Source organism: Chiroxiphia lanceolata, chromosome Z (genome assembly GCF_009829145.1).
Source record: "Chiroxiphia lanceolata isolate bChiLan1 chromosome Z, bChiLan1.pri, whole genome shotgun sequence".
Lineage (NCBI taxonomy): Eukaryota > Metazoa > Chordata > Aves > Passeriformes > Pipridae > Chiroxiphia > Chiroxiphia lanceolata.
In genome coordinates, this window is record NC_045671.1 from 45,238,935 (window position 1) to 45,500,093 (window position 261,159).

Sequence of the window (261,159 nt, forward strand, 5' to 3'; positions counted from 1 at the left end):
ATTAAATATGGTGACTGTTGGAGTTACTTTTTTTTTTTCCATTTTTAATTTTTTTAAAATTGCTTTCAGATTGTTCTCCTTGTGCTACTTGAGAGAAACTGCAATCCCAAGACTTAACAGAATCTAAAAATGGTAAGAATCAGTTGCTTTAGCACAGAATCAATTTTTTTTGTATAAATACAAACACTATGTCCCTGTTCCCAATACACATTTATAAATATGACTTTTATAAGACATACTTTTTGAGGCTATGGGGATTTTCCCTACAATTACTGATGTACTCTGAAAACCTCCTTATGTTGGATCTTTTTTTTCCTTGCAACCTTTGAATAAAAATCTGAAATCCTTCTTTGTGCAGTAAAGCTTATTTAATTGAAACAAGAAATGTTTAGGTTACTGTGAAAAATACACATCATAACACATATAGCAATATATGCAGACAAAACAACGTCCAATAATCTCAACTCTGACACCTTCCTTCCAAAAAAGAAATAAATAGGTCATTGCACTGAGTAAATGAACCATATTTTATGTTAGTCTTTCAGGGAAGTACTTAAGAGGCAAATTAAATTTTCTTATTTGGCAATGTTTTCAGAAGGTTAGCATTTCTTTGTGACACAGATCTCTTTCAGAAAAAAATGGCTAGGCCTCAAACCTGACTGAATTTACAGGCACTTGGTTGGAATGTATTTATTGAACAATAACCCGTTTCCTTCAGTGTTAATTGTGTTTGTCTTTAGTGATAAAAGCCCATATGTTGAACTCTGAGATACTGCTGCTGACAAACAACCAATTTTAAGGATGAAACATTATACATCTAAATATGGTATTCTCTGCAAAGGACTGTCCAGCATCAGCAGGACAAAGATAATATTTTTTTTGCAGAAAAAGGGCTCAAAATAGGCAGATTTAGTTTAGATGGTTTGTTATCATGTAGCATTCTTGATTGAAGATGCAACTATTGCTTGGAGCATATCTCAAAACATGTCCTGACATAAATGTGATGTGTTTGGGGCACTACGTGATAGTATGGTGGCCAAACACCTGTTAATTTGTATGGAGAAATGCTTGAAGTATCATTGCATAGGTTGTACATTAACACAGAATATTTTCCAAAATGTGAGGCTCTCAGGGACATACTCTTATTAGGATTGGGTTGAATTAATTTCATTAATATTATCCTTGTCTGGTTCTTGCATTAAAATTATCGTGTCTGGTTCTGGGGTTGTTTCGATTTGGGGGAGGGGGGATTATTAAAATAAGCAAATACATACTCTGTTATAAAGGCTTTGCTTTTGTTTTTGGCTCCTTGTTTTATATAATTTCTCTCTGCAAAAATAAACTTGCAAATTCTGGAGTTTTACTCTATTCTGGAACCTACTTTCATCAAAGTGCTTTGCTCATCTGTGTATAAATGAATAGATGGGGTGGGGAATTAAAAGGGAAATTATTCACTTAAACTGTGAATAGAAATCATGTTAAAATACATGTTGTTCACACACAACTGTAGAATATTGGATAAGGCAACTGTTTTCCTACCAACACCAAGGTGACAATCAGCCACATTTTTAGATGCTATGCAGGCTGCTATGCGCAATATATGCCTATCTATGGAACAAAAGATTATTTTAAATCCAGTTAGACATAAAATAGCTGCTGATTTTTGCCAGCAGATAGTTCTATAAATCTAGCAAGGTTCCTGTAATAGTCAATGAAATAAGTTTTGTTAAACCAGTCTCTGGACTAGAACATAAAATACAAATTAGAGCTATCCAAATGCAAAAAATAAAATGTTGTTACCCACCTGTCTAGTCCCATTGTTTGTTTTGCAGTGTAACACAAATAAAAATCTCATTTAGCTGTTTCTAAAAGTTTTTTATTTGTCAAGAAAAGGCCTAGTTCAACTTCTTTTTTGTGATCAGAATTAAAATGTAAGAAAGATTAGGTTTTGCCCCAAATTGCAAGGTTGCTTAAGATGTGATACTAGGCAGAATCTCTTCTCCTACCACCACCTCTTTTTCCCTTTCCTTCACTTCCGGCACACTAACACTGAATGCAATTCTAAACCAGAGCACTGACATACTTTTCTTGCAGTAATGGACACGCTTGTCTTTGGCATATTTCTTGTATTAATTGCAAATATCTCCCTAGCCACACTAAGTTGCAGAAAATATTCTTCTTCACATATCAACGCTGTCTGTGCTGAAAGATGTAATGGTAAAAGTGTTTACTTTGTTTTTAATATCACAGCATATGCAAAGGCTCTGTTCTGCTCTCACTGGTCAGTGAAAATTCAGCTGTTGGATTCACCAGACTGTGATAAACCTTTAAAAATGGGGGAAAATGGCTTGCTTATTTCTTTGATAAACTGAAAATTCATTAGTTATTTAGTTAAGCTTACAGTTAAAATTGGGAGTATAGGACTCTAATGAACTTGGTAAGTGAGAACAAATGAATTCTTGCTTTAACTTCAGTCTTACTGTTTCTTAATGTTCTTTTTCCAAAACGTGTTTCTTAAACAGTTTACAAGTAAAAGCAAACAATTTAACAGACTAGTTTCCAATGCTGCTTCTTTTTCTAGACTTGGAATTAGAATTTCCTCATACCTGGTTAATTAATCAATCTTTCTTGGAGCTGTATAATAACAACATCATGAATTTAAAGAGAAATAGGTGGAAGACTGTACTTTCTCACCTTCTTATAATATTAATTCATGGACATTTTGAGCCATCTTACACAAGAACACCTGCCATTTGAGGATCTGTTCTAACCTGTGTATATATTTCCATAAGTGTCTACCTTAAGGGAGAAAGAGTCTTTTATATTTATGTGCAATGCATGAAATCCTGAGGTGTTTAAGTGCTATTTCCATCTAAAATGCTAGAGTTTCTGTACACCACCTTCATGGGAAGTGCTGAATGACATAAAATATAAACTAAAAATTGAGTGCTAATTAAAGTGGAAAAACAGACTCTAACTAAAAAAGAAGAAAAAAGAATAGTTTAAAAAATTTTTTCTTCCCCAAGTGATCCAACCATTGAAATAAAGGAACTTTTCAGAGAGTAAGGAAGTCTTAATTCCAGTTTTCTCTGACCTCAAAGAAGGCTCTTAGCAAAACCAGGGACAGGTTACTGTTTGTGGTGGGGTTTTTTGGTTATTTATTAATGGTAAATGATTGTTTTTAAAGAAAGAAATCATACCATCAGTTTAGACACTTGACGAAGGGGTCTGTTTGTTTGCTTCTAAAGCACTTAGGTGTGTTTTTTTCGTCTCACGTTGTGGTTCATTTCTGGATTTCAGGTTCGGTTTTGAGAGTTTGCCTTGCAGGTGCTAAGGAATTTAAACCGACAATACTAAAAAAAATGTGTATCAGTCAACAGATCCTTAATAATTTAATTTTGACCTACCTGAAAATAAACAAATGATAACCTAGAGCAGATCATTAATTTAATTCTGACTTAACACCATTAGATGATTACCATTAGATGACTTTTTTCTTAGTCACCAATGATCTGGAATCTCCAGGCTAGGTGTTGTGCAGTATAGCTGTGTCATCCCAAAGCAAAAAGGCCCCAGAAGTAGGTCATTTGGGCTGAATGCTTCCCGTAGTATATCCTTGCCTGAACTGTATCTGTTCTGAGGTTATTCTGTCGTTTACATTCTCTGCATTTTACAGTTTTACTTGTGGAAAAAAGAGAAATATGGGATGATGACCTTTCAGAGTGAAAACAGTTGGGAGAAAAGCTCTTCTTCATTAAGTCAGAGAGAAAGAAGTGACAACCTGCATTTGGTTGAAAAGAATCATAATTCCTTTAATTTATTTTTTTCAGAAGGGGGTAGAGGGTTTACAGGGAAATTCATAATAAAATTTAAGTTAGATGAAGATATTTATGTAAGAAAATCTGTGTTTAAGATTTCATCCCAGTTTAGTCATTACAAACCTCTTTTCCAGGGAGTTACATGCAGATGTCTTTTACATTTCGTAAATTTCTGGGCCTATGAAATGATTCCACCTTGGTTAGAATAGCTCTTCATAACTCTAGGGTTATCTGTGGAGAATGGAGCTTAGAATCAGTCTGGCAGAGGCATTATTTGGAACCTTTCATATGCTCTGAGGAAAAAAAAAAGAGCAGGATACTAGAATGAGGCATTATGTCTCTAGACACACACGGCACACACTGGACAAATGCAGCTCTTGGTCTGGTGTGAAAAAACTCATACTTTGTTGATTATTACCAAGCCTGGCACAGGAACTGGAATCTCTTTTATGGTAATTCAGAGCTGCATAGGACCTGTAGAACTGTATCAGACCCTCTTCTGTTCATGTGTAACATGGGTAGAATTTGGTTGAGAAAATTTGATTGGAGGTGAAAGCTAGCAGTTTTGGCCATCTGAATGTGTATATTGTGCTTTTTTATTATGCTTATGTATTGTGCATGAAGAATACATTGTGTACAGTGTGCTCAGTGTTACTTGATTCCTTAAAAGTTTAAGGGAATTAAAGCTTTCCAACTTACAAAATTTATAAGCAGAAATACAAAATGATTTTTACAAAACTTCTGTCAAGTCACCTGTTGAACTGAGCAGGAAACACAATTTTAGTTGATTATGAGTGGAAAAGAAGAGCTTAAAAAGAAGTAATATTTGCCCAAAGCTATAGATAGTAGGGTTAGTTCTGTGGTACAGCTCATATGTACATTAAAAGACAAAAAACTTGTATATACATGTTTCTACTCAGTCACAAACATTTACACACTGGGTGCTAAAATTTTATAACTATGCCCCAGCATACTTTATTTGAACAGAACTGTGTTGACACATAGAATAGGAATACTAGATTCAGGAAAAAGCTTTACTAACTCTTTTCTCAAAGGCTGAAATCTTGGAAAATCAGAAATAAGAATTAATATATATATCTTGTAACACTACAGTTATGACATTGATTTTTAAGACTTGGGATCTAAGGCCATCACAGGATATTTTAATAAAAAATATTTTAGCTATTTGTATTTTGGTTTTATTTCAAATATTTTTTCACCTCATTAAACCACATTGGTTGAGGGTGTGATCTAGAAAGGTGCAAAAAATGTTATTTTCAAATGTTGAATGTAGAAGGATAGTATGAGTCACTGTTTTAGTGTTACATGCAATTCACTTCTGATCTGGCAAATTCACAGCAGCATTACTGAATGAATTCCTATGTACATCTTGCTGGGAGGATTCCTGATGTTTCCTTCTGTAAATACTGCATTAAAAAACCTCTCAAACAGAAAAACAACAAAACCAAAACCAAACGAAACCAACCTAACAAACAAAACAGAAAAAAAAAAAAAAACACACAAAACCCCCCACACCCTCAGAATAAGTAGGATTTTCTCATCCTACAGGAAGAAGTGTCTGTGGATCAATTTTGTTAACACTAATCTGATTGTCTGTCTACTAGCTTAGCATATTTATGTGGGAGCAAGTTGAAAAAAAGTAATAAGAAATCTGTGCGTTTTAAGACTTGGCTTAATATGTACATTATCAGAAAGAACTGAACTCTTCCAGCACTGATGTTTAGAAGGCACACATTGGCACCACAGAGTTAGTCAGAAAGGCCAGGTTAGAGAGGAACAAATTTTCCTTCTTCATTTTAACATGACTGTACCTAAATTTCCATCATAAAAGAATATGAGTTTACATAACTCTATTTATACTGGCAAAAGAAAATCCTGTGGAAATGTTGGTATGTGTCCTTACCCTTAATTTCTCAGCTAAGTAATTATATAATGCAACTTGGAAAACCCCAGAAAGAATACTTGGCAGCAAAAGTTCTTTCCCTGTGTGTTTCTGTTATACGAGTCCTAGAATCCACAGGCATTTTGTTACTTTCAGCCTACAGTGCACACGATACACTTTGTAGTTTTGTATCTGGAGTAGCACTTAGTTCCATTAGATGGTACTAGAGGCTGATAATATGGAGACTTCAGGTAAATGTGCCATAATGCTTTCAAGCACCGGTTACAGTCATCTGTGGTCATTACAACCCTTTTAATGAGGTAAGTACTGGCTGTCTCCCATTTCCAAGAGTACTGCTGGGGCTTCTAACACTGGCCTGAAACATGCTGCTTGGTCAAGGGGCTGGCATCTCAGAGGCAGAGGCAGCGAGCTTGCCACTCCCCCAGTGAGCTTGGGGAACAGCATCACTTTTTGGATTGCTGGTTATCTTTCTGGTATGTGTGAGAAAAGCAGTTTCAGCCCAAAACAGTCTATTGAGTCTTCTGGAAGCTACAGTATTCAGGCCATTAATTTAGAAAATTTATAGGAAAGTAAAAAAGGAAGCACTTCTGAGTCTGCTTGGTGTATACATTTTGTGTACCCCAAAACTGCAGGGTTAGATCTGAGAGGGCACACAGGAGAAGCATTATTCTGGCCTGACTGTTCTTATTCTTTCTTCAGGATTACCTAATGGCCTTTTTTGTGGTCTTTCTATTAAGATTAAAACTCAATGGAGTGAGGAGACTGGACTAAATGAACCTTTTGCTCGGCCTGTGACCATGTTCTTTTTCTTCTTCCTTTGTTGCTCAAGTAATTTGTCAATGTTGAATAGGAAACTACTGAAAAATTTAACTATGCAGCCTTTGGTCCAGCATTTTGCTGCCATGCTGTGTGTTCACCTGGTTTTAAAGCAAGAGACTTGCTCATGCATCTTGTTCTGCAGTCACCATTAGGTGTAGATGCAAATAGTTACTAATTAAACTCTACCTTATTGCCCTTGAAGAGCAAATTACAAACTCCTATGCAATTGACTGAGAACTTGAACACTGTTTTAATTCTCAGCCTTGTTATTATTGTTTTTCTGTGTGTTGAATGTTAAGTGAAACGACAAAAAGGACTACTGTAGTACAGAGGCAAACAAATGAAATATGATGAGTTGTATTGGGCTCTGAGTTCAGTTTTCCGGAGGTCTCTCATTTGCTTATTATAATTTCTGTGATGTTTTATGATCTCAGAGTACATGCACAGAAATTTAACAGAGGAATAAAGTGATTTGCAGCCATTTTATTGTTTCATGGAACTTTCCATGTAATATAGATTTATTTATTATTTTTGTTCTGAAATAAATGCATTTCTTTCTCTTCCAAGGAGTGGAATACTCTGGTAATCAGTATCTTTAAAATTCATTAATTCAGTTAGAATTTAGAGGAGCATTTATGACAGTGTTCACAATATAACGTTTGATTTTTTTTTCTCTTATTCTTTGCATGCATGATAAACATTAGCAGTGCTTTGCAATGATTTTTACATATTAATGAAATAAAAGAAGCAGAATGACAGTACTTGTAGCACAGAAGCCAGATTCATCCTGACTATTGCAAATTGATCTCTCTGCCTAAAAATTGCATTATGTTCAGGTAGTGTGGGATGGATTCCTCTCCGGGGAAAATTAGAAAGTGTTTTCTATAATTAATCTCATTCAATCATGTATGCCGGAAGACAGCTAAAATTTCAGCTTAGGGTTCTTACCAGATAAGGAACTGGGCAGAAGTCTGCTGACTCTACACACAAGCTTGATCAGCTTGTGTTGTCCCCCTCCTCAACACCATACTCACCCAGTTTTGTAGACCAGTGGTCGTGTAAGAGATGTGGAAAATGTGCTTGCTCTGAACACTGAAGTTCAGAGTTCTACACTATCTACCCAACGTCCTTTCCTGCAGCAGTAGAGCCCATTAGTCTTAGAAGCATGATTTAGAAAATTTTGCACAGTCCCTCAGTCAATTTTCTTTTTTATGACATGGGATACTCAAAGTACATATATAAAAGATGCAACTTGTATAAGATGGATGAGGACAGGAGTGAATTCTTTGAAGAAGCTGATACGGATGACCCAAGGTAGGACACTACATACAAGCAGACACTTCAGTGTAAATGGAAAAATATAGAACTTAAGAACAATGAAATAAATGATAGATGAAGACCAGTTTAAATGAGAAGTTTTTTCACTAAAATCTAGAAAAACTACCTCCAAGGTCACTTCCTTACGCTGTGTAGGGAAGAAGCAAATGACACTCTATTCTGTGAAATTGACAAAAATTGCAGAAGTGATGAACAAGGATTGCAAAAAACCCCCTAATGAATAAACTTTTTAATTCATGTGCAGTGTGGAGAGGGGGATGCAAGGAAAAGCGTACTTGTCTCATTTAGGTCTTTTCATCTCTATGTGGTTGTGAGTTTGAGTCATCAAATGGGGAGGAATAAAAAGCAGCACTAATATTTTCCCCATGAAAAGGCAAAGACATCAGAGGATGCTGATGCAGAGAAGTCAAAGGCAAATTCAGGTGTACAGTTGTCCTGTCACATTCTGCTGATGCCAAGTATTAATTATCACTGTAATGACAGGTAAAGTCTCACCAAAAAGGTGGGACACTTGGAACAATCCCATCCAGATGGAAGATCATCATATAATTCTTCATTAGTTCTCTCAAGCCATTTATATAACTTTCTTTACTCTGGAATTAACCAACTGAAATACTTGTAAATTAATTTTTTTTTTCACCCATTGATTTTTTAATGTTCATGACGCTGATTTGGAAAACAGGGATGGCAGAAAAACTTACTGCTCTACCAGTGTATTAAAAACATGAAATCAGATTATTTGGGGTAACTGCCACTGCACCTCAACCACAGGTTCACATTTGTGGTGCAGAGCCAGTCAAAAAAGCAAACAAGTTCGCAAAATTGACAGTCCTCGCACCTGTTAGACCACAGCATTTTTAACTAATTAAACTAAGATATTTAACTTGCATTTTAACTTGGGCAAGTTGTGGTTTTTGATGTTTCAACAGGGAAAGCTTCCTCACTGAGCCTTTTTCAGTCAGCTTATCACAATAGCGTTATCCCATTTGATCATGTGTGCAGCTTCTTCAGTACAACAAAGGTTCATCAAAACTTCAAGGACTCTTTGAAACAAGGAGTAATGATGAGCACTCTTGATGTGGTCTTATCATTACCCTCTGCAGAAAGTTCAGATAATAAAAAGTGTCTGAGAGCACACTGCCACCCAACTAAATTCTCAAGAAGCAGGGACCATTCAGCTGTAGGTATTAAATCTTGGGTGCTAGGTTTGGAACATGTGGACATTTATATTATATGCTTTCATAATGTTCTCCTAGCAGTGTTAAAAATAAACTACTGAAGATGGGAGCACTAGAAGCAAGGCATTGATTCCAGCAAAAGAATTCCTTTCAGTTTTGTTTAAAATTAATTAGTGAGGTTTTCATTAACAAAACTATCGATTTAGTGCTCAAGCCATGATGCAGTAAAATTGTCTGTTTATGCATTTAGATTGTAATTGTGGGACCTTGGTTACAAAGAGAACTTTTTACTGCATTGGGAGGCATTTGTGGGAATTGAGAATTTCATGGTAGAATGTGCTGGGGAAAGTAGATATACAGCTCTAACCAGCTGGTAACTAAGAAACTTTTTTCTTAAAAAAGGAACAGTTATAACTGTTTAAACTTCACAGGCAACTATGTTACAATTTTTCAAAAAAGAAATTACATAGTGTCTTAATTTGGAAAGAAAATCTTCTGGACACTTTCAGTGGTGCTGAGACCAGCCACAAAGGAAATAATTTACAAACGTTCCTCGAGTAGCTCAATTTCATTGATTTGTGTCATTGCAACACAGAGCAATGGTGGTACAAAAATCCATTAACTACTTGAAAGAAATACAGGTACAGAAAGGAGGAGTAGCATTCCTTTCCGGCTATGCAACTCATCTTTAGGAGAACTGTGTAAGAGGATGGCCTCTCTCTGCTCTGGATTAGGCACTACAGACACACAGGGCAACAGTTCTCACAGCTGCACAAGTGTCATTTTAGTGCTGCAGATAGAAAGAGCACACCTCTTTCTTTCCTTCTTTTCCACACACACCTCTTGTTTTAGTCCCCTGTTCCTTCTGTGTCTGCGGTTAGACTGCTAATCCATACAGGAAATCCTTTCCTTATAGTTTTCTTTTTTTTTTTTATTTTATTTTATTTTTTATTTTCCTACAAGCTACTGCAGAACTACTAGAGATTACCTTTTATTTGGAATTATGAATTTCTAGTGTACTTGTCATCATTTCATTTTTGTTTTCATTTCCCCCCTCCCCCTGCCCCCCAAAATTGGTTTATATGACAAAGAAGTTATCTGAAACTTCACAAAAGCTGGTTACTACTTTGCTCAGAGCAGTTGGTATTCAATAAACTTTTAGTTAAGAAACTCTGACTGCAGTTCAATACCACTGCAAGCCTTGAATGAGACTTGATAACAGGAATTCTGCTGTGGTCCACCGGGGGGATGAGTGGGAAATATAGAAAAAGTAATTCCAGTGGCTTTCTTAATTGTTTCATAACTATAAAAACTTTGGGAATGTTATTAGGAGAATGTTCATTTTACTAAGTTTAGCATACTGTAAATCTGGCTTTTTTCCCCTCTTGATGAATCTATGTGAATGTTTGAAAGACGCTCTTACTGACTAGGAATGAAGAGTGGGTACTAAGAAATTAATTTCAGCATTTTTATGTGACTGATGCAGTATATTTAGTCCAACTATGTAAAATTATTTTGTGTGTCTGTTTTAAAGCTGGGCAAAAGATTGTGCTCCCCTACAGTTTCTCTTTAAGAGGACATGGCTTAAAATGAAAGAATAGGAATTGAATTTTTGAAATGTTGGTAAAACAGAGTCTTTGCAATAGCAGGAGTTTCTCAGTCTGTTGGGTAGAAGAGAAAAGACGACTCTGGAGATCCTTCAGAAAAAGTATCAGTAAGTAGTTCTGGAGCCTGGATGCTGTAAGAGCTCATACATAGACTGGGCATTTATTTTGCTCCCCTTTTGCTTTTTCTTTAACACTAAATTTTGTAGTTTATATCATTTCAAGAGACTGGAGGCCACAGAATTGAAAATATAATCTTAATAGATCATTCCCAATTTCAAGTTGGCCTCAATGTTCCAGACAGAATTGCATGCTGCTGTAGAACAGTCTCAGACAGCTCTTCCCAGATCAGTGGGTTTTTTCCCCCCTACTTCTCCAGCTGTGAGTGAATGGTTTTGCATATCACATGTTCTACCAGGAAGGCAGGATCCCAGCAGGGTAACACTGTTAGTCAGACATTTAGGGATGATCCACTCTGATAATTTATGGATGAAGTTTACTAGCTTAACTTTTTAATTAATGATTATCAGAGTCAGACTGTGACTCTTATACATTGTGTAGACTTGCAGTAACTTCAGTTTTCAGTCCCTCCTAAAGCTCAGTAATTCTGTTCTGAATCATGACAGTTTTGGTTTTTTAAGTCAAGCCTGAACTTGCATAATAATCACACAGGAAGTACTAAGAAATGACAATTTGGTGTGTATCAATGGAAACATTTATTTAGAAGTGTTTGCTTTATGCTAACAGCTGGAATATTGTAACCCTTACATCCTACCCTGTAATGAAACATTGCTTTGCACTTTCTCCTCTCCCTATAGCTCATCTTGCAACATTATTATCAGTTGTTTTGAGCTGCTGTAATTAACTAAATGTTCTTGCTGTGTTTTTCTAACACCCCAGTTATCAGTATATTTGAACATCTAAGTAGTTTCTGCATTTATAAAGCATGTAGCACAGCAAGACCTCATGGTTTGGTTTTTATTTCATTTTTTTTTTTCCTGGTGGATTGTAGTAAGTTTTAAGTAGACTTTTCTATACCAGCATTTTTTTTTTTTTCCATTTCAGAATCTTCCTCCACTAAGTCAGGATCCAAACCATGATTCTCTTTCAGCATTACTCCCAAGTCAGATACTTAAAGTTCTTTGGCTGCCCATTCACAACTTTGGTACACTCGTTGCAGAACAATTACTGCATGTGGAATATGTTCATGTGATTGTTATCTACCAGTATGGACCACAGTAATTGTTTTGAAGAAATATTAAGAAAATGGGACATTATGGTTTTTTTCTTTACAGAAAATTTCTGTGAGAGGTAACCAGGCGATTGTGTAGGGTATTTTGATTGTGGTGTTTGGTTTTGGTGCTTGATTTTTTTAACCTTGGAGCATAATTGTGAGTTTATTTTACAATTTACAGCTTTTTCCTCCTGTCCCATTCCCATCCTTAAACTGCAGTTCCTCTAAGTTTTTATTAATTTAAGTTGAGGATTTTTATTTTGTCATTTGACTTCAAGTGCTCATTCTATTCCTACTAAATTATTAATAGGGATAACATGGCCTATGGACTAATCTAAATATATCTCAGGTTCCATGGAAAATATAGAATGTCATATCCATCATAATGACTAATACTGCATTCTGATGCTTATTCTGTCCTCCTATATACATTTTTGTATATTTTGCTGGTTTGAACATGCATGCCCTGTGGTAGAGCTGAATTCCTATTGGTACTTCCCACCATGAGTTTTCGCACAAAAAATACCACTACACAATAAAACCAAGACATATTTGCAGAATGGGTAATCAGCCGTTATAAATAGCAACTAGAGAACTCAGAGGTTACTTGGTGTCTTTTATTCAAGTGTTTAAAATATTCAGTGTGAACATTAACTGATGAATTCACAGAGTGCTCTGTCCTATGTATTAATTATTTTATGTCAGACATACCCAGAGAGCTTAACTGGCTTGAAAACTAGGGTATGAAATCAAATCTCTTGCTTTAACTGGGAGAAAGCACTGTGGTTTGTACTGTAGAAAATCATGGGAGAATGTCTGAAAGCAGGTATGGCCTTGGGCTCTGTGCCCATCTCTGTTTTCTGCCTTACAGTAGAATTCAGCACTTTCTGTTGGAAAGATGATTTAAATAATCTTCTGACTATTTTTCTAAGCTACAACTAGTCCAGTTGTGCCAACTTATAGTGAACTTGCATCTCCACAGATATAAAATCATTCCTCCTGTTTCATTATATGTACAGCAGTAAGCAGGTGAGTAAAACTGGTCCACCAGTTATTTAAGTGACAATACAAGTTTTGATTCCTAAAGTGCAAACAAATTTGAATGGTATAATTTTTAATAGCCAGCTCAAAATATTGACAGTTAGACATCCAGCTATTGCGCAGAAAGAGTTCAATTCACCAAATGCCAAAGGCCCATGAGACAGAACCAGGAGGAAAATGAATTCAAGATCTTTGGTATTGTATGTAACTTGTAGTTCATCACTTCCATGTTTCATGAGACCAAGATGAAGGATGTTTTGATCTTCATCCTGAAGTTGAGGTGCATTAGCTTAGCATTTATTCACTCTAATCTCCCACTGCAGTCAGTAGACAGCTTTGGATCTTACCCATTTTCCATAGGAAAATTTTTCTATAGACATCGAATCCTGCTCCCAGCTATTTTATTGTATGTATCTTATAATTTGTTGGATTTTTTTTAAAATGCAAAATACAGGGTGCTAACATAGAATTATAGCTTCTTCAATGATCTTAGAAAGTTCTAGTTCACGGTTCATTGTGAAAGGATTATCAAAGGTGTGTTGCTCTTGTCTGCTGCAGTCATCAGTAAAAGTAATGAACTTCATTAAATAGCCTTTTACCAGTGACTTCTGGAAGAAGAGAATGGGCATGTTGTCTAGCAATATCCTCAGTAAGTTTAAAAGTATGGACATCCTCTTATACAGAATTTTTTAAAGATATTTAAAACATTGCATCCTGTGCACTTTTCTTTTTTTTTTTTTTTTTTTCAAACAACCTTTTGAATGCAGATTGTCATAAAGAGTAAAGTTGTAATGCTCTAGGGACAGATGTTGTCATGGCTACAAAAAATATGTACTAAGCGTTAAACACAGCTAGGTCTCTGGGCCAAGCTCAACTAACATTAAACTTGGTTTTAGTAATGTGATCTGTCATATGAACACAACTTTACTGCATTTAATGAATGTCTCTTTGTTAGTAAGATCTTGTATATATTTATGTCACTACAGGTTTATCAACCAAGGTCAATGACTTGGGTAAGCCAGAAAATCTTTCCAACCAGCGGAGGGGATGGGGGATTTCCAAAGGTAAAGTTATTTATGTAATTTCTTTCATATAACAAACAGTTTACTAAGATGAAAGTTTTCTGAAAAAAAAATAAATTGCAACTTCAATGGATTTCATTTTATGACTGCTTTGAGAAAGTAGCCAGCTCTCATGATTTCATCATGAGTCTTATGTTACTCTGTTTTTCTTAAAGCCTTGGCTCCTTGTTCCAGGCAGTTAACTGAAGATTTCAGCTTTCATTTTAAAATTATGTTTTTAGCCTTCAGGCTTGCAGAAAACATGGACTTGTGCTGGCTACACACCAGAAGGAAAACATAATTTTCAAGAGCTCATATTTCTGGAGCCTGTCTCATGATTTTACAGGCTTGACATCTGAGTTTTGAATGCTTAATTTTTGCAATTCTCTCTTAGCAATGCAGATGAAAATGTCAGTGACAATGCAGGAGGAGGAACCATGTGGTGTTGTTTATCTTTTGTTAAGTTTTTTGCTTGTGCTTTACCTGTTAAGTAACAAGCATACAAAGCATGGCAGGTTTCATCTGAGTTTGACAAGGAGTACCCCCACATACAGGCAGAAGATGTGGCTTGTCACATTTTAGATCTGACAGGATTCATAAGCTTTTATTCTGTTACCATTGCTGGCTTCATAAATGTGAAACTGGATATGATATGAAATCTGCATAGCAAAAGTATAGCAGTTACTCAGAACCACAGAATGTACATGTTTTATTTTCATATTCCCTTTCATTACTGACTCAAGATCTGCGGGGTGGGAAAAAAAAAGAAGCAAGTAAGTAAAGAAGACATCACGTGGTAAACTGAGGAGAGCACATGGAAAACTGTTTTGATTAAGTTTAAGTTATTAGCTAGACTTCAGCTCCCTGTTAACAAAACTCTGCTGTTATTGCATCTGGATAACACTGTACTTTCCGCACTTTCTCTCTGTGAAGGAAATTCTAAAATTTATAGCTAGACTATTTACAGTCTGCTATTTTCAGACTCATATGCCAGCATACCAGTCTTCAAACTAACATATATGGCAGTACTGCCACTCTTAACAGCCGCAGTATTCCAAAAGTTCAGCTGAATAGGCTGATAGCAATGCCAGAGTATGTGCTGTATACGGTCATACCTGCATCAAGTGAATTTGCTAACTTTGTGAATCAGCTGTGTGCTAACTAGATGGGTTTTATTCAAAATTTCAAATTAGCAGCTTTACTAAGTTCTCATTCATCATTAAAGTTACTCCTGAAACACAGTAATGAAGCTGTGAATTATGTGCAGCATAGTTAGTAGCAATGCTGCATTATATAGGATTTCTGAATAGCTGCGGCTTTGTGCTGTACATAGATTAAAATAAAAATTTATGTAAACAGATAACAGTTTCTCAACTACTCAAAAGGTGTTATACACTTTTTCCCCTCTACAATCATTGGATTCTTGCTTTTTAAATACAGTGTGGTTTTTTTCTACCCCTTATATAATTCTTCAAAAGATATTGGATATGTGCTTGTACAGGGACCAGCTTTTAGAACCAGCTCCAAATTTTAATTCACAACTGACCTTCAAAAGTAACTTGAATATTAGTTGCACACAATCCAGCTTCCAGTAGAGTATCAACTTTGACAGAATCTGTATGTCTTTGGAAATTTTTTTTCATCTTTTTTCTATTCATTAATTTCTATAAAATTAATTAGGATAAATTGTTGAAGAAAACTGCACAAAGTTTTCAGTCCTTCAGCCGAGCAGTTTTACCTACTCAATGTCAAAAGACCTCAACTGCTAAAAGAATAAAGTAAAATTAATAGATTTTTTAAAACTATTATTTGAAATAAAAGTGTTGGTATATTTTTTTAAAATTATTATTTTCAAGCAACCAAGAAATGTGAAAGGATACAGTTCTTAAAGACAATTTATTTCTAGACCTAAGAGAGTCATATGGGACTTCTTATCTCATGGTTGTATGGCAGAATTTCAGGACTGAGATTGTTTTTACAGCTGAAAAGGAACTGCCCAACACAATGCTTTTGGAAATTTGCCCAGACCTTTGGTCTGTGTGCCTGTTTGCATCTGTAAGTTTCTAGTTTTCTTCTCACATCCTGTAAGTGATGTACAAGTAGCAAATTTATTAAAAAAAAAACAAAACAAAACTGAAAGTATTATCATGAGGATGGAAGAGTCCTGTGAGAAAACAGGTTTGCGCAGTCACTAAAATTTAAATGGTATTTTCTCATTTTGAAATTCTTATAAAGTCCCCAGTTTGGCTCCAGTAAAAGTATATTTCTACTCCTACTGCTTTCCCTGGCTTTCAGAGCCCTTCTGCATATGTACTGACCAAAGTCTGCTCTTTTTCTCCATTTCTGGATGCCCCAAAGGAAGAGGTCACCAAGAGCAAGGGATTTTGCTCTGTGTTCAACCTGAAAACTGCTCCTGACCGTGTGCAGTGCAGAACCCCATGAGGATTTCTTCTACCTAAATGCAGGATTTATCCTGTAAACTGTGATAAAGGCAGTGGGAGAGCCATGGGGTGACTTAATTCCCAGCACAATAAATGTAGCAAGTGTGGATGTCCCAGCAAAAATTCTGACTTTGAAGAGCCAGGAAAGGAAAATTGCTGAAAATTGCACTTTACTGGTATTGTGGAACTGCCATGTGTTCAATTTCTAATTCATAAATTTACAACTCTCAGATCAGAAAAAATGGAACCTGAAGGAAACAATTTCTTTAACAAAGAGAAGCATTCTGCTTGTGTCACAGACATGTCCAAAGCCATATGAGCAATAAAACACCTTTACAATTCTAATCTCTTAAACACAAAACCCACCAATTTATTTTTCCATACTTACAATATATTACTAGTTAAACAAATTCTTTTTGTTTCAGATCCCATAGTGGCATAACATCAGCAAAGTACTTTAGGCACACGCTTAGCCTTTAGGCTTCATTCTAAGGCTTAAATTGAAATACATATTTAAATGCTTGACTGAATATTCACAATTAATATGTATTGTTAAACAAGGTCTGTCTGAGGCAGCTGGCTTATATGGCCCATTATCTTACTTGTTCAGAACAAGAAACACACTGCAGGGTCTTTAGTGTGCTCTTTTCAATGGATTAATATAGGGAGGTGACTTATTAGTATATGTTAGCTGCTTAAGCAGTAAGGTTTTTAAAGATAAGAGGTCTAAGCTGTAAAAAGTTCACTTAGGATGGTCTTTCATAAATAAGATGCTTTTTTAGGTTGGAGGTCAAGTTGGAGGTCAAGTGGATCCATAAAGGGAACTTGGAGCTCAAAAAAGACAAGCAAACAAATGAATATATTGGTAGATAATAGCATTAACATTAAGGTTTTGGTTACACTGGTTGGTATTGAGCCATATTTCCAAAGGGGCTTGGTGCCTGCCATCTGTCGATTCATGGCTCTGAGTTTTACATTACGGCATTGAGACCCTGTGTCTGCCTTCTGTGCTTCACATGTGCAGAACAGATAATTGCTCATTTTCAGCCACTGCTGTGTGCCAGAACTCCTGCACACACAGCACCTACGGGTGCAGGTTTAGACCTAAGCTACCTCAGCTGTTATTAAGGGCATAGAAATGGCTTGGTTGGGCCAAGTGAGTAAAACGAGTAAAGTAGTTCCGAGGAGTAGTGTAAGGATGACCGGCAAGAAGGGGTTGTTGCTCCACAGCTTCTTTCCCAGTGACTTTTCTTGGATTGCTGAGGCCTCCCAAGCTGCAGTAGATGTCCAGATTCCCCAGTTCAGCAGTGTATTTTGGCTGCTAGGACACACTCATTCATCCTCAAGTGACATGTTTTTCTCAGATGGTGCAAGAATTGCCTGGTTTTCAAGCAATCCTTTGCTCTCCATAACATCAGTATTTATAGGTGATTCAGTCATGCTTGGTAGATGTTTAATTCTCAACTAAAGCTGGGGAATTATGTAAACCTTAGGGTAGGAGAAGGGGGGACTCCACCCAACAGACTTCTGTGAAGCACAGCTAATGCCAGTTTTTCATCTCCACAGGGGGATCTCCCCATCTCGAAGGAAGTGAATCGCAAGAAAAGTGAGGTGGAAGGGGAGTGCCTGGTTCCAGTAAATGGCTATGGACGCCACTTCACCAAAATCAATTACCTCTACTCTTATTAAACATTATTTCTCCATTCGTATTACATATGGTGTATGGGTTTGATGAGGTCATGGTGTCATATCTTGGGGATTGTTTTTGTGTAAATCATTAAGTGTAAGAAGAAACTATGGGACTCTGAGCCTTGCTTTAGAGAATAACAGTGGACAAATGTGTACCATAAAAACTAGTTTTTAACATTCTAACTCAAGCGAAAGCTCTCAGAATTTCACACTGTGAATCCATGTTTACAAACATTACAGGTGGGCCCTCAGGCCTGGTTCTACCACAACAATGTCTTCCACTACTCAAACTCCACAGCTCACATGAAACTGGTTAACAGCTCTCTCCATTTCCACCAACCTGAACTGCTTCTTGCAGAGGCTGAGAGTCCCCCTTTTTTCATTTAGATGTAACAAGCCTAGTAGTTTATTTTCATTGATTGTCTGTATATCTCTATATTTTATCCATGTACTCTTTTGATGTATAGAAGTAGTATGAAACTCATGGTTTCCTTGTGGTAAGTGATCGTGATGCTGCCACGGGATTTGAGACACTGATGAATGGTGCTATTTTGGACTTTAAATATGCTCCTTGGCAAGGTAGCTCTGATGGAGTTATTTTTTATTTCCATGTTCTGAGAAGGTGTTGGTACTTTGTTTTTCTGAATGTTGTTCTTTAGACTGGACTGACTTGTTTACTTGTGTCTTCAGTGTGGCTTTCTTATTCAGTGCTGTAGGTGAGTAACTACTTATAGCATACAAGTGAGGAACTGATTCCCTATCAGTGTCCACTCACAAACATGCAGTTACAGTGGGAGCAATCACAAAACTGTAATTTACATAAAATCTCCTTTCTGACTCCTGTCCACCTTATGGAGAAAGACGAGCAATAATTTTCCACCAACTTCTCAAAATCTCTTGATTTTTGTCTTTTTTTCTTACAAGCCTTTTAAAAAGAAGGGACAAGTTTTAATGTCCTCTTCAAATCCAAAAAATAGGGGATATAGTAAGAAAAATACAGCAAATTTCTGGGAGGAGAAGTCCTAAAGGGGAAGAGTACATTTCCACAGTCCTGTCAACATGTGGACTTTACATTTTTGTTCTTGCTCCCAGACTACTATCAATACAAAATAACACAAACCACAAAACTAAGCAGTACCATCTACTCATGGAGTGTTGTTGTGTTAGACACAGTCTGAAAGCCCACCTTAATTTTTTATATAATTCTGTCTTTTAGCTCTTCCTTTTACAGGGCAGGCCTTGTTCTGAACTGTCTTAGCTTCTGACTGTTAAATACCAATGCATGCACTGCACTTCCTAGATTTCTTTCCCTTCCCCACCTTCTGTATCCCTTTCCTTGTACCTTTTATTTTCCAATAGATTAGATACGTCTGTTGTGCTGTATATAGAGCAAGAAGTAATATTCAGCAGTCGTGGCATTTATGTATAGTTGTTGTGTACTGCTGAAAATGCAGGCTTTTGTAACAATGTGATCTTTAATAATGCACTATAAGTACCCAATGTATTTTAGCTATTTTAGTAGGATTTGTTCAATAAATACGCAAGCTGTAAGGGTAGCTGTGATGTCTTTGTTTCCTTATTGCAATAAAGGGAGGGCTCCTTTTCTGATGGTTTGCATCTGTTCGTCATCTGCCTTCTGAGGTTTGTTTCAGGAATACATGGTGAAGTAAAAGGTGATTCCTTTTGTAGCTATGCTAACCAGTAGCTATTAAGATAACCTGAATGCCAAACCTGAATCTGGGAAATGATATCTTGCTGGACAATGGTAGTTGTATACTTTGTCTTCCAGACTGTGGAGAGGTTGGGTCAGATGTGACACTTGATGCCATTTTAGTAATCCTAGGAAGACACTGTGGGGCTGTGTGTGGCAAACACAATATGTTTCATTTTCCACCTCTGATAAACTGGATTAAAAGGTCATTTTCCTAGTGTATGTAATACAGTTTAAAACACTGTTGATACAACCCTCTCTTAAAAATACTTTTATTGGTGGAAAAGTAACACACACATTTCTAAGGTTTAGAACATATACTGGTTTCATTATAGCACAGAAAACAGATACAGTGGCATTTAAAAAAAACCCCACAAGCAATGACCTACCAATTAATACCAGATGTAGATCTGCCCCTGAAATTTTCCAGTCATGAGACCAAACAAGTGCAATTCCATGTGCTCTGTCTATTCCATCAAGTGAATTTACACAGGGATTGAGTTTGGTTCAATTAGTTTGATTGTATCACAGAAAACTGACCATGCACATACAGCATCTGATCCAAATGGCCACTGATATCACTGTATGAAACACAACAGACAGCAGTGTATTTGAACTAGAGCTAACTTTGGTTACAAAGCAGTTTCATCTATCTGTAGTATATCTGTATTCATACTAACAGTATATCTATATGCATACATTGATAAGGATATGTAAATGATGAGAAACAGTTAAGTGTTGCTGTTAAAGTCGGGACGGGTAGAGAGACATAGAATCTTCTTTCAAAGCAGGGGCAGGATTACAAGAAGGCTGTAATCACTTTATTGTAACAGGTTGCAAACATTTACACTTTTCACACATCACACATGTCAACTTTCTATTGGTGCCTTTCATGTAAACATATATCAGGCTATACACATGCCATGCTGCTGTTGGTACACATAGATCAGGCCATCAGGCCATCCACATGTCAACCTGCTATTGGTACTTTTATGTATACACACACCATGATTGGTTGCAAAACAGTAAACACAGTTTTTGTCGAGTCGTCCTGATTTGCAGAAAGTACAGGAAGTCCATTTCTGTCTTCCATCTTCTTCCTGTCTGAAAGTTGCCCACGTTCCTCTGCATGCTGTGTGTTCTCCTCCTTTCAGGGGTATACTGTAATCTGGTCAATGTCGATTGCTTCGTCGATAAGTGCCAGGCTGCTGACAGACCTGCTGTCAGCCCCGACAGTTAACAGAGCAATGTCTAATTGATTAATTGATCTTATTTTTTAACCTGTGGGCTACTAGCTTTGGGAGGTAAGTGAACCATTTCAAAAAGACATATGAGAGATTATTAAAAGGCTTTTAGATCACAATTCTATTGTTATTGTATTTAAAGTTGCTACCCAAAAAAACCCTTTTAAATCTAAAATATTTAAGAGGGTCACAGTCCTTTGGAACTTGCAGCTGTTCAAATAATGATTGTTTGACCTTTGGCAGTGATTTTTAATCTTCACAGCAACATGACGTATTTTAATAAGATATAATGATCTGTGGATTAGGGTGTTTGATGAAATTAAAAGAACTGATAAGGCATTTTTGAATACCACAAGTAGCAGGTCTTTTTGTTAATTATAAACACAAAGGACATCTTAAGGAAACAGCTTTTAATATGCTAACACTCTAGAGACTAAAATTTGACAAAGATGATTTAATGTAGATTATGATTAACAGTGGCTCCCTGAATAAACTAAAATGGCATACACTTTTGCATCAGCAATAGTGGATGTGGCACATACGCAGCATCAGCATCAGCTACAAGAGAAAGAGTTACAATGATTATGCCTAAAAAATAAAAAAAAGGTATGGGTGTTTTAAGGAGTGCCTCTAGGATTTAATACATCTATTTCCTTGCCTTGCAAGGGTGGGGAATGGAGCAGGTTGGTGCTTCCCAGGTTGACTGGAAGGCTTTCTGGATTTGGAAAGTTGATTAAAAGCATTGGGAAACAAAAGCAGTGAATGTGTCTCCAAGACAATTTTTGTGGAACACCATGAAAAGCTACCTTTTTACCCATCTCATTAAATAATCATTTGTGCAATAGAAAGGCTAGTGGGAGTATTTCTAAAGCATGATGGTCAAGTAGATTGATTCATGAAACACTAGGTCTAACTGCAAACCATGAAATAACATATCATGGAGTATCTGGCAAAACAGTATTTGTCCCTCAGCAAATCAAGCAAGAAAAAAAACCTCCGAAGACGAATTCTACAAAATAGAAATAATAATCGATACTTGTTTTCATAAAGAATTTTCAGCTACACAGATAAACTCACCGATTAGGAACTAACTTCTTACCGGTGAGCACGGGTTCATATTAATAATTTTATTCAGTGGAAGTTAGCTACGTTCTGTATAGTTGCATATAAAACATATTGAAAAGAATCACAAAATTTTTAAATCAATAATACGTTAATGCCAAATTCCATTTAAATTTCCATTTAAATATAATTAAATAGAAAGTTAAATGGCATTAAATTAATCCAGATCTGTCTCAACAGCATCATGTTCCTGTGAATAAAAAAGTAAGCGTGATACTGGAATAATCTGGTGTATAACCAGCAAGACAAGTGAGATAATAGTTTAGTACTATTCAGCATTGGCAAAGCTACAGCTGGAATAAGACTAGGGCACCCAAGCTCAGGAAAGATGGGTGCACAGTGGCAAGAGCACGGTGGAAAGCAGTAAGTGTGATGTGAGCAGTGCCAGAGAATATGGCTGATGGGCAGTGACTGAAAAAAACAAGTTGGTTTAGTTCAAAGTGAAGCTAAAAAACTGCCTTTCATACAAGTACAGCAAGATGGACTTCAGAGTCATAAAAGGGTTTGTGGCATTACCTAGATATTTGGAAAATACTTTCAGAAGTGGAAGGCTAGGAATGCGCTCAGGGAGTGGCCAAGGGAGAGGCTGTCAGTGTTCGTCTTCTGAGATCTTTCAGAGCATGCTGGTGCTGTTATAATGTGCATTACTTGTAACTCAAAGCCAGACGATCCTCTCCTGTATTAATGATAGTCTAGAATCAAGCATTTCTGTCTTTCTATAGCTTCTTAAAATCTTCCCTGACAAATGCGGGGAAATGTGGCCCCACACATTTGCAAAACCATGCACACAAGACTTTCATTTCCCACTCACTTGCTCAAGGCTGAGTCCAAGGGGGCTATAATCTGTGTGCTAAGGCATGAGACTCCTTTTTGTGGCTCCTCATATCTCTGTTTTCTAAGATTCATTTTGAGTTCTGGTGAAGTAGGAGGCAGAAATACAGGAACTTACATGGACTTTGCTACTGCATCCACGAAAAAACAGGTAAGTTACATTCCAGTTTAGAGAAACGAAAGACCAGGAGGAAAAAGAAAAAAGAAAAAGAAAGAAAGATGGAGAGCAGTATAGTAAGAAATTAAGGAAAAATAAGAAAGTCAGAAATCTTGCCTGTTTGAGCTACAGCTCCAGAGATGCAGGGTTTGCAGAGAGAATACATGAACATCACATTCCAATTTGCAATAGCTATTTTCCTTTACAGATGCAGAATTCTGAAATACCCTACTGAAAACATACAGGAAGCAAACTTGACTTTATGAGACACTGTTGATGGGCTTTTTTCACCACATTCTATGAATGAGAAGCTGCAGGAGAGGCAGTAGGCTGGCAGCCCCACTGGAAAAAGACATAGTGGGATATGAGACTTTTGGCCAGCTGTGGGGTCATCAGGATGCCTGCTTAGCCCAGCTTGGGCCTCAAGACCCTGGCACTGCCTCTGCCTGTGAACGAAGGACATGCCTGGAAAAGTTCAGACAAGGGCCACCACAGTCAGACCTTGTGTCTCTAATCCCAGACTAAGTAGGGGAACAGGAGAAAACAAAGCAGACATACTGTAGTTTGCATCATTTTGAAGAAAGAGTCCAGTATTTGGATACTCAAAAACTGCCTACTTATGCTGCATTGGAAAAAAAAAAAAAAAGAAAAAAAGAAAATACATCTTGCATTTATAGTTTAACTGCATGTAAACATAACTTAAAATCTTCAGGTATCCTACTAGTATACTGACAATCCTGCCTGCCTACACCTATCCCTCTGAACTATTTTGTAAGTGCATCCAGAGCTACCACCTGTCTGTCAGGGTATGGCCAGAGCTCAAAGTGCTATGTAAGCTGGTGTAAATCATCTCAGGAAGCAGAGTAACTGCAAAATCAGCACTGCTTGGGGAAAAAAAAGTCAGAAAAGGATGCTCATGCTTTTTGTGCAATCATTTCTACCTTGTCATACCTGATACTGCCTGAGTATCTCAGCCTGATCACACCAGCCAATTTCTAACATTTCAGAGCAGCTTAACTCTAGTCCTGCTCTGAAGGCTCTGACTTAGTGTTTCAAGCTGTGGGTTTAAAACCTTCACCCTTTATGTCACTTAGTGTGTCCTGCTTTTCAGACCTCTCTGATTCTTGTGACTCATCTAATGTTTTCCAGCTGCTGATTCCAGAGGAAGAGATGTGACCCAGCAGCTATTTTTCATACAAAGAAAGAGTATCCTGTTTGCGCAGCACTGTTTTCAAATTCATGTTGCACGTGTCCAAAATTAAACCCATGAATCTGTCCAGACAGATAATTGTATTATTGGGAAATTTACTCTATGTAGGTTAGAACAGATCATGAAGGTTTCTAGAAGTCACAGCACCCGGGACTTCTATTTTCCAGACACATTCTCAAGATGAGAGTGCTGAGCAGGTTTCTTGAGTATTTTTTTCACATGTTCTTATGTAGTTTTTGCAGTCTCAAGTCTTTAGTTCATCTCAACAGATTCCCATTAACAAACACAAGGAGGCAGAAAGATCTTTGTGGTATGATTTCTCCATTCAACCTTGCATCTTCCCAAAGAAGATGCTTTTCTTAGCTGGAAATTTTACCGTGTATTGAGTTCCTAATAAAACTCTCTGTGACCATCCACTCAAGATTTATCACTGACCATCCAGCTTTCTACAACAAAACCACTGGATAGCAAGTCCCAGAGGCTGCCAAGTTTTTGGCTGGGCTGCCACAAGTTTACAGCTACACCTAGATTTACTTTCCCACCAGTTATGCAACCAGTCGCATTGCTGACTGTAGTGACAGCTGCTAGAGTTAAGTGTGTTAGCAGACTGTCAGAGCAGCCCTGCTCTGGAGGCTTCATTTCCCTGCGAGTCATTTTTGGCTTGGTCACTTTTTCCTCACTGCCATTCCCTCAGAGGTGAGTTTCTGCCCATGAGTCATCAGTGTTGCTGTAGAGCCCTGTCTGGTGAAGTCCCCCGGGGGCCTCAGGAGCCGTAATGTTTCCGGCACAGACTCTACTCAGCCGATCAAAACCACCTGTATCCTCTAACAAATTCACAGTCTGTTTGCTTTCTTTTCAAGTCCAACAAATTCTCGGTGTTTCCTTGGTAGCCCACCCAAGCTGGCAGCGCTGCTCACAGGAAGGTTGTATGAGGACAGGGACTGCATGTGGCAAAAACACCCTCCAGAAAAAGAAATGGGTGGGGGTGGAGGGTACAAAAAAGGATGCCTGCACATTGTGTTTGTAAATAAACAGCAGTAAGTTATCAGCAAGTTAACTGTAGCAGCAGGGAACACTTCAGTCAGATTCTGGAAAGCTAACTGTGGCAGGAAACGGTTACGTAAAGTGCAGAACTGCTACTATTTAAAAGTGCACTTTGATCAACAAAGGGAGAAAAGATGTATTTCATGCTTTTCACTCTAAAATACAGCAATTTGAGGTAGCTCTTTTCAGTTGGGGGCCTTAAGTTGCGATTTGCTGTAACTGTTAAATCTCACAGCATTGCCAGATCACATGTGAGAGCAAAGGAAAAATACAGGGCACTTTTCCCCAAGTGTTATCTGCTGCTTGTTCTGTTACTGAAGGATATGAACATCTGAAGTCAGAAGAGAGGAGCTGGACACTGGCAGGGGGGTGTATAGCTGGGCACCTCCCCTCCCGTCTTGTCAGAGCCCATTTCTAAATCTCTCTACTCCACTTTCCTCTGCCCGAAGGGTCACAAAGAAGCAAGGTTCAGCCACAGAAGCCCATATCTAGTTGTTGTGTGAGTCTAATAACACTCCCACATCCCTCATATGTATTTGATAATTCATGATAATACAGCACATGTGTCCTGAAGCTGGGGAGAAGCTGCTAAAGGGAAATGAGGAGCGAGGTTACTCCAGACCCAGAAATCAAGTTGGCTAAACACCTGAAAAGTAGAGAATGGTTCCCTGTGATAGAAAAGAGGCATCTTAATTAAATCCTTTTCTATGATTCATGGTATCTATCCTAATTTCCAATAAATCCAGTAGAAGGAGAATCCAAGAGCACTGAGCGCTTAAATCACGTGCCAAAACAAGTGGGATGTTGAAAACTGTCAGCCATCTACCTGCTCTCACACAATGGTAAATCCTGAGCTATTCCACTGGAGTCACTAGGTTGGATCAACAAGAAGAAAACCAGGTTCATGTGGATGACCCAAAACCTTTGATGCACTCGTGAAGCAGACATTTCAGCTGAGTGACTGAGATGGCATAGTTCAGCTCTTGTAGTCCAGGCAGTGTCACTGTCTCTTACAGACAGGCAGGGTTTGAGCAAATTTCCCTCTGGTGGGCTCTGCCCATGCACACTGCCCCTGCCCTTCTATCCCTCTGGGATGCTGAAAGGCAAACCTTAAGTTTTCTGTTCTTTCAGGGGTGCTTGGCTGCTACTGACCAGAAACTAAAGCTTTTCATACATTTTAAGGGAGGTCACCACTGTAACTGTTAATGGGTTTCCTTTATTATCAAGGTGATTGTGCTGTGACGTTCCCTGGTCAGAAACTGCACTGTTCTCGTGTGGAGGAATGACATGAGCTGCAACTCAACTTCTGCTGGGATACTTTGGCTCCTGTAAGTCCAAACAACACTTAATCAGCTATTGGGGAATTTTTGGATAGGGAGTAATTTTGTACTAATTATGGTTCATGGAAAGGAATTGGAATAGATGTTCCCTAAAAGCTCAGTTTTTCCAGATGCTCTAATGGACTTTGCTCTGCTCTAATGTGCTTGAAAGGCAAAGATGACCTGGGACAGGCATCAAGAACAGGTCTATGCCATAAGGAAGGCACAAGGTGGACACAACACTTCTCTTGCAGTAATTACTGCCTGGTCCTTGCTGCAAAGTCAATCCCTTTGCTTTTACACTCCCACCTATTGCATTTGTAAACTCTGATCTCGGAAATGTGAACAGCAACTGACGTTACATATCAGTTGATGAAACAGACAACATCTTGTTTGTAGATAGTGCAGTAAAGTTATATCCAGTGGTGGGTAAGGTTTGTTCCTACTCCTGAAAACCACGCAACTTTTTTTATTTCAAATTCATACATGTGAACTCATTTCAGAAAGCTGGACTTTCTTGTACCTTTGGAATGACACATGAAGCATTGAATCTGTTTCCACACAGACCATCAGCAAACCATCCCCATAAGCACAGTCTCTCACTCAAGGTGACAGAGTGCTGTTAAGGAACCAGATTTTTGCTGGTTGATAGAATATTTACCTGTGTCCTTTATTTTTTTGCTTTGGAGGACAACATACTCTTTTCTAGTTAACCTTAAAGCCTCGAACCCCAGAGAACACTAAGTAATGTGTTTTATTGGGAACTTCATGCAAAACCAAGAAAAATATTTCCCCAGAGTTCTCACAGCTATAACAGACTACTGGAGATAGGCAGATATGATCTTTTCAAAGCATCTAATTTTAATACTCTAATCCAGATAAGAGTTTCCAATAATTTTTGACTCTACAATGAACAATGCTACCTGTACTCAGGGTGGTAGGTATATCTGAGACAAAATATATATTTAAATAAAATCGTTTGGCTAAATTTTATGTTGGTAATTTTTAGCACTGATATTCTTAAAGTAGACCACCAGGAGTAGGCTCCTGAACATCACACTCTCCTGCACTTCAGGAAACAATGCAGACAGCAGGCCAGAGTTTTGCTGGATTATAAACAACCAGATTTGGCCTGGCTCTCTTGTGGATTATGCAAGTTCAGTGTGGAAGAGAAAAGCAGATCAGGGGCCTCATGTTGCCTATTTCTGAGTCAGGAGTTTGCTTATACTATACAGACAGGTGGCAAAGGAGCAGGACAGGAATGACTGCTGTCCCTTCAGGCGCGGGCAGATAAGTGAATGGCATTAGGTATCTCCCCATTTCCTATGCACCACAAAGCAATTCCTGCAGTATGGAACAGACCCTTGTTAATTTAAGATCTTAGAAGACATAAACCAGCATGCTGTACCCTCAGTATGTCAGCGTGTCAAAGGAACGCTGGCCAGAGTAGACATCTTTTATTTGTGCCTGACAGATTAGTGGCTTCTGGACTGGGTCTCAGTAGCAATTAGACTCTTACGGTATTTTGGAGGTGTATATTTGTGGCTAGTTGGGACTGGACCACCCAGCTTTGATCTGGCAGGTCTCAATTAATATTTCCCCAATATACACCATTTCCAAGCCAAGCATATGTCACTAGCTGTTTTTCTGATTTCATTCCTGCTTCCAGAATGATATGTGAATGCTACTGAAAAGAAAGCAAATAAAAAGGAAGCAATAAGTCAGGGAAACTACTTTACCAGTGCACTCAGAACTCACTTGTCTTCAACTCGTTGCTAAAAGTATCTATTTTTTTCCTCCCCAGGAAACAAAAATACATATATCACTGTCTTGAATCACGGTATTTGAGGGAGTATTCACCTCACATTGCCAATCTGAACAGCCATGTATGCCCAGTGTTGTGCTATTTTCTTGATTTATTGCTTATTCCCTAGCACTCAAAAGAAAAAGTAGAGAAGAAATCTAATAGTGAACGAGCTATGCATTCCAGCTTGACACTGACCCACACAGAGCTCCCTGAGCATTCACAAAACTTATTGACTCTAATAAAAGCAAGCACTTGTAAAACTAGGGCTAAAACCCTTGAGGGAGAAAGGTAATGGCTGCACCAGAAGAGGATACTCCCCAGCACCAGGAGATCTGTGCTGCTGGATGCAGAAGAGTCAGGAGAATGCACAGGAGCTGCTGATGCTCCAGGAACACTGTGGAAGCAGGAGGCCCCTGTAAAAACAGCTGTAGTTGCTGTAAGAGGCAGCTATTTTTAAAGTCTGTCAAAGCCGTAGCTGTACCTTCTGATACACCAGCAGAAAAAGCTACTTTTGAAAAAGTGGCTTTAACTTATCCATACCTCCTTTTTACAGATATAAGAGGAAATAATACTGATTATTAGGTTTTCTTATGTGAGAGGGTGCAGAGGTCACTGAGATCAAGTTAAAACTGTGCAATAAAAATACCTCAAAGAATGACAAAAAATACGGGAGACTGCTCAAGTTCACCAATTTCCTGTGCCAACTATAGCAAGTCACTCTGTGTCAGATCTGAAAGAAAAAAAATAAAGAAACTAACTACAGATTCCACATTGGAGGGTACTTTTGGCACTCCAAATGTGTAACCTACCCTCAATTCAATGCCCATTTTTGCTACAACTCCTCTGTAAAGCACTACTTTCGTCTTTCCCAGTGGCGTTGCAGGGACAGCTCAGTGACTGTGAAACACTAAATGCATGGTGATGTGATTCATGGAAGTATGAAAGATGCATGCAACAGTACCATTACTCCTTTCTACACACTATTACTACAGCAAAGCAAAAGACTATTAGTGACATTTCAGGACCCTACAGGTATGAAATACCTGCTATAGCTAACACTGCCTGCCTCAAACCACAAGTTTTTCCTCAGTTATATTCCTTTATTCTAGTAGCAACATTTTCTAGGTTCAACAACAGTTCTTCCTTCTCCCTGCACGTTCACCCCTCACTTAGTTTGAGGAACATCTATATGTTTGATGTATCCATTTGGGGGTTTGAGGGGTTTTTTTGAGTCTACTTTTAATGGAAGCTATTCTCTGACATCCTGAAGAGTTCAAGTTACTAATGGCTTTCCAAGACATCATTCCAAAAATACTTCCATAACTTTTAATAACAACAGCTACTATGGGTGGTCAAAACTCAAATTACAATGACTAACTAAATCTTCCTATGCCTTTGTAATCCTCCTTGGGTGAGTTGCTTGCTAAGATCATAAGAGGCTACTCACTGCTATCTTGAGGTATGGGATTTAGTCATTCTTTTATCCTGTGTTTAGTAATCAATTCCTTAAAATGATTTGGATAGTCTGATCTTCCTCTAGAGTTAGCAATGCCTTGTGACAGAAATTTTCAAATCCTTCTCTTCACTGCAGAGTGTTGTGCACATGCCTGTACTTTAAGCTGTGCAAGCTAAGAGAAGTTGGCCTTAGACAATTAAATTGACTGATCACAAAAGTTTAAAGACAAAACACTGAAAGTTTGAAAGTTTAAAAAAAACCTAGTGATATTGTACTAATCATCTTTTAGCAGTCAGAAAGGATTTGATGAGAACAAAATTGCATCCAACCAACTCCATTTCCCCTACAATGAGGTAAAAAGCTTGTGGATAAACAGCAGAAGCCATAAATCATGTCTTTCATTATGTTTTTGACATTGGCTGATGAGATCTTTTTATAAGGAAACTAGGCAAACCAGGTCTGGATGAAATACATTTGAGTAGGAGTAAAACTGGAGAACCTTATCAGAAAAGTGCTCAGCCATTTACTAAAGAAACACACTCATGAATTTGTCTTTGTCCAAATCAATATTTTTAGCAATTAGGATATTGAACTAGGAAACAATCCTACTGAAATTTAGGCACTGAGCTAAAAGTACAGTCAGTGGCACTGGCGAGCACCATGGAAACTTAAAGTTATCAATGTAAATTGATCTTTTTTCTTCTTGAGGAGGTGTTGTTCAACAGGAAGGTACCACATACAGGCAATGTCACTCTGTTTAGACAGATAGCCTAATTTATTTGTAGTACTTCTGTAGAAGATGATCATATTGGACCTGAAGCTAGCAGGAGTTAATCTGCTGCTGTTGCTAGAAAAGCAAACAGTGTACAAGAATATATAAACAGAGGCATTAACCTACAGGGCTCATACACAACTCATTCCACTCCTGTCAGCATTTGCAAAACCTCAGCTGAATCACTGTGACTGGTTTTGGGCAAGGCATTTCCTGCAGGATGGGGAGAAGCTGGAGGGTGTCCAGAAGAGAGCAGTGAGAGTAGCCAGTGGTCTGGAAAATGCACTGAGCGAGGAAAGACTGCAAAAGGTTGGACTGTTTAATCTAACATGAGGGGAGCATGACGATGCTCCTCAAGTATAAAAAAGGCAACTGCAAAAGGGATAGGGGGAAATTTTTTTTTCCTAATGCATTAGAGTCTAAATCCTGGTGTAGGGGGGTTAGGTTTAATGTTAGAAAGTGGTTTCTAACAGCTTGGCCACTGCTGCAGGGTATCTTGGAAAATCTCAGATACACTAAAGAAAAATTGCACAAATTTATCCTAGCCTTAACTTAAATGGGAAATTTAGGTATTTTTAATAATATCTGAAAGAAGAAGATTTTACAGATTTTGTTTTCTTTATAGCAATCTCTCACTACCTAAACCAGGAATGCAACAGTGTGTTAATAAACCAAATACTTCAAAGTTTTATACTACCAATAGTTTTGTTCTATTCTTTCTCTTTCTGCACACTATTTAAAGCATTTAATGTATGTTTAAATGCGCTGGTTTCCATGGGTATAAGCAGACCACTATATAAAACTCTGAAACTTGACTGCTTGCTTGTCACACACTTATAAGGCTCTGCTAAAAGTCTTAGTTTCATGGCTGCATGTAATCTAATAACAGCAGAAGCAACAGTCACAGCCTGTAGCCCCTGGCCTTCTGATCCTACAATTTAATTGAAGATATGATGCACCAACCCTAGCAAATGTGTGGAAGAAGACAAATGGAGAGTGAAACACAAGTGACATGATCAAACCTGTTACATCCAGTTTCTATTATTTCCACCACCTATAGTATTTGTGTTCTTTCAACAATGATTTTAATTTTTTTCACTTCAGATCACTGCCTTAAGAAAATGATTAATTAAAAATAAGGAGTTTGGTTTCTTTTAAGACACCTACTCACATAAGAAGCCAGTTTTACCCCCTCAAATAATTTTACTGATGAGCTGCCAAGAAGCACAGGCAGTTTCCCCATCTCCACCCTTTATCCAGAAAAAAATGTTGCTTCCTGCACACACAAGAGAGATGAGCGTGGATCAAACTGCAGCTCGTGATGCTAGACTGAACATGGCAGGATTACCTGCTCCAGGTCCCCTCTGATCCACCCTGCTAGCCACCCCTACTCTCAGCATCTTACAGAGGTGCCCAGAGAAAGCCATATTTCAATTTATTTCCAATTATTTCTCCCTTGTGCATTAGCTCATAGCAAGGACACGGGTATGGTTTGTGTGTTTATGACTGCAGTGGATGGATCCCTGGATAGAGCTTTCTACTGTGAGGCTGCTGAGGGGTCCCACAGACAACTTAGGTGTCCCTACCAACTGCCAAAATCCTATGCGGGATCAAGTTACAAACACTGAAAATCAAGACACATGCAATTTATGCAAAAAACCCTATTACCTCAGTTGGAGCTAGATTAATTTGATTAATACAAATAACCTTCAGTTTTTTGAGTTCTACCAGGTAGCACAGGTTACTGTACAGACATAAACCACTCAACAAGATGTCTGTAGCTGCATTAGCTTTGAAGAAGAGATGCAGGAGCAGATGTGTATCTGCCAGCCTGCTCCTAATGCACACAACATGACATTTACCAGGGTAAGGTAATAGTTTCTCTGGGCTCAGCTGGTAGCACTCAAGCTGCCTCATGCTTTGTCAAGGCACACAAAACCACTCGGATAATTATCTGTCCAAAAGTGAGTTTTAATTTCATGTTAGCATTAGATCACTCCTTAGAAGCACATCTGTGACACCTGTATTCTACCCATTAACTCTGGCCCATTAGCTACTTAACACCATATCATCAGGAGGATTTTAGTAATTCGTGTACGTTTAAAAGGCAATAAATCTCAGTGCATTGTACTGAATATGGAAGTGTAAATCTGTTTCTGGGAATCTCTCTTGCTTAATCCTAAAGACTGATCCCCTAGTATGTTTATGGGGTTACTCAAAACCAAGCAGTGGATAGATATGAGATTGTATATTCAGTCCTGAAAGGAAAAAAAATGTGTTCCTTATAGTAGAGAAATAGAAATAAGTTGTTGGTTTTTTTTAACAAACTACCTCTATGGAAAATTTGGCACGAAAAATTACTTGTGTTTTCCCTATTACATGACAACAGTTTATGTCAATTACTTAGCTTTTCCCTGTTTTGTGACTTTTAAAGCTCTTAGAGTATTTTGCATTGTTTTCCTCATTTTCGAGTGAACACAGCTGTTACTAAAATTCATTAAAGAAAGCTTTGCAAGCGCTCTTTTTCAGAGGTGAAGCCAAGAATTTAGGAAGGTTTACAGAGCTGACTTTCATGCAGATAAGAGGGCCACCATCAAACAGTGTCTCTTTTAAATTTTAACTTCACTTTATGAGTTCAGTTATTTTCACTATTGGAGATAAAAGGAAAGACCTAATGTGGTAGAAAAAAAATACTTTCTACCAGCCTGATTTTGTATAGCTATCAAATGGATCTGCACCTAGTTACTCAAAGAGAGAGCACACTCCACTAATTAGGCCTCAGATCTGATTTAGTACCTATGCATTAACATCAAACTTAACTTAACTTCTGCCACAATGTGAATGAATTGCTAAAATCCAATGTATGATTATGAAGGGAATTATCTAAATTTTCATATGGTTCATCTCTATGAATGCTCCAAGGTATTTTGTCCCAGCAGTCTGGAACAAAATGGGGTTATAAGGGAAACATTCCATCCAGTATGTTCTTTGCAACATATAGTAATCACTATATTGGTTTTTAGTACAATTCTTTAAGTTAAATCTGAACTGACTAGACTGAAACAATGTCTGACTGGTTTCCTTCACCAGTGGCTTAGATCCTTTCATAAAATGATGTAGCCAATAGCTGTTTAGAATCTCTCAAATTCATGTTTTCCCAGAAGTTATATCCAGATTATAGCAAAGGACAAAATTAGTAATATTTTCACTTCTGCAGTCAACAGATTAAATGCCTCACTTTGTTCAATGCTGTTTTATTTATAGAGAATAGTGTAAAGATTGAAAGAATCTTCAATAGAGAAATTTGAGGGAGAAAGTGAGCAACATACAAAGGAAGCAGATCCATCCTGAATTTCTAAAAAGCTTTTCTTCAGCTTTGGCATGCTGCTCATTATAGGAATATAATTAGCCTGGTGTTTGAAGCTATTGCAGATTAAAAATGCAGCTAGATGGCAAAGGCAAAGGTCAATTATAACTAATGTTGTTCGTTGCAGATTGGTTCTTGCTCCCTAGTTACATTTGTGGGAGTGCTTTCAATCTAAGGCAACTGCCCAATCTGACCTACTTCTGCAAATCATTTTGGGTCTGTTGAAAACTCATGAAGAACTGAAAAGAGAGGGAAATCATTTAGTCCTGCAATTATCTCTCAAAATTGGCCTCTGGCGAGATTCTGAACCAAGGCTGTAGTATATGCCACATGTGACAATTTGTCAGGTTGTGTTGTTCACAGGGCCTGGCCTACACACTTCAAAAAGCAATAATTTTCCCAGAAGCAATTATTTTTGGCTTTTAACTGAGTATCTGTGCCACACATTGCCTTCATATTTATGCTTATTCATGTCTTCTCCACAGTACTATTAGCAGTGACAATTTTAAGCGGATGAGGAGGCCGCCCCCCGGTGAGCAGCACACATCTGATGATACTTTCCCAATAAATTGAAGATACAGGTTTATAGTCTGCCAGGGACATAATTTCGATTTAATGTAACAACCCAGGCTTTTTTCCACAAAATTTAGGTACTTCATTGGCTGCCTTTCCAGTCTGAGTTCAGAGAAAGGTAAAGGCTACTTTAAACTTCTACCATGAGTAAATATAATGTGAATTTATTAGGACAGCCTCAGAACTGCAGCACTGTAATTCTGCTGCCCTGGGATGATGCAGGAGAGAGGTTACTGTGCAAGTACACAGTACCTTTTAAAAGTCATAAAATGACCAATATCAAGAAGTTGTTTATTGTTTTGTTTTGTTTATTTTTTTTTCCACAGAATACTCAAAATTTCAAGTTGGTACTTTCCTAATAATTATCTCTCAGTTTTCAATTCAAATCACAGGACTCCTAAAGTTAAATTTTCAATTGATTTGGAGACACTCTGCCCAAACCCAAGAATACCACAGTATCCACACATCATTGTATGGACTGCTTCTCCTCCACCCAGAAATCTTCTAAGTTTATGCTGAAACAGAGCATTAGACAAAATCTAACCTTAAAAGAGAAAATATAAGAGAAATACCAATACATACTCTAGTACTTTTTCTTCATTTTTTTATTTGGTTCTTTTTCTCTATAGCGGGACCATTACTCTTTGAATCAGATACTTCCCTAGCAATTCAATTAATTTCAATTAACTGGGCTGAAACTTTTCTTTTCAATGTACAAATACACTAGGCAGAAAGTAGCAAGCTAAGAACAAATCCAATGCTCAGATAAGGTACAATAAAAGTGTAGAAGAAAGGAGATACTGGTCTTCCATCCAATGTGGCTGAGTGGGAGTGTAGGCAGCGCTCTGTTCGCTTAACTTTGCCGGAACTATTCATGTGCAGAAATGCATATATGCATTCATGTTTTGACAGCCTGAGACTTTTAAAAAGGAGATCAAAGAAACTGGGGGAGGGAGTGGGGAGGAGGCTTGAAGTCCTTATATTCATTCAAGTGAGTTGTTGCATCTGAGCTTATTCTGACTCTGAGTTATTCAACTGCAGCATCAATCCCTTTGTTGTGTGGGCAGGTTGGAGTGGAAAACACACACGCGCATGCTCGCACACTCACAGGGCTCTGCAGAGGCCAAATTTACATTATCCAGTGACGTAGTAGAGACACTTTACACAGGCAAAATGTTGCTGAATAGCAAGCCAAAAAGCAGCCCTTCTTAACTATCCAAGCTGAGAGGAACCTGCTATGACTAAAGAGCAGTGATGTCCTTAGTGGAAGAAGACAAGAGTGGAGCAATTCCCCACTGTCTTTTCTTCCTTTGTTCCCATTCTTCTAGGGGTTGTGACCACCTTTGATGCCTCCCTGTTTTCTCCTCTATGTTTATATCAGATAGGGGATATTTACAGGTGATATACATATTCCTTGTTCTTTGTCATGCCTATTGACCAGTCATGATTTGTGCTTCAACCTTCAACCTCCTATTACTCCCTTGTGCCTCTATCTTCAAAGCCTCTACCATCAGCTTCTGTCACCTGCTTGGTCTCTTGAGGACCCCTGTCACAGATGACTTCAAAGCTGCATTATCAGAGACCCCATTTTGAGCCTCAAAATTCATGCAGCATGTATATATTTGAGGGATTTTAAAGACAATTCTAGAGTACCTATTTCCTAAATGTAAAAACAAATGTGTAGCAGGTACAGGGACCTGTTTGTAGTTCTGCCTTTTATTGTCTCCAGTAGGGTTTCTTTTGTGTCAGGAAGAATGCCTCCGTCATATCACTAGTTCTTAGCCAGATGTCCATGAGAAGTAGGACACAACCTTCTTATGCAATAATAAATACTGTAAAACACCAAAAAAACTCTGTCTGACCTTCAAACACTTTCCAAGAAATAGTTTAAGCATTTTCCAAATAAGGCATCAGTTATGTAGGAAGTTGTCCAGCTTGGCAAGCATATGAGAAAGAGATGCCAAAAGTCCAATCTCCTTTGCCAGACTCAAGAGTACAGTACCTACCTGTGAGTTTTCTACTTGGTAAATCAGAGACAAGCATTATCTGCTCGTCTTAACATAACCCGAAATGAAAGCTAAACAAAAGTCAGAGGTTTTGAATGATAGTGTTGGAAAAATTGCTTCAGCTTTTTGTCACACTTCCAACAAGTTTGCCTAGCCACAGAGTTTATTTTTTCCTACATTTTTTTTTCAGAACTTCTTGAGTTATGATGGGAAAATAAAAGTAGATGACTGCAAAAATATGTGGTTTCAGGACTAACAGCACCCCTTGCTCTCTTGATGCTCCAAAGCAGATATGCATGGCAAAATTTTATTTGTTTTCAGGTCTTCTTACCTACAGTCATGCAATGTGATTTAGAGGTGGCTGCAGTCCAAGTGCTCTGCTAGCAAAGGACCCCAATGCTTCAGGGGATTCTGGTTGATAATATTTTTCCAACGCAAAAATACCACAGACAGTTATGTAAGCATATATACTCCATCTTAAAATAGGAGAGCAAGTTTTTCTGTCAGGAAGAAAGATATTTTTTCCCATCTTCTAAAAACAAACTAATCATCATATGTTTAAGATGACTACAAGTGGTCTAAAGCACATGACATTTATTTGTTTAAAATGCTGATTTGAAAATTAGGCACGTTTCCACATCAAGTTATTGATCAGTCCTTGAAAAGTTCCCTTGAAAATATGAAACAATTACTGTTTGCTTCTTATGGAGCAATTTGATTGTACTACAAACTTGATGAACAACTGGCACATTTTGAATTTGACAAAATATCAAACCAAAGAGAACGGGGGCTGAGTTCTGTAGTGCTCCAAGTGTCCTTGCAAGAGTCCAGTGACTCACCTCCTCCATTTAAAATAACAAGTTCCACCACAGACTGTTCAATTGTAGAAAGTAAGGTAGTACAGCTGTGCTACTGCAATGTCTGCCAGGTAATGGTTCCATCCATGGAAAAAGTGGCTTCAGGTTGCTTTCCCTTCAAACATAACTCAGGTCAAAGAGAAAATGCTTTAAAAGAGAAAAAAAGCAATGCTGCTACTTGAAGCCTTGTTAGCTACCCAAATAACTAGTAAACCAAAAAATGCATCTAAGTCTATCAAGTTTTTAATGTCTCTGTAAACATGATTTTTCATGCTTGGGAGATACGTCTAGGGGCAATGGATTTTGGTCTTCTGGATAGGAGATCAGACTGTCTGGTTGGAGCATGAGTTGCAGATGCCCAGAAAACCTGGGTGAATATCTTGCATGCACAAAGCAGATCAAAAGAGCACATCAGAAAGTACTGCAGTTGAAGTAAACAGGCACTGCCCAAAATGCTACACGGAGAACATGACATGTTCGGATACACTTTCTGAACAGCAAAGGCTCACAGGCTTCACCTGAGAAATCAGGACCTAAAGCAGCCATGTATGTGTAGAAGGAATGTGCTGCTGCCTGGCTTTTAATTATGCAATTTCTATTCACAGATGCATAGCTGAGCATTATACAGCTCCTGGCAAACAAACTGTAATGATTAGGTTGTAAATGAGCCAAGACACTAAAACTACAAAGTAACCATTTTCTGTAGAGTGCTTATTACTGCAACTTGTTTTATCTGCTTCTGCTCCAACAACTCAAGGTTAATAAAACCAAATTCCCCGAAATTTTAATGAGCACACAATAAGGAAGGAACCATCAGAAATATCACTACTAGAAACAGCCACTGTATTTAATGTCTATAGGACAAACAATATCAAAGCGACATCTCACTCTGCCATGCAGTCCACAGGAAGAAAAGCAGAAAATAAAGTTAATATACAATGAATTTTCCAGTTAATATAGGGAGCCTAGCAGACAACACACAAAATAAGAACAGACTTGAGTCTCGTCCGTCCTGCTGACTCCACTTTTATTGAATGTTTTACTGGTTTAAAGGGCTGCTCTATAAACTTTTTGCTGTGTCCTGCATGTTCTGGTTTAAGCCAGACAGAAACCAGAAATGCTAAACTAGAGTAACTATGACCTTTACTGGCCATACGTATAGTTGACTTGTTGCTTAACCTGAAATTTTAACCAGTCAGATAGCATTATCAACTATTATTAAAATATATTTTATATCATTGTAGAAAGTCAGGTGTTTATATAACAATGTAGATAAGAAGGTGGTGAATTCTATATACAGCATTAGTCACTCATTCTTGTTTTTAAACTATTTATTTAAACAGACAATTTCTGTTGGTATTGTAACAATTGTGTGATGTTTATATAGGCAAATAGACAACATTATTTTTGAAAAAAACTTCTGCAGGTTAACAATATTAAATATATATCAGGTTGTTTTCATAGATTAAGACCACATTCTTATGTGTGATACACAGGGTGAATAAGGCTGAGAGAACTGCCATCTGCAGGAGAATAGGGCTTCTGAGAGACACTATTTGAGACTAAAAATCTCAAAATCTGCCTGAACAAGTACTCTGCCAATGAAAAATACAGAAAATCAATTAAAATAAACGAATAAAATACTTCAAGGTCAGCTCTGTATCACTTAAGTTATGCTGAAATTGAATTTATTTTCATTATTCTTAATTTTTGGAAAAAACAGAATGCAGCACCTGTTTGCAGGTATAAAAAAATAAGTTTTTCTTGTCAATATGATATTGCAAAATGTTAAGTGTTATCTGAGTAATATCTGGCTTAGAATGCAATAGAGGGTGATGAGAATATTTCTGTTTACTAACAAGGTAATGTTTGAACTGATTACCCAGTAACTACTGCTGATAAACCTGGGTCAAATGTAGATTGATTTATTTCTTATCTGATACTAGCACTAAGAAATATCCCCACTTTTAACCCTAAACATTGCTTAAGTTAGAGCAAAATATTTGGCATATTTTTTGTGTTTTCTATAAATTAGTATTGTGCAATCTGGTTTTGTTTTGTTCGTTTAGTATTTGTAGTTACAAATGTAACAATGCACTTCCCTCTGAGAACAATGAGGCCTCTGGGTATTCGGTTTCTGTAAGGCACCCTCGAAATAGGCATTGTAAAGCCTTTGTCCAAAAAAGGCAATTTAAGGGGCTGGGGTCACACACCCTTCAAGTCAGTGGTGAGATGGTGAAGGGCAATAAACAAATCTAATTTTTCTGGCAGGGGCAGATCAAGAGCTGTCCAAGCAGAAACACTGCAGTGAGTTTAGACTGCCTAAGCTGGTACTGTAGATGCTTAAGCCTCAGAAAACAACTGTTACTTCTGAAGGCACTTGAAAATTCACTTGTTTCAGTTCCTTGATGGTTAAACTCAGATTCTTTCACTTTGCTTTGGCATCCTCTAACGTGCAGATAATCTTGGTTACTGGGTCAATTAAAGGATAAGACATTGCTCCACATAGCAAGATAAAACCTGTAGGCCCTATGGTCCCAATTCCCAGCAAGAATCCTCTCACATTTACACGAAGATACACATTGGCTAAGTCTGTCTCCTTTATCTTGTCAAAAGATGAGATAGTTCTGCTCTCTGTGAACATTTCCTGGACGCGTTATGGATGGGGTTGGCCCCACCTGGACGCAGCTTTGAGACCTTTACTGTGCATTTGAATAGCATGGCCTCCCTTGACTGGCACCCAGGAATAGACAGCTGCGTAGACGTAACCTGCTGAGCCCAGCAAAAAATATTAGCTAAGTTAAACACGAAGGAAAAGAAACAAATGAACTTCAGCAGCAAGGACTGAAAAGAAGAAGATAAGGAATAGTGTACTAATTACTCCTACATGTGAAAGAGTGTGATTCTCCCTTGTATGCTGGGGAAGTCAAAAGCTTGTACATCCATGTAAGGTGTCCCAGAACTGTAAATAAAATATGAAGTTGAATCTGGAAGCCCATGTCAGTAGACTGCACTACCTAATCTCATTACCCCTTGGAGCAAGGCTCCTTAGCTCAGGATCAGACCAAGGCTGACAGGGTTATGTCCTTTCTGGGACATAATTGCTTGGCAGCAGCTAAGGGCTTTATTGCAATGCTTTCTGCTCTGGCCATTAGACACATCCTAGCTTAAAAATGGCAGAGCAGATGGAAAAATCCTGTAACAGTTGGTGTCAGAAGGTCAGCCAAGTGTCACTCATCTAAGCTTTCCTCAGACAAGAAAAAGAGGAGCTTCCACTGAAGATACAGAAGTAAGCATTTTAGAATCAGGAGAAGGAATTGAACTACATTCTGAACAAAACCATAAGCAGAGCACCTTCTTTCTCATTCTCTCAGAGAAACAAAGAAAAGAGCTTAGATGGATAAAAAATAATAAAAAAATTCTAACATATGTTTCATAGATGAGACCTTATTTACTGTTATAGTAACTAGAATTAGAGTTAATACAGAATAGATTTATGGTTCATGTCAGAATTCATGACTGTGAGGGTTATGCTGGGAACAAATTTTTCATATTGGCATGTTAAACTGTATAATTGGATTTGTGAAGGTCCTACACGTGTTCTTGAAGCTTCTAATCTGATTAAAGCCACGGCTTAGCATTGCAAGGTTTTTGCTTTTCTATACCTATCCAAGTTTTCTACTAATTAGAACATTAAATTTGAAGGTGGAGACAAGGGGAGAATGCTGCAAGGTTGCACAAAGCAAGTGTACTTGTATAACTTCTGCCTTTATCACAAAAAGGGAGAATACATCACATGCTACATTACTATGAATCAAGGGCAGAATATTTGACTTGATAACAAGAAATAATTTTTCCACCATGTGTGAGTGGTTACACACTAAAACACATAACTAGTCAATCTCTGTACTAGTTGTTTCTGTGATTCAGAAAAGGCATTGGATAATTTTTTCCCACAGCGAGAAGGTTAGAGAGAAGACTAATGTGCCATCATGTGTTCAGGACTTATGACCTGATGACTTTTTGACTAAGATTTACATTGTTATTATACATTGCCTTCTTATTTGCCACCTTGTCTGCCCTCTTAAATAAATCCTGATTCAGGATGCTTTCAGTCAAATGCAAGTCTTTGCAGGTGACCCAAAGAAAAAATGAAAGGAAAACTTTGACTCTAGTGTCTCCCACCTCTGTTATATATGTGGAACTATTTGAACACATTGCCATTGTGTCACACGCAGGAGCAGTAAAGGTGGTTATGGTGTCTTTATGGTAATGATGCTACCTACAACCTTGACTTTTGGTGGTGTACTCGCATTCTTGCTGGCACTGGCAGAAGCACTTCATTATGTATGGTACATCCACTGTCTCTACTGAGGGAAATTAAGACAAATATCTAATGTAGGAACAGCCAAGAAAGAAAGTCAAGTTAAAGTGAGACAGCTCCAAGTGTTGTTCACATACAACATCCCAGAAAAGCTCTTTCATTCATTGGCTATGGAATAGCCTCATCAAGAAGACCTAGAATGGCAGAGGAGAAAGCTTGTGGTTGGTATTGAAGTTCTCTACTGCTTCATTGCCATTTGTGGTTGTGACTCCTGAGGGTAAGATGTGTGAACTGGTGGTAATTTATGCAATGTCTGCATTTTGTTGTGCCTCAAAGGTTCATCTTACACTCCATTAAAAAGGACACCTCTGTAGTAACTAGGCTGTACAGGCTAAAGATAATTCAGTGGCAACACCCTAAGCTGGCACTCAGGGGCAAGTTTTTCTGTACGCTACCTGTTCTTTTTAAATGGCACAATAAAATTTTTCAAAACAACTAACTGACCTATCTACTAATCTGTTGCACTACAAGTCTAGGCTCTGCAAGTGACAATATTGTCTACCTCCTGGTTTGGAGGACTGTCCACATCCAAGCTGTAGTTGTCCTGAAAGCACAGTCTGGATGAGAACGTGTCAATAGCTCTGAGGCCTGTGGGAAGCCAAGGCAGAGGACAGCAGCAACATCTAGAGCCCATTCAAGAAGCAAAATCCTTCTCTAACAAGGACTAAAGGAACCATAGTCTCAGTTTTTGCGTAGCATGCTCTAGCCAGCAAACTATGATGTTTCATTTTGAAGAGCAGTCTCCATTCCTCCTCAGCTGGTACAGGCTGAACTGGGCTTACAAACTCATCTGTGTTCGAAGTGACCACAGACTCCTTCTGCCTAGCAAGAGACAGCCATCTTTGGAGCAGAGAGAGAAAAAAGGAGATTCTTTCCCATCTGAATACTCAGTGAAATGTCATAATCACAAGGACAAACCAAATTTTCATTCAGTTTAATATTTTTCCTGGCTTTTGTAATTTTAAAGGAGTTAAACAACAAGAAATGCTCTCACTGAAGAATCCCATGGCCGGGAAGTTTGGTCAGTTTTTGGCGATAGAATGACAAACCCATTCATGCAGAGAATAAAACAAAATTAGGTTGGATATCAGGAAGAGCTTTTTCACCCAGAGGGTGGCTGAGCACTGGAACAAGCTCCTCAGGGAAGTGGTCATAGCACCAAGCCTGTCTGAGTTCAAGAAGCACTTGGTAATGTCCTCAGGTACATATCAGTGATTCTGATGGGTCCCTTCCAACACCGCAGATTCCATGATTCTGTGAAAAGGAGGTGCTGTCATGCCCACCTCAGTTAGCCTGTATCCCGAGCAGGTGTGGTGGGACTCCTTTCTGGATTCCTGCATCTTCAGTGAAATAATTTTGTGTTACAGCTCCGGCTCCCTGAAAAAAAATCAGTGTAGAGAGAAGGTTCTACATTAGATGGATCCAAAAGTCATTGTCACTGGGCTGCAGGGCTCCAGTCCACCTGGCGTTGCTTGTCCCCTAGTTCCCCAGGGCACAATTTCCTTGGAGATCAGTGTTCCAGTAGGAGAAGCTTTGCTGTCTGCACACCTGCTTTCCTCCCCCAGGGCTCTAGTTCTATTGCTGCAATTATGACCTCATTTTGTTTGTATCTGGAATACTAATCCCTATCTCCTTACCTCATCTATTCCCTGGCTTTTTTCTTCTATTGGAACAGCAAACTTCATCTCTAACCAATTAATAGTTTTAGTCTTTTGATTTCCCCTTTATCCATCAGTTTAATCCAGAACATTCTGTCTACTTCCAGTATTTTCCCTTTTACACCAGTTAATAAGTAAATGATCCTTTTAAAATTTGTTTAAGAGATCCACTTAGGAACCTTCAAATTTATTTAAGAGATCCACCATTAGTTTGTATAATGATCTGCAAGAAATTCTGAAAGTAGCAAGATTAGACAAATAACCATCTAAAGACATAGTATAAAAAAACCAGGAATAAAAATGACCAGAAATCCTGCCAGCATTTGCAATTCTGTAGTTATCATAACATTACCACATTAGCAGCTCTGAAAGTCACCTGGGCAGTGGGGATCTTGAAAGTGACAGTGGGGTCATGCATATGTTTGTACACACAGACACTGCACTGAATATGCCCACAATTTAAACAGAGAGTAGAAGTTTCGCCAACTTTAATCTTCTTAAAGTCTGTGTAGTCAGCAGTGTCAGTGCTGAGGGCTTCAGCATGGGCTAGCTATTTGCGTCCTGTGCAAGCCTCACACCCCCAAACCTGACTGCTAATCCTTTTCTCTTTGTTGGTATCAACAAATCCAGATTGCTGTTACTTTTGGTACAGCTGTATGTGCTGCAGTCCCACCTGACTGCCCTGCAGACATATTGAAGACACCAAAGAGCCTTTGAACACCAGGGTTATGTACTGTTGCCACAATACGTGAGCTCCATCTGCTGCATTCCAGTAGTTTGTTATATCCTCATGATGACAGGCAAATGAATCCTTCCATGAAGACGAGAAAACACTGTAAGGAATTAGAAAAACAACAAGATGAAATGTTGTGAGGATAATACTATTTGAAAGCAGTAGTTAATTTGGCTGTTGAAGAATGAGGATTCAATAAGAGTGTATTAGAAGTACCACATCCCTGCCTTTCTTCCAAAACTTCGCTGAAGATCTTCCCATCAAGAATGAAAGTTGTGCAATTAGAAATCAAACTTATTTATGTTTTTCTATGCAGCAAGTTTTGCTGATGCTTTTGTTTTTGTTTTGTTTGTTTGTTTTGTTTTTCAGGTGAGGAATAATATATTTGTGGGTTCTGCAACACTGGTGTAGCTATGGGAAGCCAGGTAAGTTCAAAGATCTTTACTATGGGCTGTAAGACTCACTAAGCAAAGTTCAAGCCTGTATATGTTCAGGTCAAACTACTTTACAAAGAAATACACACACAAAAAAAGTCTCATTTATTCTATCTTTAAATGTGAGGATGGGAGTGAAAATTAAGCGTTTGGTAAATAGGGAACCATACTTGAACTGTTTGAAAGAGGTAAAAGTAGTATTCTTTTCTGAGGCTGTGAACACACACACACATAGAACCCCTACCAAACCTCTACAAAGCACCAAAACAAGCTATTCTTAGAAAAGTGCATGAAAAAATTAAAATAAAATAAAATAAAATTTAAAAAAAGAGTGACTTCTCCTTTCTTGGGCAGTGTTTTAATGGTCCAAAATACCAATCCTCACTAATAGTGTCTCATACAGAAGAACCAAAATAGTCATGTGTTATTTCTTGCTAAACCAGTTACGCAAACGCAGTAAATAAAGGGACTAAAAACATCAACAGTCAAAATCAAAGAGATGAGAAAGCTACTCAATGAATGTTAATGCTTTTTAAACCCATCAGGTAGATGAACTAAGTGTTTTTTAAACTACAACAAGGGCCTCTTCACACTGGAGGAGTTCAACCTACAAAACAGCAAACACTTAGCCTAGGGAAAAACATTATAAAGTATGTAGCAACTTAGCTATTGCTTTTTGTCAGAGTCACAATAAAATGTGAAAAAACCCCAAGCCCAGACCTCTCAAAACAACTGAAACACAAATACGCACAAGGTAGAGACAGAAGAGTAAGGTATCTAATGGTCCTTACCATGTTTCTGGGAAAATAGATTATATAAAATCTTAACATGTGAAAAAAATATAAATGCACAGGAGGGTAAATTGATTATTATCTGGAAAGGGCTCTGGCAAAAAATAAAAGAAAGAAAGGTGAAAAAAGCTGAAACGAGGAGAAGAAGGGAGAGGGAGGTGTAGAAAACTACTTGAAGAGCGTGTTGTACCACCCCTTAATGGTTCAGAATAAGCATTTCACATACCATCTGTTTAATTTGTGATCCAGCCTATCAAAGCTATTGCAGTAAATTAGACTCCGAAGAATCTACCAGAATTGGTGCAGGTCTGATGCTAGTGTACTAGATGTTTACAAACAGGTATACTTACAGAAGCAGGCTAGCTCCTTCACCAAAGGATTTGCATTTTAAGATGAGACATCTCAGGAGCTGGGAACATCAACCTTAACTACATTGTAACTAACTCCCCTGACATGCTGCAAAGTCATCAGGGGGTTCTCACAGCACCTCTTAGACCAGAGAATTTTTGAAAGCATATATGACATGCAATATTTCTAGGGAAAGCAAAATAACTAAAGAACAAGGGGAGGTTCAGAAATCTAAAAGCACTGAACTACTGACCGGCTTTTTATGAAAGGTAGTGAGCTGGACGTAACGTACTTTGAAAATGCATTACATTTTCCTGAAAGGTAAGTAGATTACCTACTTTATCTCTAATTTTTACTCTCCTATATATTTTAACTATATTATTGAAACACTTGAAATTTAGGTTTAATGTTAATCTTTGACAAAATAATCCCACAATTTCTTATTTATAGTTCTCAGAAGACTACGCTGGCAAATTAAGTGATTACTGTTGGAAGAAACTGAGGAAAAATCCTGTGTATAAACTCAGTAATTCTTAACCACTGTGAGGCATTGACTGCTTCATCACATTCAGTTGAAAGCTGTAGTTCCTTTATCTCTAAATAAGGATTGGCAACATGAAGGAATATAAGGAACCTTGTGGCAAGTCTGTCTTTCAACCTTTTATAATCTCAGGAGTGAAGAATCCAAGCTGTAGTATCACCAAAGGCCATTGGAACAGACAAAGTGTAATGCCATAAAGAAGCTGTGGGGATCATTAACATCTTCGGTTATGAAGGATACGCTGGTTTAGCATTACTCAGACTGGTGTCAATATTGTCCAAGATGATGGATTAGACTGAAATCAGTCACTCAAATATTCTGAATCTTGTCCCACAGTAACTCCTACCTCCTGAAAAACATGCCAAAACACAGAAATGTGGAAATATTGTGGGAGACCAGTAAATAAGTAATGATAATTTCCCTTCCACAAAGCAGCAGCAGGAGAAAAAAAATCACCCAACAAACCCAGAACCAACCTAAAGCCAAAGAAAAAACCCAGCACAAATGGCAGAAACAAAACAAATAAAAGAAATAATTGAAGAAAAGAGCAATGACAATACAGAAAAAAAAATAAAATTCAAAATTAACTTATCAAGCCCCCCTATTTCCCCTTATTATAAATGGATAAAAATTCATCTACTGACTCATTGAAATGTGACTTTCAGTAGTAAATGGCTACATAAAGTGGGATAATGATCTCAATTAGCTGGGTGCCTTTAATTTCTAAACCCTTTTTCCATTTCTCTAACTAACTTAAACTGCCATCTGTCATGTTACCAGACACTTTATGCAGGAATCAAGTGTTTCAAAATTTCCCTACTTTGGCATGGCTTGAGCTGTCTTTAAATGACACTAAAATCCAGAGATTATTAAAAACTCAGATAGATGCAGAGCACACAAATGCACCACATGTGCACATGTAATCATAGCCTGTCAGAGGCTGGTGCCACTACCATGAGCCCACCGAGCCCCTGGTCTTACTCCAGCTGCTGGCACTGAAACCTCAGTATGCCCATACACACACATAGGCCTGAACTCAGGAAAGTAAAACTAGAAATTAATATAATAAGAAGACAGGACAGACTCTGCTAATTGGGCACACAGCACAGGCAGACAAGTGTATTTATTAGCAAACTGTTTAAAAACAACCAGCTCTTTCTGTCACCTTATCTCTCTGTTTTCGCCAACTTGTTCCTCCCCAAATCATCCAAATCTTTTTTTTTCCTCATCTTTAGTTTCTTCCATAAACCACCTATTATAAGACCTCTGCAATTCTAAAATATTCTTCCCCTAGCACACCCCCTGCCTCTAGGCAGGAACTCCCTCAGCTCATCAAGTGCTCCAACTTTGATTTTTTGTATAATAAGTGTCACACCAGCGCCATGGGGCTGTGGGTCCCCTGGAAGAGCCATGGAAAGAGCCCACTTCCACTGGCTCTCTGTGTTCCCTTGTTGGAGTGAGTAATGGAGCATTTAACATCACAGGCATAGCCATGGGATCCACAGGTCCCTTTCAGTCTGAACCTGGTTTTCCAAATACTGGATGAGGTTATGTAACCAAAGTTGTCCTGTATATCTGGAGGAGCTGGCAGCATGATGCTATGTCAGAGCTACCTGTCCTATTCCCCTCCCTGACATGCTTGTTTTGTTCAGCAGCCAAACAACATAGCTGGAACAAAAAACCTCTTCCATGCAGCGAAGCTATGGGAAGAAGGGAAGAGCAGAAAGGGAGAGAAGGAATTAGAGGCTATCCCAATCTAGAAGATGAAGAAAGAAGACATGCAGAAGCCAAAAAAGTAAAAGAAGACAGTACAATGTTATTAATACTATGCTTCGACAAATTCAAGAAAAAAAAAGTAAAATCTGTGTCCATTAGCAAGAGTTTCCAGAATTTGAAAGGTATCCCCAGAACAGAGAAAATTAATTCAGTCACATTTCAGCACAGGTTTTCAGCATGCTTTTGATTAATTTTAATTTAAATGACCAATGTGCAGTTAACATATACATGGCAAAGGTTTCCCAACACATACTTTCAAGTTATACTTTTTAGCAAGAAAAATTTTTGGTGTTTATTCCTACGAAAGATGTTTTGTTTGATTGTCTGTTTTAGAGCACTGACCTTTGTTGCTATTCACTTGAAGTAAAACCATAAGTGTTACGATCATCCTATCTACTTAGTCATCACTTCACAGCTATAACCATGGACAACTTAAAGCACAGTTATTTCCTTAAACTGTTTAACATCATCCAAAAACTGTGTCAGCTACTAATGAACACAAAAAATGCCCAATATAATCCCAAATATAAATGACAATATCTGAGGAAGGAAAACATACATGAGTTTGGAGCACATCAACATTTCCAAGTTGTATGTACAGAAAATTGTATAGACAAGTTTTAAAATTCTATGATATAGAAAGATGCAGCTACTAAGGTATGTGTTATTGGGTCACTGGGCCAAAGGCAAGAATTACCATTACAATAGAGTCTATGCATCCACATGTCCCACTTACAGTATTATGTAGAGTCAATGGCTCCACCTACTTCTTCCTGCTTTAAGCAGAAAGAAGAAAAAAGAAGAAAACTAATGTAAACTGCTTTTCCCTAGACTATCTGTCTGACAACCTTCTGCCACAGAAATACAGCAGAGAAATTATCTGTTCAAAATTTGCATTAACACACAGTTTATTTTCCCCAACCTCTTAGGGAAAGAAGAGACCACTTCTAATGCATCTCACAATTTAAAATATTGTGCTGTGAAGAATATTGCTCTCTTGACCCAGTTTCAGTCTCTTATTTCCAGAGTACTGCATAAAAGCATGTATCAGAGCATCCTTCAAACACATTAAAGCTCCTTGAACTCTGAGAAGAGCTTTATTCAAGTTCCTCCTTGCTGTACACAGGCAGTCGACGTGAGTGAAGATCCTCACAGTTTGACCGCTATTGGACACTACACAGGCCCTCTCTGACGCCTGTCAAGCAACCTTTGTTACTACCTGACAGAATTCTATCCTTTTATCAGCTGAACTGTACTCCCTAAATCATGAACTTCCTACTTCCAGTTGACTACATACATGATCTCCTTGGATGCTAACCTTATTTTGTCTCTACGGGAACCTGGTGATTTGCATACACTTGCCTCATCAATTCTCTCCTATTTCCACTGGAGGAGTTTTTGGGTTTCACTTCTTCCCCCTTGAAGTGATCTTTCAGGATCACATGCTAGGACAAAGGTGCTATTCTTCCTAGAAATGAATTCTTTCCTAAAAATCACAAAATCACAGAATATGCTGAGTTGGAAGGGACTCATCAGAATCATTGAGCCCAACTTTTAGGCACACAGACCATCACTCCAAGAATCACACCCATGTGCCTGAGACCCTTGTCCAAATATTTCTGGAACTCTGGCAGACCTGGTGCTGCGATCACTACCCTGGGGAGCCTTTTCTACTGCTCAGCCACACTCTGGATGAAGAGCCTTATCTAATATCCAACCTAAAACTCCCCTGACACAACTTCAGGCAATTCTCAGGTTCTGTCACTGGTCACCATAAAGAAGAGATCAGTAACTGCCCCTCCTCTACCCCTCCCAAGGAAGTTGTAGCTGCAATGAGGTCTCTCCTCAGTCTCCTCTTCTCCAGCTGAACAGATCAAGTGCCCTCAGCCACTCCTCATATGACTTTCCCTCAAGGCCCTTCATCATCTTCATTGCCGTCCTTTGGACACTCTCTAATGGCTTAATATCTTTCTTACATTGTGGTGCCCAAACTGCCACAATATTTAAGGTGAGGCTGCCCCTGTGCAGAGTAGAGTGGGACAATCCCATCCCTTGACCAGCTGACAGTGCTTTGTCTGGTGCCTCCCAGGACACGGTTGGCCCTCCTGGTCGCCAGGGCACTGATGTCTCATGGCCAACTTGCCATCAGCCAGGACCCCCAGGTCCCTTTCTTGGCACTGCTTTCCAGTATCTCGTTCCCCAGTCTGTATGAACATCTGGGGTTGCCTTGCCCCAGGTGCAGAATCCAGCACTTATCCTTGTTGAACTTCCTATGGTTGGTGATTGCCCAGCCCCCTGATTTGTTGTGGTCTCTCTGCAGGGCCTTCCTGCCTTCAAGGGAGTCAAAAGCTCCTCTCAGCTTTGTGTCATCTGCAAACTTGCTCAGTGTCCCTTCCAGTCCTGTGTCCAAGTCACTTATGAAGATACTGAAGAGCACAGGGCCCAAGATGGAGCCCTGTGAAACCCCACTAGTGACAGGTGACCAGTCTGATGTCACCGCATTCACTGTCACCCTCTGTGCTTGACCCGTGAGCAAACTGCTCCCCACTGCATGACATGTTTATCCATCTGTGGGCTGGACATTTTATCCAGAAGGATACAGTGAGAGACTGTATTGAAAGCTTTACTGAAATCCGAAAAGATTACATCAGCTGGCTTCCCTTGATCAACTAGGTGGGTTACCTTGTCATAAAAGGAAATCTAGTCATCTTTGTCTCACCTGAGGCTGCCCATATTAAAAAAAACCAAAAACAAACAAAACAAAACAAAACAACAAACAAAAAAACCCCAACAATAATTGCATGTAATAAGTTTCAGGCTGTGGTCTGAGTTTTGTTGTCCAGGCTGTTATTCTCCTCACATATCAAACCCCAGGGCATGTTGCAATAAGAATTATCTCAAATGACAAGACATGCCTCCATGGTATAGGGGAAGAACTGTTTTATTTGTACCACAAATTTGCACCAAAGCTAAGAAAACAAGAGTTCTTAGGGCTGAAGAAGGCTTTTAAGACAATTAGGTTCAGTCTTCTGCCATTGCCACATCTGAAAAATATTTTAAGTTTCTTGCCTCTGCCTGGAAACCTCAACCAGAACTATGATGCCTTCTTAATCTACTTAGCTAATACTTCCAATATTACGTTTATAACCAGGATGAAGTTATCCATGATGTTGAGTCTACTGGCTCAGAAAACGGAGACATTTTTTATATCCATATAATTATCTGATTAAGACAGAAAGTGTGTGAAAAAAATTGCATCATATTCAGTTCATTAGTCCAAAAAGGCTTGCTTATTTGCAACTGCTAATGCCATTTTCTGAGAGGAAATAGCTCAGACATGCAAGATAAATATATCTTACTCCACTGAAACGTTGTCAAACATGCTTTAAGATCTTAGACCTCTAAGCTGTTAGCCTCGCAGTGGTCTAAGTAGTTTCCATTGTATATGGATGATAAAGTGGTTACTTTTCTAAGAAAAAATAACAGGTAGGGAGTGTGCCTGCTTAAAGAAATTAAAAAAAAAAAAAAAAAAAAGAAAAAAAGACAGACAGATCTGGAGGCATCTGGAGGACCATGTGCCATACTGTTGGCACTCAGACAAAACATGATTAAAAAAACTCCAGGGAAAAAGCATCCAGCTACAAAATAATTTCTGTGAAACAAACGCAGGAGAATTAAGTACTTCAGAGCATATAGTGTAAAAAAAGAAATTACTGAGCCCAAGCATTTCATCTAGACTGGAAATCATAAACTTCTAAAGAACCTCTTGTTTTTCTTGACAATGACTGTGACTGTGGCACAACAAAGTAATTTTGACAATGATGGTAGTCCTATACATAAGCAGAGGTAAAATGGCGAAAGTGTCAGCAAATTTTGCATGTTCAAATTGACTTGTAAAAGAATATAAACAGTGTAGAAGCAAATATAGCAAGAACATGTGTTATGGGTTATAAATCTGAGAGAGGAATTTTCCCTTCCCCTGCTTTCCCTGTAAGAGAAACAGAGTTCGAAGGGGGGAAGGGAGTCGATTAGCCTTAGAAAGGAACTGGCCGATCAGTTAATGGGCCTTTAACTGCCGGGGGATGGGGGAATGTGGGAGACAGAGACGGGAGGACAGGAGAGACGGCGGGGTGTTCGGACCAGGACAGGGACGGGGACTGTTTCTTCGGGCATCTCCGGAGGAGGCTCTGGGAGCCAGCTCTCTTCCCTGGGTTTTTTTTTTTTTCGTCCTGGTGGGACCTGCCTGCCGATCCTACGCTGCCAGTGTCGTATCATTCCCACCGGGGCCGACGAGTTTTTGTTGCTTCTTTTCATCGGAGAGGTCTGTGCTAGCTGAAGGGCGGAGAACCTTGGAAGTACTGTCATCTGGGAACAGTGAGTCCTCTTGAGGGGGTGAACTTTTGTTTTCTCCTCTCACCCCTTCCCTCCATTGAGGAGAGGGGGTCCCCCCTCCCTGTTTCCCTCTCGGTTTCTCCTGCGGGCCGGGGCTGCTCCCTCCAGACCCCTCTGCCCACACGGTGGCTGCCGGAGCCCACAGCGCCCCCTGCCGACCACGACAGGGTACTGCAGACCCTGCACCTTCCAGCGATCCCACAGCGCCCCCTGCAGGCCACCACAGGGCGCTGCAGACCCTGCACCTTCCAGCGACCCAACAACATCCCCGGCAGGCCACAATTAGGAGGACTGTGCTAACGGACAGAGGAGTATCCATTTAGACTTGTTGTTGTTATTGTTGTTTCTTGTTACTGTTTTTGCTAACATACATATATCTTTTAATAAAGGGTTGTTATTTCTTCTGTTTTTCCACATTTTCCTCGAGTAAAGCCCCTTAATTTGACATTACAATTACAGAGAGAGAGGAGTTTTGGTCTACCTCATAGCTCATCCTCTTTAGCAAACAGTCCAGTCTCACCGTGACTGCGACAACATGGCATCCAGATCTGCTAATGTCAGGACCCCACCAAAGCAGTGCACTGTGTGGCCACTGCCAGTGTTTTCAGGACATACTTATGGGAAAATAGCACGAAAGCCTACAGTGCTGACAAAAATTAAATAATTAAAAGAAAAACCCACTGAGAAAGCGGATTTGACATTTGCTTGTTATTATTTCTCTTTTGCTGCCTGACCCATGATTTCCTCAAAACTGCAGCAGCTGAAGTAGCTAGCAGCTTGAGTGAGCAGAGTGGGAATGGCACAGGTCTACTGCTGGTGTAAGGCCACTGAGAGGATCGCTGGCCGTAAATGCATCTTCAACATGGATCTTTTCAAAGAACACCTGCAAACCTGACAGATTTTATGACTGACAAAAAGAGGTAACTTCTGTGGCCCATTATTATGTGTCTATCTACTCCAAGTTAGAAATTCCTGAACATGACTGAGATAATGAGTTAGAACATGCAGATATCCAGGAGCTACACCTTACTGGTATTACTCCCTCGTGTCACTACAAGCATGGACAATTCAAAGAAAAGACAACGAAACAACAGCTTTCAATGAAAAGACTGCTTTAGAATTGCTGCCTGAGTCTCTAAGGAATCCAAATTGCTTTAGGTACAGCTATGAATTTACCATAAACCACTATTTCAATAGCAGAAAATAGGAGATCAGTAGTTCTCACATACTAGCGTGTTGTACGTAAAATACGACCTAAGTTACCGATACGGTGGAGACTTTTTTCTTCAGTTACATTTTTTTTCTTTCATTACCAGGGCAACTACATATGCACAGATGAACTATGATTGTTTAACTTCACAGCAAAGTCATGTACTATTCATATCCTGTGAGCGATAAAGTTCTTCTGCACGTTGCCTTGTGGCCCATAATCTGGGCTTCTGATCCTTGGCCGAGACATAGCTATTGCACTCACAGAATGGTGCACTCCTTGACCAGCTCAGCAAAGAACCATCTCTGTCACTGGCACATCACCAGGACTGTCTGTTGTAGAAGTAAAAGGTGTCCCTGTTAGAAGCAAACAGCTGGGAAGGCAGCAGCAAATGAGGAGGCACTAGGGATGGAAAGAAGAGGCAGTAAGTCCCCAAACAGATGAAACTACAGAAAGCCCTTGAGTGTGTCATTGAAACCTGTCCAAAATAAGTTCAACAAGTTTTTGGAGATAATAAGTGCTACTTATAAAGACATTTTGGTGAACAGCTACCTGGTTCACTGTGACAAGAAGACTGAGTTTTCTGTAGGGAGGACACAGATAATTAACCACGGATAACTAAGATTATCCATGAATCCAGATAAGGCAAGAGATTAAAACTCCATCTGTCATTGGACATGCATCTTTTACTCAGTTTGTTACACTTAGGAGAACATTTAAGACCCCCTTAAACATTATTAACTGTGGTAGACAATGTCTTCTCTGGGTTACAGTCTACGCTATATTTGAGAAGGTTTGTGGGACAAGACTACTCAAGCATCTGAGAATTGATAGTAATGCTCCATGTACACCTCTATTACAGATACTACTGTCATGTATTGCTGCCATACACTATTGCTACCTACACCATACTAATGATGCAATTGTGACCACCGCTTTTGAAAAAGGAGCTGGGATGTTTTAAAAAACAGTCTCTTAAGATTCCACTGAGGGGACTAGGCAGGAGAGGAACAGAATTCATTCATTTGAAATTCTTTAATAGAAAAAAGTTATAGTAGTTTATTAATATCAGATGACACAGACAGATAAAGCATGGAGATGATTTTAAGGCAGCTCTACCTTGTACTCTTCAAATCAAGAAGAGCCAATTCATCATTTGAATCTCCTATCTGGCTTTGCAGTAAAAGCTTTGAGAATAAGGTGGAGGGAGGTTTTTTGCAAGGGCAGAGTGAGAGGGTACACTAATAAAATACAGAAACCAAGGATTAATCATGATTCAGGAAAATCATGGTTCTCCTTCCAGATGCAAAGAGACTTTATTCTGAATTTAATTTTGTTACACACCATACTCCACTGGGATACAAAACTGAAATAATCAGGACTAGCTTTTTTATTTGCTGTCTGTAGGAAAAAAATAGACAATATTTGCCCAGACCCACAAACAGCAAATAAGAGAAAGATATGATACTACAGTTTGGCAAAAATCACAGTTGGATAACATCATTTAAAGGAATAGTTAACATATATTTTAAAACTTTATAAGGCTTTAGCAATGCTTTAAATTATAAGGAAAATCCATCCCTTTCTTGATTGTGTTTGATTTTAGATGTAACTTTGAAGTGCAGCTGCTTCAGGAAAAAATATTTATTTTGTTTTCCTGCCATCTTGTGGCTTAACCGCAAAATGCAAATAAAAAAACCCCACATCAACAAAAAAACAACTGCTGGTTTGTGAAGAGATTGCTTTTTTGGTACTATTTGGCCTAAGCTATGCTCCAGACCATCACCCCTCTTACATAAACAGCATTGAAGCTTGAAACTGAATGGATCTGCAGTCCAACAAATTCCTGCAACAACTTAATACCATGGAAAGAAATTGTACCAATTGCCCAGGTCTCATCACAGGGGCGACGGGCCACTCTGTCTTGCAGGCACTCTTCCGTTGATCCAGATCCACCTAAGGCAGTGACTTCTTACTACATTCCTGTTTCTTACTTAAATACATTAGTTTGAAAGTGATTATGTGAGAAGGGAGCTGAATCCTCGTCTAGCTTACCCGTTAGCAGAGAAAAATGCTACCAGTGTTATACCAGTGAAACATGCAAGATTATTAGCTACACTTCTCACAATCTAGAAAGTTACATTTTGTAATACGTATGAGTTCCTAGAATCCAGTTGTAGCCTTTTGGGTTTGTTTGGCATTTACAAGGAATGGTCAAGGCAGCTGACTTAATGCAGCTGATTTCACATAGCTCACCTTAAGCAAACAAACACAAAATCCTAATGCCGTTTGTGCAGTTTTATGTGGGCCAACCAGTAGAAAATAAATAAAGACTAGCTTTCCACCATCCTCTGATGAAAAGGTATCATATTGTACACTTCCCAAATCCAACCAAAGAATTTAAATTAACTAGTTAAAGATCAGACATGAAGAATATTGGAGGTTTTCTACAAACCTTGTTTTAGGGGCTTTTTTCTTTTTTTATTGTGGCTCATTTTTTAACAAAATTGCAATAACCTCTAGCTAGAAGTGCTCCACTGACTGAACTGCCCAAGAGCAAAACAAAGTTATTTATTTTTTCGTGCGTGGGACATATCTCTATCTAAAAAATCACATTTTGCCCATGCTGGATTTGAAAGAATCTCCTACATAGATGTATAGTCAGTTAGATTTAGCATCTCATGTGACAGTTTGTGGGTGAACAATATTTGTGCATGTTTTCAGCAAGAAATAGGCTCTCAGGATTTCATTGGCTGATCTTCCAAGAAACTCAGACTTCTCCAGTAGTTTTTCCTGCTAGTTGAAAGCTATGCTAGTCTGACTGAAAACATCAAGAGTGGTTAAGGGCAAAACACTCCTGCTGATCTATTATTTAGTAAGAAATATTCTGGAGCATATAATTTCAGATGAGTCAGTAGAAAGTTTCAAAACAAAATTGTTTTAGTTAAATATCAGGCCTTCTATGCCACTTGCAGAATGCTGTGTCCAGGTTATTTCAAGACTGGTTTTCCAGAGTAGCTTTTTCTGAAAGTTTAAATTTCAACTCTTCTACTTGCAGCTGAGTTGCAAACCTGGATTCTCATATTTTATTTTTTTTCTGACACAGAACACAAATTGGGTAGTTAAAGAGATGGGGAAAAAAATCTTAGAATTCAACTGCAGAAGAAAAGTAATTGCAGGATTTCTCAGAAGATCCTCATAAAGAAGTTGGTGAAGTACCAGCTGGATGATGGGAGAGTGAGGGTGGTGGTGGTCAGTGGTACAAAGTCTCATTGGAGAAGTGTCACCCAGGAGTTAATCAATACTGAGTCTGAACCTGTCTCACATCTTCATTAAGGATCTGGATGACAGGCTGGTTGCACTGGCCAAACTGGGGGCAGGGCCTAGTACACCAGAGGACTGTGCTGACATCCAGAGGGACCCGGACATGCTGGATAAGGGGCTGACAGGAACCTTGTGCAGTTCGATAAGGGGAAGAACAAAGTCCTGCACCTGGAGAGGAACATCCCCAGGCACCAGCACAGGCTAGGGACTGCCCAGTTGGGAAGCAGCTTGTCAGGAAAAGCCCTGGTGGACTCCAAATTGAACATGAGCCAGTGAAGTGCTCCTGTGACAAAGAAGAAAATGGTTTCCTAGGCTTCACTACCAGAAGTGTTGCCAACAGGTCAGGGGGGTGATCCTGCCCCCCAGCACTGGTAAGGCCACACCTGGAGTGCTAGTCCGGCTCTGAGCTTCTCAGGACAAGACAGAAACAAACACAATGGAGAGAGTCCAGGATATGGCCACCAAGACGATGAAGGGACTGGAGCAGCTCATCCTGGAGAAAAGAAGGCTCAGGGTGCTTTCACCAATGTGTATAAACACCTGGAGGGAAGGTACAAGGAGGACAGAGCCAGGGTCCTTCCAGTGGGGCCCAGAGACAGGACCAGAGGTGATGGGCACACACTGAAATGCAGGAGGTTCCCTTTGAACATCAGTTAAGATGTTTCATTGCGAGAGTGACCAAGCATTGGCGTAGGTTACCCAGTGAGGTGGTCAAGTCTCCATTCTTGGAGATATATAAAAGCCAACTCAGAACAGACCTGGACAGCTGGCTCAAGGTGACTCTGCTCAAGCAGGTGGTTGGACTAGATGACCTCCAGCCTCAGCCATTCAGTCATTCTGTGATTCTATGTGTCTGCAATGAAGAATAATTTCAAAGGGGTATAAAGCTATGAAGACCGTAAGTTTTGTGCAACACAGAAGGCCTTGCAGGACAAAATATGGTGTGAAGTGCCAGTTAGGCAGAACAGGTTTCCTCAATAACTTTTTTAGAGTTCTCTCTGAGACATGAGTTCAAATCACAGAATCAGCCGGGTTGGAAGGGACCTCAGAGATCATCAAGTCCAACCCTTGATCCACTACCACTGTTTGAGAATAGCAAATACATGGTTAAGGGTAGCCTGCTGAGTTTTAGAATCCTATAATACCAGGTTGGAAGGGATATCAAACACCATATTTTTATCTGGAAAGGGTATTAAATGCATTTAAATTTAAGAAAAATAAATTGGTCAGAATAACTTTAATGAGGCAACCATGTGCCATTTGTTCTTCTTTCAACAGCTGGAGTTAAGATTTCATCCAGTAAAATACTTGGGAATGGTTTTGGATCGGAAGCAGGCTGCTGAGTGTCATACAGGAGTGAGCTCAGATTAGTGGTTCAAAAAGTAAAATTGGTCCAATATGTTTGGCAAACTGCACACATACTGTTACCTTGCAAGATATTAGGATTAAATGTCTACAGTTCCTTGTGTTTGAAACCCACCCAAACTGTCCTCCTTACTGTTTGTTATGCATTCTACAGAGGAGCACATTCAGTGATCAAACCCATTACTAGGCATGGGTTAACTAAAATTAAGTACCAGTAGTTAGTTTCACAGCTCTTCAAACAACAGTATTTCTGGCATGAAATGGCAGGCATTCTAAGGTAATCATTCCTCCTCAGAGGTGAATGCAGAAAAAAATATTTTATCTATTTACTTTCAAGTTGGGGGATAGAGGAATTTTGGTCTTTCAACAGTGTTTGTGGGTCTCACAAATCATGATAATCAAAATGCCTGTGTACAAGGTATGGTGTAAGAAGAGGAACAGATGTTACTCTACAGCAATACACCATACCTAAGACATGACACAGTGTAATTTTGAGAGTGGTTCAGGAGTTATTGCTGCAGAGAAGTGCCACAGAGATAAGCAGGAAGGAGCAGCAAAAGCTCAGCTATGGCACTGTCGGAAACATTTCACATTCACCTCTTCACATCACTTTTTTCCAATAGGTACAAATTAGGATTATGATTAGGATAGCACTGCAGGTAATGCTGTACCTAATGAAGGAGCATAGCACAGGAAACATATACAGCATTACTTGAACATCAGTTATCTCACTTGCTTCACTGACACTTCGCTCTGCATAGGTGAGATGCCCTGAATATATGGAAGTACCTGTTTCACTGTAAGCAAGAACCAGTTTAAAAGCCCTGAAGGCATCCAGCTGACTCAAGTCATAAAATTAATATTAATATGAGAATAAAGAGTATCCACAGGCTTTACAGAAGGCTTAAAGACCTCCTAAGGTTAAGAAACTTGCTGTATGAGCTGCCAGAGCAACTTTCAAGAGACCAGGCAATCTGTTAAAATCCATCCAGCCCATGGAAACATGAAACATTTCTACAAACAAAGTTTTATTTAAAAAGTCAGCATTTTTCAATCATCATCATCATCATGGCTGGGCTTCGCGAACGAAGATTTGGGAAGGCTTTATCCACATTTGTTACAGGCACGTTGGTGACTTATGAGGCCAATACGTGACAGACATATCCGGTTGCAAAAAGCACAACAGAAAGACTCCTTAGATGAAGTATTCAGCAAGACACGGTTCTTCCTGCGTTGCCTTTTCTCCTCGAGAGAGATCCTGCGTGTGTTCTCAAAGGCTTCCGCAGCGTTATAGATGCTGTGTCTCCAAGCCTCCCGATTTGAGGCCAGAGTGGACCAATTATGGTGATCAATATGGCCAAGGCTGAGATGTTGTTTCAGGGAGTCCTTGTATCTTTTCTTCGGGGCTCCTCTCTTGCGGCAGCCAGTGGCAAGTTCACCATAGAGCAAGATCTTAGGGAGGCGGTGGTCCTTCATCCTTGAGACGTGCCCTGCCCAACGCAGCTGGGTTCTCATCAGCATGGCCTCTACACTTGTGACTGCTGCTTGCTCAAGAACAGATGTATTGGTCACATAATCTGACCAGTGGATGTTTAAGATTGTACGGCGAATCAGAGCTCAAATCAGTCCAGCAGTTTAATTACCTAGGTAGCCTCATCTCCTCGGATGGCAAGATTGACAGGGAGATAGACAACAGGTTGGCAAAGGCATACAGTGCTTTCGGAAAACTCCACAAAAGAGTATGGCGTAATAAACACTTGAAGAAAAGCACCAAGATCAGTGTTTACAAAGCCATAGTGTTGTCTACTCTCTTGTATGGTTCCGAATCATGGGTCATCTACCGCCACCACCTGCGTCTCCTAGAACGCTTCCATCAGCGCTGCCTCCGTACAATCTTAAACATCCACTGGTCAGATTATGTGACCAATACATCTGCATTTTTCAATAAAAACTTGTCATTTCCTCCTTAAAAAACAAAACAAAACAAAACAAAAAACAACATCAAGAAAACCAAACACAAAATTTCCTTTTAAAAACTGAACCAATTTACATCAGTGGTTTAAACTGTCTCTCAGTCCACGGGAAGGAAAGTCATACTCAAAGGCAAGAAAACCTTGGTCTTTAAGGACAGCAACAGGGCAGGAAGGAATGGAGAAAGCAGCCAGGGACTGGTCAAATGTACACTTTTTACCTCAGAGAAAGACAGGAGTCTGAAGGAAGATGGTGAAATACATTCCTGTAATGTTACTATGCTTTCAACTCAAAACTACTGTTTTGATTCTGTATTGTAAAATTTCAAGGACTGCATGTAAAGCATCTTCATTCTTTGCTCAATTAAGGAAAAATGATCAAGAGTTATAAATTGTAAAGCTAGGGACAGCTCAAAAGGCCTGGTGTAAAGTCCTGAATTGAGAACATAACTATGCTCAAAACATTCAATTTGGGAGCTAGGATTGCTCAAAATGAACAATGTATTACCACACAAAGAAGATCTGTTGTTCCCCCACTCTAATCATCTGCTTCTTGACTCATTTATCTTTCTGCCCTTACAAGAGTTTTGTCTTTTTACAGTCGTTTGGAAGTGCTGACCCAGGGAAGCTTTCACTCCTCCTACCCACCACACTGGCACTTGCAGAACACGCTTCACATGAACAGCAAATCCACAGGACTCTGGAAAGCTGCAGCCCTGTTTAAACTTTATATGGCCACTGCAAAGAAGCCTTTTCTGCTGTCCCAAAATAGATTCATCTGCCCAGTGTACAAGAGGTCAACCCATACACAGAGTCAAGGAATTTGATTTCTTCACTGTTCTGCACAGAAAGGGGCGCTGGGTGGCAAATCCACAAAGACAGCACCACAACTGCTACTGATACTTTTACCTATGGATACACTTTAGCAAACAAAGGCATTAATTTCCTTGGCTACAAGTTACCTAGTTGTCTTATTAAGAAGTATTCTCTCTTCTATTGCTTAATGATTCTCTCGCTTCTCATGCTAATTAATCTGCTTGCTCAGTCTTTCTCTTCCTTGGAGCCTGTGGGTTTCTTGGGTTGGTAGCCGTGAGTCAGTTGTGATCTGCTCCTGCCGGAATTACCTTGTTGGGGCTGGTTTCAGCACAATTGCTGAGTTGGCTTTACTAGTTCCTTTCTTATCTTGGGGGTTCTGCCAAATGTCCTTGTGGCCTGTAAATTCTGCATTTCTTGTATCCACTATCAGTGGTACAACATTCTTCCTAAGCTTTGTTAACTTCTCCCTAGGCCTGAGGTCATTGAAGCATGCCAAGCCCTAAACCTTAATAAGACAATTCTACCAATAAGTCATTTGTTTATCTAACACTTGGAAATGACTTAGAGCTTGCTCGTTAGCTGATGTTTCAGGGATTAAATCTCCTTTCTTATTATTAGGCTTGAAAGTACACAAAGATAAAACACTAAAGAATATTCTTAAGAAAATTTTATGTAGTCCACATTTTTCAGCAGTTCATCCTTCTTCCTGGGCTTTGCTAACCGCCCTGCTAGGTCTTTACATTGAAGCATGTCGGACCCTAAACCTTAACTCTTAATGAGAATGGTGTTGATAACACACTGAGGTTTTTTGCTAAGCCAATGGATTTTTTCCTTATCTCATGCTCTGCTAGGGAGGAGGTTTGCAAAAGAAATTGGGAGGGAACATAGCTGGGACAGGTGATCTGAACTGACCAAAGGGATATTCCACACTAGGGAATCATAGAATCATAGAATCAACTGGGTTGGAAAAGATGGCCGAGATCATCAAGTTCAACCCTTGATCCAACACTGCTGTGGTTACTAGACCATGGCACTTAGTGCCACATCCACTCTCATCTTAAAAACCACCAGGGACAGTGAATCCACCACCTCCCTGGGCAGCCCATTCCAGTGTCTGATTACTCTCTCCATAAAAAATTTCTTCCTAATATTCAACCTAAACCTCCTCTGGCACAGCTTAAGATTATGCCTTCTTGTCCCACTGCTGGTTGCCTGGGAGAAGAGATCAACCCCCACATGGCTGCAATCTCTTTTCAGGGAGTTGTAGAAAGTGAGGAGGTCTCCCCTGAGCCTCCTCTTCTCCAGGCTAAACAGCCCCAGCTCCCTCAGCCTCTCCTCAGAGGACTTGTGCTCAAGTCCCTTCACCAGCCTTGTTGCTCTTCTCTGGACCTGCTCCAGCACCTCAATATCCTTCTTGAAATGAGGGGCCCAGAACTGGACACAGCACTCAAGGTGTGGCCTCACCAGTGCTGAGTACAGGGGAGAATCACTTCCCTGGTCCTGCTGGCCACACTATTCCTGATACAAGCCAGGATGCCATTGGCCTTCTTGGCCACCTAGGCACACTGCTGGCTCATGTTCAGCTTCCTGTCAATCCAAACTCCCAAGTCCCTTTCTGCCTGGCTGCTCTCCAGCCTCTCTGTGCCCAGCCTGTAGCATGGGGTTGTTGTGGCCAAAGTGCAGGACCCGGCACTTGGCCTTGTTGAACCTCATCCCATTGGAATCAGACCATCTCTCCAACTTGTCCAGGTCCCTCTGCAGAGCCCTCCTGCCTTCCAGCAGATCAACACTCCCCCCCAACTTGGTGTCATCTGCAAATTTGCTGATGGTGGACTCAATCCCCTTATCCAGATAATTAATAAAGATATGAAATAGAACTGGGCCCAACAGTGATCCCGGGGGGACACCACTAGTGACCAGCCCCCAACTGGATGCAGCACCATTTAACACCACTCTTTGGGCCATCAGCCAGTTCTCAATCCAGCACAGAGTGCCCCTGTCCAAGCCATGGGCTGCAGCTTTTTCAGGAATATGCTGTGGGAGCTGGTGTCAAAGGCTTAGCTGAAGTCCAGATAGACCACATAGACAGCCTTCCCCTCATCCACCAGGTGGGTCACCTGGAGACCAGGTTGGTCAGACAGGACCTGCCCTTCCTAAACCTGCGCTGGCTGGGTCTGATCCCTTGTCCATCCTGTAGGTGTTGTGTGATTGCACTTAGGATGATGTGCTCCATAACTTTGCCAGGGACTGAGGTCAGGTTGACAGGCCTGTAGTTGCCTGGGTCCCTTTTGCAGCCCTTTTTGTGGATCGGTGTGACATTCACCAACTTTCAATCATTTGGGACCTCCCTAGTGAGCCAGAACTGTTGGTAAATGATGGAGAGTGGCTTGGCGAGCTCTTTATCACCCTAGGATGGATCCCATCTGGTCCCACAGACTTGTGAGGACCCAAGTGGCTCAGCATGTTGCTAACTGTTTCCTCCTGGAATACAGGGGGGCATCATGTCCAGTGTATAAACTGGCGGAAGTTGACTGGAAGGGGCCAATCTGCATTGGGAAGAGGGGTCTGGCATCGGGACCGGGGGAGTGGGTGGGGTTGGGAGATGGAAGTTTGAGCGGGCGACTGAGTGGTGCTTAATTTCCACGACACAAGGCGATTCTACCGACAAGTAATTTATCTTTCGAACACCCGGGGACATCAGTACGGATCGACAGCGACAGGCACGCGTGAGCAGCGCAGCCCTGGCTGGGGCCGTACCGCGTTGTCACCGCAGATGACGGAGCGCGCCCGGCGCTACCAGGACGGCAGCGGGTGTCCCCACGCCCATCCCGGGGCCAGGCGTGTCCCCTCCGCTCCATCACTCCACTCACTCCACCTCCAATCCCGACCTGTGACGATGCGGCCGCGACACGTCAGGAGGTCGCGTGACGCACACAGCGGGGGGACGGGGATGGCTGAGGCCCTGCACGCGCGCACGACGGGCGGACCGCGCCGCCATTGGTCGCGCGGGGCTCCGACCGAGCTCTGATTGGCTGCCCATCATCGCGCGGCAGGGCGGGGCGCGGCTGCGGGAGCGCGCGGGGCCGGGAGAGCCCGGCGGGAGCGCGCCCGACTCGCCTTCCCCAGGGCCCTCCGGAAAGGGTCCAGAGCTCCCGTGCCTCACGGTGGCACTCCGCCGGTGCCCCTGACAAGGGGGGAGATGCGCGGCGGTGGTTTCTGCGTCCTTTGCTCGGAGCGCGCGGGCTCAGATGCCCCGTGCTGGTGTCGGCATCCCTGATCCCGCTGCCTTGTTCCTGGCGCGTGTGTAATTGGGCATCTTTGGAGGGAAGCAGATGGATCCGCTGCCGAATCCGTCCCCCCTGGCCACGAGGCTGCGGAACACGCTTGTGCGCTACCACGGCATTGCGGACGGAGAGTGGAGGGTGGCCAAGAAAACCGTGAGTGCTCACCCTGGGCAGCTTTCCTGGTCCGTGATCCCGGGGAAGCTGTTGTGGATCACTCTTACGGCGGAAAGAGCCTATTGTGTGTGAAAATCTTGTCCAGTTCCTGCGGGACTTTTGGTGAGACAGGGGCTGTGAAACCTCCCTTCTAGGATAGAGCATCTCTAGATGGCTTGTTACCGATGTTGCCGTAAATCGGTAAGAAACCTCCAGGACTCAGTTTGTGACCATTAGTGGTCAGGCATGCTTTCATTTTCAGCACTGGACACACAGGAGGATCATATGTTTGTCCCCTTCTCGGCTCAGCGTGCTAATATTTACTTAAAATATTACATATTCAGCAAATGTCTTACATGTTCACTCCCTTTCTTATGAAGTTTATACGTATGTTAATCCTAAGAAGTTCTTCGGTCCTTATTTGGTTACTAGGGGGTCTTCCAGTGGTCTCCTGGTGGTCTCTGGTGGTCGTCTGGAGCTTGAACTTTACTTGAACTTGTCTGTTGAGCAGCGTATTTACAGCTGATTATAGAGCGTCTTTGTTCGGCATCTCTTATCCAAAAACTGGCTACTTATGTTGCCACTACTTTAACTAAAGCATTCAGAAACTTGCTTGTTCCGCAACTATCTGACCAGAAACTTACATTGTAAAGGCCGATAGAAAATGACTGAACAATGGAGAATTGCTGCTCTCAGGCTGAGTGTGTTTTTATGGTTGCAGACATACTCTTGTCATTCCTTCTACCCATTTTCAGGGAAGTGTCTCACAGAAGGACCCTGCTTGGGTAGGATTATAGGCTTGATTTAAAGCAAAATGTGAAATAGCATTGGTAGTGCTGCAAGAAGCTCAGGTGTACTTCCAACAAACCAGCCACAGCCTGCAGGTAGGATCTGCCAGCCTCTTGAACGTTTTTCTCAATAGTGCTTGAACCCATCCATCAGACTTCAGTTTCCAAATGCCTTCCTCTTAAGAAGTGAGGTAATTCTCAATTCTTTTTCTCATACTGCTTCACATTTTTGTTGCCTTCAGAGCCCCTACATTATGCTAAGTTTCCTAAAATGAAAGGGAATGTCGTTCCTGCTTTCTCCAAGCAATTTGCCATACTCTTCTTTTGAGCTGCCTGGATTTTTATGAGTTCTGCTTCAACAAGCTAAGTAGACTCTGCTGGTGCATCAGTTCTAGGCTACGTGAAGTTGTTAGTCCTGTCCTGCATAGAAGGTAGAAATGTATTTGGGTATCTCAGTGTATCAATGTGGTAGACTAATGTGGTAAATTTCTATCTTTGCCCTTTGGTTACCTTGTTTCAAGTGGGACTTACATTTTTATTTTTTTTCCTTCATGAACAGACATTAATAGGATAGAGTCAAGTGATCCAAATATAGCTTGATTATTTGCAAAATTAACAAATTCACTGTCTTGAAAGGGAAGAACAGAGCATCCAAGCCTTTCAGTCTTCCATACACCTATACCTCCTTTGCTCTACTAAGTATTAAGGCTGTTGTATTCCAGTGTTAAGTGTTATGTCATTTACTATTGTATTCCTGTAGGAAGTAACCTGCATCTCAGTGTTTCAAATCATATCACTCCCCAGATTTTACCCCTGTAAAATTTCTAGTTTGACTTTCTTTTTGCCTCCTTCTCTCTCTCTCTTCCTCCCTCTCTTTCTCTTCTCTTTCTTCCCTCCCTTCTTTTCAGTTTGGTACTGTGCCTGTAAAAGACATTCAGAGCTTTACCAATAACCAAGGAAATGTGTTTTGCTCCAGAATATCTTAAATAGTTCTGGATGAAGTACTTAACAGTACTGTTCTTTAGGACATTTAGTTCTTTGTGCTTATATAATCATGACTCCAAATAAAGCAGTGCCATATGGTACTGTCTTTAACACCAAAATTCAGAGATGTTGTACAGAGGCTCCATTTAATATTTAGGCAAAAATCAGAAGATGCTAGTTTCGTTATTTTCCTTGTGTATCTTTAAAATAAATAGACTACTGCTTGCAAGAGACTTTTAGTGAGGCATTTAGCATAGAAGGGTAACTTAAGCTTCCCCTTCTGCCACTGTCAGCACCTCCTGCACACATCTGTTTGGTCATATGTTGCAGGAGTGCAACCAGAAGTTGTGTGGTCTTCCTGTCCAAGTAGCATCCAGATAATGGCTTTCCAGTTGCCTTTTAACTGTAAGGCTTTGCCTGGTAATGTGGTCCCGTCATTCTGTGTGTTTTCATAGCAAACTGGCTTGGCCGACCAAGCCCTATTTCTATGCAGATTTTTAGCATTTTACACTGAGGAAGGCAATTGTCTGACTTTTTTTTTTTTTTAAAGAATAGAATATTATAAGAGATATCTGAAACATCTCCCAGGTGCCCCAGTCAATGAGACTTTAGGGTGAACATAGTTAGTGGTAAAATTGGTTGCTTTTCATCAGGAAAATTGAAGCATTTTCTGAACATCTTATAATTATATATAAGTGACAATTAACATCATATCTTATATTTTCTTTCAGAAAGATGCAACTGTGTGGCGTAAACCATCAGAAGAATTCAGTGGATACCTGTAAGTTTGCCTGCAGAGCACATGATTTTTTAAGGTTCCACAGATGCACTTTATAGAATTTAAAAACTAAGATTGGGAATTCTACAGCCCTCAGCTACAGAGATTCTCTAGAGTAGAAGCTAAATGGATTATCTGTTGTACCTAAATTATTTCTTTGCAGTGTTACACTTTGATACTTTAGTGCTGCACGGTATTTAGAACAACAGACAGTGAAATCTGTGGAACACATCACAAAACTCCCATTGGCTGAAGTGGGCAACAGCATCTGCTCAGAAATGATGGCCTGCCTGCAATAGACTAAAATATCAAGTGTTTAGTTGTGGAAAGAGGTGTGACACTAATGCCCTTCCTGTGTGAGTTTCTGTCTCTGGGTTCTCTTGGTGTCTGTAGGTTTAGGCTACAGACTGTTTAGAGAAACAGTTACTGGAAAATGCTACTCTGAAGACACAAAAAGTCATGTGAAAAGGTAGTGTTTGACTAGTTATCTGCAGTAAATAAGAACATCTTAGTTAACACAAAGTATTTTGAAAATAGTGGTCCTGATGGATTTATCACCTTCAGGAACTGGAGGCCCAGTAACTCGAGTAAACAAAAATTCTAGAAAGACCTGATAACAAATGGATGTTCTGTAATGTCTGTACCAAATTATTTTATTTGATACTTTTATATGCCACTAAAGCATAATATAGTTTCTCATTAGCTTGCTTTTACTGCTATTACTTCTTCTTTATGACAAATATTGTTCTCATTGTATTACTGATCTTATTTTTTCCTTTTTAGTTTTACTTGTCCCTGGTGAATTCCCTTGCCAGCCCAACAAGAGGAGCAGAATAACAAGTTATTAGAGAAATAAACAGGTTAATTTTTATCTAAGGAAGGATTTTGCCATTTAAAAATATTTGCAGAAAAAAAGACAAGGTTTCTCAGAATAACATGTATTGCAGAGAAGAATAGATGCACCCATAGGTCTTCTTCTGCGCTGTTTTTCTGATTCAGTTGTCCACTGTCTGTACCTCCAGGTACACTAACATGTAATTTTACTGCTGCAAATTAATAGGATATAAAAAATTTCTCACTTTTAAATGTAAACATATATTTCTCTAGCTACAAAGCTCAAGGAGTGGTGGAAGATGTTGCTAACAGAATAGTGGATCATATTCGCCCTGGACCTTACAGGCTAGACTGGGACAGCTTAATGACTTCAATGGACATCTTGGAAACATTTGAAGAGGTGAAGACTTGTCTAGATTCTTAAAGGAGATGTGTATAGATGAATATGTGAATTTGACAGTACAGCAGAGGAGTAATTCCTACAAATAGTAACATTTTTCATTCTGCATGAGGCATTGTGCATACATGCTGTGTGTGACCTCAGATGAGGCTTTCTGGCAGCACAGTCCCAATCTGAAGCTTGATGTGCATCTTTCCATCAATGCTAAAAATAGTCAATCACAATTTTCTTGGACCTGGGAACTCTGATAAAATTCACATATGAAGAGCTACAGTGTGATATTGTATATGCCAAAGCCTTTTCTTGCAGCGTTCTTCCATTCCACAAACAATAATAATCACATCCTGCTGCATCCTCTTCCTCTTTCTGAAAGGCTGACTTGTGTAGTGTGGCTTTATGCTGAGACACAAAACAGTTCAAACTGAGGGTCAGGACTAAATAAAGGAAGGTAGGTTTGAAGTTGATTACGGAAGAGCTAGAAGCATTTCTTTCATTACTGCAGACATTCAGTATCACTTCAAACCCCCTCTGGATATCTGGCTTGAATGTGGATTGTCTTTTGCTCTGTTTCTTTAGGAAGATTTATATGACAAGGTATTTTTGCTAATTATTCCCTAAAATCTGTGCAAATTCTAGTATCTTGTAAGAAAGCCTGTTTTGAAGAATTGTTCACATTCCATTTTATTTTTCACTTGGTAAATTAAAAGTATTTGACTGAAGCATCTTAGTAGCAAGAGAGTCCTCTTTCAATGTGTTCATGGTCCTTTCAGACTTCCTAAGTAATAGTGACATAAGAGCCACATGACTTTCGGTTCCCAGGCATGGCACAGTTCTCTAGTTTTAGATCTTTAAACCCTTATGGTGCCAGACATTTTCTGCTCTTGGCTGTAGACTAAAAGTCCTCACAACTTCCAGCATCTTGATTGAAAATGGCACAGCCATTCAGACTTCACTGAATTTGTTTGCACAGAATAGTTGACAGAGGCTGTGACCTTTGTGAGAAATGCTAGTTGCCTACAAGCATAAATTTCCCTGTATTCATTATATTTTTGTTTTATTCTGTCACTCAACCAGAACTGCTGTGTGATGCGCTATACAACTGCTGGCCAGCTCTGGAACATCATAGCACCAAGGGAGTTTGTTGATTTCTCTTACACCACAAGCTATGCAGATGGGCTTCTAACATGTGGTAAACCACCTCCTACCTCTGCTTAATTCTTATTTTTCAACAGCTGCTTGGCTTAAGATTTGGTTCAAATGCAATTTCGTTCTGCAGTAAACATTCCAAAAATGGTGTAAGATTGTCTCCAACAAATAAATTCAAGGTATTTTAACAATTTCAAAGATATTTTAATGTTTTACATACTTAAAGGAGCGTACAAGTTACTGGCTTGCCCGTGTGCCAGGTTTCACTTATGTCAACTGTGGGATAGGAGTGGGAGAGACAAGTTGAGTCCTCTGACTCAGAGCAAACTGGGAGGAGCAGCAACTGGCTTCTAGTAAATGGGAGGAAGGTCTTTTTAATATCTGAATTTTTGCTCATCATGGTCTCCATGCTCTGTTGTGGAGTTTGGATGAAGAACAACTTTCATTCATGAAAATACCCAGAAACTTGAAATGTGTTTGTCCCTTCTACTAAATTCCTAAAGAAGAAGCAGTTTGTATATTTCAAATTTACTGCACCTGTATTTTTTTATTTGTGTTAAATTAATTTATCTGTTTGTTTGTTTGTTTATTTTCTTTGATAGGTATAAGCCTCAACTATGAGGAGGTGAGGCCTAACTTTGTGCGTGGATTCAATCACCCTTGCGGCTGGTTCTGCGTCCCCCTCAAGGATTGTCCCAGCCACAGCCTTTTGACAGGCTACATTCAGACTGAACTGCGGGGGATGCTGCCACAATCTGCAGTAGACACTGCCATGTCCAGTACCTTGGCCAATTTCTACTCTGACCTCAAAAAGGCACTCAAATCGTAGACAAACAGTGACTTAGAAGCCCGTGCATTCCTTGCAATCAGATTATGTTATTTAGTTTAGCACAGGTTACCCTGCTGAGTTGAGGCAACACTGTTCTTGAATGATACCTGAGCCTTTATGTTGAGGATTGAAACAACTTTACCAAGTACTTTTTGAGGTGATCCTTAGCATACATTCCCAATGCAAGATTCATTCTGTTGCTCAGCACTCTGCAGCTGTGTGAGAAATATCCTGAATCCATAAACCCCCAACTTCCTCGGTAGAAAACACAAGATGCGTGTGTGCTCTTGAAAAATGCAGCATGAACTCAGCTCTATCCAACAGTATAGGTGGCCAAGTGCTCAGGATTTTGCTGGTGCAGGTTGCTGTACCGGCAGCATCTTATTGAAGATGTAATTTTGTTATATATATAGATAGATATATATATTAACATTTTCAATTTGTTTAGTTTGTACAGCTGCATCTGTATTTTTTTAATTTGATTTGATTTATCATAAGAATATTATATAGCTAAGTTGTTAAATGATACTATTCATAAGAAAGCTCTTTGCACTTGTTAGCAAAAATAAGTGTTCATTGTTGGCATTGATGTTGTAACTGTAACTTACTGTTGTGTGTAATAGTCTGAGTGCATAGATAAAGAAATGCCCTTACAGCTGATCCAAAGCTCATTTAAGTCATCAGTTGTCTTTCCATAGTTTTTTTGTGGGCTTTTAATCACACAGTTGTCAAAATAGCAAACTTCCAATGGATCTTCAGTGATACCCTGCACTTCTAAAGAATTTTTTACTTAAATTTGCATGCAGTTGTTTGTGTGTGTGTGTGTGTGTGTGTGTGTGTGTGTGTGTTTGGTTTTGGGGCTGTGTGTGTGTGTGTTTCTTCCTTAACTGAAAAACCTGTTTTTTTCAGAATTTTTTAAGCAACAGAAAGAGCCAGTCATTTTTTTGAGGTAAGGGCCTTGCTGTAGCCAGCACAGACTGACAGCAGGCTGGTGCTATGGAGTGTTCTGTGGTATTACCCCTAGATTACTCATTGCAATAAATGAGATTAACATCTTAAAATGTGAGCAACTGAAGGCCAAAGCTCAAGCTGCAGAATTGCTCAGATGTGCTAAAGGGTGGAGGGCCCTTTCTTAAGGTCCAGATTTTTCAGGATATTCAGCAACCTAGTCATTCTGACAGGTATGTAGGAGGGGCATTCAAAAGATTACTCTGTGCTGCTAGGAACCTGAAATCTCTTTAAAACCCGAGATTAGGCGTTTAATGTTGATATGTGTCATGTGCTCAGGTGAGATTTTAATTATCCCTGTGCTTCACCAGTGCTCACAGGAGTGAGTTTAACTGTGTAGTAGTTAGGGAAGGTACCTTGAAGCCCTGATATTTTGGAGCCAGTTGTATGCACATAATCCAAGGACTGGTAATGAACTCTCAGAAAAAAAAAATTCAGATGAAAATTTTTCCCCTGCAACATTGACTTTTTTGACACTGGCCACTGTAGCTGAACTCTGAACAGTGAGGACTTTTCTTTCTCATTGCTCAGGCAAAAAGAGGTAGAAAAAACATGATACCAAATACAGTGAGGGCTTTTCCAACATGCTTCATGTTTTAAAGACCGTTAAAAACAATGCATCAGGCAGCCTTTGGTGTCTTCATAGGCAGAAAATGTTAATTCCCTGTTGGGTTTTGTTTATTCTATAGTTCCCTTTACACTCCTTGGTGTAAATGAGCTCTCGGCACTGCAGAAAATTTTGAGAGGCCCCTGTTCCAAACACCCATTTTAGGGGCTCTAACACTTCTAGAATATCTATCCTTATTTAGTATCCAGTGAAATGTCTTTTTATGCTTTCAGTAAAGACAGGCTGGTGAAGCACAGAGCAGCTAAAGAAAGAAGAACTTGAGCTTAAATAAAATTGTCAGTGTATTTTAAGTGTGTTGATGTTTTTAATAAAAATTTCAGTTCAGCTACAGAATAATACAGAACTAGAAGAAAGATGTCTAATTTCGTAGTCTGTTGTATTTCTTTGAAACCAAAATTTAAATTTGTTTTGTATAGCTACAGGTGGAGAGGAGTGCCAGATCTTGAAGCAAAGGTTTTCTTTAACAAGAGTACATCAGAACTGAAAGCCACAAAATCAGAGCCTTTTCCCACCCTGGCATTCTTTTCTTCCTAAGTTAGTGACAATCTAGGTGGAGCCAAGGCAGTTAAAACAGGAAAGTAGTTTGAAAGGACAAAGTGCAGGAACCCATGTTTTGCTTATGCAGAAGAAATGGGAGACAAAGTAAATTGTTTAGTATAGATTTCTGTCTCTTGAGTTTCAGAGCGTTTCAGTTAACCTACAATATAGTTATCCAGAAGCAACTTCTGGATAAGGTGGCCAAGAATAGCAGAGACCTGGTTTTTTTAGGGAAATGGCATGTATATAGACACATCAAAATTATTTTTATATGGCTAATACTTTTTAAAGAAATCTTAACTTTTTTAGGGATTTGAGCAATATGATGCTTTACTCTTTGGCACTTTAACTAGGTGCTTTGTGTGTGTATGGGAGAAGTGACTAAAGATAAGACAATTTTCTTGTTTGACTTCTGTTCCTCCTCTAAAACCTCCAGCATTAAACCTTGCCTGTAGTTGTGCTCCTTATTTTACATATGCAGAAGGTAGAGACTGGGCTAAGTACAATTTGGGGGTAGTCCAAGGAGCTCTACCACAGCTTGCTGGGAGGTGGACCATGACTTCAGATAGATACTATCTGCACAGGCCCTGATCACAAATTTGATGAATTCATGTATGTGAAATACAGTGTATTTTGAAACAGGAGGCCAGGCCCAAAAGAGTTAACTAAGAAATTTGGGCCTCCTAACAAGCTACTAACATCCAAAACAATCTGTGCTTGTTCTGTTCTACTTACTAGACCAAAACTTAAGAGAATGGTAAAAGAACATGTAATAGGCTTAAGAGGTAATAAATTAAGATGCAGTAGGATAAGGTAGAGATTTGAATAGAAGAAACAGGCTGGAAGCCAAGGCTTTTTCCAAGCTTCAGTGAGTGGGTCGAGAACATTGGAAAAGAAGAGAGGTCAAGCTGAGGAAGATGAAATTAGCCCCCAGACCCATGGGAGGAAGATCGGAACTACCCCCAAAATTGAGGGCCAAAAGAAGCACCGTCCTAAGCCCCGCCTGAGCTCCACCTATACTCCACCTGTTATTAATATGTATAGATAGATGCTGTAATCACTTGAATATGCATTTAATCATATTCGAAAATTGTATAAAAACTGCTGATTTTGTGTGAAGCCTTTGAGCAAGTTTTTTCCAGCAATAGCTGGCTTGCTCCCAGCGCTGTCAATAAATACCTTTGCTGCTCAAAAATCAAAAGTCTCTGGGCAGTTCATTATTCCGGATTTTTCGGATTCAGTTTATAAAACACAAAGGGATCATATAATTCCTCCACTAATCATGAGTAACCAGAATGGTTTTGATGGTATAAGCTGTTGATTCAGCTTAGGAGATTCACTGCTGTAAAAGTAGCCCTAATTCCAGTGAAACCAGGTGAGCTGTGCCTATCTGCAGAACGTCAATGTCAGTCTATTTTAACAGACTGACAAGTCTGTTTAACTTACTGTGTTCAGCACATAAGTGATTGTATTTCTATTTTAAATGCAACTGCAGAATAAATTCAAGTACTGGATTCCAACAGACTTGTCATGTAGCTTTTTCAATTCTTGTGAAACTAGATGTACCATTCAGTGACTTTTTAGGGAGTTATATCTGATAATGTAGTTCTGGTGATCTCTAAGGATATCAACTTGTCTCCTTAAATTTGAAAGCCATAAAGCCTATTTTTACTTAGAAACTTGATTTAGGCCAAGGAAGATGCCCAACTCAGACTTCTTCTAGATTGAAATCTCTTGAAAACTGTACAAATAGAATTTTCTCAATGCTTCAATTCTAAAAATATATATACAGAGGGGTTTTTTTATGATGACCACATGATTGCTGTGGAAGAACTTTATTATTTTGGCTTAGTATTACTTACCTTTTAGTATGTTTAAGAAATGGTTTATTAACCATCAAAATGAAGTTAATCTTAAAAACGTGAGCATGTAGCACCTTGAAGAAGGCATATAGATTAGGTTTTATAAAACATGGAACATGTGTATTGACATGTGTTTAATTAGCACCTAAAGAAACAAAGGAAGAAAATCCCTGTCTTTTATGTAGAACCTTTTTTTGTTTGTCTTACTAAGTTGGCATAAAAGCAGTAGAGTTCTGTAGCATTTGACTTCAATAGAAAGAGATGAGAAAAGGAACTGTGACCTCTGAGATATGGCAGGCTCTTGTAGGGTTTGTATTATGTCACCTTCTGCAAAGTGGAGTAGGAATAGGTATAGAGACCACTTCAGATCTTTGGAAAATTATTAAAGTCACTAGTTAGAATTACTAAAAGAAAATAGTGATGTTTAGACCCATTTTTCTGATGAAAGATAATATGACAATGGAAGAGATTAAATCTATGCTAAATATTAACCAAAGTCCTAGAGCACAGTTTAAACTTTGGAATACATTCTGCCTTTTCCAGTCCTCACTGAGCTGTGCTGGTGATTTAGTTTTACAGTACAGGGACTGATTATCATGGGGTTGACCTTCCTCAGGATTGTGTCATTAGACATCAGACATAGATCATAACAGCACCTGACAGGAGATACCTGTACATGTTTCACAGCTGACCCACACAATAAGAAATGTCATATCTGGGTTAAGGAGCCTCACATCCCAACAGATCATCCAGAAAAATCTTCTCCAAAGTAATGTTCTTTAAAATGTTTCTTTCAGTATGTAAAGTCACTATGATGACCTAATAATCCCTGAAAATGTTTCTGTGATACAGGCGTCATACTGTTAGAAAATCATTTACTGCCCAAAGTGTTATCAGAAAGTGACCTTGCTCAAGCCTTCTGTGGACCAGTTTGCCTGTGCCCTAGAATGTGTGACAAAAAGCACTTCCTGAGCTCTGTACCTGGGCCTTGCTGACCTGCCTGCCAGCACAGACCCCTCTCTGAGGCAGGTTATGACCCTAGAGAGCAAACTACTATGCTAAGACTCCTTGACTCTCTCAGTGTGTCAGTCTGAGTGCTGCTTTTCATTTGGACTCAAATCAGGATTACAACCAGCATGTTGTTACTAATTCTAGCTCCAAGGTACACTGGGGATGCAGGGCACTGCTCAAGGGAATTTGAGCAGCAGCAAACATGAGTATCTATGTTATTTGGGTGCCATATGTCTCACAATTTGGAGGAAGAAGGAAAGAAATCACAGCATGCCTGTTCTGGAGCAGAAGTATAACAAATAAAAGTATAGAGAATTCACAGTGTGTGTACAAATACTGAATCATTTCCTAAAATGATCTGCACCCTTGGGTATTTCAGACATAAAGCTTCCACAGTATGTACAACGTGTTGAAGGAAATAGGTGTTTGAACTGCTCAGAAGGACATAACTGCAAAACCCTGGAGCTTTCTAAAGAAGACTGCACTGGCATCAACAGAAATGCAGAAATTTGTTAATTATGGAGCAGCATGGTTTAACTGCCCAGCTGTCCTAACTTATGAGAAGTTCCTCTTGACTTGTTAGTTTTTTCTTACTTCCCATGTTCTTGTTTGTCTTAAGCTCTCTGTAAAACTAGAATAATATTATGCTGTATCATGAGCTTCTGCAGAGCTGTTTGATGTGCTACTTTTAAGAGGTCAGTCCAAAACAAAAACACCTTGAGCTCCAGGGGGGGCTGAAAATCACCTTGATACATGCCCTCTTCCCTCCCTTGGACTTTTCCACTCCCCTTTCCCATTCTTCTATGGAGGCATGAAAAAGATGATTTCATGAAACTGTAGTAAGAATCTATGCCTTCCCTTAGTTTGGGAAAAGATTCAGCTACATCTGTGGACGTGCCAAATCAGACTTTTTTTTGGAAGACTGTTACCATGCAAAATGTTCTGTGGAGTTTAGCATGATTTATTTCTTTGAAATTTTGAAAAATCCTCTCCCACAATCAGATATGTGGAGACTCTGCATTATAGCAGTTTGCAAGACTAAGGAGTTGTAGGTGGCAGGAAAAACAAGCTGCACCAGTACAGGACAGTAACTAACTGGCCAAGCTTCCATTCTTGCAAACTGAGGAGGAGGGAACACCACTGAGGGTGCTGAATGACAGGTGTGGGAACAGCACAGAGAAACAAAAAATAATCCTTTTAACACCTTGGTCATGCAAAGGCCTCCACTCAGGTACCACATGCAGCTTTGGGCTACATAGCTTTTGGTAACATAGTTCAAGAAAGAGAGTAGTCAGCTACAGGTAGAAAATCCATATGCAAGCAAGAAGAGCAGTGAAAGAGCACATGCCCTCTGGGGAAGGACTTGGTTTGTTCTGCTGAGAGATGGGGATGCTGAATGAGGGACCATTTTAACAACTTTGATTTCATAATCACCATGATAGACAAACTGTTAACTGCAACAAAAAGACTCGGAACTTTATAAAATACTTCTCAGTTAAAAGAGTAGCAGAACAATTTGCTAGAGTGCACAAGGAAGTGGTGGCATCTTCATCAAGTCTTTAGCAAAATGTGACACAAGCTTCTGTCTCACATAACCCTCTCCAGAGCACAGGGGCAACGTGGGCAGCCCTCTCGTTCTGTAGTCCACCACTAATAACATATTTAATTTGTTACTCAACTGCTAAGTTTTTGAGGGAAGAGGAACAGGGGAAATGCTTTGCCAAGTTGGAAACCGTTCTAGGCTTTGCAATATAAACTGGTAACACCCATGAATCACATCTCTCTGGAATGATGACTGTTGTTCCTTACTTACGCTGAGAATTAGCTTCCAGCAAATAATAGACGTAAACATTTCTAGATTTACTAGTTTATTTAGCATCAGATCGGTCATGCAAACCACTTACTGAAAACTGACGTCCCAGCATCAAAGCATATTCTCATGTCTTTATCAGCATTCCCATGCAAGCACACAGGTAGGTACATTGGTCCCACACACAATACACTGAAATAACAAAACAGCCAATTTTTCTTTTCTGGTTCAAAGTTCTCTCTGGTTCATTTGTACAGTATCAGAAAAGTTACTACACAAACAGGCTTTTAGTCCGAAGTAAAAGTGTACAGTTGAAAAAGCAGTCCATAAACTTCTATCTAGTTACTAACATTGTTAATAGAAGCAATAAGCATTGACAGTACAGGATTTCTTACACAACTAAGCAGTAAAAGAAGGACACAGGCACACAGGACATGGAGCTAATTTGAGAAAGTCTAATATATATACACATATATATATAACATATTTTTCATTGTTATTAATAAGAATCCAGCCACCATTGCTCTGAGATCAATGAGCTTCTGTAACAGGCTTATAAAACACTTTGTGTTACTAGTCAATAGCACCATTTGTCTGTTTGTCTTGGAAGAATCAGCACATATCCTAACCATGCAGCATATACTATTCTTGAATTAACAGAATCACAAAATTCCCCACTTACGGTCTGGTCCTCATCCAGCCAGGAGCCACCTGAAAGGCCAAGCCAGACACAAGCCCTTAGTGTATCACATTTCTTCAGGTTAAAACCACCTTAAGCTGATGAGCTCCTTACTGTGGGTGTGGAGCAGCCAGCCAATCTCTGTTTGGTACTTCATGGGCTTGCAAGGGCATGGTGGTTTAGCTCCTTGAGACTAACAAACTCCTCGCCACAATGATTCTTCCCCTCCTCCCACTGCCTCATAAGCTGGACCAGATACCATTGCTGTTTTGCAAGATCATCCTATCAGTGGTAGACTTGGCAGTGCTGGGTTAACAGTTGGACTCAATGATTTTAAAGGTCTTTTCCAACTTGAATGATTCTATGGTTCTATGACTAGGGTTCATCCTCCACCTCTCCATCTTTCCTTCTCCCTGAGCACCTAATCATTTCAGAGGTAATATTCTCATGAGCATAGGCCTTTCAAGACTGCGTATTCTGAAAAAAAAGAAATAACAAAAAAACTTCCAACCAAAGCCCAAAATAAGGTTTCCTTATGGAACACTAAATAAAATTTCTGCTTTAATCAGAAGCATTAGCATGACAACTCAGGAGGATGTGGCATGAACAGGGAAGTGGTTTCTGTTGTGCATAACAGCACAAAACCACAGCTTGGGTTAGGTCTCAGTAGCCAGTTGTTTCAAATGTTCTTGTTTCAAATTACTTTCATTTAAAATCTCTTAGTTTGTAATTACTGTTTCCCTGCAGCCAAGATGGTAAAGACTTGAGCAGAGTAAATAAGGCACTACCACTACACTGAGGGCAGTAAGTTGGTGGTGGCACCAGCTGGGATGCTTTGCAGGGTCCCATGGATCACTGTCATTCCCAAGGAAAGTATTTCTCAGGGAGTACACTGCTAGAGCAGGGAGCTGGGAAATCCTTCAAAGATATTTTTTTCCTAAATATACATACAGTCCATTTGCGTAGTTTCGTGAAATGTTTCTTGACAAACTTCTCCATAAAAGATTATTTCAGGCCCCATGATAAGCTGAGGAAGAGGCTGGGTGCCATATTAGTAGTACAAACAATAAAACTTTGATATCTGACAAATGAAAAGTCGAGTCAGTGGTGAGGTTTATCCACCTAGAGGAGGCTGCCACTGAATACGTTTGCAATACTTTCATATACATGTCTGGTGGGGAAGTCTGAAAAATAACAGAAATTACAGAACCTGAGACCTCAGAAGAAACACTTACAGACATTTTTCACTTTGTTCCTTGTCAACACAAAGCTAAGAAGGAGCTCTCTTTGGTGTGTTCTGTAGCAAAGTTTTCTGCCATTTCTGTTGTAGGCATTCACTGTTCAGTGTTACTTAGGGATTTGTGACATTGTGTTCCTTCATGTAAAGTTAACATTTGTAAGTAACACCATCATGCTTGAGGATGTGAGGACTGATATGAGAATGCAAGCACCTATGCAGTCCTGCGGATGAATAGATATGACTCAGTGCCTACCAGAACATGTTGTCTCTTAAGACAGATCACATGCCATTTGCAGCTGTAAATCACACCCAATGGCTTGCCTTCAGCTTTTGGGTTTACCAGAATAACTGCTTCAAGTCATCTGACATAGTAATTTCAATTAGAAGAGCCATCCCAATCCACATAACACAGGGATAAGAATTACAGTCTTTTTTCTCTTTGATAGACTTCCCCTGTGTGTGCAATGATTAGCTCCACACAGTTTTATGTTACAAAGCAGATCATTATTTACAGTTCAGGTAAGAAAAGGGACCAAGTGTTCTGAACTGACTTTGCAGTTTCTTCTGCCAACACTGTAAATGGCAATGCTGCATAAAATATGACACTAAATATATCAGTTGGTATTAAATAAATGATATTAAGATCACTGGTCATAGCACACATGATATTTTTCAGAGTTCCTAAAACTGATGTGTTTCTTTTGATTGACCTAAAAGTCTTTTCTACAGAAGGAAAAAGGTGCTGTTGACAAAGGAGCTTCCTGGTGCTGAGGAGCAGAACATGGCATAGTGTTATTCTTGTGTCACTTTGCTCTGAATCCCTCACTCTAAATACTAGCAGCTTCTACAGCAGCCCAGGTGCCTTCCTTTTCTACTGGGAAACTAACCCAAGAAGCCAAATTATTTTCTGTTTCTGTCTGACATTTGTTGCACATCACTGAGCTATTTCTGTCAGCCAGGTCCAGAAAAAAAAGAGGAGGCAAAAAAGGGAAGAATAACAAGAAGCCATTTGGCCATGAATGCATGTTAACACTTGTTCTTGAAGCCAGAGTTTCAAATGGAAAAAATAAGATCCCTTTCTTTTAAGCTTTGCTCTTTGTGTATTGTCATACAGTACTCTGGAATGCTGCAAAGTCTCAGGTGGACAGAAAGAAGTATCTATGGGAGAAGCTCTGTGCTACTTAACAGAGGCAAACACATGTTGTTTAATATACCTTGGCCAGTAAATGTCTTCCTGATAACAAACTAAGGGCCAGATAGTCAGTTCTGCCACACATGCTGTGGATGGATCATTACTGGTCAGGAGCCTCTGGTGCAGTGTAAGGGCAACTCATCACAAAATGTTGTGCTTGTGTTGTTGCCCCACTTCAACCCATGTCCTGATCGTGCAAAAAGACAAGGGCACTGAAGTAATCTTTTTCCCAGTTGTGCCTTGGAAGAAGCCAGAGCTCAGCAAAACTCTGTGCCATTATCTTTCATACTCTGATATCCTTTACTCTGAATTTCATCCAGCAGTGATCCATGTATACAAGATTTTAATCATTATAGTTTCAGTTCCAGCTGAGTAATGCTGGCAAAGGACAAAAGATGGCTTAAAAGGTACTGCAACTGTTAATACAGACATGGTTCTTACAGATTGTTCAGCAATCTCTGCCTCTCTTTTAATGAATTTATATATTTGTGTGTGCAGGTACATATTCATATTTTAATGTGCTAAGTTCAGAATTAGGCCACTTTGACTATTCCATTGTATTTCAGCTTCTGTACTATGCCTATTCCCACAATATTTGAAAGTCTTCCAATAATGATTAAGTTCATGACTGCATTCATGTTCTCTGTTCCGCTCTGGAGTGTAGAAGAGGATGTAATGCAGGTTTTACTTGTATATGTTTGCTGGACTTTTAGTAATATGTATGCACATTGTTCTATCCTTATATTGTTTAGAGGATTCACGCTCCAAAGGATGCTCTTCACTGACCCACCAGCAATCTTCGGTGAAGTACTCTGGCCAGAAGTTTTACCTCTCAGATATAAAGCAAAATTTTGCTTATGTGGAGAATCTCGAGTATTGCCAGTAAACGCTTATACATGTTCTGAAAGTAAGATCACAGGATCAAAGAATCACAGAATGGGTGAGATTGGAAGTGACCATCTGGTCGTCATCTGGTCCAACCTCCCTGCTCAGGCCAGGTTTCCTAAAGCACATTGCACAGGATTGCACTCATATGGTTGGGAGACTCTACACCCTCTGGGCAATCTCTTCCAGTGCTTAGTCATCCCCACAGTAAAGTTCTCATATTCAGGATTTTCTCGTGCATCAGTTTTTGCCTATTGTCTCTTGTCCTGTTGCTTGGCACCAAGCAACCAACCAAGAGAAGAGCCTGGATCCATCTTCTTGACACCTTCCCTTCAGATACTTGTATACATTGATGAAGTCCCCTCTTAGCTGTCTGTTCTTAAGGCTGAGCAGGCCCAGCTCCCTCAGCTTTTTTTTATAAGTGAGATGCTTCTGTCCTCTCATCATCTTCATAGCCCTCTGCTGACCCTGCGCCAGGAGCTCTGTGCAGAGGTAAATATTTTATTCCTATAGGTAAATATATTATTCCTATTTTCTTCCTTTTCATTCCTTATTGTTTTCTTCTTATTTTGCAACACAGCTGTTTTTGGTTCAATGAAACATGGTATTGTGCAGGGGATTATCGGAGAAGTTAGATTCTTTATACAAAAGCAGAATAAGCTCTCACTATTGTGGTTTTATGTTCTACCTGGAATTATTCAAAAAGGGAAGAAAGGATATTCTTTGAGTTATTATTGTTTTATAAAGCAACTTTAAAGATGTTCTTCCCTATCTCCTTGCTTACCTTTTGTATCTCCAGGACTTGCACTGCTGCTGTGCTCTAGGTCTAACTCTGCATCTTGCTTGGTCAGCCTGATATTTTTTGTTACATGAATGTCATGCCTACTTGAGCTATGCACTCATAACCTCAGCAGCAACAAGGCATATTCAGCCACACAAAACTGAGTTCTTCATCAGGAGGAACAGCCAGCCCCTGCACAAGGCTGGGGTCAAGGCACTGTGCTTTGTGCCTGTCATTCTGTAAGCAGGTAATGTGCAAGACACCTTGCAAAGGTCTGGTGGGAGTCCTCCACCCTACAACTTCATATGCCACTCCTGAAACCCCAGAGAGCTGCACTGCAGTGCTCTGCATATCAACGTGCCTCAGTAGGTGTGCAGGAGTTGAGGGACTTTGTTACATGGAAATGAGTCTTTATCTTCCAGGGTCCCGCTGCATTTGCTGCTTAGCAGATAGTGCCATTCTTCTGCTAAGCTGGACACTAACAACTCCAAGCACCATCTTCCCTTTCCCTGCTGCTGAGCTGAAGAAAATGTGATGTTTTCCTCATCCCCCTGTGGCTGCCAGTTGTGTCTGTGCTTACAGTATGAGTTGTAGGAGAAGATGCTTTATTTGGCAAGTATTGAGCCTGACTGCCAGTGAGCCAGAGCCTTTCTTCCAGCCTGGGGCTCCCTGCTGGCCTGGGCCTCTTCAAAAAGTTTTTGGTTGCCGCTTTTGTCCTCTGCTAGTACTACACAGCTTTTCAGAACTCTTTGCATTATTCACTAAGGCAAAGGGAATGCTGGGCAGTTTTTATCACTCTATGTGACCGATAGCCTACTCACTTCTGGGGACAGAGTCCTTAGTACCCTTCTACTGAACTACATGCTCTATCAAGAACTTTTGCCTTAATGTTCTTTTGTACTCAGAAGTTTGACTGTAGCGTGCCTGTCTCTTTACAGTATACTTGTACAATGTAAACTATGAACTTAAGCTAACATACCAGCACCAGGCTCATGCAGTGTGATCTACTGTGTCATCCACAAAGTTGCAAGCAAGAGTGTTCAAAATCATGGGAGCTCTGTTCTATTTTGGGATGAATCTTTCTGAGCTTGTGAAAAATCTTGTTGTGCCACAGAGGCAGGACTTTGTTGGCTATTTAACAGCCATCAGCTCCTCAGCCAAGCTCTCACATATTAGACTTTAATTGGCCAGTGCTACAATCTGTGATTAAAAGAAGTTTTGCTCAATTCAAATACTTCAAAAAGATGGCAAGATTTCTCTTTTTGTATTTAAAGAAGTTGGTTAATATGTTAAATATTTTTAAAAATTAAAGCTTAGGATTTCAACAGAAAAGAACATCAGTGACTTTCTACCTAATTTATGACCACAGACGTGAAACTGGTCCATCTCCACTAGTTTTCAAGTGTGTTCATATTTTTCAGCCACAATTAGACACTGGTGTTGCACTCCCCAGTCTGAATTACGGCAGATGCTGCTGGGAGGTGGTTTTTCAGACAAAATCAATGCAGGCAAAACTCCTCTCTTGTACTGCATGCATACACCCTGGTCCTCCTCCTCCACATGTGTGGTGCTGTCAAACATCATCCAGGCACACTCCTTTACCGAGTCACAAACTGGTAATCCATTCAGCACAGGCATCCTCCCTGTTTCATGTTGAGCACAACAAAAGAAAATGAAGTAAAACCAACCAAATCCCCAGAGCCTTTACGCACTGCCTCAGAGCTGCCTCTGAGATCATGCTATCACAGAGAGGTCTCCTGTTCCATGGCATCAGTTCACAGTTACTACATGATATGGTAGATTTAGCAAAACGGTAACTTTAGGAATCAGTTGCGGCTACTTTTCAACTTAACAAACCATCAGATGAAGATATTTCTGCTCTCATAGATGCACAATGACTGCTCAGCAAGCTCCACTCCTGCAGATTAGATACAACTATACCAAATGAAGCAGGAAATGTTACAGAAATCCAGCGTCTCCCATCAAACCTCCTAGTGACCAAACTTTGATGGCTTCACCACAGCACCAGAGGGATGAGGAAAATGGGTGGAAACGCATTTGTCCTGCAGTCACCTCACAGGGAGTAAGACAGTGAAAAGTGAGACAGGTGGAGGTACCTATCATCTTCTCCAGAGTGATTAGTCTTACTGCACCGGGAAAAATCTGCAAAAGTGTCTTGTTGGCCTTACATAGCTGCCACGAGCCCATCAGCTGCTTCAGCTGACCTCAAAGTGTGCACTTGAAAAAAGGATGGATACATGTATTTTAAATTACAACCTTACTTAGTTAGCAAACCTTTTTGTACAACTTCAAAGAGTTCTAAGAAGTGAATAAAAAATTTCAAGTACAATAGATTCATTAGCATGCATTCTCACCTAGTAAAGACAGTATCTTTAATCTTCCTTTATTTATTAATCTAGAGCACATTTTATTTATAAAACCTACCATCTGAATCACATTATATTACCTTTTAATCTAATCAGGAAATACAGCTTCTGAATGTTTTATTGAAGTATTCGTTTTTCAGTAGCTGATATATTTTTTTCAAAACAAGCTGTTCAAGGCCTAACATCAACATAAAAACAACAAAAGCAAAGGAGGAATGTTGAGTGTATTAGGATGTTAGGTAATATCAGTATTAAAAAGTTTAACGAGCACAAATTATATTGTTGTACATCAGGTTCTTTTTGCTGTTTCTGTAACATAACCTTATGACAGTCACATGCTGTCAAATTGATAACAAGTATAAATGGTTAGACATCCTGATGCATGTTAATTTTTCAGTTCCTTTCAATGACATTCAACAAAAACATCAAGACAGCTCAAGAGCCTGACCCTACTCTTGAAAGCTGATCAATGCACATAGCTGATAAGACACAGGAGCTCTGGGTGGATGCAAGATCTGTGCTGGTGGATCACTTTACATGGAGGAGGGTCCTTTATAAGGAAAATATGAACTGTTTATGTTGACAAATAGAAACTGGTTACTCCTGAGGTTAAACTACCCAGGAAACAACTAGATTATACTACTTGCTCCCAGACCTTGTATAAGAGTATTTTCCCAAAGTAAAATCAGTAAGCTGTAGAATAGCTTCCTTTAAGCATTTACAACCTATTACATTGCAGATTACTCCCTCAGGCCCTATAAAAAGTCTTCTAGCTGCACAGTTTAGAAATTAATTAATAAATATGGTGTCAAAAATTTGCATTTACTCTAATCCTTGTTTAGTCTATCATTTTGTTCCACTAACACTTTACTACAGAATTAAATGGCAGAAATCTGAGTAATTTTGGTTATTATTAAAATATTGTATATAAACAGGAAAAATCTGAATAAGGCATTCTCAATGCAAGCTTGAGCAATGTACATTTTCACGCCCAGTGGAACTAACATTTCAATTTCTTCCCAGAAGTAGTGGAATGGTTTTTTTGCACATAAATCCCCAAATACTTTTTCAATTTTACAGATAAAAAGCATTATTTCATACATCAGTTTTAAAAGCATTGGTTTGGTATTTCCTTCCATTTTGTCTGCTCAAGGACTATGGATCTGGAAAGAAACAGTCCAAAGAAACTCACAACACATATAAGACAACTACTTCCATAAAATTAAATGAAACAACATTTTGTTTCAAATGCCATCTAGATAGATGTATATGAAGCATACACATTATGGTAGGTAGTTATTCATCCCCATATTTTCACCTGCCGGTATTACTGCAAATTACACTGTTTCCATGACATGCCTTATGGAACAGTTTACTATTTTCATAAGCAGTCACATGCATTGAAGGTAGGATCACCAGCCAGAGTATTTGGCACCCCAAAGCAGAACCAGAGAGGTCAAGCTTACAAATCTCCTTGCTGAATGACAAATTAGCTGGTGTGTGAAATGACAGGTCTCCATTGACATGAGGAAGTACATTGACCTAAGACATTTCCTCTGGAGCTGCTTCTGCTTCCTGAGTGGGTTTCTTTTCAGGTTTGCCACTGAGGACGGGAGATGGGTTGTGGCTGGGCTTGTTGCTGTCGTGTGCACTGTGACTGCTGGCACTGCCAAGGCGTGTTGATGCCACAACAGCTTTTACTGCAGCCTGGGAGAGAGAGGACCAAGCAAATGTTCCTTAAAAGGCATGAAATGTCAGCAGTGCAGCCTCAGCACAGTCCTCTTAGGGAATGTAACTACCTTTAGTCTTCCTGGTAACATCACATACCTGCCTGGGCTTGGACAGATTTAGAAGACCATCTGAAATTCTAGACTGAGGTTTAAAATTGCTGCTGTCACAAGGTTACAAGTTGGACAACATGAACATGACTTCTTTTTTCAGCTGCAAGTGCTGCATATTTCGTTTTTTAGAAACTATTTCAGGTTTTCATGTTGAAGTTAGATGGCAAAGAGAAAACCATTTTCTGCCATAATAATAACAGTATCACTACTGATTATTCCATGAAAATTTCACAAAGGAAAACAATATTTATTATCATTGAACTATTGCATATGCCAAGCACAATGGTGCAGAGCATACAGGCAAATTCCTAAGGATATACATATAAAACCACTAATTCGGGTAGGCTTTCATATCACACCAAATATCACAAAATGAAGACACTCATGAAGACAGTTATATTAGCCCTTGCCTCAAAGAGTTTTATTGCCTGAAAAAACAAACATACAGAGGTGAGGAAAAGAAATACTAATCTCTGTGTATGACAGCTCAAGTTACTTTTGACTTGGCTAGCTTTTTGCTTAGGCGTCACAGAAGTGGGTCGGTGGGAGGAGATGAGGAGTATAGCAAGTTTTGTGGATACCTTGGAGAGGTAATCATGCTGAAACAAACAAACAAAAGCAAGGAAATAAAAAGAAAAAAAGAAGAAGATGCTAATGACAAACAGACTACGTAGTCATTGTCAATAAAAACGAATCGGCTAACACAGAATATGAAGAAAAAGTACCAATAAAAAGTGGCAAGAGTTTTCAAAGTGAGAGTCCTCTTTAAGCAAAATTCACAGAGATCCACTTAGTGGTGAGAGGACTTTGGACAACTGATTACAAGAACAGGCCACTCAATGATATTATAATGTCCAAAGACACTTTTAGTGTATCTCTCACAAGCGATATGGATGTTTATGAAATAAATTCAACACAGCTTGTGAAAAACAAAATCATGACTGAGACCTTTAGAGTTATTCAATAAAAATATGTCTTTACATAAAGAAAGCCTGTCTCTGAATTTGTATGTTGGGAAAGAGAGGATAATTTCATATTATTCTTACTAACAAAACAACAACTAAAGCATGTTCTGCTTGAGTTTCTGCTTTGGTCTTATTTTTTTTGGCTAGCAATCAATTGTCTAAACTTTTATGGTTTATTTTACATGTATATATGTGTAAAACTTTAAACTCTACAATAAGTGCTAACTTCAATCAATTCTCTTAATAATTGAAGATTTGATCATTTAATCTTTAACAGAAAAGCAATGAAGAAGCAAACTTATAAAAAGCATTAGCTTTTAGTCACAAAAGAATAAATTGACTACAGGGATCTAAATAAACTGGTCTTCAAAAAAAATCTTTTTGGTGATTAAAGGTGTAAAACTACAAAGAAACACAAAATCAAAACATCAATGTGAATTATATCTACAGTCTCTGAGAATTTTGCAAATGACAAAATGTTTTTCTTTGCCCTGTAGAGATTCTCTGTCACAGTTCCCTATTAATACTGAAAAAAAATAGCAAAAGGGAAGTTAAGGGTCATTTTTTTTGTTAATTTAGTTTGCATGGAGTTTGTAAAGCTCTCAGTTAAGATGCTTATAACCCTTATTCCCCAGGGCTACAAGGGTGGCTTCACTGTAACCGTTGGTAATAATTTCTGTGATGAAGTATCCCTGGAAATATCTTTTGAGCAGACACAAATCTTTAACAATTGAAAAAGGGATTTTGGGAGAAGAAAGTTTCCTGATGTTATGTCAGTTAGATGTCTAGCTGCCTGCTGGTAGAGTAACTCAGGGTGGCTTAAAGACCAAAATATGCTAGAGTAGATTAAATTTCTTACAGATTTATGGATACTCATTAAGAAATTATTCAGAATTTTGTTCCTTCTTGTCAGTACTATAAGGATGCCAAACAGTACAGGACAGACAGATGGACAGAAGGAAGAAAGGAAGAAGGGAAGGAAGGAAGGTAAGAAAATTGTGAAAGTTGTGTGCATTCTCAGCAGTTCTATCTGTGTAGACAGAGTTATCAATCCGCTTTACCAATTTTTATTTATTTGGTTTCAGTTATCGACTAAATCAGCTTCCAATTCTTCAATTTTCATCAGTTACCTTAAATAAAAATCTTCCATACCACTATGGAATGTTGTCCTCAAAAGATAAGAAGTTTTCTGCAAGGCTACTCATTTAATTGCACGCTTTCATAGCCAAAACAGAGACTTGCCTTAAGTTTACGCCGGGCATTGAATTCTTGAAGTTTCTTTTGTGCGTTGTCCATATGTGCAAAATTTGCTGCCTTCCCTGTGACCCATGGGTGCTGCAAAGCCTGTAGAGTGGTGAGGCGTTTCTTGGGGTCTAAAACAATCAACTTTTTAACCTGCATCACAAGCAAGAAACACAAAAGACTATTAACCTTATTCTTCATTTACATTTACCTAGGTTTGCATTTTGGGGCTCTGATCCTGGTTTTGGGAAGCAGCTTAGGTGAAAGGCATTCTAGGAAACCAACAAGAATTTGCATTTGTGTCTTTGCAAGTATTTTGCTTCTGGCATTTCTTGGTCCTCCATAAATAACATCTGAGTAAGACAGCCATTAAGGGGGAAGAGAGAAGAAAAACAAATCAACCGGTTACCAATGTATTAAGAATAGGTACCAATGCAGCTGACCTGTATCTGCCATAGGGTGTTGCATGTCTGAATTGCCACATAAACCCTAAGGGATTCTCAAAATAACCCCAACCAGGCAGTTTCTCTGAGCAGTGTCTTTACTTTTGCATTTGGACAAGTTTTAAATGGGATTAGAAAGTTTAAATTATAGTGTGTCCAGCTCATGTAGACTTGTACCATGCAGTCACTATCAGGTACATCATAAAGGAAACGTTTCTTTCAGTCTCTCTAAAACCTCTTGTACACATGAACTAAAAACCACTGTACAAGTATTTTTCTCTTAGCCCACCCTGAAACTAATGCTGTTTACACCAGTCTTTCTGTCACCAAGGTCAGTGAAGCTGCACCTCTCCAAACATGAGAGTAGGACATTTTTGGGGAAAAGGCACTGCAAACATACCCCTGGGAGTGGGGTTGGTACAAAGTGCTGAATACAAAGTGTGTCCAGTCAAGCCATCTTTCATGGGTTTTGCTGTTATGTCTGGACTAGTAGAGTTTTGAAAAAAAGAGAAAGGTACACAGATGATACTTTGCAGAGCCACACTTACCCAGCTCTCCTGACTGCACACCCTCCTGGAGCAGAGTGCAAGCGATGGCACAGGGCTCCACTGCTGCTTTGTACTCAAGTGTGAGGGAAGATTCGCTTTAGGGTTCTCTGAAATTTCCCTACAAAGAACTATTAAAGAAAGATGGTGCCAGGCATTGTGATGAATCCAGCCTGTTGTGTCTGCATGGAAGAAGTCAAGGTAAACAAATCCCTTCAACTGGACCTCCAGAACTGCCCACAGCAGAAGGTTTTAAGAGTCATGGCCTTCATCCTTATCTACAACTTCCTATACAGTGTTCAAACCTGAAACTTTGAGCTTTATTGTACCAGAACAGTATGGAGCAACTCGGACAAAAGTTCTGTATACACAATGAATAAGCAGTTTTACTTTCAGGCTGCTGTTTATCTGGCAGTAAACGATATTTTTTTGACTTTAGAATAACTTCGCATCTAATCAAACAACAAAAAAGTACTTTGAACTTCTACGGTACTTCCATTTGAAATGTCCTGAAGTACTTCACAAACACCAACTACATAGTATTTTATGACAGAGTTTTGTATAAGTAATATGGAACAGACCATTTGTGTTTTCAATGTTAATGAAATAACTGAATTATGCAAGTGATTACTGACTAAAAATCAGACTCAAGCATACCTATCTCTGCAGATCAGCATCTCCTGAATCCAAACTACTTCATCCAGTAATGAAAGAATACAGTGCAGATAGCATGCCAGCTCTTGCATTTTGCTAATGGACCATATTTAAAAGTAATCAATCTTCTCTCATCTACTGAGAAAAAAGCTTAAATGGACAGAAAAAGTCTGTCAGAAAAAGCAGGGGGAAAAAAGTTTCATTTCCTTTAATATTCTTTCCCTAAAGTTCAGGCTTGAAAACTGAAAAAAAATAAAAGGCTTGTTTTTACTTTCCCCTGAAAGTTGTTGCCCAGAAAAGAGGAATGAGCTTCAGAGCTGGAAAAAAAGGCAGGCATATATGAACACTGTGACAGCTGCTAACAATCTGGCTTGTTCAGAGAAGGACCTGAACACCCATGGTTTTGAGGGCAAAATTACAACACTGGACTAAGAGGGATATTTAACAGCACCCTAATATGTCAAAGACAAAAAGAAAAGCAAGGGGCTGTACAAACAATTAATTAACCAATTATTCTTCCCCCACCCCAAAAATTGACTCAGTGGAAGTGATACTAGATACTCTGATCTGATTTTTGCTTTACTTACTAAATCCTTGGCATTCAGAGACACATCATCCCACCAGGGGGACACAAAGTCATATTCACAGTTCAGGATTCTCTTAAACATGTACTGATCTCCCCTGTCATCATAAAATGGTTCAAAGCCACAAAGTCTGCAAGGATAAAAAAGAAATAAATTTATCAAAGATTAATTAGTCTTTGGATTGTTAGGAACAGTTCATGGTACTATTTTTCCCTACTTTGTATTCGGTAGACCCCTTTGGAAAACCAGACCTGGCTGTACTCGTGAACTCCTAATTCTACAGAGCAGAGAAAAATGTGGTCAAAAGTATTCATAAGCACTGGGAAAGGCTGGTCAAATTGTAAATTTTCCATTTTCACATGTCTTTAACTGGAACTATTAGTACAGGGACTTACCGTAAGAGTAGCCATGCACCAGTTGGTATCTGTATACCTTCTACATGCTAATAAATATTTTCTAGCAGCTCTTTGCTCTGCTGGTCTCAGGCTGAAGTCACTTGAACTACCAGTTATTCCTCAGTCTGAAACCTTTGCTCATCACTGCTGTCTCCGTGAGGCTTCTCCCACTATGTGCCTTTTTGAAGTGGGTGCAAATGGGCACATTACTAAGTTACAAATTAGTGTAATGATGTTTTCTATTTTAGTCTTAGTTTCTTTGCTAGAACTTTCTGACCTTACTTTTTTAGACTGTTTACAAGCACAGAGTTAACGTGATCACAGAGTGTTTATCAGAATCTTTGTAACTCTTGCCAGAGGAATAGGAATGAGCTGAGGAACCTCATTTTACCTGTGAAGTTAGAAGGTTTTATATATCCAGTTTTATATATCCAGTTATTAGGACTGATTTTTGATTGTGTTCATCCCTGTACATTCTTTCATCCTATGATCCACAAAATGTAAAAACCTCTGTCAGGTTTTATTAATCACCCCACATCTTTACTTAGGTAACCTAGATACAAACAAGAAATGTTGTGATCTCACTAATGACTGCATTTTTGAATATATTGAATAATACAGATCCCAGCACAGATCCACACTGCTGGCCACAGGAAAAGCAAACTCATAGAAGTGGTTTCCACTTATATAATGTCCTTTTTTATTGCTTCCTTTCGCTTTAATCATGCTTGCACACATAATCAGATATTTTTAAGTGAATTTCCTATTCAACCAGAATGTGATCTGAGCTAAACAGAAAGTCTATCTGCTACTCTGCCTCCAGAAAATGCAACAAGCAATGAGATGATGACAGGAAAACAACAGCTGATATAATGATCAAGACAGCAAGAAGTCTACAAAATGTAACTTTATAGTTTAACTTGGTTTTGTATTTCTAAACCCAATCAATGTGCTTACTGTCCTGAAACAGGAGACTGATGCTCATGGAAGAAATGTGGTTTTGGGAGTGGTGCATAGCTGTGGATGAACAGTTGCATCACATTCCACTGTTGAAGAGGAGAAACACTTCATTGTAAGCACCTTCTGGGCACATTACTACTTTCCAGGTCTGGCAGAGATGGATTAAAACACCAGGATCCAGCCTCCAAACACCATGTGCTTCAGTAGGTGGGAGCTGGCCACAGCACCCCAGCTGTTGCCCTCCTCTTTGCCTCCTGTCCCACCACCATTTCTGGACTTGCATCAGGTCACTGCCGTCCCCATGGAACACCTTTGCTGAGAAGGGTTGTTGGGCCCCTCACTGGGTCAGCCCAAACTGGATTTTGGATACCGGGTGACACACAGTACGTTTACATACACACATACACACACACACAGTATGTTTAAGATTTCATTTGACTGCACTGAAAATCTCCTAAGTTTTCTCTGCTTTCATTGTAACTCACTATTATCACCTTTTGTCTTTTTACAATTTCTATAGATATGCTTCTACTTAAAATAAAAATCAATTTCAGCAGACAGATTTTTTTTTTGCTACATGCCAAATGAGATGAATAAAACTAGAGGTGTGATTTCAAATTAGACTAATTAAAGCAGAGTAAGATTCGACGCAGCTGCTCTTGATTTAATTTTATTTTGAAATATAATTTTATTGTGATGACTCATTTTATATCAATTACATACAAATAGAGAAAAAAACAATGCAAACAGCTACAAAAACAATTAAAAAATTACCAAATGGTGTTTTATCTCCTTTTAAGTTAGTGAAAAACCATCTTTAACTAAATCCATGCAATTTCAACTACAAGTAAAGCCTCTGTATTTGTTGACCTCTATCTGCATCTCAGACATACTGAAGGATTTCTAATATAGGAATACACAAGGATTGTTCTTTTTGCCTTTTAAAACTGTAACATGTGGCTTCCCTGGAATTATGACAGTTGTCATCAATAGATCTTAATATAATTTGCCTCAGGAAAAACTATTCAGTCAAAATATGTGTCAAAGTTTTTCTTAATCAAATGCTAAGTCCACTTTGATTAACAAGAAGATTAATGAGAAGATTTATGCAGATCTTCCATAACATGCTTGTTGCTCTTACATTCATTCCAGTTTGGAGGCACATACAGAAAGGCAATTTTTGGACTGTACTGAAGAGCATTCCTTCTACTAAACAATGAGACCAAGATATGCAACATTGTCCTTTAGGCTGCAGGATTAATGAGTTAGTTATTGTACATGTACCACCAGACCATACTGACCCACAGAGATTTACATTCAATAGAAGAGCTTTAAATGTGGACTACTGTTAAAGCTAAAAGGAAAATATAGCGAAGTGGATTTTTGCCTGGCTTATTCCTGCACATCAAATTGGATTTTGAGTTGGGAGTAGGATCATAAGGAGGATCATAAGGAGGAAGAAACATAGAATCATAGGATCATAGAATCAGCTGGGTGGGAAGGGACCTCTGAGATCATCAAGTCCAACCCTTGATCCACTACCACCGTGGTTACCAGACCATGGCACTAAGTGCCACATCCACTCTCTTAAAAACCTCCAGGGACAGTGAATCTACCACTTCGCTCGGCATCCCATTCCAATGCCTGATTACCCTCTCTGTAAAGAATTTCTTCCTAATATTCAAACTAAACCTCCTCTGGCACAGCTTAAGACCATGTCCTCTTGTCTTACTAAGTGTTGCCTGGGAGAAGAGACCAACTCCCACCTGGCTACCACCTCCTTTCAGGGAGTCGTAGAGACTGATGAGGTCTCCCCTGAGCCTCCTCTTCTCCAGGCTAAACAACCCCAGCTCCCTCAGCCTCTCCTCATAGGACTTGTGCTCCAGTCCCTTCACCAGCCTCGTTCCTTCCCTGGACCTGCTCCAGCACCTCAATATCCTTCCTGAACTGAAGGGCCCAGAACTGGACACAATACTCAAGATGTGTCCTCACCAGCGTTGAGTACAGGGGAAGGATCACTTCCCTGGTCCCGTTGGCCACACTGTTCCTGATACAGGCCAGGATGCCATTGGCCTTCTTGGCCACCTGGGCACACTGCTGGCTCATGTTCAGAAGTGGAAGAATATCCATTCTGGCAGTGTTCCACTCAGAGCAGCAACTCACACATTTGTTTTTACACCAGTGCAGAAGTTTAATATGTTTTGGGAGCATCTTCTGAACAGCTGGAAGGTTTTGAAAGGCTGCATATAGCAAATGCCACTCCATATATTCAAATAGGAGTTTGATTTCTGTTCTTGCTTGGAGCTTGCCTACACTTGAAACCAAGTCCTGCTTAAGAAAGGAGCTCAGTTTCAAGTACAACAATTTCTTTCAGCCTTGAATAACTAGAAAAGACCATAGCTTAATCTAAGTGGCTTTATAAAGGGCCAACAAAAGTCATCTCTCCAATCTTAGGGACAGCTTTGCTGACAACATTCACATCTCTCTGCCATACGTGGAAACCCCAGAACTGACAAGAAATGAGCACCTGGCAGGCAGTTTCTGAGATGTGATCTTTTACATAAGGTCTGGATCTTAAACCTTGAGACAAAGGGTCACATTTAAAATGAAGAACATAAAAAAATGGAAAATGGAAGTATTGTAGCCTATTATTTACCAATACACCAAAGGAGAGCTGTGAATTATATGAAGCTTATATACACAACAAAAGATGTTTTCTGATATTTCCATCAGAGTGTTTACATATCCTTACATGAACTTTTAGTATAAATCCTAGAGAATGCAATTATTTCTTTGCAAAAGACAAAAAGAAAATAATTCTATTATTACACACTGTACTTGCTGGACACAGTTAAAGAGTCCTAGTAAGGGAAACATAATGACCCAGATGTATAAAATCCTCCATATCTTTAATTTACATATGTAAAATCTCATTTTCTTCTCCTAAAAGGCATCCTGCAAGTATTGTATATAACTACACAAGCCATCTTGCATCAGCATTGTCAAGAGACTAAATTAAGTTATTTATTCTCCCATAAAGGGAAGCATCAATATATTATACAAAATTTTGCCTTCTCAATAATCTTCCTCTGAAAGATTCAATGACACAATAAAGTAATTACAATGCTTACCAACTGTATCATGACTAGCCATACTAAGATGTAGACACAAATGCCTACCTTTAGACATAACTGTTTGAAAATTTTGGTCTATAGTTGCAACTTCAACTGTTTAAAATATGTGTGGCCAGCATTGCTCATACCCCTTTTTCAACATGGTCTTTTGTTATCTTGTAAGAAAAAGAACACTTTGACATTAACCCATTAGACTGATTTGCAGACAGAGAGTCCAGGGCCGTTCCCTACCTCCTGGCTGAGGTGCTATGAGACAGCAACACTGATGCTGTAGTTGAAGCTTTGTCAGTGTCTGTGGCTGACACAGGTGGGGCAGCTGCATTTGAGAATATTCACAGGCACTGTGAAACTACTGCAAGCACTTTAACTTCTTGTTGTCTCATCTGTAGTCAAGAACCAACTTAGGATCTCTCACAGTTTATGTGAATGAGAAGAAGCCTCCAATGATTTCTGACACTTGCATGCTTGTATTTTTGCTTTCAGCATCTTCACTGCTACTCATTTACTTTAACAGCATGATTCTGTGCAGGTCTTCCTGTTCAGGAAGGAGTATTATATCTATCAAATACATAACATGAGTATTTTCCATGCTTCTCTAGGATTTAACTTACTTCAGTAAGATTAGGAATATTATAATTAAAGTTCACTATCTTGTCTTTTTCAATGGCATAGCTCATAATATCATAAAATCTTGAGGATGTTAACAAATTAACCGCTCTGTAGCACCTTCTGCACTTACAGGATGTAGGTGATAATTCCCAGGGACCACATGTCCACCTCAGGGCCGTAGGCACATCCGCGCAGTATCTCTGGTGCTGCAGATGACAAAACACTTGTCAGTAAGATGAAAGCTGAATGAAGAAGTAACAGTCAAAAAGTCAATTAAAGTCCATGAACATTCATGTCTCTTAAAAAGGTAGGATCTGTTTCTTTAAGCCCTCAATTAGGCAAATGATTCCCTTCACCGAATATAAAACCAAAGAAGTTATGCCCAAGCAGAGCCACAATAAAATGTAAAGTGGACTTTCGTTTCAAAATGCTTTTTAGGTTTGTGAAAAGAACCACTGAAAGCTACACTGTTTTACTTAGTGCTTTTATAAATACATCAACAACAAAAAGAGGGTCAATGAAAATCTCTCCCTTATGGGATGAAGAGGGAAACACTGTAACCAAGGATGAGGGAAAGACTAAGGTACTTAGTACCCTCTTTGCATCAGTCTTAATAGAAAGACTTGTTATCCTCAGGGCAACCAGCGCCCTGAGGTGGCAGACACAGACGGGGGAGCAGAACAGACCCAGGAGGAGGTAGTTAGTGACCTGTTGTGCCACTTAGACACTCACAAGTCTATAGGATCAGATGGGATTCACCCAAGGGTACTAACGGAGCTGGCAGAGGAACTCGCCAAGCCACTCTCCATCGTTTATCATCAGCTCTGGATATCTGGGGAGGTTCCCAGATGACTGGAGGCAAGCCAGTGTGATTTCCTCCTACTAGAAGGTCTGGAAGGAGGATTCAGGGAACTACAGGCCTGTCAGCCTGATTTTGATGCTGGCAAAGGTCATGGAACAGACTGTCTTGAGAGCAATCACACCAGGGGACCAGTATAGAACAACCAGGGGATCAGGCCCAGCCAGCATGGGTTTAGGAAAGGTAGGTCCTGCTTGACCAACCTCATATTCTCTTATAACCAAATGACCTGCCAGGTGGATGAGGGAAAAGCTGTGTCTCTTGTGTATCTGAACTTCGGTAAAGCCTTCGAGACTGACTCCCACAGCAATCTTCTGGAGAAACTGGCTGCTCATGGCTTAGACAGGTGCACCGCTTGCTGGGTAAAAAACTGGCTGTGGTGTATGGAGTTACATTCAGCTGGTGGCTGGCCACTAGTGGGATTCCCCAAGGCTCAGTGTTGGGGCCAGTCCTGTTTTATATCTTTATCATGATGTGGACAAGGGGGTTGAGTGCATTGCCATTCGGTTTGCGGAAAGCACCAAGTTGGGTGTGGATTAGGAAAGTTCTACAGAGGGACCTGGACAGGCTGGATTCAGGGCACAAGGCCAGTTGTATGAGGTTCAACAAGACCAAATGCCGGGTCCTGCCCTTGGGTCCCACAAACCCCCAGCAGCAGTACAGGCTGAGGGAAGAGTGGCTGGAAAGCTGCCTGGTGGAAAAGGACCTGGGTGTGCTGCTCAACAGCAGCTGAGCACGAGCCAGCATTGCCCAGGTGGGCAAGAAGGCCAAGGGCATCCTGGCTTGGATCAGCAATACTGTGGCCAGCAGGACGAGGGAAGTGCCTGTCCCCCTGTACTTGGCACTGGTGAGGCCACATCTCAAATCCTGTTCTGGGCCCCTCACTACAAGAAAGCCATTGAGGTGCTGGAGCATGTCCAGAGAAGGGCAATGGAGCTGATGAAGGGTCTGGAGCACAAGGCTTATGAGGAGTGGCTGAGGGAGGTGGGGGTATTCTGGAGAAGAGGAAGCTTGGGGACACTTTATCACTCTCTCAACTATCTGAGAGGAGGTTGTAACAGGGTGGAGGTTGGTCTCTTCTCCCAGGGAACAAGAGATAGGATGAAAGGAAATGGCCTCAAAGCTGTGCCAGGGGAGCTTCAGGTTAATGATCACGAAGAATATTCTCACTGAAAGGGTGGTTAAGCATTGGAGTGGGCTGATCAAGGAGATGGTGGAGTTGCCATCCCTGGAAGGGGCACTTAGTGCTATGGTTTAGTGGACATGGTGGTGTTCAAAGGCTGGGCTTGATGATCTTGGAGGTGTTTTCCAACCTTAACGATTCTATGATTCCATTTACTTAGCATTTTATTTAGGCTTTATTTTTGATATTCTGTTTTAATTGGAAGGAAAGACAGACCGCTTCAGGCAATTTCTTTTGCTGCATTGAGGAGCAGACAGAAAGGCCTGGCAGTTTTGGGGGACTCCAGCTCTGCAATGGTAAAGAGGAGTGAATGTCTGCCCAAGCAGCCTGACAGAAACACCGTGAGGAACTTGGTCCCACTGGATCTATGATGCATGTGGGATGGTTGTCATATTTCTGGAGGACAGCGGACTTGTTGTACCTATATGCACCACCACTGCAGCACGTATGCAATCTCTTCCCCTTCCTGCATTACTCTTGCATGGCCATGAAGAGCAGGTCTTTTAATATTTTTTAGTATTTCCAGAATTTTGCTTTTGGTAAATGGATTTGTCTGACACATTGCTGTGAGTTTAGACATTTCTTGTAACAGACTGATCATGAATCACTGCTCCGCACTGGCTTAATTTTATGTACTACTGTCAGAAATCACTTTACGCTCCTCTTATTAAGTTCACTGAAAGCACAGTGTTGCAGTAAACTAAGTTCTCATGACCATCTTTTTGCTTTCAGTCCTCTGCATCAATCTGCACATCCCAGCAACTGTAGACTGGCAAGTCTTGATGTAAGAGTATCCAGACTCCAGTATGTGTTTTTGTTGCTGTGTCCTTTCTGGAAAAGCTGCTGATAGCTGGGTGGGCAGGATGTGGGAGTTAGCAGCCTGAGACTGCCAATTATTCATAGTTTAATGTGCCATTTCAACAGCATTCCTCCTGGGTTTCCTCTAGTTCTGGAAAGTAATACTTGAATATGTTCTGGGCACCTGGAATTCTGTATGAGCAGTTAACTTGGGTTGTAAACCAAGGATCACAGGTCCATGACTAGAGCTACAAAGCTCCCTTCTTCTCTTCTCCACAGAGATATTCACCCTCAACCCTCCCCACCAAGTTGTCCTGACTCTGAGGGCTCTTCTATGGGAATAAGCCTTATATACTATTTTTATCATATACAAAGACAGGCATAAAAAGGGCTAAATACTAACCACAGGTGTATAGCATTTGTAATATAACTGTCTCTAGAGAAGACAACCAGAACATTAAACACTAATATGTAAAGTATAGTTTTATGAAACTAAGTGGACAGGAATTAGGTGCTGCTCTAAAGCATGACTGGCACCCGTGTGTGCTTGGCAGAGAATGTCATACAAGGTAAATGGATATATCACCTGATTTGCATTATCAGCTGTGCTATGAGATAACAGAATGATCTTATGGTCTTCTCCAGTGTCCTCTTTCCTTTGCCTCTACCACTATAAAAGCAAATGCAAATAATGAAACAACATACCACAGTACCCTGGAGTTCCACAAACTGTCTTCATGGTCACCTGATCTTCCACAATCTTAGAAAGTCCAAAGTCAGCTGTTAAGATAATTAGGAATATTAATGTTCTTATTTCCTTGTAAAATAACGTTGGGGGTTTTTTTCCATTGCATAACCAATTAAATGAAAATTTATGCATGAAGTGAACAGTACTGTCATATACAGAGATAAGTATTGATTTAAAGAATATACCCAGACTGCAATCCAGAAGCAAAATTTGCTGTACAATGAGCATTCCTGTCTTGTCCATGACAGAAACGTAGCTTGTATTTTATTCTGGAGACTACACAAAGCCAGTACAGTGGGACGCCTAAGGGCATACAAGCAGAGATCCAGAAATGTATTTTAGGTATATATTGTTTCCACTCTGTGAATAAGCCAATAAAATTATCAGAATAATTGTGAGTTAAAAAATTTTGCATCAGTAATTTCTTGGATAAGGGTCAGACTATGCAGACCCTGCAAGACAAAATCCCAGCAGTATTTTGATAGAAGCCTGGGGGCATGAAGATGATGACAGAAGAAGTATTGATCATCCTTTCTGCAGAGTTTCCACCCTGTATTACTACTCAAACAGCAAGGGCCATCGTGGCATCATATGTTGTACCTGCATGACTCATTTTTTAAAGCTCATAAAAACTGAAGTCTTCACAACTCTTAATTTTCACCGAAAATAAACTGATTTATTCAAATTTCAGTATGGATGATGACATCTTTGCCTTAAAAAACCCAAAATAAAATTATATCTACTTTGTTATACTGAATACGAAAGGAAATGTTTTAACTCAAATATCAGCATAAAAATAGGTCACTTGTCCCCAAATAGCTATTGCTTATGTAGTATTATTTATCTAATCAGAAATAGTGTTTACTTTTATAAATACTGCTTTCTTCTCTGCCATTTTCTGCATGATTTTCGGAATAAATTCTGTAAGCACCTAGTTTTTTATTGATTTAGAAACTACCATGCACAGTTGTGCTGCCAAAGAAGTAATGCACCGTTCACTTGAGCACAAGCATTAACTTCAACTAAAGGGATTGTGAGATGCGTGTACTCCAAACATCAATTAGCACATATTACTGACACAAAAGAATTAGGGAAGCATATATTTAATGCTGCTTACCGATTTTTAGTGGTGCATCTGGAGCTGGTGTTGCATAGAGTAGATTTTCTGGCTTCAAGTCCCGATGCACAATCCCATTAGCATGCAGGTACTGAAAAAAAGAGAAAGCCAAAACATTTAAGTGAGAATAAGATGCTATGGTCAAGCACAAGTTGACACCTTTCTAATAATCTTCAGCAGCAGATTAGTATATGATATATGTGTGACACAGGGTTACTTAACTAATTTTCAGAAGCTTTTTTTCTGCAAACTTGCTCAGCATAGAATCCTTGGATGCATACTGTAATCTGAATAGGAAACTAAAATTTGGGAAGGCAAAGATAGCATCATGTCCATTTGGGAACAAAAACATCTCAGAAAGTATTATTGAATTTTAAATACAAGCATAGCTTCTAGGAAGTAATCTAATAGATGTTAAGATACCAAAGTCAGGCTCAGAGGAAAGTAGTTTCTTCACATTATAACATTCTGGGAGATAAGAAAATGGTCACGTAACTATTAATCTATTAAAGAGACACATTTGAGTAGAAAGGATGCAGTACACATCCTGGGCCAACTACAAAATACTTGGGGTCCCTTGCACAGACTTCTCGAGAGTTTTACAATCACTCAACCGCAGAGACTCAAAAATCTGTCTGTCTTGACAAAGCACATGCAGTACACACGAATTCATTCACCACTGAATTCCTTCCTTGCACTAACGGAAGGGAAAATTTCTAGAACATATGGCTGCCACTTACACTGCTATGGATAGAAATATATGTATTTATTGACAGAGAAAAAAAGGATAAACTTGTGTAACAAGTTCTGTATTTCTTGTTGATAAAACATTCACACAAACCTTTGAAGTCTTAGAGGAGAGATGCTTAAGGGTAGGGTAACTATCTTATTTGAAAGTCTCATGGACTACATTTTAGTAGCATTTCTATACTATAAAAGGAAAACCAATTCATGTGCATAGTTATGCAGCAAATGACAAATGGTTGAATATTCACCTAGACAACACAGCTATGGTGTGTACTTGAGTTAGCACCTGAGATGAACTCTTCACTGTGTATCTCACTGGAATTTTAGTTGGTATAAATTTTCAGTGATTAAATAACAGTAAAGAAGAATACATTGCTCTGTCCTTGGACATTGTTTTAGTGATAGTGTGGGCTTTTTACGTGTGTGTTTCTCATAATGTAATAAATGTTTTTTGTTGACTTTCTTTAAAATCCTGAAGTCACAGTATTTGCCATGGTGTGACTTTTGGAGATCAGTCAAAACCCCTCATCATCTACCTTACTTCACAGTGCTTGTTCCAACTGTGTTTTCTACAATGATATAGCCAGTTATCCAAGGTAAAACCAGGCAACAATATACGGAAACTGATAGGTTGCACACTTCTACATCATTTAATGCAGCCACATCTGCATGACTGCACACAACCATGTCCTCCATGGATAAAAATGTATCTTCATTAGCCAGAGAAGGCATAACTTTAAAAAGATGCTTTCACAGCGCAGTAGTGATGTGTTTGATGTGTAGAGGTAATAGTGGCACAAAGGGAGTGCAGCAAAAGCCATCAGTATGGAGTGGACAGAAAAAAAGAAATCTGGACAGAAAAAAAGAAGTCTAAACTGATCTGTGTTCATGTACTGCAAGTCAGTTTAGCTGCCTCTGTAGGAGTGAGAAGGATCAGACATTCCACAATCAGGTGGTGGAAAGTAGACACTTCCCATTCATTCCTACAAAAAAATCTTTGACCAAATACGTGCAGAGAATTTTTCCAGTTAAGTCTGAAGTCTTTTAGCAGGTCCTTTTCCACACATGCCCATAATCTTAAAAACATCTTATGGTGTGAGGCTGAAAACACCAAAATTTTCGTGTCTTCCCAGAAAATCATTTTTGTGGGAGGCAAATTTGGGAAAAACTTTGCGAGAATCTGTTCAACTTTTCCTCCCTTTTAAGCTGTAAAGTGAGACCGGCTCACAGGGCTTCTTCTCAGACATAGCATGAACCATAACTGACAACATCTGCTAACCACACTTGAACTTCATGACTGACTTTTTAACTGATTTGTATTGAACTTGGAGTGTGAACCGGTTTTTTATTACAGACTCATAATACCCCAGGAAAATTTCCCTTCTCTGTCCAGCCCAGCATTTGCAGAGAACTCACAGGATGGGGGTGCCAACAAATGAGAATTGCCTCAATAACCTAGCCCATGCCCTTCAGACACTGTCACTGCAATAATCTGAGTGCTCTCTCTCTTATTTACCCTCTTCACAATGCCTGCAGCTGCCAGCACACCTCTGCAGTTCACTTCCCTTTATCTTTCCAGTATCCTAGTCCAGAATTCCTGCCCAGCCACACTAATTCTTCTGATATGCATTCCAGTTGTGGCCTGACAAACTTTATATATAATGTATTCATAAATCTATTTGCCATTTCTTTGTAACACAATACCACTCCTGTTTGCTTTTTGATCTGGTGTAACCTTCAAGTCCTTTCTCTTCTATTCCCACAGTCTCTGCAGTCCACACAGATCCTGGCACAGTTGTTACACACCCTAAAATCAGCCTCTGCTGCTCTGTCCTCCCTCTCACCTGCACTGTTTCTCCTTCTTGACTTCATATTTGGGCACAAATGATACCTGTTGTGCTTGGACAAGGCATATGTGTGGCTGGGGCTGTCTCAAGCTGCCAGGTCATAGGTTTAACAAACCTACTGTTGGCATCTTGTATCTTCCATAACATGTCAAATTTTGTTGGGATGGCTATTTGGATGAATAGTTCTGTTGTGAATTAACAGACTAAAGGGCAAAATGAAACAAACAAACAAACAAAACAAAACTCAAAAATAACCCAGTGTTTTTATTGATGCAGATATCCCATTCTTCAACCACAAAAAGTACCAACTAGAAAGGTGGATCTCCATCCCTCTGAGGGGAGACACAGCTGGCTGGACTTCTGGAAAACATATTTGAAAAAGGTATCTGGAAAAGGTATCTCCAGACAGCCTTGTACTAAAGGTTTCCAGCAGATGCAGTGACCTGCTGTCCTTCAGCCTGAGCCACCTGTCATTCACTGAGAGTGTTCCCTGCTCCACAACCCTCTTTGAAAGGGATCTTGTGAGACTCTGTCCATTTTCAGCACTGCTTCCTTACTTAGCAGATACTCTGGGACTTTGCAAATTTTCATGAGTCCCAATATGCTCCCCATGTAGCTCCTGGTATTGAAGGCTACTTGGTAATTACATTATCTTGTCAAAGTGTAAACAGTATTCTGAGTTAAACTATCTTGGCTTAGAAACACATTTAGTTAAGTTAGCATGATCTACTTTGTCTAGCACTTTTTTCAATTTATATATGTTATATTTTGGTTGCTCTTACTTAATTTCTCACATACTGATTTTAATAAACATCATGTTTCCCTGCAGGCAGTGCCTCTGCAGCATAAGTTCTCCCAGTATGGAGTACAGCTTTAGGCATTGTGCACTCTCCTCATAAGACAGATAGCCTTTGCTCTACTCTTTATATGCTATGTCTCTTAAGGATTAATGTCATATGTTATGTCTCTTAATGTGATTAGATAAGAAGATCTGGGCCCATGTATCAGGCCAGAGCAGTGTAGTGACTCACTTTATGATCTAAGCGTTGCTGAATTACATCACTTTCTCCACCTATAAGATATGGATGAGATATGGAAAACATTTTATTTCTGTGGCTGAATAAAGAGTTTATAGATGCACAGCACTGTAGAACAGTTAAACATGGTATGCTTGTTAAAATGTGATCATTATGTGATATTCTTTTAGTTGCTAAAATGTCCTGTTTTCACTTCTGATTTTCAATAAAGAATGCCAGCCAATAAAAGAAAAGTAAGGCGTTTCAGATAATTTGGGAGAAAAGTATTACAGCAAAATTGACCATCATAGTCTTCCTTACTTCTTGATAAATTTTGAGGTCAGATTCCTCATGACACCGGGTGATGCTGAGTCTGACATACAGATCCTTTTCTACAGAACTTACTTGTTAAAATGAAGTCAGCCTTCATGTTGGCGTTTGGAATAAAGGCAGCATCTCATGAAAGAATAATTGCCATGACTACTTATGACTGCAGCAGAAAGACTTTTTTCCCTTTTTTTTTTACTAAGCTTTTTTCCAATTGCTGTAAGTTTCTTTTATTCTTTTCTTTTGTTCCTTAATAATTTAGGTACCTAAATTGAAAGATTTTATGACAAAAGAACAAATGGAGACTGCTTAAAACTCTAGCCTTTTCCCTTAATTTTATTTATGGCACCCATTACACAGAACTGTAGAAAAGTAGAGCTGAAATGAACCTGTATCATCTACTCCTCTGTATGCTCCTTGGCAGCATCAATTACATCTACAGCAGTTGTTTGTTCAATTTATGCTCACAGACCTCTGCTACTAGAGAACCCACAATTTCCACTGGCAATTTATTACAGGTCTAGGCTTTCTTGACTGCTACAAAGTACTTCTCTGTGATTTACTGGGATCATGACAGGAGTGGATGAAGCCCATTACCTTATTACTTATATACCTTAGAGGCAGAAAGCAGATTATCCACCTTTTTTCCTTTTGAGTACTTGTTACCACGTACACAATTAGTCTTCTATCAAAGACTGGAGGACCTTAGTTTGCTCAACCTTTTCTAGACCTTTGGTCATTCTTGTTGCTCTCCTCCAGGCAAATGTCAACTTGCACTAATGTGTTTTAAATGCAAAATGCATTTCAGTTGTGGCCTGATAAATTTTATATATAATGCCTTCATAAATCTATTTGCCATTTTTTTGCAACACATATCACTCCTGTTTGCCTTTTGATCCAGTGTAACTTTCAAGTCCTTTCTCTTTTGTTCCCTCTGTCCTTGACAGTACAAAAAGGACACTGAATTTTACCAACGTTATTTTATTTCTAATCTTACTCTCCAGCTTTCCCCGATTTTATGGTCTAAAATTTTCTATAAGTGAGATCATCTGAGGTTGTCAAAAAGAGACTAAAAAAGCAGACCAGAGAAGATATTTCCTGAACTTCTCTCTTGATCTTAAGACACACTGATAAACATTCTCTCAGTACAGACAACCAGTCTTCATCCAGCTTAAAATCACATCATCTTGATCACATTTCTCTAAATCATTGTGAGACTGTCAGATGAGACAAGTACGAAAAGCTTTGCTCATGTCAACTAGATATGATACCTTCTCTTCCTCCCTTACTAACAATATCTCTTACCCTGCTTGAGAAAAAATCAGACTAATTTGGCATGATTTGATCCGGACAAAAACCTGCCTTGCTGGTGACCTCCACATATTGTTATCTCCCAGGTGTCTCATATTCTTTTCCTTCATTATTTACTTCAGATATTTCCAGGCAGCTAATTCCTCCCTTCTTCCTCCTGAAGTGATTATTACATATATCTGTTTCTCTGCCCAGCCTCCATCAGAAGTGAGTGTTATCTCTTAAATTATTTTAACCTTTAAAACTTGCTCCTTAAATATTGTTCTATGAGGGTCACCAGCTGCAAACAATTTTAAAAATGTCTAAGTTATTTCAATACTCTCTGACTTAGTTTTTTCTAATTTTAGGCTCCCATTTTACACCTCAGTCACTGCTATTCATTGTGCTAGGCTTCTAGGTAAAGCTGAACTTTTACTGAAAAGTAGCAGAAAAAAAAACCCCAACACTGCTGCCTTCTCTCAGACATCTTTCAACAGGTCTCTTTCACCTGCATTTCTTCTTATGAGAATGGTTGAATTTGCTATCCTTCTTCTCTCATGCTAGATGCATTCTTATTTTCTGCCTTGACTTTCCTGATTTCAGCTTTCAAACTCCTCTTGTTATTCCAACTCAGGAATGAGCAACCTGACCTTTTCAGGAATGTCTAGACTTGTAATTAAGCTCTCTCTATAGCCCTTACAAAAGTCTGTACAAAAGAGTGTTGTTGCACAATGAAAGCTACTGCACAGTAATTTGGTTTGATTACAGCTATATATGGTTTGAATAAGATGGGTTAATTGATAAAGATTTGGAAGCAGTTAAGGGGAAGTCTCTATATAATTTGTGTCTAAAAATAATCATTCTTACAGAGTACAGAGAAACATTCAAAATGCATCATCAAAAATGTACCTGGAATCATACATTCCACATGGATGCAGACTTTGGAAAACAAGACACAGCAGCTTGAGGGAATCAAGAAATCCATAAAATTTCATAGTTAATGAGCACGTATATCCTATTACATATCCTATATCTTGTGCATGTATCAGCTGATTTGTATTTCACACATCCAATAATTGCACAAAAGTTACAGAGCAAATGATGCAGTTTCTCTGCATGTTTTTAAAAGTGTTTTGGCACATGAGCTGTACAGATGCCTGAATGACAAGTGAAAGAGGAATGGTTTTGAAATGGTGCCGTCCCCACTGAAATCCATGTAAAATTCCACTGCTTTAACTTCTTTAGACTTTATTTAAGAAATGTACAATAAAATACTTATGTAAAATACATACAGACACAGTAATATGGCTGCCATGAGCAGCCTGTTTCTGTGCTTTGATTTATCTCTCAGGCAACACACAACTTGGAATGCAGAACAGGACCTTAAATCATGTATGTTTCAGCTTTGGATGTTGGATAGCTTTATTTGTGCTGATAATGGAAAAGTGCACTTATCTGTGTTGGTTGCTTACAGGATAAAAACATTATTTAGGGTTAAATTTTTCTTCACAGGACAGAAATCAAGAATTGAAATAATTTCAAAAATGCAAGGATAGTTTTAAAAAGTGTTGCAGAGGTGTATCTGATAATTCTTGCCTAAGGAACTTTAAAAAAAAAACCAAAAACAAATAAAAGATGCCATCAGTGGTAATGTCTGAACCCAGCTCCATAGGCATCAACAAAGTTTCAGTAATGAAAGCGTAAAATCAAGTTGCATACACAGCATCATCCTCCCTTTGCCACCATTCCTTTCCTGCAGTCACACTGGCTTTGGGACCATTTTATTGCTGCAGAAGACAAAACCAACATTGATTTATTTTCCTGATGCATTTCAGCAAGTTCTGGATTTCTGTAACTGGATAACAGCAAAGTGGAGTCTTAGAAAGGCTCCATACAGTGAAAGCTTCTCCAAACATCTTGCAGAAAGCCAATTCTTTGCACTTGTCTTGCTTTTACTGGTTGCTCTGGGAAATTGGAGTACGCCATTATGTTTGCTACGTCATAAACTGACTTCCAAACATTTTCATAAATTGACAATTACCTTAGCTAAATTCATTTAACAGAATACTATTTTACTGGAACAAAGAATATTTGCCTTTGTGCTTTGTGTAAGTATGCACTAACACAACTGATTTATGATTTCAGATAATAAATCTGTGTATTATAAAAAACAATGAAGAAGTGTATCGGCACAGATGAATAAATCCAAATCTGATTATTTTCTTTGCTGATCTACTATATTCAAAATTATGAGATAGGTCAGAAGAGAAGTTCTAAATTAAGCAATTAGGTTATATAACGTTTTAACTGCATTCTCCACAATTAATATTCTTTTATAATTGGAAGCATTTTTATCTTTTTGAATGTTCTAACTTTTAGAAGAGTAAAGCAGCATTAAGGATGACAACACTATACCAGGTGTGATGACATCAAATCGTGTACAGTAACGTCTGTACAATCTGACATATGTAGGAGACGATAACACACACACCTTCCCACACAAATTCCAAACAAGCAGGCTTTTTGCAGAGCTGTCTGCCTGCAGTGGCATGAAATTCTCCTCTTAAACTGTAAGTAGGCCACAGCATCAGAGCAGCTAGAAGAACTTAACTATTGTGTCTTCTTCTTAAACCCATCCAGAAGAGCCTCCCACTTGCAGAGTATCTGAATTAAGTGAAAAACTAACATACATTAACCATGTTCCTCATACAGCCATTCTACTCGATCTTCTTTTTTTTTTTTTTTTTTGCTTGCCTGTCAGGGGTGCAGAAGACAAAGATGATACATCTCTTCCTGCAATTGTCCAGATGCCTCATGCAGGGAAATCTTCCCTCTGTAGCCTCCAGACCTACTGGGCAACTGCCCTCTCTCCAGTTCCATAAGAAAAATGTGAAGGATATATATTCTTTGAGGAAAACTCAGTCATTTATGATGAAATTCAAAAGAATCATGATAACAGATGCAGGGTAACGCCACAAAATTGCTGTGGGCTGTGAGGAGCTGGAAGCAGAATGGGAACAGTTCCAGACATGGAGAAAGAGGTACAGCAATTGACAGGACTTTATTTTATGAACTTTACAGTTATTATGTGGTTTTAAATACATACATTGTATGTCGCCCCTACGTTTATAATAACCTGTGCACGCCCAGGCTCGCCACGAGCTTGCCTGCTCCCTGCTTCCCCACTCCTCCCTCCGATTGGCTGAGAAAGCTGCAGTGCGGAGAGAGCTACCATTGGACCTTTTCCTCCCCAGTTCCTCCCCGGTTCCACCCTCTTCTCCCGAGTTCTTAATGCCATTTGTTCCCCTGGTTGTCTGTCTCATGCTCCACCCCATGTTCTAGCCCTTTCCCCGCCTGAACTCATAAAACCCTTGCGCACCTCAAAAAACGATTCCGTTTGCTCCTCTGCCTTGAGTCCGGGCATGGCCGTGCTGTGTCACGGCCCCATTCCCCTCCCGTCTCGGACCGTGGCAGTGGGCAGAACTTGCTTAACATGTGCGGTTTGATCTGTCGGAGCTGCTGAAGTGCAGCACACTTATTTGTGGATTGCAAAAAACTCCCCCCAAAAACCAGGAGAGCTAAAAGCCCCAACAAAAAGCTCCCTCCCTAAAACAAAAGCCAAAACCTAGCAGTTCTGCCCTTGGCACCGTTTCCTGTGTAGTTTTGTACAGCTCAGAGAACCTCTCTGCTCGACTTAACTTCACTTAGCACAGCTCTTAAAACTTTCCATAGTGTCCTAAGGTTTTGTTGTTTTATACAGAGGTCAGAAGATAAAAAAGCAGTACATGGACATTAAATTGCTACTGCTTTGTTCTACTTACTCTCTGTCTTCAGCATTTTTTACTTTATTGACCACAGCCGTGGTATAAGCAAATAGAAAAAAGAATTAATAATAAGCAAAAATCTTTAATTAACTTCAAAATATGAAAAATATTTAAATATTATTTGAGATGTGATTATTTTAAGACTAACTTAAAAAAAAAAAAAATCTCGAAAGCTTCATAAATACACTAATGTGCTTTTGTAAATTCATACTACCATAGCAAATTTAAAAGGAAGCAGGCAGGAATTTTCTGAAATCAGGCTTCTTCCTTTTAGTCAATGGAATAAATCTACAGGAAGTCTTTTATCAATTTGCCATCCTTATATGGAATACAAACTTAATCACTATAATTCTAGCAAATAAAAAAAAAGAAATAGATTTTCTATTTTGAGCAGGTTACTGAAAAGCAAGTCGTGTTTTTGCAAGCCAGCAATGTTCTTTGGTTTTGCTGTTAAGAAATTAAAAAGATACAAATGAAAACCAAAAGTCTTGATCAGTAAACTTCATGCAACAATCGCAGACATGAATATGTCTGGATTTCAGTAAGGTATCTGATATTACCTCAGGTCTCTTGCAGGTTTAGCTGATGATTGCACTGAAGGAAATTAGTAGGAGAAATGCAGAACAGACAGAACAGCAAAGCAGGGAAAGTATTTCCAGAAGGTAAAGTACTTGGTGTGAGGAAACCTCTTCTGGAGAACCTGGAATCAACTGAGGAGTGAAGAGGCTGCTGTGTGGTGAGACAATGCCAAATTTGCCTTGTTTAGCAATGAAAAGTAAAGGTTGAAGGAGAATGTAACCACTCTGTAAGTACATAGTAGTATATACCAGACAGGAAAGGAAGAGTGAGCTTATACTTAGGGATTCTTGGCACAAAAAACCAACAAGAAACTAGCTAAGAATATTTTTAGGCTAGAAATGAGAAGAAGGCTCCTCACTGTGAAAGTCACAAGTATTCAGAGCAACCTTCCAGGAATTTTTTGGGGGCTCAAATCATGAACTGTTTCTAAGGTGATGCTCAGTACAGCTGTAAAAAAGACTACATGATATGACTCCTAGGGGCAACTGCAGCAGAGAGATAACAACAAATACGTGTTGTTTGGCTTTGTGATCCTACAGAGAGGATTTTAAGATTCAGTTTTAATTTTCTTATTATCCATTTGTGATTTAATTGGTAATAAATTAAACTAATTTCCCCAAGTCGAGTGTGTTATGCCTTTGATGGCAGTTGCAGAGTGATCTCTCCCTGCCCTTATCTCAACCTATGAGGATTTTGTTTTATTTTTTCTCCCCTGTTCATCTGAGGAGGGAATGGATAGAGTGGCTTGGGTGGGCAGAATCTGGCATCCAGCCAGGGTCAACACAGCACATATAGCCTTTTGAATGGTTTTTAGTTGCAATTTCTAGTTGCCTCTGTGGATTGTACTGCAGAAGAGGATTTAATAGATAGGGAATCTCACCCCATGCATCAAATCCTGTTTCTCAGCTAAGAACAGGCTGCAAGCACTTGAGCAGCTGACTGAAGGAGGACACTCAGGCTGGAAGTAGGAAGGCCAGAAGGATGATCAAGGAGGACTCTGTTCCACTAATAACTGGAAATGACAACTACATCCTTTTAAGTATTGATCTCAATTCAGTGCTTGCAAGGGTGAGCATCACACTGAGAAGATGATCTCTGCTCAGGCAAAGCTCCAGTATACAAAACATTGCAAACAAGTAAGAGAAAATAACTTTTCTGTCTGCTCAGGGCTGCACTGGAAGAAGTTCTGATGAAGAATGTCTTTTGTTAGGTAAGAACAACTCAAGCTGCTAACAACAACATCAAAGGGGAATGATTTAATGGTCTGCTTAGTTCAAGAGGGAATGCAGTGTAGAGAGATCTTGGAGCTCTGAGGAAGTGATAAAAAGGAAAGGTACTGCTGAAAATTACATATTTCAATCTGTGAGGTCCAGATAAAATGGGCAAGCATACGTTTCACTTAGGCTTTTGTCAAACACCAAAGATAGCACTGCAGACTATGAGGCCGAGCTTCTACATGGTTTGTCTATGATGAAGTATCCAGTTTATGTACATACTTTTGCTTATGTTTTTGAGTTCAGATAATTAACATTCTTCAACTTAGCTCTCATAATTCTGCTAATAAATTGTTTATAAACACCTTTGCTTCTCTTGCTAGTCTTTTTTTCTTAAAAAAACCCAACACCTTGTTTCAAGGTACCTTTTTTTCCCTTCTTTTCTTCATTTCACAGGGCTAAACAGTTAAACTACCAGTATCTTCTTGCTCATTTGGGGGCCTGTCCCTTTTCTCTACTATCACACTGACTCTTTGTTTCAGCCTTTCCACTTCCTTCTGCTCAGGTCCCATTCAGTATTGGCAGGTCCACTGAAGTCTGTAAAATATCAAGGATATTTCTCAAGGATAGTAATAATTCCTGTTACGGGACATCTGTATAAAGTTGTTGAGCTCACAGATGAGGGGTTATCAGCTGGAAATGCAAGAGGAGGAGAGACACTTAAGTGTATTTATACACTACAAGTTGTCCCAGATGTACAAGATGAACTCCTAGTGTGATGCCATTTTTGCAACAGACAAATTACAGCCTCGGATGCAATTGGGAAAGTATTCTCATGGCAAGAGGTGCTGCTGCACAAGATTCTTGTTTAGACCAGATGCCAAAACAGGCTGATGGTCCTACCATATGCTATAACATTTAACTTATACAGTAAGTCTTATCTTGACTGAAAAACAAGCAGGAGTTTTTGGAGAACATGAGAATTCTCATTTTATCAAGGAAAAATAATAAATGAGATGCAATATTTTATATTTATAAGGAGATAAGTGTAAATGTAAGGTCTGTGTGATTGATCAAGAAGAGTTATTCACTTTGAACATGGGTGCCTGAAATGGTGTCTGGGACTGGAGGTATCCCAGAAAAGTTCAGATCAGGTTCAGATCTCCCAGTAACAAATCTATTAACCTTGAAGTCCCTGTTTTTATGAGTAGAGATTAAATATATGGGCTTATTTAGCTTAACAACAGCTGTATGCTTGGAGGGGAAGAAACGGCTGTTTGTCAAAACAACAGGCAAACATCTAGAACAGATAAGATGGAAGGAGGAATGACAGCCCACAGCTGTTAATTGATCTCTGAGATGAGAGACAAGTTTCCAACAGGATTTCAGATTTGAGCATCCTTCCAAGGATCCAAAAGCAAACACCCCTATGAACTCAGGAATTCTTTTTCCAAAGAAGGCCAAACTTAATGGCTGTGTTTGCTCCACTGATTCCAGTGCAGCATTGATGATCCCCATGAATGGGGGATTGAATCACAGTAAAATCTGTACTTTTATGTAACACGTGCTTGTGTTTCAGAATAGGCATGCACTTTTTAACTCTGCTAAATCAGTGAACAAAACCAGCTTTAGCTGGTAGATAGTTGCAGTCATCATTCAGCTTTTATGAACTTGCAGAGATGAGAGTTAACTGTATTTGGACAAATATTATTAAACAAAGTCTCAGCAGTTTCATATAAACCAATGTGGTTCCCACAAAAGGAAAAAGACACTCCATCAAAAATAAGATTTAGCAGGAATAGCTCAAAATATTATGAAAACTGATGAAAACGGGTACATTTTCCACTCTTAAAATGAATTTACTGTTGTTACCTCGTTGACAAGCTTAATTATCGTAACTGCCACTGTGCTTAAGCTAACTTATCCCAGGTTTTGGAAGCGTTTATCATAGAATTGTAACATATGAACTGGGGGCCAAAGCTGGTTATTTTCCACACAAAAAAATTACTAAAGAGCCTACTGAGAGCAGGAAGTCTTAAGTTACAGACTGTCACGTTACATGGATTACTGTATGCATATAAATATATGTCAGCACATGGTACACAAATTGAACTTAACCAGACATATTTCATTTAGAAGAAAGCAAGTGCATTTTATTTGTTACACTTTAGTGCAAAATTAGGAGTGTGCATCACACTGGCATCATTTCCACGTGGAGCTGTAGCTTTGTACTTCATGTGGCACATCACCCCCTACTACAGCTGAGGGACAACATCCTTCACCAGTATATTAAGGCCCAGTTTGGTAAGCTGTCACTATTTTGGAAGGAGACACCAGGCAGCTGGTTGCTTACCACGTGGCTCGTGTAGGCAGAGTTATAAAAGCAAAGGGAGAGGTTGTGTAATAACTGTGTCTGCCAGGAAAATATTACATTTTAGCTGCTTTCTGCTGGAATGCCTCTTTTAAAAAACCCTGAAAGAGAGATGTAAAATGACTTCAGATGAGGCTTTATTTGCTTTTAGTGGCTGGTGAAATAGCATATAGATTTGTAGTTCCCTATCCAGAGCATCTTCCTTCCCTTTGTGTAACGCTGCATGAAAATGAAAAGGATTGGTTCCGGAGGTATGATTACTGACTGTGAACTAAGTATGCCACAATGAATTAATGAAATGCCTTTGAAAATGTGCAGTGGCTGCCGCATGAGAGGAGCCCCGAAGAGAAGATACAAGGACTCCCTGAAACAACATCTCAGCCTTGGCCATATTGATCACCATAACTGGTCTACTCTGGCCTCCAATCGGGAGGCCTGGAGACACAGCATCTATAACGCTGCTGTCTCCTTTGAGAACACACGCAGGATCACTCTCGAGGAGAAAACGCAACGCAGAAAGAACCGTGTCTTGCAGATTACACCACCTAAGGAGTCTTTCTGCTGTGCCTTTTGCAATCGGATATGTCTGTCTCGTATTGGCCTCATAAGCCACCAGCGTGCTTGTAACAAATGTGGATAGAGCCTTCCTAAATCTTCGTTCACGAAGCCTAGCCATGATGACTTGCCAAAACAAAAGTGTTCTAAAATTCAGGACAGGATCTGCAATCTGTAGCCTGAAGGGCTTTGGTCTTCGAGACAGTCCTACTTGCTTCAACCAAAGCTTATCAGTATATGACACCTGAGGCTATAAATGTTATACCTTAAAGACTGAATATACTTCTCTGTAGTGAGCATTACACTATGTGAATCTGTGACATCTCAATCCTTTTATCAAGACAAGCTACTTCTTTTCAAGAGAAGTGCCAAAACCAAAATACTAAAAAAACGAACACTAAAAAGAGGCTTTTATTTTAGCAATCAAGAGACCTATTTTTTTTTTTGGGTAAATGGCTGCAGGCCATTTTTTATCTTTTTCCAGCCACATCTGAAAGCACCATTTTCTTTGCTTTAAAAACACCATCTTCTCAAGGCCAATCTTGGGTAAAAAAATGGTGGCTGAAGGCAGAAATACATAAGAATTCAAACTGACATTCAGTCTTACTGTACTGCTCTCTATTGCAGGGCCTTTTAAAATACTTCCTCTCCTTACAATCATTACATGGAGAGAAGATAGAAGCACACACAGACTGTGGTTGACAAATACCCTTAATTCTATCATGCAAGACCAAAATGAGAGTTATATCCACTAAGAATTTAGAGGTCACTATCAGCCTTGCAGAGTTTTTTACTATACTATTTCATTTTAAAGCTGGGAAGATGAAAATCCAAAGATTTCTCTTCTCCTTTTCCACCAGCCAACAGGGCACAACTGAGGCTCCAAGCAACCATCACTGCCCCAGCAGCCATGGACCCTCTTTCTGGAGGGGGCAAATCCACCCCAGAGAGAGATCCAAAAGAGGGCTGTGAGATGCTGCTGCAGGGCAACAAGGTGCTAGGAGTGCGCAGCCTTTTTGTAGAGTGATGTACATTCCATATCTATAATATTTACTATCTTCTTTTAAAGAAACAGTTTCATTAAAGCTGCTGTGATTTGAACTTGACACCCAAATGATCCTCAGTATTGAGGATGGGGGTTAGAATTAGATGGTCTTCACAGTCCCTTCCAACGCAAACCATTTCATGATTCTACGGTAGAAAACCCAGAGCCTTTTCTTGTGGCTGAATAATAACCAAGAGTATAGACAGGAGTTTCAGTGCTTGTAACACTTGACTTCCTGGTGCTTCTCTCTCATCCACAGCAACAGGGATACCAGCTCTCAATTCAAACCAAACATTACCAGGGCTAGAAGTCAACTAGGGATAGAACCTCCTGACACTGAACAAAACCTATGCACATCAGTAAAGAAAGGCTTACATCTTTTATTTTGAGAAATGTTACCTTCCCCATAAGTTGAAAATTATGCAAATGATGGTATAGATATGAAGAAAAACAGAATTTCTGAGCTATCACATCACATGTTCTTTGCCATTCTCTGGTCACTTTACATTAGTAAATAATCATTTAGTGAAACCACACAAGGAAAATAAGCTGTTCATTCTGACCATACGTCTGTGCCATTACAGAAACAGCAGTCCCCGAATCTAATTATTATGAAATGTTATGTACAATTGCCTGCACTGCCAAACATCACAGAAAGAAAAGTAACTTAATGTGAAGGAGCAAGATTCAGGATGGGAACGATTTCAGGAGTGGAAAAAGATGTACAGCGATTGAAAGGACTTTATGATACGGACTTTACAGTTCTTATGTGTTTATAAATGTACACATTGTATGTTTCCCCAGGATTTGTATCTCCCGGGCATGTCCAGGCATGCCTGCTTCCCTGCCTCCCCGCTCCCTCTCTGGTAGGCTGAAGAAGCTGCAGAGAGGAGACAGCCCCCATTCGCCCTTTCCTCCCACGTTCCTCCCCCTTTGCCTGTGTCCCTACCCCGATTTGTTCCCTCTTTTGTCTGTCTCATGCTCCATCCCATGTTCTAGCCCTTTCCCCGCCTGAAACCCGTAAAACCTTTGGACACCTCAATAAAGTATTCCACTTGCACCTCTGTCTTGTCTCCGGACCCGTCCGTGCTGTGTCACGGCCCCATCCCCCCTCGGACCGTGGCAACTTAAGAGCTTCTCAAAAGCACAAATCTTGCTTGAATATTTAACTCTTTTCATGTTTCAAATAAATTTTAAGCATTTAGATATAAAATTCAGAGGAAATCAACATTACTAGTAGCTGAAGAAACTACAGTATGCCAGGTGCTACAGCTTATTTTCAAATCTCCTTTGAGATAGCACAAATTTAAATAACTCAAGGGGCGTACGCCTGCATTGGAAGGGGAGGACAATAGGTATAAAGCTACATTCAGTTTTGTTTCAGAAGAAAACACTGCACCCAGAGAGGGACTCAGAACCAGATCTTTGATCTCCCAACACAGCAGACACATTTCTTTGCAGTTCTATTCTGGTCACTTCCTCTGTGAGGAAGGGACCAGACATTTAAGAACTGGAGAGTATTTATGGCCTCTCATCCTTCTTTTTTTTTTTTTATTTATTGATCAGTCCAAAAGCACGAATGCAGCTGTCACTCGACAGGATTACAGGAGGAATGAGAGAGAAGGTCCACATGGTCTCTGATATGCCCAAGAACAGCACTGAAGGATTCTGTCTCCCTGTCCTGGAAGATAACCTCTTTCCCCATGTGCAATTTGGAGCTCAGAATATTGACAAAATACAAACACTCCTGTGAGTGCTGCAATGTTAACAAAACAACATCTTGCTACAGTAGGAGAACAAGAAACAGAATCAAGAAAGCCAGTGATGAACTGGCTGACAGCTATGAACTGGGCCATGATTTTTCATTGTTTAGATACATTGGTATGTATTTCCTGTGGAAAAAAAGAAATTCTAAGAAACAATAAAAAGAAGAGGTCATGGAAAATAAAGAGCAGGAAAAACAGTAAGTAAAAGGTAATATAGTAAAGGATGAATAATTTACTTTCAAAGAGCCATATGCCCATTCTGTGAGTCATCATATCAAGTACATCAAACCTGAAGGGTGACAGCATTTCATGAATCTTTGCTTTCATATATTAAAGGCCTTCTGGTGAAGATGGGGTTATCTGAGTTACAGATCTAAACCTATTCCACCTGGCTCTGGTATTTGTTTTGTGAGGAAGCTGGCAGCAGGCTGGAGCACAGGGAGCTGTGCAGCTCAGGGGGTTTGTCTTATACATCTGTGTGTTGTTGGGGATACAGGAGCAGAGGCCACCCTACCAGTGCCACACTGCTGCCACCTCCAAAGCCTGACTTGTGAGCCACAGAATATGGTTAGAGCACTGTCCTGCCTGACAGGTGCACCATAAACCAGCTCAAACATGTGGTCCTTAATTTGGATTACTGAGTTACCCGCAGCAGATCTTAAAACATCTGCGAAAGAGACATGCTTTACTGGCTATTTAAGTACCTATTTCTCAACAAGTGCTCTTGCAGTGGTGTTAGTCCAACTACATTATTCTTCTGCATACTTTATCTGATAGCTTGGAAAGTACTCTTATTATGTTGTTTGAACATTTCTTCATATCACTAAAACAAAACTATAAAGATCTTTCACATGTTCCTGAAGCACGCACTCAAAGATCTGCTCAGACACATAAACTGCTTCAGTCTGCTGCTTCCTCCACATCATTAGCGAGTATGGAGATAAGGCAGCAAGTCTGAAATGGAAGCAGGTCTGTATCTGTCTAAACAGGGCATCCTTTGCAAACCCTGCTTTGAAATTTAGCTTAAGAAAGTGGCAGCTTGAACACCTCCACTGATGACACTTGTGACAACCCAGCACAGGACAGCTGCATGGACAGCTTACATTGAAACAATTGCAAAAACATTAGGGGCTGGAAATGTTTATTTTATATTCAAAATTGACACACTGGAGCTTATCCTTGCTGCAAGTTTCAGTGACCACACAGATATTTAAAGGCAAAATATATCAGATTTTACCTTTGAGCTAGTTTCTCCATGTTGCCAGATTTTTCTTCACCTTATATGATTAGAGAATTCAAAGCGTAGTAGAGATTGACGTTTTTAATTTGTGGATTTTTTTTTTTTAACTGGTTTGCCCTTCTAGACAACCACACATTTAAAATTACTGCAAGGAGTTATGCTTGCATAGAAAATTAGATAAATCCTTCAAATTAATGAGATAACCTCTTATTTGTTAAGAGTATTTTGTCTGAAACTGCCTCTATAGTTGCTAAATTTTGCACAAATAAAATTCAGAATTATCATATTTTATTACCATAAAGTATGACAGTAGTTATAAAGTATGATAGTATTTTATAGACAGGAAACCACAATGGTAAAACAAAGTAATTTTAAAACCAAATAAGTAAAAGATGTGTATGTTTGCTCTTTGACTTAAAGAATACTGAATTTCTGCTATTGCAGCTTATCAGATGGACTCAGCTGATCAGGGTATCTGGAAAAGTACATTTCAGTAGTGAAATACGCTGTTTACAACCCAGCTGCTGCCCATCATTACTATTTTACAAGGACTTTACATCAGAAAATACACTAAAGTCCTCACAGCAGTACTGTTCATCAAACAATAAAATTTATCAATGCCCAGAAATAGAACAACCATTAACTGTGCCCTACATTCAGACACCATCTGACAAATCTGGAAGGTCAATTCTCCTGCAAAAAACCCTGATCACCCACCATCTGAGCCAAGGAGACACCCTGATACTTACATATATCTAATCTCATTATTTCATGAAGTAAAATGCACCATCATGCACTCAAATCTAATGAAGTGATGGGTGTGGAGTGGCATTGATTCCTGAAAACATCAGCTTCAATATTCGCCTCTTCAGACACAAGTCTGTGAAAAGCTGAACTGAAGAGTGTGCACAATTTAAAGTCAAGACACTCCCTGGTTTTGTTAATAGTTATTGAGAAACAATAAGAATGGAGGTAAAAGGCTTCAGAGAAACAATAAGAATGGAGGTGAAAGGCTTCAGAAAGCAACCTGAGGAGGACAGAAAATCCGATTGGGAAAGATTTCAGGCATATAGAGACATTTACAGAGCCTGAATGGACTGTTATTCTACTGGACTGACCTGTTATCCCCCATTTTAATACCAGTTTCATACCCAGTTTAATGTACCCTAATGTTATTCCCCTTGGTCCCTCAGATTTTCCCGCCAAAAGTTGTTTACTCCCCTGTTCTCCCCGGCTTTCCCGCTCCTCTGTCACTGATTGGCTGAGGTTTGCTGCAGTGCAGAGTGAGCTCCCATTGGTCCTTTCCCCTGGATACCCATAAGTTACACCCACCTTTCCCCTGTCTCCCAATCCTGTCTCACCCCTAGTTGTCAATCTCATGCTCCGCCCCAGTTATGAATCCTCCCCTCAGCCTTACCCTATATAAGTCCCTGTTGTCTCTTAATAAATTGGCATTGCACCCAGACTTTCAACTGAGTCTGAACCTTTTTGTGTGGTGCCGCGTCCCTATCCCTTATACCCGTGGGCCATGGCAGCAACCTGCACATGCCAGCAAATTACTATGACAACATCATGTAAAACAGTCACTCAGAGACCTAAAAAGCATCAGGAAAGAATAAATTAAAAAGGAGAAAACCAGATTCATTACAGGTTCCAAAATATCCACAGCTGCTGACAATTCAGAGGATCAGTAAGGGATCTTGGGGGATTAAATAAGGAATCTTGATTCACTCATGCTATCAGGGCCACAGAAATGGAACCACTGAACTGAAACAATGAATGAAGAATTGTTACTTAGCTTGTTTAAGTGTGATCAATGTCAATCAGTCTTAGTTCATGCCACCTCCTTGGCATGCCAGGAATCCCCCCTGAAGATGGAATAAATTCTCTCAGCATTTCTTCAAATCACAGGCATAGGGATTCTAGTAAGTTTCCCTACTACCTAGTGAAAAAATGCAATTTTGCAAGCGGCCATTTTGCTGAGAGCCTGCTATCTACTCCATGTGTCACTTTGAAATTGGAGATGAAAAATTGCATAAGGCTATGATAGTACTTCTGAGCAATTTTTTTTGGCATATGTCTTTAGTTTCACAGGTTCCCTTATAATTTACTCCTGAACAATCAATGTCTCTTTATTCCTTACCATCATTATTGAGTCAGGAACAGCAAGATACAGAGAGACAAGCCTAACCTAACCTAGATCTACAGGCATGGCAGGTTTAGGAGACAGAAAAAAAACCAGCCCTGTGGACAGGGAGAGCTGAATAAAGGGGTCTCCTTAGGCTTCAGCTAATCTTTTTGATGATAAAACAGTGACTTCTGCAAGTTTGTTTCTGTTTTGTCCCAGTTCCTTGGGTAAGAAATTTTCTGCCTGATAACATACTGCAGGGACCAGAACTGCTCCAGTCCTCTGCCTGGTGTCTGCACAGGGGGCGGAGGGGGGAGGTTTCTTGTACACAGATTTATTCAGGTCCTTCTCACTACGTGGCACACTGTAAAAGTTATTAAACCTCTATGTGTTTTCTCAAACCTTGAAAGGTTTGGGGGAATTTCATATAACATTTAAGTAGACACCTTTAAGTCCTCAGAGAAATGATGTAATGTCTGTCCTCACAGCTATCATTTCATCGAGGCTACCCAGTCTGCATGAAGGGCAGTAGTTACTGGTGACAGTCCTGAAGTGCCAGTCAGCATTTCTCCTCTATCTGTTTATGATTTTCCACTTTGGTATTTCCTCTAGGGCAATTTCTGAGGCTAGACCTCCTGAGTCTTCACAAATTCCTCTTGACCCTTTCTGTAGCATCCAGTTGCTAGTTTTTTACTGTTTATACACAGTATGTGAGGCTCTTAGGAAGCTTTAGGAGCTTCTCCAGCTCAGAAGTCTTCAGAGCCCTACCAGGGCTACCAGCCCTTCCTATGTATATTTTGGAGATCCAGACTGTACAGTATTGTCCCACAAGAACAGATACTATGACGCCATGTTCCTGCATGACAGTTTGCACAATACATGCAACGAAAATTTAAAAAAAAAAAAAAGAGTATTAGCAGTTTAAAGTCTGAGATAAATGCAGTCTTTTTCCTTTACTGATGCTTTCTTAATTGCAAGGCAACAAACAGGAGTGAGATGTGTGGCTGTCTAAAGCCAAGACTGAGGCTCACTCCCAGTATTGTTCCTGTGCTAGGCTCTTCCCCCTCTGAAGGGGATGTCCAGGCCATCACCAAATAAGACCCCAAGGATCAGTGAATCAGGCAAATAGACACAGCTTTTGGGCTTGGTCAGCACTCTACTCACATCATATTTTCAACAATCCATCTTACAAATGAAGGTGCAGGAAAATTGCCCATCTCCCCAGGGTGAACTGGGAAGAGGTCAAATCCTCAAGTCCTCAATCAGTTCTTAGATAGCAACTTCCCTGTAAATGTCAATGTCTTGGAAGAAGAATCATGTACTGGCTCAAACACAGCAGCATCTGGCTTTTATTTGTGGTGTCCTGAGACTTAAAACAAGTGCTAATTAATCACTTTCACTGCTATTTCTAAATATTTCCCCAAATTAATACTGTAGTGGCTTGTTTCCAAAATGAGAGAAGGACAGCTTACTTAGATGGAAGCATAACTTAGACCAGTAACAATTAGGCAAACAACCCTGACTTTTTGCTGCACTGGACATTAACTGTAATACAGTAAATCTGCAACATTATCATTAGTGCTTGCTCCATTTCCTCTAATGGAGATAATAGCAAATACAATACCCTCATTTCCTCACTGCTGGTGGCAGCATTGCTAGACTCTCTTGACTGTAATATGTCTTGAATATATGTGTTGCAAAAGGAGCTTTGTACTCAGCTAAAACAGATCTCAAAAATATTTTTGACAAAATAATTCTGAATCAAGGTACTGATAAATAAGGTTAGTTTGATAATAAGTCCCATTCTGTTTCCCTACCAACAAATTAAGCACAGTGATAACAGGAAAAACTAGTTTAAAATCTCTTTACAAAAAAACAAGAAAAACCATCAAACTAGCAAAATTGCAAAGCTACTCATTCAAAATATCTTCACATTCTAAACAGTTTATCTCAGGTATGAAAGCATTACTGAATATTGCTTCAGAAAGAGCACATTTGAAATGCGTTTCTCTCCTAGGCAGTGGCAGCACTTCAATAGGTTTCTTACACAACAGTTTACCTACTTGCTTATTTGTTCTTGACAACAATGTGATAGAAAGGTCTCCCAGAGCATTCGTGAAACCCTTGTTAAAATATTGTCATCAAGTAGAAGAGAAGGCCAAGACAATTTCCCATGGGGTCATTTTTGTACATAATGTGTTAAACTACCTATCTCCCAGAGGATTCAAGCCTTCAAGCCACACAAACAAATTTCGAAGAAATAAATATCTTGTGTCTGTACTACATCAAATGGTAAGTATTTTTTAATTTAAAAAAGCCAACAACAATGTCTTAGGATGGATATTGTTACTTTTTCCTATGAGTCATTAAGTTGTATGCCAAGTCCATGGCAATACTTCCAGTTCAGGGAAGAATGTACAAAGTTGACCTGCAAAACACATCTTCATATCAGTCCAACCATCAGTCCTTCCTGCCTTCACTGACTGCAATTATAAGAAGGCGCAATGCAAGCAAACATTATGTTACTCCTCCTCTGTTTGATGCTGCCTTGATATGTAGAGTTTGCTATGCATATAAGGCATGATTTATTAAGGAAGTCCTTTTTAGAAATAATGTTAGAACCTCTATTCTGCAGTCTAATACAACCTCTGTTAGACTGGTTATTTATACTCTTTCAAGAGGCTACAAGCAAGATCACAGCAGATGGTATATGACTCATTATGGAGACATATCTCTGTATTTTTCCTCATGCTGTCATTTGCCTACACAAAAATTTTAAAAGTATAAATTACTATAAATAGTGAAAATACAATTGTATATGTTCTCTTCCCTTACTGTGAATTTAAGTGTACTGTAAAACTCTTTGCAATAATCTGTCCCTATTATAGTATCCTTTTTAGTCACTGTCTCTTACCTTTCTTCAGAACAAGACTTCACAAGGAGTTCGGAATACCTGTCAGTTACCCAAACTTTGTTAAATCAGTTGGTAGAAGCAGTGTATCTGCTGTGACATTCCTCATGTTATTTTGTGTACCACAGAAATGTTGCTTTGAGGCTTTTTGAAAATCCTTTCATTTACATATCCATCTTCAGGCCAGGCATTTCTTTATAACTCATGAAGTACAGCTATTGTATATGTAGGTAGTAATTATTATGAATACTGTCATGTTGAATACTATATTAAGTATATATAATTTTGTCACATCCACAAAATGAGTTTAATAAAAGCAGATAAAACTGACACTATGGAGGCTTACATATCAGAATATATTTTTATCTCTTTCAGAAAACAAAATATCTTTCAGTTAAGCAAAAGTAAATTTCAGAGGATAGTAATAATTTCAATGGTTTAACAGATGAGAGAGACCAATTTGTAATTACAGCTTCGCATCTATTTTAGTAAATTTGTTTGTATAAAAACCAGATGTTCTCAGTGTTATTTTAAAGTTCTCAGGTTTATGTGCAGCATGCTTGCATATCAGGTACACATGCAAATGTCTTATTCACTTAAGCTTAATTCCAGAGGGGCCTTTAACTGGAAATGGATGAAAACATATACCTGATTTCTGAACAATGCAGAGCTCCATATGCACAATTTGTGCAAGGCCTACTGCTATACACCATGCAGTTGTCCTTAACATGAAATTTTTGACATTAACAATTTGTAAGCAAAGACAGCATTTCACAGAAACCTAGTTGCTCAGGTATGTTGCTAGGAGTGATCATAGCTGGAGATACCAGAGGAAGTAATGAAATGTGACATATGAGTGCACAAACACCACTGCATTAATATTGAGGTGGTAGATCTTCAACTTTTGATCTAAATAGCTTCAAAACATTTGGTATCTAACCTAATTATTACAGTTAATGCAATTTGAAAAAGCCTTTCCTTTGGTGTTTATCAGGAACAGGACAGGAACCAACAGTGCTATGAAATTGCTATTGCTTCTTGGATGGAGAGCACTTAGCAGTGTCAACACCAGAGCTGCAGAAAGGCATTCCTGCAAGTCAGGCTGAGTATGTGGCTGGTCACACAGAAGAGTAGGTTTTCCAATTTATCCTTATCAACAAGCCAAGTCAAAATATTGCCCAGTCAAAAAGGGTAGAAAGGGCGCTTGGTTTTGGTTTGCTTATGTCTTACTCCTCAAGGTGACAGGACACCAGAAGACAGCTGCACTTGCTGTTACTATTTTTAACAGGTCTTTGTGCTGTTATACCTAGACATCCTTGCCATTCTCTTCATTTTCTACAGAACTGAGCTCCAGATTTCTTTCCAATTTGTCCACTTATTCTTCTTAACAGTGTACCTTGCTAAGTATATATTGGTAATGTAACACTTGCCTTGTTCAAAATTTCAGAATTTTATGACGCACCTTGATTAAGTTCACCTAAATCCGTTGGTTGCCTCTATCTCCAGCAAGCACAACTCAATGGCTGTATAGAAAACATGAAACCTCTTCATAATCTTTATACATTGTACGCTTTTCTTTGAATGCCAAAACCACCAAATAGCTAAATGAATTCGCTTTGTGCCTCAGCCTGTCCTTAGAAGTCTGCCTACCTCATTTGGCCTAAGCTCTAATTGTCAGACACACCAGTGCCTCAGGAACTGTAAAATATACTTGCAAGCTGCACATTCATAGTACGTTCTTACCTACTAACATACAGCTCATTATCAGACAGATCAAAACTCACTGAAATGAATAGAAACGTTTAATCTAGGTTTTCTCTCTCAAACCTGCAAATTGCTTGACTGCCCTCAGGCTCTGCAACCACAGCTGACAATTCAGTGTGCTCCCTGTGAATTTGAGATGACAAGGAAGTGAACAGAAGTGTAGTCATACAGTGAAGATTGAAATGGTAGAAAATTTAAATAACATAATAGAAACAGAGGGGATCCCACATAAAACTTCAGGAAAATCTTCCTATCTAGACAAGATAATAGCCAGTCATAAGAAAACAAACTATTGTAAAATGTGATTGGAAATTAACTTAAAGACTGCTGGATGAATTCAAAACTATATATGATAGGGATGTTAGTAACTACCCTAACTTAAAAATTAAACTTAAATAAAATGAAAAGAGTAGTTTAACCCTCAAGCAGAAAGCTATGACTTTGACTCTAATGCAGAATAGGCAAGAAGAAACAGTGCTTATATATAGTGACAAATTACACTTGAAAATCAGAGTAATTTTCTTCAGTTTGACCAGCTAAAAAATAGATATCTCTTACAGAAATGTGCAATAGATTTTTTGAGAGCATTATTTCAAGAATTATTTGAATATCACAACATCAATCACTCATTCTGCAAGAATAGCTCAGGACAGAAATGATGTGCTAAGATAGACTGCCCTCAAATGCATCCTCTTTTAGGATTGAAACTCACCCTGTTCTGAGATGTCAGATAGCAACAAAACCTGTTCTGCATAGCACAGCAAAAGAGCTAAAAAGATGAACGCTGATTTGACCTAGTTTTGTACAAACCTTTCATCTTATGAATGAAGCTATCTCCCAGCTTGAAGAACAATGGAAGAATAATGGAAGAGTGCAGAAAAGAGAGAAGAAAGAAAGGGTAATTTGTTCCCCCATGGACTGGGAACACCGGATCAACTGTAAACAGCAGAAAGAAAAATCATAAAAAAGGGCAAAATGAATGCAGAGGTCTACAAAACAATACTGGCTTTGTTATTTTCTCTGATCTTGGGAGGACAGATGTTGGATGTATTTATGATGGTTTGCGACATGAAGATTAGGATTAATTTTCAGTGTTCTACTCTGGCTGCTTGATTAATTCTTGATAAGCCCATCAGAGGTAGGCTTATAGGTACTCAGGTATTATAAAAAACAGACAGACCTAGAAGCTTTATGGATTTTCTTTTTAAGAAAGTAAGTCCATTTGGTTTAACAATTTCAAAAGGAATTGAACAAGGAATTGAACAAAAAATGCTTTTAATATCCCACTCTACACTTTTGACTAAATCCTATAGACTTGTCTCAAAAAACCTTTGCTATATAAAGGCATAATATCTCCTCATGTCAGTGATCCACTGAGAGGACAGATCCATAACTAGAGTAACAGCCCTTAAAAAGGGACTGATAAAACAATTAGTCCAAGAGAGCTCAGCAAGAGGAAGGCTGAATGCTGTTTTTTCGAAGAACAATTAGTAAAAATTGCATATGTCAAAATGCCTGTGGTTGTGCCAGGAGGGTGTTCGTTAGCATTATCTATTTTGCAAATTGTACCAATATTTGGTTTTAAGAATGATCTATGGACATGTTTCCCTTTATTTTGGATAGATTATTATTCTGCAATAGCATTTTCCGGTTTCTAACAGTAATTCCTTTTCACAAACACCATTCTGTCAAGTTTACTGCCCCAATTTATCACAGTGCTTCAGCTGGGCTGCAAAGATCCCAAGCTGGGAATTGACACTTCCATGGCTTTCTGGCTTTGTCTTCTTAGATGTTCAGCTTCAACCATAAGAGCAGAAGTGGATATAGTTCATCCTAGCTAGAGATCTAGTATAAGGATCCACAGAAATCCAAATTATTGCTTACGTATAAAGGTGAGCTTTTTAGTTTTCACACATCACTATTCCATTTAGTTCAGCCAAGTTACTACAAGTCATAGAAACTGAAGATTTTCATCTAGTTTCTGGCTTTTAAAATAAAGAGCTGAAACACCTCCTGAAATATCTTTCAGCAGAACTTGATCATCATCTTTCTTTTTTTTGCAAAAAGAATGTTAAATAATGTAGAACCGTCTTAACTGGAGCACTTCAACTGAAAGAAAAAGTTGGTCATAAAATAATAATCTGAACCAATTTTAAAAGTTTATGCAAATACATTATGCTGTGAATTAAAATACATAATTTAGATTTCTTTGAAAAAGAGTGACTCAGCAAACATCAGATCATTCAGAAAGTAACATGAAGTGAACATGCATGGTCTTGCAGTATGTGTAGTTAGTGTAGTAAACAGTAGTTCTCACATCTTATTTAGCGTGAACAGGCTTACAAATAATACCAAACCATGATTTATAGCAGCTTTTTACATTGAAGTATTTTGTTACCATCCCAGGGAAATATGCCCAAAGTGGCCTGTTCCTTCTCATTAATTGAATTACTGATGTAACCAGTAATCTCCTCGTCTCTAGACACCTTCCACAGAGGTCAGTCAGGACCACCAGCCCATTCTCAGGGACAGCTCCACTATCTCCTCAGATGATCTGTACGGATCCTTCAAATGAGCCCTTCAGGCTGACCTCTCTTTTCCCCATGTAGTTAACAGCTGTACTTTATTTGAAAAGGTTGACAGTCTGGAAATATAGCAAAAGTCAGGCAAGTTCCATCTGCACTACTTACACACCTCTGGCTCCACGATCTTTGCAGTCTTTTTGCTACCTGGCTGCTTTACCCCAAAGCACCTTCATCTGCTGCCGACAGCTACACAGTGCCACTGAATAAAATCCAAAATATCACCTGCTGACTCTGAAGTCAGACTGTCAGGCACAGCAGAACGCAAAATCTTTAGTGTCCATCTCTCTTGAGGCCTTGATAACATCTTAGTTTCATAAAGTAAAATTGCCTCTATATTGTTACTTGTCTGAAAGCCTTCAAGAGTCCCAATTGGAATACTTTTTCCTTGTCCAACATGTTTCCTTTCTTCTGTTCTGGAAGCGATTGGTGCTAGTATACAGAGTAGATATTTGACAAATTAATTTCTTAAGTACTTTCCCAGCATCTGATAGCTGTTTTGGAGAATGTCTGGTGTGAAATCAGATGGAAGAGCTACAAGTGACTAAGAAGAACAGATAATGTATGGAAACATTTTATGTAGACACTAGAAACCTTCATCTTCTTGCCTCAAGAATCTTTATAACTTTCTGAAAGTGACAGAATGTGAAATAGTTGTACAAAATTATTTGAAAATCACAAAAAATGTAGAGGAAGAAGGTATATTGGAAACTGCATAAACTACTGGCACCAATTCTTATTCTGCTTTCTCTCAATATTACTTTCATTCTGAACATGTATATGCAATATGATGAGCAAGAAGAATTGGGTTTTTATTATATATGTTGCAATCTACACTATGCACTTTTCACAGTAGTCCACACTTTGCATCATAGAATATTCTGAGTTGGAAGGGACCCACAAGGATCATCAAAGTCCAGCTCCCAGCGCTGCTCAGGGCAGCCCCAAGAATCACACCGTGTGCCTGAGAACATTGTCCAAACATCTCTTGAACTCTGGGAGGCTTAGTGCTATGGCCACTTCCTTCCAAAGAGCCTTTTTTGTATAAATGCTTCTTCATAGTGGCAAAACTTGTGATGGGTCACCTTAAGGTAACAACTGCAAATGAAGCATAACTGTTTTCATGGCAATATTCTGCAGGAGTCTCTGACTTAAATTTTTGTGACTTCCCATCAGCTAACACATTCAGCTGATCTATTATCCTTTTAAGTTGAGATGAAAAGTACTGCACTTTCTTTTGTTTAAGGCTCCAAATAAGTTATTATGACATACTCATCAAAACAAAATGAGCTATGCAAGTGTCAGTGACTTCAAATTACTTTTGGGGCTAAAACAACCAGTGCTGAATTCCACAGCAGAGACTGGACAGAGCACACACTCTGCTGTAACAGGTGACTTAGTGCATTAAAAATATTGCCATCCAAAGTCACTTCTTGCCCTTCAAAGTGCCACTACCTTAAAAAAAATTCAATACAACATTATCATGTAGATTGTCTCCGGTAAACTCTGCCTGTTTCACGCATAAGTATTTATTGAACCACTAAAGGTGAAAGATCAGGTGCTGAGCATATGATGACAATACTCACAGCAACAGCCTCCAGAATTTGTTTAACAGCATCAGCAGCATCTCGTTCACTGTAGTAACCCTTTTCCACAATCCTACAGAAAAAAATAGGATTAAGCATTAAGGTAAATAAACAGTGCAGGCAGGGCTTCTTTTTCAAAAATGAGATAGCAAGCAATCAAATTTAAATATGACCAGGACGCTAGAGTGCCCCCAAAAGACTTAAAAACAACCTTTTTGCAATTTAAGTTGCCCAGTTAAATGAAAAACAGGAGATAAAATATCAACTAAGTAAGATGCTTGTAATACGTACATACTCAGTTCAAAGGTTCTGGTCTGAATTACTCTCAGACAAAACTAGGCATCCTTTAGGAACTGTTTTTTCACTTTTATATTTAACTTAGTCCCCCCTCAATTTAGCTAGCCCTTTATGAAACAAAACACACACAGATCTGAATTATTCAAGAGAAAGGGTTCACTAGTTTCAAATTATCCCTCAAGTGAAATGTGCTGAATAATTGCCTTTTTTCCCCTCTCAGTAGAAAACTGGGGCTGCTGTAGTCAAAGAAACAGTTTCATTACAACTAAAAGTACCTTTTCTTTCTTCTTAACATAAACAGCCAGTATGCTATGCTTATTTTGTATAGATGAGATGTGATAGCTTAATTTTGTAATGTGTTGACCATGTGCTGCTTATGGGGAGTCCAGCAATTTATGGGTTCTGAAGGTCCTGCAAATCCATATTCTTTTCTCCCTTTGCTTTTACGTCAGCTCACTCTTGCAAAATAAAGAAACTTTCAACTTTCTCCTTCAATATTATCTCCCTGGAACCTTACCATGATGAAAACACTAAGTTCTGCAAGAACTGCCATTAGAGAATGAAACATTATAAATGCACAGTGCAGTTAAACAGAGCCAGCAGAAGATACAGATTTGCACAATTACACATGAGAAGTTAATAAAAGAAGGATCTATCATTAAGATGGACAATATCATGGTTACGACACCCAACAGTCTTTTTACTGTTGTTTTTAACTGTGCACAGTATTTGTGAACTACAATAATTCTCCCTCAGAGAGTCACTTTAAAGAGAAAGCATAGCCAGGTCTTGTCTAGAAACAGAACCAGTGGTGCCTATGAGAGGTTTTTCAAAGTTATGTCCTGCAAGCATACAAGCCAGTTTTACAAAACAATACCCTAAAATCCCCACAAAGCAATACAGCAAGAAGCTTGTAATATCTGAAGTCAGAAGTCACTGGAAAGACCTTCTGCCTAAGGTCCATAAAAAGACTCTCTGGTGGCAAGAAGCCTATATACCACTTTCTCCCCACTGCTCCTGCTTTGCAGTAACTTTTTATCACTTCCTTTCTCTGTAACAATAGACTCATATTTAGTTGTCATCAGTGCAACACCTCATAGCTTCACAAAAGCTGATGGGAAAGGTGTTCACTAATGTACATATGAAAAGCACTACTACACGCTCATTAGAAGATCAGGTGCAATAAGAAACAATGCAAAGATAGTACTCCAACAGAAACTGATACAACAAGCATGGCACTGTGGAAAATAGTCTATTCAGGGATATTCCTAACTGGCTGCAATTGCTTTACCTTAACATTCATCATGTTCACAGATAACTAAGTCTATTGATGTGACATCATCATCATCACCATCATGGCTAGGCTTCAGGAACGAAGATTTGGGAAGGACTCTACCCATGTTTGTTAAAAGCACACCGGTGGCTGAAAAGGCAAATACGAGACAGGCACGTCTGGTTGCAAAAGGCACAGAAGAAAGACTCCTTAGGTGGTAAATTCTGCAAGACACGATTCTTTCTGTGTTGTCTTTTCTCCTCAAGAGTGATCCTGCGTGCTTTCTCAAAGGAAGCAGCAGCGTTATAGATGGTGTGTCTCCAGACCTCCTGTCTGGAGGCCAGAGTAGACCAGTTATGGTGATCAGTATGGCCAAGGCTGAGATGTTGTTTCAGGGAGTCCTTATATCTTCTCTTCGGGGCTCCTCTCGTGCGGTGGCTGGTGGCAAATTCACTATAAAGCAAGGTCTTAGGGAGGCGGTGATCTTTCATCCTGGAGATGTGTCCTGCCCAACGCAGCTGTGTTCTCAGCAACATGGCCTCAATACTTGTGACTGCTGCTTGTTCTAGAACAGACGTATTAGTGACATAATCTGACCAGTGGATGTTTAGGATTGTTCAGAGGCAGCGTTGATGGAAGCATTCTAGGAGACGCAGGTGGTGGCGGTAGATGACCCATGATTCAGATCCATATAAGAGAGTAGTCAGCACAATGGCTCTGTAAACACTGATCTTGGTACTTTTCTTCAGGTGTTTATTTCGCCAAACTCTTTTATGAAGCTTTCTGAAGGCACTGTATGCCTTAGCTAACCTGTTGTCTATCTCTCCGTCAATCTTACCATCTGAGAAGATGAGGCTACCTAGGTAATTAAACTGCTGGACTGATTTGAGCTCTGCTTCGCCAATGGTGATATGGGGATGATGGAAGACTTCCTGAGGTGCGGGTTGATAGAGAACTTCTGTGGCATCAGTAGCAGCAAGTAATTCCTCTCGAGCAGATCTTCTATTTCACCATGATTTCTTAGCTGCCTAATTCCTTGGCCATATTTCTAGAAATTTGTTTGGTTTGGGGTTTTTTTTGTTGTTTTTGGTTTTTTGGTGTGTGTGTGCGGGGGTTTTTGTTGTTGTTTGGGTTTTTTTTGTTTGGTTGGTTTTTTGGGGTTTTTTTTGGTGGTTTTTGTTTTGTTTTGTTTGTTTTGTTTGTTTGTTTTGGGGGTTTTTGTTGGGTTTTTGTTTGTTTGGTTGGTTGGTTGGTTTTTTTTTGGTGTTTGTTGTTTTGGTTTTTTGGCAGCCCTATAGCTAACATCACATATGCGCTGCTTTAACACCTTTGATTTTTTTTGTACCTCTCTGCTTTGGTCATCTGTTTAAACTGTTAGGGAGAGCCTTACAGGAAATTATCATCACAAGGTTAAAACAAAGCAAAGCTTATCTCATGGAGCCATTATGTTAGGCTTTTAGCGTGAAGTGTAGGAAAGAGGTTACAAAAAGCCATAAATTACACAATAAAATGCTACATTATAGTTGAAGGTAAGATTCCTCCTTAGCTATTTCAGGCTGAATTATCCTCTTCTAGTACATTACATGGTGCGACCTGAGCCCCAGTGATGCTTTTGCTTAGTTCTTTTTTTCCCCTCAAGGATGCTAGTTTTGATTCCTCCTCCTTTTGAACTCAAGTAAAGTATTTAGTGTCAGCCAGGCGTACCTGTCTGTAGTATCCCACCTGCCCACGTATTGGGTCCAAGAGGTGCAGGATGACCTTGTGCACCTGACTTCAGAAACATATGAGGCAGGTTTTAAGGTTTCAACAGGATTTCTAATTCTCTGGGTCACACATGTGACTAAGATCAGAGAAATATGAAGCAATGTAGCTGCAATTCAATTTACATTTCTCCCTTAGTCCAACAATTTTCTCATTTTACAGTAAGGCAACATAATCCTTTTTCTATCTTTTTCAAACAGATAAACTGGGGGAAGGAAAAAAAAATACATCTCTTAAATGCAGTTTACTTCTTTATATTTTTCTCCATTCAACAAAACCAAAGAAGAGGTGAAGTTCTGAGCTTTCTGCCAATGCCCAACTAATGCAGAAATGAAAACCACTAATTACCTGACCACTGGAAAGGAGATCAAAGAGATGCTCAAGACTGCCCTCTTGTTGACCTCAAGAGGAGCCCACCCTGACTTAGACAGTATATGGGGGTAAGCATGATAGCATGCTGCTCTCATTATTTACATTAAATATACAGCAGAAGAATCCCACAGACATTGTAGATAAGCCTTTGTAAATTTACGCTTTAAAGTAATAAATGTACTGAAGTGCGGGTCCGTATTTCAGGAGAGTAATGAAAACAAACTGTAGAATTATTGTGCAATGCATTTGACCCATCCTCTAATGTTACACGTGAATAACGTACCCTGTCAGGCCAATTACAGCTTATGTCACATGCAGTTAACTTTCCAGTTTTCCAGAAGTCAAGAAATGGAAGTTATTGAGAATAGACATCTAATTCCTAATAATAATCTAGCCAATAGAAAACTTAATCTTCTGTAACAGCAATTAATGAAAAAGACGTATTGCTTTCTAAAGATGAAAATTTATTTCTAAGGGCACTCTGATTTAGACCTAAAACCTGGTTATTACACAACAAGGAAGAGTACTGAAAGATTATCATGCAGTTTAGATCATGTAGTAATGCTGGGGGATCATTTGCATATCTATTTTTTGCATCTTCCTTGCAATAGTTTACATAAGACAAATGGTAGGTGTGCCAGTTTGCTTCTTTATAACAGCACTCCTACCTAAGATGAACGAAGCTTCTTTACAAGGATTTTTCAGTTTTAACCTGCAGATTAACAATGACTCATTGCTCTTTTTTTCCCCATAATGGGAAGGAAACTTGCAGAAATGACTTATTTTTTTATTATTGAAGCAAACCCAGCTATTTATAGCTAGTTTGCAGAATGATCTTTAAGAAAACTATGGTTGGAGGTAGATTAAACCTTTGCTGAAAGGACAGAAAGATAGGAACAGCAGCAATAAGGAACTAATTAAATACTCTCTTTGATACGCAAATGAAGAGCCAAGTATACCAAAAGAGTACTTGACAGAAAAACTGAGAAAAACATCTGGGAATCCAGAAATGCTTAAAGTCAAACAGAATAAACAAACGGAAAAACACTGAATTTGGTGCTGCAAGGATCCAGGAAATTCAAGACAGAAGTCCAAAATTAAGACATTCTAGAGCAAGCGAAAATGAAGTGCTGGTTTGTGCAGAATCACTTTTTCATTCATGCTTGTGTGCACACCCTTACTGAAATATGCTTATTCAGTTGTTTACACTTGCATGTGGTGAGACACGTTTAACAGAGCAACCACTGATGGACGTCAAACCACAGGTCTCCTTAGACACCACCTACTTTAATCTTGTTTTTCCAAGCACACATGAACATATTTGAGGCAAATCTTCATTCTATACAGAGAAGCAGTGAAGTACTTCCCAAGGCCCCCTCCTCTCTGCCCCTTCCCGCTACCTGCAGAGATGGAGATGCCCTTTCAGAACAGCCCCAGTCCCCAGGGTGCTGAGATGCACCTCTGCCTCCCTGTAGGGTCTGACCACCCAACAGAAACCATTCCCCTGTGCCCCCCAGCCTGCAGCCCTCAGCTGCACCATCAAAGCAACTGTAATGCTCTCAGCTGCTGATGATGCTCAGAGGTGGAAAAGCCTTGTCAAGTAATGGAGCTGAAACAAATGTAGTGATGGGCAAAACCACCCTCAGCATTACCCTGCCCAGCAAGCCTGTGGAAATGGTATAATGTCTCTCCTGATGCATGCTCTCCCTATACACAGTGGGTAACTGGAATTTTGACAGCTTCCACATGATCAAACACATGTATGTGTTCAAGTGTTTCATAATTTGCAGTAGTCCTTGCCAACTTCCAACCAGCCTTTCTAACACCTCTGTTCCCTGTGAGCACTTCCAGTTTTCTTGCAATATAAATTCTTCAGTTTTGCAGGTGGTTTTCAGTGTAGCCTCTCCACCATAGAATTACAGAGCTTGCTTTGTTGCTTGTAATGTTTCCATTATGTGTAACTTCATCAGTCCACATCAGCAGATGCATAAGCTCTTACCAGTGTTCAACACACCCCTGCAACAAGCAGTATAATTTGGGAACACCGTGTAGTGGATTTTACTCCTTTTGGGACATTCTTCTTAGGACTTGGTGTACTATGCTTTAATTCACTGTATCTGTGTAAATGTACTGAAAGCAGTGGGATATCCCAGTAAAGGGAGGAAAGTAGTGGCCACACTTGTTCTGCAGAAACTTTATTAATGGTAGGAACAAAAAAAAAAAAAAGGGAAGAGTGAAGTCCTGCTAAACTAAACTAAACACACAGGATCTGAAAATAACTGAGGAAAAGAGATGGGGAACCCAACGTGTGATTTTAGAATCAATTTTCAGAGGAATATTAAAATTATATTGATATACAGTTTTACAGTTCACTGGAATACATGTGTCTGGGGGTTAAAGACAAGCATGTCAAGCAAGTGGAAACAATCAATTTCCTACAAGAACAAACAAGTGAACATTTCAGAGAAGGAAAGGACTAAGTTTTGGGTAGGATTTTTTAATGAGTAACAAAACAGAAGGCCAGCTCTTTCCAAGTCTAGCAAGAGAAACAGTGCTTGCACAGTGCAGTGGTAAAAAAAGAAATCAAAACCATCTGCTTTGATTAAGAGAGGACTCATCCAGTGCCAGAGGATGCTAGACTGGGATAGTCACTGATGGCATGCTCCTCTTTGTGCGAGATTGCCCGCATCTTAAATTCTCAGTCAGCACTTGCTGCTGCCGTAACAGCGAGGCCTCTCAGCTAAGACTGAGGAAGGATGTTGATCCTTCCCCAGGCAGCACAGCCCACAGAACCACTCCAGGCCTTTCACTGGAGCAAATCCTGAAACCTGCAATTGGGGGCACCGGGGGATGGAAGAAACAAGACAGAAGAGGAGCAAAACAGCACAAGAAATGGGTACTTTTACCAGCTCCCTGACCCTGAAACCAAAACCTATTTTTCATTTGTTTTTCTTGGGTATTAGAATTCAGTGCAATGAATATTCCTTCAATTTTAAACACAAGCTGTTCTCACGATTCCCAGCGATCAAGAAAATTTGAAACCTTATCACTTTAACAAACTCACTTTTTCCTCCCCCATACTCTACATATACTGGTTCTCCTATTCTTAGCTTTTTTTCTCTGCTTCCTTCCCACACGGGCCACCCTACCCATACTCCAATTTTGCCTGAAATGTGAGCAGGTAAAGTCTGTTTCTTACTACCCTTACCTCAGATTGGTAAGTGTACTTACTTTTGTGCCAGTTAATCTAAACAGTTACTCTAAAACTTGCCATATTTAGCCATCATTTAATATTGCTGCTATAAAACCTATTTCTCCACAATGTGCAGTCGGTAGCACTTGAGTATTAGCTGAATTTAGAAACATATAATGTGGCTTGCATAAGTCCTACTAAATCTGTTTAGCCATTGAAAACAATAAAATTTTTTATTACATCAGTTCCAAATATTGTTTCTCTTTCTTTAAGCAATGTCTGAATTTGCTTTTTAGACTATTCTTTATAAACATCATGACATCAATAAAAGTCATCACTGTTTTTAGGGTCATTTTCATTCTGCCTCTACCTGGCTTTTACTCAAAATCCTTGCAGCACATCTTAGCTGTGGGCTGCATCATGTTACATCATCTACAGTCTCAGACAAGGCACTGGCCTATATAAATACAAGTTGTGTTCCAATGCCAGTATGTGCTAACGATTAAAAAAATTATTTGATTCTACATAATAAATGGTAATTTATCTAAAATATTTTGGTTGTCACGGAGATTTTTCTGACCTATTCACTTAATTCTTATGTAAATTTTTGTATTTAATTAAAATGAAATTAGAAGCTTTATACAAGCTAAAGTGAGACTGAAAACTAGCAGAAATAGGAGAAGGAAGTTACATCACTGTATTCAGTAGCAAAACGGTTTCCACATGAGACAGTTTCTCAATGAATGATTCACAGATCTATTGGCTCATGTTTGTATTGAGGTGATGCCAATTCCTTGTTGCACTGATGCATTTGTTTAGTTAAAAATAAAGTTTCCCTCTTAAATATTTGTGTATTTTCCATACTACAGAATTGAAGAGTAATAAAATATTTTTAAAAGTAGCTCTATTTCAGTTTGCTGATACTCCCTTATTATACAACCATTTTCATATTCCAGAGCAGACTAGCTGTTACTGTCTCTAACAACTCAAACTTCCTACCGCTGATCTGAAGGATAATGGAAAATACAAACCTGGGTTTCAATCTGACTCCAAGTCAAACAAACTAGAAGTTTTTCTTCAATACTCTGTTTAGAAATGAAATGCAGCCATTCAGGAAAACTCTTTTCCCTCCATTGTTATTAAACAAGAGGCACTCTGATAAATGTGGCATGCAGGAGAACCTAGAGGAAAATTGTGTATTTCTTGTGTCTTGTACTGGGGTTTGTTTTCCCCTCTTTAACTTCCACTTCCAACTCAGCACTTCTATAGCACCCACTGAATTAGACAAGTTGATCTTTCAGGAGCTTAATTTCAGAACATATTTTAAAAAAATAATAGTCCTTGTTTCTAGAGGTCACGAAGCCACAGTGCTCAAGCTCCTCCCTCATACAAAAGTTTTGTGTTAACTGACTGTGTGAGGCAATGCAACAAACTGAGTAACTGCAGCATGTCGCAGCCCCTGTCTGAGCAACTGAGATGGGGCAAAGTGAAGGACCACTGAAAACTTGAAAAAGAGGCAGTGGCTTGGGGAGGGGAAGAGAGCTGCACTGAAGGGGCTGATGAAGCTGCCCTGCCAACAACTGCTGAGGCTTTAATTGGATTTCTTTGTCTAGCTGAGGGCACCACAATATGAGAAAGATGTGGGAAGACAAAATAGAGTCTTCCTCAGTCTTCCATGCCTGAAAGTTTGATATAAAGTTTGCTGTAAAGAAGAAAGTGATCATCTTCTTCCTACCTGCTGGTGACAAGGCAAACAAATATTGGCCAAATTTGCAGATAGAAAGTTTTTCCTGATATTGACACTGAACCTAATTTGGAGAGTCACTGGAATAGCTTACACAAGAAGACTACAGAGGTATTTAAGAAACAAACCCCAAAGACCTGGATGCCCATGTATGGTTGAAAAATACTCTTTGAGCTCAGGTGACCCACCTGCCAGCTCCACCTCTTCATGCCAAACCAGCACAGTTGTAGCTGCCATGACAGTTTAAACACATTTCACTGGGGCTCACTCTGGCACATCACCTACTTCCCAATAAGAGTGAAACAACTGACCGTCAACTTCTGAAACTGGGAACAGCTTGCACAACACAGATTGTACTTATATTCCTCTATGTCCGAATTCACAGGAGTATTTACATCATTCAGTTATTCTGTCCAGGATTATTTCAGATTCAACCCTTCCAGTCCTCCTTTGGTGGCCCTGGCCTCTTACACGGTGTCTGGATCTGGGATATGTTCCTTATGATAGCAGCTAAATTTCAACATTGAACTGAGAAGTACATTATCTAAAAGGGATTTGCTTTTTAGGCTTTCATCAAAAAATCACCTCAATCATCATTTAGGACAAGCATTTCGGTGCTCTAAATATTCAGGATAACTTTACTTCTTCCTAAAACATTTTGACTTCACTTTACACTCTTGTCATAATGTACACAGAGAAAAAAGCAATTTAAAAAAATGTACAAAGCACTCACATTCTAAGTGACTTATTAATTTCAGAAGAGATGTTGAATCAAGACACAGAAGACATAGTTAGCACTTGGGTCAGTCAGAGACTTCCTGTATGTATGTGTATATACATTATGTATGTATGTATGTGTGTGTGTGTATATATATATATATATATATATATATATATATATATATATATATATATAGGGTACAGCTATATAGGTTGTAGGTATAGACTTGTCACCTGCACAGGGCTGTTAAAACTCTCTGCATTTCAAACAAATAGTAAAGTTAAATATGGTAATAATTAAGGAATTCAGCTAAGCCTTAATCTACTTTCTATTTAATTTAACAGGTATATCCCTCCTAGTTCATCTGGCATCCAGATTATGTATATCTATATTAAAGTGGTGAGGCTGTGGCAGAAAAAACTGAAAATACTTATGTCAGAGGTGCTGTAATCATATAAGTATTAACGACACCTAATAAACTGAAGAACTTCACAGGCACTGATGTGTCCAATTTACAAAAGGCTTTCCCAGTTCCCAGAGTGACAGAAAATTAGGACCTGAACACAAAAAAAAAGTGTAAAGGCATTATTACAAATGTACAACAAGGAAATACTGGGGTTTATCATTACTAGAGCTAAATTCTGTAGAAACTAAATGCTATCAAGGAGCAGTTTCTCCAGAGCTGGTTTTGTCTTGTCTTCCCATTTCAGAGAATAGGGCATAGTTGATGTAGTTGTCACCAACTGCTTTTTATTTTTGCCAGTCCTGGGTTTCGGGACAGTAACATGATCATATGAAGCGTACAGAGTCTGTGCTGGTTTAAAAGTAAACCAGCTGGAGAAATGAACTCAACTCAAGAGAGATTACAAGTCAGAGTTACAATTTACTAAAAAAGATTACAATAAATGCAATGATACAGAGAAAAACTGGTTTTAACCCATAAAAGCAGATATATAACCCAGCACCCTGGGACGAGAACAGAACAGTGTTTGTTGGCCCCTGTGCTGAGCACTATCCTCCTGGGTGCAAAGTAAAAGGAAAAGAAAACCTGTTTGTCCAGATGATGTTTGCACTTCTGTCAAAGTTCTGGTCCTCTTCTGGATACGACAAGTGGTACCAGAACTCCCAAAGCCTGAAGTTTATATATGCTCAAGTTCAGGTGGGAATGCCCATTACCTCCCCCAGGGCGGGGAGTTTCACAATGGGTGATTTAACTCTGTGAGTCATGGGATATTTCTGAGATATTCGATGGTCTAGATGTTGCAGCTGCCTATTATGCCAGCCCATTGTGGCCCCTTAGCAGAGATGATCCCTCAGACTGGGTGTGAAGGTGCTAATGCCTCCCCGGAGCTAAGTCACTGGTGTGAAATAAAAGAACACTCCCCTAGTTTGCAGGGTTTCTTTTTCAGCTTGTAGTCTGAGGTGTCAGGTGTGCCCTGGGGAGCTGCTACAAATGATCCATTACTAACAGTTCATCAGAAATTACATGGAGTGTGTAGAATACACAGGTTTGGTTATACCCATGTAATGATAAATTGGTCCCAGACTCTGTAACTAGGACGGAGTCCAAAGGACTTTTCTGACCCCTGTTCAGAAGACAGGCTGCCACCACATGATAAGACCAGAACACTGAAGCAAATAAAAGATGTTATTCTGACCCTAGCTAATAACAGACACTAGCTAATAATCATTTTTGTGACTGATTAATTCCTTGACTGTTATTGATGTCCCTTAGCAATTCTAACTTTCAAAAGCACAAACAAAAAGGTGTGTGAGAAGCCTGGGAAGGCTTCACTAGATTTTATCCATAAGAGGTAACAATTCCCACCTCTCTTAGAAAGGCAAGTTCTTTAGAAAAATTAATATTTTTGTTAATGTACACTCCATAAAAGAAGAGAATATCAGCTTGAACTTATATTTCAGAGGAAATGTGAAATTTGAAATGGAAGTGACTCAGGAGACCGTCAGGTGTAAGTGCTATCTTTAGACATTGTTTGGTGCACTTAATAATAAGATGAAAGAGAAAACAGAAGAGTCTGTGGTCAAGATGTCAAAGTACAGTCAAGGACAATTTATGGATTGACATTATTATTTGAAGCAGAAAAAAGAAAGACTCTAACAAAAACTATTCTTAGCAATCTGAAGGTATTCTGAGTAAAATGAAGTTAAAGCAGAATTGATTTTTTTTTACTGGAATTAATATTTGTAAAAGTGATTCAGGTGAAAGGCAATAGATATGAATAGAATCTAAATGGAATAAACCAACTTCAAGAAAATTTAGCCTTTAAAAAACAAAGATCAGACTTCACAGTGCTGCAACAGCTATTACTGCCCATAATAATACAGAGGTTAATTACTAGAAGCAAAGCCAAATCAACAGAGACCAAAAATCTGATGAAATACACCAAGAAAGCTAAAGTAACAGTACCAAGAAATTACATTTAAGTAAAAAATTCCTCCACTGGTCTGTCACTCTCTTTGTCGTTCTTTGTCAAAGCTCTTTGTTAGTCCTCACTTACTGGGTTGGCAAAAACTGTCGTGTAAACTGGCAATAAATATTTTAATTTACACAAACTTCTCCAGTTCAGTCTAGAGTTTTATTTATTGTGTATGAGGTGGTATGTCAGAGTATGACTTACAACGTGATTTATGAAGTCTGGGAAAGAGTTTTCTTTTCTTAAATACAACCAAAACCCCTGATTTCAGCTGTATTAACTCAGATGTGTAACTGATACATTTGTTTGAATTTATCTCCTTTTGAATAACACAATTGAAAAATTGTCATAATGAGAGTTATTTTAGCAATAACATGGATGACTTGACAGTAATGTTAAATATGATGAAGGAAGTGAATAATTTCATTACCCAGAACTTTTATGTTGAGTGGCTTGAAACCAACAACACGTCAACAATGATAATAGGATTCTAGAAAACTAATCAGATCTTGGGTATTTATAAAATCATCTTCATGATAAGGGGGATGTTTACGTGAAAGAACTTACTTATCCGCAGCTCAAACATATTCAATGGAAGAATGGACTGCTGGAATGGCAGAAAAAATTGAGCAATAAAATGGTTGATATAAAAAGTACCAGCACATTACAAGAATTAGCAGTAGCAGCAATTAGGATGTTTAGAGCAAGGAGAACAGTAGTGTTTGTGTCATGCAAGCCCAGAGGAAAGAGTGCACAAGGCCTCTCTGTCAGTCAAGTATGTCATTTTCTTCAAGTATGATAAAACAGTGTAAGGAATGAAAAGATGAAACATGAGAGGGGAATCTGACCTAAGGTAGTGTGGTGGATCTGGCTGAGCCGAAGTTTATTTTCTCATAGTAGCCCTCACACTGCATTGGTAGCTAGAGGAGTGTTGATAACGCACCGATGTTTTGGCTACTGTTGAGCACAGCACCAACACTGTAACATTCCTTCTTCAATCGAGGGTGAGATCCTGGGATGGGACACAAGTAGGCCAGCTGACCCACACTGACCAAGGGGATATTCCAGACCATATGACATCAACCCAGATATAAAAGCTGAGGCAAGGAGCAGGACCAGAGGCATTCACTGTCTCTGATGTCTGCCTGCTGACAACTGTTACATGTGCTGGAGCCCTGCTTCTTGGAGAAGTGGCCGACCATCGCTGCTTATGGGAAGTAGAGATTAACTGCTGGCTTCTGCTTTTTGCATGCACACACTGCTTTTGCTTTCTTTTTTGCAAAAATATAAACTGCCTTATCACAACCCATGATTTGTGTTGTTTTCTTTTCCCATCTTACTCTCTCCCCCATCCGGCTGGGAAGGGGAGGGATAGAGCGGATGGGTGGGCATCTGACATTCAGCCAAGGTGAACCCACCACAAGTAGAAAGCTAAATTTACCCTCACTAAAACTCAGAGGGCAGTCATTGCATAGCACAAAACAAGTTTTAATCCTTCAGCCCAGCTGAGAAAAGGTTTGATGTTTAGTTGGAGTCACTAGTGCAAAACGTCTTTGCTGCATATTTATATTTAATTATTTTTAATTTAAGTTTAAAGAATGGAGTAATACTCCTATTGCTAGCTGAAGAGCTGAAAATAATTTGTTATGGTTTCTTGTTTCATTGGTTGTTTTATTTTTTTCCAAATCACAAATCAGAGAGATCTGTATTGACAAAGTTCCAGTTCTGTTGTACATGGGGTAGAGGAGGATGCTGAGTTCAGATCTCCACAGTATTGGTGCTCAATAGTAGCATCACAAGGGGGCACCGCAGTTCAACTAAGTGACTAAATGACGTTGCTTCTTGTTAGAGTGTCAGCTCATCCTAGCTGTCTAAACTACTGGATCAGGCATTAAATTTTTTTGAAAAGATCAATCTGACAGTTCAAATCCCATAATCACTGCCAAGTATATCATAGAATGTTGAAAATGTCATAATATTAAATCCTGGTTTCATTAAATAATGCAATTCCCCATCCTGGATCCCAGGAAGTCTTTTCAGTTTTACCACACAGGTGTTTGCTGCTCAGGAACCAACAATTTCATTGGCACATTTGCATTTTCCCTTTGCTAAATCTTCTCGTCAAGGAGTCCTGTAGAGTATCCAGCCTTCCTGAAAATGACCTAATCTGAAACCACATGGATGTATAACGGGCTATGTGTAGGGCTATGGTTCTTGACCAGGGTTCTCTCCAGCTCAGGACTGAGCCCTCACTGGTTGTTTAACTTGCATCACATCTCTCCTCATGGCTTTAGCACAGTATTGAGAGGGCGTGCACCTTCTGATGAACTAAAGACGTCATAGGAGCAGTTGCTTTTGTTGTTATTACTCACAAATAGTTCTTTTTCAGAGCTAAGCCCGTGATACCAAAAAAAAAAAAGGTATGATTTTGTTTTTTCAAGTCAAAGATACTTTTAGACTGAATCTTTGATGTGTATTTGTATGATAGCCTTCTAAAATACTAAATTTTAATTATGGAAGAAGGAAAATCAAATAACCCTTCCTTATTTAAGCTGGAAATCATCAATACTAGTGAGTTAATTAATTTACTCAAGCCACTATCAAATGTTTTTCATATCGTCTCTTGCTCTAAAAAATCAAATTCCTACCAGTGAAATATCACCCCAGCATTATTACAGAATTATTTCACTTTATGCATATGCACCTACTCCACAAGCATGTGCAGCCTCATGTGTAAAACCTTCAGAACTCAAGAGCTGTCTTGCAGAACCTTTGCAGCAAAACCAGAGGTTTTATAAACACAATGAATACCAGAGAGAATTTCTGGTTAGTCTGCTTATCAAATTTTTATTTGACATAAAGCTGTCCTCCTGGCACGCTGATTTTCACATGTTTCATGATGATCTGTCAATGATATTTTGCCATTTTCTCCTGCCTTTTTTCTACTGTAGCACACTTAAAGCTGGGCATACGCTGAGTACCTTTCTTCAATATTTTTCCACTTTTTTATTCTCCATTTTCAACTCATGTATCATTTCCAAAAAGTTGCCTGATAATTACATTTCCAAGAACATTTTTAAGCTATTTTCTGCAGACATTTGTCCATGTGAATAAACCATTATGCTGATGAAATAATAACAGTAACTACTAACACAAGGATTACATATAGAGAAGAATCTGGACCTTGAGGAAGGTACTGAGCAAGGTGTGTACAGGTAACTTACCTGTCAAATAGTTCTCCACCTGTGACCAATTCCAGAACAAGACTGATTTCTGTAGGTGTCTCAAATATCTCCTTCAGTTTTATCTGGTAAAAGATAACAGAAAGTATTTATTTTGCTTATTTGTCTTCTTGGTGAGCATTGTCAGGGCATCAACAGTAGGACACAGACCACAGCTGGTAGATCTACCTTGTTCTCTCCCACTTTTTGTTTTGCTAGTTTTATATCCTTTGCATTTCTTTTTTTTTTTTTTTCTTTCTTTCTTTTGGTTATTTTCTTACTCATACCTCAGTAATCTCTATGAAATACAGCAGTTTAAGAGGCTGTCTGCCAATCTTTCAGAGAAACTGAAAAGTAAAACCTTTCCTACCCTTCAAGGACTGACAACACCAACTTTCCCCTTTCATTTGCAGAACTTTTTTCACATAGTTTCTCACTCATGTCTGTAAGAACATTTAATTTTAAAGTGTAAGTATAGCTCAACAAGCTTTCATAAAAAGCTGCTAGCATGCTTATGAAGAGAAAGCAAAGCTTTAATCCAGGTCTGTATTGATGAACCTGAACAGTCATCTCTTATGACTAGAAAGAATTTTAAAAAACAAAGAAACAAATGTGGAGTGAAAAAACAAGGCTAAACTTACAATGTTTGGATGTGAAAGGCGGAGAAGAACTCCAATTTCTGTGCGGACAATTTTCTTGTCTACCTGGTTAAAATATGGGAAGGAAAAAGTGAAAAAATTTATTTCTATGGTCACCATAGAAACTTCTAGCTACATCACAGGAAAATACGTAGGAATAGCATTTCTAGTTCTCTCTGGAGATAAGTTGATGTGAGACATACAAGTCAAATAAGAACAATTTTCCATTAATACGAGACAGAAACTGTAAAAGAAAAACATCTGTATCTAGCAAAAAGATTTCAGATACACCTGTAAGTCACCCAAGACGTATATAAGAAAGACATCTGGAAAAGGTGTACAAATTCCTATTTGTACTCAAGTTCTGCCCTTGTCTATTGCTACTTATGTTGGCTAAGTTTTTGCTAGGATAGCTTCATTTTAACACACTTCGTTCAGCAACTGTACTGCAAAATATTTCTGCACACAGGATGTGAACATGAAAGTAGTGTAACATACTGCTTAGAACAAAAAGGTAATGCAAAGGTCAAATACCCCGCCTGTCACAGATTAAAAGGTTTAACTTCAACTTGCTTCACTTACATCTAACAGAATGGTCTATTAATGCAAAGGATTGGTTAAACCTCTGAGAGGATTAGAACTTCCCTTTTCTTCCCTTTGCAAACTGCAGTCTTTAGCAAACCAGGCACAACTTATGTTGTTGGGGGACATCAGCCATTTCATAGAATCATAGAATCAGCCGGGTTGCAAAGACCTCCAAGATCATCAAGTCCAACCCTTGATCCAACACTGCTGTGGTTACTAGACCATGGCACTAAGTGCCACATCCAGTCTCATCTTGAAAACCTCCAGGGACGGTGAATCCACCAGGTCCCTGGGCAGCCTGTTCCAACGTCTGTAAAGACGTTCCATTCCACCCTCTCTGTAAAGAAATTCTTTCTAATATCTAACCTAAAACTCCCCTGGCACAACTTGAGACCATGCCCTCTTGTCCTACTGCTGGTTACCTGGGAGAAGAGACCAACCCCCACCTGGCTACAACCTCCTTTCAGGGAGTTGTAGTGAGGAGGTCTCCCCTGAGCCTCCTCTTTTCCAGGCTGAACAGCCCCAGCTCTCTCAGCCTCTCCTCAGAGGACTTGTGCTCAAGTCCCTTCACCAGCCTTGTTGCTCTTCTCTGGACCTGCTCCAGCACCTCAATATCCTTCCTGAAATGAGGGGCCCAGAGCTGGACACAGTACTCAAGGTGTGGTCTCACCAGCATTGAGTCCAGGGGAAGAATCACTTCCCTGGTCCTGTTGGCCACACTGTTCCTGATCCAGGACAGGATGCCCTTGGCCTTCTTGGCCACCTGGGCACACTGCTGGCTCATGTTCAGCTTCCTGTCAATCCAAACTCCCAGGTCTCTTTCTGCCTGGCTGCTCTCCAGCCACTCTGTCCCCAGCCTGTAGCACTGCAGGGGGTTGTTGTGGCCAAAGTGGAGGACCCGGCACTTGGCCTTGTTGAACCTCATCCCATTGGAATCAGACCATCTCTCCAGCTTGTCCAGGTCCCTTTGAAGAACCCTCTTGCCTTCCAGCAGATCAATGCTCCCTCCCAACTTGATGTCATCTGCAAATTTGCTAATGGTGGACTCAATCCCCTCATCCAGATCATTAATAAAGATATGAAATAGAACTGGGCCCAACACTGATCCCTGGGGGACACCACTAGTGACCGGCTGCCAACAGGATGCAGCCCCGTTCACCAGCACTCTCTGGGCCCGGCCATCAGCCAGTTCCTAACCCAGCACAGAGTGCCCCTGTCTAAGCCATGGGCTGCCAGCTTTTTCAGGAGAATGCTGTGGGAGACGGTGTCAAAGGCTTTGCTGAAATCTAGATAGACACATCCACAGCCTTTCCCTCATCCACCAGGGGTGTCACCAAATCATAAAGGAGATCACGTTGGTCAGGCAGGACCTGCCCCTGCTAAACCTGTCCTGGCTGGGTCTGATCCCTTGTCCATCCTGTAGGTGTTGTATGATTGCACTTAGGATGATCTGCTCCATAACCTTGCCAGGCACTGAGGTCAGGCTGACAGGCCTGTAGTTTCCTGGATCCTCCTTGCAGTCCTTTTTGTGGTTGGCTTGACATTCACCAGCTTCCAATCATTTGAGACCTCCCGAGTGAGCCAGGACTGTTGGTAAATGATGGAGAGCAGCTTGGTGAGCTCTTCTGCCAGCTCCTTCATCACCCTAGGATGGATCCCATCTGGTCCCATAGACTTGTGAGAATCTAAGTGGCTCAGCAGGTCACTAACTTACAAGCATCCTGGCAAATGGCCATTTGGGTAGATTTTACAACAAAAATGAGCAGGTATAAGTGACGTGAATTGTTCTAGAGTAAAAGTAGGACCATATTTACTCATGGCATTTTATTACAAACAGACAGTTTTATCACTGCTACTTTCTTACCTTCTCCTATGGGAAGTATAGATAAATTTGTATCAACATTTATTTCAGCTCCTTCCAAAAAAGTGTATCTACTTATATCAGGGCCAAACTTGGCTTATTTTTAGTTTGGGCAGGAGTTGCAGCAATTCAACTACTTATATTGTGTTTTCCTATCATCCTATCAAATAATTTCCTGACAGAAACTGTTTGGTAGGATAAGAGTCAGAAATCTCTCTCTAGGGTATAAGTTGCTATAGTAACAATTTTTAAAACTTAGATAATTTAATCAAATATGCTATTACCACAAATATATGAGCAAATTAAATGTTTGGCTACATCAAATGCAGTAGTCTAATTTGTGTAGATGCAATAACTGATCAAAATGAGGTTGCAAAACTCTTTGTCTCCTCCTCTTTCCTTAAATTAACGTTACTCACAGAAGTGTCGGTGAGACCTTTGTGAGTATATTACAGTCAAGAATAATAGAGTAGAACTGATGTCTGTTTGTGAAGAAAAAAAACAATCAAATGTTAATTTTCAGATGTTTCACAGTTCCACTAGTTTAGCAATTGTCCTTCTATCCTTTATTCTTTGCTTTTAATCTATGCTAAATGGACTAGTGTATGCTTTTGGCCAGACATTTCATCAGTATAATTTGATTTCCACTTAAAAGACTACATTTCACTGTGTGAAAAAGTAGTTCTGTTGTATAAATGAATGGTTGGGTGATTTTAACACTGGTGTAGTTTTACTGAGTTGCATTTTCTGTTTGCAAACTTTAAATTGCAAACAATCAAGAGGCATTTGCTTCTTTAGGCCTGTAAAATAACAATTGCTGTGGAAATCTATGTCAATTTGAGAAGTCATTTGCCAGGTAATCCTGAAATAGTCATTTATCAGCTCTTCACCACTGACCCTAGGCATGAAGATTTCACTGGGAGAAAGCAGCAGTCCAGAAACCCCATCCACCCTTCTAATTTATATTAAAGCATTTACTTTAAGGTAATTATTCCTGGGTTATTCACAGTACTTTGTGTCTCCAGTTATTTCACTTCTCTAGAATTAGGCATTTATCCCCTTTATAGGTAAGTGTCTGCAAACCCCACATCTTCGAAATTTGATGTTGGTCATTCAGTGACGTAACCTTAGGTTTATAATCAGTGTATTTCTGATTTATGAATTTCAGATTATTTTGACAAAGGAAAGGAAAAATCCTTAATGAGAGCTGAGATTCTTTCATGTTTCCCTGCCCCAAGATGGTGAGGTGGAGTGATATTACAAACCACTAAGATGTAAAAGTGATGTTTTTCTCTGAATTAAATGAAACAAGAAATGAACTGCCACTGTACATAGATTAACCCAGCTGCTGCCTTGTGTTATGGTACACCACCCTTAAAACCAGTGGCCAACAGACACACTCTGTACCCTCAGACTTAGTAGAGAGCAAAAAGGAGTACATTTCTCATCCTACATGTTTAGGCCCTCTTTCCCCTGGGCAGTGTGGACATGGAGGGGCACATTTGCCCAGCTGTGACCACCCTACAGGCTGGGTGACAACAGTGCCCAGGCAAGGGGTGTGAAGAAACCAATGCAAAGAGCTTTCAAGGAGTTTCACAGGACTGCCCACCCCAGTGAGCCTGTTCACCCCAGCTCCGCACGGCTCCTTAATTAATATCCCACTTCTTGACTCACATGAACACCTCTAATATGAGCAATGAATTCTTTATTGAACTAGCAGGTTGGGCTCTGAGTATGTGTTTCCCTGCACTTACAGGGGGCATGATGCAAATCATTACTGGCTTGCCACCACACTATTAAACGTGCTTCCATGAAAGCTCTTATATTCATCTCAGCTAAAGTAACTGCTCTGAAGCCTAACTCTTTCAGTATTTTATGGCATCAATTGCTAATTACCATTTATAACTTCATAATTATTTTGCTTTCCTACAATTAAGCTGAAATATTAAAACTTACACAGACACAGACTACACACAGATGGAGTTGTCAATTCCCTGGTAATCTAAAAGGTTTGTTTCCAGTTGTTAAATCTACACACAGGACTACTGGGTTACTTGACTTCTCTTGAAAGGTTTCAAGAAAAAGAAAAGAAATAGGCTTGAATTTAAAGATTGAATTTAAATAAATCTTCACAAGAAGGAGACTCAAAGTACAGTTTAAGGTCTTGCTTTTTAACTTCAGAATGTCCTGAATAACAGGAATTCCAGTTTCTGCCTTGTTCATACGCAGCATATCTTCTCACGAAGTCTTTCAGTCAAGATTTCAAGGATAAAACACTCTAAAGAAGACTTCTGAATGTGCTTTTACATCTTTATAAAGCTGAGTAGTACCATTGAAAGCATCTGAGCTGGTCTATATATCAGTGGAAGATACAGATGACATTCTTCACCGTAAGTGATAAAGAATCATAGAGGCTACGAAAAGTGTTATGACAGAAAATCCCAGAACAAATGAAAATAGAAGCTTATATGTGACTTGGTCTGAGTTACTCTGGTGTAATTCAGTAACCAGCATGGCAGTGGACAGTAGGTAAAAGCGGAATTAAAAAACGCTGACCCTTTTGAATGAAAGGATGCTTCATTGTTCCAACTAGGACATTTATTTAGTTCCAGCTAGGACATTTATTTAGCAGCTGCTTCAGGTGATTTGATTCATTGCATGGCCTTTTTTTGAATGAAAATAAGAGTCTCTCAAGCAAAGAATTCTTCCTATGTTTTAAGAGCTGTTCTTCCTGGGACGTTGTTTGACCTTCTCAGCAAGGTGTGCAGCTCTCTTTTGTGTGGGAACAACCTTTGTACTCCTAATGAACTAATATTATCCTAAAAAGAAAAAAAGGTTCAAAATAATCTTTTTATATTTTAAGCTTGGCAGACTATTTTGGCTCTGTCTTCATTCAAGTTTAACATGAGGTACCTGAAAAACACAGTAAAGAATACAATAAAGCACAACAGCAATTGCACAGCCTTGTAGTATCCTCCATAAACTCCATAGGGAGTTTTCATGATGTAGGTGTGCTGGTTTTGGCTGGGATAGAGTTAATTTTCTTCACAGTGGCCTAACATAGGGTTATGTTTGGGAATTGTGCTGGAAAGAATGTGAATAACTCAGGGATGTATTTGTGATTGCTTACACAAAGCCAAGGGCTTTTCTGTTTCTCACTTGAACCCATCAGTAGGCTGTGGGTGTACAGGAAGCTGGGAGGGGACACAGCCAGGACAGTAGACCCCAATGGACTAAAGGGATACTCCAGATCATATGACTCCATGCTCAGTATATAAAGCTGGAGGAGAAGAAGGAATTGGGGGTCTATTCAGAGTCTTCCCAAGTCACTGTTACACATGACGGTGCTCTACTTTCCTGGGAATGGTTGAACACCTGCCTGCCAGTGGGACATAGTGAATGAATTCCTTGTTTTGCTTTACATGTGTGTGCAGCTTTTGCTTTCCCTGTTAAAATTCCTGTATCTCAACCCATGAACTTTCTCACTTTTACTCTGGGGATGAGTGAGGGAGTGGCTGTGTGGGGCTTAAGTTATTGGCTGGAGTTAAACAAAAACAGGAGGTTATTGCAAAATTTTATTTTGAGCCTCCATAAATAAATTTGGATTATTAATAAAAAAAAAAAAGTAGGCTATTCATTATTAGAGCAACTATTTTCTGCTCACAAGTCCACACTCCCAATTTGTGGCTGTAATCCTTCAAGTGATGCAAGTTCCTCAGACTGAACACATTTGCATGGAAATAATGCCGGTTACATCAATGTCCATGCATTTGTCCCGTGAGCTGACTAGTACATGCAAAGCTGCAGGCTGCAAATAGCTGGGTTTGTACAAGCTGAAAGGGTACTGAGCTGTCTGCATATGACAGGACTGTTAATCTGTCAGAAGTAAACTGCTCCATCAAAGAAGCAACACTTCAGTTTCTGAAAAAGCACAGTACATTTGCAGGCAAACCATCAGATTGATAGAGATGATTTGTGGGACTGTAAAAAACTTCAGCACAGTAAATCACACACTGGCATATCTGATTAAGAGGACCTGCATCTTCAATGGCACAGGTGAACAGATGCAGTTAACGTTCCCCAAAGACACACAGCCCTTTGTGAATGGGTTTTGTTGTTCACCCACATCAGTTCGTGGCATCACCAAAGAGTGAATAGATATGTTCAGAGGTGCTTAGAGCTTGCACAACACTGGTCATTTGCAATAATACATTTTATGTCTGAGTACAAAACAAGTTATATGTTCATTAGAACAGGTCTCATTATATGCTGTGGTCTAAATATCTGACAGTTTGGTTGTTACTTCTTTTCCTGACTATTTATCTACGTATATCTATGTGTAAATATTTCTATTTATACATAGATTTCTGCAAATGTGTTAGATAATTGTTGAGCAGTTTATGCAAACAAATTTCAACCTATTAGGTATTCATGCATTGCTCATTTTAGCTATTCATTTTTTGTATTGTGTTCCTGCCGTTGTTACTGTTCCCAAACCTGGGTGGAGAAGGACGCTTCTAAGATGCAGGAACAATGTGTAAATCAAAGGTAAGCACTCCTTTTGTTTTTGTCAAAATAGATGCATTTATAGGACTATTTATAAATTTGTAGATTTGCTATCTTCTTGTACATTCTTGCTTTAAACTTATACAATTACAAATTCAAAACTGTTCTCTTTTCTCATTGAAACTTTATTAATTCAGCTTTTATCCTAGGTGATGCAACCAGTATTAGATATCTGGCATTCTGTAAAAGGCTTCATATTCAGGTCACCCCTCTGAATAAATACATTGCCACATAATAGTAGTCCCTTAGAAACTGAAGGTTATAAGGCGATAGGACATTTCCTGTCACACTGTACAATATTTTATTATTAAATTACTCAAATTTATCAGGAGTCCTCAGCTGCATGATAAAGACCTGGGATACATTATGTCTACTTGTATTATTAAGCAAGTGCAATGCTTGTTGCAGTTTAAGAAATTTCACATGAATAGTAAACTTGTGTACCCATCCTTCTCTCAATCAACTCGCACTTAGAAAATCGTCCCCAATGAACGTTTGATGCATTAATATTGTCATCTCCATCACAGATACCAAATAATTTCATGTGATCAATGTACTGGTTTTGTCTGGTATAGACTTAATTCTTTTCATAGTAGCTTTCATGAGGCTATGTTTTAGATTTGTGATTAAAACATTGCTGATAATACAGGGATGTTTTAGCTATGGCTAAACAGTGCTTATGCGGTGCTTTTCCAGCATCAGGGCCCTTTCTGCTTGCATGCTTCCTTTCTTCCTCTTGTGTCTTGCGTGTTTCCTCTGATGAATCATCCTGAACCTCTAGACTTGCTGCTTTAATGACACCTGTACTAGGAGACTTGTAATCTCCTGATCCTAGACAATTCTTCTGGCAGGTCAGCCCCAAACACTGATAACAAGAGGTTCTGACATAATTTCTGTGTTGCTTGATAGTATTCTAAATTTACAGGAACCATACACACGACCCCATGCCCCAAAACTACTTCAAATGTATAGGTTATATACTTTGTAATCTGAATAACACAGAAAACCAGTGGATTCTCAAAAGAAAACAGGGAAGGAATCCCTTGCAGAAAATTTTCAGGGACTGAAAATGAAAAAAAAATATTTTATATAATTGGAGGATGATACAGAGAAGCATGTAGAGATGGTGAGATGGTTAAGAAAGGTAGGCAGAAGTGAAAGCAAGACCTTATAACTAATACAGAGAGCTCACCTCATAGATTAGAAACTGTGAGCTGAGAGTTTCTCGTTAGCACTATGTGTCAACAAATAACATCAAAATTTACGGGACTGCTTTTGTTTCTACATCTCTCTAATCCCCAAGGAGGATGTCTCAACTACATTAATGGCAGCACATTAACTTGCCTCTTCTGCCAGGATCTATGAGTTGTACTGGAAAAAAAGGACAAGTGACTGAGAAGGCTGAGAGCAGCAGGAACACACTCTGACATCCTTCTCCAACAGGTCATCTCAATCCATGAATTCTGTGCACAGGAGCCACAGGGTGCATTCCGTATTTTATCCTGTGTTCCCTGATGTTTATACAGTTTTGGAGTAAATGGAGGAGATGCTGAAAGGAGGTGGTTGTAAGCTATGTGAAGCTGAACTGGAACAGGAATATTTTAATTTCAAGAGATTTGTCTGTGTCTCCCTTTATGGCCACTGAATTCTTATGCAGATTTGGCAAATCACACCATGTCTGATCTAAAACCCATATCTAATGCATAATATCTGATCTGGGTTCAATTTTGATACTTAGAAAGAAAGAAAATATAAAAAAGATCCAAACCCACAACCACAACCCCAGACAAACTGTTGAAGTATGGAATGAATAAGCAGTCTGTGAGACGGCTGAATAACCAGGCCCAGAGTGACATGAATTCCACTTGGGGGCCAGTGAATAGAGGTGTACCCCAAGCATCAATAGTGGGTCCAATCCTGTGTCACATCTTCGTGAATGATCTGGATGATAGGATAGGTGCACTGGCCAAATAGGGAGCAGGGGCTGATGCACCAGATGCCATTCAGAGGGACCTGGACAGGCTGGATTAAGGGGCTGACAGGAAGCTTATGCAGTTCAACAAGGGGAAGAGCAAAGCCCTGCACCTGGAGAGCAACATCCCCAGGCACCAGCACAGGCTGGGGCTGCCCAGCTGCGAAACAGCTTGTAAGAAAGTGCCCTGGGGGGTCCTGGTGGACACCAAATTGAACATAAAGCCAGTGATGTGCTGATGTGGCAAAGCCATAGTGGTTTCCTGGACTGCATTACAAGAAGTGTTGCCAGCAGTTCAGGGATCCTGCTCCTCAGCACTGGTGAGGCCATACCTGGTCTACTGAATGCAGTTCTGCGCACCCTGAGAGACAAGGACATGCTACAGAGAGTCCTGTGAAGGGCTGAGAAGATGATGAAGGGACCGGAGAACAGCCTGGAGATGAGAAGGCAGATTTTACCTGTGAAGTAAAGCATGCAGGATGTAGTTGTTGATGTGCTATGAACTGTGGTACCAACTGCCTGGATACAAATACTTTCCAGATCTAGTTCCTAACCGTGGCACCTCGTGTGCTTCTCATCCATTAAACATGGAATTACTAATGTGTGTTCCCACTGCGATGATGTGGCTGTAACACAGTAATGGCACAAAAAGAATAACTGAAATTAATTATAATGGTGAAATGAATAATTTTCCTGGAGTCCTGATTAACAGACTTTTGGCTTCTCATTTGTAGAAATTGGGGCTTTCATCTCCAGGAATTATGACTTTGCCCACAAATTCTTGAAAGCCATATAAAGAGTTCTCTTGACTTTGCATTTTCTCATATCTTTACATTTAAATCCTATATCTACTGTGTTTGCCACTCAATCCAGAAACCTACAATTACTATCATGCTATTTCTTCCTGTTGCACTACTCTTTTGTCGGTTTGTAAAGAGCTGAAACCTATATGAGTGTTATGTATTTTGCAGAAAAAAATCTAAATTTCTGGAGGCTGATGTTCTTCAGAGTGCTGCTTAAAAGCCCTCAGGAGTTATCATGTAATCTTGGCAATTCTAAAAAAATTGAAATCAGAATTCCCTCCAACAATGAAAGTGACTTGAATATCATAGGACTGAAATACAAAATAAACCATCTTATCTATGCTATTTCTTTTTATTTGTGGAAATTTTTCCAGCTGTTTTCAACTGCATCTACTGAACATATGCCCAATTGGAGTTTGAAACATCTGTTCATTCAATATATACCAAGTGTAATGGAATAACTTGTTGGAAACAAAGAGCAGTATTTGAAGGCTGCTTAAAGTGAAGGGGGAGAAATAACAGTGAAAGTGGGATAAGTTTTTTACATTTGTAGGAAAAGAGGTTGTTAGTTATTTTTTATTTTTATTCTTTCATTTTTTGGGTTTAGGTGGGGTGTTGCTGGGTTTTGGGGTGGTTTTGGTTTTGTTTGTTATTTGTTTGATTTGGTTTTTTTTCCGTAAGAAAACCCTTCTTAAGTGACTTGAGCAGACAGCAAGTTTAGTTTGACAAACACTTGTCATGACACCCACACACAGCCATCAACTTCAGCTTAGAAAGTTGGGCTGAACCTTAGTTCTAGCCTTAAGAGATCCTCTGACCAGATGAAGTTATCTCAAGGAGATCAGACACAGACGCTGACTTCGTGGTTTCTCAAAGAAACTTCAGTAACAGAACACTGAGATCATGCTGCTTACACAGCTGCTGTGTTAATTTACATCCTTGCTGTTCCATTCCTCCCTACCTGTGGTTAGTCTTCCTCTTAAAGGACATAAAAAGAATTAAGATCACCTCAGACAAAGAGAATATATTTTATCTGGAAATAAACCAGTTTGTCAAGCAGTACATGCTGATTACAGAGTTCTTGGTAAAATAAGTCCTCTCTCCTACAGACCTCATTTGGACTTGCCTCTCTGAGGGGCTACAGAGAACTCAGGTTCAGAAGAATAAACCCAGGATGCCACGTTTTAAGTCATACACTGTTCCTGATTTATTTCAATATCTGAACTGCCAGCATTGGAGAAAATATTGTCGATTCTTATCTTTTGCCCTCTTCATATTTTAGTGCATACTGACAGCTTTCTTTAATTCATTACTCTACAGCATAGCACAAGCTCAATTGCTTTCCCTCCAAAAGAATAGCTGTCACACCTCTGACGAAAGCATACATATCTGAACATAGCAACTTCCTAGAATGCAGAGGGAGAAGTCTTTCAGAGACCCCCAGCACGATCTTCACAGACAATCCATTTATGCAGAAGCCCTGCCTTCTCCGCATTACAGCTCCACCAGGGTATATCTCCAGATTTCTTTAAGAGGCTGTAAATAAAGGTTTCCAAAGAGGAGGACTATAATCATGGGATAACCTAGTATTCACCCCTACACCACTACTCAGAAATGCCATCATTCTGTAGGGTTGCACCTTTGCTTTAGGCATTAAATGTAGCATCACACATTCTGTTTCTATTCCTTGCCCTGCCTCTCAACATTTATGTGCACCCTGGACACACAGAGCTCCTCTAGGCTTCTTTATAGCCATGAAGAAGACAAATCACTGCAGACAGGGAAGGAGCAAAATGTGCATGGGTAGGTTGGTGGAAGAATATCTGCAGCTGAGATCAGTTCACAGGAGTTCCTGCTGAGTAATTCAAAGCTAAACATGTGTCATTTGTTTGGGTTTAGTTTCTTTTATTTATTTATCATCTAAGGATATTATTTAATTTCTCAGAACAACTTATTTAACAGTGCAATGTATACAGTAGGTAGAGCTTCCCTGAACTGAATAATGAGTTGAGCTTTATATTTTTGTCTTTTTATTTGCTGATCTTTGTATTTCTGAAAAATAAGCTGTGAAGACCAGAAATGAGTGTTAACTAACTACCTATAAATTAAGTAAGGAAAAAACAGATATAATACATACTGTCTGTTCTTAAAAGCTTAATCCAAGGTATGACTTACTCAGGAATAATACAGCAATTCAATCTACATGGTGACAGATAAAAAAATATTTTTTCTATATTAAGCGATTTTATACAACACCTGCACTATACTGTTATGTAATACAATACAATGGATTACAGATGACATGTTAAATAACTTTACATATGTAGAACAGGCTTTTTAAAGTTGTAGAATGGGATTTTTTTTTTTCTGAAGGTTGTCCTGACAAAAACAATTTTTTTGTTTCTTTTCAAGGAATAAAATGCCTAACAAATTTATTTTTCAGTAAAATTTCCACTTTCACTGACAGGTGTCTGATTTCATACCTTCTAAAGCAAAAAGCTATTGGTTACAGTGCAGAAAAAAAATCTTTTAGTTCTCTCTTCTTTTGGACAGCATTTATGTAAAATAAACTTCTTTGTTCTTCTTTAGACCCTATGTATTTGATGGAGTTAACTTCTACTGAAAAGCCACTTTTGTAAAGTAGTGAATCAGATAGTGGAATCCAGACTCCATTATATATGAAAGAAAACTGGATATAAGCAATGGAAAACTCAAAGCCTTACTGTCTTATTTCTTTATTCAAACTGATTTTGACTGATTTTTTTTTTCATCTTTCGGTGAAAACCTAACAGTGTGAACTGCATGTGAATGAGATGATGACATTGATGGTGAAAAATGAGAAAGACAGGAAAAATAATCTACATATGTAATAGGTAGTACTGCAGATGAACTGCTAAGTAAGAACTTACTGTTTCCCTTTCATTACCAAGAAATGAATGGCCTGTCTGGTGTGTACACATGTGTGTGTGTGTGTGAATGAATAACTGAAGATAACGTGTGAGCTAGCTGACAAAATAATTCCTTTTTAATGATGAGTAGTGCTGTGCAGTTGAGTGTTTTCATGTAGGTTTACATATGACACAATTCTTTCTCCTTTTTGAAAAAATCAGAGTATTACATATTAACATGAAGTGAGGAAAAAAATTACCTTAAATATGCATATGTATGTAAGTGTATTCCACAGATCACTCTCAGATGTGTGACCAGTATGAGTACTGACAATTACTGAAAAACAGGAGTTAGATTAGATATAGGTATAGATATATACACTTCATGGCTGGGCTTCGCAAATGAAGATTTGGGAAGGGCTCTACCCACATTTGTTACAGGTACGCTGGTGGCTAAAAAGGCCAATATGAGATAGACAAGTCCGATTGCAAAAGGCACAGCAGAAAGACTCCTTAGGTGGTATATTCTGCAACACACGATTCTTTCTGCGCTGTCTTTTCTCCTTAGGAGTGATCCTGCGTGCTTTCTCAAAGGAAGCAGCAGCGTTATAGATGGTGTGTCTCCAGACCTCCTGTCTGGAGGCCAGAGTAGGCCAGTTATGTTGATCAATATGGCCAAGGCTGAGATGTTGTTTCAGGGAGTCCTTGTATCTTCTCTTCAGGGCTCCTCTCTTGTGGCAGCCAGTGGCAAGTTCACCATAGAGCATGATCTTGGGGAGGCGGTGGTCCTTCATCCTTGAGACGTGTCCTGCCCAGCACAGCTGTGTTCTTAGCAACATGGCCTCAATACTTGTGACTGCTGCTTGTTTTAGAACAGATGTATTGGTCATGTAATCTCACCAGTGGATGTTTAGGGTTGTATGGAGACAGTGTTGATGGAAGTGTTCTAGGAGACGCAGGTGGTGGCGGTAGATGACCCATGATTTGGACCCATATAAAAGAGTAGACAGCACAGTGGCTTTGTAAACACTGATCTTTGTACTTTCCTTCAAGTGTTTATTTCGCCAAACTCTTTTATGAAAAGTATATACACATAGATGTGTATAAATATATACTCATTATAAAGTCTGTGGAGAAACAGGCATGTGGAGGCAGAACAAACTTCAAGTGTAAATCCTGTAAGGTCACATTGCAACAAATAGAATTTTTAATTTTATAGCTACAAACACACATCATTTTCTCCAAAAGTCAATAAAGGACCAATTTACTAATTCTGATTATGTCAGCTGTGATACAGAAGGCTCCAGCCATTCCTCCCCCAGCCAGTTCACTGTGACACTTCAATCAGTTGTGAAGGCTCAAAAGCAGTGTTCCTTCAAGAAAAAAGATCAAATATTTGCATGACCCTTTTGATTATCATTTAATTCCAGCAATTCACTGCAACAGAAAATGAAAAACCCAGCCAACTATACTCTCTGTAAAGATGGGAATATATAGTTTTTAATATATATGTATAACTTATAGCCAGTGTATACAGTGCTTGTATCTGTGTGTGCATAAAATATGCATGTGTTTTTATATCACAGAATCATTTAGGTTGGAAAAGACCTCCAAGATCATTGGGTCCAACCTCTGACCAATTACCACCTTGTCAACTAGACCATAGCACTAAGTGCCATGTTGAGTTGTTTCTTGAACACTTCCAAGGATAGTGACTCCACCACTTCCCTGGGCAGTCCATTCCAATGTTTAACCATTCTTTCAATGAAGAAATTCTTCCTGAACCTCCCCTGGCACAGCTTAAGGCCATTTCCTTTCGTCCTGTCACTGGTTGCCTGGAAGAAGAGGCCAATTCTCACCTGTCTACAGACTCCACTAAGGTAATTGTATGGAGTGATAAGGTCACCCCTGAGCCTCGATTTCTCCAGGCTAAACACCCCCAGCTCCCTCAGCTGCTCCTCATCAGACTTGTGCTCCAGACCCTTCACCAGCTCTGTTGCTCTTCTCCGGACTCCCTCCAGTACCTCAGTGTCTTTCCTGTAGTGAAGGGCCCAGAACTGAAAACTGAATTTGAGGTGTGGCCTCACCAGTGCCAAGTACAGGGGGACAGGCACTTCCCTGGTCCTGCTGACCACACTATTGCTGATCTAAGCCAGGGTGCCATTTGCCTTCTTGCCCACCTGGGCACTGCTGGCTCATGCTCAGCTGCTGTTGAGCAGCACCTCCAGGTCCTTTTCCTCCAGGTAGCTTTCCAACCACTTCCCGAAGCCTGTAGCACTGCATGGGGTTGTTGTGACCCAGCATTTGGCCTCGTTGAACCTCAAACAATTGGGTTCAGACCATGGGTTCAGCGTGTCCAGATCCCTCTGCCATTCAGATCAAAACTCCTACCTAACTTATTGTCATCCACGAACTTTCTGAGAGTAGACTCGATCTACTCATCCAGATCAATCTACTCATCCAGATCGATCTCCTCATCCAGATCATCAATAACAAAATAGGACTGGGCCCAACATGGATCCCTGAGGGATGCCACTAGTGACTGGCCACCAACTGGATACAGCACCTTTCACCACCACTCTCTGGGCCCCGCCATTCAGCCAGTTTTTTACCCAGTAAACAGTGCGCTTATCCAAACCATGGACTTCAGCTTTTCCAGGAGAATGCCGTGGGAGACAGTATCAAAAGTTTTGCTGAAGTCCAGTCTTCCCTTCATCCTCTAGGCAGGTCACCCGGTCATACAAGGAGATCAGGTTGGTCAAGCAGGATGCCTTTCCTAAACCCATGCTGCCTGAGCCTGATCCCCTGATTGTCCTTTATGTGCCGAGTGATGGCACTCAAGATGGTCTATTCCATGAGCTTCACAGGCACAAAGGTCAGGCTGACAGGCCTGTAGTTCCCCGGATCCTCCTTCCAGCCCTTCTTGTGGATGGGTGTCACACTGGCACCTCCAGTCATCTGGCATGCCCCTGGTGAGCCAGGACTGATAGCAAATGATGGAGAGCGGCTTGAAAGTTCTTCCACCAGCTCCCTCAGCACCCTTGGATGAATCCCACCTAGTGCCATAAACTTGTGTGCCACGGTCCAAAGGGGGGACGGGACACGAGGAAGGGTGCAAGCAGAATCCTCTATTCAGGTGTGCACACTCTCCTTTTGTCCACCCAGGAGCGGAACCGCCCAGAACATAGGGCGGAGCATGAGACAGACAAGCAGAGGGGCAAACCAGGATAGAGACACTGGCAAAAAGGGGGAGGAGTGGGGGCAAACTCATGGCAAGCCTGGATTTGTCCAGGCTGTGCACTGTGTAGTGTGAATACAATGAAACCCCATAATAACAACAAAGTCCACACGACAAGGTCCTGCCAATTGCTGCACGCTTCTCTCCACGCCCGGAACTGTTCCCATCCTGAATCGTGTTCCCTCACACTTGTGAGCAGGTAAGTGGCACATCTGATCACTAATTACCTCCTCCTGAATTTCTGGGGGTCTGTTCTGCTCCCCCTTGCTGTCTGCCATCTCAGAGGCCTGGCTGCTCTGAGCATAACCAGTCTTATTGCTAAAGACTGAAGCAAAGAAGCAACAAAGTATCTCTGCCTTTTCCTCATCCTTTATGACAATGTTCCCCCCTGTGTCCAATAAAGAATGGAGATTTTCCTTGACCCTTCTCTTGTTCTTGACATTTTCATGAAAACAGTTTTTATTATCTTTCACAGCACTGGCCAGACTGACTTGAGCTTTTACCTTTCTGATTTTCTCTCTACATGACCAAACAACATCCTTGTATTCTTCCTGAGTTGCCTGCCCAATGTTCATATATGTATATGTGCAAACACTAATGTAATTGAGACTTTTTTATATATACCATTATAACCTCCTCCAGACCTTGACTCTAGGTATCCAACCCCACTTACCCAAAAGGGAAGCCTGTTACCTTTACATCCGCTCACACTCCTCTCTGCCTCATAGACATAAACTATCTGTTGCTCTCAAATTCTCCAACTTACTAGTACATTCAGATTAATTGCAGCACAACTATTTCCCCAGTAGGCATTGCTTGAAAGCTGTTGCTCTCAAAAAGAATTGATGCACCTGAACATTTGTCTGATTTTGAACATCAACCAGTCTGCAAGAAAAATGCTGCTTCATAAATACTGATTTTGACAAAAGTACTGAAGAAGTATTAGTTAAGCATCATAAACCGTCTGAGGGAGGATGCCCACACATGAAAAAAGTAGGAAATCAAAATGAGAATTCTCCAAAGCAGCCTCTATACTTGCATGCCTCATTAACTGATAAATAGAAGGCCTAATATTTCATAATACTTAATCACTGTTAGAGGACAGTACCTATCAATTAAAACCTAGGAATATTAACCAGGCTATCCTTCAAAGCATTGCTGAGAAGCAAATCAAGCAAGTATTATCTCATTTTCATGGATGAAGAAGTTGAAACCAAAAGAAATACCTTGGCCAATGGCACAGACTGAACTGGGAATATGCCAGGACCCAGGCTCCAGACAACCCAGCCCAGTATCCTACTCTCCTTGCAGCAGAGCATGTTGCTTTATTGCCATGGCAGATCCCAAATTACTTCAGTTACTGTGGTTAGAACTTGGTAGACCTATAATGTAGGCAGGGACTTGGTGTCTTAGTTTAGAAACTGTGGAAGAGAGGCCATCTGTTCTGTTTGCTATTTTTAACACTTGTCCAGACTCGGATAAGAAATTGAAGGTGGAAGTGGATCTAATTTCTTGGAAGGCATTCACCTGTCCAGATTCTGACACACTCTCCAGGCTGCCTAGCTTCCTCAAAACACACTAAATGGAGGAAAAGGTCTGCAGATGAGAGGCTTCCTGTAATAAATAGTACATATATATATTTCCTTTCTTAGAGAAACCTGTGTTCTTTGAATATGATCCATATGCTGTATGTTGTTTGCAACAACAACCATTACAGAAAGACTGGTTGTAAATAATCACATAATTTTTCAGTCTTAGCTGAAGAGCAGTATCAATCATGTTTGTAAAGTGTGTCCTAAAGATATTTCGCTTTCTTAAGCACTGAGTCATCAAGAAGAGGTAAAATGCATAGTGAAAAGCAAAGCCATCTCATATTTGCAATTGCAAGTGTAAAAGTTCAGCACTGTACTCTGCTCGTTAGCTGAATTTTTCTGAAGTGCTGTATGATCTGTTTTTGCCTCTTTCTTGCTTCATGGAATAGATTTCCCTACAAAGAAGTTACATGATTCAAATCTTTACATTTACTACCTGTGTGGAATTTAAGAGGCCTGAATATAGTAAAAATCAAGTAATGAATATATATTACAATCTTACATTTCAAGTATGCTAAGTGTGGCAGTTTGAGCCACATTAGAAATCTAAAATCCAATTTTCAGGCCTTCTCCCACCCCTTCCCACAATTTATACCAACACCAGAGAGAAATTTTCAGGCCAGAGGCTTCTGTAGGGGAAGGGGAAAGTATATACATTTATTTACACAAATAAATATACTGTACAAACTGAAAGGAACTATATATATATATATATTTACATTTCTGTCAGTCCTTTTAGCCCCTCCCTTTAACTTTAGTCCAGAAGAGCCTTTCAAGGCTGATATGTAACCAGTCTCTCTCTTTCGTGGGAGTGTTCTGGGCTTGAATGCTCCCCCCTCACCAAGCTTCAGCTGTTTGTGGCAGGTTTTCTCCTATCAAAGTCCAAGAAGATAGCTTTGAGTCTTTGTTCCTCGATGTGCTGTGTAATCTCTCCCTCTCGGTCTCATACCTTGGTTCGTAGGCTGCTGCAGTGTAGCTTATCAACGTACGCATCCTGGAATCTTCATTCCTCCAAGTCAGTTTTCAGCTGCCCCCGGTCAGCTTCGGCTGGCAGCTCCCGAGCTCTTGGCCCATCTCCAATTTCGCCTGGGATTGTTCTCCCGAGCACCGGGCCTATCTCCTCCAGCCCGTCTCTTGGCTGAGCTTCAATGCTGAGCCTCTCCTCCACTTACAGCGGAAGGAAAGAAAAAGCCCCCCTCTACAGCTTCACTGCAGAAAAGGAGGGGGAAGAAGGCCTGGCTGCAAAGCCTGCCTCTCTCGTCTTACCTCAGGTGCTGTGAAATCTCTTCCTTCACACACTCCAAATGCTGCTTCCAACTCTGGTCCAAGCAGAGTTGGGGGGTCATAGGGCTCCCCTCTCCACCCGGAGGGTTGTTCACCTACACGCAGCAGACACCAACAGCACAACACCAAGACTTCCAACCACTTCCGGTGCTGTGATATATGATTTTGAGCAGAAGTGAACATGGACAGTGATTGGCTCTCCAGGGAACACTGTCCTGGCACCCAATCACCCCTGAGCCCCTCGAACTCTCAAGGGGGGCCAATTTCAAACCATGACACTCAGGAACTAAGCTCAAAGTTTGGAAGAGCAAATCTAAGGCAATAATTTGACATGCTTATTCACCTGTCTCATAAATGTTGGTTTTTAAATACATTTCTTTTTGTATCTTCTAAGAATTATTACAAATTTAATTTCTTATACATTATCAGAGAGTGTTTCGCCCACTAATTCAAAAATAAATTTTTCCTTGGATCTCTTTAGCCCTTCTAACAGTCGTGTTTTAGCTGCTCTAGAAATTATGGTTCTAACTTGCTTCTTCATTTCCTAACTTTGACATTCAGAGGCTTTAGGAATAAGAACCAGAGATGTCCTTTGAAATAAATTTTATTCACCTGAAGTGTAGCTCAAAGGATTCAAAACTACTCCTAAACTTGGGCTGAATTTGACAAAACCGAAACAAACAGGGAATGGAAGCATTCTGCTTCAGTAGTTTTGAACCAACAAAACCCCTTTTTTCTTCCTCCTTTTGGAATTGTATACAATTTGCACTAATAGTGAAGAATGATTAAACTTCTAAATTGAACATGTATTACCAACATTTTGTTTTATTTTATTGACATGAAAAGATTTGTATAAACATGTTTTCTTCTGTTTCTCTTTGTTGGTTTAACTAGTAATAGGAAGAAAAAAAAAAGAAAAAGACCCCAAACCGTAAATCAAAAAACCTCCTAGAACATAGATAATAATCTACTACTATTTTATTAAGCTGGATGGGGAAGAAATAATTACAAAACCTCTTAAAAACTCACATCCCTCAATAAGCATGTATTGTTAGAACTAGCTGATAAATCTTGCCCAAAATTGTGTTCATTCTTGATTCAGAATCAGGCAAATTAAAAATTACCCTTATTATTTAAACGAAAAGAACACTGATAGGCATTTTCTGTTTCTTGCGGTCTGTTCCTAGAAAGCTACTTCAATCCTAAGGGATCGTTAGTTCTTAACTAAGCTGTCCCGTGGGATGAAACTAATAATTTCTAACACTTTACTTCAAATTACAGCACTGTAGTGATCATCACTCACAAATCTGGAACTGTCCATCAGCCACCAGATTCCTAATCACACATCACTTGTTATCACTTCCAGAAGAAGCAGGACCACCCTATCCCTGACCTTCACCCTACTTTTACAGACCTTCTCCTCAGAGTCAATCTTGTTTGGTGCAGTGTTTAAAGTCAGTGAATTTGAATGGAAAAATCAGAGTATTTCCTCTTTTGTCATTTTCCTTTGTCTTCTTCTAATTTCATGCATTCTTCAGAGATCCCTTATGTGCATTTAAGAAGGTAATTGAAGAAACAAGACTCTTATCAAAAGCAGACAATCACAGGCTCTTCTTTTCCTCCCATCCCTTCTTCTCCATTAGCGGACTGCCATCTATTTTTCTAACTATTTTTAAAAGCTAGCAGAAAACTTAAACCGATCAACATTTTGATGCATGATTTGGCTCACACGTAGCTAATTTTATACTGAGATACTCCGAGCAAAGATCAAACCTTACAGGAGCACTGTAACACAAATAGTTCTGTCTCTGTGAAAAAAAAAATTACATCTCCAAATCGGACAGACAAAGCAGCGGCACATCCTTACAACATTGTCTCCCATGTTCTCAGTGATACAAAAATAGCTCAACTGTGTAAGAGGAATACTTGTTCTCATAACAAAACATCCCAAAGTATATCAATTACAGTGGGAACAACTTAGCTCTGTGAATTGCTTAACCACACTGCTGTTATAATCATGGCTGCATTAAGCCAACCTACTGCTGCTGTGAAAACAACTTACATAACAAGTTTTTCTTCTTCATTTGCCATTTTTCCTACACTTAAACAAAAAAAAAAAAAAAAAATCTGTGCTACAGTAAGTCTACCAAACGTCTAAACTATCAGTTTACAATGACTTTCTTCAACCTACTACCCTAGCAAAAATCTGTCCCAATGATATGGTATTGATCAAATTTCATCCCCCTTATTAGTCCTATCTTGCTGACTCCTACCTCTTATAATCTTAGCTAGTCAAAACCACCTCCAACAAGAACCACCTACACGAAAATATATCTTCATTATAACCATAATCCTTACCCAACCCTTCATTATCCTAGCCTTTTCAGCCTTAGAACTAATATTATTTTACATCGCATTTGAAGCCACCCTAATCCCCACCTTAATTTTAATTACACGATGAGGTAGTCAACCAGAACGATTAAGCGCTGGAATTTACCTACTGTTCTATACATTAATCAGCTCTCTTCCCCTACTAGTTGCAATCCTCTACTTACACTCCCAAACAGGAACCATACACATTAACATAATAAAACTTTTTCATTCACCCCTTACAAACTCCTGAACAAGTCTCATATCAAGTTTAGCCCTATTACTTGCCTTCATGGTAAAAGCCCCCCTTTATGGCTTACACTTATGACTCCCAAAAGCACATGTAGAAGCACCAATTGCAGGATCCATACTCCTAGCTGCACTCCTCCTCAAACTTGGAGGGTATGGCATTATACGCATCTCAATAATCACAAGCTCCCTACTAGAATACCTCTATTACCCATTCTTAACTTTGGCCTTATGAGGGGCACTAATAACAAGCTCCATTTGCTTACGTCAAATTGACCTAAAATCATTGATTGCCTATTCCTCAGTAAGCCATATAGGCCTAGTTATCGCTGCAGTAATAATCCAAACCCACTGATCCTTTTCAGGGGCTATAATTCTAATAATTTCCCACGGACTAACTTCTTCTATACTATTCTGTCTAGCCAATACAAATTATGAACGCATTCACAGCCGTACCCTTCTTTTAACACGAGGTCTACAACCTCTCCTACCCCTCATGGGGACATGATGACTTCTAGCTAACTTGACCAATATAGCCCTTCCTCCTACTACCAACTTAATAGCTGAACTAAGTATTATAATTGCCCTCTTCAATTGATCCGCCTTCACCATTATCTTAACAGGAATCGCTACTCTACTAACCGCATCCTATACTCTTTACATACTCCTCATAACCCAACGAGGACCAACCCCAACTTACATTACAACCACTCAAAACTCAAATACACGGGAACACTTACTTATAATTCTCCACATCCTACCCTCCCTCCTCCTCATTCTAAAGCCAGAACTAATTTCAGGAATCCCTACATGCAAGCATAGTTTTAAACCAAACATTAGACTGTGATCCTAAAAATAGAAGTTAAACCCTTCTTGCCTGCCGAGGGGAGGTTTAACCAACAAGAACTGCTAACTCTTGCATCTGAGCCTAAGACCTCAGCCCCCTTACTTTTAAAGGATAACAGTAATCCACTGGTCTTAGGAACCATTTATCTTGGTGCAAGTCCAAGTAAAAGTAATGGATTTTCCATTAATCCTTAACACCTTTATACTCTTAACCCTGACTATTCTCTCCACTCCCATTCTTTTCCCATTTCTATTCAAAAACTACCAGAATTCCCCAACCACCATCATACAAACTGTTAAAACTTCCTTCATACTCAGTTTAATCCCCATAATCCTCTCCATTTACTCAAATATAGAAAACATTACCCTATACTGGGAATGAAAGTTCATTACAAACTTCAAGATCCCCTTTAGCCTTAAAATAGACCAGTATTCCCTAATGTTCTTTCCCATCGCCCTATTTGTAACATGATCAATCCTTCAATTCGCAACATGATACATAGCCTCAGAACCTCACTCCACTAAATTCTCTCTCTTTCTGTTAATTTTCCTAATTGCTATACTTACCCTAATCATTGCCAATAATATATTCCTTCTCTTCATCGGCTGGGAAGGAGTCGGAATCATATCTTTCCTCCTAATTGGGTGATGATACGGCCGAGCAGAAGCTAACACTGCCGCGCTCCAAGCCGTGCTATACAACCGTATTGGGGACATTGGACTAATCCTCTGCATAGCATGATTAGCCTCCTCAATAAACACCTGAGAAATTCAACAACAATCCTCCATCAACCAAACACCTCTTCTTCCCCTCATAGGACTTATCTTGGCAGCCACAGGAAAATCCGCCCAATTTGGCCTCCATCCATGACTCCCAGCCGCCATAGAAGGACCTACCCCAGTATCCGCCCTACTGCACTCCAGTACAATAGTAGTCGCCGGAATCTTCTTACTTATTCGCACTCACCCCATACTATCCAACAATCAAGTCGCCTTAACTCTTTGTCTTTGTATAGGTGCTCTATCCACAGTATTTGCCGCTACATGCACTCTTACCCAGAACGACATCAAAAAAATTATCGCTTTTTCTACGTCTAGCCAACTAGGCCTGATAATAGTCACAAATAGGTACATCTAACATTAATATGGTGATTGTGAGCATGAATTAATTTCCACAAAGGAAAAAATCAAAAGGCAAAGAAATACTTTTAAGTAATACAGTTCTTCCTTGTGCATTTCAGAACAAGGATTATAGGAAAGTACACTCCTAAAACATTATGGGAATCATTGGCATAACGAACTGATAAAAGCTTGAAAATTAAGTTCTCTGCTTTTCCATAGGAAAAGATCATAGCTGGCAGCAATGATCCTCCTCACATGCTCTGCTTCTTCCAGTGCACCAGATACAAATGCAAAAGCAGCACACACAACTGAATTTTTGTGCCAGCTTAAACTTTGGCTTACTTTCAAAGATGATAAATTAATGCCAACATTTTACTTATATGAAACCCATTCATTATGTCTTACATTGAGACCACCAGTTAATTCACCATTTAGACATGTTTACACCTACCCACCAATCATTATGTTTCTACATGTGAATGTTCCTGAACTTTATGGAATAATGAAGGATTTAACACTAGAACAAACTGAATCAAACTCATTCATGAATAAATATCATGTCCATGCCTCACAGCTCGCTTGCTTTCTCTCAAACTCTCCTTCTTAGGAATATGAGCAGCTCTACCCTATGCTCACGCTCTCTTTCTGCTTGAAGTCTCTCAGTTCATTACTCTTCTTTCCTCTCTAGTCTCTCTTCATCCTTTCCACCATGTATTTTGTAGCACACACAAAACCAGCTGTGGTACAAGTGTGATACATATGGAGCTCTAAAAAGAATTTATGATCTCAACTGATTCTCTTACAATTTTGCAGGAGTAAAAAACCTCCACAAAATATTTAATTTTACTTGGGTTTGAATTGGTGTTTTAATCAGTTTCTGAAAAAGATAAATTGTGTCATGGTATTTTTTGAGCAAAACAATATATTAAATCAAAGTGAAACCACTGAACATTTAAATTATTCAGAATGTGTTTCTTTTCTATAGTGAAAGGAAAAGATGTATTTGTCTAAAAAGTTTTGCCCAAATCTAAGTCAATATAGATAACACCAGATGAAGGTATAAACAAGATTTGTGGAGATAAAGCATTCCGGGTACAGTACTGCTACCTCTAACAGCTGTTTCAGTCATAAGGAGCCAAAGAAACTCAGTCACACAAAATACAAGCTTAGCAGTGTCCTAAATCTAGCACGTTTTCCCCACACCAAGAAACTGCATCAAAAAAAGAAAACCAAACCAAACCAAAAGAAAAACAACAACAACAACAACAACCAACCAACCAACCAACCAAACACACACACACAAAAAAACCAACAGCAACCAAAAAACCCCCAAACCCAAAAAACACCCGAGGAAATCCCAAACATATTCCAAAGCAAACAAAGCAAAACAAAATAAAATTACTTACTGTCTTCTTCAACATTTTGATGGCGTAAGGTTTCTGGGTCCCTTTCTGCCTGCATCTGTAGACAATGGATGTAGCCCCACTAAATTAAAAAAAAAAAAAAGCAAGAATAGTTGTATATACAACTCTTAACTCTTTGAATTTGTCAGTAAACAGAGTTGCCTAACTGAAACTACATTTTCTATTCCTCCCACTTTGGGCAAAAATACTACACTTTTCTCCACAAATGCAAAAACCAAAAACCCAAAAACCAACCAACAACAACAACAACAAACCAAACAAAAAAAACCACACACACAAAAAAACCCAAAACAAACCAAAAAACCTCTCTGATGAACCAGTGAACTTCAATAAGTATTCAGCCAACAGAACTTCTGAGACCTCAGGGTGCTTTTTTGGTCACACCTTTTCCGTCTCCTGACAATTCCTGAAGGTTTCCTCAGGGTATCAAGTGAACATATCTTGCCCCAAACCTGTGGTAACCTATCTTGTCTTTGTTAAGGCAACATTTGCAAAAATTAGTTGCATTGGATTTTTCCCTAACTGTTGATGGCAGTAATGCTGAGACAGAAAAGACAGTTGTTGTGTTGCTCCCTGCCCAGTTGCAAAACCAGCCAAACTTGGCACCAGATGGAGCAAGCAGCACTTTTGGTTAATTCAGTGGAAACTGGTGGGGCTTGTTCATAGCAAAAGTGAACTGGAGTTACATCTTCTGGTTGCCTTCAAGGTGTACTCACTTGAATGTGTTAAATCTGTGCACTCATAAAATTATAACTCTGCTAGGTGAAAGGCGCTTCTCTGAGTGGGAGGTTGGGCTAGACAGTCTGCAGAAGCAGGCTCAACTTTCTGTGCTTTACTTTTTACCATCAAGGAAGGGACCAGTACTCTGTCAATTAGTTAGAGAAAAAACCTCTGGAAAACCATACTGGCTACAAACTATTCAGATACCTTTATATTATACCACAAAATGAATGCACTGAAGTGCTATGTGTCAGCAAGGAATTTAAGGCATTTTTGAATGCCTTCTGCCCTCAGGAAGTTTGTCACCCACTCTAAGACTCAGCACTTCTGAGTAGCTGCAGATTTTTAAGCTAGAGGCAACTGCAGTTTTCATACATGACTTCCTGAATAACCACTGCAGAACTGCATACAGCAACTCTGCAGTGAGTTAATTTCGTATATACCCCACACCAAATTGTATAGCAGATCTCTGAAACAGAGGAAACACTTCATTGTGTCTATAGGAGACAACCACAAGCTGCACAATGACATGAGCAGCTTTCTTTTGAACAAGCAACAAGAATGGCACAGCCATTCTTGACTATGTGAATAAAGATGTGACACAAGCTTTACTATTCTGAGTGCAGTGCTGTACAAAACTGCCATGCGTGCTCTGCCCCCTCAGCATGGGCACAGGTGCCAGAAAAGGCTCTGAGTAGGCACATCCATATTTTTATGAGTACATCTGTGAGCACAAGAACTGGCATTTGATTGAGAAGATTTGTTCCAGAGAGACCTCTTCATCAGGAAGGATCACCTATGGCAAGGGTTATGCAGCATAATCATTTGAGGTCTTGTGTGCATCACACATAAAGTAATCTTCACTTCATCTCAAATGTTAAAATGATTTGTCTCTCATAACAGTGTATTGATAAATGTGTGGGAGTACTGTAAGCTTAAGTGACTCCCAGAATCATTACATGAATTTAATTAGATCTTCCCTCCTTGGCCAAATCCAAGAAGGCTCTATGTAGCAAGTAGAAAAAACTCTACCACATTAAAAAAAACCCCTCACATCTTTTAAATACAAACAAAAATGTTAAAAGGTAGAATTCTAAGAACCTGCTGTAATAAGGTTTCTATCTCCAGTATTTCACTTCAGGACTGTAACGGAGAAGTCAGTGCATAAACTGCAAATCACTCTTGTACCGTGCCTCACATGTGCAGAGTACAATATAAACATTAAACTCAGTAGTTTACATGTGTTCTTACTAAGTAGGTAGCGCACTTTCTAATAATTATTGTATTTGAGTGAGAGCAGAATTAGATAAGCTGTGCAACTGATGTTCCAAATAAATAGATTACCATTCCTGTGCACATTTCTAGGTGTTCACTGATGTTGTAGCAATGGAGGGCAGTAACTGTCTCTCAGTAATGCTTGTGTCACTGTTTGCTTTACCAGTTTGTAACCTGGTGCTGCAAAATCTTCAATGTGAATAAGAACCTTTGCAGGAGAACACCCCTGATGATTTAACAGCAGTGCCTTGGTGATCAGACAGACAGCTATACCACCAAGGATATTATCACACCACCTTTAACTTGACTGTACCCAAGGTTGGAAGACAGGCAGTATAATGCTTGAAAAAGGAATATGACAGTCTGGGGACACGGGAATTTACAAGAGTGAATCCAGATGAGCAGTTTGACTTCAGGCTCATTGGTCACTGTTCAAAACACACACAGAGGGACTACTTTAGAAATTATTCCCTGTTGCAGAGACTTCCGACAGCACATTCCTGGAGTCCTAATTTGGGGAAATACTTATGACAAAATATCACAGGACTTGGAAACATTTTCAAAGAGTTCACTTCTAGTTTATGTGTCTATGCCCAGCTCTGACAGTCATGTTCCCACCAGCCAGGAGAGAGATCACCAAGCTAGCAGTTAGCATTGCCTTCATCTTCCATGCCAGAAACCAGCACTGGAACTCAGGAACAGGATGGCAACCTGCTTACACCATACCTGGTGCAAAACTTAGCAGAGAACTACTACTAGTATAGACCTGACTCCTTGTCTGTTTGGTGATAGCAGGATCTCTTTGCTTCTCCCCATTTGAAAAAAAAAAAGGTGGTGGGAGGTGGCGGGGTTTTCAAGGGCAGAAATCAGCCTATGGGTCTTAACGTAAATGTGCAAACAGAACTGCCTCATGCAAATAAGGGCTTATTTTGGCTTCCTGCTGGAGCTCAGCAAGTTTTCTGCTGAATCAGCACATACAGCTTTCCTGAGACTGTGTGTCTTGGAAGGTCACCAGTTGGAGCAATTCAAGCTTTCACCACCAAAAAGCAATGCGAAGATTCAGCTGCAAAAATCTCACATGCAACTGAAAAGCTGCTAACCTCTTGCCCTTATCCTAAGCTTTTTCACATCAAACCTTGACTGTCATCAACCAGGCTCTCAGAACCTCTTCTGGAATTTGCATCAATGGAAAATTTCTTTGATATGTTTGGTCAGAATACACAAATATGCAGAAACCAAGAATTCTTGTGGCAACATGCCACTTTCCACAGGTGTGGAATTCATGGCCAGATAGGAAGACCACAAGGCTCTCAATGTCCCATTTTCTGCAGGTGGTGTTTCCCTTCACCTAAGTGATAAATATCAATAGTGCTATAGAAAGACATCACCTAAATTCAAAGGTTAAGGCACAGATTTGATAAGCAGCAGATAACAACACTGCAGCTCTAACAGTTTAAATGAGAGGACCCTATGAAGAAACTGAGAGGACTCTAAGCCCAAGCAGCTACTATCACTTGCAGCAGTACCTTGCAGTGTGTGACTGACAAGCAACTCATTCCAAATTCAGCCCAGAAACCAGAAATTAAGCCTGTCATATTCCATAAGATTACTCACTGTATTGTGTTTGTCTATTTGGAATTGATTCTGTTAGTTCTTCCCTCTTTATAGTTCGTGAATATATATATATGTATCTGTCTTTGCACATATTTGTACACATTTATACAAAATATTTGATTATGTATATTTGTGGATGTAAGCATGCATTTATTTGCCTCTAAAGAAAATTAGGCTTAAAGGAGCATTCAGCGGCTGCTGTTTTTTTGCATCTCTGCCTGTAACAATCTACTTGAACTCAAAATATAAATTATTTGAAGTTGGCTGGAACAATACCAAAAAAAAGGCATATTCTCCAAATATGTAATTGGCCAAGTTAGAGAATACTATTTAAAATTCCTGCATGGTTGAAAATATTGTCATTCTCTTTTACTGACATTCATGTTTCTGTTTGGAAAGCTGCTTAACAATTCTGTTAAAGATTTACTTTTAAAAGCCTGGGTATAAGTGTGAACATGCTAAAGAACAATAGCAACAACAACTACTAAAAACCCAGATCATTTTAGTGCATGTGGTATATACTTTACTACATAAATGTGCTTTTATACTCAGTTTTGAATTTACAAAAAGCCTAAAAATAATGTATACATCTTAACTACTTTGTCAGAATGAACAACCAAAGCACTACCTAAAATGAGGCCAACAACTCATGAGAAAGCTTATGATGTCCTGTGCATGGAATGTATCACAACTGTGACACAAAAAAGTCAGTATTAGCACAGAAATAGTGAAGTACAAAATACTGAAGTACAAATACTTCAGCACACTATAAACTCACTCATTAGTCAAATGATTGCCTTAAAAATTTAAGTTATTAAAAGTACCATTTAATATGTGAAAATAGACTAAGATTTAATGACTGATCTCTGCATTTGCATTGCTTTCCACACAAATTCAAAAAACATTTTTAAAATATTTAAGATATATTTGCAAAACTTCTCCCCCCCTTCCCCAGTATACAATTTGTTGAGTGTTATGGATTATTTTTCTTATTATTATCCTCACATGTTACTGAATTTCCAATTATTTTAGAAGGACACTGTTTTAGAGGATGGACAGTGGCACCACAGTGCCCTGCCTGTGCTACAGAGTCCAGACTGTGAAACGTATAGAAAAGGCATGGTCACACTTCAAATACATGCAGTCAAAAATAGTGGTGTCAGCACAGATGGAAGGAAGGCAGAGACGCCCAGGAGGGGTGTTAAGGAGGTGGAAGTGATCAGCAGAATTTGCACATAAAGGAGAAGATGGAATTTGCAGGATCCCACAGTGTAGACTGGCAGAGAGAGACAAAAGGCAAAGCAAGAAAAGACAGAATTTGACCTAGTTTGGAAAAAGCCTTTCTTCCCCCAAACCCACAAAAAGCTTCTGCCTCTGAAACAGGAATGGCGACCAAAATGAAATGGAGCCATGTGTTTACTTGCTCATAGTAATTAGGACAGGTGAATTCCTAGAGCTGCAGTTTTTATAATAAAATAAACAGACATTGACTTTCTTTTACTGGAAGAAAGAAATGTGGTCTTTTCAAAAGTAGGTCAGCATCTCCACACCATGCTCCCTCATCCTGGGTTTTATACTGCTTTTTGAATCAACTCAGGACTAATATAGTCCTCTATGTAATCTCCTGCAAATTTCATTTAGACTAAATTCTTTAAGTTCTGAATTGATTTTTGAAAAATAAGTTGGTTTGTGCTTCATGCAGTCAAACAATGATTACACAATCTAGTTTGTCCAAAAAAAGTCAGGTGAAAGAATGATCAGTCCCCAAAAAACTGTACTTGGTACAAAGCCATGGAAATCTGTGCTGCCAAAACTGCAGTAACAGGTCGAAATCCAGTATTGGTTTCCACAAAGAATACTGATTTTTTTTGTACGGTTTACAGAAGTATAAAGTTAAACCACATTAATTTACTCTTCCTTACATATAAACTAGGTCAAATGCATTTATAGAAGTGAAATTACTGTTCCTAGACTTCAAAATTAAATGTCCTTTTTGAAGTTAACTACTGAAAAGAACAAACAAAAACAAACAAACAAAAAAAGAGACAAAGCTCTTGACACACACAGAAATGAAAATAAAATAAAAATGCATACTCCATGGCATTACTGCTATTGGCTTCACTTAGAAAAGCACATACATGCAAATTAGGAAATTCTCACAACTTTCGTTTCATGTGAAAGTATCAAAACAAATTTCGTTTTTACAGTAATCTGAAAAACAATTCTTAAATTATTCAAATCTAATCTAAAAGCTTCTTCTAAACACCAACATATAAAGGACTTACAGGCAATTGCACACAATGCAGCCCTCCTTTCTCCCTCATTATTTCACAACTTGTAAAGAGAATGGAAAATTTCAAAAAACGTACATAACTTAGGAGGAGGAAAAAACCTTTGAACTCCCACATCCTACCAGGAATGAAACTAATCTTTAAAGAAGGCAAGGTTGGTGAAAAAGCATACACAGTTCTGGAAAAGAAAGCTAATTCCATTACATTCCAAAGTTCTGGCTGGTTTGATTTTGAGAATGAAAACATCCATACCTTTTCAGTTTTTCATTTTGTGACTTTAAGCTGCTGAGTTCGTTTTCTAGTATTTGAGGTGAAAGGCCCTTTTAGCAATTGATTTCTGTTCAGGCTGGCCTGCAAAGGCAGTGCAATAAACTAACAATATATTTTTTATATTCAGCCTTCACTGCATTCAGCAGACAAACAAAAGGAGCACAACAAAAGACACAGACCATTTTGAAAGAAGCTGTAATCAAACTAGTGCTTGCCAATATTCTTGAACCCATAACTGCTACAGATAACAATTTGTAGAACTGTAATCTTTTAGACGTGGGCTAGGTTGGCTGGTGAAAAACTAATTAAAATGCAGCAGTCCATGCCACTCCTGCTGTGGTGGCTAGACCAGCAGCTGCTAATTCCTGCTGGGATTGCAGCAGTATATTTCTAACTCATTCCAGTGGGGCTTCTCCTTCAAGGATTGCAGGAAATTTATAGAAAAAAACTGCTATTCCACAAGCAGTCTAAACACTCTCTTGTTACACCTGGAATTACTGCCTTTTTAGACAGCAGACTTTCAGTTAGGAGTCAAATTAGCTTTGACTTGCATTGTCTAATACCCATGTTAATATCTGATTATTTCCCCCATCTCAAATGCTACTTAAATCTGTTGAGCTGGTAGATAAATACTGAGAACCATAAACAGACTGCATCTGTCTTCCCTGCCTTTCATTAAATAGAACCAGCTGACTCAAATTTACTAAAAGTGCAAGAATCATTATGTCAGACATTGATTCAAAAGCATGGAAGGAAAACTCAGACTACACTGAATTTTAGAGGTTACTACTATACTGTGCGTACATTGCGCTCCTCAGAATAACTCAACTTTCAGAAAGTTTGTTCCTTCAGTAAGACTGTTGAAATGAAGATATGAGGTGAAGATCAGAGTACTTCCTACAGCATTGAGTAAGAAAAATATATAGAAAATATATTCACTATTTCCTCTTTTTCCTGTAGCCTCTTTAAAAAGCTGAGTTAGACTGCACATAAGAATAACTGTATTTCTAAAACAGCAGGCAAGTTCTCAACAGGAAAACCAATTTCTTTCCTACCAAGTCTGGAAAAAACATGCCACTGAAAGTTGGCTGAAAATGGACTCATAATAGTGTGAAGTTGACTTTTCAACATGAAGTTCATGAGTCCAATAGATCCTGAAACTGATTTTGAATATTTTATTTAGAACTGAGTTTTATTTGAGAGTACTATTCTCTCTTCAGGGACTGGGCAGTACTTACCTACTCACATTTAGGCAGTTCAATGAAATAGGGAGAACAAAGAAAAGGAGGTAGAAGAGTGGACGAAGTAAAGTCATTTTTAAGACCTCATGCATATTTTTGTCCTTGGTACTGAATTTTGGACACAGTGAGGCATGTTTTCAAAACCAGGTGCTTACACTATCTGTGTAAGATGCAGACCCAAATCCTTGGGTTGGCGGTCTTGGACATATTCTTACAGCCAAAGATGCTGTGCCTACACTTCCTGTCCATGTGACATTCCCTGCAGCTACTGGCCCTCCCTAAGCACAACACGAAGCCTGATGACTGAAACAACGAACACAGCTTCCCCGGAAACATGTCTTGCTTTAAACACCATTTAAACCACTATCTCATAAGCAGCACTTTTTTCTTCTCCTCTTAAAAGATACTGATGAAGAATAAACATCGTTTATTCAATCCTAATGAAGAGTACATGTGAGGAGAAAGAGCACTGAGCACTAAAAATGTTGTAAAACCTTCTAAAGTGGGTTGCAAGACCTTCCTTCCTGGGTCATAGCAGAATTACCTGCCTGTTTTTTCTCTGGTGGCACATTCCTTAAACAGCCTGTATGCTGAGCAGGTGTCAACATCATTGATTACTGCTCCTCACGATAACCTCCAGGTGCAGAAGGCAAACTGGCCTTTTCACTAAATGACAACATGTGGTAGTATGAACATCTTCACACATATGTTAATGACTCTTGGTTTTCCTGGTCGAGGGAAGGGGAGTAGAACAGAGGTCATGAACTTTTAACATCTTGCCCTGTATATAAAAAAGTAACCTTTTAAAATCAGATAGGGAAAAATTCACAGCTATTCATGTCTGTGTAGCTTAATCCAGCTTTGAACAAACTTCCTAATCAGCTAATTTAGGCCTAGTCATTTTTGGGATTCCACAAGCTCTTGTGCCCATGGTTATCCTGAATAGCTCTCATTTTGGTAAGCTACACAGCTTTCCCCTTGAGGTTTTGTGTTCTGCTGAATCATCAACTCCTGTGCAATGGCCTCTCTGAAATAAATTGCTTTTCCCAAGAAGTTTATGTTCAGTGCCATCCCAAGATCCTTTCCCACAAGACAACAAATAAAATTTTAATACATAGCAGATTTAAAAGTTCCTGGGCTTTTTTCTAGCCACTCTCCATATTTTCTTCTTTAAAACCGGCAGGACAGACATTTCTAAACATAAGATAGAAGACTGAAAGCCAGACAATGCAAAAGAGTTGGGAGGAATGTATAGTATTTCGCTAATGCTCCCTAAATGAACACCTTTTATAATGTTTTGTGTATTCTGATCATACTTATATACATTCTCAAAAGATAAGCTGAAATAATTGATTTTCCATAAGAGAGAGAGTACTTTTAATCTGTCATTTCTATTATTTTTGTAACAGTCAGGAAATCTAATTTGTCATTGTCATAACAATGATCTGCAGACTTACACTTGGTTGTTATTTTATTGCATTAACAAAGCTATAGGAAGTAGCTTTTAGAGTAAGCTTTTGCACACAGTAAAGCTGCAGCAGAGAAGCATTGCTACTACATATAAAACAGAAAAAAAATGCTTGAGAAAATGAAGATGACATTAAGGCAATATACTCTACTACAGGTTTTGTCAGAGGGGTTATTTCCATTAGAGTGATAAGTTCTGCAGTCCTGCCAAGTCTGATGACTGAATGCCAACTTACTGAAAGGGTAGGGGAGGTATCAAGTCAGGCCTGATCTTACAAAAGTATAAGGCCCAAACTTTCTAGCTGTGTAGACTTTGATTCTGGTGGCTGGGAAAGACTTAAGTAGGTGTAGATCTTCTCTAAATACTGCATTTTCTATGCACACACAGAGGAATGGTGCTGCATCAGTCCTTAGCTAACCCTGCAGATGCCCTGAAGCACTCCCCTCCACCCACCCTGGTCCCACCCACTCCAAGGGACAAAGAGGGCAGGAAGCTGGGTTCACCATACATACCTTCCTTCTCAGAGACACATGTTCCCCATGCATGACTGTGGTGGGTGAAATTTGACAGAAAATCTGAGATAAGTGTGGAGATAAGGACAGAGAGGTCTACTACAATCACTGTCATGGGCAAAACAGAGTGAGAACTGGAATGAAAAATCTTACATCAGAATAAATTTTAATCATATTAGTTTCATGCTTGCACAGAAATATCTTGTTTTACCTTTGTGGATGTAATTGTTTATGTGGCTTTTACTTTACACTGGTGTACAGCAGAAAGCCAAGAATGTTAAATGCTACACAAAACATTGTGTAACGAGAGGGGCGGTCTCCCTGTCCACCAGAAAGGCACAACCCACAGACACTTAGATCATACGGGCAGAGTACGGGTGGGTTTAGGGTCAACTGGGATATCCATAATGGGTTTCAGGAAAAAAAAGAAACAAAAAACAAGACCACCAAAACCACCCCAAACAACCAAAACCAGTTGTGGCTTGTGTATTCAATTTCAGAAATTCTGTGTTTCTCCTAGCCGGCAATAGTGCCGCTCATTTGTTTTCCTGCTGTGTTGCTGCTCTTTTTGGTTTTGGTGTTTCATAACTGGACAACCCTAGACCAGGGAATTTGAAAATACCGTGTTTTGCTGCTTCTGAGAGACGGAAGGTAGCAGGCAAAACACGCACAACAAAGGCCATAGGGACTAAGGCAGAAGGCCACGGGGAATTATTTTGTGAAACAAAGCAATGTTAGAAGACAGGAAGAATAGAAGCAACTGAATAAAATGCCTTTTATTAGGAAGCTGTGCCCTGTGTTCAGTTTTCACTTTCTGAGTTTTGTTTTTCCTTAGTGGTAGCAGTGTGTTATGAGCTCTTGACTTCAGTGAGCCCTTCTGGCCTTCGGACTGCTGGGTGAGAAGATGGAGAAAGGACCAAAGGCGACAGACTCCAAGCCACATTTGTCATCTAATCTGGTGGTTTGTTTGGCCAATGCCAATGTTAAAGCTCAGTGCAGAGAACCTCTGACCTGTTGCCCAGCAGCTTCAGTTCAAAGTTAAAGGAAAGTCTCTTCTTATGCTCCATCTTTAAAAGCGTTCATGTCAGCAGGGACTCTTATTTCTAGAGCCATGAAGGTTAAAAAGTCTGAGCTGGCAGTTCACATTTCTGATTGGCTCTCCCACATTCCCTCCTGAAATGTGTTTCTATAATTGGAAATTTAGTGTGGTTGCATCTTCTCCAGATCTTCCTGAAACATTGAGACAGAAGTTTTGACTTCCACAACTAAATAAAGCTCCCAGTCCTTTCCAATTTCAAATACACGACCAATTTCCAAAGCTGAAGCTCAATCTTTTCTGCATCAGCTGTCATTTGTAGAATGACTGTTTCATAAACTGTTTCATAAACAAAGTACTAAGACATTTGTTCTAGGAAAGACTTCCTGTGTCTCAGTCCAATACTCCACTGGTTTTTTTGCAGTTTCATTTTATAACCGTCTTCATATTTCGGTCATGTTCCATCTTAAAATGGGTTCAGGTTTTAGTGCCATTTTTTTCCATCAGAAGCTTGATCAAAACCTGATTCCTCTGGTGGTTAAATCTGCCTAATTTCTGGTAGTTGAAGTCACTTGATCCACCTTGGATTTTGAGCTAAACCCCAGATTTATCTCGGGTGATTCTTTTTTATCCACGGTGTAGAAACTGAAAACCAGTCTTTGAGGATGGGGTGAGTTGAGCTCAGCTGGGCACCACGTGCTCACCAAGCTTCTCTTTCACTCTCCCTGCTCAACAGGATGTGAGGAAAGAAAACGGGATGAAAAGGTTGGGTCAAGATAAGGACAGGGAGATCACTCACCATTTACCATCACAGGCAAAAGAAGCTGATCTTGAGGACATTGACTTTAATGTTGGCAATTAGTAACAGAGTAGGATGGTGAGAAATGAGAACAAATTTAATTCAATTAACAAAGTGTTTGTACCTGAATCATTTGAGTCAGACTTTGAGGGTTTGAGAGGAAATAGTCATTATAAAAATATTGCAAAAATTGGTGCAAAAAAGAGCTATTACTGAAATGACTGAGTGTACCGTGATTACAGCTGTGCTGTATTTTGAGCAAATGAGAGTTACTACAAGGCACAGACTTTAGGCAACAATAGAGGTCTATTTCTTCTTTGTTAGATAACACTATTTAAAGGAAGATAGCCTGAAAATAAATGATACCTTTCTACTAATGCCAAGAAATTTAATTTTCTTTGTTATTGACCTAGAAAAAAGCTTCAAGAATTCCAGAGTATATATAAAAAAGGGAGTATTTGACCTTTGCCTGAAAACACAGCAGAACTTGGGCATCACCCAGTGAGTTGCTGCACAGTTAGAATCTTCTCCCAGTCATAAGAAATGCAAGCAATCTAAATAACTATTCAGTCTCTACTATGTTATGAATTTATAATATTTGAAACAAAGTTAGTGACTCATATGAGTCACTGAATTAAAGGATTAACTCACATTTTATTTCTTGACTGCTTGATGACAAAAAGAAATTGTCATAATAAATTAAATACAGTTCAGTGAAAGATGAGAGAACTTCAGATATGTTTAATAAAAAGGAAAAAATTCAGGTACTGTGCTGTATTGTAAGTGATGCATAGGAAGGGTGTTGTTACTCCCTTAGCATGATTAAAATAAGGTATTTATTTTGGAGTCTCATGATCTTTGTGACTGAAGAATGATCAGAAACACATGCTTGGATTTAATTTAGATGTGCAGAGCCAAGTGCTGGATTCTCTTTTTTCTCCTCTTTCAAAGAAAGGTGGAAAACATGTCACATCTCCTAAGTTCATTAATTTATTGCCTACGATTTCAGATACATTTTCCAATTGTTTTGCAAATTCTTGTTGGAAGTAGAAATGTGGTGTGAGGTTGGGGAGTTCATCCATCCAAATTTTCGTGGTATTCTGCCAACGCACAGAAGTTACATCCCAGCTGGAATTTTCATCCAAGCCCCATACCTGTCTGACTGAGACATGCACAGAATTTAGAACGTGGGAGATAAAAGGTTGCAGAGTCTAATCAGTCACCTAATTAGTGGTGAGGAGCATTAATTTAAAATGTGCTATCTGATGATCTGCTCTCAAATATAAGAATGGTTATAAGAGAAACTCTCTGAAATGATAACTACTGTAATTCTGATAATTAAAATGATAAATGTAATTCTGTCTGACAGCTAAGCTCCCAGTGATGATTTACTGTGGACAGAAACATGCATTGCCATGGTTATCATGAAGAATTTGGTAAGCAGCAAAAGTGTGCACTGAATAAAAATCTTTTCTGTAGCCTTTTTCACACGTCAGTTTAATAACAAAAACTTGTTTAAAAATACTTTTACCTCAGAGAAAGTGGTTTGGAAAAGGGAAGGTTGCAAAACATACGATGGTTTTTTTCCTTCGAGTAGGATGTGGAGAACCGAGGAGCTGACTTAAGTCTGTGAGTTCAGTTACAGAAAAGAATTAAGTGGCCAGCAAAAGAGGAGTATAAAACTCAAATCACTAGTGGTAGCATTTATTAGTTGATTCATACACAGCTGATGAAATGATGTGTGAACTTGAAAGCATTTTAAAGAATTCTGATATTTTTGTCCATGTCTAGACTGGGGAAAAGCTCAAGTAGAATGAGCTTTGTCTTGAAGCATTTATGGGATAACTAGATTAAAACAAGGGAAGTAGATTGTTTGGCAGAGGAAAGTTGGGTCACACCCTCCTCCCAGAAAGGGGGGGGGGGGGGGTGTGGAGGGGGTTTTTTTTTTTTTTGTTTGTTTGTTTGGGGTTTTTTTTAGGTTTTGAGGGGGTTTTTTTGGAAAAACAAGGGTAGGGGAAAACAATACAAATAGATATAATTTTTGTATAAACGCTGTACTTGTCATCATGCTGCATTATTAAAGCAAATGGAAAGAGAAAATACTAGTCACTTTGTGGTTCTCTATTCAGGCAGCACTGGTGATGACTTTTTTTTAAGTATTTTTTGCATTGCTGTGCAAGTTTCGAGCTGGCTTCCCGCCAAGTCTCCAAAACTTGACAACAAGGCCTGCTTCCCAGAGAGGGAAGAAAAAAATGAACCACAGGAAAAAAAACTGAAGGAAGTTTGAATGAAACCAGATTCTATAAAAAGTATACATTTACAATTATATATATACAATTTGAATATATTATCCACAACAGGGAGCTCCCAAGAGGGGAAAAAGGGAAAAGGGAGGGGGAAACAGGGATAAAAAGAAACCTAAAAACAAATATCTCCAGAGAGCTGATGAATAAATATAAAAATGAATTAAATACTTCCATGAGCAGGACAGCAGAGCTGTGCAAGGCAGCAGCCAACTCCCCCACGCCTCCCGGAGAGACTGGAGGTAACAGCAGGTCTGAGCAGGCAGGCTTTGGCCTATACAAGCAAAAACCATCTGCGAAGAGACCTGTCGTCTTCAGCCACCAGAAGAGAGAAGAGAGTGAACTCTCTTATCTGCACCTTTTTATATGTTGTATTATGGAAAGGAATAGCATGGAATACTTCCTAAGTCATTACCCTAGTTTCTTTCCTGGTTACAAGCTGGTCTCCAGGAAGGCCTAGGGTGAAAACTATCACAATTGCTTTTCTAAAATGTATTTTTTTCCCTTTTTTTTAAAAAAGTACATTTATTTCATGTCAGTGTTAGACAGAGATGCTGGCTATTTAGAAATCAGCTATGCTACTCTTGGTGTAGCCATTAGTCCCTTACATAGTGAGCTTCTTGAACTGAGAGTCTTCAAAAAAAAAAGTGTATTTACTAGAATGTTACAATTTTTTATAACCCACAGAGTGAAAGGTGTGAAAAAGCTGGCAAAGATAGCTCTTTTCAAATCCAGTGGTAGAAGAAGGTACAGTGCCCTTTACCTGTCACTGAACTCTGGATAAACCATTCTTAGCACCGTTCAATAATCCCTGTTAATATCTGCAGTGTGAGAAATGGCAGAATCCTCATTATGGTTACTGCTCACTGTGTCTCAGAAATGGCATTCACAGCTGGCCTGCTAGGAAAGTACTTCCAAAAGTACCTACCCAATGCAGTGATGAATGCACAGATTGTTAATAAACCAATGGGGTTTAATTAGTGTAAAACTACACAGTGCTTTGTGTAACCACTCCATTAATGCTGAGAGCTATCATGCTTTATCCAATTGTGTACTGTTAGTGCCATTTTTCAAAGTTCATGGCAATCACCAGTAAGTCTTCACCTGTTTTGCTTTTTGTTTTTGGGTTTTTTTCCCTTTAAAGTAACAAGACTTGAAGAGTACATAACTTCATTCTAACTGATGCCTGTGAAATCCCTTTTTTGCACACCCAGGATTTGCTCAGGACCATTAGATACTTCTGTCTTTTTATCATAACATGAGTGAATGACAGCTACTGTAAGATTTATTCTCTTATTATTATGGCAGAAAAGGTGTAGCTGATCAATTAAAACAACAGTAATACTGAAAGCAGTTACATTTTTATTTAAATGTCAGAGATATGCTGCAAATGTGCTTAAAACTACATGATGTGGCTGGCATAAAAAACATGACATTTAGAAAATGGCAGAAGGCAGGTAAAGACATTGCAAGAAGGCAAAGTGCACCTACTAAATCTATTGTAATCATAAAAGATCAAGTAAAAGTGGTTTGTTTTTACTTACATTTATGCATGAGAGTGGAAGGGAATTTCTTAACTTGTACAAAAGAGGATGGGTTTGAGGGGGAAGATTATAGACAGTCTATTGAAGGTAGATTGATATGGTTACTTTCTGCATTATGCTTTAAAAGCTGAATTTATTTTCAGCTGAGTTTACTTTTATATTGAGATCAGGCAGGCAGACATTCTTTAAGGATAGTGATTTTTCAGGTTTGCTCAGTCATATCTGATTGAATGAAATTTGTACTCTCTGTGTTAGTCCCAGTAGCATCTGTCAGACCACAGACTGCCTGGTTGCACAGGAGCTGTGTACAAATGACACAGTCCCATTTAGACCATATTTTAGGCATAATGAGCTATGCTCACATGTAAGCATGGAGTTTGATACTTTAGCTTGATGCAGGTGCCACAGGTGACATATTTTGTGTGGATTTTTGCCCCTCGAATACTGATGTATAACATTTGAAATGGCATTGGGTGTAACAAGTCTGGAGCACTGTTTTTCATACCACTTTTGATGCTGCATTGAGCCTCAAAAAAATTGGCATCAAATTTAATTTTATTTCACAAGTTTCACATCTCCTCTAAGACTCATTATTTAATTAAGATGTAAAAAAAGAAAGAAAAAATAAAGATCTCAGCTATTACCTATTCTTCATGTAATTTTATTCTTTCCTGTGCTATTATATTGTCTAAGCTTGTAAAGCAATAGAATTGTTTCCCTCAAACTTTACTTGTAGTTTTCTCTCTGGCTCTTGTTCTCTGCTGTACTTTTTTTTTTTTTGTCATTGCATGCTCTGTTCTCCCAAGCCCTCAAACCATAAGCCTGTACACATATTTTCTATTTGCTACTGCTTCTATTCTGAATTCCCTTTACTCACTTCTTTTCTTACTGTGCAGCTCTTCACTTGGTGTGTCTCTTGGCCCACTCCACACACTCCCACCATGCCCTCCTCTCACCACCTTATCTTGATTTACCTGTCTTCTCAGTTCATCATCTGTCCCTCCTCAGCTTCCCTCAGTGTCTCGCCATCTCTGCCTCTGTCATCTCCATATATATAGATAAATATAGATACATGTATAAATGTCCTTCTCCATTTCTCCCTCTGTCTTCTCTTTTTTTTTTTCTTTTCCCCAAAGATCTTTCTCCTGCTTTAAGTTGTGGTGTGCTGTGCGGAACACAACGTAGATGCTTTCTCAGAATGGTTTCAGCACACATGCTGATCTGCACGGGTTTGGAAGGGACATAGGGAAGCAGAGGACAGAAAGATCCGTGACTTTTTTGGTATTGACTGTATCAAGAGAGTATCAAATGCTGTTCACGGACCAAAAATGGAAAGGCCCTCGATCATGAGAGAAGGGCATCGTGGTGATGTTTCTGCTGCTCTTGAGAGTCTTGAGAAGAGATTACCATGACATTCATTTAATAAGTCATCACTCTATGGGCTGCAATACTTAGAAAGGGTGGAAGTAATTTCTCCTAATCAAAGACAGTTACTATTATAGGTGCCTACATGAAGCTTCCTTGGTGACCAGAGTTAAAATTCTTTCAGGGCATGTTTTACCTGACCTATTCAAAATGTCCTCAGGATGGAATGAATCATGTTCCAGAATTGCCCACTGCTCTCTGTTATCTGAAAAGGGAATTCAGATGATTACCAGGGAAGTAAACACTAGCATTTGATCAGATGAATTTTGCTCATTGTTTTTGTACAGACTTGGAAAGAAAGAAATTGTTTTTGAGTCTGACAAGTAATTTGATGGTTTAGAAAAGGTATTCAGCACTTCTATAGCATCATAGACTGTTTTACAAATGGGGAGATAAAGCCGAAGTAGAGCAAGGCTGTACTAATGAGGCATCTGATGAGTCTGCTAATAAAGAAGAATTACTGGAAGTCCTGTGTTTTAACAAGAGCTGATATAAATATTATGCAGAGTTAAAATTATTCAGAGGAGATTAATACTTAATGTCTCAGGTCCTGGTCTTAACTTTGCAATATCACATCTTTCTAAATTCCCTTGAACTGACATGGTTTACTTTTCACTTTTTTTCCTCTCTGAAGAGAAATAATTCCTTGGGAACACTTGAGAATCCTCAAGGGGAGAAAATGTATCTGAAAAGAGCCAAGCTAACTATGAGGCTGTTCCGTTAATGCTCATGAAGGTTTTAACTCTTTTATCAGAATACATTGTGCTGGTGGCTGACATCTTATGTGCTTTGGCCAAATTCTTCCTGATCTTATAACCTCTTCAATCACTTTAACTCAATGATAAGCTGAAGAATTGGTTCGTACTAAGAGTAAGATATGCTAGTGAAGTAAAGGCCAACTATGAAACTGTTGTCATATACTAAATATTTTCTAGTGTTCAGTGAAATGGTCTTTACAGGGAAATCTTAGGCACTTTCATCATAAGATCAGCTCATGTCTACTGATGTAGTATCAGTAAGAAAAAGAAAGAACTAAAAGAAGTCTGCTTTTCCAACTATGTTGGTATATTTAATAACATATTATGTCTTCATGCCAAGTTTGTCCTTTTAAAGTGTCATGCCAAGTTTGTCCTTTTAAAGTGTCATGGCTAAAATAATATTATTCCTCTTACAATTACTACGTGGAGTATGGTGTTCAGTTTATTATAAGAGAATTACTTGAAATAACTATTTTTTTTAAACTCATGCATAAATTTATGAAATGGAACCAGAGCAGAAATTTTCATCATAGTGTTGTATAGCACTGCTGCAGTATTTGAGTAAATGGAAGCAATTTCGTATTACTGCTGTGTACTGCCTATTTCTAGCACTGTAGAGTACAAAAATAACCTTGCCTATTCATTTGTAATAGCTCTTACAAAATAAAATGCTCCAGCCAAAAGACTGTGAGCCTGCTATAGGCAACCATGTTGTAAATAACTGCATTTTCTGCATTTCCTGTGACTTAGGTGATTCTGTTTACAAGTGGTCCATGTAATAGTGAACTTTGAGCAAGACCATGTCTCACATGAGCTCTCCCTCCTCTTAGAGCAGCACTCCTGTCTCAGATTAATGGATGCATTTTCTGATCAGGGAGTAATGGAATTACTTCTTCTTTTTTTAAATAATCTCCTCATTCCTTTTACTTTAGTAGAGGCAAGAATCTTTCATTTATCACAGTCAGTGTTTTTTATTATTGGTCAAACTACAGTGCAATAACCTAGGAAGCAAACTAATTACTAATTACTGAGCAGTTACTGTTAACTCGTTGCAAATTAAAATCACTCTGAGGGGCAAATTATGAAGCTCTGACTTTCTACCATGTAATTGATAGGACTAGATTTGAAACTCTGGAAAATAATTTCACGTCTTTAAATTCTAGTCAGAAAGATTATTAGGGGTAACTGGGAGAAAAGAAGCTAACTCTTGATTTTGTTAAAATACTGGCACTATACCTTCCTGATAACTATAAAATGTGCTGAATGAAGTGTTCCTTCATTAGGAGCTACATTTGGTGCACTTACAAAATTTTGTAGGCCCTTGGTGAGAGAAGGGGAATACAGACGGAACCGGGGTGGTTAGTTGTATGACATATTAAATGGGAAGTTTGCTGATTTTATTTTTTCTAAATACTTGCAAAACTAGGTTGACTAGTAGGTTAGCAATAGTGGTTAGTTTCAGCAGGAAGCTAAGGCCATTTGTTGAGATATTGGAAATCAGAGCCTTTTCCAATCACAGTTTGCTTAAAAAACATAAATTAGGAAAAAAAATAGAATTATGAAGTCTTCTCTGTCATCTCTCACAAAATCTATGCAATTTCACAGAAATCAACAAGTGAGCCTGGAAGTTCCCGATAACTGGGAAGTACTTTTGCTGCCTACATTTTTGTGCTATGACTGCAGTGAATGAGTACATTCAAATAACACATATGATATAATAGCCATAGTGTACTAATCCAGGATAACTTCTGTAATTAATTTCATCAGTAACTGTGTATAAAATACATCATATGTGTGGTGAATTCATAGCCTGAAGTACAAGCTGGGACCTCATTAAGGTCTTGAATTACTATGACCATTTATCTTCTATCTTTCTTCAGATTTGAATGGTTGGGATTTTCTCTGCCTAGATTTTCATTTTTCCTAAAGCCTTGGAGGTACTATTCATCAGAAAACACTTCAGCACAGCTGTGCCCTCTGGTAACATGATTTGCTTTCTGGTCCTAAGGTTAGCCTTGGTTTGGCAATTTATTTCTCCTTTGAATTTCAAATACTGGGTAAATACAAGCGAAAGTTGGTGATATGACATGGCTGATAATTCTCTTTTACCTTCAAGAGAAATAATGCAACTGACTATAAACTTCATTCAGAGCAAAGCTTTTTATGCATAACAGGTAGGGGTTTTTTTACAATACCTTATTACTGTGGCATAAGAAAATTACCAGATTGAGTGAAGTGTTACAAGACTGTAAGAGGCTATCTTCAGTGAAAAGAGACAGATGATGTCTGACGTGGTGCAAATAATACAGTTCATCTTCCTTCATGTGTCTAACAAAACATATATTGGTAGATGCAAATCAGTTTTCCTGCTGATGAACGCAATAGAAATCTCCTAACTCCATCTGTCTTGTTTATTTCCTTTAATTTGAAAGGAGAGGAAGGATTTGCAGTAAATAATAATGTTGTTTGGAATCATGACACATGGAAGTATTTGCCAAGTGTAACTTCATAATATTTGCCCTGTGCACTTGTACCTCTTGAGGGCAGTCCTGTGACCAAACCTAGGAACTGTTTCATGGCCCAGATGAATCAACTAGAGCAACGTGGGTCTTCTGAATCAGGGTGACCTTTTCAAGATTTCTTTCTCTCTTTCTCTCTGTGGAGCTCACCCATATGGCCAGGCTGTTTCAGCATCTCTGCAGCAGCAGCAGCTTTCGATTTCTCTGCCTATTGCCAGGCCTGCCATGCCAAAAGATTAGCAGATGGACCATGTCAGAAGTTAGCAGTTCTCACTGGACATGCAACACATGTCTATTTAAATACCTAGGGTTGAACTTTCAAAAAGGGCTATGCGACATTTCTTAAGAAGTCTGTCTGACTGGACTTCCCCAAAGAACAAAATCTAAACAATCGTGCCACACTTGGAAGTCAGTTTGTCACATAATCATGTCCCTGACACAAAACAGCACAAACCCTATATTTTAACATGAAGGGGAGTTTTTGCCTGGGGGCAATAATTAAGGAAATTTATTTCATTTTCTGCTATTGTAGCTCCACAGTGCAAAACAACCCCCACAGTAAACTTAGGTCTTAATGAAGGTATTTGTGAGGTCTGTGACAAAGAAGCTTCTTTGCCCTTTGATAAAAGCTAAGAGGCATCTGAAGTACATATCTCATTTCTTTTTAATTTCCCTTTTCTGTTTTTTTTTTGCTGGTTTCTTTTGCTTTGTGGGTTTTGTTGTTGTTGATGATGATGATGTTGCTTTGGAGTTGTTTTTTTGGGTGTTTTGTTTTCTTAAGGCTTTAGTAGTCCTGTGTTAGAAGAGTGTTTCTGCCAAAGAAAGATGTATTTTGCTTTTTATTTTTCAAGCAATGAAAGCAGAAATTTAAGACTCTTAATTACTCATCATCACAGATATTACACTTCACCACCATGCAATTAGGACTCAATCCTATTCTTTTGCTGATGGCAAATCTGCCCTGTAGATAAATTTTGTATTTGTGCTGCAACCAAAGAGAAGGGACTTAAAAAGTGCTCTAATTTGCTAAATGCACTCATAAGGGGAAATCCAGAAATGTTGCAGTAAGCATGTGATAGCAGTGTGTTGTTCAGGTAGCAGACTTTTTTCCTAAGGGGACTGACAAAATGGCTTTGAAGAATCCTCTCCATAAGTAGGAATATGGAGAAATTAAGCAGTTAATTTGAAATATATGACTCAAAGCTTTTAAGTAGCTTGCAATAGCCTATAATTAGCTTAATGTAAGATCAAGATTATATAACAGGTGGAAACATTTCTCAGTAGCATCTGCTTTGGAGTGAATTTATGGCTTATGTATCTAAAAGACAAACAGATACAGCTAGACAGGTATTAGTTTTTCTATACCCTGGAATGGCAGTTCTAGTTCTTCAACATTAAGCTGCTTTTAGTGTCCTTTGTTCTTTATCTAACTGACACATTTTTCCACATCCGCAGTCATTGTTCACATATACAACTGCATGACATCACCATGTCCCACTTCTGGCCTAAAGTATTTTTCAGACCTACTTTAGATGTCCACAGTTGAAAGCCTCTCTTCACTCTTTATGTCCTGCCTAAACTTTCTGCTGACTTTGAAAGGAAATACAGACGGTTTCTAACCTTCTCAAGCAGCAGCAGAATGCATTTGAGGCTGTCTGTCATCTCTAAAGAGCGCTAAACTTATCTTTTACTGGGAAAATGTGTCCAGGAGAAGTGCTTGTATTGAAAAATTTCTGTTTTCCTAGTACTAGAGAAACACCTTTACAGTCCATCTGATAGTTCTGTTTACTGCTTTTATTTACATAACATCTTTCACCAGGAAAAGAGATAAAATTCATGGTTTTGTCAGTGTTACTGATTTCAGTGTGGTATGCTGTTAGACATACTAACTCGGAATCACTTGTCTTCTAAGAATATTGGTTTACTAGGGGAAGAAAGATGAGTGGAGTGGGTTTCAACTCTTATTAGCATGATTGGTGATATTTTGTTAGCCATAAGCACTTGGTTTTATTGTCAAGATAGGACAATATAGTCAAGATAGTCTTCCACAGCGTACTGTAATCTCTGTGATTGCAACAGTCTTTTGAGTTTGTAAATGTAATCAGTGTTTAACAAGCATTAGTGTTGTTCCATTAAAAGCATTAGTTTCCTGACTGAATTCACAAATTTGCCATTGCCAACTGGTTTGTTCTTAAGTCAGAAGCGGGGAAATTTTTTTATTTTCAAAGATTCAGATGGAAGAATAAGGAAAGAATATCTGAATGAAAGCATGGATAAACTTCTCAACTAGATAATGAACCTCAAAAAAAAAAAAAATAAAACCCACCCTTTTTTTTTCAGGATATATCAAATAATCTAAAGTTATATTTAGTGAGCCTGGCCTTACTAAAATTCTTCATGGAGTTGACATATGCTAAAACTTTGTGCTCTACCTTTTGCAAGATTAAAACATTATTAACTAGATAATTGCACTGCATATGAAAATCTTGTAAGTGCATAATTAAACATCTGGATGGATGGTCTATGGATCACAACGAGTACTGTTCATCCTCAGTTAAATCTTCAAATAAGAATTGGTGTTCAATTTTGAGCAAGTTTTGGTAAATCAGACTTAAAATTTCTGAGCCCAGAAGCAGCATTTTGACATGTGTAAAGCTAAGTTTGCATAGTTTGACTTTACACGAGATCTCATTAAGGGTATTTTCTCTTTAAACTTCAAGCAAAAAGTCATGGGAAGGGATGGCAGAAGTACATGATACCTTTCACTGCTTGGTTCTTCTTCAGAGTAAAATGTTCTGTGTGTGAATGCAGTGCCTGATCATCAACCTGTGGAACACAAAGCAGAGTGCAGCAGGGCTGGTAAGTCTCTCAAACAACCGACCTGTCTGACAACAACGTCATCAGGATCTGTGGAAGTCCTTGTCAAAACCTTCCTTGCAGCTGGTGCAGCTCTTTTCACAGGCTGTGGCTAATGTGGGTGCTGAAGCTGTACCTGTGAAGGACCAGCTCTTTGCTTCTATCAACAGCTGATTTGTACAGCTGTAACCCACTTAGTGCACACATGAACCAGTGCATGGACATACTGAACCAAACCATTTATTCCAAGCTACTCTCTGAAAGTAAATATATTTTTTAAAATATATTTTAAAAATACAACATGAATCTGTAAATCCTATGCAGACTATATTGCAAATACTGCTTAACTGCAATTCTATTTTATATTCCGGTAGAGGCTGGAAATGCCAGCCTTCAGGTATGTCATTGGAGTAAGCTGTGCTTGAAGATTCAGTATGATGGGGACAATGTGAAAGAAGCAATTTATTTTTAAACCTCTAATACAACAGTGTGCTGAATTCTTTATAAACAGTAGTATAGGCCAACATAGATTAGATGAGAATCATTATCCTGGATTACAAAGCAACTCTGACAGCTAAAAAGCCTCTGTCCTTTAAAAATGGAAACTGCAGCCTTTCCCTAGCATGTTAAATTAAACACTGGCTTGATCAGTGACTGGTATAGAGAACTTCAAGAAAAGATGAAAGATGTTCATGGACTAGAAGATCTGGAATCTTCTCCTGGAAAACAGTAATTTCACTCTCATAACTACAGAAAAAGAGCTTCCTCATCTCAAACATTAAGTAGTGGTGACACTTTCTTGAAAATGTAATTCAATGTAAATACACTTGCTTGCAGATGTATGTCATTAATTACCAGGATGGTCTCTGATCATGGTCATTGAGAATGATTTCTGTGACATTCTGAACATCCTGTTGAGGTTTTTGTAGGTTTATCAGCATTGGGAGTTGTCAAATGATAGAATGGTTTTCATAAAAAGCAGAAAAGGCAACATGGAACAGCAGACACAGCAGTAGCTCTAAGAAGGGGAGAAGCTGAAGATATGTAATTGATTAAGTTTGCCACAGAAGAGGTTTTAAAAATGTGCTGGGGGAAGAGGAAAAATAAGAAAAAGTTAAGTCCTTTACTTAATAGGGAATACTAACTAAGAAAACATTGTGTGGAGAAAGCTGGGGTCTTTGTAAAAGATTCGTAGAATATTGAAGGCCCACTTAGAGCAGTTGAGATTGAGTTGATGATGTCCAGGGTGAGGTTCATTCCCAGAGTGCTGAAGTAGGAAATTCTTGGGAAGAATGCCTTAGTTTTCAGCTGTTATCCTTCAGAAGTTACGACTAATTAGGTGACTGATTAGACTCTTTTATCTCCCACGTTCTAAATTCTGTGCATGTCTCAGTCAGACAGGTATGGGGCTTGGATGAAAATTCCAGCTGGGATGTAACTTCTGTGCGTTGGCAGAATACCACGAAAATTTGGATGGATGAACTCCCCAACCTCACACCACATTTCTACTTCCAACAAGAATTTGCAAAACAATTGGAAAATGTATCTGAAATCGTAGGCAATAAATTAATGAACTTAGGAGATGTGACATGTTTTCCACCTTTCTTTGAAAGAGGAGAAAAAAGAGAATCCAGCACTTGGCTCTGCACATCTAAATTAAATCCAAGCATGTGTTTCTGATCATTCTTCAGTCACAAAGATCATGAGACTCCAAAATAAATACCTTATTTTAATCATGCTAAGGGAGTAACAACACCCTTCCTATGCATCACTTACAATACAGCACAGTACCTGAATTTTTTCCTTTTTATTAAACATATCTGAAGTTCTCTCATCTTTCACTGAACTGTATTTAATTTATTATGACAATTTCTTTTTGTCATCAAGCAGTCAAGAAATAAAATGTGAGTTAATCCTTTAATTCAGTGACTCATATGAGTCACTAACTTTGTTTCAAATATTATAAATTCATAACATAGTAGAGACTGAATAGTTATTTAGATTGCTTGCATTTCTTATGACTGGGAGAAGATTCTAACTGTGCAGCAACTCACTGGGTGATGCCCAAGTTCTGCTGTGTTTTCAGGCAAAGGTCAAATACTCCCTTTTTTATATATACTCTGGAATTCTTGAAGCTTTTTTCTAGGTCAATAACAAAGAAAATTAAATTTCTTGGCATTAGTAGAAAGGTATCATTTATTTTCAGGCTATCTTCCTTTAAATAGTGTTATCTAACAAAGAAGAAATAGACCTCTATTGTTGCCTAAAGTCTGTGCCTTGTAGTAACTCTCATTTGCTCAAAATACAGCACAGCTGTAATCACGGTACACTCAGTCATTTCAGTAATAGCTCTTTTTTGCACCAATTTTTGCAATATTTTTATAATGACTATTTCCTCTCAAACCCTCAAAGTCTGACTCAAATGATTCAGGTACAAACACTTTGTTAATTGAATTAAATTTGTTCTCATTTCTCACCATCCTACTCTGTTACTAATTGCCAACATTAAAGTCAATGTCCTCAAGATCAGCTTCTTTTGCCTGTGATGGTAAATGGTGAGTGATCTCCCTGTCCTTATCTTGACCCAACCTTTTCATCCCGTTTTCTTTCCTCACATCCTGTTGAGCAGGGAGAGTGAAAGAGAAGCTTGGTGAGCACGTGGTGCCCAGCTGAGCTCAACTCACCCCATCCTCAAAGACTGGTTTTCAGTTTCTACACCGTGGATAAAAAAGAATCACCCGAGATAAATCTGGGGTTTAGCTCAAAATCCAAGGTGGATCAAGTGACTTCAACTACCAGAAATTAGGCAGATTTAACCACCAGAGGAATCAGGTTTTGATCAAGCTTCTGATGGAAAAAAATGGCACTAAAACCTGAACCCATTTTAAGATGGAACATGACCGAAATATGAAGACGGTTATAAAATGAAACTGCAAAAAAACCAGTGGAGTATTGGACTGAGACACAGGAAGTCTTTCCTAGAACAAATGTCTTAGTACTTTGTTTATGAAACAGTTTATGAAACAGTCATTCTACAAATGACAGCTGATGCAGAAAAGATTGAGCTTCAGCTTTGGAAATTGGTCGTGTATTTGAAATTGGAAAGGACTGGGAGCTTTATTTAGTTGTGGAAGTCAAAACTTCTGTCTCAATGTTTCAGGAAGATCTGGAGAAGATGCAACCACACTAAATTTCCAATTATAGAAACACATTTCAGGAGGGAATGTGGGAGAGCCAATCAGAAATGTGAACTGCCAGCTCAGACTTTTTAACCTTCATGGCTCTAGAAATAAGAGTCCCTGCTGACATGAACGCTTTTAAAGATGGAGCATAAGAAGAGACTTTCCTTTAACTTTGAACTGAAGCTGCTGGGCAACAGGTCAGAGGTTCTCTGCACTGAGCTTTAACATTGGCATTGGCCAAACAAACCACCAGATTAGATGACAAATGTGGCTTGGAGTCTGTCGCCTTTGGTCCTTTCTCCATCTTCTCACCCAGCAGTCCGAAGGCCAGAAGGGCTCACTGAAGTCAAGAGCTCATAACACACTGCTACCACTAAGGAAAAACAAAACTCAGAAAGTGAAAACTGAACACAGGGCACAGCTTCCTAATAAAAGGCATTTTATTCAGTTGCTTCTATTCTTCCTGTCTTCTAACATTGCTTTGTTTCACAAAATAATTCCCCGTGGCCTTCTGCCTTAGTCCCTATGGCCTTTGTTGTGCGTGTTTTGCCTGCTACCTTCCGTCTCTCAGAAGCAGCAAAACACGGTATTTTCAAATTCCCTGGTCTAGGGTTGTCCAGTTATGAAACACCAAAACCAAAAAGAGCAGCAACACAGCAGGAAAACAAATGAGCGGCACTATTGCCGGCTAGGAGAAACACAGAATTTCTGAAATTGAATACACAAGCCACAACTGGTTTTGGTTGTTTGGGGTGGTTTTGGTGGTCTTGTTTTTTGTTTCTTTTTTTTCCTGAAACCCATTATGGATATCCCAGTTGACCCTAAACCCACCCGTACTCTGCCCGTATGATCTAAGTGTCTGTGGGTTGTGCCTTTCTGGTGGACAGGGAGACCGCCCCTCTCGTTACACAATGTTTTGTGTAGCATTTAACATTCTTGGCTTTCTGCTGTACACCAGTGTAAAGTAAAAGCCACATAAACAGTTACACCCACAAAGGCACAACAAGATATTCCCGTCCAAGCTTGAAGCTAATTTGTTTAAAACCTATCTTGGTGTGATAGTTTTCATTCTAGTCCGAAGAAGCTTAAAGTAACAGCAATTTGGCCACAAAAGAAAGGAACTGAGAGAGATACCAGAAATTTCTTTTCTATCATTTCATTTCAGATAGAAAACCATCAGGGCAACTAATTAGATGCCAAACAAGAGGTTTGGCATCACAAGATGATCAGAAGCAGAAGCTGACAGATTGCTAGCTAAGCTGAGCAACAATGGTTCTTAGAAGCAAAATCAAGCCAGCAAAAGCAGATAAAACAGAAGAGTAACATGACCAACTTTTTGGTCTTTTGCTTTAACCAATAAAATAACATTCTGTGCAGAAATAAGAAAGGCAAACCTGCATTTTCAAGTTAAGAGAAAAATGCTAAAAGAACTAAGATAAAAGTGAGTACTGGGCAAAAAATCCTGTGGAAAAAAAGCTTCAACACACCAACCAAAAAGCCAAACCCAAATGAAAATGAAAAATCCACCATCAGAAGAGTTAAAAAGTTATGTGTAACGTAGACCTAATGTGATTAGGAAAGGAGTAGCTGGTGAAACCGGAAAATGTTATTAAAATTATTAGTTACGTTTAGCACCCATACAAGGAGTGCCAGAAAAAAACTGGCATTATTTATAACGCAAGCACCTGTTTCTTTTCTATGTAGTAGTGAACTCTTTGTCTATTATTTCCATGAAAAGCAAAAGTACTCAATTTATACATTTACATGGTCTGTTGCAAGTTCAAACGGTAAATCATTTCTCTGTGAAGAAGTATATGGTATTTTGGAAATCTTTCCAATAGAATATAAGTTGAGTTTTCATCAAAATACTACACTGAGGTGATAAGTATAACTGTAAAACAGTAACCTACTTTTTAATTAAATAATTTCTCATGCTGCTTTTCCTCTTATTCAGTAATGACCTGGTCTGCATTTCTTTAGTCTCTGCAAGGACTCAGCAACATCAATTACTAAAAGTCAGAAGGATAGGATCTGGTCTCTGTGATTTCCACATTTCAAACGTTGGTGAAGTTGACATTGACAACTAGAACTCTGACAAGTCAGCATCTTATAGGAACACACTATCAACTGGGTTTTGCTAGTTCACTTAAAGGAATATGAGAATTTACCTGCCACAAAACAAGGTCTGCCTTCAGTACAGGACTCAAAATCTGCAGGCCTCCATGGAATGCAGTCAGGGGGATTAGGCAGGAGGTAACATTAGAGGACCTAAGGATTCTTTTTTGGCTTCACACTCTACTAAATGATTAAAACCTAAAACCCACTAGTATAGAAAGGTTAACAGAACAATCAGCTTTCTGCAACTGATTTTCCTTCTGACAGTATCATTAAGATTTTCCTGCTTGTCAAAACTTAACCAAAGAAAAGGAGTAATTAATTGTGGCTTATTGAAACAAATTGTATTGTAATTTCATAAAGGAGATGTTTGTTAATAGCTACATTACCAACACTAAGATAAGCAGGTTGCCCTGATTATGCACATCTTCTAGCATGAACAAAAAAGCAGCTTGGAATAGCTTAAAAGAGTAAGGATTTCCACCACAAATGGCTGACTGCAAAGGTGGCTATCAAAAAATAATGCTGACTACCAATTTGTTAATGCATAAGAAATTTGGTGCAGGCTTGGCAAATGCAGACAGATGTGTAGAGGAGGTTTTTCCAAAGTGTTCAAACCTGTCTTTTCCATCTAGCACATTCAGATGCAATGAGATGGGACTTCTTTGCATGCAGTACAGCATACAGAAACTTAAGTTTTAAAACCAGTTTTCCCAGCCTGGAAGGATAAAGCAATTTTGTTCTGTCGCAGGGAAAAAGGAATTGTTTATCATTGGCATAACTGTCACTCACCAGTGTTCCAGAGGGATAAAGAAGATGGCATGTGATTTACAAATAGAGCAGGTCAGCATATAGGACTTCAAATATTTCTAAGGTGACAGGGAAAAAATGGCTTAGGTATGCCATTTTAGCATTTACCTTCAGCAAAATGTTCTCTCTCTTAACAGTAAGCACAAGACTAGAGATGTTTCAGAAGCAGACGAGCTGCAATTATTTGCTCCTTCTCGTTTCCTCCTACTACTTATAATGTCCAACTCCCACCAACTTTTTCCACCACAAACAGCCATGCAGCTCATAGCTGAAATTATTATAGCAGCTATTCTGCAATAATCCTGATTAAAAGAATGTTTTAACTCAATTAAAGCCATTTACCCAAAAAGTTTACCGAAAGTTTTCACAGCTTTTTTAATTCATCTGGCAGCAGTGCCATCCTTACTCACAAGGACAATAAACTAATGGAACCACGTGACAATCTTTATTTTCTCAGTTTCTCCACTAGAAACACCTGCCCCTTTCCTCTTTCTCCTTTAGCAACAGCTGTGACTTTTCTTGTGCTCCAGCCTCAGAGTCCCACGACCTCAGCACCCTGGTCAGCGCCACGGCTGATGACGGAGGGAGATGAGGAATGCGAACTTCGAAGATAATTCTGGTTTATAAAGTGGTGCTGCAGACAAGCAGCTACTGACATGAGTTTTACGGAGCTGTAATTATTCATTATCTGTTTCTTCAGTTTATGCTCAAATTTCATTATGCTCCAAACAATGCCCTTGAGAAAAGTATCTGGGGAGTCCAGAACACATCCATTCCAGATCTGCTACATAAATGTATATACACTATTACATTAACACACAGTGCTGTACAAATAACTTTTATTCAAATAGAATTTGTTGACATAGCTTTTTACAGAGGGGAGCTTTACTTCTAAAAATGATAAAACTGATTCCTAACTTGAGTTAGGAAAGCTTTATCAACACATCTCACTTGCCTCTTAATAAAAGAAAATTGTAGGCAAACTCAGCAGTTGGATTTGATCCCATATCCAAATTTAGTGGAATTATAAGGTTCCTGAATGACAGGCATGTAAATGTTGCTGTGTTTCATATCACATATTTTCTGGACCTCTACTGCTACCCAGCCTCCACCCCTCCTCCATGCAGCTTTTTAAAATAACTACTGTTCTGCTAGTTACTGACAGAAGACCCATCTGCAGTTATTCTGACTTTTTAATTTTCCTGCCTATTTAAAGATGTTGGATTTGAGTTCATAAATCATTGAAATTATCTTTCTTCTTAAGGACAAAAAATATAATGCATAGAAGCAAACAGTTAAATTTCAAGTCAGCAGAATCACAAGTTGTGCTGAAAAGATCCAGATGACATCCATGATGATCCACCGAAGACATCCATGCAAAGCTGTTTAGAAATTAAAAATAACTGACTTCTGAAATAAATTGGGCTTTAGATTACATGAAAGTACCTTTTCCCACAGCAGAGGCCTGGAATCTGCACACTTCACTGCCTGATCATTTGACTACACCAGCTACTGATTCAGTGGCACCACGACCTGTGGGAGTTGTGCACAAGTCATGTGAGCTGCATCTGCCCTCAGTAAAATGTAAGTACCTATGCTGCATTACACTGTTATGAAAGGCAGACAATTCACTTTATTTAGCACCTTACAACTAAAATTAAATGTAGCAGCAGACAACTGTGGCCACTTATCCCACAAAGAATTGTTTTACTTAACATATCCAGGTGCTGATGTTGGAAATTATGGTTCCTCTATGGACTCAGAGAAACTGTGGCAGATTTCTACACATTTACTCTGCAGTGCAGCAGTGAACAGAAGGGAGAGTGAGCTCATACTGTTTTATCTGAAGGTATTCTATTGCACTGTTATGTGACCTTGATCGATTATAGCTTTTAAACCCATGCTTAGTTTTAATCATAAGAGTAATACCATTGACTTCAGTTCTCAAGTACTTTCAAGAGTTAAGGCTTCAGTTCAAACTGAAGAATCATTACTATTGGTCAAGCACTATTAGAGGGAGCAGAAAAAAGATCTCCTTCATAAAAATCAGATGAAATTTAATCCAGGACTCAATAAAATACAAAAAGACTTTTTTTATCTATCTATACAAACTCTACAATGCTATTCACAGTACTGCTTTTCAGAGCAGAAACACATCTTTTGGTTCTCTTTTCTTGCAGGTTTCTATTTTTATACTATCCTCCTATCCACAAAGATTTTTCACTCTTAAAAATAAGCTTATTTTGTTGTTTTAAACCCCCAATTATCCATAATTTCAGAGATTCACAGAATTGTTAGGGTGGGAAGAGACCTCTGGAGATCGAGTCCCACCCTCACGCCAAGGCAGGGTCCCCTGAAGCAGGTGACACAGGAATACATCCAGGTAGGTTTGGAATGTCTCCAGAGAGGGAGACTCCACACCCTCCCCGGGTAGCTGTTCCAGTGCTCTGCCATTCACAGTATAAAGAGGTTCTCCCTTGTGTTTAGATAGAACTTATGTTTTAGTTTATGGCCAATTGCTCCTCCTCCTGTCTCTGGGCACCACCGAACAAGTCTGGCACCATCCTCTTGGCACTTGCCTTTGAGATATTTACATGCATTAATGACATGTGCTCTCAGTCTTCTTTTCTCCAGACTAAACAGCCTCAGCTCCCACATCTCTCCTCATAACAGAGTTCCTCCAGACCCCTCACCATCTTTGTGGCCTCTGCTGGACACTCTCCAGTAGTCCTTGTCTTGAACTGTGGAGACCAGAATTGAACACAATACTCCAGATGTGGCCTCACTAAGGGCTGAGTAGAGAGGGAGGATCCCCTCCCTTGACCTTTTGGCCACACTTTTCCCAATGCACTCCAGAATACCATTGCCTCCCCTGGCAGCAAGGACACAGTGCCAGCTTATGGTCAATTTGTCATCTCCCAAGATGCACAGGTCCTTCTCAGCAGAATTTCTCTCTAGTAGGTCACCTCTAACTTGTACTGGTACCTGGGCATATTCCTCCCCATGTGCAGGACCCTACACATGCCTTTGTTGAACTTCATTAGGTTTCTCTCTGCCCAACTCTCCAGTCGAGATCCCACTGAGTGGCAGCACAGCCTTCATGTGTAATTCAGATGTAATTTCCTCAAGTAAATAGTATTGGTTCACAACAAACCAGTAATTTTCACAAATGTGATCATTCTGAAAGCTTTCCCCTTTGTTGCTAATTTAGTGCAGATAGGTGTGTTACATAAACTTCTAATAAATAAAATGTGTTTTAAATGAAAGGCAGAAAAAAATCCCAATTTGAAGAAAAATATTTTTGAGTCTGCTCCAAAGCTTAATTTAGAAAAAGTTCCATTAATGCCATGGAAATGGCATGGAAATCTGAAAAAAAAAAAAAAAAGGAAGAGTTTTCTACAATGTTTTCTAAGTACCTTGGTACTGGAATATCCAGAACCTCAAAAAGTCCAGTATCTTTTCTGTGATCTACCCCTTTAAAGCTTAAGCTCAAAATTTCTTTGAAAGTAAATTTGGAGAACTTCGACAGTATGAATGTGAATGGCCTTGGGCTCTAAGCATATTCCTAATTAATCTTTTGCCATCTGGGAGTTATTCTGCTCCATGCATTTTTAGGACCTCAGTCAGCATTTCAAGAAATTATGAAGAAAGAACAAGCTGAGGACACTCATAATCTTACTAAAAATGTGTTCAGTGTAACAGGCCAAAGAAAGACATTTATTCTGAAAGCAAGCATTTGACATCCACTAATTCACTTACCTATTTGCTGTCTATACTTTCTCAAGTTTTTCTATTTGTCCTTCTGCACTTTATTAATAAAGGACTATGTATCTCTTTCTCACAGTTAAAATCAGACCCTCATTGAGTGGGCTGTTGTAATTACAGAGAATTTTATAACTTCAAGTGACAGATCTATTCCAAACACTGTTCCGTATAAGTATTTATGTGTTTAAGAATATGTCTTCCTGATAAATCTTTTAAGGTAATCTTGATTGTGGAGGTGTCTGCTCTTCATGTGATCAGACTGGACAGCCACCTGGTGACTACTCTCAAGTTTTATTTATAATCTGAATGAATGAGCTCTTTCATAGAATCATAGAATCAGCTGGGTTGGAAAAGACCTCCGAGATCATCAAGTCTAACCCTTGATCCAACACTGCTGTGGTTACTAGACCATGGCACTAAGTGTCACATCCAGTCTCATCTTAAAAACTCCAGGGATGGTGAATCCACCAGGTCTCTGGGCAGCCCATTCCAATGTCTGATTACCCTCTCCATAAAAAATTTCTTCCTAATATCCAACCTAAACCTCCCCTGGCACAGCTTAAGATTGTGCCCTCTTGTTCTACTGCTGGTTGCCTGGGAGAAGAGATCAACCTCCACCTGGCTACAACCTCCTTTCAGGAAGTTGTAGAGAGTACAACTCTCAGTCTCCCCTGAGCCTCCTCTTCTCCAGGCTGAACAGCCCCAGCTCCCTCAGCCTCTCCTCATAGGACTTGTGCTGGAGTCCCTTCACCAGCCTCATTGCTCTTCTCTGGACCTGCTCCAGCACCTCAATATCCTTCCTGAACTGGACACAGCACTCCAGGTGTGGCCTCACCAGCACTGAGTACAGGGGAAGAATCACTTCCTTGGACCTGTTGGCCACACTATTCCTGATACAAGCCAGGATGCCATTGGCCTTCTTGGCCACCTAGGCACACTGCTGGCTCATGTTCAGCTTCCTGTCAATCCAAACTCCCAGGTCCCTTTCTACCTGGCTGCTCTCCAGCCACTCTGTGCCCAGTCTGTAATATGGGGCTGTTGTGGCCAAAGTGCAGGACCTGGCACTTGGTCTTTCACTTCACTGCCTGTTCTCTAGAAATGTTAAAAATGTGCATCACATCATCTTGATGCTACATTTTTATAAAACCATATGAAAAACCTAATCTGTTGTTATAAACATTCCTATGTGTTTTTCACTGCATATTATACCTTTCCTCTTTACTCCACGCATGTGACACCTCCATCACAGCAACAGCTACTATAGACTAGGTAACAGAGAAGAGGGGAAAGCAACTTTCACAGCTTGTCATAGCTGCCCTTATCTACTTACTTGCATTCCTAACTAAAGAAGTTAATTTCTGGAATAAAAGGACACAAATAGATACAAGTTGAGGGAAGTTACCTCACAATACGCCATACCAGCTTCTGAAACTTTAACCGAAAATAAACAATAACATTACTGTATTTGAGGTCACTGTTTGAAAACAAATTTAGACAGTTCTTTAGATCTCCACAGTACAACCAAAAATTAAGTCTATTTTATGAACCACTTAGGGTTCATTTTTTATCATCTCTAGTCAGCTATTTCTGAAGGTAAAAGTTGATATAATGGAAGGGTTCCTCGGTGCCTTGGAGAAAGAAACATTTGGGATTGGCATGGATATTTCACTTATATGCTGCCTACAGGACAGGGAATCACCTCTTTAGGGTGAGTAGAGGTAGAAGCTTATGTTGGATGAATTTTAGGTGGAACCTGAATGCCTGGAACTTGTCTGTAGGAGTTGTGTCCAGGGGTGCAGGGGAAGCACCAAGGGCAGGAAAGCCCAGAGGACTTACGCCCAAATAGATAACCTCATTGGTCACAAGGTCACATGGTTTTAAGGGATAAAAAGAGCGCCAGGTTTGAATAAAGCCTCTTTGATTACTATCGCATTGGGAGCTGACTCCATTTCTTTATTATATAAAGACCCCACGCAGCACATTCAACCAGTAAATCTACACTGAACAAGCCAACAGGCTCTTTATACTTCTTTTGTGTACATTTTCTGTGGGGAAAAAAGATATAACAAACTCATAGCTATTGTAAAGCAGTGATGTAAATTGGAAAACTTCATCATTAAAGTTCAGCTGCCAATGACACAATGGTAAATCAGTACTAGCAACATCAGAATATGAAAGTAATTACTGCAGATGTCATAATACTTACACTACTGTGGCACCACTATAGGATTAGATGAACGCATATTTCACTTCCTCCAGAAGTGTCTCTTCCTTTAAAAACTGAAGGTAACACAGCCCTCCTTTTCAGGTTTCTTTGTTAAGAATTTTTTCTCTCATCTAGATTTCTTACAAAAACACTGGTTTTTTTCTTTCTTAATACTTAGAGCAGAAAAAGCTCAATAAAGGCAACCTTTCTCTAAATCTCTAATTTCCGTATACAGGGAAACAGAATGCCTCAGAAAAAGTTGTATTAAAAGTTTAAGAAACTTAAAACTTATATTCACAGTGTAGGCAGAAACATCACCTGAAACCAAATTAAAAGCTTCTAATATAACCCCCAGAGAAGGATTAAATCATATTTTAGAGGATATTGCCTTTCAGGAAAGCTATCCTTTTCATCATCCAGAATTTTCCCCACTTCTAGAAATGCAAGTAAGGTATCAAACTATTGTCAAAGAGAAAAGTACTCTTTTAAAAAAATTCTGATTTTTTGTTTTAAACCTTTTCTTAACTGTTTCCTTTCCCAAATCTCCAGGGGAAAAAAAAAAAAAAAAAGGAAAAAACAGAAGAAAAAGAAAAGGAAAAAAAGAAAAGAAAATAAAAACCCCCACATAATCTCCCCCCAAAACAAACAAACAAACAACAACAACAAAAACAAACCAACCAACCAACCAAACAAAACAAAACCACAAAACAAACCCACCCCTCCCCTAAAACCCACCAAACCACAATCAATGAATTAAGGCTTTAAAAACCTTGAAGGTCTTTCCAGTCTATAATTCTTTGATGCTATAAACAAGATTTTAATCAAAATTACTGAATAATATTCTGAAAGATATGGTAAATTTGCATTTGAAGTCATAATAACAATGCCTATTTTAAAACACCAATGGTATAGTTGTGTTTTCTACAAAAATTATGAGCTTGGCTTTTGTAACATGACATCTCCTACAGAGTTGAACAGAGGTGCCTGCTTTAAAAAGACTCCCAAATCTTAAAATAGAAAGATTTTGAGCAAGATAAATAAGAAGTTAAATAATATTTTAGAAAGATCAGAAGTACACATAAAAGCATTCTCGGTTTCATAAGGATCCAAAAACGTAGTATTCAGAAGCATATCGTAAAATGAAAAATTTTATGTAACTAGTGCTATGACTACTCAGACGTCACAGGTTTTTGGGTTTTCTTCCAAAGTATTTCATTACTCTCAGATGGAAATACTCGCACCATTTCACTCTTGGGTTTTTACCTGTCACAGATGAAATATCCACAACTGGTTATATGAGTTATTAAGGATTTGTGACATCTCACAGGATCTGGAATTCTTCCCTGGGAAATGAAAAATATTAAATCTGTACTATTCAAGGAATTTCTTTCTTAAAAAACACAGAGAAGATATTACCTCTGTGCACCTCATCATTCAGGGAGTACAAATGCACCCAATAGCTTGTGGAAAAGAAACAAAAGGCTGTTAAGATTGAAAAAAACTGACAGAATGCTCTACACAAAAGATACTGACAATGTGTCTGACTTTCTTATGTTTCAATATAGTTGCTATATAATCTAAGTTTCTTTCTAGTTCCCTGAATTTTTTTGGAAAGCTTGCATGAATGAGTGTAGACATACAGGATACTTATCATGATTACTAACACACTGCTCAGAAACTGGGTAAATCTCTATGGTATATTGTATATTCTGCCATTTATGAACAAATATGCCCACAAAGCATCTATTTGTTCTGTCTGAAAAAATCATAGTAACTCTTCACTAGACATTATAATCCAATATAACTACCAATGAACAAATTAATCTAATTAGATAATATTTTCTCTATTTGCAGTAGACAGTTGTACTGTATAGAGGGCCAATTTATAAAAAACCACTCTCTTTCCAGCTTCAAAGAGAAGACACTGATTAGCAAATCACTCAATAAAAGCCTTTTCAATGTTACATGGGAATGGCTTTATTTCTATTCCTCGTTGACCCTTAAGAATAATAAGTATGAATGATGTCATGTCATTCAGTATAAACATGGTGACTGCTGTGTATACATGCTGTGTGAATGAAATACTAGTATATGTAACATTTCAGATATGAATGCTATATAAAGAGGTTAAATATATGGCTTTAAGGAAGAGAAATATAAATAAATACAATAAAAGAAGAAATAAAATAAAAAAGGAAAACATAGAAAAAAAGCCAGAGCAGTTTGTCTACAGCTTACACTTGTTCAGTGCTGAATATGATATGGTTTTGAAAAATCACGAGAAAACAATTATGTAGTCATAGGGTACAGGCTGTAATAGATAACTATCTGAACATTGGATTTGCTGTTTTGAAATCAAACTCAGAACCAGTAACCTGGATCACAGACAGGTAAGTTTAAGGCAAGAGCATTTAAGAAAGTAGACAGAAAACACAACTATGAGCAGCAGTGCAAACTATTCCAGTGCAACTCAGGGACAGGCAAGTACAATAAAAGACCAATATAGCAAATATAGATTTTCCTTCAACCACAATGAGGAAAAAGCAGAACAGAAAGAACCAAACAAAACAACAGAGACACAAATACAGCCAAAATAAAATAGGTCATATTACTGAAGATGATTGCAAAAGAAAGCAAAGGCTTGTACATGTCACCTCTGAAAAAACAGGGTAAACAGTAAGAGTCAAAGGCAAGAGACAACTATGAGGAAAAACTAAAAGTAGCATTTTCCAGATATTTGGTCTAGAGGGAGAAGAAACAGTCACAAAGTCTCTAAGAGACAGAAGCTTAATCCGTTTCTTCCACTAAAGGGTCAGCTTTGTTCAGGTGAGCAGAAGAATTGTCATAGCTTAAGACTGAGGAGAGAGAAATTATGTATTATCAAACTTTGTGGCTTCATGACTTTTCTCAGAACATTAAAAGAGTGATCTGAAGAAATTCCAAAGCCACAAGTGGTAATATTTGATAACTCAGAGGAAAATAGTGAAGAAGTATTAGAGAAAGAGTGAGAAGATTAGAAGAAAGTCAAACTGTCACTTTTTGTAGAAGGAAAAGTAGTATGAGAGGAAAACAGAGTCCAGAGAACTTCACACCCTGGAGAAATATCAGGGTGTAAAAAATCATTAGGAAAACTATTGGTCATCACCAGAGAATCACCAGAGAATGAGGACCTGACTGGCATCCAACCTTCAGTTTTCAAGAGCAATTTATTATCAAACAAAGTTTTTTTCTACACTGTAACAGGCCTCATTATTAGTGGAGGCAGCAGATGCCATACACTTTCACATCCATGCAGCTTATGAAGTCGTCTTGCACAACATTCTCAGAAATAATACAAGGAGACAGCCTAGGAGAAAACAGTCAGTGAAACACTGGGTAAACACATTGAAAAAATAGTTATAAACTATTTGTGAGCTAAAAATAGTTATATTTTATTCAAATGGACAGATGCATCATCAGTCCTGTGTCTGCTCCTGAGTTCGATGCTGCTCAGTGTTTTCACGAATTACCATAAGAGGCCACTAATGGACACTAATTGCTTTAGCAGGATAAAAATATGTAAGGTTTTTTTTAAAACAGACACTCTAAATCTGGGAATGTACACTTGAGAGCACGTAAGAATTAAAACTGACCTGGATAAAATAAATAACTAGCCAGGAAGACCCCTTCCCGACTAACTTAAAATACTCAAGTACCTTCCTACGTGAAGGTGAAATTTTGTTCTCCAGATGGAGTTAATTCATCTACATCCCCGTGCTCTCTTCAACACAGAGGTGAATCTTGGCAAATCTGATGATAACTCAACACTTTCTCTGTTATTTCATATAAACATATATATAAATTTATCTTTGTTTCAACAGTTTCCTGCAAACTACTGCTAATACAAGGAGACACTTAATGCTGTATGCTGGTGCACTTTCAGCTGGTCCTGGCACTCTGGACTGCCCTCCATCATTTGTCCAGTATTTAGAAACTGGTCTTTCAGACACAGAGCAATGTGCTTTCACTGCTTTCCACGCAAGCATTTGATAGCGGTACCAAAGAAGACTGCTGCACATAGTTTATTACTGGTGTCAGAAATTCATTCAGAAAAGGAAATTGAAGACTTAAATATAAAGTAAAAAAAAGTCTTTCCTCCCTAGGGTAACACTCAGCTGGAGAACCAAAGGCAGATATTTGTGTTTTCAAAGAAGAGAGCTTAGCTGTGGTCACACTATAAGCTTTTGTAAAAGGAAACTGGTGAGCCATGTGAGTCACAACATAGACAAATTTAAGCCATGAGCAAAAACCATGGTCCTCAATTAAGGCAAGACAGCATAGCTTCAAACAGTCAGTCATGACTTCCATTTGATGAAATCCAAAGGCTTTTTCTTCTGCAAAAACCCTGCCTTCAAACAGACCTGTATGCATGCCTGATGACACAGTTTATTACTTTGGCTTTTGTTCGTAACTATCTATAAACAGACACTAGTGACTTCTAGAAAATGACTGCTCAAGAGCTAAAGGACGATGTCGTAAAGATCTGAGTACAAGCAAACACCACCTTAGAGACAGCAATCATAAAAAGCAAGCACCACATGGAAACATCTGGAATTACTTGCAGCAATGGATCACAACTACTGGGAGGAAATCCAAATAACAACATAAAAAACATCAAAGAGAAATGGACTATGCATTTCAGAACTACCTATAAGGATCTTGCAGTTTTTGGTACAAAACCTGTATGAACACTGTCTCAAATGTCACACTGCAAGCTACTCTAAGAAGGAAAATACAATCTCCCTGAAGTACTTCAGGCAGAATTAACACACCTAAGTACAAAATTAATTACCTCTTTCAGCCAAAGGAGTACAATAACATGAACCACCTCTGATGTATCAGACCTTCAGTATTTTACTAGAGAACATGCAAACTGTAGTTTCACTCAACAGAAGTTATTCAAGCTAATGCAATTACCACAAAAATAAAATAAATCTTATCCTTCAGCATAACAGATTTGGCCTCCATCATTCTATCTGAAGCCGCTGCTTTTCTCTCACTATATGAATAACTACACTAGGACTTTTATTGATTTAAGTTCCCTTATTTACTCAAGGGCCTTGAAAAAGTCCCAGCCTTGGCTGATGAATAGAATTATTTATTGTGAAAACTAAGTAAATGTTGCATACAGAAGAAGTTGATGTATGTCTCCTAGTGCATGTGTGCCTATGAAGTACTCAGGCTCTGCAGTCATTAGACTCACAGAATGGTGCTGACAGAGGCAGTGACAGAATCTCTCTGTGACAGCCTATGGAAAACATCGCTACAACACAGAAACTTTCTCCTCACTAACTCATTAAAAGTCACCTTGTGAAGCTTATTAAGAAGAGAATAGGAACCTTTCATCCTTGACATGACTAAAATTTTAGCTCTGCAACTACTGTAGTCTCAGTGAAAACTAAAATTATTGAAACTAACAAGTGCTTTCCAGGATAATAATAAAAGGTCTCTGGGTTTGCAATGGTATATATACCACTTCTCATAGTATATTCTCATTTCAAGCCTAATCATTTCCAAGAGTTGAGGCACCTCATCATGCTGGATGAGGTTCAGAGCAGAAGAGAAACCTATGAGATTTCTTTGGGTTATGAGTGCTGGCTGCATGCTGGGGCCAGCACTGCTGCAGGAACACAGAAAGCTACCTGCAAAGGGGCAGAAAAAGCTTGTGCTTGGGCCCCTGATTCCTCAGTCATCCAGGGCTCCTGAACCCCTTGCTGAAGGGAAGACAGAGGGGAGACCAGCAATAAAGGCAAGCAGGATGCATGGGGAAAAATCCAAGTGCTAGGGAGTGGACCAACAGATTTTCTAAATCATCCTTACTGCAGATTAAGCCAGTGATTTCTCCTACTCCTTGTTGCACGTTGTTGTGTACTTTCATAACTTCAGAGATTGTACAGAGCAGTTATAAGTATCTGTATGAATAAATAACAAAATAAACAAATAAATAAAATAACCTGTATATTTTAATAGTGTCATGGTTTGAGAACCCCACAATACAATTCCCTAGTCCAAGCCCCCTCCCACATCTCAACCCAATGTGAGGTGGGTTTTCCAGACACCACATGAGACTCAAAATGGGGGAAAGGGAATATATATTACAATGACTGTACAAATAAATACTACAATACACTATATACAATCTTAGCTATCTCTACCATGACATTAGTATTTACAATGGATCAAATCTCTTCTCCCCTGCAAACAAAAGTTCAGGAGGGAAGTAGGAAAAGATCCTTTTCCACTCTCAGAGCAGCAATGTCTCTAAGGCAGCAGGTTCTCTTCTTCTCATGTAGCAGCTGTAGCTGGATCTCTGCCAGTACACACGAGGGGGTATCCAAGCCCCTCAGCCACTTGTCTTCAAGCGAGGGTCTTCTGTGGGCTGCATTCACCCAGGCAACGGTCGCTTCACCATGTCATACCATGAAGCACAGGGGTCTTCGTGACGGTCTGTATCTTCAGGGGATTCAAGTCCCGTTTGCAGAGCTCTGTGCTCTGTCTCAAGCAGCAGGGGGGCCAAGGTCACCCCCTCTGCATTCCTTCTCGGAGCTTTTCAGCTCCTTTCTGCAAGTGCTGTAGCACTTTAAGACTCTTTCAAGTAAGAGTCCATCATCCTCCTCTCTCGGAGGTCTCAGAGGGGTATGGGGTTTTATTTCAGTTTTACCCCAACTTCCTCTCTCCCTCTGTAGAGCCTAATTCTCTCTCTGCTGCCGGCTCTCTCTCGGCTCTCTCAGACAACTCTGTGTCTTCCTTGCTCAGCTGCATGTTTGTTTCTGCTGCTTCTCCAGTTCAGTTCTTATCTGTTGACTTTCAGCCATAGCCTCTGTTCACTGCTGTCTCTGCCGCTGCTCACTCATGGTGGAGAAAACTTCTTTCAGCTTTCTAGTTACAGGCACCTAGCCCAGTCTAACACTGTTCCAAGTCCCTGCAGCCCCCAGCCAGGGCTGGGGGGGGGCCAGAGCCCCCCAGGGGGCTCCTGCCCTCACTCCTCGTGGCTTTCACAACATGGCTACTTCTTCTACAACAACTACAACTACTTTCTCTTCCATTCTGCTTGTGATATGTTTATATTTTGCAGAAGTGCTCATTGGGTAAAACCTCGAAACTTCAAGGGTCACCACCCTCTGGGGTTTTACCATTTTATAACTTCAGGGGGAAAACTGTTTTCTCCCACCACAAATATCCAATCACAATTGAAATGAATACACTTCGCAAAAGGGATTAAAAATGTTCTCTGACAAGGCTTTGAAAATTTGCTCATCTTTTAAAAAATGAAGTAAAAACCAGAAAAAGTGGTAAGTGTGCATATGAGTGTTTGTGTGTGTGCATTCATTCTGTATGTGCTTATATTTCTGTTCTGGTGTTCTACTGTTTTCTAAAATTTCCTTCCCCAAGATATTTGAAATAATGAAATGAAACTGCCAGTAGAGATGTGTAGAAACATACTTTCAATATAATACACTTTTGTTTGTAGAAATGAGCATGAAGACAGAGAAACTACTCGATCCTTATCAAATCAAGCTATTTGGAATAAACAAAGCCATGACATATCCCACAGATATTCTTAAATTCAAGTCTGTTAAAAAAGACATTTTAGGGAAAAAAACCCCAAACAACCAAAGAATAAATTCTTGGGTGGCCTCATACATGCAACTTTGTATCTCTGAGGTACAAATGCGGTATGAATGGGCACATTGATGACAGCTTTAATTTTACTTGAGAAGGGAATTAGTGTGGTGGCAAATTAACAGGAAGAACCTCAGCTCTGTTCAGAAGCTGCAGGAGGGTGGTATCTCTTTCTTTGCCGAAGGAGCTTCATGGCACTTCATGTGCATTTTGTCTTCCCTCAAAATATCACCAGCAGGTTTGTTGTGCATCTTCACCTGCACATCTAAATCCTGAGGGTGCTTACCAGGGCCCCAAATAGCTTTCAGAATCATTATTTGGGCTTCCCAAACAACTCATGTGGTGTGTGGCAGAAACGAACATAATTTCCCTACAAGAAATCTGCTGTGTAGGAGGAAAGGAACAATGGAACCAATGCACAGGAAGAATCATCACCATATAAACACGCAGACAGTACAACAAAGTTCTTCCCTGAAGATGTGGCAAGCAAAGAATTTACTGTAGAGTAGCAGGCAGATGTGCAAAGTCTGTTTTCCAAGTACTCTGACTTCTACTTAAGCATCTGTATTTAACGAGAACAACTGTGCCTACCCAAGCAATTATTTGAATGAAGACAGCTTTCAAGCTAACAATTCCTTTATCACTATCAGTCAGTGAAGTTATATATTAAAAAAAAAAAAAAAAAACACAAAAAAACCAGGCTGAAAACAGTTTTTGAAAGTTTTGAAACTGAACTTTGGGAAATTTTAGGAAAGTTTGTTATGTGAAAGCATATTTTACATTATTTTTACTGTATACCAAGTTTTGCACATGCTATTATGGCCAAAATTTCTTAAACACTAAGAAAAAAATTAAGTGTAACAGATCTGTAAAAGATTCCCTTTTGTCATTAAAAAAATATATATATCAGGTTTCATGTTAAATGTCCTTTAAGTAAAACAAATCAGCTTTCTTTCATAATGATTGTAATGGTAATCTAACTTGAACAGCACTCTGTATGGAGATGAAAACCACTGACCTATCTACAACTTTTCAAACTTTAAAGTGAGAAAATAGCAATTCCAGTGGTAGATTCAGGTCCTACTTGAGTGGGTGGTGTAAAATCAGTGAACAACCATCACATTATTCAGCCCAATCCTGTCAGAGTTCAGTCCTATGAAATCCAGAGGCAAAAGTCTGCATGACCAACTAATAATCTTCATACTTCATGTTAGTCTGTCAAGATACTTTAAACAGCTTCAGTAGAAAATCTGGCACATCAAAATTTCATGGAAGAAAGAAGGGTGCACTTAAAACATGTACTTTGCATTGAATTTTGAATTTAAATCATTGCCAGGATAGCATGCCACTATCTCAACATGGCAGGGCAAATTTTGATATGACTCCCAGTTCAAGGTAGAGCCCTCCTTGAAATCAGACACTCCACAATAAACAAACAGTTTCTGAGCAACATAATATGCTCATTTCATTTTCCAGTCTCCTCTTCAAATTTTTGAGGTCAGTTCATTTTAGATGAATAACTGTTTTGGAGTCCATGAAAATGTTAATTTCTGAATGACTGAGAGATCAGATTAAAATGTATTACTTCCCAGCAGCAGAAAGCTCTAACAAAAACCAAGACTGTAAAAAAGGCAAAACCAAGGATAACAGTCTTCTCTGCATTTTCTTTGAAAAACTTAAAAGTAAGGAAGAATATTCTTGCAGAGGCTTTCCTCTTTGCAGTGCTTACAGAACCAGTGTGGCAACTGGGAAAAAAAGGAGGATTTTTATCCTGTGTCCTGTTATTAGAAGGGTGACCCCAAGAAGATGCACAAAAAGAGAGTTTAGCTGGAGAAAGAGGAGAAATTGTCAAACGACCTGTACCTACTACTAGACATTTATTAGTGATAATGGACAGCAGCTGCTGGCAGAAGTTTGAGATGTGGTGCTTCAGGACATGGTTTTGTGGTGAATGTGGCAGGATTAGGTTTATGGTTGGAGTATGTGACCTTAAGACTCTTTTCTACCCTAAATAACTTTATGATTCTATCCAGGTAAAACTTAAAATGCTCTATTTACCATCTCTATTGGGCCTCAAGTACCATTATGACTGACAGCTTTCAGTGCTCTTTGGAGAGACTTTTTGCATTAATTCAGAATGCAATGTTGTCCATCACCGATACAAAGCTGGGATAAACATTTCCAAAGAAAAGTAAGTCTTATATTAGGCTTCTAAGTACCTATCACTCATTTCATCTTCATCAGTGGTTTCTATTCATTTGACAGCAAAAGGAATCATAAAAGTCATTACACATTAAAAACTTGCCAGTTGCATTCTCATCTATCTGTGGTGTGCCTGCCTGCTCCTGCATATGTATGCACACATGGATTAAGGAAATTACGTGAAGAGTGTTCACAACTTCAACTCTTATTGTTTCAGGGACAATGTTAAGCAGGTTTAGTTTCAGTTAACATTGTTACTTGTTTTACCTTCAAGCAGTTAAACAAAGAGGATTTTTTCTACAACAAAACGGATACTGTAATGTCAGGTCACAGTTGAAAGCTGAGACTATGGAAACTGACAGAAAGGACTCTTGTTTCAGGAGCTCTCTTTCAGATTACTGATTAGCAGATTCTGAAAGACCTTTATATAGCTTTGTCAGGCTAAATGGCAGTAATTTAGGCACAAATTTTGCTGTCCAAGAATGACAATATTTTTTCCAGCCATTCAGCCACATGTACTTCTCTTACAAGCTGTACAAATAACTTGTTACATAAATAATTTCCAGAAGAACTGAAAAACAGTAATTTGACAAAAGACTCATAATATTCATTCCTCATTTCTATATCAAAAACTATACCTTTAACAGCAAATAAATTTTCTCAATCTGTCTATTAGGCAGGAACCCAACTCCTATCCCTCAACTTCCCAAAATGGTTGCTCCCTTGCATAGTTCATCAGAAAGACAAAGGAACTGATTAGTCACTGTATGGGGATAATATGTGGAGTAATTTCAAAAAATTTTAGCTTATCTCTAGTCATGTACATTTCTCCTTTGCAGAAATTAAAGGAGCATGTGAACAGACATAAAACACATTAAAAATACATGAAGACCTTCACCTTACCCAAACTGGGCTAAAGTACAGTAAAATGAGTGTAGGATGAAATCCTGCAATGAACAGCACCTTCTGCTTCTTCCCTCATATCTAATATTAACAGGCATTTGCCTCAAAGCATAGGAGAGTACTCTCTTATCTGTTTTTCATTGAATGGAAAAATTCTGTGCTGAAGGCAATCTCTTCAGCGTTCTGCAGCACAGAATGGCCAAAATACAGTGAACAGTGGCATGATTGTAAAACGTTAATTCTGTAAAGATTTTGTGTCTACTGAACAGCCTGTGATAAATCTGATTTTGAAAAAGTGAGGGTTTTCCAATGATAGAATCTTTCTTTACTCAGAAGACAAATGGGGAAAAGAAGCCTTCAAACCTCCCAAACAAAGAGAGAGAGAAGAGACAGAAGACATTACGTGAAAAACAAATAAAGTGACCAATAGCACATTATGGGTACTGGCTGAGACCAAGTTCAAGGATTAACTTGAACTCAAGAATGAAACAGCTCAAGGCAGTAAGTAAGGCTCTTGTACACCACTTACTTAGCCTTTTTAGACTAGAACAAAAAAATGTGACAAAAATTTTTTAAAATGGTTGTCAGAGAGAACTGGAAGACTATACTTTTGCTCTATATTGCTGAAGTGATTTAAAGCTCTGAGCGTATGACCTGTGGATATATGGATATGTATAATATCCTGGGGAAGAATTAGTGTGGCCTCTGTAGAGGGAAGCCATGTCTCAAAACCTACAGAACTTCTTTGAAAGTTCTGGCAAGGATTTGAATAAAGTAAATTTGGTTGGTCAGTCCACTTGGATTTCCAAAAGTTACTTGACAAGGTCCCTCAAATTAGTTTCTTGGGGAAGCCACAGTAGGCAGCAATTAATTAGTAGCTGGTTAAGAGATAAAAAACAAGGAAGGAATAAAAGTTTAGTTTTCACAATGTAGAGAGGTCATCAGTAAGTCTAATGGTCCAGAGGTGGTGAGTTCCAATGAGTCAGCTGAGATAAGAAATGAGGTGACACTAGTTGGTTGGGATTTTTTATAATTAAAGTTCTTCATAATAGTAAGTTTCTGCCCAACTGCAAAAAGATTCTACTGAGATTCAGTGATGGCAGATTAAATGGTAGATAAAATGCCATATGAATAAATATAAAATTACTGATTACTAACACAATCCTAATTTCATGTATTAAACAGACTAAATTACCTGTTATCACAAGCAAGGAAATCTTGAGATCTAGACAGAAGTTATACGAATCATCAAGTCTGTGATCAGTAAAAAAGAAAAAAAAAACCCCAATCAGCAACTCAAACGCCAACAACTGTTAAGAAGTATTAAGCATTGTCCTACGTATAAATGCATTGTGTGAACATCTCCATATAGTTTATCTCCATCTATTCAGAATTCCGTTGGACACCCTTCTGGGAAACCTTCTCTGACCATGCTCAAGTAGGGAGGTTGGACTAGATGATCTTAAGAGGCCTCCTGACCATGCTGAAGTAGGGAGGTTGGACTAGATGATCTTAAGAGGCCTCCGTCAACTGCATCCATTCTGTGATTCTGTGTTACATCTTGAGCCCTGCATGCAAATTCACTGTTCTGATATGAGGAACAGAGCTGAAGGTTCAGATTTAGCTTCAGATTTCTGAAGGCTGAGGGACTACTCTAGGCACATATCTAAGGATAGATATTTTTACACTCGTTTCTAGGTATATTCTTCTTTCTACAGATGGAGACAGGACACTGGCCTAAACAGACCTTTGATCTGACCTACCACCACCATTCTTACACTAAAAAGACTCAAATAATTTAGGGTGGCCAGTTCATTTTAAACTGTACTGCAAACATATGTATGTATTAGTTTATAGATTCTGAAATGGCTGAAAGTTCTGAAAACAGTGTTTCCAAACAAGAGTATCTCCACAAGCAGAATGAAAAAGGTATCCATGTTGTAATTAGAGTTGACTCTCACTGAAAGGTGAATTTAAGATTCCTTTAAACCCAATAACACACATATCCAGTGCATTACACACTCATTTCCAAGAGCAACAGCTGCACTTAGTACATTTTCCACTAGCCAGGCATTAAGGATGTAGGAGAGCACATCAACCCCCAAAGAGAATTTGATTTCAATTTGAGATAAGAATGTGACTAGGAGAATTTGGTTGATCCTTTGGTGATGTCAACAGATCAATACTGAACTCAATGCTACCAGTGAGAGGACACCAAAAATCAATGCAGTTATTCTAAAGATAACTGGGAAGAACTCTCCTATATCGTCAAGGAGGCTCCTGGTAACATGGGCAACCATGTCATGCAGATTCTTATACAAAATTATCACATACCAATTTTAGGCACATTTTTCATCTATCTTGCTCATATTTAAAAGGTTGTTACAGAACTACAGATGGTTAGATACTTTCATCTAAATTACAACTTTTACTGTGATCATGGTCAAGGTACTTCTCCTCTGCATGCATGAAGAGTCCTTAAATTTAAGTGAATTATTCTAGCTCACAGGTGTGGATCTCTGTTGGGGAACTACCATAACCTTTTCCCAGCACCATCTGTTGGGATTAAAGAAACCCAGTTCCTTCCTCTACAGTATATTATCAGATGAGTAAGTTTAAAAGGGATTTTTCATAACACATATGAAGACAAGCCTTTTATGTTGCCATTGCAGTCATTTTTCACAGCTGCAACTATTATACTGGATGAGTAAAAAATGAGAACAAATCAAATCCCATAACTCACAGACCCATGAAATTTTCAAGTGCCATGTAAAAAAAAAATGCTACTTTTTTGTTTGACAGAGTTACTGGAGCTGAATTCTTCTACATTCAGGAATGGTTACATTTACACACACTTGATCCATATTACAAAAGTGGGAGAAGGAAGATACCTATCTGCATACTGAAACCTAATCCCTCACTTCTACTGAAACATCAAAATTTCTGTCAGCTTTCTGACTAGCGCACCACCTATTTATTTGGCATTCATTGCGAGGAGACAGTGTTAAATGATCAGTTTTGCAGTTTCTGAAACTGTACCCATTAAATACAGCGGGGATTATTTCTTCCTCTTTCAATAAAGGTGATTAAGAGTGCATTCCACAGAAAGCACTTGGAGCTCAGGGGAATGAAGGTGAGAATAGCCCCAGACACCCTTCGGTAAAGGAGCTAGAACTCACCAAAAGAATATAGAGGAAGAGATTCATCCTTGGTATAGGCAATACTGCAAGAATTCTGATTTTTTCAGTTTCAATTTGAGTGGGATAATGGCATAAAAGGGAACACTTTTATTAGCCATTTGATTTTAGAGATTTTTTTCTCCCTCTCAAGAAAATTCATCAAAAGCTTGCCAGAAACACACTGCACACTACTTCAACTTCTTTAGTTTTTTTCTGACATTAATGTTTGAACAATACTCCTTTGGTTTGTTATGCATCTTACTTAATACTTTAATTATTGACTTTGGCATAAGCTTTGGAGTATGCTGATTCAGTTTGCTGATGATAAAGCTGTGGAGGCATTGGCAGTAGAGCAGAGAGCCATAATATCAGAAAGAAAAAGCCTGTACTTACTATCTGGGGAGCAGGAGCAAGAGAAAAGAGATAAAATTCAGCTACATTAACTACACGGTCATGCATTACAGACAATAACAAGAACTCTGATATAAAACGTCATCAATTCTAAACAGAGAAGGAAAATGGAAAACATACAGTTAGGGCAACAAACAACAAAACAGCCACAAACTACCAAGACAGCAGCTGTGAAAAAGGCAAATGTGATCATGGTCCATTCAATAATGTTTATTGCTCTTATTAGAAAAGTCTGAGAATTTTATAACTGGAGACAGTAGGCAAACACAATTTTTGCAATCTCCCTATGTTTCAGTAGGGAAATAAATCATATGAAAGTTGCACCACTTTTAGTGCAACACGTCAAACACAGTCCAAGCAGGAATAAAAGACAGAAGGTGAAAACAGTCAAAAGAAGGATCTGACTCAAAACTCTCATAAGGCACCATGATATAAGAGATTAATGTACCTCATTCTTGCAATCTGGTTACTTTGAGTCCAGAATGCCTTTAATTAATATAAAATATAAAATGTGAAAGGGATTGTAAATTTCATTTCAGAACTGTTGAAAAACTCCATGCTGTGAAATTGTCCCTTGTCCACATTGCGTCAGTACTTCAATTATGCATTCTAACTCAAAACAAAGGCAGATGACAAAATATTTATCATGGATGAAAATTGTGGAGTTTCTCAAATCTGACAACTAACTCAGATGAAAATATATGGATAAGACAAACTTTTAACAGGTATGAGTCTAAAGAATTAAATATAGTCTTCTAATAGCCACATGTCATTTTGGCAACTAACACATCATTATTATTTTATTTCAACTGTGACTAGAGAAAAAAACAAAATAAAATGGTCTTACTAGGTATTCAATACAGTTAAGACACATGGTTCATAAGAAGCACCATGGCAAACTATTTAAACAGGCTATCTGATATATATTTATTGCATGAACTCAGAAATAGCAAACATAACCAGTTCACAGAATAGGAACTGACAGGAAAAAGAAAGTAAGATTTGTAGGACTATTTGTGTAAAGAATAAATTTCAATAGTTCTAATTTAGACAGTCATTTCCAAGGGAAATACATCTAATATGAATTTTCCATCACAAATGACATTTGTGAAGTCATGCAGGAAAACCATGTGAAGAGGTTAAAATATTTTGCTTTTGTGTTTTTTTCTCCAAGACATGAATTTGGCAAGACCAATAAAAATAGCCTAGTATAGATTACACCATCTGAAATCATTATGCAGTAACATGAGCTAATGTACTTTAGCTAGACAGGCAGAATACTCAAATGGTCAAATAGATACTGTTGCGCTGAGGAGAAGGTGGTTTGGGGGTTTTTCTCATTTGAAATTAACGATCCTCTGAAAACAAAAGATTATTCTTTTTATGCTACTACTAATTAAACTAAAGGTGTGAACAAGTTTTTATAGTAATGAATAAAACTGCCTTTTTCACTCAGTTTTATTCCTGCTTCACCTACTTTTGAATATCTGTGTATGAATTATGCATAGCAACGGGATTTGAATTTAAACTCAAAACATAACTTATGTGAGTGTTTATTATGGAGGTCATAGAGAGATAAGTTTCACTTCTACAAGAGCAAAAAACTTGCTAGTGAATTTTAGGGTCTCTTTCATTGCAGATTTTCCATTACACAGTGACCCCATCTGGAACTGATTACTGATCTTACTTAGCATTCATCAACTATTAATTGCTACCCTGTAAGTATTTTTGTTAAGACTAGAATTTGCCTTCCTCTTTCAACTCAAGCTAATCCTCTGCCAGCTAATTAACAGACCAGTGAACAGTGTGCTCCACAAGTATTTGCAGCCTACCTTGAAAAAATTGCAAGGAATCCTAGGGTAAAAAAAGGAAGGGTGCGGGGGAGAATTAAAAAAACACCTTTATTATGTTTCTTCATCTGATCACGTGGAGTCTAAAGTCATTAAACAAAATCATTAGTCACTTCCTAAAGGATCGTCAGTAACTACATCTTGAAGTGTTGCTTCCCATTACAGAGCCAGCTTTTCAGCCTTTCTCTTTTCAATTCTACTGAGCTAGTCAGAGGAAAATCACAAGGGTTTGAAGAGAATGTAGAGACATGGATCACTCACTACACCTACAGCATAAGGCAGGGTGGGGGGTATCCAATGAAGCGGTCAGGTAAAAACATTCATGTCCAGCTCTCTGAACTTAAATCATGATAATAATCATGTCAGAGTTCTCAGCGTCGTTTATGTTCAGTTTTATCAAATCATTAATGCACAACAGGGGAAGCTGACAAACACATGTTCTCCATCACAAAAACAAACATCTGTAAAACCCTATACACCAGATCAGAACTGTGGTCCATTAATCCAGAAAATTTGCAAATAGCCTAAAAAATATATATATATCTAAAAAATCATTAGTCATTAATGGCAGATTATCTCAAGGCCTTATTAGTCATGCCAAAACACCCATTTTCTCTGCAAAAGTATAAAAGTACATAATACCACCAGATTTTATATATATATATATATATATATATACACAGACACACACACAAATCTATGGATCTCTCTCTCTCTCTCTATGTATATGTGTATTGATAAAGATATAGATATATCAATGTGTGCCAAAAGAATTGAAATTTTTCCTGGTTCAAAGCATGTTCTTAAAATACTCTCATTGGTACACAACATTAGGCTGGTGTAGGACATCTAATAAATCAGAGAACTGCACACACTATCTTGTATATAGAGAGAATCTGAAAGAGGTACATCCTCAAGTCTGAATAAAATTCAAACAACTGATCATTAAAGAACATCATAGCTAGAAGGTCTAATTATTGGCTGAAAGCTGCACAATTTATGGTTAGCCTTCCACAGAATTGTAAAAAAATTCCTATCCTTTCAACAGTGTTAATTTTTTTTTCAGCTAAATACAAAATAAAATCACATACCACATTCTTTGGCACTGTCAGTTGTCTCTGTTAATAAGAACTGTTTAAAGAAAATCAATATGAGCATTATTTCAGAAATACTTCAAGATAATACCAGGCTTCTTGTTCCAAGGATATTCATTAACATCTCACACATTTTTTTATTTCCATTCATTCATGACTGCAAAGTTGTTGATTGAAAGTAATTAATTTAGATTAAATTGGAATTCCTGCATTTCATTTCTGAGTTACTCCCAAATTATTTATGTAAATTTGTTATGTACTGATGTCAATGTTTGAATTTTTTATTAAATGAGAAAATGTGTACGTGCAATTCTACTCGTGGCAACTGATCTGATTGACTGACACTTTCAGTCGCATGATGCTGTGCTGCCTCAATACAAAGAGATAAAACCAAGAAATGTGTAGAACCTTTTTGTTTATGCAGTGTTCAGTTCTGATAAAGTCTGTGGAGCAATCAAGGTCATCTTCATTAATAAAACCACACTCAAGTCAGTATTTTAAGATGTAGCATCAGTATCCAGAGGCTGTGAACCTGGTAGACATGGATATGCTTTAAAGATCAAAACTGAAAATAAGTAAATATATTGATGTGTTCACAAACATCTGAATTGGGAAGAAAATATGATTATTTGCAAGAAGGAAAACTTATTGCAGGGGAAGGTGGGGAGGGGAACGAGTATGATGACATGACCCTATTTTAGGATAGTATCTATTCCCTAAATCCAAACAAGTGCTTTTTGTCTGAGGTGTCTGAGGACAGGCCAGAGGAGAGATGCATCACGTATTTCCAGTGAGGAGGGTTTGGAGAAAAAGACTGCAGAGATGACATCAGTTCTGAGGTAAAATTGCAGTTCTGGCATCTTATCTGTGGCATATGGACGCTCACAGTATGCATCAGAACACAGATTATACATTTGCTGAAGGGCATAAAATTTAATGTTTTGTTTCTAAGGCTGTATGTTATTAATCTTGGACTAGCTTTTACCCCTTATCCCCCCACAAAATGCCATGATAAATACATAGCAAATTGTCAAAGGGTAGCATGTTTTATAATTTATTTTTTTTTCCTCAGTGGGGTTCCCGTTTCCTTCTTTTCTTTTATAATTTATGAATCTTGAGCTCTAGCACAGATAATCACATAAATAACAGGAAATCAATTTCAGCATTATGTTGTTCTCAGGTAAACCTGTGTCAGAATTAGGATCTAGTTCCAACTACGAAATTTGGTGGTTCGCACCCAAGTAATTTTTTACCTCTTGTTCCCAGAAGATGAAACTCAAAGGAACAAAAGCTTTAGTTGCTGCAGATTGAATGGTTGCTTGCATAGTCATATATTTGCATGGTCTCCTAACTCAGAATTACTTTACAAGGAGTGCAACAACACCTCATCAACCTATTCTCAGAGCAACAGATGCAAATATTGATGGTTTCCAATTGTCCGTGTCTTTTAACTGACAGTAACCTATGACAGCAAAGACACCATTTTTCCATTCATTCTATAACCAAAAGAAACATTTGCAATGGCTTATATCCACCACTAATCCTCTTTCTGTTTTAGACATTATATAGTCTATGATATTGAGCATATACAATGTATATGTTGAACAAAAACCCCACACTTGAAAATGGTTTGCACAGCTCATTCTCAATGATCTTTCCGATTGCATCATCATAACAGATCTTAAGAAACCAACAAGGAGGAAAAAAATTCTCACAAGTTAGAGAGAAGTATAGTTTTTAAGATTTTTTTTAATGGCAGAGGTACAGAAATTATAAATATCAGAGAAGACATCAGATAAACCAAGAATGAAAAACAGCATCACCATCTGGAAATAAACAGAATCTGGTTATCCTTTCTCTCTTTTGTATTGTAAGAAGAACATTCCTTATGAAATTACTGACTGTTCAGATAATAAATGTCTGCTCATTGTGAATAGAGGAGGCATGGTAAAAATGCCTGAATGAAGAAGTAAAGAGCAAATAAATATGCAAGTTTCTGTGTTTAAATTCTGCTTCATTGTGAAAGCACAAGGAAGTACATGTTCTTTCTTTTTATACAATCTTAACTCCTGCTAATGGTTCATTCATACTGTACATATATAGATGAAAATAATATTCAAACCTCTGCAGATTTTTTCCACACAACGTGCAGTGTCAGAAGATTGCTTTCCAACAACTCACCCAACCTTCTGGCTAGCAGAAGACCACAGAAGAATTGTTCAAGTTTACTGCAATAAAGCTGGTTCAATTGGTTGTACTATAAATAAAATTAGCATTGGGAATGACTATTTTTTTTTTAATTTCCTGATTGAACTTTTCAGACAATATTCAGGAAGGTAAAACTTCTTTGGTCTGAGTGACTGAAGAGGATAGTTATTCCTTCCTAGCAAGTGCTTGAATTTCCACAGATGGGGCACATGCTACTGAAAACTGCTGAGTATTTTTTTCACTGATGACCATGCATAATTGGTGGTCTTTTTAAATGTGGCTATTTACTATCTGAGACAGCATTTGCACATCTGTTACTGGTAGAATTCTGCCTATGAAACTGTGTCCATCACAATCCCTTACACAACACTACACACACTTGGACACACACCAAAAGGCACAGCGGAATGAATGAACACATAATACTTCTCATACCACAGGGCTTCAGTAAATTTATCTACCCTCCACTCAGAATCATGTCATTACACAATCATGCCTATGGAAATGCTTTCAACTGCACTTGAAAATACTTATTCAATTTTAGATGTACTTTCTGGACTTTGATGATCCCTGTGGGTCCCTTCCAACTCAAGATGTTATAAGATTCTCTCTGTAAAACTCTAAAATAATGACTTTGTTACATCTAACCTCTTGCAGAATACTACAATGTTTTTCAAGTGTTGCAATTCTCTTATTAGCACAAATTATACTATTTCTTTCCACTCCTAAAACCAATCTGTGTAAAAAACTTTTCAGCACTCCTAAGAGTACTTAATTCAAGAGCTATCCATTTTCTCCATTAGAAATACAAATTTTAAAATTAAAAAATATTATCAAAACCAATGGCATAAATGCATATTGGCTGACAGATTAAAATAAAGAAATAAAGGAAAAAATACAGAAATAACCATTCTCTAATATAATTTTAATTATTAATAACTCTTTTTTAAGTATAAGAAACCTGTTAGGATTACAAAGGATGATCACCTATTCATTCCAGATATCCAAAACTGCTCCAGGACTCTCTTTATAGAAAAAAAGGAGTGGCTCACTCAATTGACATAACTGCATTAAGTGTACAAACTAGAAAGAGTACACTGCCCACCCTGAGTACTGAATTTTGATTTATATGATAGATACTCCCTTTGGATCCTGAGTTAATTAAAACTTCAGCAGATTGACATTGACCTCTGCATTATACTGATTGCACATCACAAGGATCCTATTAATCAACTTACGAAATAACCGGAGTTACATCTAAATACAGCAGCAATAGGACACATAATCAAGGCATGCACTAGCAAGTAATTCAGTGCAGTAAGAGCACAGCAGCGTTACAGAGAGTGGCAGTATGCTGGTATCAACACATAAAATTTCTGGGTGTTTTGTATCAGATGAGTACTGATCTGGTCTCGTAAACTGACAGTTCACAAAACGTTACATTGAATCAAATGCTCCTGAACAGCATCTTCTGGTTCAGCTACATTCAGTCCGCTCTGTGTGATCCAAGAACAACCCCAATGCAATGCAAAGCACAGCAAGAATGGATAATTGGGGCATTTGTCTCACAGACGTCACTCCCAATGCACATTAAAAGTTGTGCACTCAAAAACTGCCTTTTAAAAACAGGATTGATGCAATACAAATAAAATCTCAGTGCTTCTGGAATTGGAAACATGAAAATACATGCCATTATCAGTAGTTTATTGAAGTTCATATCTAGAAGAAAAGTTTGTTTCAAACTATTTTTTATATAAAAAATTATTATTTAGATCATAGAATATCTTGAGTTGTAAGGGACCCAAAAAGATCATGGAGTCCAAGTCCCTCCTCCGTACAGGGATGTCTAACACGAAATCATATGAGTAAGTACAGATGATCCTTGAACTCTGACAGGCTTGATGCTGTGGGGAGCCTGTTCAAGTGACTGACCACCCTCTCAGTGGAGAACCTTTTCCTAATGTGCAGCCTGAATTTCCCCTGATATAGCTTCATTCCCTTTCCTCATGTCCTGTCAGTGGTCACCAGAGAGATGAGACAAGCACCTCCCCAGACACTACTCCCATTGAAGAAGCTGTAGACAGTGATGGGGTCACCCTCAGCCTTCTCTTCTCCAAGATAAAGAAACCCAATGACCTTGTAAGTCTTGCCCTTGAGATATTTCACCATCTTGGTCTCCCTTCTCTGGACATACTCCTACCGTTTCATGTTATACTTGTACTGAGATACACAAAGCTGCACACACTACATGAGGTAGGGTCACACTGTTATTACTGATTGCACTAAAAAACAAGCGATCCATGTATTTATAGAGGTAGCAGGGCAGTTTGCTCCACAGAGACAATATTAATATGTATCTGAAAGAAAGCACTACAACAGTGTTGGCTTCTCTGACATGACTGTCCACAAGAATTGTAATCCAATCACTTTGTCCACAGCTGACTGAATCAACAAACGATTGATTTTCCGTCACGATGGAGAAAATGCCTCAGTTACAGTATTAACAGGAATCAAATACACTTACAAGCCATTGCACGTTTTACGATCTGTTTTCTGAGACACAGTGAAGCACGTGTTGAGTTTGCAGTTTGATGCAAAACTCCTGGCTGCAGCAGAACAAAGGTTTTGCCACAAATCCCAACTGTAAAGGGGTTTGAACAATTGTCTGTAAAACTTAAAACTTATTTACCAAAAAGAACAGAATGTCAGCTGTGCCATCTGTGGTAGTTTGGTCTGGGCCTTCCTTGGTGACCAGTTTGTAACCAAGGAAGGGTCCAGATTTACCCAGTATTCCCTACGATTTTTACGTAAGCCAGGCTATAAGAAGAAAGGAGGAGAGGCCTTTGCTCTCTTTCCTTCCGGTGGCTTGGAGGTGCAGGTTCCCTGCTGTTGAGTCTGTTGGGTTGGGGAGAGAGGCCTGGTAAGGCCTTGCCGACCTTGGGAGACGGAGGTTGCCGGCGATCGTTCTGGAGCGACTCTCGGTTGTCCCAAGGAGAGTAGTGAGATATTTCTTTGCTAACTCTTTTAGTTGCTAGATATTGGGCTACTAATCAGGATAAATATATATATATATATATAATTTTGGTTTTGTTCCTTTTCCCTTCCCCCTTCCCTTTCCCTTGTGAAATTGTATATATATATTTCAATTGTATATAACTGTAACATAAGTGTAAATATATTTTTATATATATTGCTTTAGCTGTCTCTCTTGTTTCGGTTTTTCTTGGTTGTTTTTCTCCCTCTTCTCCCTGAGGTTTGGTGGGGGGGGACTTCTTGTGGTAAGGTTTGGAGACTTGGCAGGGAGCCAGCTTCAAACCATATCACCATCAAATACTCAAAAAAAGCTTTCCACTTTTCTATCTAATAAGCATGCACAGAGAGATAATGTTTAGACAAGTAACTTAGCGCCTAAGACAGGCATTTGGACAACAGAGTCAATAAAAATCTCCCATAGCAAGGTTCAAAAAATCTAATAGCCCATTTCCTCTCCATGATTAGAGACCCTCATTTGAAATGGTATGTCTACTCTGAAGTGATTTTTATTTACAGAATGGTAGAGTAAATTTTATTTTCTTGATTTTTTCAACACAGTTTTTTAATTCTAAGTCAATCAGTTGTTGAAATGAACCAGACAAAACTGAAAAAAACCTGCTCCCTGTGCTGAGCAAAGAACTTTAATTGTAAAAACCTGGGCTATTCACTGCAAATTCTCATTTCTGGTACCTAGGTGAGGAATTTCATCCAGAACACTGGGTTAAGAAGCTATAGAGTTTCCACAGAAAGTATTGACTGCTTGATACTAATTCTCATTTATGACTCTCGATAGATCAACATGCATTTTGACAGGGACTGACTTCCCCCCTTCTTTGAGGAGTGCCTTGGTTAACAAAAATCTGACATTCTCTTTCTGGACAATTTAGCATTGAATTGTCTTTTCCACAACAGCACTGCTTCAATAAAAGGAGTAAAGCACAGGTTCACCATAGAAGAGTCTGCAGTCAAATGCTAAGGACATTTTTCAAGGGGAAAGATGAGGTAGACAGAATCCCTTCCAGATGAAAAGGAAGTGAAAATCTTCAACTAGGCTATGCCAGCTGGTGCCATGCATGAAGGTCACCACTCTTCCCATCCATCTAACACCTTTACCAGCACCAAAAGGCCCTCTCTATCTCCTATTTTCCTACCTCAAAGCAAAGTCCAACGTACCCACCACAACATTCCCAAATGAGGCGTCAGACACACCTCTCCAACGACTTTCCCTATGGGCAGGAACTGCCTGAATGACAACGCTTGCTGCTTGCCTGAAGGTGTGAAGGTAGCAAGCAAGTTGCCGTTCCTGGCAGAATGTCACTTGGAGGGCAGGCAAATCCACATAGGCAGTTTCTGCTCAAAGATAATTCTCATCCTGATCCAGCTAAGCACCAGCACCATGCACTGTCAGTTGCACGCTTGCATCACTTTGGAAAGTCCAGTGCAAAAAGTCACAAGAAAGTAAGCACAAGTGCAATTGAAGGCAGGACAGACGTGCTTTAAATGCACCCCAAAGCAATATGAGCAAGTGATTTTCAAAATAAACATGGCAAACAGTCTATAAAACAAATGACTCTTGAGATGAACAGAAAAAGAAACCTTTATTTTTTTAAACGAAGGAATGGAGGGGAAAAGAGTTGGCGTGCTTTCAAAGCAAAAACTATTTGAACTTCAAAGCATGAAGTGCAAATCCAATCCATTTCTATAAAGCTTTTATCAGCTTAACAACCAAGTTTTAGCTTTGCTAGTTTAAATCAGCTAACAAAGAATTAGCTGATTTCATCTACTACTGCCATTACAAAAGTAGATGCCAGGATGACAGCTCTGATAAACAGGATTGGCAGAGTAAGATGTCACTCTGCACACTGAAATCTTGAGTTCAAGCCACACATTGAATTTAAACTCGCTCTATGCTAAAAACTCAAGGACATAAACCACCTATGATTCAGCTCACACTGTCAGTTCAAGGTTAAGTTGCTAAGTACTGAGCACCTTTCAGGTCTTCAACAAGGATCACACAGTTGAAACACTGCCCATGCAGGAAAAGGTAACCTTGGAAGATTTACCATTCTTACAAGAAGAAAAGTGCCTGCGATTTCCCTGTTAGGCTTTTGTTTCAGTTTCTTTTTAATTGTTGTTAGCTTAACCCTTGATATTTAAAGAAAGTCCTAAGGATTTGATTGGAAATACTTTCATTTGCCTTTGGCCATGTACCAGATCTGCAATACTCAAATACTTATGTAGTTAGTTAGGCAAAGAGGATGCATGCTAAGTAAAATTCCACATCTAAAATCCCAACAAGGAGAAATTCCTTTTTTTTTTTTTTTGCCATATTGCTGAGTATCAAAAAGATCAAAACTGAACTTCCTCTTCACTCAAATACTGTATTTAGACTAATCCTGAATTCAGAAACTCTGAACAAGAAGATACATCATGGGTAATGCAAGACTAGCAAAAGGGTTTAGTTTTTAAAGGAAATACAAGTATAGAATACAAAATTTTCAGAATTATTTTCCAAGGAAGTGTGAAAAATAAGCTCTTAGATGAAATACACACAGAACAAAATTCCAAACTCTACAATAGACCAATGTTGCAACTTGTCAAACAAAGACTTTTTGTAAAACAAAACACAAAATTTCAACTTTACAGCATTTTGAACTCCAGTTATACACAAAAACCCTTGTAAGAAATGGACTAAAATGAAGATGAACTAGCCAGGCATTAGTAGAACCTAAAAACAGAATAAAAGAATGAGAATAAAAGCTGGTCTAGCCCAGAGTACTGTCTCTAACAGTGGCCAAACACAGATACCTCAAGAAGAATGTAGAAATAGAGCAAACCGCTGTTATCACTGTCAAAGAATACCCTCATAACACTCAACAGCTTACTCAACAGTTCAGTAGTTTCTTCACGTTTGATCAATCTTAGTGGATTTCCTGCATGTAAACTTGCCTAGTTGCCCATTAAGTCCACGTAGGCTTTTAGCATCCATAGTGTCCAGTGGCTAGGACTTCCACCCCTTAGCGACACACTGTGCTGACATAGCCTTACCTCCTGTCACTCATTTTTGACTTGATAATCCATTTTTTATCAGACACCCCACAGGGCTTGCATTAAAAAAAATAAAACAAGTGATCAAGCTCTTTTAACAAGGTGTTCCATCCATGCCACACGTCTCCAGACATATCTGTCTTAACCTCACAATACGATTTACTAGTGAGAGAAAACAACGAAATGGTTTCTCCTCCACAACCTCTTTATTTATCTAAATTGAATTTCATCCACCATTTAAATGCCCTAACAGTCCAATAAGGTCTTTCTGCAATTCTTCGTAGGTAATGCTATCTTTTAAACCCTTGATAATTTCCAAAGACCAGCAAATATCACAGTTCAACCCCTTCATTTATGGAGTATATTGAGCAGCACAGACACCTGAACTGATTCCTGTGAAACTCCACTGCTTAAAGACAACTGTTTACTCCTACGCAAGCTTTCAGGCATTTATTATTTTTCCAAGCAGGATCTTCCACCTCTTCTTCCACTACTCCTTAGTTGGTCATGCAAGCAAGAATTACTGAATACTGTGGTTTAGGGATCTGCAGGTACACTTTGCACAAAGGGCACTCCTTCCAAAGGGGAATTCCCATGCTTGGCCACAGGTGTCCAAATGCAGGTCTTTGCAGTGAGACAAAAGACATCTTTCAATCTTGTATTTGTTAAAGATATTGTAGGACAGTGTTTCCTGCTGGTTATTTTAGTATATTATTTTTATTTACTGCATCTAAAGGGATCACATACCCATAATTTCAGCCTCACCTGATATACTTTCACCACCATTAGCCTAAGCAAGGAATTTTTTTTTGTGTATACAATCGAAATTGTCTCCAAAACTAGAAGGTTAGAGACAGGGTTACCAAGAGAAAACAATACACTTTTATATTACACTTAGGAACCAAGAGGGATTGTGGAGTCTCCCTTATAGATTTGCCAAGGTGCACCTGTCAGAGGGGGTCTGAGATAATCATCAGCACTCTGGATGCTGGCTCTGAAAAGATCTCAAAGCCAGCCTTGGCACCTAAGGACTGAGAGCTCACTGTCAAACTTGTTAGAGCAATCTTCCCTCAGATCATATACCCCTCCAAGTTCTTCTCTCTCCCTTCCCTACCTCTTAATCTTTGATTAAGGTGCTGGTTATCTCCTGTATTCTCTCTGCTTTTGTTCTAAATCTTATTTCCTAGTTCTATCCAGCAGTGTAGATCTAGTGGCTCACATCCCTACACCAGTTGGGTGTGGTTATCTTCTACATACAAGCCTTTTGTTAAGTGTTTCAGCATCTGTCTTACCTTGCAAAATAGAAAAATCCACTGCACCTCAGCCTTACTGTAATACTTTTATAAGCATTCATTCTTCCTTCTTCAGACTGAAGAGTTCACATTTAAAAACCCCTTCCTAAGCTACACAATAAACCAAGGATGTATCACCAATACAGATTACTCTTAGGCAAAGCCCACCGTCACTACCACATATGGGGAGAGAATTCTAGACAGACCACACAGAACAGTACTAAACCAGGTGACAGAGTGGTATCAACTGCTGTAAGTCAGCAGCATACTTTTTTCCTTTTATTTCTTTTTTTTTTTTTTTTAATCAATTCTGGACACAAAACTGAGTACTGGCTTTAGATTTCCTGTTTTACATTTTAATGTTTCTGCATAGGTGTACAGCGAAGTCAAGCATAAATGTGGTAAGCATACATAAAACTATACCTATTTAAATGGAATAGTAGCAACAGTATAAAAAAAAAGTAGCAGCAGGTGCTTAAGACCTGGCCAGCAAGCCAAGAACGATATTACATTGTATTTCTACCACCTTTCCTGCCCCTATTAGATGCAGTACAGCAAGCACACATATGTTTTGTAAGAATAACTTTCATTGCACGCCTTTCTGAAAAAATATTATACCAAGGCAACCATGTTATTATCTGCAAGTTTCCCATAGTAATTCAGGATCTTAATACTGAATTGGCAAAATTAACAATCAGTAAAATTAACAATTGCTATTTGCTACCTACTGACCTGGAGATTTAAGTCAAGTACTATAAACCCTTAAAAAATAGCTGTAATTTTCCCTTTTCACACATTATTTTCTATCCACAAACTCAACATGAACCAACAACTGCAGTTAGAGGGTAAAAATTGCGCACTAACTACAGCATTTTACACCAGACTTCGGTTTTTAAAAAAATATGAAGATTTGGGACCTTTAAGTTGCTGGGCAGGACCATCACTAGGGCAGTAGTGTAAAATTAATGAATGAAGATGTACCAGCTCATTCACCTGCACTGTGCTCCAAAGGGAGGGCTCTGCTGGCAGAGGCCTGTCCAGGGACTCCTGTTTTGGGTGGGAGTTTTGTCAGCGCAGGGTCTACCGGTGCTGATAATGGCGATAGAACGACAGCAGGTTTGGGATGAAGGGATGCTGTGAATAAGGTGGCGTTTCGGTGCTCTCCAAGTGATGCCCACTCTCCATCCCACACCGGGCGGTGACTGGATGCTGCCAGCCCACACAGATACCCTGACTAACGAAAAGCTCCCCACTCCGGTCAGCGTCCACCCAGACGGACCCATGCCTTGACCTATAAATCACTCCCTGCTTCAGGGAATTTGCACGGCTTGGCTCCCGGGAGTGGGAGGAGGGCTGCAGTTTTTCTTCGAAAGCCCACACGCCGCGAAATCCCGCTTGCTCCTGCGCTGCAGCTCACGCAAACCAAAGTTTTGCCGCTCTCGCCATAGCGACGGGGAGCGAGACCCACCCCCGTCATCCCCGCTCCCCCCGGCGACGCCTCACCGTCCCAGCTCGGACTCCAGCTCGAAATAGTGAGCCAGGGTGTCCTTGTTGGAGCCATCGATCCAGTAGTCGGGCGCGGCGGAGCCAGGGCGGCCGCCGGCCGAGGAGCCGGAGGACGAGGACGATGAGGACGAGGAGGATGAGGATGAGGAGGGCATGGTGACTTTCAGCATGCCGGGACGCCTGACGGGGGCTGTCCCCTCCTCCGCACCGGCTGCGGAGCGCGGAGCGGTGAGCCAACGGCGACAACACCTCACCTCCCTCCCTCTTTCTCTCCTTCCTTACTTATTTCCTTCCTTCCTTCCCTCCCTCTCTCCCTCCCTCTCCCCTCCTCCTCTTCCCCCTCCCTGCGGTTCCCCAGCTCGGTGGGGCGGCGGGGCGGGACCAGGGCGGGGCTGAGGCCGCCCCGGGTGGGGTCGCACCGCCCTCGGATCCTGCCCGTCCCCTCCGAGCCCCGGGCGATCCCTTCCCGCAGGGAGCGACCCCTGAGGCCCGCCCAAGACGGTGGGATTCTCACGAGCTCGCGACAGAGGCACCGGGAGTTCCCCGAGCCCCTGGAGCAGGAGGACCCGGCTCCGCGGGGGACAACTACACGGATGGAAAAACCGCATCCCGATCCGGAGGGGAGGGATGCTCAGCCCGCAGCGAGGCGGCCCGCCATGCCGCAACATTCCCGGCAGCTCTCGAACCGCCGGAGTTCAGGAATTCTCTCTCTCACCGTGAATTTGAGGAGGAGGGTGTTGGGGGCAGAGAATGAACAAGAAAACCAACGATGGGAAAGAGGCTGACAAGTGCTCGAACATGACTGCAAAAATAATAAAAACCCCAACACATAGCTTCCCTTCCCACCGGTGAACTAAAAGAAGCTGTAGAGAAATAAGATTGCTGTGCTGCAATGCCACTCTTAAAAGGTATCTGCAGGTCATGACATGCATTCGGTTTTTACTAATGCAAGCTGCATTGCTGAATGCAAAATCCTTCGCCAGAAGTGCCTATAGAAGGGCCGTTTCTGTTGGTGTAGTGGCGAAATAAAACAGCAGCAGTTGTGTGTGCCTCGCATGCATAGTGTGCCAGATCAATCCCACTCACATCCTCTCCGTGCTGTTACACCCACTCATACTGCCATGCCAGCACAGGCAGGAGGAAAGACGGACCATGTGCAAGCCTGTGCAGCAGAAGGGATGGAAGTATTGTTCTTAATTTTCAACCACAATTCACTGTCCTGTTTTTAAACATGGTGTTTCTTGCTCAAATAAAGCACAGAATCCTGTTTAGTGTTTGTGCTAATTCAGGTGTACTAATGCTTTCCAAGATGTTCTGTTTCCCTCCATAAACAAGTCCGTCTCTTACTGTTTCTTAACTTCTTTACTGTAGCCCGATGGGCCAATTAATCTTAATTCTGAACTTCTTAACTTCTCAAAGACCTTGAAAAAGAAATGCTTCTCTCTGCTTAACCAGATGATAGAATTATCTGCTAAACTGGTCTTTGTTAATGGTAGGAAAGGATAAAAGAGGTACATGAGATAGATAAAAGACAGATGAAGCCCTTTCCTTTGAAGTTTACTTATTGCCATTATAAAATTAAAATGTATATCCCCATCATGATTTGAGATATTATCATTTTCAAATTCGTATTTGAAAGGCAGGAAAGAGTAACCCAAAGTCCTAATTTGCAAACGAAGTTCCATCCAATCCCGTTTGACAGAAATTCCAAACTTCTTTTGGGATGAACTTTGTGCCCAGAGCACCTACGGTTACACAGCTGAGATCAGAACCAGAGCAGCATCTCCTGGGAGATGGATGAAGAAAATCGCACACACAGACAATGGCAAATCAGCACACTTAGAAGGTCATACATTCCACATGATATTTTTGTTTAGTCAAATACCTAACATATTCTGTAACCCAAATGGCATATATATTTCTCTTGTGGTAGAGTTTTGTAAAAATTATGTTAGTAAGATTATGTTAAACCAGGTACATGCATTCAGATTTGCATCTCAGATGATCTATGTATGGTTATCATGAACATTTAGGTACTCCTTGCTAAAAGACATAGCACCAAGGGATTTTTTTTTTTTTAACTGGACTACCTGTATGAAAGGCATTTCACTTTCTTTAAAACTCTGACTCAAAGTAAGATGCATTACACCATCTTACCAACCTAGTACTTGAAAACTGACTGGACCTTATTCTTCAGAAGACCCACTTTCTTCAAAAATTAAAATAACAATATCCAAATACGTCCATACAGAACTAAAGAAAATCTTCAGGCTGAACAATGCATCTAACCAGTATAGAAATAAATGCCTGTCAGTCTCCAGGAAACTAAAGGCAGCATTTCAAATTCATGGTGGTCCACTCAGATCTATGTGAAGGTTTACATCATCATTATTGGACATGAAACTAAAACACTAATAAAACTAGCTTATGTTTTTGTGGCACACCGTGTGTGAAATTTTATTATAGAGCTACAAATATCATAATTTTCCTGCCAAAAAACCCAGATTAAAAACTCAAAAAAAAAAAAAATGGCAGGTCAAGGAGGAAGCAGTTTATATGAACAAAACATGTCCAAGAGATGTCCAGCCTCCTGCCTCTCTTCTGTCACCCAAAATTTTAAAGCTCAAAGCAGGAATTTAATCTGATGTCTTGGTGGAGATGTGGGATCAGTAATCTTTCTGCCTTACTATTTCCTGCAGTCCTGTTTTGTGAATGCTCTTGTCCTTTTGTATAGACCTCATTGCATCAGGTAAAAGCAGTCCATACTTTATAAGGTTGCATTAAAAAGTAAGGACAGTACAGTAAGTACAGTAAGTACAGTACTTTTTAAACTTGACTTTTGAAGTTTTTATACAATTTTAGCAGCTAGACATTGGGTAGAAACTTGAGAACATGAAAATTCTGTCCAGAATTCTGAATAAGTAGTTTCCAGTTTATAGGCATCATTTGACATAGCACCATGTTAGTCCCTTGCAAGCTTAGGCTAATATTTCTGCCTGAAAAAAACACAGCAGATGCTTATTGAAGGTACAGTGTGTCCACACGTATAGTAGAAAAGGTGGTATTATCTATAAGAAGTACTCTGTCAGATACCGTCCTCCTTAAGGAACATTTCTTTCAAAATAGCTTTCATGTACCAGAGCTTTCCTCTTTACATGGATGATCTGGTATTGATTCCACATTTGCACCCACACTAGACCTGATGCTTATCTGCTATATGTGTAGTGCAAATTAGGTCTTCTGAAACTGAAGTTACTCAAACCATGTCATATGCAAATCAAAGAAGTTCAGGTCAGGGCAAATCCCCAAAGCTTTCACTTCCCTCACCTGTCATTGATTTTCCCTGCTGAATACAAAGCCTGGCATTACATTTTATTTTCTGAAACATCTTTCATCTTGCATTCAACTTCCAGAACCTCTGGATGACTATGCAAGCTTCCATTGAATGCCTGTCTGTTAGGAATACCAAAACCTTTTGCTAATTTCTTTGTTTTTATTTATGTAGAAGAAACCTTATGACTTGTATCGAGCAAGTTCACTGCAGTCTCTTATCATCTTTCATGCTATTTTGTATGTAAATTGAAGTCTACTTGATGATTTATTGAGCTGCTGGGTAAAGATGGACTCTTTCACCACTTCGGTATGTGAAGAGTTTTAATTAGGTAAGAATGAACACAGTACCAGGAGAGGCCAGGAGAATAGTGGTGCTGGTGAGGAGGTGTGTTTATGCGAGAAAAAAACAAGAGGAACAGAAACATCCTTTGTAGAGTGACAACTGAGGTGAAGGACAATAACAGCATGTCCTTTTGCCTCAAACCCTACTCATGTGTTTTGCAGTCAAGACCACTTTTTTTGTCAATGTCTGGGAAAAGCAAACATGTAAATAGGGATAAAAAAATGATCACTTGAAGATAAACTGTCAGAAAACAATGTGATTTATCCATCCCTGAACCACATTATGTGGGCTGCAGTTAACAATAGCGTCATTTTACAGTTGGTGCAGGAAGACACACAGAACAGTTATATTTGCAATATAGTCACAGCACTTATCTTTCCAGTCCCTCTTTAAGTGATTCAATAAATTTTTTGATTTCTAGAATGTGGGAGGATAATTGAAGCATTCCCTTTAATTTTTCAGGATCAAACATTGGTTCACAAAACAGAATAAAACAAAACAAAACAAAACAAAACAAAAAAACCCCAACCAAACAAACAAGAACAAACAAACAAAAACAAAACAACAACAACAACAAAAAACCACTAAAGCCGATCCACATGTTAATGAGTCATTAAACTCAAATAAACCAACCCCTTGAGGAGAAGCTTCATAATCCAGAAGTTGCCTAGTAGGACCCACAGAAGTTACATATCACTCTTCCTGAACTCTAATCCCTGCTCAAACAAAACCCAGCTGAAGGTTCTCTGCCATTATTAGCACCTCAAGAAATTTCTCCACAATAAAGTGCTTCCTTGATTGCAATGTGGAACTTTTTCTCCCCCTGCCCCTTGCCCCCCTCCTTGAATGCTATTATGCAGTTTTAAATATGCAGTTTAAACTTCCTCCATCATAGGGAAAAGGAACACTCTCCTCACCACACACCTCACAAAAAAAGTAACCCATGAAGTGAATTCTAAAATGTACAAGTAAGTATACAAAGTTTTCTGACAGTTTTAAGGTGATGCCAGCCTTTCAACACTTCCAGTAGAAAGTTGAAAAAAAATACTGGGAAAACAGATACAAAGAGTCCTGGTCACAGCCAAGCACTCTTAAAATGAAAGCTGACAATTTTAACATAGTTTATTTCACTTTTAAGAACAAAAAGACAATTTCATCATTTGTTTGATACTTGGAAAAAGAGATCTGCATACAGGAAATTATATAAAAACTGTAAGAGTAAGTCAAAGTTAGCAGTTTCTTAGAAATGGTCATCTGTATGAAGCAAACTCACTTTCCCAAGATAGGCTGGAGCCCAACCTCAATTTAGTAGTAAATCAGTCATTTCAGAGTAAGGTTAGAAGGAAGTTTAGGCATGAGAGCTTTAGCAGTTTGTGTGGATATGCAATGAATTGAAAAAACAAGAAACTATGCTTTTTTCTATTTCCTGAAATTTGTGTTTCGTCCAGTGTCAAAGAAAACATCAAAGGATCATTTGAAGGGGAACTGCTGCCACACACCTCATTTTAAAAGAGGTCATGCGTCTCCTTCTGCTGATTTGTGAGCAAAACCCAGTTAAAAATTCAGCAGATCCTTCTGTGTTAAATTGCCCAGCAGAGAGAAGCTGTCTGAGCTGTTTGCTTGATTTTTCTCTATGTATATGCGAATTCATTCCACTACCAGCACCTCAGCACCTTATCTAGCAGTAAAGCAAGTTCAGTAGGTGAACATTATCAAGAAGTTAATAGCCACATCTGTAGTCATAGAGATAGAGAATTCAAGGTCCGTCCCTACTATTGTTCTGCAAGGCAGTCAACTTACTAGCTAGGTTAGCTGGTAAATCTTGCCTTTCCAGTTGTATTATTTTGCAACCTTCCCTTATCCCACTGTGTTGTGAAAAACAATTATGGCCATCAATTCTTACTGCTGCTATCCAATATGGAACAGATCTACTCTGTGTAACCCGTTTGCCCCATGGCTACAAGTTAAGAGGGCTCTTAACTGTAGTGCATTTGTGACTGAGTTTCTGGTGAATTGAGTGCCAGCGACAACAGTGAGAAACACAGTGTGTACCCAGGACATGGTATAAAAGAGGAAAAAATAGTTGTCATCATTTACTTCAGTGATTCCTGATTGAGTTGCTTCCAGTTTTGTAAATTCAGGAAAATTGCAGCTTTTATGAGCAAAGAAATGGCTGTAGTTTGTTGATATTATTTTGTACATCTTTCTGATTAAGCATCTGATAAACTGCAATCTAATCTGTTTGAGTGTCCTGCCCAATACTGATGATAACAGACTAGCTGTATGTTAGCTAAAGGGCTTCTAGAAAAGATCACATTCTGTGGAAAAAACCCAGATATTAAAACATCATCCAATTTAAAAGTCAGAGTTAACTATTTAGCTACTTCTTTTGGTCCAGTACTATACTGCACTTTTGGTCTTCATGAGGACAATCATTTCAAGTGACAGACCTGATGTCTCTGTTGATGAATCTCACAATGACACAGCAGTCATGGGGAAATGCTTATGCAGAAACTCCAAAGGAGTCAAAATTCCTACACTTGAGTATTCCAGAGAGTAATTCCTCCATGTACTCCCCTCTACACTAAATGTCTCTGTTCTTTTTTTTTTCCTTTCTTTTACAGGTCCCTTAACTCTTTGGATCCATACGGTCCTTCTATCACTACTGATATTTCTCTAATACAGGTTGACCTGAGACACAGAGTAGAAGAACCTCTGTGTCCCAGGAAGTAATGTTTATAAGCTTATTGATGGACAAATGTAGAGGAAAGGATTAGGAAAACACAAATTTAAACTCATGTTGTCTCACATAGATGGGGTGCCTATTTCAGGCCTGGTTGGTGTCACCTCCACTTTGCCTCCTCAGGCATATAACTCTTGCTTAAATGCTTCACTGTTCAACAGCTCTTGTATAAAAGCCCTGGAGTTCCAGGATAAAACTTTCCTCACTGTGATCATCTTTCTGCATATCATCCCTGGATTTTTCCAGTTTTGATTCTTGAAATTATACTGCAATGACTTTAATCCTCAGGGACAAGAACAGCTTACTGTTAGGTAAAAGGAGGCCTTTCAGCATCTCATCTGAGAAGCATCCACATCAAGATTTTTACCCTGTATTTATTACAATTCAAGAGTAATTATTGTAATGAAAGAGCATACACAGGTATAGCTTACACTAAGTTGCTGGCGGACTGCAAGGTCTTAGTGTTATTCAGCAACTTGATATCATTAAACCCACTAACAGAGGTGCTGGGGTACATTCATATAGTGTAGATAACTTCTGCAATTTTCATAAAAAACTTGGAAACTTTGGAAATACCTAACAAATTCAGTTAGGTATACTAAAGATCATGTGAGATTATACTTTTATAGAAGATACGCCACATCTTGTAAAATAAAAAAACCTGAATCCCTCCAAGACAAAACAGAATTTAGTATTTCCAAGTCACATCACTGCAATTTCTTCTCTATGTGATATACATATATATTTAAACAAGTTACATTAATAAAATTGTGCATTTCCACTCACAAGGTATGAGTTTTATTTGCACTTTGTGAAAATGATTTTGTTTAAATTCTCATTTAGCTAAGTTTTTTAAATCTGTACCACTCACTAATCGCAGTAGTGGGACTTAATGATGATTACAGCTATGATTTGTGGACTGAAAAAATGTATTATTCTATTATTATACTTGCTCCTTTAACTACCATTTTTCCAATTAAAATTGAAAAAGATAAATAGAGAATATATAGCAAACTGATAGAATTTCCAAAAAAGCTAGTTGGATACCATGTGTAGAGATAGTATTTCAGAATCTCCTCCAGTGTGTCCTACTGTGACCTCTGTGGGTGTGGGGGTTGACCCTGGCTGGATGCCATGTGCCCAACCAAGATGCTCTATCACTGCCATCCTCATCTGGGCAGGGGAGAAAAAATATAACAAAAGGCTCTTTGGATGACGTAAGGGCAGGGACAGATCACTCAGCGGTTGCTACCATGGGCAAAATAGATTAAATTTAAAACACCTTTCCCCAGCCACACCCCTCCCTTCTTCCAGGGCTTGACTTTACTTCCAATTTTCTCTGTCTCCTCCCTACCAGTGGTAGAGGAGGATGGGAAATGGGATATGCAGTTGGTTCATGATATATCTCTGCCACTCCTGCCTCCTGACAGTGAGAACTCCTCACACTCCTTCCCCGCTCCAGAATGGGGTACCTTCCCACATGAGACAGCCCTCCACAAACTTCTCCAACGTGAATCCTTCCCAAGGTCTGCAGTTCTTCACATGCTGCTCCTGTCTGAGTCCCTTCCATGGGGCACAGTCCTTCAAGAAAAGACTGCCCCCAGTGTCGGTCCCCCAGGGGGTCACAACATCCTGCCAGAAGCTTGCTTCAGCAGAAGCTTTGTGTAGAGTCATAACCTCTTTTGGGCACATCCACCTGCTCCCCTGTGGACCTCAACGGACTGCAGGTGGATTTCTGCTCCACCATGAACCTCCATGGTTTGTAGAGGCACAGTTGCCTCATTATGGTCTTCACCATAAACTGCAGGGAAATCTACTTCATTTACCAGAGTATCTGCTCCCTCTCCTTCTCCACTGACCTTGGGATCTGCAGGGCTGTTTCTCTCACATATTCTCACTCCTCTTCTTGGACTGCTGTCGCTGTTGTGCAGGGTTCCCCCCTCCCCTTCTTAACTATATTATCCTAGAGGTACTGCCTCTCACCCTGCCTTGGCCAGCAATGGGTCTGTCTTGGAACTACCTGGCATTTATTCTGTCGGCCTCCCCACTGCCAAACCCCTGCCACACAAACCTAATTCAATAAATTAGAAGCAAAGCAAAACATAGAACAGTTTCATTGCTTATGTAAACAGTTCTTGTTTATTTCTCACTCAGCAGTTTCATACTGCAAATACCCTTACCATAGTTCAGACCCTTGATTTATGTAGCATATCTAAAAGCTTTGGCAACATCTGACTTGTACAAATTTCTTTGCAAAGACTGATTGAAGTGGTTTGGATCTTGTTTTCCCCCCAGAGGCTAAGAAAAGTGGTAGCCCCCAAGGGGTGGAAACCCCTGGAAATTTTGAAGTTCTGTCCAATGGGCGCTCCTGCAAAAATGTAAACATACCACAACCAGACCAGAAGAGAAGAGTTGTAATTTTTGGTTGTTAGAAGAAGTAGCCATGTTGTAGGAGCCACGAGGAGAGGGCAGGAGCCCTCTGGGGGGGGCCTCTGCCCCCCCCCCAAGCCCCAGTTGGGGGGCTACAGAGACTTGGAACAGTGTTAAGCTGGACTATGTGTCTGTAGCTGTGAGCTGGAGGATGTTTTCCATCGTGAGTGAGCAGAGACAGAGCAGAAGCGGTGGCAGCATCCAGAGCTTATGGCTAAAAGCCAACTGATAAGAACCGAACCGGAGAAGCAGCAGAAGCTAGCAGCAGAGCTACAGAGTTCTTGGGGGTAAGAACTGATTCCCCCAAAACTCCTTTGAGACCTCTGAGAAGGAGGAATAGATGGACTCCTATTTGAGAGGAGCCTTGAAGTACATGCAGCAGCGGAGAGAGAGAGAGGAGCTGAGAAGCTTGGTTGTCCTGAGAGCTGAGCCAGGATGGAGTGTGGGAGGTTGGCCTTGGGGGCCCTCCCTTGCTGCAAGCTACAAAGAAGCTCGCAGCCTGAGACAGGGTACAGAGGCCCTGCAAGGAGTTTGAATCTCCTGGAGATACCAGACCGTCACGAAGACCCCTGTGCTTCGTGATATGACGTGGTGAAACAACCTTGTCTGGGGTGAACGAAGCCCACGGAAGACCCCTCGGTTGGTGGTGACGGGGCCGAGGGAGCTTGGATACCTCCCTCGTGAGTGCTGGCAGAGATCCAGCAACAGCTGCATGCATGAGAGAGAGATAGACTGCTACTTTGAAGAAGCTGCTGCCCTGAGAGACTGGAAGGGATCTGTCCTTCTTTCCCTCCTGGACTCTTATTTGGAGGGGATAAGAGATCTGATCCATTGTAAATACTTTATGTCATGGTAGAGATAGTTGTGATCATGTGTATAATGTGTTACAATATTTATTTGTACAGTCATTGTAATATATTCCCTTCCCACATTCTGAGTCTGGTTGTGTTTTGTCTGGAAAAACCCATCTCACATTGGGTTGAGATGTGGGAGGGGGAATGGAGCTAGGGAATTGGATTTTGGGGCTATCTCAAACCATGACACTGATAAATTCCTTTTGTTGCCAGTAAAATTCTAGAAACATATTTTGGGGCATTCTGATTTCCTCAAGTAAACGACAACGTATGTGTATGTAAAAATTCATGTATCATTTGAATCCTGATCTGCACATAGTTACTGTAGGTGTGCAGAAAGCTTTTGTACTCAAAAATGATTCTTCCTGCTTCCATAGAACTACTGAGCAGGAAGGCAATATTAAAATCAGTAAGAAGTATGTGGAAACAAACCAACCAAGATATTAAGCATTCTCCAAGCTGTTTTTGTGGTATGTTCCCCAATGCTTTTTGCCTTTTGTTTTTTAGATAGAGGCTTTTGATCCCTTTTTTTTTTTTTTGGTCTTGCTAAAGGTTAAACAATTATTTGTATTATATTAATAATATATCAGAAACTAATGTCGGATTTATTTAAACTTATAAACTTCATACTTTATATATGCAATGCCAATGAACTCTAAGCATATATGTAGATGTAAGTGAAAGAAGTATTTGGTCAGCCATCTTATAGGAAGTTTAAGATTGTCACCAGACTCTCACCAGTCCCCTTTCAGGGCCAACAGTTGTACAACTGATTTGGAAAGGATGGGGGTTTTGCAACACCAGATGAAAAGTGCACAGATACTGCTATATCTATATGTTAGCCAGCTAATTTTGCCTTTTTCTACACAGGATTTCTAGAAAATAATCACACAGCGCTGCTTCCATTTTACTTGCCACTTTCACATTTCTCTAGGAGTTATAGCAGACACTTACAAAATGTCAGCAGTTACACAGATAAGCACCTTAACTTATATGGAGAAGGAAATGTGAGCTATCAAAGTGAACTGAGGAATAGCAGAGCTCATTACATTTTGCTGACTGCTTTTTAAAAGAAATGCTTTTAATCTGAAATGAGAGAAAACAACAAAAATCTCTCTGCTCCTCACTAGAGTGGAGACTTGTGTGTGTGTTTTGTCTTTGTCTGAGACTGGCTCTGCAGGAGGCTCCCTGGCTGGTTGGCCAAATCCCACAAAAAATTATTTAAGATGACTTATAATCAGCATTTTTGGGTCTTGCATTAAAATGCAAGTGACTTATTTCAAGTAATCAAAATACTTCATTTGACACCCTTAGGGTTATCTTTTTCAATAGAACTTTTATAGCAGCAAAAGTCAGTTTTGAAGCAAAATATTTAACTTCCAAAGTACCTACGCAAAGCACTTTATTGCTTCCAGAGGGTTTATTTTTCATACAAAATTATTTTCTGAGTTGAGCTCTGAGTACACTGGATTCCTATCAAGCCTATTTTTTTTTCCTTTGAAGAAGGTGTTGGTTAAAAAAGTCCCCAGTTCTATCATAGACAACCAGCAGCAGCACAGACAACAAAAACAACAACAAACCAACCAACCAACCAAAACCCCCACTCACCTAAACAAACAGAAAAAAGCCCAAAACAACGAACCAAAAAACCCCCCCAAACTCCTTAGTTCCTAGCAACTTAGAGCCTAAAAGACAGGAGAGTGAAGAAACAGCTGTTTGGTATGGCTATGGCTTTTTACATTTTTCCATGAAGCTTAAGATGGCAAAACACATCATGCGTTTGGGTAGCACTCACAGCCATTTTTTTGGGTAATTTTTCCCTGTCAGAATATCAAAAGGAAAACCATTTAGCAGCTCATGACAAGACAGAACAAGAAAGCCCACATCAGCCTCTGAAACACAGAAACAAATGGAAATAAAAGAAAGCAGGAGTACAAGTGCTGTGAAGGTGTGAAGGTTTTCTAGGAGCCAAGACATTTAGAGTTTAAGGGTAACACAGCTAGTTTAGCACCTTGTAATAGAATCACAGAATAGTCATGGCTGTATCATCACCATGAATACTACATCCCCAAAGATTCTTTTTCTCAAAAGACTTTATTAAGTAGGAGACTGATATAATACCTTGGAAACTACATGGATCATCTGTATCTCACTCTGTTACTCTTCCCCTAAAACTGTACAACATTTCTGAGCCAAACCTTGAAGTTCTGATAGGAAGATCTGAGATCCACTCACACCAATGAGAGACTTTGCTCTCAGAAGTCAACATTTAAATTGTATATTTCTCAGCAGCATATATATTTCTCTTCAGTATATTTCTCTTCAGCAGTCTCACCTTGACCCTATTCTTCACCAGAGGAAAAAACGTTTTCCTGGTTAAAAAAGATGCTAATTGCAAATAAAAGCAAGACATAAATTCAAAGTTTGGCCAAGTCATACTTAGCATTTTCAGGCACAGTAATGAAGAGAGCATAAGTACCGGTATAACTTTTCCTGATAGCTTCTTCCTGTATCCTTATGTATTGCATGCAGATTTTTCATAAAAAATAGTTTCTTCAGTATCCAGCCTGTATTTTGACTTACTGCATGACAGGAATAGAGATTCTAGAAAACTAATAAAATTAAGTTAACTCAGAGGGCACATCAGTCATCCTGTTGTTAGAGGAGAAAGCTAGGCAAATAGAATACTGAAATTCAGTGTATTTTTGACTTTACAGCAATTCACTTCTGTATGGGATGCTTTCCTCAAACCTACAAAATTCTGTTCTAAGGTACCAAAATCAGAATTCTCATATGTAAGGCACTGTGATGTATGCAAAATATTTAAAACAAATCAATGAAACTAGGTCTGAAGAAAAACAGATCACTGAGGAAGACATAAGATTGTCTTTAGTCTACACATAACTGGACCATGTCAATAAGCAACTTTAAGATAAAGTTTTAAAATGCATGTTGTGTTTGGTATCAGTTTCTCTTAAAGATTCTTATCTTCCTGTTGTAATATTGTCAGATTGGTGAATCCTCAGCAATTTGGTCAAGAAACAGAGTATTTTTGTAGAGCAAAATGCTGGTTTGTGCTCCTAGAATGACACACTTCTGCAGAACTCTAACATTGCCATTAGATCTTGGTAAACCCAAATAATTTCAATCCAAACTTCGTTCTCAATTGAAAAAAGAAATACCAAAGCCAGGTCTTGATTTAAAAGCACTTAAAACAGTGCTTTTCTTCTAGAAATCAACTCATCAAGACATATATATTTTCAAGGATACAGATTACACCACTGATACTGGACTAGTGATAGGCTTTCAGAGCAAAACCCTTCTTTTTCTCAAACTGAACTAGAAAATCACTCCCACAGCAAAACTATAAATTTTCCACTACAGTGATGCATCTAGAAATAGACAGTGTCAAAGGCTGCAAATAAGAAGAGAAGAGCAGAATGATAGTATGACAGCCAGACTAGCAACAAAGACTGGAGAACAAAGAGCACTTTTTAAACATCCTATTTCTGATGTGTTCCTGTGACAAATTAGAGACAGGCAAGCAGGAGGCTGAATGGCTGGTCCCACCCATATCAGTGGAACTGGTTGCCACAAACTAACACCAAAATGACATGTGTGGATGGTATCCGCACAGACCACGCACAGATCATAAACACAGGTGCATGTGACCAGCTCTTGTAAACAAGCTTATCTGCTTTCAGCCTGGCCAGGGCAGTGCAGGAGGCTGTACTAATCTGCTCAAACAACATGATTTGTTTTCAGTTGAGGTTGGATCATGACCCAATATAGGGGATTCTGGGAGTGCACCTGGATTATCAGATCCCCTCTCCTGTGGTCACAGGTCATTTTGTCATGGGCTATTCTTCCAAGAAGTGCTTCTTGGAAGTCTTTAGGGCAGGATCAGGCAATCAGGTGCTTCAGTTCCTTCTGACTGATTATAGCTGTCTATTTAGCATGTACCACACTGCAAATAGGGCAGGTCCTCCTCTTTTCAGCTCCAGTTCACTTCCACTGCATACTCATTCTGGAAACCAGGCTCTCATTCTAGATCTAGTATCTTTATTTAGCAAGGCATAAAAAATGAGCTTCAATTCATGTAATTGATTTTACTGAAAATTAAGCCCACATGTACACCTTACTGAACTAAATAAAAGATTCAGTGGATTGGTGAATACAAACTTAGGTTGTAACCCTAGTAGTAAAATTTCCAAATTTTGAAGAAATAGCCTTAGTTCCTTGCCACTGGATCATCCAGTCTTCCCTACCAACTTCCTAAAAAATGCAGATTGTTTAAAACAGTGGCTACACAAACTGCAAACTTTTCTCGTAGACTACAAGAAAGTGTCATCCACAACCAGCAGTCTCTATCATGTTTTCTTAGATTTAAAAAATGGGTAAAAGATCAGATATGTGCATTTAAAACAAACAAACAAACAAACAAAACCAAAACAAAAAAAACCTAACAAAACAAAACAACAACAAAAACCCCAAACCAAACCAAACCAACCAACCAACCAACCAAACAAAACCACTAACCCAGAAGCCAAGAAAATCCTCTGCCTAAGTCATCTGCACATATCACAATTTTCTGCCATGGTCATGTTTACTGAATTCTTTAAGAATGCTGATTTCAAACTGAAAACACTGTCAACCCCTAAACAGGACAGCAGGAGCTCATATAAATTTCAGAGAAGAAAGACTCCAGGGACTGCCTCTGCAACTTATGGTACATTTGCTAGACAGATGTTCTCCATGAGAGGAATTAATGGCTTCATAGTAGTCTAATCCCAAATCTTCATTCGCGAAACCTAGCCACGAAGAGTAGTCTAATGCACTGAAATACATCTATGAACAATCAGAATAGTTCACATACTTAGAAGTGCAGGGAAGTTTGATTTTTCCATGAGAAGAATAACCAACTGACAAATAAAAAGCTGCTTTTGGAGCTGAGTCATTTGTACTTACTACTGAAAATAAGGATTCCTGTGCAATGATGCCAAATTTAGTGTGGTGTATCCAACACATGTTGACTACATTTTAATTTAGAAGGCTACTGCTCTGAAGAATAAATCAGCACAAATTGGAAACTGGCTGAGAAGGTACAAGGAACATCATTGCAAGTGGTGGAAAACCACTAATCTTGGCAGTGGGAAGGAGAGCTTTTTTGGTAGAGGACAGAGAGGCTGTGGATAGACACAGGTGCTGAGATTGCTGTGATGCTCCACAGGGTAGGGGAAGAATATTAATCAGGGACCTCATTTGGGAAACTAATCAGACACTATGACAGACCAAATTTAAGCTTTTTGGGCATCAGCAGCTTGAAACAATTTCTAATGGCTGAGAGTATGTTCCCCACTTGCTCTCAAAGTTCTTACAATATATCCAAGAATTTTATAACCAAAATGCAAACTAGCAGATGAAAGCAGAAGGATACTAAGGAATAGATGTGAGTAACAAAATTATCTTCAAGTGGTATCTCATTCTCTCATTAAATGGTAGGTCAAAAATATCTGTTGCCTCCTGGCAACATAAGGAAGTTAGATGCTATCAACATGCTCTTTCCCCAACCCTCCCCCTTCTCCATCCAGAGTTTCCTGATAAAGTTATCATGTGTGTTTTATCATTAAAATATGGAAATCTTCAATGAATTTGTACTTTTGCATCTCAAGCCTTTTTAACTTCCTGAAAAACTGTAATACTCACACTTAGTGCTCACATCATTGCTATTACCAATATAGTACATGTTCTCCTTTAACGGCATTAGGTAGAATGGAATTTTATTCCCAGAAAGCATCAAACAAACTACCATGTGAAAATACCTGAAGTTATTTAAGGCCATGGGATAGTAGAGTTGTTGAAAATATTTTCTAGCCTAAAAAAGAGGCAGAGAACAGTATGAGTTACTATGTTGAGGGTTCCTTCGTTTGAGGATCCGAAGTAAAATCTAAAAGGTGGTGCTATCCTCCAGTTTAAACCAAATCTTGGACAGATTTTAATCTGTGAACACATAACAAGAATCAGCTAATACACTGCAGGCAACATAGAGATCATTATTAAAAACTGACTTGATACACAAATTTATAATTACCTGCGCAACTGACTCTTGTGATATTTTGTCTTTTCCCTACAGCCCCAGAAGCTGCCACTGGACTGTAGCCAAATACAACTTTCCATTTTTAAAAAAGCGCAAAAAAAGAAGAAATTTTAATAGAGGTGGATGACATTTACGGGAGAGAAAAAAATGGAAAAAAATTGAGAAGTTGACATCTTAAATGCAAGAATAAAGAAAAAGAAAATTCAACAGTTGTTTTATAAATCTCAAGAGCCTTCACTGGGGAAGTGTGCCCACCTCCTCCCTCTGTTACCTCCTATTGTAATGAATGGCAATATCCTATTGACTGATGGGTCTTTGATTGGCTATCCAAGCATGAAGGACTACTAAAGCAACTACATTTTCTTGTTCAAGCACTGCAGACTTCTTTCTGCGATTAGAAAGTCACTTTTTAATGTCAGCTTCATGAGTGAGAAGGTCTTTTGGGTGCAGTATCACAGATGATGTCTGACCTTCAAGTCCACTGTATCCTACATTAGATTTTCCTTTTCTTTCTCTGACAGTGTCTCAGTAATGGTGAAGTCATTAGCTTTTACAAAGAAACACAATTCCTTCACATAGCTAGAAGATATAATAAAAACATCATTACTGCAGCATGACGATGCTTACCACAGTGGAAAAGTGTCTGGACTTTTTCAAGACTAAGTAATTGGTCTTGAACAGTCTGACCACACCTCTACATGAATTTTGTCCCAGAGGCTCTCCTGGACTGAAGGTACTAAATGCACAGTGATTGAGTCCTGTGGGCAAATATTCAAGAGGTTGTTTCAATCATGATGTAAAGCAGAAATGGGTAAGGTGACAGAAAGCTGTTACTGCAAGGCCTAAAATCTTTGGAATGAATGGGGAAACAGGAGAGCAACCCACCACCTTGTCTGTCAAGAAAGAATGGAACTTGTCATTTAGGAGATGGTTTAAGAACTGGATGTGATTTTTTAACACCTGATTTCTACTCATCAAAGCACTTTCCAAACAGTCCTACTTCTACCTTCTTTCAACAAAACCACACCTACTGTCTGCTACCTGCTGCTAGATGGCTACCACATCTACCTCCTGTCTGGATCTCATCTATGACCCTGGCCGCAAAACAGACTGTGTCACAGTCTTGCAGATTCTTCCCAGAGAGTATTTTTGGTTACTACCTACCTCTCCAGGTAACCCAAACTTTTCACACCCCAGGTCTCCAACAGTTATAATGCAGCCCTACCCAGAAAGGTGCTGATAGAAATAATTTCCCTTGCAGACTGCTGGTCTGATTATAACTCCACTAATTCAAGTCATCAAACATCAAAGTTACTTGTTTCTGCCTCTGAGTCCGTTCAGAGCCTATGACTACACTCCTCACACCTCTCACTCACCATGAGTGCTCTGTTCACTAGATGGGGCTGACCACCAACATTCCATTGTCACGTCTTTGTAGAATTTCAACATTTTTTCATGTTCTTCCCACATGAAGTCTTTCAACCACCTGTCATCAGAACATTATTTCCCTGTCCATAATGGAAAAGGCGAAACATGAAAGTTGTTCAGGAATCTTAATATGACTAAATTTGACACTTATGACCAAGAGCTGCCAATATAAATTTGCAACAAACCGTATACTTCTCTGGTCTTAGTCAGGTCCAGTGATGCTTCCACCAATTCTGTAACAGATATTCCTGGAGAACGTTTTTCTCTATGACATACTCAAATCTGAAATGATCTAGATTACTGGGAAAAGAATGAGCCTTGGAAGGTATTCAAATGGCTCAATCATTCTGACAGCTATGGAAGGCCGCACACTGGAAAGATTTTGCGAGAGCTCAATTAAACTGTTCTAACAAGACATAAGCACATGTATAAGCACAATATGACACCGGGGCACAGAGCAGGTGGCAAGGTATTACTTGTATGTTGAGCAGGATGTTCCCTTCTAGTCTGTTGTTTCGCTTATTTCTTTAAAAAAAAAAAATCCCTTGAATTCCTGGTAATCAATGCTCCACCAAGCATTGATTCATTGATGAAGGAACTCAGGAATACATTACTAGTTTATTTATAGACACTGAGAGGTGGTGACAGATCTGAGAAAAGCACTTACATCTTTCTGTTACGGTTTTGCGTGCGACAAAAGGAAATTCCATTTTTCCACAACCCTAGTCTTAACTACAAGTTGTTACCTTCTTTCAGATTTGTTCCTTTTTGTGATCCTAATCTAGTGTATTTGTCCTTGCAAAAGTGGACCTACTTGCGGGAATTAGAAAGAAAGACTTCAGGCAGCTCAAACCACTAAACAGATAAAAAGCAGCCTGAAGTGCTACTGAGAAAAAGTACCCTTAATGGCAACAAATATAGGCCATACTCTGTAATTTCCATTAGCTCTGGGTCATCACGGAATCCAGCATAATAATGTCACATATAATTCATCAATACCCAGGCATTCACCTAAGAGTACTTGAACATTAACATTGAATATGCTTTTTAAAATTTGTACTGAGGCCCAGAGAAGTTACTGAGTTTGAAAATAATGTAAGTGGTCCCATTAAATTATAAAAACATTTAAATGTGTATGCCAAAGGAAGAAAACAATAAGCTATTTATATTCTCAGTGATTTTTCTCCCTGTTTAAGTGTTAAACACCAGGTTACACTTTTGCAACAGAGACGCTCCAGAATAACAGTCCATGGTCAAACATACTTCCCAGCTGCTAGCTTAGTCCTCTAAAATGAAGGAGAGAAAGACTGCTTGGGTCATGACATCCCAAATGGGGTTGTCCGTCATTACTGCTAATGGCTCCATACACTGAAAAGAACCTGCAAAAGCACAATCTCCAAGTTTTAGAGGGTCAGCACAACTTGAAGACCTGTCCTCTTGGGTTCAGATCTCATCCAAAACATTGTTTAATATAAAACTTCCAAGGAAAAACAGTGCTATTGTGAAATGGTCTTCCCTGCAATGAAATGGAATGGAGATTCTGGAGTTTGACAAGCTATGGCATATTTCTAACAAAATAATAAGCTTTTCTTTTTTTATTGCAGAAGCAGTAACTGTTAGTTCATGAAGCATATGAAAACAACAATCTAAGTCAGTCACCTTCACTTTGCTTCTCATTTGATACTTTATGAATTATTTTTTTTTAAGATATACTTAAAAACTAGTATAGAGATTCCAAAAGGTTTGTCTGTATTTTCTTCCAGATTGGTACACTGCTAGCTAATGAAGGCAATGATGCAGCCAGTAACTGACTCTGATGTTTACAGTTATCCCAAGCTGGCCACAACTCTAGAAATAATCAGTCTTCATGGTTCTTTATGAAAGCATTCAAAATATAAAATAATTAAAAATTATTATTCATTTTCTAAAGAAGAGTACCTACACCGTTCAGTGCTTATACATGCCTACATCTGCATTGCTTAGGTAGAATCTTTTCCTTCCCTGAACAAGGTCGTTTTTGCAACTATTTCCATTTTAATTTTACCCAAACTGAAGACCTAGAAAATCAAGAGGGGGAGAGGGAGGAACCCAGGATTGATACGGATTAATTGTTTGCTGCTTTTTTTCCAGTGCCAGAACTAAAGGAAATAAGATGGAGTTAGCAAGAAGCCAGACTCAAGCAAGCAAGAGGAGGTAGCTGTGAGCAGTAAACTCTGCAGTGAGCGGTAAACTCTGCAGCTCCTTGCCATGGGGTACTGCAGTGCTAAAAATGTAGATGGATCCAAAAGAAGATTCATGGAAGACAAATCCACTGCTTAATATCCTAGAACAGTTAGAAACCACCTCTTATAATCCATTAATTTCAAATTGGTAAAGTCTGAGAATGTATTTCAGAAGTAGCAGATATTCTCACTGTATTTCACTTCACCTTGTCATCTTTTTTGGCCACTTCAGTCAGATCTAACAGAGCCGTATTTGTTGTTACATAGAAGTTTCACATTTGTTAAGTCAGCATAAAGCAAAACTTAGAAAGCAGGTCAGATAAAAACATGATCTTACTCAAGTGCTTTTTTCCTATACTTTTTTTTCCTAAATAACTTTTAGGTTCATCACAACACAGAAAACCTCCTCCAAGAAAATCTCCTGCTATGTGGGGACTTCTGAAGCCTTTGGCAGAAGAGACTGACTCTCACCTCATCACAAACTCCTTTGAGGTATTTGTAGAGAACTGTAGAGAGTTATTTCCCATCCTGTGGTGTGGCACCCTGATTATTTGCTTCAGAGCCCATAAATCATATCCCTGAAGTCCATACAATTTTTTGTAGATGTACATAAAAGAGCAACAAAAAGATGAGAAGACAGGCCCTTCCCGTATGTCTGACTTTTTGGTTTACTTGATTTTCAGGACATTCATTATCTGTGGATCTGTGCGTGAGACATTTTTAAGGTGGCCTAACATTGCAGCTGAATTTCTGGGTTTAGTTGCATATAACATCAATCACACATATACTGAATGGCATCAGAACCCCGTGTCAGGCTTCTTCGCAACTCTTAGGCCATAGTGAGTCACCATATGGAGTTCTAAACTGTGGACTACAATATAAATACATAATCAACTAGAAAGTAGCAAATTAGCAGTGCAAATTTCTTACTGTGAGTCAAACCCATCAGCCTTCAGCAGTCCCCACACAGTAGGAGAATTTCTTGGAGGAAAGGATGAGAAGAAATGGCCTCAGATTGTGGCAGGGGAGGTTCTAACATCAGACAAATGTAACATCAGACAAATCTAACAAATGTTAGAAAAAACATTTCACTGATAGTTAGGCATTGGAATAGGCTGCCCAGGAAGGCAAAGGAGTTACCATGTCTGGAAGTGTTCAAGAGGCATCTGGATGTGGCCCCTGGGGATATGGTTTAGGGGTGATTACGGTAATACTGGTTTGAGAGATGGATTAGATGATCTTGAAAGTCTCTTACAATATTGATGATTCTATGATTCTGTAAATGCATGTCTGCACTTGATGTTCAGCTGTCCACATCCTTTAAATGTAAACTTCCTTTTCATCATATGGAAAAAGAGTGAAATGGCCAAGTGGGATCAACACATTCTCTACTATCACTTTGGCTATTCAGGTAGGAAAAAGGAGAAAGAGAGAGAGAGTTTTTAATAACATTATCGCTAGATTTATCAGTACTCACATGACAACACAGTGACTTACATGAGTGAAGTGTTTTGAATTTACAGAGTAATTCCTTATGCATTGCATTTCTGGGCAGAAAAAACACAGAGATTTCTATCTCTCCACTTATGAACATGAAAACTATTACATGATCTGGTTTTACTAGGAGCCAGACTTGACCATTTAGTATTCTTTTATTCTTGCTAGGAAGATTTTGGTTTGAGTTGAAGTAGAATAATGCTGTAAGCATTTGACTGGGTGGGTAACTTATTCTGCATAATGGTGATATATCAATATATTTTCCCTATAAATCTACAAGTGCTGTTTGGAGTTCATATAGGTGAGCACTGGAGGCTTTTGCTGGAGATGGAGGAGAGAGGTTGAGTCATTAGGAATTCCTGGGTAAAATGAGCAGCAATCTTCACAAAAATACAGTTGGTTAGATCTCAAAAGCATAGGTCACAGCATGGAAACTAGAAGATGGGGTTTGCTCTTGGGCAGCATATTATGAGTGTGTAAAAGCTTGATTCTCATCACTTTTCTTCCACTCCCAGTTTTCTCCAGACAGGACTAATACTGAGTAGTAGAACAAGGAGCCAAAGTTGCAACTCCTCTGTACTAATTCTGATCCTTCTGATGACTTTCTAGAGGACATTCAGCAACAATAGATATATCAAGACTACACGATGAAAAAAGCAACAGGTGACAATCTAGCACCAAAGTATGTAGGCCTCAAAGCCACAGCTGCTAACTGAACCTCTAGCTAACACTCCAAATGACAACATAGAGGTATTCTACTTGGTACTATACTACATGGTCCATTTTCCTACAAGTCATGTGGTTCTGATAACACTTACCTATTCATGGTTTGCTGTCAAGTTAAATTTGTCCAAGTCAAGCACCTTAAGACTTTGGATGAAAGGACCTCCCATTGCAGAATTGGAAATTATTACCAACATTACAAAATGAGTGGGTGCTGCTTAGACAGAGAATTAGCTCTTCAGATCATGGTTGCTAATGAAATGACAATGGAGAAAGAAGCACCTGCCTTTCAAGTTAGTCTCTAATAGAACGAGCAGCAGTTTATAACAAAGGATAATTGTTACAATTTGAATCCTAGACTGGAAATTTAAAAGATTAATGGAACAAATAAAATTTTTCCTTTGTCTTAGTACAATCTGAGGAACAATCTTGTCATTTTAGTAAGACACCTGCCCTTTTGGTTAAAGAGAAAAGCATAACTAAGCAATGTAAAGAGAGAATCTTGTTTAGAAATGTAGAACATAGATAAGAAAATGTTGAATTGATCAGATGTGTCCACAACATTTTACTCAGGTCTTAACATTTCTGTAGATGATACATGGAAACAGTGGAGTGAATACTACAAGAAGAATTTCATGGAAACTGAGAGAAGATTGACAGAAATAATTGGAAAGATCATCAATTAATGCTAGTAAACCTTTGCTTTTCTGTTTTGGGGAGGATAATAGTTATAGCTAAATGTCTTTTGGGAAAAAAAGTAAAAGCTGACTGGAAAAGAAGGAAAATTACACAATACTTTTAAGTACAAAAATTTATATTTTATTAGACTTAAAATCTTTTTCATTTGTCTGTTGCTATATGTGTTTCCAATACCTAGTTAGGTTAATATTTGGGGGAGGTGAAGTCTATGGTCGTGTAGACTAATTTCAACAGAACAACAGAGACAGGAGCATCATTTGAAGCTGTCAGTTGTCCTTTTCTATTTAAAGGTAGTGAATTATTTCATTTAAGGTTCTTCAGTGCACAGAAAACAGTTACACAACTTTTCTGAATGCAGTTCTCAATCCTGATTAACTACGAATCTCACATAAGTTTTGCAAAAGTCTTGTTTAAAGCTTTTACTCCAATCTCTTTTCAAAATAACATAATATTTCATTATTGAAAGACAGTAGATAATTAATTTATGGCTTATTACAAAAAATACTTTTCCTGTTATTCAGTAGACTGTCTTGTAGCGCAGAAGCCTGTTTCTTGTCAGTGACTAGGGATTCACTGTAGATATCTCTAATCAACAAGAATCTGTCATTTTAATTGACAGTTCACTTAGGGCTGACAGTTATTAAAAGCAGACAGCAAGCACAGCTTAATAGTTACCTAGACCATAGCATCTCTGTTAGGACTGCAACCAGTATTTTTAAAGTATTTAAATCTGAATAACAAAAAATCTGGACTAGTGTGTTAAAGCCGAACTTCAGAGAGGCTGCTGTGACCATTCTCTTACTGATGGAATACTCTGAGATGGTAAAAAAGCTTCTACCATCACATTTTGGATTTGGCTCCTTCTCCAGCATCAGTGTTCAGCTGAACATTGACACTCCACTCCTAGGCATGAGCCCACAGCTCTTTACAGATTAATTCAAATGGGATTAGATTCATTTTATTATCAGAACCATTTTCATTCCATGCCACAGTCACCACATTATGTCCTTGCTTAGGCTGACCAGGCATATCAAGGAGCTCATGGTCCATGTTTAAGTTGAATATCAACCCACAGGGCCAACTTCTGCTAATCCCAGACCTCCATCTGCCTTTCTTAGTCCAGAGACTTAAGTGGACTTGGAGTGATAAAGGTGAGTTACCTTAAGACTAGTGATAACATCTGCAATGACCTGTAGCTCCAGAATTTCCTCCCCCAACATATCAAGATAATAAATTAGTATCTAAGCTGTGCTATGGTTCTGCTTGAAGATTTTCAAAGTCTTTCTTTTCAGCATGAAGGAAAATGGCACATAACAGAAGAACAGTACCTTCTCAGTTATTCCAAAATAGCCTGTATGCTATAATCAAGATTTATTCTTTAAACAGCAGGTACAGGGCTCAGTTAAAAAACATTCTTATATACATGAAGCAGAGAACCTAACATGGTAAGCCTTCATTAGCACACACTGTTTTCAGTATCATTATTCCTTAGGACTAAAGTTTACTCCATTATTTTACTTCTAATATTTCACTGATTTTTTTTTCCCATTCTCTTCCTGAGGACTGACAATTTGCTTTCTTTTGATTGTACAGATTCTTTAAGTCACCTCATACATTTTTCCTTGCTAAGAAACAAGATTTAATCACGGTAAGTCCCCAGCTCCTGAGAAGATACATCCCAGTCTGTTTCTTGTGCAGTTTAGAGATTCCTGCTGTCTCATAGCCTAAGCAGCAGTCTTGCACCAGAAATACATTTCTAGGCACCATCTTCACTCTAAGACAACTGCACTTTGTGTCTCTTTCTCAGCTGGCTACATGGTTTTACAGTCTCTCTTAACAGTGTTTCTTGGATGTTTCACCATTCCCAGACTAAGTGCCTTGCACCCAAGGAAGAGTCTTTGCTCAGGCACACACTGTGTTACCAAATGGTTAAAAAACAATCAGGTTGAAGAACCTACTGCAAAAAGAGGAAAGATCTATAGCTGCAGCAGGGAACATAATACAGTGCTGATCCACAAGAATGAAACCTCTGTTGGCAAATGGCAAGACTTACAAAATGATCTAATGTGTTGTGGCTCAAACCAACTTTAGAATAATTTTTTCTTATCAGACATTCACTTGAAATACTTTTGACTCACTTGGCAGTCTAATTCTACGTGTCATTGCAAATCTCTGCAATGCCATTAGCATTATGCAACATTCTGCATCTGATTTATTAAGCTTCTTTGCTATGGGATATTAAACAAAATAATCATGCATTAGGCATAATTAGAACACGACCAAATTAATTTCTGTAATGCCAGTTATACTGGGGAACTGCAAAAGTAATTCATACCTCTGTGCTGTAGACCCAATATGACACTTAAGTCAGCTCACAATATAAAAGGTTCATGGCACATAGACTGCAATGAACAAGCACCATAATTTTCAAAATCTTAACTGAAAGCGTACCTGTCGACTTTAAAAGTAGCAATTCTCGTATTATTGACTATGATAAAGTAATTACAGACTGCTGTACTTGCACTGAATTTTATCATTAAATTCATGGCTCTTCCTCTGTCCACGTAACCAGCCATTTCATCCCAGAAGGCAATTTAACTTGGTCAAGCATGATTTGCCCTTATGACTCTCTGCAGGTTGTTGTTCATCATCTTGCCATTTGTGTACTGGAGATGGATTCCAAAAGCACATGCAGTACATGCTCCCTGATTGTTTTGGACACTGAGACAAGTTTTATGAACGTAGAGTTTCCCAGATGTTCCAGTTCACTTTTTTTAAAAGTGGACACTACAGCCTCAATCCAGTTGTCAGGGACCTCCTGTGTTACAACTGTGTTACAGCTGATGGGCAAAACCAGCATTTGTGCGAAGTCCATGTGTGGAGTCCCATGGTTATAAGGTGATTGTGCTCTTAAGTCTTTTTAAAGCACTTCTTCCCTGTTACTGGCAACTCCTTTCCTTCTGTGGTGTTCACAGAAAACGGAAGCAGTCTTTGCCTGTGAAGCCTCAAGCAAAAAAAAAGGTATGAAGTATTTCTGCCTTTTCCATATGCACCAGTGGGTTGTCATCCTCCCCCACCCACACAAAGGGAGCAGAAGGGATTTCTGTACAGATGGTGCTGTTTTCTCTAGCACCATGAATAAACCATCTCAATGATGTAAGCACTGTCGAAATAGCTTACATTTATCTTGATTTTGTTGAAATTGAAATCTTCAAAGAGAACTGGGCAATCATCCTTCATCCTTTCATCAACCCAAAGCAATGGGCAAATACAAAGTTTAATCAAAAGGTGAAGAACAACCGTCTGCACAACCCTGTGTGATCAAACCCAATGTTCAACAGAAAATGCAACCTGACACACTCTGAAAACACGTTTATATGGGCTTTAACCTTTGCCCCACAGGACAGGAAGGGACATGTTGCATTACAACAGTCTGGTGATTTTTCAGTTCCAGCCATGCCAAAGAGGTGGAACATTTCCAAAGCAGCAGGAATATCAGACAAGAGTGTAAGAAAAGAGTGTCATAACCACTTTTTTCAGTGAGCTATATTTACAAAAATCCTTCTGAGACATGACTAACCGTTAAGAAAAATTTGAGGTGCTAACGGGAGGGATGAATTGCTAAACTCATGTATTATTCTGAGGTCTAACTTGACAGGACTGCTGGGTACAGGAGCTTCCAAGAGCAGCAGCTACGCTCAGAAGCCACAAGAGCCAAAACCATGGTGAAAATGAAGCACAGGGACACAGGCAGGCACAGGCAAGTAACAGACTTGAGACAAAGCTGGAAGGTGTGCTGTGACACACAGAAATATTGCAGAATCCTAACAGCAAGCTGCTAGTCAGAGCTTGCTTAAGATGGGCTTGGTATTGTGTAAGAATTATAAAATCTTCAGTAGTTATCCTGTTCAGAAGAAAACTTAATGACTATATCCCTTAATCCATCTAATGATTTTCCCACGTCCTATTGCATATGCTACTACAAGAGCACCAGACTAAATGAGTTATTATGCGTAATGCAAAGCCCCACCTATCAAATTGAATTGTCATGTGTCTTATCACTTGTAATCAACAACTTTTGACTAACATCATAAGATATTGTCCTTGATATCTCAGGCGAAGGAATAATACAGGAAGTAGCAGGTGAAATACCCACCTTCATCCACTAGTAGGTGGAATTTATTTTTTATTTCTGAAAAAGTTATTTATTAATGGTAAAAAGCTGTTAATCATTTTGATGTGTGGTAAAAAGGACAAAATAAAAGGCCAAGAAAAAGAAGCATCAGAGCTACTGATGTAAGACTCTACAGCTCTAAGAATAGCCAAACATCCCTGAAATAGCAGTGATGACTAGGAATGTTGAGAAAAAGACAAAAGAATAAAGGAGGTGGGACAACACTCACATCTAAGCACTGTTTTCTGAAGGAAACAACTAAAGTGTTCCAGGTAGACTTAAAACACATCTAGGCATGATATAAGAAGCTGAATTAAACACATTTAATGAGATCATCCAAACTGCAAATACTATGTTAACTGTGTTATGCATACATTGTTCACAAAAATTACCTTCATTTTTCTGCTTTCAGAGGAATGGCCTGTCTGGCAGAGTATGTCTTTTTTCTTATGATTACATCAAGTACACCATGAAAAAAGAAACTAAAAAAACCTCCCTCCTCTACAATTCATACAAGTTTTGTGGACAAATCTTGTACAAACAGATTTAAACAACTGTGCCCATAAAGTGTTCTTGTATGCCAGTGAAAAAACACACGTGCACTGAGTAACACAAAGTATCTCCTTCATGAATAGAATCTCTTTCATCACTGCTCTGTGGTGGAGAGGCTGTAAATCATGAAGACTAGAGCACAACTGATATTTCTAACTTTCAAGAAGTAGGAGGGGTATGTAACATTAGAAGACAGCAGGTCTGGAGTATACAAACAGAAACACATTACTTCTGTTAATTAAATTGTAGGTTCCATTACTACAGGATGTATCGAAGGATAAATGGGTTCTAAAAGAGATTAGATGAACTCAGAGAGAACAAACAGGTCCATCACAGAACATTAAGCACAACTGTTGGGCTACAGCTGGGTCACAAAGTATCTAAATCGCTGTTTGCTGAAAGGTGGTGGTATGTGCTTGAGAAAGACTTCTTTATATACGACCAGGTTGCTAAACTCTTTGCTATTCCTTGCTGCAGCTGGAGATAGGGTGCAAGGCTTGACAGACCCTTACTCTGATCCAAGAGGAACACTCTTTATCCACTGTTCCTTCTTGCACTCGGGCAGGTCCGCAACCAATGACTTACTTTTAATATTCTGTCTTGGCTCAAAAATGATTCTTTAAGATCTAGATTAGTTACAATAATGCCTGTAAATTCAGAGGTTTATTATATATTACAGTGAAATTTGAGGGACTTTGGACTGCTTCAGATGTATCCGAGAAACTGGAAGCAATGGTTTCTTGAGGACCATATCACCAGCAGCTAATAATTGTATGGTATAAAGGATTTTCTTAAATCTCCATAGTAAACTTCATAAAAAAACCTCAGGTGTACATTACTCCCACTGACTCCACATTCTCAGTCCTAACTGGCTATAATGCCAGACTAGAAACTTCTATAGTATTTTGCCATTCCCTTCAAGCCTTTATGTGAGGCAAAGTTATGGATAAAGAACAGCCAGGACAACACAGAGAAGCTGACGAGTGAAATGGCTAAGCCACTACCCATGATATTTGAGAAGTTGTGGCAGTCTGCTGAAGCTCCCACTGACTGCAGAGAGGG

General features: G+C 39.1%; 2 protein-coding genes and 2 long non-coding RNA genes across 7 annotated transcripts in view; 2 read left to right on the forward strand and 2 right to left on the reverse strand.

The window, feature by feature from the left end:
- LOC116780379 overlaps nt 1-19,703 on the forward strand; it is a 21,488-nt gene extending 1,785 nt beyond the window's left edge. For both annotated transcript variants that reach the window (XR_004354446.1, XR_004354445.1), the window contains 3 exons: nt 70-132; nt 13,943-14,020; nt 18,025-19,703. This is a non-coding gene — a long non-coding RNA (uncharacterized LOC116780379). The remainder of the gene's footprint in view (nt 1-69; nt 133-13,942; nt 14,021-18,024) is intronic.
- Nucleotides 19,704-64,416: 44,713 nt separating this feature from the next.
- Nucleotides 64,417-73,935, forward strand: STARD4 (StAR related lipid transfer domain containing 4). 2 transcript variants are annotated; one of them, XM_032676068.1, is made up of 6 exons: nt 64,417-64,802; nt 67,306-67,355; nt 68,460-68,586; nt 69,661-69,775; nt 70,335-70,616; nt 70,711-73,935. In XM_032676068.1, exons 1-5 carry the CDS (start codon nt 64,698-64,700, stop codon nt 70,559-70,561), a joined length of 624 nt encoding a protein of 207 aa, XP_032531959.1. In that variant the 5' UTR covers nt 64,417-64,697; the 3' UTR covers nt 70,562-70,616; nt 70,711-73,935. The 2 variants fall into 2 exon arrangements, with proteins under 2 accessions (XP_032531959.1, XP_032531960.1); XM_032676069.1 differs by lacking the exon at nt 64,417-64,802 and adding an exon at nt 64,838-65,003.
- A 10,662-nt stretch (nt 73,936-84,597) lies between these two features.
- On the reverse strand, nt 84,598-233,293 carry CAMK4 (calcium/calmodulin dependent protein kinase IV). Of its 2 annotated transcripts, XM_032674773.1 has the most exons (12): nt 233,000-233,293; nt 232,490-232,585; nt 169,888-169,966; nt 145,109-145,171; nt 144,471-144,553; nt 129,451-129,523; nt 100,659-100,749; nt 99,499-99,573; nt 96,084-96,159; nt 90,859-90,985; nt 88,630-88,782; nt 84,598-86,288 (listed from the first exon to the last, which is right to left on the reverse strand). In XM_032674773.1, the coding sequence occupies exons 1-12, from the start codon at nt 233,170-233,172 to the stop codon at nt 86,124-86,126; spliced, it is 1,254 nt and encodes a 417-aa protein (XP_032530664.1). In that variant the 5' UTR covers nt 233,173-233,293; the 3' UTR covers nt 84,598-86,123. The 2 variants fall into 2 exon arrangements, with proteins under 2 accessions (XP_032530664.1, XP_032530665.1); XM_032674774.1 differs by lacking the exon at nt 232,490-232,585.
- Nucleotides 119,545-125,372, reverse strand: LOC116780187. Its single transcript, XR_004354371.1, has 3 exons — nt 125,362-125,372; nt 121,269-121,273; nt 119,545-119,991 (listed from the first exon to the last, which is right to left on the reverse strand). It is a non-coding gene; the product is annotated as an uncharacterized LOC116780187 (long non-coding RNA).
- Nucleotides 233,294-261,159: the final 27,866 nt, after the last annotated feature.

Coding starts and splice junctions, on each gene's coding strand:
- STARD4 (XM_032676068.1), top strand. CDS start 64,698: ATGGATCCGCTGCCGAATCCGTCCCCCCTGGCCACGAGGCTGCGGAAC. Junction 64,803..67,305: donor GGAGGGTGGCCAAGAAAACC/GTGAGTGCTCAC, acceptor ATTTTCTTTCAG/AAAGATGCAACTGTGTGGCG. Junction 67,356..68,459: donor GAAGAATTCAGTGGATACCT/GTAAGTTTGCCT, acceptor ATATTTCTCTAG/CTACAAAGCTCAAGGAGTGG.
- CAMK4 (XM_032674773.1), bottom strand. CDS start 233,172: ATGCTGAAAGTCACCATGCCCTCCTCATCCTCATCCTCCTCGTCCTCA. Junction 232,586..232,999: donor CTGGAGTCCGAGCTGGGACG/GTGAGGCGTCGC, acceptor CGCCATTATCAG/CACCGGTAGACCCTGCGCTG. Junction 86,289..88,629: donor ATGCCCGGCGTAAACTTAAG/GCAAGTCTCTGT, acceptor TCTCTCTCCCAG/GCTGCAGTAAAAGCTGTTGT.